This window comes from Chamaea fasciata, unplaced genomic scaffold, assembly GCF_029207755.1.
Source record: "Chamaea fasciata isolate MVZ Bird 193981 ecotype frontalis unplaced genomic scaffold, bChaFas1.0.hap1 SCAF_14, whole genome shotgun sequence".
NCBI classification, from domain to species: domain Eukaryota; kingdom Metazoa; phylum Chordata; class Aves; order Passeriformes; family Sylviidae; genus Chamaea; species Chamaea fasciata.
In genome coordinates, this window is record NW_027094099.1 from 9,328,962 (window position 1) to 9,617,319 (window position 288,358).

A 288,358-nucleotide genomic window follows, 5' to 3' on the forward strand; every position below is an offset into this window, starting at 1 on the left:
AAAGTATCTGTTGCTTTTACAGTAGTTGAACTGTGACATATTTTGAAAGATTCTGAAAAAATATTGCTATTTCTACCAGTGGGAAGTGTTTCATGGATGTAGAAGCTGTACTGAAAATTGAGCTCAAATTCCTACTATATAGGGTATTTTTACCCCTCTGTATATCAAACACTATACAATATAACCTCTCCCTAATTTCTATCTTATTCTACAGTATATACACTTTCATGAACTATTCATAATAATAATAAATAACTGTGAAATAGGGGTTGTTACTTTGACTATGATTTTTTTTAAATGTCAGGTAAGTGTAACAGATTGTGCTGTTTGGGTAGATTCTGAAACAAATTGTCAGTAAAGGAGGCACAACTGAAACATCAAATCATTTTTATGATTAACACTAAAGTCTGATTGGAATCTAAGAGATAAGGTGTTGATAGGAAACTATCAGAGAGGATGACATAATAGGACATTAAAATGCAGAGACAACTCAGAAGAGAAGAAACTGGGGATATAGTAGATTAATGTGTTAGCTAGGACATGGAATTACAAGGAATGATATTTGCGACACTGAAATGGCAAGTGTAAATAGAAAGTTCAAGAGACTGTGTCTCTTTCCTGATGCCAATAAGGAAAAGTAATGAGGGAATGCATATTTAAATTACAGGCCTAAGAAATCTGCCATTCCCCTTAAATGTATGGAGATTCTTCATTTCTACTTGGAGATTAGATTGTCTGTGAGACAATCTGTTTCCTGGTTAAAGCGGAGGAGGTTTTGATTGGTTTGGACTACTATAAAGACAAAAACATAGGCAGTGCAAAAACAAGGTCAGCTATATTTTGGAGGAAAAAGATCACATCAGAAACAACACACAGTATAAAACAATTACAGTACCACCGACAGAGGTCCAGGTAGGAGGACTGGGACAGAGACATGAAGATTAATTCAGTGCATCTCCAGTTGAGAGAAAGAAAATAAAACTGCTTATTGGAGATGAGCCATGAGGCAAAACTAAGGGCTTCATATTCCACTGTAATAACCATTAAAAAAAAAAAAAAGAAAACAAAAAGTGAGAATTCCAAGGAATAAGAGGATATCTGCCATATGATTTGAATTGCTTCACAAGCTCTTGATTTAAATGCTCTGCAGGAGAAAAAGGCTGCTATATTTGCAATTGAGTTATTAGATCACAAACCAATTCAATTTCAGCTGAATCATAGGACCAGATGCGATATGAGCCTCAGAAATATTGATAATATTACAAATATTACACTAGAGAAATGATTACACTGAGAGCTGGTGATACTCAGTATATGTACTGTCAGTCCTGTAAGCAAAAATAAGCAGTTAATAAGAAATCTGTGAAACAAGCAACATTATGTCTCAGCATCTATAACAGCTGACAGGCAGAAATACCTTGCTGAGCAATAGCGTAGCATCAAGAGCAATTTTCCCAACAAGTCCCATCAAAAGTACTTCAAACTGAAACAGCAAGGACAGCAGCATTGATAGGGATCATCCTCTTCCAGCAGCCATAGGAAAACAACTGAGAAAGAGACAGGCATGTCTCCAAAGGGGTTGTTACATGTCAGAGGAGCACGGTATGGATCTGCCTCCAAACAGTGCTGACAAAGTCTTTTGGTAAACTAGACACTGGCACTGGCTCAGACACTCTTAATAGTGAAGAACAGCATTTCTCACAAACAGCCTCTGAGGGTTCCTGCCTGCTTTGCCAACATTCAGGAGGGACTATATTGTGTTAAATTATATGAGCTCTTCTGTCACCTGACAAAGTCTTCTTTATTCTGTGGTAAGTACCTCCAAAGCCAAGTAACTATGGACGCTTCCAGAAAGCATTCTAGTTTACACTGAACTTGGAATAAACTGAAAGAGGCACTAAGATCAGAGAAGATAACAGCTTTTATTTTAGGAAATGAAAGGGCAAGGAAAACGTAATGCAGTGCTATGACATCAAATTACAGTGACTGCTAACTAAGAAAAGGGAGAACATAAGGCTGAATGGATAAAAGCTGATAATAAGCTTCCCTACTTTGGACAATTTCTTTGTCCATCCAAACCTTAAGAAAGCTACCAGGAGAAGTTATCACCACAAGAGTCAAAAACACCTTAACTCTTTGGGTTTAGTTCTCTTTCTTTTTAGTGATTCACATCCACATTCCCATATCCAGGGAACATGTGTCCTCCAGTGTCCTCCACCAGGCTGCAAAGCAGGGTTCCTCCTGCCTCTCTCACTGAAGCACTGTGGAACTCCATGTGGAAATAAATGTTGGCTGAGAAGTATGAGCAGGACTTTAGTCCCCTGGTTCTTACCTGAGAGGAGATTCTGATCTAATTCCTGCTTTAGTTAATGTTATTTGTACATATTGAAAAAGTATTGGCTGGAAAATAATCTTCTTTTCTCTTTCCTTCCACCCCCAAATAACTTAACAACTTAGCAGATGATAATGAGAGTCCAAATTCACTCAGGCAGAGAACAGAATGAGACCTGAATCTCCTTCATGCTTCTAAATTTACCTAGCCTTTAGGATACTAGAAAAGGGAAGATTGATGAAAATGACCCATTTGTGAGTCTTTTCCTGAAAAGGCACCAAAAACTATTCAGCAAAGATAATCCAAAACTGTTAAGTATTTGAGGAGACTAAGTGAAACTGCATCTTCGTTAAATTTAGTGCATGGAAAAAAAAATAATTCACCCACTATTTATCTACAATTTTGCTTAAAGGGAACTAAGCATAAATTCCAGACAATTTAGTAACTGATTTTATGAGACAGACACATGCTTACAACTTGAAGTAGATATTGTCAAGAAGAAGCGAGAGAGGGGGAGCATTCTCTTTTCCAGTAATGAATGTTCAGCTGAGATCATGTGTGGGACAGAAAGGGAAGTGCAAAGAGTCCAGTGATTGACAGTGAATAGAGATTTCTGCCCCATGTGGTCACAGTGTAATTGTACAAAGGAGCCTGTAGGATACAAATACACAAGCTGACCTGGCTCCAGGACATTCACACAAGTATTGTAATCAGAAAACTGAAAGGTGCTACTGTCTGCCAAAGTGCCCTGTTCAGACAGTGTTGCACTGCAGTGAAATGGGATGATTTCTTGCCAAACGGGCATTTCAGCATAAGAAATCTGACCGCTGTACCCTCAATGCCTTCTGCAGAGTCAGTGGGAAAGGTAGCCAAGAGCTGGGTGGCGATGGCAGAATGGACAGAAAAGGACCCCTGTGGCAGTGCTGGACCACAGAAGTGTCACAACACACAGAAGTTTGTAACAGCCTGCGCTGGAGCTGCTGTGTCCCGAACAGGATTGTCTCCTCTCCAACGCCTGACGGCCCCGCCAGCCCACCTGGCCATTCCATCCCTGTTCTCCTTCACTGGGCAGGGGACACAATGAGGGGAAAATGATCGAGATGAAACCAAGAAGATCCCTTACCAGTGACTGCCATAGACAAAACTTGATTTGGGGAGAAATTAATTTAATTTATTGAAAATTTAAAATAGAGTCAGAAACATGATTAAAAAATACTCCATCTTCATCGCCCCCTGCCTTTCCCCTCAGCGGAGCCTTCACTGCCTCACCCTGATCCTTCTACCTCCTCCTGCCCTGAGTGTCTGTGAGGGGCTCAGCCCTGCCCTGGCGGGGGCGCTGGGAACCAGCCGGGACAGCCCGAGTCCAGCCGGGACAGCCCCGCAGCCCCCGCACCTGGAAAGGGACACCCGGGACAGCAAGGTGCGCAAGGCAGCTGGACAAGGGAAGCACAGCCAGGGCAGGGCCGAGAGGTGCCAGGGCTGCGTGGGGCAGCCGGGCTCCTTCCCACCTCGGCAGCCACACGAGCACTGCCACCAGGTCAGTCCTGGCTGGGTCTGGATCGCGGTCACAGTGACAAAGAAATCAGATGCAGCTGCAAAATAATGGCCCACAGTGAGTCCACTCCCAAAACCAAAGACAGAACAGGGATCCTGAGCGCTTCAGCTCGTTTGGGAAAGTAGGAAGAAATGGGGTTTGGAAAGCCGAAAACCGCCACCAAGAATTAAAGCAGCAAAAATACTGAGGGCAAATCCCCCCCCACAAGTAATCCCCCAGTTTCAGACTGACCCAGCACACACATTTTCAAGGCAGAGTGAGGGAACAGGCTGAGAAGGGCTGCGGGGCAGGCTGTCCTTCGGGTGGACTCCGGGCTGGGGGCAGGGCTCAGTAGAAGGACAAGTGACAAAGGCTGTGGCACTGGACCTGCACCTGCCACTGATAGAAAAAGAAGGAAGAGAAGGTATCAAAGTCAGCTCCCTTGCTTATGGCTGTAAGCCAAGCTACTGTTGCAGAATCTGAAAAACCAAATTTCCACTACAGGACTGTGAGCAAAAAAAAATCAACCAACAAAACTCCCAGTTTATAATAGTGTCCTCATCCCCACACAAGAATCACTTTCCCCTGTAGCAAACCTATTCCTTATTTGTAGAGGAACCTGTACCTGGAGAAGGGTGTGTTTTCCTTAATAGATTATGCTGAAGACAAACTGAAAAATAGTTTCTTATCTATATGTTTTAGTTTCCATTATTTTCCAAAGAGAATATCTGGTTTCTGAACTTGGGTTAGGACTAACCAGATTATTTTTGTTTGTCAGTAAAAATGAGAGCAGAACATTCAGATTAGACATCAGGTTGAAACTCCACGAATTCTGGTCTTTAATAAACAATTGCAAAAAAAAATCTCCTGAGACCGCAAAGAAATGAGCTTAATTTTTTTATTTTATTTTCTTTTTTTTTCCCCCCAAATTCAAAGCCAGCTATCTCTGGTGTTGGCTGTGAGGGAGTGTTCTGAAAAGTTAGCAATGAAAAATCTGCAACGACACAAACCCAAACCGAAAAGAAAGGTTTCCGGTTTATACCAAAGTCAAAAACTGGGGCGTTTATTGGAGAACTCAGACCCCACCGGGATTGACCCTGAGCTGCCTGCTCTAACTCTGCTGCAGGTGTTAACGAGGAGCGGAGGCACTCTCCCGGCGGTTCCACTCCCGGACGGGACCTGGCAGTCCCCGCGAGCCAGGTGAGCCCAGGGAATCAACCCGAGAAAGTTCGCCGGGGTGCAAAGCAGGAGAAGTGAGTTACTGCGCAGAGGACAGTCTCTGCCCGCCACCTTTCCCCGCAGCTGAGTCAAATGACTTCTGCATTGATTGCGAGGAGCATTCGCGGCGCAGCTGGGGCCGGGCGGGAGGCGGCCGGGGCAGCTGCCGGCTTGCCCAGCCTCGGCCGCGCAGCCCTCCCGGGATAAGGAGAAGCCCGGAGGAGCGGGGCCAGCGCGGAGACGCCGCCGGGGCCGCGGGCAGGTGCGCGGGGCGGGCGGGGCGGCCCGCGGACAATGGGCGGGGGCGGGCCAGGTGCGGGGCGGGGCGGCGGGGCGGGGTGCGGAGCGCGGCCGTGCGGGGCGGGGCGGGCCGGGCTCCAGCCGCGCCGCCGAGTCCGCTGCGCCGCCAGCCGCGCCCGGAGCCGCGCAGTCCCCGCCGGCGCTGCCGCACCCGCGTAAGTCCGTGCCTCCGTCCCCTCGGCACCGCGGCGGCGGCTCCGGCCGCGCCTGCCCGGCCCTGCCCGCGGTGCCGCTGCCCGGCGCGGAGCGGCGCTGCCGGGGGATGCCGGGCGCTGCGCGGGGCTGCGCCGGGCGGGTCTCGCCGCCCGCCCATTGTCTGCGGCGCCCCGAGCCTGGGGGCGAGGTGGGGCCGAGCCGCGCCGGGGCTGGGCTGGGGCGGCTGGGCGCTTCTGCCGGGGTGATTCCGCGGGGGTTTTCGCGAGCCCCGAGCCGAGGGGCTGCCGCCGGGGTACGTGTGTCTGTCCGCCCGGCACTGCCGGGGCTGCCGTTCCCGTAAATTCTTCTCAGGTTGCTTCTTCTTTCCAGTTTTGCTCCCGGCTGGAGCCCCAGACCGTTTTACTCGTTGAGTGAGGAAAGGTTTATTTTTTTAAAATGATGTTACCTCTTCTCGGTTGTCTTGAAGCAGAAGCGGCCGTGCTGTTACAGGTCCTCTCTCCGCAGCATTCATAAATTCCCTTTGCCATCATAAGACATGTGCATCTCGAGTAATCAGTGAGATGTATGAGGTGAATGAATACTCTCTGACAGGGTCTCGCCGAGCACGGGCACCTGCGAGCATCGTTTCCTCTTACAAGTCTGTGTCCTGATCACTTTGTTTGCCGCACCCACAAAGGTGTATTTCTTTAGCTGGGCAAGGTAGCAATGGTTCAAAATATCTCGTGTGAGAAGTGGTACAACTCGTGACACCAAACTGCTTGTGTGCATCAAGTGGTGGTGGGTGCTAATCTCAGTGGACCGACCGAATGTACTTGCCTGCCTTGGATGCTTTTTGTTTGATGATCCTTGGTGGACTTGCTAAGAGCATTAGTCTGTTGAGGCTTAGAGTTTTCTAGCCCCCGGGAGCAAGACATTCTGTGAACACCTCTGTCTAACGTGGAGTTTGATTTCAAAGGGAAGCCCATGATGTGGAACTGGCGTTGTGATTATGGAAACTTACCATATATTTCCCTTAAAGAAAGAAGAAACCTTATAGCAGTTTTAAAAATGAAATACAAGGGGTTTGCAGGAAAAAAATTCTTGCATTATCTCTCATTATAGCCATTTAATACCTCTCTACAACAACAGTAGCAATTTGTTTTAATTTTCAATTTTTATTTCTCTTTCTGTAATGATTTTCTCTTGATTCAGTTCCTCTTCTTTCCTGTCACTGTGGATGTTGGTCCCTGATCCAATTTATAACAGCATTTGTAACTACAGTTCAGTTTATGCCCTCATCTCAAGGAAAAGAAAAAAACCCCAGTCTTACAGGCAGCGCCCTGATTAATTTCGTAACTTTGAATCTGTAAGATTTTCTTTTTCCTTCATTGTTTGTGTGTGTTCTCTTTCAAATGTTATTATAACTTTGCCCGTTTCGGGCAGGTCTTGATTGAGGAGATGATATAAAAATACACTGGCTCCCTTTAACGATCATTTTGATTACTGCCATTGTGTGTTCTTCAGTGACAGTGTGATGTGAGTTGTAAGTCTCTACATCTCTTCTCCCCTTCTCCCCTTGTATTATTTCTCTTCACCAAAATATTTAGCCACTGGCAAGCCCATTTTTCACATAAATCAAATTTGGTTAAACATGGTGCTAATATACACAGAATTACTGTGATGGTTTTCTTTCCCTAAGAAAAACAAGAAAGCAATTAGGATGTGTATGAGGAAAGGTTTAATAGACAGTGGAGAACCAGAGATTTCTTTTGGAAAAGAACCCTTACCAATCTTTATTGAATTTGCTCATCTGCATGAAGAAAAGAACTGTTGTTTTGTTATCTAGCAGCTGTAGGAAGATTGACAGCTACAAATTACAAATCTATGAAGGATCTGCCCATGACACAATTTTTAGTTCATTTAGATCGTTATCCTACACATCTTGTCATTTGCAAAATTATATAAACAAGACCAGTAAGTTTGTGGAGAAGATGTAAATGCAGTGAATATACTGTAAAGATTTCGAAGCTCTTTGGGATAATTAGCAGAGACTTGCCTGAAATATGACATTACTACAGTAAATTTAATCCAAATAGGAACACACCATTGAAAACACTTTATTGTGGAAAAGAATTACATATTTTAAAACATGCTAGCTCTGTCAGAAGAACATTAAGTGTAGTACTCCTTTTGTTAAGATAAAGAGAACATCACTGATGTTGTGGTGTGCTTTGCATTTCTAAACAGAATCTGATGAATTACAAACATTCATTATGCTACAAGCAATTGCTGAAACTTCCCAGTACCCCAAAATAGAGATTTATTTATATGCTCATATTTGCATGTTTTCTGAATATGGTGTCATTGTAAAAATAGAAATAAATAAAAAAAACCTATTGTTCTGAAATGAGTTCTCTCCTAGCTCCAGATCTTTGGTTTGTCTTCCTCTGGGAAATTTATGTTTAAATACCTCAATGTGTTCAGGTTATGGAACTTTTTATTGGGAAGTGTGGGAAAGCTACAGGAGGGGTCTGGGAGCATTCTTTGTTGAATCCTGGAAGAGTTAAGGGCATATAATCTGCAGCAGCAGGTCAGGTTTATCAAATGTGTGAGAAAGAAGGTAGCTGAAATTTTCAAAGGTATAACAGAACAATGTGCTTATTTTAAAGGACATCTTGCATAAATATTACTTTTTGTTACATGTTAAAATGTGAAAAAAAATTCTTAGTCTGTGTCTTTATCTAAATGTTTAACTCAGTCTTTCTTAAACGTGATATTTGTAACAAAGTTACTGTTTTTCTAATGCCTCTTCCTTCTCTGTGGACTCACAAATGAGCCATTGGAAAGGGTCTGTATTTATAGGCCCAAACCAATTTACAGCTTTTGAATGCCTCAGTTCATGGCTAAACTTGGCACTGGACACAGTGGACTGTCGGACTGTCACTTTCCAAAAATGGATTTCTTTGAAACATGTGGGTCTTTGGAGGTCAGTTTCACCCCACCTCCTCCTGGGTGCCATGAGCGTACAGCAGAGGTGGTGGTCACAGCCAGGGTGGATGGAGTGGAGCTCCTCACATTGTGCTCTACCGCTGGGGCTGACATGCTTAGGGTCCAGACAGAGCTGGGTGGTTCCTTTGGGGTTGTGGATGGAGTGGGAGGATCACATCCTCTGCTGTTCACCAAGGAGAGGTACTGACAATTTATTATTGATTTCTGCTCCTCTTTATGACTGGTTTTAATTTATTTTTAAATACTGTCTCTTAAACCTTTATCTTGGGAATTAATTCCCTGCCTTGGCACTGTATTTTTAAATTAACTCAAACCCAAGTGGATTCAAAATGCAGAAGACCCTTTTATAAATGACAGTGTTAATGACACTGATGATAAAACGGGCTGGAGAATGCATACCAATTTATCTGTTGGTTTTCTGTGCCTTACTACAGCTACATTGATTATTCCTGATACTCCAGGTGGCTCTCCTTGTGGTGAAACAAAAAATTGCAGATGCGCACATCTGTGGGAACTCTAGGTCATAAAGCCAGTCCTGGGTTTGATCTGAAGTAGGCAATATTGTTGGTCCCTCAAGACAGTGCTTAATGCTCATCTCTTTTCCAGACAAGGAAACAGTCAGAAAGCATAGCATGTACAGGAAGTTTTAAGGGAGAAAAGTCTGTGTCTCAAATTATGGTGATATTGTGGGTAACCTAATTGTGCACTAATGTAATTGGTGTCTAGAAAATCAGAAAAATCTTCAACATAATTACTGGTCAAAGTAAGAGAAGGGAAAAGAAATATGAAGTATTTTTGAAGGCTGATACTGGGCAGTGTCTCACTGAATGAATGTTATTCAACAAGAGAATGAGGGAGGGGTTTGGGTTTTGGGGTTTTTTTATGATATAAAGCAACTATTTCTTCCCTTGTAAGGTGAAGATCACTTGACTTGACCATACAGTTCAGATGTTTGAGACAAGCCTTCTTTGGCAAGGAAGAGTCATTGTATTTCTCAGTGTGTTCTGCTCCCGTGACAGGCCTGCAAACGCAGTAAGGGCTTACGCTGCTGTTAGCCAAGGGTCTGCTTCTTTAGCTTGAGTAGGAAAGATCTCCACTTGGAAGAGAAGCTTTTGAGTCCTTTCTTCCAGAGCAGGAGGAGTTCCTCTCAGTTTTGCAGTAGTACTTTTAAGCAGCTTCAATTACATATTCTTAACTTTGTTGCGCTAGCGGGAGCTCCCCTTTCAGTCTCTCTGACCTTTTTCAGTGAGGTTAGCTTCTGCTGAATCCACCCTGCCTGTTCTGCTAGGTTGTAATTCCCTTTGCAAAGTGCACTTTTACCTTTATTTTGTGACTTCTGGTTTTGATCATATTCCTTCAGTTCTCAGAAATATTTCGTATTCTTAATCTTTATGTTTCCTGCTGATGCACCACTTCTGTCTCTTTCAGTCTATCCAAAGAACCCAATTCCTTGTACTCCAACTGTTTGGTTTGCTCACTAGCTTGTAGATACCTTTACACCTACAACTTTTTCTCCCACTTCAAAGCTAGTCGTGACAAAGTGATAGCACATATCTTCTGTATCCAGCTGTAGCATGTGTCTGTAACTGGTGTTATGGTTCTGAACTTGAATTTTCATGCCACTAACACATGAAGTTTTCTCTGTGAAGAGACCTAAAGTTCCAACATGTTCATCCTGACAAGTAGTGTTACTATGAAAGCAGGTGATACATCCATGTTCTTGAAAGCAGCAGAATTGCATCCCATGGGTGAGAGCAGGATCGTTGCACAGAATGGCTGAGACATATGTGATCCTAATTTTCTTTGTTAGAAAGGTAACTGACAAACTGCTGATGAATTATGTTTGCTTCTAAACCAGAAGGAGCCGTCTTCTTGAGTCAACAGCCTTGCCCCTTTTCCTAGCTAGTCTCCCAAGGCTCAAAACTTTGAGATATGTTCCCTTCTACAGAGCTTTGGTCTACAATATGTGTTACAAGTCTCTTTGGGAGAGGCTGAAGTACAGATTTTGGCTTTTTTGTAGTTGCTCTAGAAAGGAGTAGTCCAGCCCTGCATTTCTTCATGACTAGTAGTGTCTTGCTAGTTCATAATGGGAAATATTATTGCTATTCCAATACTGACCAATTTTTTAAAAATCTGCTCTAAAAAGGCTTTAACCTCATTTGTCTGTTGGTGTGTGGTGAGGAAAAGAGTGAGTTCTTCACATATAATGAAAATGCACAGTAAAGAATCAGACATAGCCAACCTGAAAATGTCAGATCATAAAGTTCAGCATCTTTGAATTGGGGTTGAGGTGAGGGAGGCCCGCTTGTACTTTGTCATTTCAAGTAAGTATTACTTTTTTCACTTTCCTGTAACTCAAAGTGCAGGTGAATGAACCTGTCTGAAGCTGTAAAATTAAAAAGAAAAATTACCTTCAGAAGGAATGGAAATCAACCGTTTATTTCACAAAGCAAAAGATCAAGATGAAACTTTTCAGCTATAAATGAGAAATTACATAAACATTATTAGCATGAAAATGTGTGTTTATAGTGCAAATTCTAATGCAGTAATAAGTGCCTTTTTGTTTCATAAAATAACATAAAAAGTAAAAACCCCAGCATACAAATGGTAGTCAAAAAGTCAAGTATCCAATCCAAATTTTTTCTAAATTAAAACTTAATGTTTTCTAGACAGCGTCCTTAGATCTCTCACTCCTTTTCCGGCAGTGAGTCAAATCTTTTTTCCTATTTGAAAATGGACAAAACCCCACTCTTTCTCCAAATAGCTTGAGGAGAGAAGCTTTTCCTGCTTATTGCCTGGATAGCTCCACCAAATTTAAAAAACTCCAAACAAATAAATCTGGGGAGGGTTTTTCCATGTCCCTGAATACGTAAGATAAAATGTGTTGAACACATGCTGAATTTCCAGAGAAAAGAGCTATTTAACTCTAAACTCAATGGAGAATTTCCCACACTTATTAAGTAGCATTTTTTTCTTCTTCCATGTGAAGCATTGGTTTCTGTCATGAGGACACATTAAAATTATTTTGTTATGATCAAATGTCAAGTCTTTTCACCTGTACAGGAAAGCCTTCAGATTTTCCCAGGAAAACATTACTTGTTCCTGTTAAAACATTCCCATTTCCTCTTAGCAAATCACACACAGCAAACTAAAGCCGTTGATTTATCATATATCACTGATGAATAATTTATTCAAAAAGCACAAGAAGGGAAAAGAAAAAGCTTTTATGTAAAATGCCAGTGTAATGACATTTGTAGCAGGGAACATTGGGCAGCTTTGGGCAGGCACACAGCTCCTGTCCTGTCCTGGGCACACCATGGGTAGTCTGGAATATTCTGTGTGCAAACCCCCAGCCCTGCAGGGATGTGTCTGTGCTTGAAAGCCAGTTAAGTAAGAAAAGCCGTGTGAATTAATACAACTGGAGCTCTCCACTGCTATGAGGACCCCTGCATGTGGAGTAGTTGGAGATTTCCCACGTTATACTTCTGTACACAGTGTCCCTGTGAGTGACTTTGTCTTGGATGATGGAGCTGTGCCCTGCAAAGCCACTAAACTGTGGGCATAGAGCTGGCATGTCTACAAGTGTATGGGTGAGGGGAAGAAATTACCTGATAATGATGGCAGCAGAGATTTCCATAGCAATCCAGCCTAGGATGACTGCATTACTCACAAAGGTGATAGATGGGTGCAGAGAGTGGATGAGATTGGTATGTGTGTAGGCATTTACCAGCTTGAAAATAAGCTGGAGTGAAGGTAAAATGCAGTTAAATCTGAGGGCTCTGCAGTCTGAGAAGTAACACTGCTCTGCAACCACTCTAGCTTGTAGAAATGTTCTCACACATGGTTCAGCTCATGATCTGAGTATGGAATTTCTGAAGATGGAAATTATTTGCAAAGAAGGATGTACCTTGTTAGGCTTTCAGTTGTTAGAAAGAGTTTTGTAGTTTAACTTTGGATGTGATGAGAGGAAATACATAATTTTCATAGGTCTTTTTGCTTTATTGAAACTGTAAATGTAGAACTCTTCTTCCTTGCGTGTTATTTCAGTGTGCTCTGAGCATCTACCAGACATACTCATTGAGAAATTGTTGGAAATGTTTTCACCACTTTGCTTTCTGGCAGACAGTTGTAATCCAGTTTGTCAAATGAATTTTCTTGATTGCCTTGCAGCATATGCAAAGTACTTAAAATTGTTGTAATTGCCTCTGAAGAGTTGGTGTGGGGGGAGAGAACAACACAAAAGAAAACAAGCAAAAATTCAGCTTTCTATTATTATGTAAGTATAAAGAAAATTGTACTGTAGAAAGGCAGCACAAAAATGTAACACAGATAATATAATGACAGCAATCAAATCCTTCAGAATTCTGTATAGTGATTGGCCAGGGCTAGGGGGAACACAGATTGCTGTGGAAAACATTGAACAAGCTAAACTTAGATTATCAAACACATTTACTGTCTGACTTTCACTTGACTATAAATATTTGAGCTGTCAGTTCTGCAGGACTCTTCAACGTGGGGATCTTGCTAAGGTTCAGGGGTGTCCCTCTGCCTCCAAGTCCACTCTTCAAAACTGCTATAATCCATTTCACTTCCACTACTATGATATTGAATGTATTTTAGAATGCTTGCAAGCAACTGTCATCTCTGTCTTTCTGTAGAATTTACAACTTATGCTGACTTTGTTGCCTACACCGAAGAAGGGAGAAATAGTTTTTCTGCATGTTATGATGTTTGAGTTATGGGTAGTCTTAAGCTGTTTTCTTTTTCTTCTATGTTAACTTACATTCTTCTTACCAAAATCACACCAACACTATTTGTCAGGAATCCGTGGAGGGCAGAGATATAAACTCTTAGCAAACAGACAGGGCTTCACAGTGAAGTGAGAAAACACTTTGCAAGATTCATGGTATGAATTAAGCTGCTAGTTGATTAGCTTTAGCAGCAATTTTTCCTAGCACTCAAGAAAGGCCAATGTGCGGTACAATAAATCCAGAGATCTTAGAGCTGATATTCCTGTATCTTAGCCTCTTGCTTTCTAAAATGTCAGCAGTCCTTGTAAATCAGGAGGTTCTGCTTGGTATTCTGGGCAGCGTGCCTTAGGAGCCAGGCTAGGGGGAGCAACCATGACTGTTGCCTTTTGGCTGAAACCCTCAAGAGTTTTCTGGAGAAAACAAGCACAGTGTGGGAAAAAACCTTCTCGATTTGTTGCCAGGAGGTGTCACTACAGCTCAGGAGTAACTATTTCATCCCTTGAGACACGTTTTTATGGAGTCAAGGTCTCCTCTGAGTGCTGGTGTTGGGGGGTGCAGGAAGGTCCAGCCCTTTATTGCGTGGCTGGAGGAGCAGCGCTGAAGCTGTGCAGGTTATTAATTGATATAGAGACAAGCAAAGAAAAGATGCTAACGTGTACTGAGTGTGTTGCTCCCCAAAAAGGCCTTTTCTGCATCCACAATGAATATACACGTGCTGTGGTACTGGGGCCTCGTGCCTTTGGGAGTTTGTGTGTGTGGGGCTACCTGGGGCAGCTGGCTGTGCTGCCCTCGACCCATTCACCCCTCAGGCTTTTAGCAGAACCTCAGCAGTCAAATTTGATCATTTGGGATCAAATCATCAAATGCGTCATGCTGGAATGAGCATGGCAAGATAGCTGGTGGAAACGTCAGGCTGAAGAAGCTGGAGCCATAAGTAGGTTTGGGAATCATATCCTTGAATGCTACTGATAGCAATCTTTCAAAACAATTTAAATAATTTATTTTAATGCATGAGGAGCTTTTTATTCTCAATCAGTTTTGCACAGCATATTATATGTATTTTATACAGCCTGCTAATGAGCTGAAGACTTGTTAATTATATGTGTGTGGAATGGCATAGCTGCTGAATTATGCACATTATTTTTCTTAACAACGAAGCCTCCCTCTTAACTGTATCTGTACTGGTTGAAATGTGCACTCTGGCTGCTGTTACAAGCTCCTCTACTGTCACTTCATTATTGTAAATCTTTGGGTTTTGGTGATGTGAAGGATTAGTCTGAAAGGTGGAAGAGTTGGTTAGGCAACAAAACAATATACTGTTTAAAAGCAACTGCATAAAACAGCTGCTGGGAATTTTATATCCCCTGAAAAAAAAATAAAAAAGTTTGATAAAGGAGTTTAAAATCTGTAATGGTTCACTTAATTTTCTTTCTTCATCTGTCTGGTCTGTAATTCATTACAGTTTTCCTATTCCATATTGTCCTCTTGATGTGGAAAAACAAAACAAAAACAAAAAACAAACACAAACAAACAAAACCCAAACAAACAAACAACCTCCAGGAAAAACTCAACAACAAAAATTGAAGTTATATGTGATATTTGCAGCAAAATATTTTATAAGACCAGATCAGTGTTGTGAGAATTGGAGTATACATACAGATAGGTGCCCTGTTTCCTGAATTTATGTTTACAACATTTATAAAATGTTGTGGAACAGCTGATCAGCTGTTTCTTACCTTGGAAAAATCCAGAAAGCCACAAAAATATGCAATGCTGGTGATACCAGTAGCTTACTAAATAACACGTTTTTATGTAAACATGCCTAGTAGAGAATTTAAATCGTTACATGGAAATAAGATTTTCAAAATCCCTGTGTCTTTTACAATGAATTATTCATATTAATGAATACTTATATCTAGCTCAGTCTGTTGAACGAGGCTGATGTTTCATTTACATGTGTTGGAGGTCATGCCTGTAGATCTTGGGGAAACAAGGAACCTTTGCTTTTGCCAAGAGTTAAACCTCCACTCATATTTACACAGGGGGCAGCTGTTAAAGTCTGGAGTGCTCTCCAGTGTGGGAGTGTCCTGGAAGCCTCCACCAGTGAGAGATGTGCAAAGAAAATGAGGCCCTGGATGGGAAACTTGCAAAATGTTGTGAGCTGGATGTTATGCGCCTCTGTCACTTTTTAATCTTCTCGTGGTGCTTCCAGGTTTCATTCTGACATTCAGTTTGGGTTTAGCAGCCTTGAGCTGATGGAGATCAGGTTTTGTTGGCAGCTTTTTCAAGTCAGTGTTGACTACCCAAATTACTGGGCTGTGTCCTCCACCCAAGGGGTGGGAGGGTGGAGGCCCTGTGGGCTGCTGAGGAAACACCTCCTGCATTTGTGCAGGGGCTGTTGGGAAGAAGAGGGAGTCTGAATCAGACTTTCTGTCCTGTTGAAAATCCTGAACTTTAGCAATGTCATGATTGCAGCAGGACTGGTGGGCTGAAACTCTGAATTGCTTTCCAGTGGCAAACACTGATTGGCATTTTTGTGTTTGCTTTTGAAAGAAACACCAAAAAAACCCATTAAAAATCACCAAAAAACCCCCAAGAAAACGAAACAAAAAACACCCCAACAAAAACATCTCAGGTTTCAGTTTAGAAAAAGTTGGGCTTCTTTATTTTTTTTTTTCTTTATGATGATAATTGTGTTGTAAAAACTCAAATTTGTACAAGTGGGAAGGAAAAACAAATTTTGCTGAAGATTTCTGAAACTTTGTGGGGATGGAGAAGGGAGCAAAAGCAAAGCTATAATAGTAACATTATATGTTTAATGAAAGGAAATACGGCTTAATTTATTGTCCTAAGTTTTTGACTTTTTCAATTTAGATGAGGGAGTTGTATATGACTAAAATACGCTGAAGAAAGTCCATGGTTCATCTTGATCACAGGCCTAGGCTACATGAAAATCAGTATTGCCTTCAGCAAACAAAATATTTGTAAAATATTTTCAAAATAGTTTCACCTGAAGAACTCATAAGTTGTTTGTGAGAGAAGCATTAGTGAACTTCAGACTGAGCATCTTCTATGTTTTCCTCTAGTTATGGAGATATTTTTGTGATTCACAAGCTGCATTCTGAGTATGTGCATCTTGGACATGTACTCCTGGGGAGAGGAACAGGTGCAAGGAAAAGAAAATCCTAAATTAGCCTGAAGGTTTCTTCAGTCTTTGCTATTGTTTATACAGAGTGTTCAGGAGATTTTATTTGTTGTGCTAATGTCAGCTTGTTTCAAACAAGCCATGAAATGACTATTAGACAGATTAGGAGCCTTAAAGGATTATATATATCCTTCATCTAGGTGCTGCTGCAATATAAGCACAATAACAATAATCAGCTTAGTTAAGTTCAGACAGGTGGTCTAAAGGGAAAAGTTCCTTTTCTTTCCATCCTTGACAGGGGAATGTGTGATTATGAAGAAAACTAGAGGAATTTCTTAGGGCCACTTTCAAGTCTTACATTCATTGAAGCCAGAGTTGTTTTAGTTTTCTGGGTATTCTTTTAACACAGTGATTTTGTAACATCATAACAGGGCATGGACATGAAGAACTTCAGTTTCTTTTTCTGCTTTATAAAGTGGGATATCATGGCAAGATGGTGAGTGGATTTCCCTTCCTCACCAGCTGATGACCTTGCACACATTCAGCTTTTGATAATGAGAATACTTTGTTTTGTTTTGTGGGATTTTTGCCTTTGCTGTACACAAGATTGATTTTTCTCTTCCTGCTTTGGAAATGTAGTACCTTTGCAAGTGGAGAGACTCTCTGACTCTCTGTCCATGGTGTGGAAAGCCATGGTAGCAGCTTTCAGGAGAGCTGAGCTGTGACTCCAGGCAGCTCTTTGGGTCACCTGCCTGCCCTAGACTGCTGGGTTATCTCATGTGGAACATCTCTGTAGTTGAGGGTTAGCTCCAAAATAACTCCTAACCACTGCACATTTCCCAGTAGCCTGGGATTTATGCTTCCACAACAGACGCACTCTGTTCTCCTCAGGTTGCTAATGTCTAAATTAGCTTATCTTGGAAAAATACTCCTTGCTTTGTTGGTATTTGTAGCAGGAAATGTATATGCCAAGTTAGAGGGATATACCAAACATTTTTATACCTAGAAATAACTGTAAAACCAGGAAAAGGATATGGAGCTGTGGAATTTCTTGTGAGGATTTCGAAACTGAATGAGTTATTTTTAAGCTTTTCATTACAGGGCTTAATTAACTGCTTGCCAAACTTGGTAGGTTAATGTCAATTGTTCACAACCAGGTTGCAGTACAATTTATTGTACTGTCTTGGAGAAAATTCATGTGACCAAGAAAGTGTCTGAGGTAAGTAATCATTTCTGTTGTGATTTAAAAATATTTTCTTTCCTACAGCATTCCTTTGGGTGCTTTCTATGATTGGTATGAAACAATGGTAGCTTTAATTTTGGCAAAAGGTATTGCTACTAAGAACGTTTATGGCAAAATATAGTAAAAGTAAACACATGAAAGAGACACAGTTTTAAGACTTTGAAATAAAGCCATAGAAATTTTGGTTAATAGGAGAAGTTCAGAATGCCTTTTTTTGCTTTTTTGGGGAGTTTATTGGGGGGAATGTTTACTTTGGGGTTTTGTGGGTTTGTTTGTTTGAGGGGGTTTTGTTTGTTTTTTTAATAATGATTTAAAACTAGCTTAAAAAATTACATGGAAATCTCTTGACCTATAGCTCAAAAAAAATTGAGGCAGGAGGTGCTGTAAAATAGGCACATTATGTGGTTTTGTTTGGGACAACGTTTAGAAGACTATTCAAGTCTGAATGTTAAACTCCACATAAGTAAATTTCAAAGAAGAAGCCCAGGAAGAATTTGTAGTATGTTATAAGAAACCTTTTTGTATGCCTGAAGACTCTAGATATGGAAAAAAGATTGTTTGCTATAGTATTCTGAGCTCATTTTTTCATTTCACCTGGATGAGATGAAAATATATTTGGGACAGCGGATTTTCAGACTCTTTGTCATTATCTTGTTTTTGATTCTTCTTTATGGATTGTCCAGATAGAGGTGTCAACATAGTGCTATATTGCAGAGAGCATCAATATGTAAAAAATGCAGGGAGAAAAAAAATCATCTTTATTTTTTTCTCTGTGCTGTGCCACAAATAAATTGTGAGAGAAATGAGCAAGAAACTGATTCCACTTGAATTGTGGTTGAAGAAGGGCATTTCTTCCTTCTCTCTCATGCAAATCTAGTTTGATTTTTTGGAAATGCTATTACCCTCCAAAATCTGTTCTAGCTTTCCTCATTGCAATAGCTTTTGCTTATAATAATGCACAACATACTGTATACTTTTGGCACAGATTGATCTGGGGGAGCAGAGTGGAAACATACATTAGTGAGACAATGTAAAGATTTCACACTCCTGCTGCTTCTGTACTGCTTGTGTTTGAGATAAATGACAGACTCCAGGACACCAATTCTCCCCCTCGTTTGCACTTTCTCTAGGCACCTAGGAAAAGATTCGGAAGCCTAAACATAGATATCTAATGCCATTTTAAATGCTTTGGGTACCTGAGACATCTGTCAGGGCTAGCAGGTGTGACAGATGACTTAATGCCTCTTTTAGCAGCATTTGAGAGCCAGGGTGGGATGCCCTCAGGCATCTAAAATAGCACTAAATGTCTTCCTTTAGGTACCTGCATTGCTCCTGAATGCTCTGCTGTAAAATTAAGTAGATCAGGTAAAAATGATTTAAACAATTGTGTGGGCATATTTGTATGTGGTTAATAAATCACCTGGGGTAATTTGGAAGTGAAAGTTTGCGATGAAAGCGAGATTTATTTAAATTTTCTTTTGTATAAATTTAAATTCCTTTAAAACTTACTTGTAGTACAACCTCTATGTAAATTTGTGGTTGTACAACAAGCGAGGCAGGGGTTTTGTTTTTTAAATGATCAGTTACAAAGCTCTAGATAATCCCTCCTATTAAGCTTGTTGTGTTTTGAACTACAGAGGTTGCCGCTTGTAAGCTAACTAGTGTCAAACTCACATCACTCGATCAGGCAGGTTTCCAGCAGCTCGAACAGAAAATGACTGCTTCCATCCAGCTGGTGCCACTGTGGAGGTGAGGATGTGGTTTGTGGAGTGCGGGGCTGTGATCAGGCAGAGCCTTTGACCAGGGCTGTGCTGGTGGTAAAGCTGTGCCATGAGCAGTGGCCTTTGTGCCTTCACACCGCAGGGCTGGTCCTGCACCTGCTGTGCCCTCCCCTTGTCACAGGCAGAGGAGCGGGGACAGGGAGAGCTGAGACTCAAGTTCTCTCTGTGCAGCAGAAGTGCAGTGAGAAACCCGCCCACTGACACTGTTTTACACCACGACACTAACTCTGACCGTCAGAAGCTTTATTTTTGGGATGTGTCTCCCTTTTATACTATTTTACACAGACTAATTTGATTGGTGACACAAAGGCAAACCTCTTCACTCACATTGGTCAGACCAGAGGGACATCAAGAAGAAGTCCCTCCTAGGAAGAGGAATGAATAACTTAGTACAGTTACAAAAACATCTCTTCTGTTTACAGAAAATTCCCTGGGGAAAAAATTTCAGAAAACTAAAACATCTGAGACACGGAATCAGGGCTACATGCCCACCCCCTCACAGACCATGCCCTGGATGCGCTGTTATTTCAGGAGTTAATGCAGCATCTCTCATTTTGAGGTGTTTGGTAGCTGGGTAATGTAGATACTTAAACAAATTCAATAAGTTCTAAATGACATGTTCTGGAAGCAGTAGTTACCCATCGAGCTCTGTCATCAAAAAGCAGTGTTGAGGATTTTGGTGTTATATTATGTGTTAACGTTCTCCGTAGTCAATGCGTAGTTAAACAATAAGGCACAACAGGCACTAATCCCTTTTAAATATACTCCTGGTGTCAGAGGTGTAGCTGGGAATGAGCTGAAGAGTGTGGTAGTGTAACTACCTCAGTGGTACAATCATCTTTCATCAGTTCGTTTCTGGGGGCATCGCATTGCTGTTATGAAATGGAAATTTAAATAAATAAATGAAATCCTCAAGGAGTTGCTCTTCAGATTATAGGGGATTTTGACCAAGGTTTGGCCTCCCTGCTGCTGTATTCTGTTTCCACATGAATGTTTGCCTCGTTCGTATCCAGACCAATGTGCCATGGTGCCAGCTACCAGAACTATCAAAGCTGCAAAGCACACACACAACTGCGCTCAGCGGTCCAAGTAACTTTTCCAATATGTGCTATCCATAATTTATTCAAAGCAAAGCCAGAAATAATTTGTGCTTTAAAAACAGCTTGAGTGATGAAAACCATAATGCAGTGCAAGTCAATTTTTTCTTTTTAATAGCGCTTGACACTCTCCAGTACGGAACATCTACCTAACAGTGCATTATTGCAAAGTACAGGAGGAGCAAACAAAAATAGGAGCAGACTTGTTTCTTGGGGTTTTTTTGTTGTTATTGGTCTTATATACAATCACAGTTAGTACAAGATGTTTTTATTTTAAAATATGGAAGTGTATATATTCATAGATTTTAACATCTGTTCATTTCTAATTATTTTCTTACCAGCTATTCTTAAATGTTTCTGAGAAAACCCAAGGGCTTATTAAAATTTTAGTGAGAAAGCGTATTTTTTCAGGGCATACAAGATGTTACCTCTAAAGAAATATTAGTGAGTTACTCCTTTCCCTTGACTTTAATGACTTTATAATTATACTTTGTCTTAAAGGGAATCTACACAGGTTCAGTGTTTTTCATCTTCACTGGATAAAAGCTAATCTTGCCCTGGAATGTGTACAGATGGGGGAAACCATTGTAACCATTAGTTATGACTGTTTTTGTACAGAAGTTAACTTGATTTTATTTTGAGAAGGAAAACAAACAAATTCATTCACATCCCACCATGTTTTGGTTGCTCTCTATAGTGATCAACTGGAGTACAGTGTTGTAGAGCACTTTCACAGGCTGGAAGCAAGGACTGCAAAATCAGCATGGAAAAGGCTGTTGTTATATGAGATTGCACAATTAAGAAGCAGGCAAGAATGTATTCATTTTGTTGTCTTGTGAAGTAATGTCTTGCCCAGATATGGACTTGAGATCGTCCTCTTCTGAAATTTTTGTTGTCTTTATTGTGGGATGTGATCTGTTTCCTAGAGCCATTTGGAATATTTCTTTTCATTGGCTATTTGCACATGAATAAGAAATACATAAAAAGATTTTGGTTTACCTTATATAGTGGGGGGTTTTTTTCTGAAATTTGGGATTTTAATGCTAAAAATCTTATTTTTCTCTTATCTCTGTATTTTGTGGTGGCAAAGGAGGCTGGGGAAGGGGATCCCCTTGTGGAACTGGCTTGATAGTGTCTCTTACAAGCTTCATGTGATCCTGTGAAGCCACAGTCATTTCTCTTCCTGCTTTTGTGCTGTAGTGCTGCAGCATTTAATAAATGTGTTAAAAAAATAAAAGCAAAGCAGCCTGCAGTACTGTGACAATCATAAGGGTGAAGAAGGATAGATAGGGATTTCCATGTTAAATCTAATAGCAAACAGAAGTGTCTAAAAATTTGCAATATCTCATCCAAAATAGAATGAAATTTATTCCTTATCCTTTCTAGCAAAGGAAACTGAAGTTTACCTATTTATATATCACCTGTAAATTTATGATGTTCAGCTAAAGAGACAACACTATCTTACTATTCATTTATTTAATTACCTAATTCTTAGTCCATAGCTTTAGTATACCAGGCCTTGTATGTTCATCCCCTATGGAAAGTCATTGTTCCCGGCCTTTAAAGCCTTCTTCCTTGCCTCTAATCATTTCATTGCCCATCCCTGGACCTCCTCAATGTTTTCTGCTGTTGCCTCATGTGATTGCATTATTGTATTTCCAATGTTTATTCTGCTTCTCTGTGTGCTAATACTTTTTCCCTGTGTGTTTGCAGTTCAGATTGAAGCTCATGTGTAAGCAGGACTGTGCAGAGGATAGTTCTAGCAAATGGCACTGAACCTCCTTTAAAACGTGTTAAAAACCATCTGCAGCAACCTCTGCTGCCTTTCACATCTTCCTTGCTCTGTCTTCCTCCTGACTTCAGCCAGGACCCAAAAACACCTCCAGTGCAGAAGGAGGGAGTTAATTCTTGATTCCTGGCTGCTGGACCCTGGGGGTGTCCCTGGCAATTCCAAGTCCACCCCAGTGCAGTTTGGCAGTTCCAGCTGGTGTGCTGCCTAGGAGCTGTTGAGGAATTTTCCTGGCCTGGATTCTCTGCTTCCTCCTGCTCATGAAACCATTGTGAGCTACATCAATGACTTTTAAGTGTGGAAAACTGGCATTTGCAAAATATTTTCTTTTTCCTTGCTATATCTCTGAACTGGCTTAATGCAGAGGTCTTGCCAGGAGAGGGCTGAGTAAACCCCCTGATAACAGGCAGTTGTTAAAGCTGGCTTGTTTTGTCCAGCTGCAGCCAAAGAGCAGTCCACATTGTTCCCTCTGAAGTGCCCTGCCTTGCGCTTGAGCTTATTAATTTGCTATACAAGTTTGTTTTACAATTTACCATGTCTTCTTCAGAGAAAGGGCAATTCATAATGTCACTCTGCCGTCATCTCTTTGTGTCTTGGTAATCACACTGGGATACTTAGGAAGGGAAAGACCTCGTGGCACGTTTACTGAGGGTCTGAAAAGTAAACCAGAAAACGAGTTAGGGTAAGAACCACATGTTTTCACTCCCTTACTCAATTCACTGGTGGGTTTTTCGAGTTTTGTTTTGTTTTTCCTTTACTCTTTCCAGAACAAGAAAATTCAGTTGGTCCTGCTTCTTCAGTGAAGTTTAATTTGAAGTTTTCAAATCCTCTCTGAGCTGCACAAGTAGTAGAATTAATGCTTATAAAACTTAAAATGCTTTGTCTTTCAGGATGAGAGAAACAAGATAAGTGGCAGAGTTTAGTTATAGACTCTACCAGAGACCTGATTAAAGCCTGCCACATCTTGGTCTGCAGAAACCCATTGGAAGGCTAAGCAGTCAAATCAGTTTTGTAGGAACCTTTTACCCCATATTTCACTAAATGCTTTTTTGTAACGGTTGTGTGTAAATTGAATTCAAAATAATTACCAAAATAAAGAGGCCCATGTAGCATATATGTTGATGCATGTCAAATTAACCCTTTAAACTGTTTGAAGGCTATTAAAATTGTTCTTTCTGAACCAGGTATTTCTCTCAGGGAGAAAAAACCAAGGGCTGAAATTTGAGTGTAATTAGCTGCAGCTTGCAGTGCCAGCTCTTTGCTGTTCTTCAGCAAGCTCTAATTCATTTCCCACACACCTGATGATCCTGCAGGTGCTGAAGGAACATAGGAGGAGCTTATGCATCACTAAGTGCTTGAGTGGTGAGAGGTTTTGAAAACATTTAAAGGAGGAAATGTAAGAGGAGAAAGAAACTCCTGATGATCTTTATAAATATAGATACAGGCATCCTACACAATCCATCCTGTAGTATTCTGACGTATAACTGTAGAATGAATAACTTGGCACGCTTCTCAAGAGATATGAGCGTATGTGAAATAATGACATGATTCTGCCCTGTCTATAAGTGATTTTAAGATGCAAGAGACTATGCATTATTCCTGCTGTAAATATAAGGTTATTATTAACTGTTATATTTTCATTTTTTGACAGACATACTGCTATTCAACAGTTTCATTTTATTATGCATGTAAATGTGTATACAAACATGAAAAATCTGAATCATAATTGTGAATCCATATGCTAGAGGCCTTCTTCTGAGTTTGTCATTGCAATATTTATTGAAGTAGAAGACAAAGCTCTTAGAGCCTTTGTGTATGAATCTTATGTGTGGTGAGCAAATCTGTGCGAATTGCGTTTTATTTTGCACATGCATTACACATAGTATACATCTCATGGAGAAAAGGGGTGGGGTCATATTGTAAGCACAGAAGAAACTCATACTTCCTCCATGTGGCAGGAATGGATATTAAGGGGGGAAAAAAGCCATATTTGAAGTAGGGGAATAAATATTTTATTATTCTAACTTAATGCACAGAACTGGCCTTTCTCATAACTATTTGACTCACTGCAGAAATTGCTTATGTGCTCCACAGGGCCTCTGTAACACATACACTGCTAAGTGAGGGGGGAGATTCAATGGTCAATGGGTAACACCATGGACTGGCTAGAAAGGTAATAATTTGTGCATGTGCGGGTGTTGAATTTTTCTCATAGTTCCATAGCACTTGTTGGCCTGCCAAAGAATTAATAAAAAGAATTTAGATCCTAGACTAAAATATGGAAATTGTAGTCATACACTTTGCATGCAATCAATAAGTGCCTTTCAACACTTGCTCTGTTGCTGGAAGCAAGTGTGCAGTTCTAACTGCTGCTTAGAGATTACATTCAGTAAAAATAAGGAAGCAGGTTCCCAGGGGAAGGGAGCTGAACACAGAGAGGTGCATACAGGTGTATTTTAAGGTCAGTGGTTATCTGTGCAGAGCACTGCATGGCATCCAGACTCTTGCACACTTCAGGTCATCCTTTAGGAAGGAATGATACCATAAACCTTAAGGTAATGTGTGAAGATGGTGGATCAAAGTTGTTATTGACACAGGCAGATACAGTCCCACAGACACATCCATTGTGAGCTGTGGTTTTGAGGCTTGGTGTTAACTCTGAAAGCAGCTAACAAAGCCAGATGAGCAGAAAGCAGGGCGGCACATGAAATTGATTTTTGACAAGTGAAAAACTGCTCATACTGGAAGAGCTCCATGTACACATTGCTTCTTTCTTTCCAGCCTCACGTACAGCAATGCTCCACCATCAGCTCCCTTTCAGGTGATAAATCATTTTGAGGTCTCATCTACTTACTGACTTCTCGTGTATGTGGAATAAGGTAGCAGAATCTATCCCTGGTAAACCTAATTATATCTCTGTGACTGTGAGAAATCAGCTCTTTGTCTCAGAAAAGATTGCCTGTATCTAACGCAACCTTGTGAAGGCACAGAAAACCCAGGGAAGTGGGGAAGAAATGAGGATGCCAGAAGCACAGTGCTGCCATTTTAGAGAATTTGCCCATCCACTTGAAAAGAAAAAAGAGGCACTGGCTAATCTCAATGTTTGTGCCTCCTTCGTGTTCTCAGGATAACTCGGAAACATTCAGTTATTGTCAGAAAACTATCATTACGTGTGTCCTATTCTAAGGAAGTGTTCACCAAATATGAATTTCAGGAAACTTTGTCTTCATTGAAAAAAGGCTTCATGTGTCATAAATCACTTTGATTGTATTTGCTAAATAATTGGATGCTAGAGAAATAGCAAAGAATTCAAAAATCTGAGTTGAGAGTTTACCTATAAGGAGAATGACAAAACTGACTTCAACTGGGTCATTTTTCACATGGAAGCTCTAGGGTGCTAGAAAGGGAGAAGACATAGTTTCTAGAGAAAAAAGCCCCTACCCGAATGAAGTACTGAATTTGAAGCTGATGGTGACCCAGTCTTAGTGTTCTAACAATTGTTAGAGTCCTTTGGTATGTTTTCTTGTGTTTTTAGAGGGCCTTTTCCCTCTTTATTATTTGCCTTTGGCTATGTCAGTGCATTGCATTGAGTGTAGTCTGATGGAATCATGTAACTTGTACATTGGTTTATTAATTAAAATTAGAGTTAAAATACAACTGCTCAGATCTTAAATTATTAGAATGGAGATTTTTTTGCCTTTTATCATGAGGTAGCTTTATCTTTTGCATGTCCCTTATCTGTAATTGTCCTCGTGCTCCCACTGTCAGTCATCACAGGCGTGATCTTCGGTCTGCCCTTGTGGAAGCAAATTCCTACATTCAAGAGACAAAATGAACTGGTTAATATCGTCAAAACATTTGTCAATTTCTCAAATTAGGTGCAAATTAAAAGAGGTATTTTGCTAAGCAGAGCTACTAATAGGAGCTATATTTATAATGAAAGGTAATTTGAAAGCATGACTGCACAAGCAGAACAAGGCTTTGAAAAGGTCCGAACATATGCCTGTGACTGAATAAACCCATTAATTCCTTACACATTTCCATTCTTATTCCAGGCAATCAAAATGAAAATATGCAACTCTTTAATAGCAACTCTTTGGTGTAGCAAAGGAAGATGTGTTATATGCAGGATATCACAGTGCATATGCGGTTGCCTATAAAAAGTCATGCAGATTGGCAACACTGTATTTTCCTCATCAGGAAAAAAAAAAAAAGCATGGATTCTTGTGGCGGATGCTTTGCTTACAGTACTTCCCTTACTGATCATGTTTCAGTTGCATCGTGCTCAACATTTAGCAAATTAAAGTTAATAATTTACAAATTATGGTAAACATACCGCCTTGCTGATTTATAATGTGTGACAGGGAAAGAGAAATAGACTACTGAAACCTTGTAGCTTTTGTCCTACTGTGGATCCAGTTAGTCTCACCTGCTTTTAAATGTCCCTGTATAACGTTGGAGGAGTCACTCAAATAGAGAAATATTTACTTGAGTGGTGCTCCTGTGATATGTCGATTTGCAACATTTTTTTTATTCTTTGAAAATCTTTGTACAGAAGTTCTGTCATTAGTCAGTAGACCAGAAAGGATGGATCTTGCTTAAAAAACCAAAAGAACTGATGAACTGTTCAGGCTGGATTTTCAAAGAAAGAGTAGGGTTATATAACAGGTCCTGTAACTGTTCCCTAACCCTTCACTGTCCATCCCTGACCTGCTTTAACTGAACCAAGAATATATGAATATCACTAAATGACTCAGCATGATTGGGGTTTGTATTGCTGTTCTCTTTCCCAGCTATTCTCTCTCAGTGTAAGAAAGGGCAAAAGTCTAGTACAGGTCTTATTGATGGTCACAGCAATTTTACAAATGAATGGGAATCCTTCTCTTGAGATCCTCTGCCACAGTGATACTGAAATATTTGATAGAAGAACTTGCCTGAATATTTGGTAGACACGAATCCATTTGGTATGATGAAGGGGACAGAAAATAGAGAACAAGGACTATTTTAACAGGAGAAATGAGGTATAGAGAGCAAAGAAGACATAAGGAAAAGAATAAAAAGGTTACAATTGAGGAAGGGAAGATAAGGTGATAATGGGACGAGACACACTTTTTAAAGATATGCATGAAGAATTCTTCTATACTGAAACCTGTAAAATGAAGGAAGGCAAGAAAAAAAGAGAAATTGAAAGAGAGTGGTTATTTCAGTCTCTTGAACTAATAACTTCTCAACCTCTGCCTTTAAAGGGATTCCTTTTTAAATTCCAGGAAATTAGAGAATACATCAAAAAGACATGCTGTGAAAATGGCTGACAGCAATCAGGAAATTCAGAGTTAATGCTAACTCTGTCTCTGCTGGCTGTTGTACTGCTTTGTTACTGGGCTGGCTCTCACTTGTTGTCCTGATCTTTAATACAAGATGTATTGTGCTTCCTATCAGAAAAAGAACACACAACCCAAATTGGTACACCCATTACTTCTCTTATCATCCCCTGTTTAGACTTTGCTTCAGGTAATTTTAAATGAGAATTTCTGAAATCTTGAAATTAAACTTTAGTTATTAGACATGATCCTTCAGACCTTGTGTGGGGAGCAACTCTTCCTCATTCTGAGTTTGATAAATGCTTCCCTGCATATATAATAGAATGGCCCTGAATGAATTTATATTTGCTTTTGCCTCAGGAAGAACAGTGAGGTTAGGTAGGTGACTCTTAAGTAAGATCCTTTGTCTATTGACATTATTTTTAAACAGTCCTTCCTCCGGCTGTGGCAACGTGTACTAAATAAACAAACATCACACCTAACAAAGCACATGCTAACCACTGCAACCACAGAGGGTGAGTCCCTGGTGCTTGAGAGCTGTGCATGTGAATTACTTATTTGGGGAAGGGAGTTGATAGTGTTATCCTGTCGCCAGTTTTCTCAAACTACTAGTCTTTTGGTACTTAGTGGTGGAAATGGTTAGTACCTAAGTTATTTTTAAAAAATTACAATTAAAATCAGTAAAATTCACTGTTACACTGTGTCTGAACCATCAGAAAAACGCCCAAGAATGGGATTAACTGCTGCTTTTCCAAGTGGCTGTGGGGAAGCAGTACTTTAAGTGCTGCAGGTCCTTAAGTCCTGTCCCAGCAATTTTTGCCCGGCAAAGCATGATGTTTGTAATGGTGACAGTGCTAATTTCTTGTCTGATCAAAGAGATATGCTAACTGGTGGAATACTCAGCCTCTTCCAAAGGCCAGTTTCATTGTTTACTTGCAATAAACAGAATACAATTAGTCAGGTATATAACCACATATATACAAACAAATTTTGTTAAAAAAGTGAAGTACTTTGACTCCAGCTTCAGCTGCAAAGAGAACATGATCTGTGTCTATCACATTATCTGCATGATGTGTGTCTTTATTTTTCTATGGATGCTAAAGCTGTTAATATAACTTACCCACTGCTTTTACAGCAGAAGAGAATATGATATAAGAGAATATTCCGTATGATAACTGTGATGTTCTCATTCTGAAGCCAAACCATTAAACTGTGGTGGAAAGCCTGTCTGGAAGGTCACTTGGAGAAAGGAACAATGAGCTTAGTAACATAAGCTTGACCAGGTCAAGCTTATGTTACTAAGAGACAGATACAAAGATGGAGTAGATATTACTTCTGAGTCTAAAGGGATTGATTATCCCACTGACTGTGCCTTTCATGTTTTATGTTTTATGCTGTAAATATTTATGACTCTCATATTTTGTTTGTTGTTTTGAAACATAATGAGTTTTTGTAGCATAAGCAACCTCCCTGCTCTGCCAACCCAAAAAGAGACAGTGAGTGCAATGGAAGTGTCAGGAGATGCCTGGCATGGCTATGATGTGACACTTTGTCTAGTACATTGCCGTGTTATTCCTGCAGAAGTTTGCTAATTAGTCATTAAACTAAAGTTCCCTCTACAATCTTGTCCAAAATGTCACACGGATAGCATTGATTCAGAACCAACAGACAAAGATGATATTTTTTTTTCAAACTGTCTGCATAATGTTGCATTATGTGGTGCCTTTCAGCCTCTGTATGTGCCCATTTTAGCAAGTGCCATGAGCTGGGTTTGGAGTGGGGAAATGGCCCGAGGACTTGTGTGCTAGAATGAGGAAGTGACTAGGGCAATACTCTGGGTCAAAAATTTTACCCTGACTATGCCTATGTTAGAAGGGGAGATGGTGCATATGTCTTCTGTGCCTTAAAAATGTTATTAAACTTCCTTATAGGACACTAAAGAAGTAGAGCTTAGGAGGACCCATGTACCAGCCCTGTGAACTACCTGCAGAAACCTGGGCTCTGTGAAGTCATTGAAAGAGAGATTCAGTAGCAGATGCATGGTGTCCACACTAAATGGAATTTCTCTCTGGTTTTAGTGCTATTTTTAACCGAATTAATAGCCTGGTAACTTTCTGCAAGCTACAGATGTTTTTAGCTTGCCCTAGGGGACAGACTCATGAAGAGTGCCCAGTAACCCTCAGAGAGAGGTTAACTCTTCTTAATTATTTGGCTGTCACTTACAAACATAAGACTGACAAGAGCACTGAGGCCCAGTGGGCTCCTCTGTCTGACTGGGTGTGCAGGGGGCTCGTGTGACAGTCAGGAGGTTCTGCTGTCCACAGAGCTCTGAGCAAGCCCCTTCCAGTGTGAACCAGCCCTAGTTTCAGAGCTACAGTCAAAGCACTGAGCTTCCCCAGTCACCTCAGTGAGGTGTAACACTTGGCACAGTTTTGTGTAATTTTTTTTTTTCTGGGAGAATTCACATCTGAAGATCCCGTTTCCCAGTGTAAAGTTCTGCTGTTCCCTCAGTTGAGCCTTTACAGTGCTTGGCTGAGTGGCTACATTTATGTGTTGTGTTAGGTTTTTTTAACAAAAGTGAAACATCACCAAAAAAATACTCCAACAAACCCAAAACAACACAAACAACCCCCCTCAACTGTCACCAGTTTTTAGTATGTCATAATTTTTAAATGGGAGTTCCATACCCTAAACCAACAAGCACTTATTGTCTGTTTATCCATGTTTTGTTTTTCAACAATGAATGGTATAAAAAGTTAGGTGGTGCAGTAAGGAATCATAGATCTATTTGAGGAGTGGGGAAAATACTTGCAGTGAAAATTTGATAAGCCAAGCCAGCACATTTAATCAAAAGTTTATTAGAAAATAGTTTAAGATGTCTAAATTTTTTGTAGGCAGAAAAAAAAATATATGGTAAGGGTACCTTAATTCAGTGAAAAGGAGCCAAAAGCGTTCACATCTGAAAGATGGGGGCTTTTTGGTTATTGTGGTGGGTTTCTTGTTTCTATATAGAACGTCTGATTAACAATTAAAATGATATGTTGGTAAATGCAGTGATTTTTGTAGGTTGTGGTGATGCTGGTTTGGAAGCATGTGCTTGAGAAATAATTGAAAATGCTGAAAAGATGCTATAATTGAAAAGAAAGTCCTAGGCTTTTTACACTACCTAAGAATCACTTTTTCATGGCCTTGTAGATCACAGCAGAGGAACCATTGTGTTGCTCGATATGAGACTCAATATAGTGTAATTGGAAAGCAGATACTTTGGTTATTAGACTCGTAATCGAATTAAATGAAGGTCAGATTTAAATAGGTAGTGGTCTTCCCTGACTTAAAACTCTTCTTAGATGAGTAGATGGTAGTGGCAGTAAACTCTTGTAAGTGATGATGGTAGTAGCAGTACCTCTCGTAAATCAAAAAAAGCTATGAGAATGTGAAAATCCTAAAATCTAGGAAGACCTAAGTGGAATTATAAACCATTTAATGTTCTCTTGGCCTTATTGAGCAATTGAGAAACAAATTTGTAGCAGCCGAGAACTCTTACAGTAACTAGAAGTGACTGGAAGTTGAAACAGATTATCCTAGAGGCAAAGATGGAAAAAATCAGCCACAGCAGAGAAGACATGGAAGTGATCAAGTTTGTGTGGGAAATGCATTTCTCTAAGAAAACCAAAATTTCGACTTCAAATCTAGTTTGTTCTTTCCGTTTTGTTGGTATCCAGGTGAGATACTGCCTCTTCATTGATTTGACCTATGGGGGAAAGTTGAGAGCAGCTGTAACTGACATTTTGAGAAAAGTTAGATCCTAAAAACTGCTTATGTGAGTGACTGGCTGATGTGGTAGGCAGGGTGTTTATAGAGATGTTGAGATTGCTGTTGGAAACATTGTGTCTTTAATGTGCAGTAATAGATGATGCAGTGTATTTCTCAGTGCTGTGTGTACTGTAAGTGTGGTGTCTGGGAGACAGGCGTTAGCCCCTGTGGGAGCCTCAGCATCACCTTCAGGGAGAGCAGGGTTATCAGGATTTGTGCACAATCATTTCACAATTTATCAAAAGGCTCAGGCAGCCTTTTGGGCACCTGATTTCAGCACATGGTTCTGGAATGGGAGGCTTGCAATGCATTTCTGATAATCCTTCAAAGGTGTGTTTAGTGACGTGCTATGCTCTATGTGATTACTTTTGGGCCTCAACCAACAGACATTAATATGTGGAAGAGCTCCCATTGACTTTAATTAGGACTGGCTTAGTCACACGCTGACCACTTAATTGCTGTCTGAGGCAAGACCTAAATGAGAGGTACTTTATAACTACCACAGGTAAACAGGTATTATTAGAATGATTTTATTTATAAGTAAGAAGTGCAGTTGTCTGTATAATTCTTACTATTTTGCCCTGTTATTTACTAATAAATAAAATAAACTTTCATTTAAGCTGTTGAGTAGGTATGCCATGACTGAACTTTATTACAATACAAGAGTGATGTTGCCAAACTACCTGATTTGCATTTTTAAGATGGAGCCCCAAGGCGTTTTGTTTTGTTTTGACTGTCTTTGTATTAGATTTATGAAAGGTAAAATGCGTTTAGCTCTGGATGCCTCTAAACATGAAATTTTCATTACTTGCATTATTGCTCTTACTGATACTTTTTTTTTTCCTTTGGTGTTGAACTGTTAAAGAATTACACTAACTCATAGTGCAATGGAAGAGAATGCTAATTTAAAGGACTTCCCCTAGTACTCTGAGCTAAGTCTGGGACATGCCTTTTGGATACCATAATGCAACCTCAGTTACATTTTGCACGGAGAAAGAGACTTGCCCCACGGTAAATGACAGTTGAACAGATTGTGGGGTTGTATGCATGTTCAGCTCCTGTTAACATTAATCAGAATTACAAATGCATGCTGAAATTAATAAACTAGCTGATATTGCCTCAGATAGCTCACAGAAATGCCTCTAACTTCTGCAAACAGTACCTGTTCCTCCAAAGGGTGCATTCACGTGGAATTTGGGAGTTGGATGTGACCATGAAAGAAAATGTGGGTACCGAATGCAAAGAATAGAGTAGCATGAGCAAGGGAAAAAGAAAGCAAAAATATTTTTGCTGCAGAGTTATTATTGAATAAGCTTAGAAAGGGCATAAACCCATCAGGAAGAGAAATGATGTAACATGGAAGTGCAAGCCCCAATTTTTAAGTAGTGAATGAGAAACAGCATTTGGTAGATGTTGCATTTACCTTGGATGAGACTTGGTTTAGAAAGTTTTCAGCTGATAGTATTGGTTAGATTTTGTCATCTGGGGTAAGGAGAATAGGTTTTCCCTCTTGTTAGATGAAAGGATCTAGACCTTTGTGATCCCTTGGGTCTGGTGTGGTAACCTCAGCCCCAAGTGCAGATGTAACTACTCAGAGACAAGGTACAGAAGAAGAAAGAGGTTCAAAGGCTGAACCATAAAGTTCTTGTGAAGGGCATCCTGAAGAGAATTAGAGAGACAGAGAATCAGGAGAAAACAGGGCTGAGGGAGGGCAAGACACTGAGAAGAGTCTGATCAGTGGTTTTAAGCTGGATCTGAGGGTGAAAGAGGAGCTGGAATATTGACTGTTGCTAAGCTTTTTGCTAGGAATTAGGTTATACTTTCAGGAAGAGCTGCATGTGTTAAAAGGCAAAAGAGCAGGACAGATGTGACGTGGTGGGGAACATGGCATGGGGATGGCAGTGACACTCAGGGGGAAGAGTTACTGGAGCAAACGGGGGATAAAATAAGAAGAGTGATGAAAAACTTGTATTTTGTTGATGCTGAAGAGATGAAAGGCAACAAAGAATGACATGAGGAAAGTCAGCTTCTAGGCATATATTGTCTGAAGAAATCATTAGAAACACAGGGAAAAAAAGGAAAAAATGTTATAAAAAAAGAGAAAATTGTTCAAAACAAAAAGACAGAAGTAGCATAAAGAAGTCTAGGATTACAAGCATACAATTCTGCCAGGGCAGAGAATAAGAGTATTTTAACTAGGAAGATGTCAGAGCTGAAGGGTAAAAAACATTTATAGTAAAAGATGTCAAGTTGGTCAGTTTTTTCCTGCCAGGAATGCCCACAGCAGGACATAATAGTAGAGAAAGCAAATGTTGTGGATGAACTATGCCTGTAGGTTGGCAAACCAGGCATTTCTTCTGTAGGGAGTTAAGAGAGAGCTGTGGTTAGGAGCAGAGCCTGGAGAAAACCAGAAGTTCACAGAAATAGACCTGAAGAAAAATAGGAAAGGGAATATTTGGTGCAGAAGAGAAGTCAGCATTGTGCATAAGCTGGCAGTAGTTACACAGATAAGTATGAAGGAGGGGCAACTGGGAAACATTTTGGATATTCAGAAAGTCATGGATATTTTGTCAAAGTCCTTCCAGTTTGGGGACAAGTTACATGTTAACACACACCAAAAAAAAATAAATGTAAAATTGGAGCTACTTCTATGGGACCAAAAAAAGTAGTTGTGTATTATAGTGAAAGTATATTTATTTAGTACCTTTTGGCTATATAAAATTGGGTTTGGACTGGTTTTAGGATTCTTCATAAAACAAAGACTTATTAAATTCACTTGGCAGCTGTGCAGTAAGGTAAAAATGAAATAAGCTGAGCTTGGTTGGGTTTTTCTTTTTTTTTTTTTTTCCTTCCTTTCAAATAGCCTTTGGCAGTTTTCCAGTTTTTATTTTAAGCAGATTAGACCCAAAAACAGTGATTACATTTAATGTCTTTGGAAACTTTTGATCATATGCATCTATCATGAGTTGTAGGGGGAAGTGTCCTGGAGTCCAGTTTGTGACCTAATTCAGTGTAGGTTTAGTGAACGAGCTCTGCTGTCTGGGTTAGCTGGGGTAATTAAGAGGTGGCACAGTTTCTCTTTTATCCTGTGGCAGGGGGACTATGCTGTACTGAGGAGTGTTAATGAGAAGGGAACTGTGCTGACTGAATTATTGCTCTTGAGCCTTGAAAACTAAAACAATAGAAATCTAAATAATAGTTTTTTGAAATGTCACTCTACAGGGATTTTTAAATATGAATGGCTGTATTGACAGGTCAAAAATATTAATCTTTTTGGCTTTTTTTTTTTTTACTGTGTTATCTCAGAATTTTTTTATTCACCATCAAAGGAGTCTCATGAAATTTCACTTTTTCCATCTTTGTCCCATTTCAAGTCAGTTGGCAAGACTGTAAACTATGGGTTTTGCGCAGGGAGCTTGTCACTCTGCTTTTTGATTTTGTTGGGTGGGGGGAAATGATTCGTTTCATTTGTTTCAGCATTTCCTTAGTTCTGTTGAGCTCCCTTTGCTGGCAGTAGTTTTGCTCTGCTGCTGAGTGTGGCCCCACAGTTTGGTTAAACTTTGTTGTGCTGGTTTCTAACCTGTCTGGGAGGCAGCAGCACTGGAAGTGTGCAGGAGCCTCTCCAGCAGGGTCTGTCTGAGCAGCATTCACACATTCCTGCTGCCTCTCCTCCTTTGCCATGCCTGAACACCATCCCCTGCTTTCTTGGCACATTATGAATTTGTTTGGATTATACTTTGTTTTTCTCCTTCAGATTGTTGTCTATTTGTCCTAATGTAATGCATTAAACAAAATATTGTCGTGCTATCAGTTCCAGGTATTGGTGTTCTAGAGTAATGACCACATTAGTCACTCTAATATCTGAAAGCACAGATATTCGTACAACCAGGGCAGTTTTTGTTTCCTGAGCTGTTTTTTTAGGACTGATTAGTCATTTCCACCCATTATTTTAATGAAGAAATTAAGCTTTAAACAGCTGTTGTTCATTTGCAGTGATTGGCAAAGGACTTTTTTATATATAGTATTCAAAATATTATGCTACCCTCTCCAGTTGGTATAGTATTAACTAAATAAAGAGGTTCATATGCTGACCTGCCATTCTTCATGGTAACATTGGAAAAATAAAACAAAAATATATAGACCTTACAAATACAATGTTTTCAGAGAAAAAAAGGTAGTAGGCTTAAGAGGAATTACCTGATACTTGTGCTTGGTGGGTACTTTTCAATATTGCTACCTATGTAAAACCGTCTTTTTTAATGGAGTTTTGGATTCCTTATTGAATTTTGAATGTTGAAGTATTTTCCATCCTCAATAAATGTTATTCTAGCACTTGACTTCTTTTTTCTTTCTAGCTGACTATTTGATCTGAATTGTTAAGACTATTTAATCTGAATTGCTTTCTTTAAATGCAACCTTGTTCCTTCTTTGATGTTAAAAAGTGAAACTTCTGGAAAAGTGCTTCAAGTGGAGAGGTCATTGTTCAGCTGGAACTAAGCTAATTCTTTGTGATCATAAAAATGATGTGTGGAGTTACTGACTTTCACTCGCTTGTTCCTGAGTCATTTCCCAAATGCACTAAGGGCATGCTGTTAATTTTATTATTATTATTGGGTTCTCTTTTGAAAAGTTTCTGTTATTGCTGTAAATTGCTTTACTCATAATAACTCTGTTGTTATGTTGAATTTTTCAAGGGAAATCTATTAATCTTCAAATTGAAATACAATTTGTCTTCAATTTGTTTACAAAAAGAAGGAAAACACACCAAACACTTGAGACTTAAGTACTAGTGGTGACTTGAGGAGATTTTTGTGAAAGTTGATTTGGTGTGTGCTTAAAAACAACAGTTTGTTGCTTATGTATAAGAAATTCTAAAACATGATACTTGAGCAAATTGAAAAGCTGCCTGCAAGATGAAAATAGATAAAATTGAAGCTAGCAGAGGCTTGCATTGCTACAACATTTAAATAAAGCTGTGTTGATTCTGTGATGTTCTATTCATTATGGCCTGAACCTTTAAATATTTTTTCCTATAAATAACTGTTTATTTGAGTAAGCGTTCCCATTTGTGTATATATTATCAAGAAAATATCCTTGGATCTTAAAAAAAGCTTTAAAGAATAATTGTGCAGATCTTGTTATCTTTATCTAAGACTTTTATTTCTCTATTCATTAAAATATAACCTAACATGCACTAGTTGTTTTGGATTCTTGCGTTTTTAAGGGTAAATGTTTTCCAGCTATGTGTGAGCATCCCCCACCCTGGGAGAGATTTATCATGAGACAAGTTCAAAACTTTGTGTCTTGATTTTCTGTACACTTGGCTATTTTGTTCTAGATGCTTAAAACGCAAGGGGCAAATATAAAGGCAGGCTCACTGAATGATCACCTCCAGCTCCTGAAGGATGTAATTCTGAAGACTAACTGAAACAAGAAAGGGATTTTAGGACTGAGTGAACACTTCAAATAGCCCATAATTCAAAAAGGCTACCTGTGAGGAAGGAGCAGATATCATGAAAGGGAGGCAGAAAAAAACCTGAGTGTGCCACTGAGCAGCTGGGAGAATGAAGTACTAAATTCTACCCAAACATTTGAAGATAGAGCTGTAGTATACCTTAGTACCATAATGCCTCTATATGTATGCAGCCGTCATAGTAAAAATTATGGATGACCTATTAAAAGTGAGAGAGCTTAGAGAATGCCCAGCAGAAATCCATCTAGAAATCCAGGCAGTGAAGAAACCATCATGTGGAAATTGCCTGATCTAAGGGAGATTAAAGAAAAATGTTTGTTTGGGTTGCTTTTTTTTTCAAAGGAATCAAGATTTTCTTTTTTTTTTTTTCTCTCCATGTAGGTCCCTTATGCAGGGAAAGAAGTGAGCTTTAGTTCAAGTGACCTACTCAAGAATGGTCACAACTGGGCTCTTTCTCCTCACCCATTTATCAGCTGGCAGTGTTCAACTGAGCAACAAGGACCCAACAAAAAATGTTATGGGCCTAGGACTGCAGTGTTCAGAAAAACTGACACATTTATTTAAAACTGTGTAGAAAAGCACTGTCCTTGCAAGCACGCCAGTCACTTCTGACCTCTGGAGTTTTAAAGTTTTAAAGGATGAAATTAACTCGGTGCACTGTTGTTACCTGGTTATATCAGAGCATTTCCATGAAACCAGGTAGGGCTGCTTTTATAACACAGAAAGCCCAGCAGCTGCATAGCCGTGTAATACTTAAATGTAATTAATTGGAAGTTGAGACAGTGAATAGAAAATAATCTGAAAGAAAAATTTTAAGTATAAAACCATTTATGTGTCTCCGTAGTTTACAGCAAAATAATGAAATCCACAGTTGTATGCAATATTTTAATGATTCTGTTCTTTTGGAACAGAATAATCTATTGCTGCAGTATTATACTATCAAAATGCAAGACTTTTGAGAGGAAATAGTCTCTTTTGTTTAAAAGATGAGTAAATACCTACACAAACTGTCATGATGTACAACCTATAAACCTGGAACAGACAATTATCCTTACAGTGTTTTTTTAGCACCTTCCTTTTTCTATTAACACATATGAACATAGTAAATTATAAAGAGGATGAACTATGAGAAAAGGGGAGAGAATTGAAAATACTAAAACCTGTTTTCTCTTTTTTCCCCTAGGTACTAATGAGAAATCTAGTAAACAGTAAGAAATGGGAGACACTGTAGTCATATAATCAAGGTTCACAAGTCATCAGCAAACATCTCAAATACATTGATAGAAACCTTTCTTTTTCTGAGTGCTCCAAGGCCCTAGTCTACACAATGCTGCTTGTCATGCTGCAGATCTCTGTGGGAACAGGAGGGGATGGAGGACCCTGGAGGCTTGTGGCACTTAATTGATCAAAGCTGCTCTCACCAACACAAGTGAGCCTGCAAGGGGTGGGGTGAGACCAGTGAGGAGTCTGCACAACTGGAGCTCCCTCCCAAGGTGACAAAACCCTTTCAGAGCTGCCTGGGAGCTGCAGGGGACACTCGGTGACATCCTGTCCTCTCCATGTGCTCTGTGGTGGGAGTGTGGCAGGGCTCAGGCTGGGATCCACATGGGGGCTGTGTGTGCTTCAGGCTCCCAACTCTCCACACCAACTCTGTGATGTGTGATACAGGCAAACTTCCCTGCAGTTGGAAACTTGTATTAGTTCGTGCCTTCATATTTGTCCTGAGACATTCACTGCAGTGTATCTACATGAAGATTTTCAGCTAAATAATGTTGATAAATACTGTTGGAATTGGTTCAGGGGCAGAATCGGTTGAGCAGTGAACAGTGAAAAGGGAGCCCTGTGCCTTGAACCATGAGGGATAAAACTAAATCAAAGCAATCCCTCAGGTCCCCAGCATGTGAATGGAATTACAGAAATCGCAAAACAATATTTTTCAATGTTATTATTTTATTTACTTCCCAAGCACTGATTTCTAAGCAGAACTGAACTTAGAACAAAAAAAAAAACAACAAAACAAACAAACAAACAAAAAAATCTTGCTGTGGAAGCAGAGCTGTATTTTAACTTCCAAGAAAGGCAGACATAGATTGGTGTTGTGGAAACATAAAGGCTACTTCTATAAAACTAACTGCCACATGAGTATGTAATCTTTGAAGGCTGCATTTACTTTAATTAAAGAACAAATGATGCACATCCATAATTTTATTTAATGCAGTTTTGATTGCTTTGGGTCATTTATCTTTGGCAATAAGAGTAAAGTTGATTGGCAAAGCCAAGAAACAACAGGTTTTTCACTTTTATCAACATGAAAGCTTTGTTATGGGCAACAGATTTAAAAATGATTCCAGGAGGTGGGACTAATCTGGAGTACTTCAATGACTTAAATGGCGATTTAGTAAAGTTCAGGTAAATCAAAGAGAAAAAAGTATTTTATTGTCTCAGATTATATAGCAGTTTTTTTCTTGTCATACAGAACTGGAAAGAAACAGGACTCCTCATCTGAATAACTGTGTATTCTCTAAAAAAAGCTCTGCTTTTTTATTGCGATGTATTAGTTAACAAAAGCAATCATGCAAAAACAGAGTACATTAATGCAGCCAGATAATTTCTTATTGTGTACAGCTGTACGGGAAACAAATACAAAGTTAATGTTTAAATTTATCAGATATTTTCCATTAACTCTCTATTTAACAAATTATCAGCTACTGTGTGTAATATCCAATCTCCAGAAGTCTTAATGATCATGGATGTGCACAGTAAGAGATTAGCATAAAATTAGCACTGATGCAGCTATTAAAGAATCTCGAAAGATTGTGATATCCTGGTACATAAATTGGGCTGCAGAATATATCTGAGCTTTGTCAAAACCCCCAGGCTAGCTGAGTTCAAAAATACTTCTTTTCCCCTGGGGTGCAGTCCCTATGCTCCTTCCCCCTGTTTATTACTTTGTACTAATCTTCAAATTCACAGAATAATTTATAAAGCTGTAGGGGACCTGCTTCCAGCTGATGCATCTGTTAGGATCAAACCTGAGGAAGGAGGCAAGTTGCTGAGTGAGTTTTGGGTTTCTAAGTGTTTTCATTTTCATATTTTCTTTTTTAGCACAATGCTTGGGGTGGGAATTGGGGGGTGTCCTTGGTTTTTTGGGTTTTGTTGTTTTGGGGTTTTTTTGTCGTGTTTGGGTTTTTTAACTTTCTGAAGTTTGCACTTTCTGGGAAGGGTGCAGCAATCTCACTGTGTATCATGTCAGGGTGTCTGTATTATGGCTTCACATCATCTGGTACTTACTATAAATCAATCTTTTTAATGAAAGAAGCAAATTAACTATTTTGTGATAATTTCCCATTTCCAGTAATTTCCTTTAACCATGCTGTTCTTAGAGGGTCACACTGAATTGCAACTTTTTCCTCTATTTCATCGCTCGACTGAATGCTTCCATTTTTAAGATCTAACAGGACTCTCAGGGAGCCAAGCACATTTTGAAAGAATCTGTTAGCCCTGTAGGGAATATTGCCACTAAAATGAAATATTTCCAACATGAAGCAAACTCTTTAAATAGTCTGAAATTAATTCTGAATCTTTTCAACACCAGAATTTGGGATGATGTGTTTTCTTTCATATTCCTCCTCCATCTCTTCAAACTGGCTCGTTTGTCCCTTTTGGATACAACTTCCTTCTACTTGCAAAGCAGTAATTATCCTAATTACACTTCAGCATTTAAAGCCATCTTCTGGAAGATGATTTACAAGAATTACATAAGAGATCTATATACAATGACACACTTGCTTGTTTGGCCTGAAGCATTTTATGTTTTCCAGCTTAATCAGAATTCTTATGATGAGTAGAGAAGTTCTAATGAGTTTCTGCATGAGTTTGTGCCTGAAGATGCTTTCAAAATTGTACTTTTTTTCTCTCTGAACAGCTGAAGTAGTAAAGCAATACTTTATTACTGTGACTCGCTCTAAGGCGTTGTGGCTATTTGAGATCACAGTTGCCACCAGTGTGTGCAACACTTTCCACTACCTGAAAAGGTAAAAATGACCAAAGACTGAGTGGAAGCTAAAAATAGTATCAAGAACAACAGGCAGATTGGTACACTCATATGAACCAACAGGTGATTCTTTTTCAAAGTGGAAACTTTAAAGAAAATAGGAACACAAGATAATCTGCAAAAACACTGGAGGTTTTCTACCTCTGCTTTTGGTACCTCACAGCTGAAGCTTGGAACATAAATTTGATCCTCTGGGTGGTGGTAGGGGAAACAACAGTGTTGTTTTTTTTTTTTTCTATGAAGACCCTATGGCATTAGTTCTTCTGTCTATTTATTTATCAGATACAGTTATCAGAACAGCTGAAAATGAGCGGTGGGGCAAGATATGGCTTAATTTGATTATGTCCATTTGGAGTTTTGCAGTCCTACCCTAGATTAATCTCAACTTTGTTCTGCATTGCTATTTTGGAAAGTTGGCCATTGGCACATAGACAACATGCATAATAAACTGATATTGCAAGATAACACAGTAATTGAGAGTCATGATTCAGTGAGCTTGAATCCATCCTGAAAAGCCCACAGGAACATGACAATCCGCCTGATGCTTTAAATGAGCAGCCTGTTTCCAAAGACTCCCGTCACAGATACAATGCTTTCAGTGGAAAATGTTTTCTGAGTAATTTTCTAAGCTCCCAAACTATAATCCCTATAACATTTCTGAGGTGCAGTGCTTACTACAGTGAAGTACTAAAAACACAATCTTCAAAAGCTGGTTTTTCTTCACTCTTCAGAAGTCTCACAGGAAAATTGAGGATGTATTCCAATCCCATTTGGCTTACTACATCTCTATATACACTACTAAAAGTATGAAGTACCAACATAGAGGGGTTTAATATACATTTAAAATTGATTATAGAATCATCCAGGAGCTTTGCTTCTTGTAGCTTTTGCATTTGCCTCTAAAATAGTAATGGGAATGTGGTTCAGTACAGAAAATCTGGTGGCTTCTTGGGGTAAAATTGTTGCAGCAGAAGTGCTTGTAATGAAGAGGAAAGTAATTGAGTCATCTCCCATAACATATGCTACTTTCAAAATGTTGAGGTTATGATGATGCAGTCTTGTCCTAGACAACATTTAAGTTTTTTCTTGGGATGAGACAGGGTATGCCAAGCTGTTCTATTAGGTGAGATTCCCTGCTGAAAGACCTTAGTATGTGTTACTGCTAACACAGGGAATGACATAAAAAAATAAATGATTGACTGGTGTTTTCGTAAAATAAAACATCAAATATTAAAACTTTCTTGCAGGGCAGGTTTTTGAACAGACATTTCAAGTGAATTTATGAAACTACAAAAATGGTTCAGCTGCTGACCAAGCAAGTGGAAATGTTCACCTATGCTTCAGTGTCGGTTCAGGTCCCATTATTCCTATGACCTTAAGTTGCTGGGTAGGGACACTTCAGAAACCTCAATGTGGCAAAATCAGGCTACTGACTAAATTCTACTGCTGGATATTCCCACACCAGGCAAGGATTATATTAGTACTTCTCTAATTATATTACTGCCTTTTAATAAAAAAAAAAAAAAGTCTGCAAAGCAATTGTGATGTTAATAACCACACAGACTTCATGGATCTGGACTTCATTTGGACTCACATCTGATGTTTTGAGAAGCAAAATATAAAAGGAGGATTCTGTCTATATGCATACTAATGAACACTAAATTGTTTGGGGAAAGAATTAGGTCCTCTGATTAGTGTGCAATGTTGTTCAAGTCAAATATGACCTCAGAAGCTTAGCAACCAAATTATTTTCCAATTCCTTGCTCTTTAGCCTGCTTTTATGCTCATGCATAGTATTTTCCTAGGTGGGTCAAAGTTTCTTGTATTGCAGGAAAAAATAGGCAAAAAGTAATTAATTTTCAGATTATGCTTTTATTTAGGAACGCGAAGACTGAAAGAGATTGCATGGCTTAAAGCTCAGCTAGTGGTCAGCATATTAGAAGGTGAAATGTGATATTGACCAAGGCAAAGTTTTGCACATTAAAGCAGTTTCAACTGCTCAAAGAGATAACAGGCATGTAATTACCTGTAATCAGGGGGGAAAAAAGCCTTGTGGAAAGGTTAAATGGATGTATCTTTGAAGAACACGATGGTCAGGAAAGTTCATAACATGGAATAAACCTAGAGAATGGGGTTTTGGAAAATAAATATGAAAATACTGCAATTCTGTATTTGGAATCAATTGTCTACCACAGTTTTAAATCTTTTATTCAGTTCTGATGAGCTATTCTAAAAGTGATATTGCAAAGAAGATAAGGATTGGTGGATTGGTATTCACTGCTGTAGCATATCATTGTATCAAAAAGCTTTGCAGGATTCAAGAAAGGATTAAACGTTTCCTCTGAAAATGAGAACACCCATGTTTATGAAAAATAGGATAAAAAATTCGCTAGAAATATGCCCTGAAGCTGAAGGGTTGAGAAGTCAGACACTGACTAGAAGTAAAGAGAAAGCAATTTCTGTTAGGACAGTTTCCCTGCTGTAGAATTTCCCATGCCTTTGCTGGAGCTGCAATGCTGGGAAGTAGCACTGAGCACGAAATTTAAGTGTTGTTTGGCAGAGCACAGGGGCTCTGTAGCTCTCTCCAGTGTATGAGAGATGTACTCATGTGACAGAATTAATTGTGATGAAAAATACACTGCCCTGACTGCAGATGCTACATGTTTACATTTTCAAACAGCCAAATGGAAGCTTGAATTTTTCATGGAACAGATTATCAACCCAATCCAAGGAACTCATGAAGGAACTCACATTTCCCAGTGGGTTTTGAGGTCTCTTGCTGAGGGTATCAGTGTTACTAGCACTATAGCTGGACATAAACTTTAGCAAATAAAATTTAACAAAAAAATAGTGTCAACATGAAATCACACAGCCCAGATCCCAGTGAGATTTTTTTAATTCCATCTTTTATTTCTGTAAAATTTTCCAGAAAATCTTTCCCCTTGTTCCTTTATTTTGCCACTATTTTTATTTTTTGTTAGAGTTAAGTGTTTATATTTATACAACATGTGGGATTTATAGTTCAGCAGCAAAACTTTACCTGTGTATGGCTACCAAGGGTAGGAAAGAAATTGCACCAGTGAACAAACTATTTCTGCTCAAAACTGTGTGCACTCACTAATAGCTGAGCCTCAAAGAGAAAGTGGAGGTACTTTATTTGCTTGCGCTTTTCCTGTTTTCTTTCTGTGACAAACTACCTATATTAAAGATTTTATCACTTAGCATTGCATATGAAGGGAGTGTGATTGCCTAAATTGTATTTTATAGTGGTTTTGTTCATCATATTCATTATAATTCAGTGAAACTCTGGTTTTGCTGAATTAGCTTTCCTGGAAACAATAAGTAATACTTGCTGTCAATCACCTGGCAGGAGGTGTTTCCAGGAGTGCTGATTAAGCAAGACATGGAACTAGAGCTTATAGGAATCACTTTTAAAAAACAACTCAATAAGAACATTTTATGAAAATTCTTTTGGTGTGTTTGGGAACCTGAAGCGTGAACACTAAGAATGGCAACGCTTGAAAGCAAAAGAGAAATAAGATGGGAATGGAGAGAGTGAATTTAATTTTTTCTCTACAATTTACTGTTACCTTGTACAAGTCTTTTTAAGTCAAAAATTGAAAATTCCTATTTTGTGTAGAAAGCTGTTATGGATTTACGTTGCTGCTTTTTTTCTATTAGCAATATTGTCATTTTTTTCTGGAAGTCATTCAGCATCCTGATAACATCACAGGTTGATGCCCTACCAGAAATCAATGATGCTGAATTTTTACAACTTATTTTATTGCATGCAAATATGCAAGCTGTGGAAAAAGAGGCAGCTTCAAATGCTGCACAGACAGCAATACATCCTGTATTCCCAATATCCAGTTCCCAGGAATTGCTTCTAAATATAGAGCATAACACAGAGAAAACTCTACCTACCACTAATTTTACATTAATGATAATAATTAACAAAAAACCAAACAAGTAAATAAAACCGGCCATTTGTCATTGTAGAATCTGAAAACTCACACTGTCAGAGAACTCATTGACCTGTGCATAATTGCACATTTTTAATCCCTTAAGACCAAGATTATGCTCAATGTGATATTAAATAAGGACAGCTGCATGGAGCCCTGCTAGAAAATTGCATCTAAATTATTCAGTATTGTAGCCATGCTTATCTTCTTTCAAAGACCCTGATTATACAAATTTCTCAGTGCTTTGTGCCAACTACCTTTACTTACTTGCCTCTAAAACCCTATCCACATGTTTTTGTGTTGCCCCCAAATTACACTCAGACATAAACCCACAATAAAGTATTTTATCAGTCATATTTTGTCTCTGTGTCATGACTGCTCAAATAGTTTGAAGTGCTGCTTGGTGCTGGCATGGGTCTCCAATCAAGAAAGCCCAAACCAAGGGGTCTGAAGGGAGTCCAAACCAAGAATTCCCAGGGTGAAAGGGAGATCATGTCTGATCATGTCTGCCAGGAGCAGGGACAGGGCCCTCCTTGTGGCAAACTCTGGCTGGTGCTGAAACCTCTCCAAGGAAGGCAGAAATGCAGTTATCACAATTTGCAACTGGCAAAGGCCACTGACACAGTAACTAAGAGACAAAGCCTTTTCCAGAGTTTCTCTGTTCTCAGCAATCAGAAGGGTTTGATTTCATGAGCTGGGCAGCTGGTGCTGACGAGACTGAATTTCTTGGGAATAAGTAAGCCAAGAACTTGTCATAATCACAGAATGGTTTGGGTTGAAGGAGACCTTACAGGTTGCCTAGTTCAACCCCCTGCCATGGACAGAGATAGCTTTCTCTAGAACAGGTTCCTCAAAACCCCATCCCACATGGTCTTCAACATTTCCAGGGATGGGACAGCCACAGTTCCTCTGGGCAACTTGTTCCAGTGCCTTTCCACCCTCACAGCAAATTGGAATTCCTAATATCTAATCTAAACCTGCCCTGTGTCAATTTAAAGTCACCCAGCTTGCTGGCCACACTTCTTGGGATGCAGTCCAGGACACATTTGGCTCTCTGGCCTGTGGGTGCACGTTGCCAGGTCATGTCGAGCTTCTCATCCACCCCATGTCCTTCTCCTGAGGGCTGCCCTTAATCCATTCTCTCCCCAGAGGCTTGGGACTGCCCCAGCCCAGGTGCATCTATAATGTATACTACATTTGTATTTCTTCATCAGTTTAATGGACTGTCTTTTCAGCATCATGGTAAAGTGGCATATTGTAGAAGTAAAAATGCTGGGCTCTTGAGGCTTGTGAAATTGTGTGGTGAGGGCTTTTTTGAAGCCCAAAAGTTTGGAAAATACCAAGTTTCTGAAGGTTTTATTTGGACATCTACAGCTTCTACTAAGTAGAGCCTTTGATAGCCAGGAAGGTCAGTGCTGTGGAACTCACCTGTGTTCAGCACACCTGTATCTGACTGAGGAGGGGCTTGGTGCCTGAGGTGCTGAGAATCCCTGGGGTTTAAAATGCTCATTTGTCAAGCATAGTGTAGCAAACCTCCAGACAATGCAAATCCACAGGCCACAGCCCCACCTGCTATTCATTCAGTGTGTAATTAATGAGAGTTTGGAAAATCAGCAGTGTACTAGATTTCAAAATTAAATTAATAATGGTGTACTACCTGTCTAGGAAATAGAGGAAACAAGGAGCATCTTTTGATGAGTAAACATCTGAGGCTTTCATGTTTTGCCCTTCTTACAAGGCTAATGCCTTTTCTGGGTTTAAATTTGCAATATCAAATAAGTTGCAATTGCTAGCAGTACAGGCTGTTAAAAAAAAGTATGCAATTAAATCCTGTAAAATTATTAGAGTGAACAAGATTTTTTTTTTTAATTGTTTATATGTAATGACTGCATTATTTACTCTTGCACAGGGAGACTTCCATAGATCAATCATCTCTTTCTGTATCCTTGGAGGAGAAGAATAATGGGTGCTTTGGGTTTTTGGTGGAAAAATCAGAATGGTTTCTCACTCCTTGGGTAAAGAAGAGCTGCTGCCATGTTTGTGATAGATTTAGCCTTAAATGGATAAGGACCCTTGGCTTTTTATTGGGAACTGAGGGAGCCCAGAATTAGCCTCCAAACCAGGTCCTGATACTGAGTGATAGATGATTCTGTCTGAAGTGCCTGCAGCTTCTTCTATCCTTTCCCTGCACTGACAGAGAGAACATTAATTTTCTGTAAGTGTGTTGCTGCAAATATGACTTTAATATAATTCTCAGATGTTTGAGTAAAACCCTAATGTCTTCCAATAATTCTCTTCTATAATCCTGTGTCACTGATGATTGTAGACAGTGACAAATGCCAGATCGTGGCTGATGGTTGTCTCCTGCCTCCAGTTACCTTACTGGTTTGGATAATGTAATATTCTTTGTTAGGCTGTTCTAAGTTCATTATCCTTCAGAGAACAGCAGTACAGGCGCTTGATGGATGGGTGAGTGCACCAGCAGATCCAGAGAGCTGCAAACCACCAGGGAGGCAGGAAGAGGAGCTGGAGGCAGTGTCCACTGCAGCTGAAGATACAAATGAACCTGTGCTTATGGCTTAAATGGGTGTAGTTTTCCCCCAAACCATTACTTTGCAGAAGCCAATAGTTTGGGGTCTTTTCCCATTCCTTTTCTGTTTGCTTGCTTACTACACAGATACACTGCTGAAACATAGACTTAATTTCCTTTATTTCCACTTCTCACCACTGAAACCTGTCATGAACCCTGGGCCTTTGTAGAGTCCTGATGTCCCCTCAGTATCCAAATGCCCTTGCATTTCTCCTTCCTGTGTTTCAACCTGTGCTGTCTGCCTCTTACTCTGTCTGTAGCTGGCAAAAAAAATGTAGAGGAGAGCGGAGTTATAGTGAGGAAGTTTATCTGCTGTGTTTCTTCTACTTTGTTTAGCATCCCTGCTGAAGAAAAAGACTCAAAAATGCTACATTTGTGGCATTAAATGGTGTCCCAGATACCAAGAGTGCACTCATGTAGTCTCTGATTAGTCTCTACCAGTATAATTGAATTTGGATTTGCAGGAAATTTTGAAGGTTTTCAGGAATTGTCGTTGGCATGAAATTACTTTGAACATTAGGGATACAAGCAAGTGCAACTGACCGTTTGCCATTATAAAAAGCCTTTATAAGCAGTATAGCATCAGAGAGGCACTATGTTGTGAAAAAACATTAAGGGGAACAGACTTTCAAATGCAATTGCCACTAATTTCTTAGCTAGTGGGCAGAAAAATCACTGGAACTAAATTGCTATGCGATCATACTTAAATTCTGAAGTCAGCAGCCACTGTGATCTTATTACTTCAGAGAATTTAATAGTAAATGGTGTTTTGATTTTTGACTAAAGAAAGTGTATTTGAATTAATAAGTAATGCTGTGCATTTTACTGTCTGTGAAGAGGAAAAAAGAAACATTGTTTAGTTACTGGCTTGTGAAGATTTGCTGTTTTCCCCTAATTTTTGAAATGGTTTTACTGTTGACCTCTATAAATCTCCGACTCTTCTGTATGTAGATTGAGATATCTAAACCGAGCCCTTAATGTTGGCCAGGTTTGGGGGTGTTTTTTAGTGGGTTTTTGTTTGGGGTGGGGTTTTTTCTGTTTGTTTGTTTGGTTGGTGGTGGTTTGGGGAGTTTTGTGTGTTTTTTGTTTGTTTGGGTTTTTTGTTTGTTTGTTGTGGTTTTGTTGTTTTTGTTTGGTTGTTTTTGGGGGGGTGATTGGTTGGTTGGTTTGGTTTGTTGGTTGTTAGGTTTGGGGTTCTTTTTTTTAATTTTGAAGAGTATCCACTGCCTCTGCCAAAGTCCCTTCAGCCTGATTTTAAATGGATGTTGTCAGAACACCCTTGTCCTTGGCTGGATAGGTTTTTCACTTTTCATTCTCTCAGAGTTGTGTGATAAGAGAGACAAGAGGGGAAGTGTCTTGTCCAGTGGGCCAAAAGACTTGTATGGAAGATAGCTGGAAAAGTTGAGAAGTGGTGTTGCTGAACTCAGGAGTGGCTTCCTACTGAAATTGCTTTTAGTCTTTGCTGCAATCTTTTCCAGGGTTGCTTTTTATGCACCTCTCTTTAGACAAGATTAGCTGTGAGAGGGGGTTCAGGCCAATATTGCCACCAAGGGCATGGTTGTGGTGCAAGAACAGAACACACAGAGGGGCAGATTCACTCTGAAGATATTTAAATCTGAGAATGGAGTTCACGTTGTTTGCAGATATCTTTTCTATCAATGGCAATCTCTCTCACTGTCTCTGTCTTTCCCCTCCTCTCACTCCCAGCCCTGGGGAGTCCAAAGGGGAATTACTGGCCCTGGCCAGCAGAAGTCAGAGGATTCTCTGAGGATTGAAAGGTGTCACAGTGCTTTGCACTGGGTCAGAATGCAGTAAAGGCTGCAGTTCATTGAGAAAACGAGTGATTAGAAAGAAGGAAACCACTAATCAACCTTCTAGTAAGGAAGGAGTGTTTTCTTACTCTAGCTAAGCACTGACAAAAAAAGGATGCTGGCATTATTTTCAAGAATTCCTATAAATATTTCAAGCTTTATGGCTTTTTACTTCAGTAATAGGTGGAGGCTCTTTTCTAGCTAACACTGGCTTTTTTCATTGGGAACAGTAGAATTGGAACTGGGTTTGTATTTATCTAAAAAGACAATATTTTTTTGTTTTGGTCTTGTGACACTTGTCTTGCCACTGCATTTGTTGTACCACCATGTCATGAGATTAAAGAAGTCCATCACCTTCATCTTTACTGTTATTCTCATAGTCTTGATATCTCTGATTGCTTTATAGATGTTGTTTTCTTGGCATAGGGCTGCTCCCAAAAAAATGGAATAAAATGGAACAATATGCCATTGTTGAATGCAGGTTTCAATCCCTTAATTTCCATGAGCTGACAAATAATAGCCCTTTGCAAACTGAGATGCATAATTCAACTCAAAACACATCTTCTGTAGAATTGGCATGTTCTGTGTTAAGGACTGCAGCTGATAATCTTCTGCAAGACACTCCTGGGGACTGTATGAATGTGTGTGCTAATGCTGGCACTATTCTTCTGCTGAACAGTGTCATTTTATGCATGTAGTCCTATTGCTTTTATTTGAATAGTTTGATGAATAAGGCAGGGAAAGAGCTTTCTTCAGAAAGACTAAGATGGCAGCATCAAGAACAAGAATTAAGCAATGCTGCTTCAGGGAGGAGCATTAGACCTCAATATTTGTGTTATTGCCACTGAGATAAGTATCTTAGACTGTATTCTCAAAGGTTTGCAAAGGGTTTAACCACACATGCCATTCAAATCAAGGGGAGTCACGGAGCTAAAACCCCATGTAATGTTTCATGAATGTATCTCCTGGGTGTTAATTTCATCATCTAAAATATATAGCATAATGGATAGTTGCTGCATGAATACAAAGTTTTAAGTCCCTCTAGGGGCTCTGCTAACAGCACAAACCATGAGAGTGTATCTGAGTTGTTTATGAACAGAAGCAGAGTCCCAAGAGTGAGACACAGCTATAAATTCACTGCAGTCTGTGCCTATCTATTGTTATTTGTAATAACTGTGAGAGCAGTTTTCCTCTAAAACGGCTTCCTTTAAGAGCTTTAACTGAGAAGCTCAGCTTGAAAATCAGTCCTGATAGCTGAAGAGCTTTGCTGGAGAAAAGACTTCATTTTCTTTATCAGTGTTTGTGTACGTTATCACACCTTTATTTTGTACTTAACATGGTTATTTAGTCAATTCATGTGACTGTGTCGTTGCAAATGACTTTAAGAGTGCATTTCATTTACTGGACCTTATTTGATAATAGATAGTCTATTAAGACAATTATATGTTTCATTAAAATGTGGTATTAATACACAGGTAGAAGGATGTGCTCAAGAAACTTCTTCATACAACTCAAATGTTATGTTGGGTGGTTTTTTGCTAAGAAAGAAAAGATGAAAACTTGATGAACTGTTGGAGCATTCAATTCCTCCTTTTCTCCAGCACCAAACCTAGGTTAGGCTCAGTCAAAGCAAAGGTACAACATAATGGGGAGGAGAAATTTAATCTTCAACCTTGGAATTTACCACAGCGTATTTCTGACAAGTGTTTTTATGAACACAGAATTTTATATAAGATCTAATTTTTATTAAAATGGTCAAATGTTGCTGTAGCTGTTATTAGAATAGCTTAAATAGTAGCATATTGTTACTTTGCATTGTTATATTTATATATTTTTAAAAATATGTCTATTTAAACAGTATGCTTGGGTGCTGTTTAAATTCTCACCATGCTGGCTGACGTGTGCAGGTATGGTTTACTTTGGGGCTGTGGAGTGGGCAACACTAACTGCCTCTGTGAGTCATCAGATTGAAAAGTTAGTAAAACAAGGACTCTTAGCAAATAAAGCTGAAATACTTGTGACAACGCTGGTATCTTGAGTCCCTCAGAGAAAAAAACAGAGGAAATTTCACACATTGTTTCTGTACTTGATAAGAAAAAAGGTTTGGATCATTATTCTTGTCCTGTAAATTTTGGCTGCAACATAGAATAATTTACCGCTTCTTGCATTTGACAGTATTTTGGGGAGTTAAAGTACTGCTGGAAGATTTTGCTTGGTGCATATAGGACACTGTGGACAGAATTCTTGTCCAGCATAATTCTGATAAACCATTTGGAACACAAGGGATTGTTCTCTTGCTCGTTCTGGACCTGTTTCGTTTGGGTTTGCTTTGTTGTTTCCTTTGCTGCCAGAGGTCCAACAACCTGCCTGCTCCTGCCCCTTCTGTGTGGGGCTGTTTTGCCTGAGGAACCTGCAAAAGAAAATGGGCAGAGTAAATTCCCAAAGTATGCTCAGTGAAACTAAAAGCAAACAAACAAAAAACCTTGGGAAAAATAAGCAAGAAACCGAAACCCACCAAGCTTGCGGAATGATTTGCGTTTAAGTGTGAGCATACTGGGTTTTTTAACAAAGAAATATAGCCATCAAGGCCCTGTCATCAAAAGAGGGGAGGCTTTAAATTCATTCTAGGTCAGCAGCAATAGGAAATGTTGTGGTTTAGAATAGATATGATTATGTCTGGACTTCAATTTCATCAAATTTCAGTTTTTGGTAAAATGTATTTCTGCTGTAACTCTTGGAATTAAGTTATGACTCCGTGAATTCGCTGGCTATCAAAACAAACTTTCTGTTCCTCAGAAGCACCATAGTCGGAAAATAATTACAATTGCTTCTGTTCTTGTTTCCTGGGAGTTGATTTTGAAAACAATGGAACCCTTTCCAGTTCATCTCCCTGTTGTTACTTAAATAAATGTTATTCTATGGAAATAAGCAAGTGGCCCTAAAACATAATTGTTAAGAAGTTTAGTTTGGATTGCGGCTTGAAGTTTGAGGGACAGAGATTTTCCTAAAGAGGTTTCTGTTACAATACCACAGTTGAGAAGATGATCTTGGTAGCAGCTCTTCTAAGCAATTTACTGCACACGCAGCGTTTCCTTTTTTGTCCTCCTGTGAAAAACAGCGTATAAAAGAAGTATAAAACCAGTAATTGATAAGGACATACATATACATTGCAGTCAAAAATACATGCAGCAAAGTTTCATATCTACAGAGAGTTTCAGACTGTATAGAAAATTAGTAAAGTGAAAAATGTGGCAGGTTTTTCCTTTAGTTTTTCAGGCCAAAATCCTCCTCTGCAAAATCCAAGTGGCCAAGCAGCCAGGTCAGGAGCTGTTCTTTATATCTTGGCTCAGTCTTGCCTAGAATCTTACTTTTAGAAAATTCAGTTATTCAAAGGAGGCAGCTCGGACCATTCTATCACTGAAGATGCAGTCAGAAGAAAACATTCAAGGCAACAGAAGTTTTCCCATTCACTTCAGTGCTTGTTAGCTTGGGCTGCGTGTACTTGGCACATTGCCTTTATCAAACCCCAAAGGCAGGTAAATTTCCTGAACTTCTAGAAACCACATAATGTTTAGAAAGTATTACTTCTTTTTAGCTATGCAGTATTTCTGCATTTTTAATGCTCTGTCACTGTGTCCTTACCTGCTGGCTCTTGTACAGGAAGCCTTCAGTGGAGGCCACCATCGTATTTTTAAAATATGCATGTCCTGAGAATCTCCTCCAGTGAAGTCAAGCTCCCTCATTCCTATGAATGATATGTGATATTAGAAAACATTTGTGTGTAACGATGTGTTGCAGTACAAAATGTAGTCAAAAAGCAAAGTTATGCTTGTTTTTCTCAGCAGCCCTGTGTTTGGATGAAAGCTGAGCATTTCACAAGAGCACCAGCACGGGTGCAGTGTCTCTGATCCTGAAAGCAGCAGCAGTGGCTGCCAGGGCCCTCCCTGGCTGCAAGTGCCCCCCCTGCAGCCACCTCAGGACGAGTGACCCAGGGCTGCAGCAGGAGTTCCAAAGGAAGCACCACTTGCCCAACCTGTGCCTGGGCTGCTCAGTGTGGAATGGGGTTTAGTTGCATTTTTTTCTCCTATGTAATCACAAAAAGCAGTTTTGTGTTTCTTTTTTCAAACAAAAAAATCCTTCAGTATCTCTAGGATGTGAGGGAGGAAGTGTCTGCTCAGTTCTGTGAACTTCTGCAAAATCTGGGAACTGGGCAAAGCAAATAAATTAGATCCTTAGGATGATGACTGTAAGACCTGTGAAACCAAACACATGCAAGTGAAGTGTGACACTAATTTCATCTCTAAACCATTGCACTCAGATTTACTTCTTTTAATTTAGGCCATTAGCACAGTGAGAAAGGTTAAGCTGACTATTATGAATAGCAAGTCTCAAGAACATGTGTTCCAAAGGCTATTCGAAAGTCCACAAAATGTGGCTTAAAGGAGCCAATTCATAAAATATTATTTGGTCTGTTTCCATGGGATTCTTGAAGTATTTCCCACTGATAACCAGTCTTTGTTTACAGTTTCTAAGACAGTTTTCACTCTCTTGGAGTTCTTCCACAGTCTTCTGTGCTTGTATTTTTAAATAAGTCCTGTCCCATTTCCCCTGCAGTTCCCTGCAGGGAAAGTTTGCATCTCTCAGCATACAGTGACTTTTGACCTTAAAAAAAAAATCAATCCTGATTATTTTTAATTTCTTTTTTTAAAATTTTCCGATGGCTATTGCTTGATAACCTTTGTTTTGCACAAACAATTTTGCACAAATTGTTGAGTAGATTATTGAGAACTTCAAATAGTATTCAGTACAATGACAGTACAGTGATTGGTGTGAAGCAGGAAATGAGATTGTACAGCAGAACTAAAGAGTGGTGGAGCATTTGCCAATATTCACTCTCTTGGTTCATCACACTTAGAAAAAAATATTATCTGCCCTAGTGCTCATTTCTTTCACATGACACTAAAATCTTAAAAGACGTAAATAACTGTGGGGTTTGCTTTGTCTAAAACAGACAGCAGTGCACATCTAATAATGTTAGCAATGCTAAAACCTAAATAGATATATGGACAAATGACAGAAAGGGGATTTTTTGGGAACTATATCTGAGCCTGGGAGCTCATTTCTGCAAGAGGAACTTGTTCTGGAAGTCTGAGGTATTTGTGCAGTCTTGCAACTGACTGAATAGGAAAGTTACATTTGAGGGAAATTATAGGTTTAGTCCAGCAGTATGTAAATAATGATTCATAGCATTCTATGGTCTCTCTGAAGCAATTTTTTTTGTCTCCTCTTGTACAGTCTTTTAAACGTAAAGAATATATCTAATATGCAATTATACCTTGAACATAAAATATGCAAAAGAACACACATCTAAAAATTATGCTTTCTAAAGATGTTCCCTGCATTTTTTTTCTTAACTTTTACCAAAAGGACACAGAAAGATTTACCCCGAATATGTTATTTTGTGCTTAAGTTCTGACTATTAGGACATAATAATTATTTACCCAGGAGATACCTTGTATGGTTGTCATCTGATATAAAGGCAGATAGCAGTTATAGTAAGAAATGGCTGCCTGCCATTCTGCTTAAAAGAAGAACTTGTGTGATTTTTCTAAAGAGCTTAAAATCCACATTGAACAAACCTCTAAGGCTGGCAGCAACAGTGGAGGAAGGAGAAACCAAGTAGGTTTATTTAAGAGTTTAATCTGCCTAAAATGTGTGTGTCCAATTGTCCATCCCCTTGGAATGAAAAGGCTCAGAAAGCAGGTTCTGAATTCATTCCCAGTTTATCATCAAGATTCTGCACATCCCTTGAAGCCTATTTAAGCTAAGAAATGGCAGGAATGAAAGCGAAGTTTGAACTGATTAAAGATGGCAAAGGTTTAGATTTTCCCATGTAGAGTACCTGAGTACTCTTCTTTCATGCAGAAATAATCTCAAATATGTGTAAGATGTGATAAAGAGAGAGTTTGTGATAAGGTAGACATTTGGAGAGAACAAAATCTCGAGATTTCTAGTATTAATATGAGTAAAGAATTAAGTCTCCTTTGCAATATCTATTAAAGATTTACTGCACTCTCATTTCCCTTCCCTAGTTCTTCTGGAACAAAAGGAAAATAATTTTTTTTTTGTCAGTGATTGTTTTCCCACATTGAACAGTATCTCACTCTGTGAAGTTGTCATATTGAAATTAGAATCTAGGCTGAAAAATATGCAGTGCGAGCAAGCCTGGAAAAAAAAAATCTATTTTTTACTTATTCTAAACAGTTAAAGAAGTATGACTTAATCTCTGGTCCATTGATCATAGACAGCCCAGTCCATGAGCAACAAATTCAATGTATGATTTTGCTTGCAAAAATTAATCCCATTTCTGCAAGCAGGGAAACTGTGGTAAATGGAAGTAATCGATGGAAAGTCAGAGCTTAGGCTAGTCTTTGCCTGGCTGTAAATGCAGGCCACTGTATGAAATGATCCAAAGGGTTTTGTTGCATAGACTAAAAAAAGCCAATGACCTGAAGTATGTCTGCTGTTGAAATGTCTAGACATTGCATTATTATTTGAGAATGAGAAATAAAAGTCATAGGCTTAAAAAATTGCTCATGTCATGGGGCACTATTTGCCTAAATGCTGACATTTATTTCTGGTAAATTATTTTTGACCTGTAAGTCCTGATTCTGGTGGTGCATTGGTGTAGCAGTTTGGTGTCTCAGGATGCCCTACGTTAGCATTCCAGCCCAGACCACACTTTGGAAGTGGCTCTGCCAGTCCTTTTCCGTGTGCTTTGATTTGCTGACAGAGCAGGTGTCAAGTGGAAACTGAACACCTTTTGCCTGAAACTACTCAGAGAATGCACTGCAGGAGGAGACCTTGTGCCTTCCAGTTCTGCTTGGTCTGTGGTCCAGAGGACCAGGCTAGGACGACTCAAGTGAAACAACACAAAATAGATGATTTGTAGATTCTCACCCCAAACTTCAGTGTCTACAGCTCTGGTTTCCGTGGTTAGACTGTACTTTCTCTGATTCCACTTCCATGATTCCGGGTGCACTCCAGATTTGTTCCGTGGTTGCCTCCTCCTTGGAACACCCAGACTCCCAGGAAGGTCATAATGAAAGAACAAGAGGTGTAAATCCCCATGGTCGTGTCTGTGAATTGACTACTTGAGATTTCATGTTTCTCTACAGCTTAAGAAATAAAAAAGCAGAAAGAAAGCTTTTATCAGAACAAATTTTGTTTGGATGAAAATTCAACTTAGTCATAATAAACAGTTTTGCTGGACCTTTTATAGCAATCCACCCAGTTACATGCCAAGGTAAATGATACTCAGGTACTGTAGTTTCATACTGATTTCTTTCACAATTAAAGGAAAACTGGAACTTGTATAGTGTTTCCTTTAACTGAGTCTTGCTAGAAGACAGTGATTTGAATGAATAGCCCTAATTTAGGCAGTTCCCTGGCTTTCATAATGGGGGAATATTTGTTTGCTTGGTTACCCATTTGAGATGACTGTATTTTGGATAATCACTGATGGAAATGTAACTCAGGAAATGAGTGAGCATCATGATGGAGATTTCCAACAGGCCACAAATGTAAAAATAGATCTATGCAAGCAGAAGAAAGATTGCAATAGATTGATGCAAGTTACCTATTTGCCCACACTAACTGAACACGTTTGCACACCATTTGTATGTGTCACTTTTTTCTTGCTCTTGCATCTTTAGGCTGAAAGAAACTGGAAATTACCGAAATGTGTGCTTCAGATCGGTGGGAGTGGTGATAATGGATATCCCATATAATGTTGAGAGAAGAAATTGAGAAAGTGCATAGAGAAATCAGGCTCTTGTAGCTGATTAGACATCCATTTATTCTGAAGTCTGCAGTGGCTCAACCAATCCTTATTTTGTAAAGAAAAGTTAATTTGTTTATAAAACATGAGAAGTGCAATCTTGAGTATGTGAAATAAGATTCATTAAAACGTTGTTTCTGATGAGAGATGCCAGCTGCTGACTTGACATGGGGCACCAATTTAAGACTAAGCCTGCCTAGAAGTGAAGTCATGCTGTACAATACAGTGACATGGAGTGTTTAAATGTCACACCTCTGTTTAATTATTTTGATTATTTAAAAAAATCCAAACTTACTAAACACAAGTGCTAATTTTCCTGTTCAAATGGAGTTTCCACTGTGATGAATCAAAAGAGTTGAGGAGAATGGCACAGTGAGTGCAGGTGACAGTTTTCAACTGCTTTTACTCCATTAAATCTCAGAACACACCAGTGTGGTCAATGCTTGTGACAGAGGCTTTTTTTTCCCCTAACCTTGGTCTTGTAGGTCTGAGTGGGTGCTCAGCCAGCAAAGGAAACTTCCCTTTGATGGCTGAAAAGAAGTGCACAAAAAGGCAGAGGAAGAACAATTTAAAACAAACTTGGAAAAAATACGATTGTCTTAAAGACAAACTTAAAATTTTAGAAGTATCTTTAGATAGCTATACCTTCTCTTTCTGTCCCATTGAAAGTCCATTGATATTTAAATAGTTTAAACCTCATGTTATTTTCATCTGAAACTGATTTAATTTATTTAAGTTGTAAGCTGAGATGCAGATATCATTGCTTTCTGCCCAGAAATATTGATCTTGAATAACTCGAGAGGCAGAAGAGCAATTTCCAATGCTTTCATGAGGGCTGGCTGGTAATAGGAGCAGCTCTCATGTTCTCCATAGAGCTCCCAGTCTTACTCTGTCAAGCAACTCTGTGACAACAACTCACATAAGATACTCTGCATTGGAAAGATTTTACCATGTGATGAAGACTAAGAGCAATATATATCTAAAATAAACAAAATGGATATAAAAGGAAAAATAGGATAAAAATATTTGTAGTTGTTAGCATTTTTAATTTTTGCAAGGGAGGGTCACTAGAGTGTGGGGGATAACCCAGCCATGACTAAAGGTTAGTATTCTGCAGTATTCCCAGAAGAGAAGGTTGGAAAAGGCTTGTGTTCTTACAGTTCTAATGTACATTATTCCTCAAATTAGCAGAATTTTTCTGTTCTTGACCTCAATATATGAATTGTTTGCATTCTGGCATTTGAGCTTTTAGGGTATACTCTGTTTTTAACTCTTGCATCAAAACTACAAGAGCTCATAATTCCATGCTTGGACTTTTTCTTGAGCAGTTTAGGATTTTATTTTTATTTTAAGAAAGCAGAGGTTCTCATTTAGTCAGTTGCTTCCAGGATATTGCTATTTCAGGAAAGAACTGAGTACGCAGACTTGGCCGTCAGAAACTAGGATTTAACAATTCAGAGTCCAGTTATCCCAAAATCCGTGAAGTATTCTGGAAGAGGATGAAGCATCATCTTTCCTGGGACGGGCTAATGATATATGAGGCAATAGTCCTAGATCAAAAATGGAGTGTATATTCCTTTGCTTATAAAGTTCTTGAACTGTAGCTAATTCAGGTGTGTGCAGTTGGATTGTGTCACCCACTGGGACTCAGTGTTTGCTCATTGGCAACATTTGGATAGTTTATGTCCACATTACATTTCAGGAAATGGTAAAACTGAAAGTAGTAAAAGCTGGAGCTGAACACAGCCAGCACTGTTCGGGTGCCTGAATCTTTGTGATCTACTTCTCTTATGTTCATCTTTTTTTCTTGTTTAAAAGCATGTAATTATCCACTCTCCTCGTTGACTTGTGGTACCTAGTTTTCCTTTTAGTCTGTACCATGGTAGGGAGAGATTTCTGCTAAAAACACATCTCTCTAGTCATTAGAAACCCTACTGCCACATAGCAACTCTTTAGTGTTTTAACTGCAATAGTACTTCTGCCTTATGGGTCTTTGTATTGATTTTCCTTGTGGGAAATTTAACCCCATCATTCAAGAGTAAACAGAGGAATCAGCTTACAGAGTGAAAGAACAACTTTTTTGACACTAGAAAGGGCAACATATGTTGTGGCTGGCGTCCTGCTAGTTTTATTGATGGAGTTTTGGGGAGCTGTTATGTGCAGTCATCAGGGCCAGCAAACCCAATGGCTTTGCAGGTGCACCTGATGTGCTTTGCATTCCCTGCATGACCTGCAGAACAGACGCCTTGGGTGGAGCTGCCTCTGGGGCAGGTGGCACCCTGCTCCTGGGAAACAGGCTTTGGTTACAACCCTGTGGGTCTGCACAAAGGCACGTGTTCATCTTTACTCTTATTTAGGATGCAAACTTCTGATGTGTAATTTTGAACCTGTTCTTGCTATCTTACTATCATTACATGGCCAATCCAGCCCCACAAGTCAGGTTCCGGTCAAGGAGGTCCTGAAATTCTTAGGCCAGCAAATTCCCAGTGATTATGATAGAGCTGCACTTTTCTGGCCCTTCATAGAATTATGTTGGCTTGGTTCTTATTTATTGGAAACTACCTATATACAAACTTTCAACTTTTAAATATTTTGCTTTTCTGTATTGCAGCAGAACATTTAACAGATGTCATTTCTTCTTCATAGCTGTGTGGTAACAAACATATGCCATCATTTCCTAGTAAAGGAATATTAGTGTATTTATTTATGTGTGGCATTAGATGGAGTGGTTTTGTTTTAACAAAAGCACACTTCAGTTTTGCCTTAAACTCTTATCTGACTTTAAAGCCGGAATTTACCCATCATTCAAGTCATCATGGAAGAGATTTTTACCTAGGATTTGAGTCCTTTGGGCTTTATAAAAATAGGATTATAGAACATCTGGCTGCACAGTAGGAATATTTCACTCTGAAGTACAAAAATAAAACTACAAAAGATAAAAACATTCCTGGCAAGAAATTAACCTTTCTTTATGTTTCTTGTACCCATCAAGCAATAGCCTCTTACAGATGGAAGGCAAGGAGACAACGAAAGAAAAATGGAGAGAATTAAAGAGCCTCATCATATCATTAATACTTTGGCAGTTTTGACAGCCGTTAGTAGCAATGAAAAACACTGCTGCTTCAAAGCCTGAAATAAATAGGGAGCTTGGGAGCTTCTCCAAGTCAGGCCCTCAGTTCAAATTCACAGAAAGTGAACATTCCACACCCTCACTTGATGATGATATAGTTAAGAGCAGAAAATTAAAAAGATAAAAGGTGTTATGAAATAACACATGGAGAATGTATTTTTTTAAGTCTATGATTTCTATGAACTAAGAGGTTTTTAAATGAAAACTTTGTATATATATATATATATATATATATACATATACATATACATATACATATACATATACATATATTTTTATATATTTCGATTTTTCATATATATATATATTTATTAATTTTTTTTTAACAAAAAGCTTGACTTTCAGGGATCATTTGTTCACACATTTAGTAATTTTTTGTATCTCAGTTAAAACCCAAAGGAAGCATATCCTGCCTGGGGCTGAACAAATATTTTTACTCTTTTATTTCTGTCTTTTGGTAAACATAAAGACACCACAAAAATCTGAGGTTTGCTGTATTTTCATTAACATCATGTCAATACAAGAGTAACTTGTCATGACAGTTGTTGATTGAGTAACATAATAGCTATTGTTTGGCGTATTACTTAAATATTAATTATGTGACACGGGGGCAAAGTACTATGGAAGTAATTTAAAAAATAATTTCTTAATCCCAAGATAAAAAGCAATAGCTAGGTGTATTAGCTATACAAAAATATATCTAGATAATATATTTCATAATTAAAAAGATATTTTGTACCTCACAGTTGCATTGTCTTGTATCTGACCAAGAAAAATAAACTTGCAAATGAGATATAGTTACGATATTATAGCTTAGGAATATGATATAACAAATCTACTAAGTATGCCATGATTTAAGTGATTCATGTTTTTGGGAAAAAAGGGGCAGTTCAGTTTAGGGGGAAAAAAAATAATCAAACTAACCTCAAACAAAGCAACCAAACCCCTAGATCCTCAAGTACCCTTTGTACTCATATCTCTGCAAAGCTGATCTCCACAGCCCAGGCTAAAGACGTGTTGGCTTGAGAGCATCACAGGGATTAGTCCTTGGTACATTTTTCTTGCCTGTTGGGATGACATTCACCAGGTTTAACTGGTACATGTATTTAAATTCCTACTCTCTGCTTTGCTTGCAGACAGGCCACTGGTTGTGCTATTTCCACTGTTGATTTTCAAGCTGCTTCTGCTGTTCATGTAGCAAATGAAATGCTGTAACTCACTCTGATAACACAAGGAAACTTCCCTTCTTGTAGAAGTCAGCACTGTCCATGTTGAGGCATGGGAAAAGTGCAATATTAGATAAGCATTTGCTCTGAGTTTGCTAGAGCTCCAGAGACTATGATCAATTATTACTTCTGTTTTTAAAGCAGATTCCTCTGGAATCAGGTCCTCTCAGCATCTGTGTCTGTGCAGTGCTGGCTGCTTTAATGATTGTCTACTCAGAGTGAGAGGAGATTAGAAGCTCTCAGCAGGCGTTTGTACAGTGTTCTCCAGTGCCTTCACTTTTTGTAAGTGGGATCTGAAGCTGGGATCTGTCACTTTCCCTTGTTAATGTTTCACTGTCTTCAGGGGAGGAGGAAAGTGTTTCCCAGTTTTGTGTTGACAGCACTATTATATATCAAACGTTTCAATTAAATAAGTTGAAGCGGTCCTGTGCCTTTGTCTTATGACTGATAACAAGCTTTTGGCTCATCACCACTTCCATTTAACAAAATGAGACCTATTACTTCAAGAACAGGAATCTTGGGAAGTTTGATATCCAGCTTTTCTTCACTACTGTATTTGCTTCCCGCCAGCAACTGCTTGGGCATAATTCAGTGAAATAGGAAGATGGCAGAGAATCTCAGCAGAACCTGTGTTCCTCTTTGTGGAGTGATGCTACAGTAGTACAAAATGAGACAGTGAGACATAAAAAAAATGCCTTGCTTGTTTTAAGCAAGCCACCATTACTCCTAGAGTAGTTGGGATCCTTTGAAATTATAAGGCATTTTATATAATTTCTTTCAAATTATTTGATACGTTTACAATACATTAAAGATTTCCTAAGAAAAACTGAATAATTTCTAATAATTTCTAAAATTTGCTGCTTCTTAGCAAATTTCCTTGCCTAATGTTTTAATTTTCCATGATGGTTCATCCACACTACTTAGAGAGCAAATCAAAAACCGCTGTTGTGATTTTAAATTCTTTTCAATTGCAGTTGGAAAGGTAGATTTTTCTTTAATACTAAAAGATGGCAATTATCTTGAAATGAGGTTCAGACCAAATCTTGCTATGATTACAGTGATCACGCTGCATTTTAATGCGAGCATAAAGTAACCATATTAGAACTTTTTTCTTTTTTTTTTTTTTTTTTTACTTATGTCTTAAACATATTAAATCTTTAGGGTTTTTTAAGATGGGCACTTTTCATTTTTAAGCTTTTTCTTGTTAGAGCCAGTAGTAGTTTTAAATATTTATTGTACACATCGACCTGGATATGTGTGAGATTCAGATCACACCAGAGGGATTTTTCATACATCAATACAGTGATGAAACAAAAATGCTGGATTTTCCTTACTCACTCTGTATAGTATTTATTTTTTACATTGAATATCATTACAGTCTTACCTGTTCCAACACCAAGGACTTGTCTGCCAGGGAGGGCTCTCTGGAACAGGTGAGAGCACAGCCATTTCCCAGCTGAATGCTCTTCTACCTGCTGAGCTGCTGTGTGCAAAGGGGATTTACTATACACAGGGATTGTCATGCAGGTTGGTAATTTTCAGTGCATGAAAAAATTATTCATTCTCCATTAGCTGTTCACTACTTAATAAAGCCATACTCTGGACTGTTTTTAACTATTTATATTACATCAGCTCACAGAATTATCCAAATTAACCAGATTACAGTGTAAGATTTTATTCATAATCCATAGAAGATAAATGAGTTGTAAATATAGACAGAGACACCAAATGAATTCTTCACAGGTATACTGGAAGCGTATGAAGTGCCCAGTAATAGGATTTTGGGTTCCTGTAATACAGGAATGCAGTGCTGTGGGCAGGCTGCTCTTTGCCCTCTGTGCAGACAGCACAGCCTTGTCTTGTGTTGTGTACCCACAGCTCTTTCAACAGCCTTGTGAAAGCATCTGTCTGCATTTCTGTCTCTCCTTCTACCCTCATGACCTATGAACCAATGGGCCAATTGCAGGGACAAGAAGCAAAAGAAGTTGAGCACTTTGGGATAAGTTAGTTCTTCAGATGGGTAAGAGAGAGACCCTGTGAAACGAAATGAAAAGCCATGGAAGGAATTCCTACTCAAAAGACTGGTCTCTGTTTCGTAAGATTTGTGCCCTGACTTATGGGAGAGATCAATCAGTATTTGCACCTTACCAGGCAGATAAACACTGAAGACACAAATCTGCAGAAACCCAGGTTGCCCTAGCTGAAATGCTTAAAGCTTTTTTTTTAAGCTAACTGTACGTATGTATTATGGACTTCTTACTTCAGCCAGATAGATCCTTACGCAGTAGCTGAAAGGAAACCTGGGCAAAGATGTATTTCAGATGATGCCGGTCCAGCTCCCCCTTATCCTGGGGAACTGACTGGGTCATTAGCTCTATCATAATGTTGCATATAAGGAGAAGTTGAAGTTTCATCCCTTGGAGTTCATGAGAACTCCAAGAAGAGAAACATGGGAATATGTAGCATGGAACAAAGAGGAAAAGGGCATATGGACATACATTTAAAAATTACTCAAAAGCCAGGTAACCCGCCCAAAGTGACCTGTTCTGCAGCCCCTGTTTTAAAAAAATATATAGCCTTCTAGAACAGAGCCACTGTTTCATGTTCTGACAGAGAGAAAAGATTCCAGGGATAAGGATGTATTAAACATTGCTAATTTCTGTGCTGGGACAAAATCTCACCACCATTCTGAAGTGCACTGGAGTTGAATGAACATTTTCCAGGAAAGTATCTGTCACATAATTTAGAGACCTATAAACTGGAACTGCTCAGTAAAGAGACCTAGGACTCTCTTAATGCCCAACTTGTGTTCCTGTATTCATTTTTTCCCATTTCTGTCTTAATCTAGTTAAGTGAATATCCCAAAGAACTATTTTACTCACTAACAGAAGTAATATTAATAGGGAAAATGTATGTGACTAAGCAGATAATAAAAACATGGACTCTAGAGAAGCTTCTTCCAGACAACCACCTAAATTATCATTAACACCTCCACCATTTCTCTTTTAAGTATTTGTCAAGAAAGGCTTCATCATCATATAATTGTGCTCAAAATATTTATTTTTATCCTCTGCTGTTATTTGCAATTAAATTCTAAAGAGAACAGACGCTACTGTTCAAGGGCTGAGTGCTAATCTTGTACTTAAAAGGGCTTTTTTGCTTGGCAATTTGGGTAAGCTTAGCCAGACATAGGATGCTGTAAAATTTCCAGAGCATCCAACCTATGCCATAGTTTTTATAAAACTCCGATTTTATGGGTTTTAAACTTAAAAATTATATGTTTTACATCAAAGAAATTGCACAGTTCAGGGGGAAACAAAATGCTAGAAAGAACCTGCTGCAAAAACTACATGTTGTAGTACTGATATCTCAAGCTTGCTAAATGTTGGGGAAAGATGTGTTTATATATCAAGTTGATATGTCAGTCCCTTGTATTGTTCTTTCTAATCTCTTAATCTAAACTTTTAGTAGTCTTAGCATGCAACATTTCCAGCCTGACTGCAATAGGCTTCACATCATGGTTTATGTGTCTTCCACAGTCAGGTCAGAATCAGTTTATGAATATATTACTTCAGCTCTCTCTTTTGTCTCCTGTAGAGGCACTCTGCCATTATATCTGGCCATCCATAATTATGTAGGCTGCTGTTTCTAGTTCAGTTGAAGTATCATTAACAGGTATTCTAGAAGTGCCTAAAAAAGAAGATCCAGTCTTTCCTGCAGCCTCTTTACAGTTCCAGATTTTCATCTAACATGAACCTGAGTGAAATACTTTGAGAGTAATTAAGTTGCTGCTAAGAAAGGATTTTTGCTATCCCTCTGTTTCTAACCAACTTAGATCTGCTAATTTTAGAAGCATTCTGTGGTATTTGTGTCTGTCTGTTTCTCGAGACTTTGGCTCTGCAGGGAGTTACTCAATAACAACAATTTCTGAATGCTGATTGCAATCTAAACATTTTGGTTAACTTAGGACATCTCTGAAAGAGTAGGATCAGACTCTAAGTATCATTTAGGGAAGAGGAGGAGACAGCGGTACCATCTTTTGTTCTCTGCAGAAGAGAAAGGGTAGTCTTGTAGCTAAGACAGAAAATTTTCAGAACGTTAGGACTCCAGCATCTAATTCTATGACTGTTTAAGTGTTTTGTACAAAAGACAAGTGCCTTTCAGAGAACAGTTGGAGCGGAAAAAAGTTCATTCTTCTGTATTACCCTAACATGATTTGAGCTTGTGTCTGGACTCTGTCCCAAGTCAGGAAAGAAGGGATTTTTCAGATGGATTTTCTCCATCAAGCATGATTGACATGAGTACCAGCTTAAACAAATAATGCATCCAGTATTATGAAAGGCAGTCAGCTGTCATGGGAAGCTAAAAAAGCTGGCCTGAGAAGTCCCACTCTGCCCCATAAGTAGTGCAAAGACATTTTGCACCATTGCCAGAGATGTGTTTTCAGTTCTCAGGACTGATCTGTACTGGGACAATCCCAGCACAAGTGGAATGCTCTGCAGGCTGCATTAGTTGCTCCGAGCTTGCTTTTGCTCCTCGAAGTGCAGACTGTCAGGCCTGCTGGCTGCCTGTGGGACACTGAGAGCTGATGGCATGTTCACAGCTCGGAGCTGTGCAGACCTTCTGCTGTGCCTGCTCAGCCCAGCTGCAGGGCACCACTCTGTTTTGAAGGGGTGCGTGAGTTTTCAATTTGAAACTCAGCTGGTCTCTCCTCGGTACAAATATTTATTGTTACTAATGTTGCCAATACTTTTTATGGATATTTTTGTTTAATTCATGTACATAACTGTAAATTGCTAATGTAGAAATGGAAGCTAATAAGGGCCTCAGATGAACGTGTTTAGGTTGCAAGCAAACTTTTTTTTCATTCTGAGGAAGTGAGAGATGCAGTAATCCTGTTGTTTCAGAAGTGATGCCAGATCCCTAGATAATGTCTGCCCACAAGAAATGTGAGATACATCTAAGCAGGATAACTACAAAGTGCAGCAGAGATAAAGAACTGACGTTGTTTGAAAGGCATATCCAGTATCATTTTCTAAAAGACTAGATAACATTAGCTTCCAGCCAAACACAAAAGATAGCAATCTTTTTTAAAAGAGGTGACCATGTGTTTAACAGCTGATCAATTTGCTACCATACAAAGAATTAGTAGGAGGAAATTAGGAATAGAAGAGGAGCTTTCTTGGCTAATCCATGGGTTTTTTGTGCAGCTTTCTAATTTAGATCTCCATCTTATATTACTCTTTATTTAAAATTTTTTGCTCTTTACTGCACTGTTACCTTTATTTCAATATCATTAATTCATTTTGATCTTGAGCACAGTTGGTTGCAAACTGCTGTCTCTCTGTTACAAATTGATTTGTCCTTTAAAAAAGGGAGACAGACAGAAATGTCAGACTTGTTTCACAACGGGAATGTTGAATGTAAGACTTGGCACCAATACAGTGTCCACCCAGTGGTTCTATGAATAAGTGTTTATAGATTGTACTGAGCTTTCTGGCCAACTCCTAGTGTCTCCTATAATTGCTACTGTAGGAAACAAAAATGTTCATCTGAAAAACCAAACTCTTCATTTAAGATGTGCAGAACTATTATGCTGCTTTATATGTAGTTTGCTAAAGGATGATAAACTTATGTGTTTAAAGAATTCAGAAATATGAGATTGACTCACCACAGATTTTCTTTCAGCTTCAGTGATGGTTGACAATATGGCTCTGCTCACTTGACTTCTTTTAGGGCCTTTTTGGTATTTTGATGGGGGTTGAAAGAAGTAGTCCTTGTACTGATCTTGGTATTTTGTGAGTTTCTTCTCTTAATTGTTGGTTCTACTCCCAAACCTTCTATCATTGTGTCTACATGCATTTTTTTTTCCATTGTATTTCCTGGTGTTTAAAAATATAGAGAAGATTAGTTCAGAAGAAGTGTAAAAAATAGTCTGATAAAAATCCTCACTATATTGACAAAAGTAATGATTTGCAGCAGGCAAAGTAGCCAGGAACAGCTATAAAAGGTCTATCTAAAGGGCAGTGGAAGAATGTGCAGAAGTACATACTTGTGTCTGGCATGTGGGATCATGCAAGTGATGAATTATGGGGTTTTTTGTTTTTATTTGTATTAAATGCACATGAATTGGTCTATATTACTTTAGCTTGATTGATATTGGTGATTGCTCTTTGAATGTATTAATATGGGCCATATGCTAAATCTATCACTAGCTCGAAGTCATAATGTCTAAGTAAAACAGTTACTAAATGGTACAGTGAGAAGAGTAATTAAAAACTCTGAGATACATGTTGTGGAAACTGTCATTGTTCTCCAGTGCCTCTCTGCTTTTTAAATAAAATGGGTCCTCTCTAAACATACAAAAAGCTATACAGTAAAAAAGGGGGGGGAAATAAGGAAAAAAAATGTATACCACCTGCTGATGTGTGAATTGGATAGCATTGCAGGAAATGATATGTGTTAAATTACTCTGATGATAGAAGGAAGAAAAGTTAGAGAGTAAATGATTTATTTCAAAACACTGAATTAGAACATAGCATGTGTTCAATGTGAAACACAAAAGCTGAATTCAATATAGTATTGGCCACTGACACTTAAAGTTTGAACAAATGCATGGTTCTAAAATTTAGGCATGAAGTAATAGAACATATTGCTATAATGTGTGCAAAGAATTAAAGATTATACTTTATTATATTTATATTCCTTGTCTGAAAGCCTTTCAGCCTTAAAGCCCATTTGTATAGGAGCATGTCTGCAATAGTGTGTGTGCTTGTGCATAGAAATACAATCAGAGTTTTCAAAAGCTTCATGGGCAATCACTTGTGGCTTTATATGCAAGTGTCAGATACAGATTTTTGTACACAGGAAGGTATTTGTTTAACTTTACCCTTTGTATGTGCTATTCAGTAAAAAAAATGGAAGGAGAATTCCAGAAGATCATGTATTCATTCATGTAATGCGATTCTCTCTATATTTATGATCCTTTAATTGAGACATATTGCTGTGTATCCAAAATGTCAAACTGCTATTTTATATTAGAAATATTAATCTCAAAGCTTGGCAGTTTGTGATATCACAGCAATAGAGGAGGCAGCCTTGGTCATAGGAAAATGTCTTTCCAAAAGTCTGTTTTGCTAAGAATTTGTCAATGTGAAATTTTAGAGGGAGTGGGGGTGATAGAATGACACAGGACAAAAACAGAAGTTTAAATCTGGATTTGCTCAGGAAGAATGCATTTAGTGTCCAGAAAGTTCCAAGTGTTCTTTCAAAAATGAGAAAATATTTGGCTTAAAGGCTGCTTTAACTTGGGTCTGAACGGACAGCTGGAACTGATAAGAAATTAATAACAAACCTTGTAATAATGGAAAAAAATATAGTAATCTCTATAAAGAATTCATGAAAGAGAAAATTTAGATGGAAAGGTAGAGTTATCAGGAGAAAAGATATTGTTGATATGGCTACGAAAATGGGTCGGTTAGGAAAAGTTACATCCTAGCTGTAGCTTTGCCTGTTAGTCAACAGGAGTGGCAAGAGCACCAATAAAATATTAAGACTGCAGTGTGCTTTTTCTACTTATTTTCTGTCCTGGGAAGGATGCAGGACAACATACTCATTACATTAAGAAAACAAATAGTTTGGAGTCATTTAGTAACCAATGTAAATACTAACCATCATTTAGGTCCAAACAATTTATACAATGTCCATGGTTGTGCTGTTTGAATGCTCTTGTCTAGTTCAGAAGCTCAAATTTATGTGCTGTGACAAATCAAGAAAGGTGCTGAAAAGAAAGATAAGATGGTTGCAGTGTTTCCTCTCCACAAGAAAGACTCTTTATTCCGTGTAGTTATCTCATCCAGGAAGTAAAATCATAGCAAGAATCATCAGTTGGAAACTGAAACATAATAAATTCAAATGAGAAATCAAACAGAAGGTCAGCAGTGGTGCTGATCAACCTTGAACGAACCTAAGGGAGGGCAGAGGTTTTCCAGTTCTTGACAAGCTGCAGTCAGGACTAGTTGCCTTTTTGGAAGGTCACACTCAAGATTTTAAGCTCAATACTGGAGCAACTAATGACCTGTGGTATGCAAGGTTTTATAAATGCCTCTGACTTAAAACATTGCAATTTATTAATCTTGAAGAGGGGGAAAGGAAGTTGAAAATCTGTTTTGGTCCCTATAAGACAATGGGCAAAAGGCAAATGTTTCTCTGCTGAAGGGAGGCAGCAGGTGAGGCTGGCACAGGAGCAGGGGATGGCGGCTGAGGGGCAGGGCCGTGCCCAGCTGGCACTGCAAGGACAGTAAGCAGCTGGCTTTTCGAGGGGTGTTCTTCAGAAGCTTTTCTCTTAGTGGCTGTTCCTCAGGGCTGTTCCTGCTCTCCTCTGGCTGCGGTTCTGAGCATACTGAGAACACTGCTGCTCTTGTGCATAGTCAGAGTTGTGGAAAACTTTAAAACAAACATCTGCCAGCAACACATCATTTCCTGCGGTTGTCCTAGCCATGAATTTTTTACATTGCTCTGCCTTCCCTCATGCACATTGCTATGCTCTGATCATGTTTCTTCCCTCCCCTCTTATTCAGTGGTCCAGGTTAGCTTTAATGTAGAGACCAGCTTGCACTGCACTGAGTCTTTTTTTCTCCCTAAATTGTATGGAAAGATTAGGTCAAGTTGCTCCTCTTGTGCTGGCTAGCTGTGCTCAATGTGTGACATTCCTCTACAGTTGTTCTGATTATGCCACGTCCTACTTCATTCCTTAGACTCTGCAGAGCCAGATTTGCAATGGTCTCCTTTTCCTCTGCCTTGTTTCATTGAGACAAGCAGATCTGCCCATCTTTCAAATGGTGAGTATTGACATATCTAGAGCAGTAGGAATCAGGCTTTTTCCTGCTGTCAGCAGCTCGGATCATCCAACACTGTTGTGCTGTGCACCCAGCAATGAGAAAATGAGGAAACCACAGAAATACAGCTGTGTTCCAAGTAACTCTTGTTTACCACTGTGTGTAAACATCCATGGCTTTTCTATTTAGATATGCCCTCTCTCTCTCTCTTTCTATCTCTGGTATTCTGGTGGTTTCTACAGCACATCACAGGAAAGAACTTTAAATTGTGCAAATAAAACTAATTTTTGAGTTCAAACACATGAAATGATCCAGAGGGATGACTATTTTTGACAAATCAATATATATACAAATATATTTTTCAGGGTTTTGTTTTGGTTTTTTTAACTCCAAATTACATTTTTGAGGCATTTGCACAAAAAGATTCGAAATAAAAAGTAATCTCTGACTGGATTCTAGTTCTTCTGGCAAAGTGGCAAAGAAGATACTCTCCATCCCAATTGAGCTCAATGATTTCATGCTTAACCCACAAAATAGAAGGAAAATATAGGCCAAGAGTCTGGGAAATTGTATTTACAGAGACACTGGGAAAAAATCCGGGATGGGTAGGGCAGGAGAGTTTGGTTTAGTTTGTTTTTTCCTTCTACTTGGGAGTTTGTATCTGGGAAGGAAAGATGTATTGAGAGAATGGTGTCATGAGGAATGCATAGCCCTCTGAAGTACGGCACTCATAGCATGAGAGAGTGTAACAGCTGCTCAGTAAACAGAAGAATTTGGGAAACACCTAAAGAAAAAACAAACTGAGCAGCAGCTATACCAAAACAATAACAACAGTGCTGTCCCTGGGAGATGGAAAAGCAAATTTAATTTTGACATCACAAAAAAATAAGGAAATATTGACTCCAGAAACAGGTGGGGCTTTGCAGCTGGTTGGGGTTTTGTGGGGTGAGGAGAGGAGGAGATGGAGTGGTGGTACAGAAAATATTAGACATTTGTGAGACATTCACAGGTTAATGTGAGTCCACCCATTTTACTGAAGGTTTAAAAAAGCTGTTGCACATAGAAGCTTTTATTGTAAAGGTTACAAAGTTGCATCCTACAAAATATCCATATTTCCTTTTGCAACTGGCAGAACACATAGGGTCCTGCATGACAATACTCAGCTCAGGAGGGGGCCTGTGCATCTTAATTTTCTTTAGTACGGTAATGAACCAGTCTGAGATAGGAATTCGTGTTTAGCAATTCTGATTTAATTTACAACTCAGCTAGAATATAATTATTTTCTGATTATACTTAGGATTTTTTCATAAAAGATTGGTTTTGAAGTTGGTAGGAAGAGGAAATACTCAAAACTTTTTGTAGTCAACATTTGTTTCTAGAGAACTGATTTTTCTTCTAATACAGAGTAGATGATGAATTTTTTTGAGTTTTATTTACTTTAATGTCAGAACTAATTTCAAGCTGAAGGTAGGTAAGAGCTAATTACAAATCTTAAACCCTAATGCCCACCCAAGAGTTTTGTTAATTTGTACTGATGACTGAAAGATTTTCAAATTAGCTAGTAAATATTATTAGAAACAACACAAAATTATCATAAAAGGTCAATGTTTTCATTGCCAAAGACTGCATAGGATTTGGATATTTATTATGAAGCTAATGTATTAGCAAACATAGAAAATAAAAACTTATGAGATATCTGTTTAACACCATGTTGCTGCTGCAAGCAGTTCTTATATTCCTGTACCTCTACAAGTGCATATTCTGGATTTTTTTTTCTCTTGTGTAGTTGCTAGGAATATCCCTGAGGGGAATCATACAGGAAATGTGGAAGACCAAGGATGCCTCCTGTGTGTTGGCAGCTCTCTCCTTGTCCAGGCTTTTTACTCCTGTGTCAGGACTCCAAAAGGTTCACTGCTTTACCATGGAACTTCTCTCTCCTAATCACCATTAATTTCATATATTTAATATAATGCATTCCCTTCTTTCTTTGTAAGTCTTGTTAGATCTGTGATAGTATTATCAAGGCCATTGTCCTTTCAAAACATCTGTACAAATTCAAAGCAGATCCAGTATGTATATCTGGTTCTTGGGAGAAACCCTCATGTATCCCTGAGCAGCACATTTATCTGCTACCTAGGAGGCATCAGATAAAATATTACAACTCCATCACTGGTTTCTCAGGAGTCAAAGGTACAAGCACAGGCTTATTATCATATAAAAAAAACCTGCATCTGGTCTCGCAGACTGTGCATCAGTATGGCTCAGAAATCTCCATTAGAGGAGGGAAGAACAGACGATTTTCAGAGACAGACCCTTCTGTTCATCTTCAAGGCATGATTCCTTTCCTCACACTCTGATTGTACTCCCATGTCTCCACCCCAAATCATTCCTGGGAATGCATGCTGCAGTGCTAGGAACTGTCACTGTAGCTCTTGCTCTGAAGCAGTAACCAGTGCTGGCACAAATTCTAGACACAGCATAGACTCTTACGAAGTTAATTTGTCACCATAATCATATTCCACGTTATCCTGCAGAAATCAAATGTTGGCAGACGTATTTCCTCCTCAAAAACCGGATTTCAGGCTGCTCCTCTGGCTTAGTCGTGCCTCTGGTGCCAGGGCTACAAGTCCCACACCAACAAGTCCATATACTGACCCAGGAACCCGTGATGCTTCTGTAGAATCGTGCACCCTCCCTGTGTCATGACTGTCACAGCTGTTTTGAGAACATCCAGTACAAGAAGAGCAGCAAGCTTCCTGTTGTACTTACAAGTGAACTGTTTTTGACAGCTATCACTGACAAAAAAAAAAAAAAAAAAAGAGATGGAGAGTGCTATAATGTAGCTCTATATTTTTTTTCTTCTTTAAATGGATGCAGTTTCTGTATTTGCTGACAGAACCACAGTGTGCAGAACAAGAGGCAGCAGCATCACTCACCAGGAGCTTGTTCACCTCAGTGGCTCCAACAGGGCAAGGCTGCCTCACCTGCAAGGGCTTAAGAGATAGTGAAGCCTCTAAAGCTGTTGTTAGGTTTGGTGGAGAGGTGCTCCTTTAGAATTAACCTTTATAACTTTATATATTTCATAATAACAACGCTAGAATATGTGTGTGAATACTTACTCCAGAATTAGGGCCCAGCTTATGTATAATAACTTTCTGCAATTTCTGCAAGAGGTGTTGACTGCATGGATGCAGCTTGAGGGCTTGTCACGAAAAAGCTTTTCTTCGAGATGGGAAATGAGCACAAAGGTTGAGGTGGTGGTTCTTGTGTGGCAGTATCTGTGTTAGCTGAGGCACAGGTCTGCTGTGGTTTGGGTCACTGCAGAAATTGTGATTTTGCCTGTGCAGGGGGTGAGGGGCTGGGATGCAGGGAACCCATGAGAGGAGTGCAGGGCTGCCCCAGCCAGTTCCCCTCGTGGGGCATGGCCGAGCCCCTCAGAGAAGCTGCTGCAGCCTCTGTGGAACATGTGTAAGAGCAAACAGAGCCCGCAGGCGGCAGGTGTGAGGGGGAAAAAGTGTGAGGAACAGCCCTGGCAGCACCCAACAGAGAAAAACAGGTGTGAGAAAGGTATTTTAGGCTTTGTTTCTCACCGTCAAACCCTTCTAATTAGCAATAAATTAATTTTCCCCGTGTTGAGTCTGTTGTGCCTTTGATGGCAATTGGCGATTGATCTCCCTGGCTTTACCTCATACCATGAGCTTTTCAGTCTCATTTCCCCCGCTCCCCTGTTGAGGGCGGAGTGAGGGAGTGGCACTGGTTGACCGGTGACCAGCTGGGTCACCCACCACAGCTACCTTGACACAGGGCTCCAAAATGTTCTGATGTTGCATCAAAATACGTCCATGGTTTCTGCTCGCAGCACAAAGAGTGTTTGAGGTTTATTACTTCATTCAAAGTAACACAAGTGAGAAGCCCTTGTGTTACAGAGCGACTCTGGGGCGAGGGAGCACGGCGGGGCCGTCACCAGGCCGAGGCCGTCACCAGGCCGGGGCCGTCACCAAGCCGGGGCCGTCACCAGGCCGGGGCCGTCACCAAGCCGGGGCCGTCACCGGGCCGAGGCCGTCACCAAGCCGGGGCCGTCATCAGGCCGAGGCCGTCACCAAGCCGGGGCCGTCACCAGGCCGGGGCCGTCACCGGGCCGAGGCCGTCACCAGGCCGGGGCCGTCACCAGGCCGGGGCCGTCACCAAGCCGGGGCCGTCACCGGGCCGAGGCCGTCACCAGGCCGAGGCCGTCACCAGGCCGGGGCCGTCACCAAGCCGGGGCCGTCACCGGGCCGGGGCCGTCACCAGGCCGAGGCCGTCACCAGGCCGGGGCCGTCACCGGGCCGGGGCAGTGCGGTGTGCACGGAGCGGGGATCCCTCACAGTGCCTGCAGGCCGTGCGGGAATTGCTGCGTTTGGGGCTGGGGCTGAGGCGGCTCTGTGAGAGCTCCAAGCACGGAGTGTGTGGGAGCAGCACCGTCAGACACATGTGAAAGGCAGAGCTCGCCTTTGTCTGGTGGTTTGAAATGGAGTCAGGGACTCCCAGAGATAAAAGCAACAGCTTTTGCATCTGACAAGCCACACTTAGGTGCACTAACAACATATCTTAGTGAATTGGTGCTGAGGGAGACTTGTGAGATGTGATAATGGTTTCCTCCAGCCCTCTTCCCGTCTTGGTCCAACTGAGTGCATTTGTCACCCTCCAGTGCAATACCTCGTTGCAGAAACTCTGAGGCGACTTTAATCACAGGGATGAAATTCACCCTTGTGCAACACCAAGTGGAATTTGAGACCTTTCTTCACAGAGATGAACTTAACCCTGGAGGAATAACAACTTCACAGATGATGCCAAACTTCTACGATTTTTTTCAGACCACACAGTTTTTCCTAGGGAAGCAACATGGTTAGAAATGGAGGAATGAAAACAGCAACCTATGGGCATGGATATTGCATTAGAAAATAGTTAATAGTGTTGCTATTTATATGAAATGCAACTTCCTGATGACTCAATAACATATCCCCATAGCTAATTAATAAGTATTTTGAAGATTATTATGATGTTGTCACTTACAGGCTTCTAACAGCTCCCTAGGGATAGGACAGCTAGTTAGATCAGCAGATCTTCCTCAATTAGGCCCCAATTTAACATAAGTATTAAAGCTTCTGTGTTGTAGATATTAAATATTAATTTTGATCCATGTAAGGGGTGAATGCCTAGTCTGCCTGTGCGTCCTGTTGATTTGCATGGAAAAATTGTAAGGATTAGAGAGAAATCTTACAGAAATACTTACGTGTGCCATTCCTGCAAGTACCTCAAATGTCTTAATTTGTTTTCTTGATAGAGAGACTTGATTAAAATTTTCAGTATAGAATTTTGAGTAATATAAAAGGATGATTTATTAAGTGTATCTTTACATGTTTTGGTGAAATTATGGGCAGAAAATATCATCACCAAATTTGAATATGTTACTCTTTTAAAATAATGTTAATTTTCAAAAAAGAAATGGAGTAGTAAGATATGTGGTATTAGAAGTTAGTAGATGCTATAAATACCTTTTATTTTGGTAACGCAAGCCTTTTCCTGTTCCTCTATTTAAAATGGTTGAATTAGATTACTAATGTCTCTCAAAGGATACTTAAACTAATCAGGAAAGAGCTTCTCCCCTCCCAAAAGGACCTGATAGGGTTGTCCTGTCTGCCATGTATTATTTGCATTAGCAAAGAGAGCTTCTAGTACTACTTAATGAGAAAGGATAATGGAATCATATATATTAATGGTCAAAGCCTGAGTAAGAGCTGATGCTCCCTGAAACAAATTCTGAGTATGTTCTTTGGGAAGCATTTTCTGCACAGAACGTTTTTATTAAATATATGTGGAAAATGTACCAGGCAATACCACTTCCAGCATTAACAGGTTCACATGCACTTGTCATGTAGTAAAGGCTAAATCCTCAGACCCATGGCATCCATAGCCTACAGCTTGTACCAGCTTCATTAAAGGCTAGATCAGAGCTCCTTGTATATCATAAATCATGGCATTCCACTTGGTTACAGCAACATGAGTTTTAATAGGTTTCTTTAGCTAAAACAAGTTGCTAAGCCATACCCAATCCAATTTACTAGTGAATGCACTGCTCCTCCTTAGAGTTTCTAATGATTAATTTAAGAGAAAGGGAATTGTATTTGTAACTCTAATTTTCTTTGTTTCAGCTTCTAGCAACTAGATCTTATTATCCCCTCTTCGTAATAAGTATTTTCTCAGTTATGGTCACCAATCTTCTTCTGCATTCTGTTAACAGATAAAGCTCTTGGAACAGTGAAGGCCGAAAAACATTCTCTCCAGTCCTCAAAACATTTCTTTTGTTCTCTTTTGTGATAATTGATAAATTAGAGTTTCTTAACAATTTATTTATTCCTCATCTTAAAGGGAAAAAAAAAAATCTAATTCTTTAATATATGTGAGAGTGCCCCTGTGCAGAAAGTACCCTGATGACAAATATAGTTGTGAGATTTGTCCAAAACCATACTGCTGCTCTCACTTTGTGATTTGCAGTAGCTGCCAAGATTTCCTTTTCAGTTTGTCCTTCAGCCCTTCAGGGATGAGGGCTGGTGAAATAGGGCACACCTTTTTCCTCCAAGCTTTGTTTCCCAGCCCAACATGTGACACTTCATTTTCACTGCCTTGCAAATGTCACATGCATCTGTTTCTTTGTGTAGCAGATCTCAAGATTTACATAAGTAAATAGCTTTCAGCACTCTTGACGCCACAACAATGTACAAACATGTTTGAAGTTGTTGAACTAAAAATTATATTTGACTGCCTGCTGTGAATAAAGATTTAAGAGACTGAAAATTTTATTAATGATTTCAGTGTAGCATCTTCATACTGAGATGATTAGGATGACAGGTTAACCATGTATACTTGAGTTTTGGTCCCTTATTTTCAGTAGGAACTTCTCCTGAAGGAGTTTGAATCACACTGCAGTGCCTTCATTCATCTGCAGAACAGCCAAGGTGTCCTGTGAGCAGGAAATTGTGAGATATCCCAGACTCCTCCAATGGTTTGTTTTCATAAAGGGATTACTAAAGACACTTGGTTCTTACTAGAAACCTATTGTGATTTTATTTGGGAATGTAAATACATCTTCATATTTGTACATGGAGAAAAAGATTCTAGAAACTATACATTTAAAATTCAATATCACCACTGTTAAAGTTTTCTTTACTGGGGGAAATACCCACTGCTAATCTGACCATGGCATGAGTCTGTTTTCCTCCTGCCTTTCCAGCATCTATCTGTTGCTTTTTTTATCTGTTCCTGACACAGTTAATTTAAGAGATGATACCTTTAATGGTGCTCAGAAGGCACCTGTCACATATGGGACACTATAAGGTGTAACATAATGATGATAATTAGCCCCAGAACTGAACTGATGTGACAGTAAACTTGAGACCTGTAGATGCCCACTTCCTCTAAAATCTGTCAGTTATCTTTAAATAGAAGAGCTGGACTGGAAAAAGACCATAAAAAGAGCTTCATGTGGTAGCTGCAAAATGGAAATAAATGCCTGGCCATTAAAAAGGATAGGTGTCTATTATCCAAATTATTTCAAGGATATGGGAAAAAAAGAATAAAACCTATTTGCAAGTCCACTTTAGCAAGACTCTAATTTAGACTCATGGTTCTTTATCAGTGTCATAAGTATGTAAACATATGCAAATGTGACCCATATTATGATTTTGCGGGTAATTATTTTCAGTTATTATTTAATTATACATAGTTCTTTACTTAAGCACTTTGTAAAAATAAGATCTTGGGGGAAAAATGGAAAGGCTTCAGAAGGAATAAATATTGTTCTGAGAGTTCAGCCTTTAATGTAATGTGCAAACCACTGAATTAAAAGCAGTGGGTATCACAGGTCAACTGCACTCACTAATCACTGCCTCAGCCAAAGAGATTGACTTTGTTGCTAGCTGGCTGCAGTAAGAATAGTAAATCACTTCATCGTCTTTATATTTATTCAGTTCACAGCTTGATCACTACTGTTTCACCTTTCCTCTGAAAAGCAGTAATGCTCTTTGCTTTGTCCAGGAAATAGAAATTGTTCATGGAATCTCCTCACTATTTGTCTTAAGTGAATGAGTAATACAGCTTATGCCCACTGGTTCCTGAAATGAAGTACTGTCATAGCATGAATATTTCTATTAAAAATTGGGAGGTGGGGATTTTTGCTTGGGTTTTTTTGGTTGTTTTTTTTCGACAGCCTCTGACAGACAATTGTGCTGCTTTATGCATTACAGTTTCTGTACTTTGTTATCTGTGAAGACTACCATAATATAACTTTGCAGGTAGAGATGCAGGCAGGCATCTTGTGAAGGATGAGCCTCCTGGGATACTGATTGCATTACCATGCTAAACAAAATTGCTGTAACAAAAATGTTTAGCCAAATCTGTGCAGAAAAAGGGTAATGTTCATTCAAATGCATTTTCAAATAGAATCTTCTGAAATGGACAAAGTACCTAAATATGCCTTTGAAGTAACTACGGATGCAGATGTAAGATGAAAAATAACTGTTGACACACTGTTTCAAGCAGTTTTAATTTTATTAAAAATGAAAGTGATGTCTTAAATACTTATTCACACCAGTGTGTCTTTGTGCCAAAAACACAAGTCTTTATGTCTAGGGCCACATTTGGAAAGATGGATTTGGAGAAAAAAATGGGCCTATAGCAAAGAACTGCTATGCTGAGGCTGTGGGATTGAGCTTTTCTGTGGAAGGTGCATAGAGATGTGGGCATATCCTTCTTGGAGCAAACACTCTTCTCCATTGACTTCACTGGTTTGGGCTAATGTCTTAAAAAAGCAAAAGGTTGCATCAAGTATGAGCTACAGGCAGGTCTGCAACACCAAGTGGTATAGCTGGTAGTACGTCCTTTTGTAACAAATCATTAGATAAAAATATGTTTAAATTGGCTGCTTTTATGGTGGGTGTTTCTTCTCTAACTGTTAACCTAATAAATTCTGAGTTATAATTCAATGTGATTATCAACATCTGGTTATGTGAGCTGACTGCCTTGTAAAGAGGCAGATACGGTTTTGTTTGGAACTATTCTAGCTCACAAAATGGGGTTTGGAAGGTGCTGAATCCTTGCCTGAGCACATGTTTCAGATCCTGTTAACAGCAAAACATGCTGCTATTAAACTATGAAATCAAAGGGGTTTGATAGTCCTTTTTAAATCAGTGGCAAGAAAAATGAAAGGACAAAAAATTGTTAATTTAAGCCAGAGTTTCTAATGTTGTGTCACACATGCAGCTGCATTTAAATGAGTATGTTCTACACATGCAATTAAGTTGGTTGGGATGCAACTAATGAAATACAAGCATTGCTTTTCACATATGTCCCCCCGAGCATTCAGACTTTAATATATTATTGTGCCTAAGGCTTGGTCTTCAAATACGGGAGTGGTGTTACTATCTGTTAGTCTCAAATATAGGAAAGCATGATACTGACATAATATGTTAAAGGCATCTTAAATCAGACGTGAAAAAGCTTTTCAGTTAGCTATTTTAAATGATAAATTGTAGCATATCACTTCTACAAAACAAGCAAGTAATAGCCATTCATTAATCTGTCATGTGTCATTATTATTGGGGGGCTTATGATTTTTGATAAGTACCTTTTCAGGAATTTTCTTTTGTAAAGAGGTTTCTCTGCCTTGATATTTTAGTGTATTTCCATCATTCTGACTGATTAGCCTTGGAGTCACATTAAATTCATGAATTTGGTAGTGAGAAGGTGTGAAGTTTGCATCCTTTTGCAACAGAGACCATGTAGCAATAATAGTGAAACAAGCTGCATTACGGTAGAAAGGACAGGTTTTTGTAGAACTGGGGACAGTTACATTTTGGAAAAGACTACTAATATTTGACTGGAAGAGAAAACAGCTTCCAGGAGGTTCAGGTGTGCCTGACCTGAGGTGTCAGCTGCTTGATGCTGTCTGAGACAATGGAACAGAGAACATGGGCATTTACCACATGCATCAGTAGTAGATGAACCAAATGCAGAAAGCAATTTATGTGACAATGAATAAACATTTATATATGTCTTTATGGAGTTAGAGAGATATAATTAAATGGTTTTTTTGAGAATGATGTGGGGCACATCATGCTATAATGCATATTCAGACTCGGATTCCTACACTTTCTTGGGGATCATGAATAACTCCAGCCTAATAAAAGCAAGCTCAAGGAGAGAGAACTCTCCTTGCAGGACAGAGGCAGACCTGCACATTCCTCTGTTCTCTGGTCCTGGGCTTCTCTCCTGCAGGGTGCAGGAGTTCGGAGGCAGAAAAGAGCTGCTGTGTGAAATCCTATACCTCAGCCATGTTGTGTCTTTATGGGGGAGTCCAGATATTCTTGCTTAAAGTCTGTCTCTGAAGGCCACCCCCTTTTTCCTGAGGCAAAGATAACCACAGCCCCAGGGACTCAGGGAAATGGGGGACTCAGTACTCTCTGGGTGGGAAGGAAAAGTAATCTATGAAATGTTTCCATGGTAGTGGTTTTCTATCTCTCTTCCAGACCCTCAGAATATTCCAGTTTAGTCATACTTACTATCTGCTTCTACTTCACCATTTCTCTAACTAATGTGCATTAAAAATGTTCACTTATCCACCTGGGCTCAATGGAGCTTTATATACCATATGTATTTCTGTTAAAGTCTGAATCTATTTTTATATTACTTCAGGTTTTCAATTAACCTTGCTTCCACATATTTCACAGCATTAAAAGCAGTTTAGTGTTAAACAGAACTCACATCTCCTCACACCTCCTCTCCTTCCCTCATAAAACATTAAAATGCAGCTTTTCTATACTGTATGAAACCTTGTGACAGCTGAGTTACATAACCAATTCAATATTGGATTTACATTATTTTGGGGAAGTAACAGTAGTAGTGGTTTTCCAATGTTTCAATTCACTGTTAGATGTACTTGCAGGTGTTGCTACACTGAGATGCATTTCTTCTTAGTGAAGCATGAACATCAATTCAAGGTGGATAGATGCATCTTTTTGATGTATGCATATACATCTAAAGAAATAAAAATTTATTATTACTATTTTGGAAAATTCTGTTAGATTCAATGCATTTACATGGAAATAGATAAAGAGTAGATTCACAAAGGAGAGGAAAAATGGTGAGAAATCTCATTCTAAATTGTTAAATTTGGTGCTACTGGTTTTCTTCTGTTGTGTCATGAAAATACTTTGCACAGACTAATGATGTGTAAATTAATGAGTATTTTATGATAATCTATTCAGTCAAGTTAAGGTGTAAAATTAAGCACTGGATTCCTAGAGAATTTTTAGGGCATTACCAATTCAAGCATTAGTTTCTCTTTCTTATCTCCAAAGTTTTGAAAGTGTTTTGAAAGTGTCAATGTTTGCTTGAGATTAATGTTCCTCTTGCTAAGGTCTTTCTCTTTGTTGTACTGAATACCATCTGTGACACACTAGTCAGCAAGCTGGACTCATGACCTCCATCACAGATCCTTGTGATTTGCAATATAAATTTCATTTTTAGGGAATCATCAACTATGTCCTCTCAACTGATTGTTTCCCTCAAAACATGCACTTGGATGTCACTGGAGGAAGTCTTTCTTAGAGCTTTTCCACTTAAATTTTTTGACCATTTTTCTCATTGTCACTCCTTTAGTCTCAACTCCTGACTTTGCCAAAAACAGTGTAAAAATTCATCTGAATCCTTAATATGAAAATACCTTCATTTAAAAAAAAAAATCTACTCTCAATGTCTTACAGTAATTTACTTTCACTAAACTTTCTGGACCATTAGTACCACTATTATCCCCAAGTTATCTTTGCTTCTCAGGACTATAAATTTGCCTTATAGAAATCATGGCATTAGCTTTCTCGGACATTGTATCAACCATTTGTCTGACAATATTTTGCAGGTCTCGCTGCTGCCTCTACTCATAACTCTGTGCTGATAACCATCTGCATTGCCAGAAATGTGATATGCATCTTTCCAGCCTTAGAATGGGCTTGACCATGAAAAGAATGGAAATTTGAACCCAAATCCCCAACTCTTCACACTGAAATATGTTCCATGAATATAAAATACTTCATATATTTTTCCTCCAAGTGCAAATCATGGTATTTTTCTGAGATAAAAAGCATAGTGGAACAAATATGCCCATATCTTTCAGCCAGTTCAGGTGTCATGTCTGAATATAAACCAGGTATTCAGAGACCTTTTGTGGATCTGCAATCATTTTTGAAGTGCTGGAACTTCATGGTATATTAAATTCATCCACTTGTCAAGTTCTCTTCACCTGTGACAGACACATGAGTTTTAAATAAAGACCGACTTACTACTTGGTCTAGCAAGGGTGGAACATGACCAGCAACTTCCTTATTGTCTCTCTTCCCTTGGTCTCCTTGCACAAAAGCAAGTGATGTTCTTGGATTGATTGAGTTCGGCTTCTGCCTTCCCTCTGAATCTCTCAAAGCCACTCAGACCACTGTTCCTACAGATTTTTCCTATAGATACTTCCAGTAGAGAAGCTTTGTGACTCCCTCCATGGCACAGCCACTCTGTTTTCTCAATTCTATCAGTTGCCTACCTACTGTAATTGAAATCTTCACCACAGCCCTAATCTTCTCTTCAGCACCTTTGACTTATTCCTCAAAGCCTCTTCTCCCACCACAATTTCTTTTTCTGAGAAGGATCTTAACAATTTCTTCCCAGTGAGAACTGATAAATGATCTTTATAACTGCTCCCTTCACTGGCTGCTCTGTTTCTGAAACAGTCCTCTAGCCTGTCACAAGTTATAAGGTTTGCCAACTGCTGTCCTCTGCTCACCCTCTTTATGCATTTCCCCATCTGATCTCTTTTTTCCTTCAATCTGTCACTCTCTTCTTTCTCTTTTCTTACAAATCTTCAAGCCTGCCTTAGCCTTTCACTTATTCACAATATCCCAGTGTTTACCCAACCTGCTCTTCTAAGAGGCTGTCATCCCTGAATGCATGGAGCAGGCTACAGACATTTCCATCTAATTCCCACTCTCTGCAGTCAATGGGAACAGCTCAAACCAGTCTGCAGTAACTTTCTCCAGTCTAATCAGAGTGGGTAGTCCACCTTTGACCCTGTGAATCAATCAGCTGTTTTAACTTCAATAATCATCCTGCAGTGCTATCCTCTTTTGGCTTCCATAGCACTGCTCTCTCCTCCATGTGCTCCTTAGTGAATTTGTCTTCGCACATCTCCAGTTGTGGAGGTTACAGGGAAGCCAAAGATTACCTTACACAACTCAAATAATGATGTTAGAAAATTCATTTTGTTAGTTTCTTCTCTTTTTTGGCCGTATTGTTTACTGACCATTTTTCTCAGGTGACTCTCCCTTTTTTCAGCAGCTCATTTGTCCTTTCTCCACTCTGTGTCGATTTCATCCTCAACTCTTGTTTTCAAGGCAGTGCCTTTGTGCTTTCTCTGGAACACTTCAGATGCTTCTGCAAAGCCGGTTCTTCAAATTTCTCCTCAAAATGTGCCTTTACCAGGTTCCCTACAGAAAGTCCTGCTTGTCATTATGGTTATTATCTTCTTTTTTTTCTCTCTTACTTCGTACTGACCTATTGCCTTTTGTCCTCAATCCACTGTGCAAATTCTGAGGAGTGTTTCCACTGTGCATTGAGCAAGGGCTAATGCTGTGGAGTCCTGCTCCGTGTGTAGAACTCAGAGGTTCTGTGGCAAAGAGCAGTGAAGGGAGCAGCAAAGGCCAGGAGCAGCTGAAGTCATGGCTATATCCCTGCAGAATGGGCCTGGCACACTATTCTAACAGTTAATATTTTTGGCAAAAATACAGATATGGAAACTATGTCCAGGTCCAGATGTGCATACAGAGCTGCCAAAACAGAGTTGTATGCGCTGTAACATGTGCTGCTTTCATACCTACAAAGAGATGCAAGTCCTTACCTTGGGAAAAGTGAAACACTGAATAAACTCGGGGATCAGCAGCTATGGTTCTGGGGTGCTTAACCAGCTAAGTCATTCCCTCCAGCACCCTTCGTTGTAATCTCCCTCCAAAGATATTAAAAATACAGAAACCTTGGCCAGGTTGTGGTTGATCTAATTTATAAAACATTTTCTGGATATTAAGAGCTAGGGCAATGCACTTGTAACTTTTAAATTGTGTTAAATATACTGTAAACTCCCTGAAAGAACCTTTCATTGAAGATTATTGTATGATGATTTGAAGATTAAAGTGTCTAGATTAAAGATTAATGTGAAGTGCACTGGGATATTGTTTGATGTATAAGGAGCTATATAGTATATTTATCATGCACTTTTCAGAACTGCCTGGGGGAATTAGACAACCAGTTCCCTACATGTCTTTGAAAATCTCACACTAAGGAATTTGTTGTTACATAGTGAAAATAGTAATATTTTTATTGGGAGCTTGAGTCAAAGAGGAAAGGAGAGATGTGGCAACCCTCTGTATTCATCTAGGGCTTGATGATGGCTGCTTACAGTTTTTGGGTTTGTTTTTTTTTTATTGTTTTGAATTTACTCTGTCATTGTACAGAAAACTTGGATTTGAGTGCTACAAGATCATAAAGCTGGTCTGACCCAAGAACATTGTTCCACCTCCCTATGAATTTCTTGTCATCAATTCCATTTCTTCTTTGCTCTCACTTCAAGATAGTTTTCATGTTCTCCTGAGCAGAAGTAATTTAAACCGTGTATAACATAACCATACAAACATTAATGAAATAAATGTATACATGTACATATCTGTATTTACAGTAACATATGCAAATTTATGCAAAAATAATTATGTTATACATATATATTTTTTAAGAATAATCCTTTTGCTGGAGTTTTTCTGAGTCTATTTTTTTGTCAAGAAACAGAAATACTTTAATGAAAGAAACCTCCCACATATGGTAGAAATTACAAGTTTTCTTGTTCCTGAAGTGCTGCAATACAAATAAGCTGTTAAATGCCAACTCTGAATGTTATTTTTCAGATGTTAGGAGAGATAATCCTGTACTAAAACTATTAGGAGGCAAATTTATTTGAACTTCAAAACCCCTTTGATCTGAAAGGAAAATGAACTGCATATGAGTTGTACGCTTCATTAATTTAGCGTTGGCCAATTTTGCGTATTTTTGTTTGTTTGCTTTTTTCCAGGAGGCGTCCTTCTATTGAAGTTTATTAAAACTAATACTGCAATACACTGTTATTTTTTTCTGGTAAAATCTGTTGGATTGCTTTCATAAAAGGATAGTTTTTCTACAGAAAGTACCCTCTGAGAATCAGTGTTCAGATTCACAGGCACTTGAAAAGTTAATGTGCAGGTGTGTTGCATTCAGAGCTATTGTAGTGGTCTTATCATTAAACGTGCAGTAGGCATTTATAAAGTAAGGCTTCCATGGGTACTGGCTGAGTGTGATTAAAAATAATCATCCCTCTGATGAATATTTTCCTCTGACTTTTGGCAGGATAACCCATCTGAAATTGTGCCAGAGTTTACAGGAACACTGATGCCAGCAATTTAAGGATCTTCACATTTGGTCTCAGTGGTAAGTTCTAAAGATGCCATAGTAAACCATGTTAGAATATTACTGGTGTCTGTTATGTTACACTAAAATTGAATCTGTGTGAAAAATGAAGCACTTCCCCTTGACCAATACAACAATAGAGAGATAATAAGAACATATATTGATCTGTGAGAGATTGAGCTCAGGAGCTCAGGACACAAGTTCTGAGCAATTTTCGTGAGACTAAAATCAAGAGGGCTTTTTTTTTGTCCTCTCTACTAATGTAACTGCTCTCACTAGATTTGACACTGTACATTTTGGGGAACATAACCACTGGGCAGACTCCAAAGAGAAAGTAAAATGCACAAAAAGGAAATCCAGTGGCTTCTCTCTTGCTGAAAACAAAGCATAAAGTTGTAAAATTACAAATTGTTCTTCTCTTCTAATGCTCTCTCTGTTCTAATTAGTCTGTTTCGTCAAACCTTGAGTCAGATTTTCAAATAATGCTGTGGAGAAATTGTAGGGAAACATAATCTGTCTGTATCTTGAAGCACTTCTCTGCTGCAGACATGAGTTCCCAGCTTTTATAAAAGAAAGGGAAGAGAGGGTAGCTGAATCCTGCTGTACTTTTGTGCCATTTGGAATAGACTTTCTGCAGTAGCTGGGTAGAGTGGAATAGTTCTGTAACTGGAACTTGTGTTGCTGCCTAAGTGCTCAGCTTTTTCAGGAAGAAAGGCCTAATTGTAGATGATATTATTTGTGATAATATTGTTGGTCAAATTATTCTCCCTGTTATGCCATATACCTGGTGGAGTGTTTTGGGCCCTGGGGAGGTAGGAGGCATGGGAAGTCACCCCACTCCATGTGACACTGCTGCACACAGCAGCAACCAAGGGCCACTGCTGGAGGCAGGGCCTGCCCAGCCCTTGGACTCACCTTGGCCAGTCGTGCTCATGCTGCTTTTAGATCACTGTAATATAGATGTCAAGTACCATCACTTCCAAGTCCTTACAGTTACAGGCTATTGAAGGATATATTTTTTTGAATTAGATTGCACTGCAAAAGCAAGAACTTTTCTGACATGGAAACATTCCTCTAGCAATTTATTATCATTAACCAAATACTTCAATAAAATCACTGCTTCGGTTTAAAGATCTATTCAACAACAATAGCATTCCTATTCAGTCATGCTCTATTCATACAAAAAAATGAGCATAATGCTGTGTTATCATGAATCCTCGAGACAGATTACATTTCATTATTGCTGGGTGACTTTTATAATGTGGGAATGTGATTCTAATAAAGGACAGTATCTCCCTTAGAGCATACTGTTCTAGCAGTGTTCTTTATGAGAAATAAAAGAATACAGCATTCATATCATGTTACTTGATCACATAACCAGTGCGCAGAACAACAAATTATCAAGGCAGTTTTGTAAGGAAACAATGTGATCCTAACAACGCTATTCTTAACTTTTCAAATTCTTATTTGACATCACTAAAATCTATAAGCACTGTGACTTAGAGAGTTGAAAGTTAGTGCTGTTCTGACAGACAGAATTCATGAAAGCCAGAAGTGACTGAACTAAACTATTAGATCTTTATCCCCTGAAAAAAAAACAAGACAGTAGTGACCTAGCAAAGGAAAATAAGAGAGCTGCATTTGTTGTCTCTTAACTGAGGCAAATGAAAATCCATTAGAAGTCATCTGGGGCCTAGCCCTGTGACAAAACTCTGATTCACTTCAGCAAGAGCCACTCAGGTAATGGACATTTAAGCACTAAAAACTATGACTTGGTTAGATAAAGTCCTTTTGGATCTAGGAGAAAAAATTGGTGGACTAAAAAGACATACAGGGAGAGAGAAAGAGGAACTTCCATATTCACGCTATCAGTAAATACATAGCATATGCCTCAGAAGGAGGAATGACCTTCAGGGCATACAGATGACCAGCTCGCTTGTTGAACTGTTATGGAGTTTAAAAATAGTTCAATATTCTGTGCAATTAAAGGAAAGTGTGTATGTGGACGTCTGTTAAATGAGGAAAAAAGAGAGCATTCCTTCTTCCTGCCTTTCTTTATTTGACCATCCCTTCACACTTCATTTCAGCCTTTATATGGGTTTTGTGTTCATACTTTATTATATTTTCTTGAGGCAAGAAAGATTTTTGATGAGAAGTTGATGAATGTCCATATTAAACTGGATCCCTTTTTTAATTAAGTTCATCTAAATTTAATTTTGCAATTTTACTTCAGTAAACTCATCTGACTCCAGATGTTGAATGTGATTTTTCTATTCCTTCTCTCACATAATTTTACCTGTAAAAGATTTATGACTTAGAGAGGCATTTCTGAACACTTTTGAGTGTTTTTAGTATGTGTTTCATGAGTGGCTGATACACATGACCAATTAGCATCCAAAAATACCACTCTGCACCCAGGCCTTCTTCCAATAGAGTGTTTCTTCCATTATTTGAACTTTAAACAAATAAACAGCTTTTAAAAAAACATTACCAATGCATTTAAAATGATAAAGGGATGTTGAATTCTACAGATATTTCAAAAGTGAAAGAGAAGTCTTCAGAAGCTACAGGATTCCATAAGAAAAGATGTAAGAACTACTCACTTTGATTAAAGGAAATTCCAAACAATTTGGCGGGGGGGAGGTTGGACCCTTTTCTTTCATTACAACTGCAGTGGTAAATTGTTTGAAGCATGTTATCTGGACTTTGTAAGCATTGGAAACATATACTGACGTGCCTATTGGTCTTAAAGATTTAAGATTTACTTATTTTCTAAGATTTACTCATTTCACTAACAAGAGCGAAGACATTGCAGATTTAACTGTCACTGCATACTTTTCATATTCTGTCATGGCTTCTGGATCAGCGTGAATGGCTCTAATTTTAAGAATTTCCCAGAATCCTCTCCTTAAATCTAGACATATCTAATAACTTGGTATGTGACACATACAAGGCATTGTATCATGAAGGATCTGCTTCTCATCAAAGAAACAGATACCCCAAATAAACTTGCAGATAATACTAAAGAGAGAATAGTCCAATCATAAACAAAAGGGTGGTTGTACTCTTTTTTTTTTCCTTCAAAATGAAATCACTTTCCTTGAGATTTTTTCTAATGTAAGCCTCTTGATATATTAGTTTGAAACATTTATCCGTGCAGTCAATAAATCCAGTTTGGAACATTTGTGTCAGTTCAAGGCCCGTGGGATGCAAACTGCTGGGGATGTGATTGGCAGTGTGCTACTCCAGGTTGGTTTGGAGATTTCTCCAGAACAAGTGGAGTTCCCAGAACCAAGCAACAGCAATGCTACTATGAATCAACTTCTATAGTTTCTCCTTTCATATTCCTCCAAGCCTCCATAATAGTACTTGGCACTGACTAAAGGGTTTGAGGAGGTGTTGGTATTGCTGTAGTCCGTGTGTTGGGGGAGGAAAGGGAAGGAGTGACCAGCTGGGACATGTCAGTGGCAAGTCTGTAGAGCCATGTCTCTAATGATTTTTCATGGGCAGTGAGGGAAGTCAGTTGCAGGGAGCTCCTCAGTGTGAGCAAGACGATAAATCCTGGAAATCTGGCTCTTCTTTTGTGCTCAGATCATGTCTTTCTGGTGAAAAAATTGCCTTCTAGTGAAAATCTCACTCTGGTGAGTGTTAGATTTCAGCATCTTTCTCATAATGCATTTTTCTACCTTTATATTAATTCATCTGCTTTTCCTTAAAGGGCTTTTCTCCATTCATCAATAGCAGGCGTGATTTGCTCATTTTTCTAGCAAAAGAAAGAAACATAACAATCCTCCATTGGGTGAAATGCTTCTGAGCTTGAAAGGCTTCATGTGTGAGTCTGGATGGGACCCAAAGAAGGAACCACTTAGAAATTACAAAATGACACATTTTATGTTATTGTTAAATTGTCGAGATTTTCTGTATATTTGCTGAGATTGTAGCCATACAGGGTGTTTTCAAAGACACCAGAGAAGGGGATGTTAAACCTCCATGGTCTTAAGAATTCCTAATGACTGCCTGCCAATACAGCTGAATCCCGCAGGGTAATGGGGGGAATGCCTACCATGTAAATATAAAGGGGGTTATTTAGGAGACCCAGTGAGCTGTGAATTATTGCCTAGGTTGTCACAAAAAAAAAAAAAAAAAAAAAAAAGGAAAATGAGTTATGAAGAGGAAGGAACGTGTACTGAGTTCTGAATAGCTTCGTAAGACTCTTTCTGAGATAGATGGGGAAACTTATGTGTATTCTCTGCAAAAAGAGATATCTGTTCTGTCAGATTGCAGATGCATCAGCCACCCAGATTACTGTGAAAAACCCATTAAAGAAACAAAACTGGGTTATTTTTATGCCTGAAAAATGCATGAATCAGAAGAAAATAATATTATTCAGTAGTTGAATTTAGGTCTTTGTGGATATGGTTTATGGTGAAGTCAGGGAGAATGTTTCCACATGTTTCCACTGCATTTAGTAGGACCTGGCCTGGGCCCTTGGAGGTTAAAGAGTTAAGGATTGATAGCAGAGGTAGTAGGGACCTTCCAAGCCTGGTTATGTTGTGCATCACTGGCACAAAATAATTGAAATTGTAAATTTGGAAATACTTCTAAAAAATTTCACCTAATGTGCTGAAGCTCATAATCTGTATCCCAAATGGATAGTCTGAAAATCTACACTGTACACTTGTATAATATTACATATATGCAAATATTTAATCTTTTAATGGGAAGAATTTCACCTAAAATTTGAAACTCATCTTTCTGTTCACTTCAGGCACTTTGTCACAACTGAGGCAAAAAAAACTAGGGTAGTTAAATCTAAACAGGACATGGTATTTAGTATATGAAACTCATGCAATCTGAATTTTTTGTTCCATTATATTGTAACAGAAATTTACCTGCTCTCAGCATTGTATCTGTATAAATGGAGCCTGTGGGTTTATTAGTATGGTGACAGACAGAGCATATGAAATGAAACTTATGTCAGCTGTGTTAAGTCTTTGCAGCTACTTCCTTTAAGCAGATCTAGTTAGGAATAATGTCTTGGTTTTCAAAATTCAAACCTTTTTTTATTTTTTTTAAATCCCACTTTCAGTAGAATAAATAAAATTTTATGCAATCAAAGACTGAATAAAAGGGGAAGACCAAGACCGCAGAGTGCTAAGGAAAGAGTATTTCTAAAGGAGTTGATATTTTTCAAGAGGAAAAAGTTCGATATTTTATTGCTGAAAATGAACACCTGAAATTTTAACAGAAAAAGTAATTTTTTTTTTAACGTGCAAAGTTGGAGTAGAATTCTTATGATCTCTCAGTATTTATTGTTAAAAACTTTCCCTCCTGAGCTGAGTGGTTCTAAATTAATTTTTTTTTCAATATGAGTAAGATTTTCTTATCAGTTAGCTTACATATAATCAACTTAAACACAGTTTTAGAAAGAGATGAACCATATCAGTGTATTTCACAAGATAAGAAATGAATACCTGATGAACTTCATTCTTCCAAGATAAAAAATAATGCATTACTTTAACGTTTATTCCTGGTGATTCCCTTAAGTAGTGGTTATGGTGTTTGTTTATTTTACACAGAGAATGTTCACCAAATTATATATAAACATACTGACATTTCTTGTAAGTCCATTAGTAGTGAAATATCCCCAAATATCTTAAAGATTTTACCAATACAGATTTTAACAATAGAACTGTTTGAGAACATCAAAATTAAAAGCAACACATTAGACCAGCCAGAAAAGAAGATTTTGCTTTGAACAAAAGCAATTGTTTTCAAATGTGAAGTATGTACATATATTTGAAGCATTCCCTTATTTTTCCTAGGTTTCACCTGGCAAAGGTAAATGTGAAACTGTAGTCTGAAAGTAAACCCAGGCCCCAGGGAGGAGGGAGAGATTTATGGTAGTAAGACAAAGTGAGGTAGTGCAGAGGATTTGGCATTGAGCTGAGTTCCAATTCCTCCAAACAGACTGTGAGATGACAGCCCAAACTCCATGAGAGATCTTGGAAGGGTCTGTAGGCAACTGTTTGGGTGCCTTCCATGAAGTGAAGGTTAGTCCTTTCCTGTTAAGAGAAATAGAGTATTTGGAAAAGAGTATAATACAAAGGCAGGTCAATAAGAATCTTACATGACACTGGTGCTTTGTGACTGTATGTTACATGTGCAGGTAGAATCTCTTCAGAAAAAATTCCCTCTTTTTACCAAGGTCTGAGCTAATGGCTCATTGGATTTCCATGTTATGAAGTGATTGGATGATACTGTATTCCATAAAAATGGAATCATTCTTCATACATGAGAATTGATAGTACACACTACAATCAACTCATTCATTAGTTTCTTTTTTCTTGCTAAATGTTCTTAATGTGCAAACAATAAGTAGTAATTTAAAACAAACAAACAAAAAACCCCAAAGAAACAAGTTAAAAACCCCCCACAAAAACCCTACTGGTCCTTCAATTGTATCTGTTACATGCTAGTGCAGAATTACTAATGAGAACATGTTTAGGTATAAATAAATCTTTTATCCTCATTATAACTCCACTGTGTTCCTACAGTGAAGTCATCCACACAGAGCTGATTATGGGTTGAAAGCCTCAATGGCCTCTTTTATTTATAATAAATATTGCATACTAATGTTAACAATGTCATTGTGCAGTGTCTCAATAGAGGATTATGACTTCATGTAATGTTAGCTTGATGTCTCTCCTCTCCTGTAATGGAGTCAATTTTCCTTACAAAGGAGATGAGAATCACTTATTCACAGATCTTGGAACAAATATTCTGTGTACGTACAGTGTTTAACCTAATATTAAGGTGGCACAATGAAGCTTAAAGACAGGAAGTGCAGAGTTGAGGTTCAGTGCTTAATCTTAATTTACCCCCGTTGTGTGCAGTGATATGCACTTTAAAGTTAGAAGTCTCTATTTCCCCCTAGATTTCAAGTATTTGAAATGTGAATTACTATATTTTAGTTGTAATTCCACAAATAGATGTGTGGAATATTCCTAAAATGTGCATGCCTATAAATAACAGAATCATAAACCTGCTCATGCAAAGAGAGGATGAGATGTATTTATATTAATGAGCAAAGAGTAAGGCAATCTTCCATCAGCTACCAGAGACAAACAGCACGTTGGGGAATAGGGACCCATCTCAGGCAGCACTTAGGCACATGCTCAACCTCAATTATGGCATCAACAGGACTTCAGAAAAATCTTAAACACTGTGGAGAAAAAGGAGCTCGTGCATTGGCATCAAGACTCATATTTATATAATAAAGCAAAATATTGAGTAAACTACAGCACAGTCATTTGATTCATGTATAGAGATATTGTGTAATATTAACATAATGCAATTGGATGCTTAGCTCCTGAATGCCTTCAAAATAATTTATCTGAATGCTCATGAGGGAAGTTCAGGCTAAGATGAAAAGCATAAATCCACCTAACAGCTAACAAATAATTCACATTAAGTGAGGACATGTGCAGAATGCAGGATTTTATGGTAACTAAAGGGCAGAATATTACAGCTCTTGTGAAAATACCATTTCATATTAGTGCAAGTCTGCAACTTAACATAAACAATAAAATTAAACAAGAATTAGCTTAAAACAGAATTCAAGTAGAAACTAAATTCTTTATAGTGGAATAGGATACCTCTGGTAGGAAAAAATTTCAGAACCAATTCTATCATCCCAGTTTTTCACATCTGTCCAAAAAGTAGATGTCACATTGCATAGACCAGTACAGGTACTGAAAATACAGAGATATTTCTTGCAGAGAAAAGAATGTTTGATATTTGAGGGACTTACTTCTCACCTAAACTAAACTCATGTCTATATTTTCATTAGAATATCACTTTTAACTGCAGTGTAATCCTTCCTGATTTGTCTGGAGATCTTGCAACATGCTAATATTTTTATCTATGTTACAAATATGTTTTTCAAGAGCTATTATATCAATTTATTTTTTTTTTTTTTAGGAATTGCTGGCTAGATTGTGTTCTTTCTGCCAGTATAAATTTGGAGGTATTCCACCCATGTCAGAAGTCAACTTCACATTTACACCACTGTGTCTATAAGGGATTAAGCATTTGCCCTGTGGTCTGTTTTCTAAGTTTAATTGCATGCTCATAACTTTATTTTGAATTTTCTTTTATTTTCATATTGGTGTGTATTAATTAGGAATAATTTTAAACTACAGAATTGTGTGAATTGTGGTGGAATGAACAAAAGAGACAATATGTACATGATACCCTGTAGCTGGAAGAGATGATGGGCTTGTGTGTGTACAAAGGAAATTGGGTAGGAATTACCTGATACTTTTGCCTGTAGTCAGTGGGGTGAAAAAAGCACAGGATTGAAATGAGTGTGCAAGGAGGGAAGCAGTGAACAGATGTAGTTCCAGCTCGTTGACAAGGTAAAATTTCAGGGGAGGTGTGCGATGCTTTGGTGATCTGGTAGCACGGATGTGTTTACTGGTGGAATTTGTTACCTCTGTAGTGTTAGCTCAGCTAAAAAAAAAATGGGCTTTTTAACTCCAAAAAGATAGAACTTTTACTTCCTGCAGGACTCTCTGTAGGATCCACGGAGTCCAAAAATTTTCTATTATCTCTGACACAATTTTGTGTCCCTTTACTTCAGTGGGGACTGTTCACCTGGTCAGTCAGTCCCTACATTTGATCACAGCGCTTCGGGGCTCTGCCCTCACTGCAGGAGGGCTCAGGTCCAACAGTGTTGGAGTTCTGGCATGGGGTAAATAACCAGACAAATGTAAGGCTCCCTACATCAGCCATATTCACAACATAACACAATTCCAGAGCGATTTTCCTTCAAACTTTACAAGTACCTGCTGAATCATGTAAAAGGCCAGCACAAAAGCTGCAGGTTTTGAGAATATAAAAATGGATGAAAATGGGGATTTTTGCTGAGATCATATTTCCAGTTTATGGGCTGCATTTCTAACTGGACTTCCACCTCTTGTAACAAACAGCCAAAAGCTGTGCTGGGCGCTCATTACAGCCTCTGCAGTGAGAGCCACACATCAAAGGAGTCCTTGTAAACCAATAATTAAATTCATGTTCAATTATATGCCCAAAAATTGCCTGAAAATTGATAGTAAAAAAACAAAAACACACAAAAACACTAAACAAAAACAAAACAAAAACTCCAAAAAACAAAATAAAACTAGTTCAAATTTTCTTCTCACTATACTCATTACAAAAATCCTCAAAAAAATTGTCTCTTGAATAAATAATCCGCTCCTTACATGAATAAAGGAGCCATATTTAGATTCCAGTTCAACATGCAGGAGAAATTTGGCAAATCTTTGTTTTCAAATAAATTTGGTATGTGTTATGAGAATAATGTCAGTGGAAAGGTTGCTTTTTAATTTTTCTTCTTTAAAAATGTAAAGGAGAAAAAAGAAAGTTGACTTTGATAAACAGAAAAACAGTGCTTTAAATTGCTAGAGCAGTGATAAGGCAAAGAGCTTCTAAATAAATGAGGCATGAAAAGGTTGTTTTTTTTGAACTCCAAATGAAAGCTGTGTATTCATCAGAACAGTTTTAAATTTTGTGAAACAGGACAGCAATATATTTTTGTTTTGAGCAAGGAAGCAGAGAGTCTTGCCGTATTAGAATATGGACAACATCTCTGCAAAGAAGACAACAATATCTAAAGCACTTCCACCTTGACCAAAGAAATTCTATAAGATAGAAGTAATTCTGAGTTTGCCACAATAAAAGGATGCTGGAATCTGGAGTTTGATAAAACTGTTCTGTTGGCTGGAAAGTTTGCCTTTCAACTGTGTTTGATGTGATATTCGGTTCATTTTGCCAAAATATTTTATGCCAAGTGTTGCTATTAAATCTTTTATATTGCAGAGATTTTTGTCAACAGACACACAAGGATTGGGTTTTAAGTGGAGTTAATCATTGAACTCAGAGAAGAGAAACACTGGGGGAGTTCTTCTGAACAAACAAACCACCATGCAAGCTTCAGCCATTTCTATAATTATTACCCCCTTTTCAGGATAGTGTAGGTAAAATATGAAATCTGTCTCTCCCTCTGATCTCCATTCGTATATGTCTTGTAAAACCTATTAGAAGAAACAGATAATTAAAATAGAAAAAGCCATGTATTTGCTGCAGTTGCTGGTGTATTGAATCCTTTGAAGTTTGCTTTAAGCAATTATATCTGAGCTCTTCTTTTGGCAGCCTAAGAAATAACATAGAAATTTCTAAGATATTGTTGTTTTCTGACTCTTTCAGTTCTTTGTAAATACTATATAACATTATAATGAGAGATTAAATGTTAATTCAGGTAGCCTTTGAAAAACAAATTTTAAAAGGAAAAAGGATTTCCGTAGAAAAAAAAGTGGTGTCCCGCCTTTTTCCCTGTAGCCTCCAGTGTGTCCAAAACAGTGACTTTGTAAAACAGTATTTTTAATTGGTGTTTGTGGTTTCATTTTACTATTTAATTTACATTGTAAGTGTGGGCATTTCTTAAATGGTAAATATATGTTGCATCTCTAAAAAAGTAAATATATATTGCAGAGGTGTGGTTCAGTGTTTTTGTTGTTACTGTGCACTCAGGTGTGTGTAATCCCTGAGCAGAGATTAGCCCTGTAATGGGAGCTGCTGATATTTGCAGCCATTTGGCAAGTGATCCCTTCCCAAACTAGAGAGGAGAAGTAAGGGCAAAGCTTCACATGGGTTATACTGAGTAATGTTTAGCAGATTTTCCTGTGGTGTTACTGAAACTCTAGCTTATAATTTTTAAAGCAAGATCTACACTCCATCACCAAAAGCAGTGAGGTGTGGTAGTCAATTTTGGTTGGGATGTGGGAGAGAAAATCCGTGGCACAATCCAAGATAAGAAATGGATCATAGCCTGACAACAGGGCAGCTCCTGCTACCTAATGAAGCTATAGCTCCTAATGAGCTTGTCCTCCTGAACCATTGAGGATAATGGATCTATGCAATTCTGGAGTCCTTTCCCCATTTCACAGAGCCCAACTGGGAGGCACTATGACATTTAAGGATGACTGCCATTTTCTATTGCTGATGCTTCAGTTAAAATGATTTGTCCTTGTGTTTCTTATTTTCCATAGTAATCAGTCCCATAACTCTGTGTCCAGTGGCATTTGACTGTGAAAGTGACACCCACACCAGGGAATATGTCTGGGAAAGGAGCAGACAACACGGCAACTCTTGCTAAAATAGCATCATCCTTAGTGGGTCTGTAGCACTCTACCCCAAACACAGACAAAAGTTTGCAGCATGGACAAAACTCAACCTGCTCTGGCCCTGCAGCTCACCAGGGTCAGCTGCAGGCCACTGCTGGTCTAGATTTGGAATAAGGTGTTAGGTGGTTGTCCTGTCTTCCTTAACACCTGTCTGATCAGGAGGGTTGGAGTGCCAGGTGGGATCCCAGGTATCGTTTAGGACCTGGTGGTAGGGTACAGCAGCACATGCTGATCTTCATTGCCTTTCTTTGGGTAGGCTGATGGCTCCTTGATACAATTGGCTTGGCAGCACAAAAATCACAGTATGGATGCCACAGGTCTCACAGGAACTGCTCTGTGGGTGCTACATAAGAGTTTTACAGGAACACTAATCTGGCAGCACCCAAAAAATATTTGCTTTCATCACTACTTGCTTTGGCTGCTGCTGTTCCTGCTGTGACTAAAACCTGACAGAGCCTGCAGCTGCAGCTCTCCATGCAGCACAGAGGAAGATCAGGCAAGGAGTAATCCCAGCAAGATGTTGTTTAAGAAATTTCTCTGCCACTTGTACAGCTCCCTGGGTATGACAGAAAAGACTTAACAGTGGCTCTTCCAAAACAAAATACAATTCCATTTCATGTTATTTTAAGGGAGATGATGAGACTACCTTAAACTTTTGGAGTGTCTATAAAAGAGTATAAATAGCATCTCTCTGAGCTGTTTTAAACCTTTTAAAATTTGTATTAATCACACAGATTTCTGTAACAAACAAAAAAATAAATAAAAATCGCTCCAGCAGAGAAACTTCCATTGCAAGTACTCAAAAATAGATCCCTGCACTGAAATTTCCAAATTAGAAATTTTATTTCCAGCACACTTTTTTTTTCCTCTCAGAGGAAATTTATTAATTAGACTCTGTGCTAACCTCTTTCTGCTGTAAGGGCAGTACATGGCGTGTGAAGGTGGCTCTTCCAATGCAGTGGGTGACTCCAGGAGATGGAGCTGAAGAGCAGCAGGCTGAAGGAAAACACCGTGACTCATCAGCCCACCCAGGCAGGAGCAGTGCCTTGTGTGAGCCCTGGGGCTTTAGTTTAAATTTAAAGAGTGTGTCTTCTGAGAGAGCTACCCATGGAACCCTGCATCCTAGATCACTTTGTTGTGCACAGAACCACTGCTTGTGTGGCCTGTGTTAAAGAGCAGAACCTATGTATTTTTAAAATAAGGGAGGAACACAGTCCAGTTTATTACTCAGCCCTACTCTTCTGGGGACAGTACAAGGACAGACATAAGGAAGATGATGCTGAAAATGTGGTCAGTTTTATCCAGGGAGACTTTTTTTCCAGGAACATGTTGCGGTCTTCAAACACTTACTTTAGTTCAGCTGCAGAGAATCCTGGGGTACAGAGACTTCGTGTAGCCAAGGCTTCTTCACCTGTCACTTCTGTGGAAGGAGACACTTTTGAATGTTAATCCCTGAATTCAAGTCTTGAGAAGCCTAAATAATCCAGGGGTGACTGTGTCTTGCACCCTTGTGAGTTCCCAGAAATCAGGGCTTGAGTCTATCAGCAGGACCTCTTACTGTTATTTTCATTTTTGCCTGTATCATAACATCCAGATGTCCAGCAGATACAGTAGTGCCATGCTGGCATTGATAGGTAAGGATTATTTTTCTGAACAGAAGTGGAAACAGCTGCTCTGTAATGGTTCTGAGTTACCTTGAAACATGAGCAGAGAAAATGCAATGTGTCTCTTGCCTACAAAGTCCCTCTGAGGCTTTAATTTTCAATCAAAAGGTTTTACTCTCCAAAAATTACTCCTCACTTAAAAAGAGGAAGGATGCCCTTTGCTGCTTTTGCCTAGAGCCCAATATCTTCTGACATTCCATGGCAGCTGTGGCAACGCTCTTCTTAATGCAAAGAACATCTGGGCTGCCGGCAATTCTGGGAGAGAAGTGTCAAAAGTGTCATAGACATCCTTGAGCAAAGAAGGATCTTCACTTTTATTACACAGAAGTGTCAAAAACAGCATTATTGAACATCAGGTTGCAATTTGGCAAGCAGAATGTAAGTCTGAATAGATGTGACAAAACCCCTCCTAGGAAATTGCTACTTAGTGTTATTTTTTCATCGTTTAAAATTAGCATTTAAAGGAAAAGCACAAATGGGGGGGCCTCTAGGTAACCCTGACAATGACAGATCCCAGCATTCCTTTTTTGTCCTTACTTCACAACCTCATTGCTGTCCATTGAGTGACTGAGATTGATTAGATCATTGTCATCATCAGTGAAATGCACTGCATTGATCCAGCCTCACTCACAAAGCCAGCTCATGTGACACAGCTAATTTGACATAATTGAAAGTTCCAGCTCCAGAAGGTCACCAAGCTGGACTCAGGACACTGGTTATCATTTTATCTTTGGAACAGGGTCAACTCTCCTGAGAAATACGACGGCTTTTTGTCACACTCTTAATTGTTTCTCCATGGTTTGTATAGGAAAAACCCAGGCTTTCATACTTTGATTGAATTTTTATGGTGGACAGAAGATAATTATCACCTCTTAATGCTAAATATTATTTTAAAGTCAGATTGAGCTCTTTGTTTCTTACTCAACTACAGTTCTACTAAGAAAAGCTTTAGATAAGGACAAAAAATGTCTTTAGATAAGGATGGCAGTGTGATACACATCATGAAGTACTTAGCTTCAAAAGGAAAATATGGCAATAGTTAAAAGTTTGTTGGAACAGTGTTGAACACAATGTTCTTCTCTTTGTTACCACATCCCTCTTTCCCACCTTCCCCTTTTTTCCCATTTTCTGCTGTTCTCTTCTGAAATTTGTGTGCTACAGTCGAGATGTCAGGCTGAACCAAGTTTGAGGCTGTGGAGTTAAGTAAACTCAAAGGTCATGCACAGTCAGAAAACAGAGGAGCTGCAAAAAGACCTGCAGACAGGCATCGAGCCTGGGTTGTCAGCTTCTGAGCACTGTCAAGTGCTTCAGCTGAAACTCTTCTGAACAGGGCCCGGACTCGTCATGGAAGGTTGTGCCTTCAGGAAAATGGCCATCAGGCCATTTGCTTCATGCTTTAAGATGCACACCAAAATCCCACACCACTTTCCGAGATGTATGGTTCAAGTAAGCAGTGCAGTATGAAAATGCCTGTGTAAAAATTCTTTCACTTAAAGAGAAACACTGAATGTTTGGAAAAAAATGTTTCTTTTTACTTAGCAGAATTCAGTGGGCAAGGCTAGGATATTAAGTAAGTCTCACAATCTATGTCATTGCTTTGTTGGCCCTCTGCTCAGAGTCAAATTAGCAGTTTATCTTTCATTTCTTTCCCTGTATTTGCTGTTAAAAAGTCGGCATATCCAAATTGCTCCCATTGCTTCCCTTTCCAAATGCAGGTCAAAATGCCAGCTTTCTAACAGTGAATGTCATGTGTAATTTCTCATAGAAAATAAAGTACTTGATAAAATCTCTGCAATTTTTTATTCTTGTTTTGTTATTCATATTAGTGTTTTATGTGTTTTGGGGCTTTGTTGGTTTCCCTGGTTTTTGGTAGTGTTTGTTTGGTGGTTTGAGTGTTTTTAATGGAAGCTTGCCTTCGGTCATCTGTAAAGCAAGCAAAAAAACAAGAGGCACCAAGGTGCTAAAGTATGAATAAATAAAGGGAAGGACAGCTGTGATACTGTTGTGGACACAACTTTTTTGTGATGAATTATTGTATCATAATTTCTGAGTTGTTCAAATGTGATTTGTGGGGATTTTCACAAAGCAAGTAACAAAGAACTAATATGAGTTTGGCAGTACAGCATTTTTAATGATGATTAATAGAAAAGTGAAGTTAAGATACCTGGTTTATAGAAAGACATATAGAAAGTAAATAAATCTTTATAGAAATTTCCTTTTAAAAGTGTTGTATTTTGATATATTCATAGAAACAGGAGGTGCATCCATATTAAATACATAGCTCTCCGAAACTACAGGTCTAATGCAGGCCAAAGGTAAATGACAAGCAATAATTGTTCTATCTTTTGTAAGTCTTTCAGAAGCTTCATCCTAGCAGCTTTTAAAACATAACTCGCAATCGGCAAATCCCACTGGGCTCCTATTTATAGTATCCTAATTTTCAAAGAAAGCAAATCAGGCAACTGTTTTTAACATGAATAATATTGCTCCCAGCACTCTGCCTCCAGCCCACACATTGTGTTTTTTGGCATGATCATGGCAATTAAAAAAAAAGCTCCTTTAATATTTTTTATGCAGCCAATGCTGACACAGCTGGCAGAGAAACTCAGTGAAAGGTAAACATTCTGCTCAAAATGTAATCTAACATGTTGTTGTGTTTAGTTGTTAAAATGTAATTTTCCTGAAAGAATATTTTAAAAGTAAGTTGGGGTTTTTTTTTATTTTGTATAGAATTTCTAATGTATTGAAACCTGGTTACAAAAAGGATTATAGTCTTTTAAAGCAATAGCACTTGTGACACTGGATATTTCAGTCAATGGCTTATTGAATTTTTAAAAATATTCTTAACAAAAATCAGGATCAAAAATTAGGTATGATGCTTTATCCTTCAGCAGAATATAATAGTCTGAGCTGGTAAAATCAATTTCTTTTACTAAAATTCTGTCAAAGCAGGAAGTTCAATAATAAATGTCTTCAACTACTTAAAGGGAAGAAAAATTCTAATAGAATTAAGAATAATTTGTGATTTGCTTCAACAACAACAGAAGATAGTCTAGTTCCTTATAGTCTCATGCTTATAGTCTGACCTAATTACTATGAGCATGTATGAAGTGAGATTGTGGAATGATAAATCTTTCACTAGAGAAAACACACAAACATATTTCTTTTAGGCAAGGGACATAGGTAAGTAATTATCTGTCACACATGTCCAGAAGTTCTCAGTGTACTTTTATTTTTAAAAATCATTCCTTTGTGTGATTGCTTATGATTAGGATGCTGTGCTTCAACGTTTTATTCTCTGTTGGAAGCCAGTGCAGAGGCAGCAGCGCTGGTTGCGTGTGGGGCTCGTGCACTCTGCAAGGCTCAGGAGGGCTCTTAGCAAGAGCTGGGTGGTGCCGGTGTGTTGCAAAAGCCACCTCTGCCCCAAAGCATGACCTGGTGTTCTTGGGACAGCCCTGTGGGAGGGGTGCATAAACAAACAAGTGCAGGAAGCACGCAGTGTGAGTGCTGGGGAAACTCGAGGGTTTGGTATGGCTGCAAGCACAGCAGCTCAGCACTTACTGAAACTCCTGCATTGCTCACCTGATGAGTAAGAACAGGAGATGTGCTGGTTTGTGCTGCCTGGGCAATGGGATCGTGTCTCTCCCAAGCCGTCAGAGCGGCCACCATATCTGGTGTTCCTATCAGCTTGCCTTCAGTTGTTTTCAAAAGGAATTTATTTAAAGATCCACCTTTTCCCCTCACTGATTACCAGTATATCCAGTTGTTTCTCCTTCTCTCAGACTGAATGATAAAAGGAGCAGGTGTGCTGCAAAAGCGGTATCTGCCTTTTATAATCTGTAAATTGCCTTCTAGGTACAAAGTTGGAGTATATGGATTTAAGCTTATAAGAGTAACTGAACAGTCATTTGTAATGTGTATAACATGAGGTGAAGAGAAGCATTTAAAGTTTAGAGTGACCTTCAGTAGAGAAGAAAATTATCTGGTGACTGCTATTGTTGATCTTGGAATGTGTTTCAGATGTTAGGTGTGGACTTTATATCACCCTCGAGGCACTTAATAACAACTAAACGAGCATTAACTGCTGAAGTCAGTGGAGTTTTATCAGTGTGAATCCAGGGGCATTGTTGTCTTTGTCATGTCACAAAATAAGTTCAAAATAATGGTGCAGAAAGAGGAGTGGAAAGAAACATTCTGAGGTCTGATTCTCCAGTCATTCCATCCTGTTCCACCAGCACATTTGTGACCAGGACAATCGTGAACTAAACTTGACCTGTCTGAGTAGGAAAAATGCAATGCAAAAGAGTTCAATTAAATAGAAATTTCTTTCTAGTGAAAATACAATTAGAAGAGGAAGAGACCTTTTGCAGGGTGGGTGCTAATCCTGGATTTTTCGTCTAACTAGGCTTTCAGCAACCTGCATGCTCGTTATTCATGGAGATCATCACACCTGGCTTAGTATATAAAAATAACAAAAGCCCAGGAACATGATACATTTTTTTCATAGGAAGACTCAGTTGCCCTGATCTGATTCTCATGGAAGAAAAGGTGTTTCAGTACAACCTAAACTGTTAGAATATGGGTATCTGGGGGCATCCCACATCAGGTTTTCCATTGATTCCTAATCTGAATAGATATGCCTCACACAGCTGTCCCAGTGTTGATGCTGGTGCGTTTGAGAAGAGTTATACCTTCTTAACCTCTTCTAACTGGAGCCATGTCTTGCTGTCCTTACTGACTTTCAGAGCAGGATCTTTGCCAAGTGCAAAACCCAAACACAATGACTAAATAAAGTGAACCGTGTTGTATGAATCCAACATGCCACAGACCCTCCAGGAGCAGAACAACTGGATGTTTTGTGTGCCCCTATCTGGTGGTGACAGTACCTTTGGTCAGGCTTTCAGAGCCATCTATACATTTTTGTCTGCTCTCTGCTAATGTTCTTAGCAGCCCAACAGGCCTGCACACAGGGAAGTGTGCTGGGTATAGTCCCGTGAGCAGATCCATCAGCTCTACCTCCTCCCTGATGCTTCCCACTGAGCAGGTTGGAGCTCCTTGAAGGGCTGCCCATGATGGACAGCAGGCTGTGCTTTTCAAGTCTAGCCCAAAATCAATAGGAAAGGAAGTCTTACGCAATGAGAAAAATTAAGACTTTTGTAATATACAGCAGTATGATGATGATTATTATGGCCTCTGTATTAGACCCATGAGAAATGAAGTTAAACACAAAAATATCTGAGATAATTTTACATCCATGCAAAACTAAAGGGGAATGGGGAACATAAAAGAGAAAAAACAAGCGATCAATGTTTGTTTAATAGAAAAAGACAGCATCTGTAGGGGGAAAATTATACTTCTCGGGGTTTTTTAAGGCTATTAAAAAGAATAAAGAATAAAAATAGAGAGAGCTGGAAAAAGCAATAAAATCTATAAACATTAATTCATGGCCAGTTTTTTTGAAGTATATGACATTTTTTTCCACAAATCCACTAACAGGGTTCTAAGTATGAGTGAGAATAGCAAATTGCTTTTTCCATCTCTTGGATCTATAGCTTCAACTCTACACTTGAATAAAAACATTAACCATCAGGCAGATACTTATTTCTTTTGTTTATGCTCAGCCTCAGGAATTTTTCAGCTGAAATCAATAATTAAAATGTTTATTAGCCATGGCAAGTGTTATAAATGCAGCTTTGTTAAATGTGGATTATACATACAGATATATATATATATATACACAAACACACAATATATATATGTATTTATCTTGGATAACTGAGATATTTATGGCCAGATTTTTTTTAGGCAAGTAATAGAATTTCAGGAGAGTCAGTGCGTAGCTTCTTATTTGCTCAGTATATGCTGTATTCAGTGAGGAGATTCAAACAATTTGGTATCTTTTTATTTTCTTTCCAAAATAGAAAGCAGTAATTTGTTCTTAAGAAAAACAGATTCACACAGGGTTTATTTCAAGTGTTACAGAAAGCATAGGCTTTAGTGTACAAGTTTGTAAAAGATCACAGAAGAAATGATTGCAGGAAGTAGAACTACTGGTGCAATGAGAATTTGAATATTCATCTCTGATTAGTAAAATATAATACAATACCTACCTGAGATTACCTATGTAGTTTTAGATATGCATATGGAGCAAGATTTGGGTGTATATTTGAAAAGAGAGAATGAGATTTTGAGTCCATCTTTTGGATAGAGGAGGGATCATGGGCCCCTACACAGTCCTCTGCTATAGAGGGGCAAAGTTCAATAGACCCCCACTTCTGTTCCCACTCCTCCCATGGCTCTTTGGCCAGGAGCAGTTCTACTGGGAAGGAATGAAAAGATGATTCTTAATTGTCAGGCTCTTGGGATTGCAACACTGAATAGAGTGAAGGGGGCCTAAAGTTTTGGAAGCTGAACACCTGTACTTTTAGACATCCACAGAAATATTGATCTGATGGGATTTGGTTTTTTCAGCTTTCCCTTAACAATGCCAAAATATCAATTACCTTTTCCTGATGAAACAGAAAACACTTTCCTCTTTTTGCTTTCTCTGAGTGTGCCTATCTCTGAAGTGGAGCTGCACATCCAGCTGCTGAGGTGCTGGCCCAGAGTGCCACTGCTTCAGCTGCCTGCTGCTCTCCTTTGTGTCCAGCAGCAGTGTCTTAGTGAGAGTCAGTCAAGCTCTGCTGGGTTCTCCCTTCCAGCCACAGGACCTAATTCACAAAGCAAAATAGTTCAAAATGCTGTGCCGCCATTCTCCTTACGCCAGTTGTTCTCAGGGTACTTTATCCTCACATGATCACTATTTTCATGCTATAGCTTTTCAAGTAAAGTGCCTTAGTTTAATGAATATATGAAAAGCTCTTCTCTGAATATCTCCTTAAAGAAATGTCTGCTGTGATACTATGAGAAGTCACACGCAGGGACACCAAGGGTTCTGTGATAGCCAAAATCAAGGGTGGAGATTTTTGTTAAAACCTTTCAGATTATTTTAGAATCATTAAACTGTGAAATAGCTATTTTGTTAGCTTACAATTTTTTCTATATATAACATTTATTCCTCTTCATCATTCCTTGTATTTGCCTCTCATAGCTATTTGTTGCATCTTGCTTCCAATGAAAGTGCAAACTCTGAATAAGCCTCAAATCTTCTTGCTCACTCACCTGGTGCAATGAAGCCAACAAAACATCCCCATCACTGCAAACAGTAATCAGCTCTCCCAAAGAAGACATAGGTAAGCAATGCCCTTCTCAGTGGTAGCAGTCACCAGGCACAGGTGTGGTTTGGGCTGTCATCCAACATATTCCTTAGGAATCACAGTCTGTGAACTATTTTTTATTATACGTTTCTTAGAATAAAGTAATTATCCTGTAAACCAAATTAACGTATCCACATTTTAAAAGGGAGCTATTTATATGAGTTTAAACACACTGTTTTGTGTTCAAAAAGAGTGGAGAAAATCAAGTCTAATAGGGAAGCCATTATTATATATCTGGTGTAATAAACACCAGCAAAATATTTCTAAAGTCTATCCAGAGCTAGCAGCTATGTGCCCTCCATTTTGCTCTCATTTATGGCACTGGTAGTACCAACAAAATCCTCACAGTTCTTTGAGTCTTCTTCCTCCAAGTTGTGATCAGAGCTGGGATTTTTGCTATTATTGATACTAACCTGACCTTACCAACCAAAGTTTCTGACTGACAAGGGGCTTTTCCAAGTTTTGCAAAGGACAGAATGACTGGAAGTCCACTGTACTTCTGCAGTCTAAGGCACTCTGTAGTTGTGGGGCAACAAGGTTAAGCCTTTTGTGCGTTTTTTCACTTAATTGGTAAAACGTCTATCCAGAATGAAGGAAAAATATTCATACTGTATGGAAACTGCAAGATGAGTGCCATTTAAAATACTTACCCCCTCTTTTTTATGTCAGCTATGTCAGGGTTAGTATAGCAAAGGGAAATGCAAGGCTGGTAGACTCAGCTGTATTTCCAGAATACTGGATGCATTGTATGCAGCCTGGCATACAAGCAAAAACATTGCAAAAACAAACAAAATCAAAATTCTAACAATAATTAATAATTCTCAGCTAAAGGAAAAAGGCTGGTGTCTGATGAAACTACAAGCTAGGAAGGATACTGAGCTCCTGCTCTGCCAGATGGAGAGAAGATGGGTTTTGAATATGCCGTGGCTTTCCACACTTGGCTTGGAAAGTGCAATTCTGTGTGTGAAACAGCCAGCTCGCCTGTGCCTTCCCATGCCAGAGTCTCTTTTGACCCTGCTCAAAAAGGAAAACATTTATTAAATGAGAAATAGAAGATAGGACCTCAAAAATATGGCCTAATATATGTTAGTCTAAGTATATAATGTATATAATGAGTATGACAGGAACTCATCAGGATAAAAATGATCCTTTTTTTTTTTCCTGGATTCAGTACAGACCCTGCAAAAGAAAAGGTTAATCTTTAACGTGAATGCCTAGTTTTGAGATTCTGTGGTAGGAAATAGCTCCTTCCAGCCTAATTTCATATAGATTAGCCCACAGGGACCTCTGTGCCCATAGAGCTGGACTATTTCTCATCCAGCAAAACTCAGTTAAGGGGAAGGTGTTCTGTACAGGGCACTGGTCTGGGCTGGGACTTTTCATTACTACAGTAATACAAATAATCCATTATATTAAGAGTCTTTGAAAGAAAAGTGTTTGACTCTATGCAGCAAGTAATGGTGTTTGATGTACCTCCAAGGGGGCAGTCAGTGGGTGAGCCTTGCAAAATTCAGCTGCTTCTCTCAGCAAGTTTCTGCCTTGTAAACCGTGCCTTTGTTTTTTGTCTATGTGGGCTCTGATGCCTTCAATTTCCCTTTGATGTATGAATTAATCCAGTGCTTCGCAACAAAACTCAAACTAGACCTGGAAAAGCACAGCAGGAGAGAAGAAAGAAGGGAAATGGAAAAGGTAGTTTTAAATATCCACACCACTAAAGCTGGTGAAATGATCTGTGTACAGACAGGATGATTGTGTATTTGCTCTTTGTGGCCATTTGGGGCAGTTGAGGCTTGTGAGTGTGCTTGAGATTGGATGGGTCTTTTTTTTGTTTATTAGTACCTATGTGTGTGAGCAGTGGCAACATAAACCAGTAAAAGTTATGACCAGTGACTCACTGACCAGAATTGGTCTGATTTGTATTGTCTGAAGCTGTGCAGACACTGAGCATGAATGACAACAGAGAACTGTCTGTAAGAGTTCAGAGGCAGAATTTGTTTATGCACTTGCATCTGTCAAGTCATTCAATGCAGCAGCTAATTCAGGTGATTACAGTAGCCTAATCTTGGACTAACTGCAAGAAGAGAAATGGGCTGAAGACCGGGCTGGTGTGGCCTGTGTATGGCAGGAGCAATCTGTCCTCTCCTGATGGGGAAGAAGGATGTTTCTTTCCTTGCACCTGTGCATCCCCTGCTCCTAATCCCTGAGGGTCTTTTAACTGTCTGGTTATCCCATAAGGAAATGGAAAAGAGGGGGTATGTCCTGTCTTGCCATTGCATGTCTGTGTGAGGGAGGTGGGGCTGTTCCCTGGGCTCAGAGTCTGGCAAGGCCACACAGGACAGTGTGCAGGACAAGCTGCCCTTCTCCTTTAGGTTTCAGAATTGTGAAACAGAGCCCTCAATTTGTCTAACAAAGTTGTGTACTATAAATGGATTGGCCAGTTGTGACTGGAACCACAATCCTCAGAGAACCTTTCAACAAATCTAGTTTGAGTTTCAAGTTGCAGTGAAATATGAAACGAGGTAGGTTTCATGGGGTTTCAGGTTTCGTTGAAAATGTTTCAACTAGCTCTAGTCAGTAGCTCTTGCTTTTTCAGTTTCCTCCCTCTAATGTGTCTCTGGTATTTCTAGTTGAATATGCCTCAGATTAAGTGTTAACAGGAAAAGGGTTGGAAATACAGCCCCTAAATATGACTCAACTCACAGGGAACTCAGGAAGGGTGCAGAGGATGCTCTTTCCTTATTAAATTCCTCTTTTGGTCCCCCTTCTTGTGGAACCTTACCAAAATTTCATTTTTGTGCGGAGATTTTTGGCCTGTTTCGCAAGCTGTGATAATAGCACTATAGATCACCTCCTAACTGGCTGGGGCAAGTGGAAAAGGAGCCCTGCAGACTGAGTTTGGCAGGTGGACAGCAGACCTGGAGAAGCAGTCAGATTCCCAGCTGGCTCGCGGCGCGCACAGCCGGGGGAGCAGGCTGCGTGCTGCCTGCCGCGGAGCCGGGAGCCGCGAGGTGCTCGCCTTCCCAGCTGGCAAGGGGAGCACGGGGCCTGCAGAAGTGCCTGCTTTCCGTTTGGCTGCCCAGGTTGAGCGAGAGGCCAAGAAATGAGGTTCAGTTCCCATTAGCCTGTCTGGTTCTTGATTTGCTTCCTTTAGTTAAAAGAGGCAGAGAATACTGATGATGTTTTGCCAGGCACAGGATTGAAGCTGAGTGGCATGGAAGAATAGAGACTTAAATAAGCACAGCTCGCTGTCTCCACTTGCTTTTGTCAGTTCGTGTAACAGCCTTGCTGCCAGCAACCTTCCTTGCAAAAGAGAGGAAAAATCCAGGGTCACTGGGAGGTGATTGTGCAGTTCTACGTTTGGTACTTAAGGTTGTTTTAAATTATTACAGAACCATTTAAACTGGTAGAAATACATTGTTAGCCTAAGCAGTGATGATTTAAATATTTAGGAGAAGATTACTAATTTAGTGATTGCTTCCCAGGTAAATTGGAAAATTTATTTAGTGGTTCACCTGTTAAAAGGTTGTTTAAATACATCACAGATATTTTATTTATGAAATTGAAGTTTCATCTCCTCTGAAGGAATATTTGTATTATATTAATTCTTTTTAATACCCACTAATTATGAGAGGGGCAACAAGGAATCTTCAGTTAATATGTGGCTAGCACCATTGTAAAACCTGATTTTTAATTTTTTCCCCTCAATGCCTTTAGTTATTCCTTTGGAATTTGTGGTCTGTTTTTAAAAATCACTCCTGATTTCTGTGCCAGCCTTCGCTGGAGTTTGTAATAACATACTGTAATTTAGGCAGCTCTGAGAAAGTCCCATGTGTAAAGTTATCTGTGTAGAGCCTGCATGATCAGAATCCAAGGCAGCCCAAATTTCACTGAGTGCAAGATATTAACATTTTAAAATGACTTCAGATCCATGATTCAGTAAAAGCCAGCAGAACCTGGACTTCAGGGCTCCCTGCACTGCAGGCAGTAGCACATCTGTTGCCTCACTTGTAACAGTGCTAATAGCCAAGACTTTGGCAGCACATACTTCAGCTGAGAAGCTCCCAAAGCCTTTGGAAGGTATGAGCAGCCTGGGCTGAAGTTTGTGCTGGTGCAGTTCCCTCTAGGTATCTGAATTGGCCACTGCATTTCATCCAGGACATTCACAGGTGCAGCTTTGCATTTACATCTGGTCCCAGTGTAGAGACACCATGAGATGCTTTGGAGTTTTACTGTCGATTTTTTGCAGATAACACCGATCCACGTACATAGCCAGTGCTCTTTTTTATTTGAATCCCCTTTATAGTCAGCCTACTTTGAAACCGGTCTCCCAGTCTCATCACATCACAGCCAAATCCAGGGCCATGAATGTGCCCACAGATGTAGTGACTTAATGGGGCACTCCTAAGTCTATCACCAAGTCTGTCTAGGGAAATGTATCTAAGGACGTATCCAAGATGCAACACAGAATTCCAGGAAGATGGAATCCAAGCTGGTTCGAGTACTGCAAGCAGTATGACAAACTTTCTCTGGCAGTCCCTCTGGGCTCATTATTCCATGTTATTCCAGGCCTGTGGGTCCTGAGTTGGCTACTGGGCCCTCATTCTGGGGGATGAGTCACTGGTGAGAAGCTGAGACTGTTCATCAAACCCCAGTGTCTTGAAGCAGCTGATCAAGGAAAGCTGCTCAACCAAGTAGCACCTTCTGAGCCATGGGGGTATTGCAGAGAGCCTCTAACATAGTGCTGGACATGACTAACGAGAACCAACAGGTAGGTAATGTTCTCACAACCAAGTTGTGTAGAAGGGCAAATAATGAGGGTAAACTGCAGTCCAAAACACACACTCTCAAGCCTTCATTGACCCGCATCACTGTGATTTTATTAAAACACACAACATCCATGAGGAGCATGAGCAACCTGCCCTTTGAAAGCACTTGAAAACCTTTTTCAGGAAGCCAGCTCCGATGACATTTGAGGAGAGTAGAGTGCATTACCCTGTGTTCTCTCACTGGGAACCAGTGTCCTTGCAACACACACATGGCACAAGAAATTCAAGGGGAATTCACTCCAGGTTCACACTTTGCATCCCAAGCTGGACCCCCCCACTGCCTTCAGGAAGATGGGTTTGTAAAGCTCAGCATATTCTCAGTGTACAGCTCACTTGCGGAAGAAAACATATATTTGCCTGCCTTTACTGTTGCAAAGTTCCACTTTTTTCCATAATCAGTTTTAATCGTAGTACTTATAAGTTGTTTCATTTTACTTTTTTTTAATAACAGTTGATTGCCACGTTATATAGGCAATAACCTATAAACTGGAATTGCTTTACACTCATAAAGGCTTAAAATAGCAAGTCTAATTTGTTTATTAAAAAGTGATAAAAAAAGACAATGCCCCATGCTGAGACTTTGTACACCACCTTTCAATTCTATAATGCATCTTTATGGCTGTGTTATAAACCCCTCATAAATGGGTTTTGTAGTAAAAGTGCTGACACAAATTTAACTATAGAATCTTGAACAACAGCAATGCAATAAAAGATCAAACTGTAATGCTAGATTATAAAGAAAGAAACACGAAATGCAAAACAGAGCAAAAGGTTTGCAGGAGTAATGGATCCTGATACAAAGATACTAAATATTGATGAAAGAAATAATCTGAAGAAGTTTTAAACCGGCATTTGGAACATTTCTCATTTGACTTTGGGGCTGTTGGCACGCATTGGTTGGGTCCAGAGAACTGCTGAAGCTCAGCTCAGTCTGGTGGGTTTGTGTTGCCTAGTTTTGGCATGAACAGCTGACTGTGAATGAAGGACACTCAGTTTGCACTGCAGGAAGGAATCAGTAAACTGGTGACCTGAGAGAAATGTGCTTCTTTAAGGGGTCTTAATGGGAGACAAATCAGGTGTAAGACACTCCTGCAGCAATACAAGCTGGTTGCTGTCTATCCACGTTCTTGACAGCAGCTAAAACAGCATCCAAGTCAATAGCAGTTGTTTGTCTTTCAAGAGAATCCTTCTGGGGTAGCATATGCCAAACAAATTTTACTATTGCCTTTTATTTGTCAGATTAAAGGTCTGTAAATTAGTGGGACTCGTGGAAAATGACGACTTTAGCCAAAGGAAGATAGCTAGCAATTGTGTATTGTAATGGAAATGGCTGGGGGGCACTTGTGGAAGCGTTCAGACTATGTCAAGTCACTTTGTTGTTGTTCAGCTTGGATGTACCTGTAACATAGTTTACCTCATGCAACTGAAAATCAATTTGTTCTCTTCAATTCTAAGCTACCTCTCAAATTAAGCACCATAAAACATTTCAAATAGAACAAAGAAAGCTGGCTGAAATAGTATTTCATCTCCTGAAATAAGGGTTTGTCAAAGCCAGTCGCTTTACACATGGCCAAGGAGAGCACTGCTCATTTGAAAGGCTATTGAGAATCTGAGAGCTCATAAGTTCAAGTCCATCTGCTGCAGACTTCATGCACTACTAGCTATTACAGTAGCTTGACAATAATCTCAGCATCATCTTTTATTCTAGTCACAAAAGGGCTGTCAAAAACCAAATAGTAAGAATTACTATAAACAGCAATGATTCAGTCTCAATGGCAATGGCTCTCTATATTCTAGCAATGTAATCTACTGCTCTACCCTTAAATTGGATATAGCATATGAAGTCCGTCAGCCATGCAGAAAGTGAAAATGTATATTGTCAAGGCCTTTGCTGTCTGTGAAACTGCTGATGAAGAGTCACAAAAGGAGTTTTAAATGCCCTAGAAGAAATTTCAAGTAACATTAAAGTCACAAATAGCAAATTTGACAACTCCCTCTGGACTAAGAAACCGCCTTCAAAAGTTTTATATTAGCTTCATGCATCATTGTTATAATTTATTAATGTTCAGTTTTTAGTTTTTCACAGTGCATGGCTGGGGAATGGTAACTGTAACTTCTTTTTCATGATAAACAGCTGTTGAAAGATTTGCCAATATTCCCTCCTCTTATAATTCAAAAATGCATGCATTGCTTTTCATATTTCTGCTTCCCCAAAAGCATAATAAGATACTATATTTATGATTTAATCGATGAAACCTGTTCTCTGTGGATATTACTACATTGTTTAGTTTGCTAATGTGCATATTTGCACCTAATCTGTTAAAAATCAGATCTCATGGCTGCATTAGGGCATACACTGTGTGAAAGCCATCTTTAAGGCTTTGGCTTTTTCAGTATTCAGTAATTCTCTGGCAATTCCTATTCATCTTTGATTACAATCTCAGGAGCCTGGAAGAAAGAAACAAAATTGATAGGCAGTAAAAATACAGAATTTTGAAAAGGTCACCTGCTAGCAGGATTAAAACTTTGAATCCACCTGCTCATTATAAAGAATGTACCAAACACGAAATGGCATAACTTGAATCTGTTCTTGCAGCAGCAATTGGTTTATGTGACTACCAAATGTCATTTACCATTCCTATGGCAGTCTGTGTGCAGAGAAATTTCTGCCCTGGCTGGGTATCAATTATGGCAACAGCTGATGCATGTGCTGTTCTAAGGAAGGACATTTTAGATTGTCCCGACCCTATAGCTGCTGAAATTCTTAATTCAGGTCTGTTCCTGCCCCCTCCAAGTACAGTGTCTGTCTTGCTGGGTTTCTCCATGACCCATACGACTCCATTTCCAGAGCACATAGTCTGTCGTTGATCTTTGTCCATTTCTGTGTATCAAGACAACCAAAAGGCCATGGTGTTGTTTCTGTGAAATGTGTTAGAATTACGGGATCCTTAATTTAACCATTCAACAGAACTCAGCTCTGGTGATATTTGCCATATTCCTTCAAAAGGAAAGTGTTGTTCAGTTAAAGGCCTGACTGAAGTACTTTAGAAGTTAATTAAATGTAATGATCTTCGTAATATTTATTATAGTCAAATTTTTCATTTGACCTTAAGCAACTCTCAGGGTAGATTCAGGTAAATGGCAGGGGGAAAATCTACAATTTTCTATTAAATTCCACCCAAAGTATTGCAAAGGCAAGATAATGCATGTGTCAGATTGTTCCTTCTAAACTCAATGACAAATTCTTGATTTTATTTCATCTTTTGTGTCCCAGTTATTATGAACAATCTGGTTTTTGCTAATAGTTATTTGAAATCCTTCTCTGTGTTACTGAAATAGAGTGCTGTAACTGGCGACAGTTGATCCATGGTACAGTTTGATTTAGTTACTGATACAGAAATGTAACACTTTTCTGCTTCCTTGCATCACTGCACATAACACTTTCTGCTTCCTCTTGTGCCTCCCTCAAGGATGGATTCTTGTACTCTTGCAACCCCTTACTAGTGTAAGGAAGTTCAGAAGGCAGCCCTGAGGATTCTGCATTACAAATCCTGGGTTTTGTCTACAAGCTCACATTGCCCTAAAGATGGAGTGAAATTTATCTGTATCAGAGAAGGGTTAGAGAAGAAGGCTTCAAAAGATCATTGAAGGAGAAATGGAGTCACTGTGCAAGGAAAGATGAAGTGAGAAAGTGTGTGAATTATAAAGAGTAACAAATATTTTTCATTCTTTATAGTCTTGGTTTAAGTACCTTTTATTTCATGATGTCGTTACAAAATAAGGAAGGTGGAACCCCCGCTTTTGGGCTTTGACACTAAGTCACTGTTCTGTAAAAGCATTATCTAATATTCCTGGCCCCAGGCTGTTCCAGCACGTACCATTACACTGATAGCAGAGAACAAGGGTAGAAGTCATTTTGGCTCCCCTTCTGCCATAAATGAAGCAATTCTAAATGTTTCAAAATGTTTGCCCAGCACCTTGGATCAGCACAGTAGCCACAGCTATCTTAATAATTTCCCAGGGACAGATAAACTAAGGACACAAGCAAATGTTTGCTGTGTAGACATTTGGGCAATGGTAAGTTATGATAAAATAAAGTCATATTATATTTTGTTTTCATGACACTGGCCACAGGAATTGCTGTGCACCCTGAAAATCCATCCTCTACCTTTTCCCTCATCCTAGTGCATCCGGTCTACTCATTTGGAGTAGACAGTCAAGACATGTTGGCATTTCCAGCCGGGGTTTGTGTTCTGTTTACACTGGCCCAGTTTTGAGGTAATCCCATTGATTTCACTGGACCAACAGCGATTTAAGCTGAATGGATCTTCCAGGAGCTTTTCTTCAGACCAGGGCTTGGCAATGAGGCGGAAAAATCCTTTAGATCTACCTGGATGTTGCATCCATTGACAGTCTCTGATGCAGCAATTTTTGACTTTACTGAGCGATTAAAGTGAGAAAGTGGGAGAAGGATACCACTTGAAGTTTATCATGACTTCTTTGGGACTGTGTCGTGGGTGGTGACTACCCAATCTGAACATAGCATGAAGACTTTTAATTATGTCTCTGTAAAGCAGCCTACTCCGAAGTGGGTTTCTCCTGACACTCCAGCTAGGTAAGAAATTAGTGCTTTTTGTTTCCTTGAAGACATGGGTTGATCACAGAGAAGCCAGTAGAAATACACAATTGAATTAGGACAGTTTGGTATTTTGCTTTCCACATGTTCTGTTTATTTTCTTGGACCTCATCACTTTCTTTCTAGCATATGTCACTACTGTGGAGGGACAGGAAGCACAGTCTGCTTTGATATGAGCTCAATTCTGCCATTATTTTAGAAATTGCTACATAACAAGTGGACACAAAAGAAATGAAGGCCATAATCTGTTCACAGTTGCAAATTAGGTAAAATGACTGAAATTGTTCATATAAAAGGAAAGTGGCTTTGACCCTATTATGGAATAGTAAAGCAAGTGCAGGAAGTGATGAGGAGGTCCACATATTTAGATGGCTACCTAGACCTTTTTCCTGTAGGAGTCATGAAAAAAGAGTTGCATAAAATTTCTTTTATTGAAAACAGAATGGCAATCTGAGCTCAATTGCCATGAGTTCTGTGATCCATAAACTAGATCATTCCTTTACTGCTGAAGGAGCACCTGACCCTGCCTCCTTATTTCACCTCCCACCACCCTCCACCCACTTGCCAAGGCAGACAATGCATAGCTCACACCTTCATGTAATTGGAGATACAGAAGATGCCAGGAATAGCCTTAGTGAATTTCTGAAACCATTTTGTAAGTATCTGCCACTTTTTAATCTGTGTATCCTTGTCTTATGATTGCAGAACAAATAATTATTTGTACTAATTGTTATTGTGATAGTGCTTTTAAGTATTTCAAAAAATGATAAGTAGTGCTCTGAAGTGCTCCTTTCATTTGCTCTCTGTTTTGCTTTGCCCTCCCATTAAAATCACCTTTACTGCTTATTTGTCATTCGTTTTCTCCTCATCTCCAGTGCTCTCTCTGCCTTCTTGCTGCTGTTCTCATTGTTTGTCCTGTTCACTGTGGTGACTCCTCTGTGGGGCTGCCTCAGGTGGTCAGAGCTGCTGTATTCTGGCAGTGTGAGTGTGCAGATTTATCTCCTTGGGAGGGCTGGGATGAATTTTGTGATGTCACAGGCAGATCTGGGCACCTTTTGATCCAAGGTTACCTGGTGTCCAGACTCACAGGGCATTGGAAAGCAGAGTAAAGATTTACATAAGATGTGCAAGCACTCTCAAAGTAATGATAGTTCTAGGGGAGATGAGCTTTCTCGGAGAATTCCTTCTTCCATTCAGCTTCTCAGTCCTGCCTGATTGAAGTCCAGCCACTCATATGGTATGAAGATGTCTGGCTGTGCATAGTTGCACACAGCTGGAAATTGGTTCATTTTTTCTCACCTACTTTCCAAAAGTTTCATGCTGATCCAGAATAACCTGGGGAGAATCCTGGGCCAGGATTTGAAGGTCAAGAAACAGATGCTCAGGAAGAACCCTCATTAAGTACAAACAGAGCAAAACTTTTCAGTGAATCAAATTAAAGGCCCATGTAAACATCAGGGACAAATTAATGGTGCAACAAATACAATAACTGCTGCTTTATGTGTGTGACACACAGTTCACAGCACAACAGCCAACAGCTTGTTCAATGAACCCAGTGTTCAGTAAGAAGCCTTAGAATAGCCCTGCTCTTAGCTTTCCACATTAAGAATTTGGTTTGGAGTGGGCAGCTGAATCCATACACATATTTAGGCCCTTTTTTTAGCTTTGTATCAACACTACAGACAAGATAGAGACTGACCGTGCCACTTGAAGGAGGTTTGCAGAGTGACTCACTGTTTTATTTCTAATTTGGTAGTGTATCATTTTCCCCCCACCTGCATTAGGGTGCCATTGTAAGCAGCTGAAATGATTGCTTGAATAAGCAGGGTAATGTCAGATTTCCCAGGATAATTCACTGAAATCTGCAGTGCAGTCTTGATTCTGGTGCACGAATCATGCAAGAAAAAATATGATCTCTCTTAACTAAATGATTATTCTAAAAACTAAGAAATTATTTTTTTAAGTGATCCAGAAGAGAGCATTACCCAGTTACCCAACCATAGGCCTTCTGTTGTTGTATCTTATGGTCTCGCCACCATGTAGGCAAAAAGCTGAGCCAGTAAGTGTGGTTTCAAAAGCTGTGTGATTTTAGAGTGCATTGTTCCTTTCCTGTGGTTTCATTCTAGGTGAGTGTACATGAGCAATTACAATTCTTTCAGTAGATAATTGGCTTTAATGGTATTCTTAGTTGTAATTATGAAACAGCACTTTGACTGCTCATACAATGGCTGTGGGTGCAGTGGTGTCAAGAATCCCCTAACCTGGCTGTAAAGCAATTCTTTCAAGATGAACTTTAATGCTCACCATACCTGTGCATCATTTTTCCGTCTTCTACCATGTGAAAGAAAATCAAAACTATTTGTTCATATTAAACGAATGTAGTTTTCACATTGGTTTAGAGTATACAGTACTCTGACTCTAACTGCTTTACTACAATTCAAATGCCTGTTTTGGTAGTTATGAATCACAGAAAGTACTGACAGCTCATTAGAACTGGGCCTATAAACAATGCTTTGGGTTTACCAGGCCTTTGCAGGAGAAGATACAAATAATACAAAATGAAAACACTTTATACTTCTTTCTCGTCTTACTCTGAATAATGCCCCAATATCCCTTCTTATTATTTCCAGTTGTTTTACACAAAGGCTGTTATATTTAAGGCCAGAATATGTGCAGCATATGTTAAGCTATTTATAGATTTACAATTACCTCATCAGACAGAATCAGGCAGATGGTAAACATTACTACCAGGCATAAGTACATTTAGAATCAGACATTTAAATAAATTCAGATCTGTCTCAAGCTTATTTAAAGGGTTTTATCTCTTAAGCCATTTGAGGTGTCTGGTTTTGCTGAGTATATTTGAATCACATTCAGATATCAGGCTGTATGACAAACAGCTTATAGATAGCCATAACAATCAGATTACATTAATTCTTGTTTTTTGAACCTGATATGGCCAATTGAACTAGTAAGCCAAATTATTTGAAAATAAAGAGAATAAAAATTTTAGATCGAAAATTATAATGGCTGACTTCCTTTATAGTGTTGAAAGAATATACATGCTTTAGGGAACATCATTTGGTCTCTCTCTAAAGCTGAAAGATGGCATGTAGAGATTAAAAAACTGACAGAGATACATGCCAGAAGGCCAAATTACAATCTTTCAACTTTAGAACCCCAGGCTATAGTTGCTTTCTGCATAAATCTTGCAGAAGAACAAAAATAAGAGTTCAAACTAGATCTGAGAATTGAGTGAGCATTTTAGTTGAATGTGATTAAAGTTCCCCCAGATTGCTTAAAAACACTTGCATTCTTCAAGGTTGTTATTTTTTCAAATATATGTACAGTTAAATGTTGTTGACAGATGAAACCAAGAAAAGTCAGAAAAGCAGATATTGTCATTTGAATTGAGCTACCTGGGTTTGGGCATTCCTTTTTTATTTGTCAGGGCTCGTTTTCTGTGTTTCTTCAGAACTCTTCATCTGATGCACTGTGATGCAAATCTGTTAACCCGTTTTTTCTTTGGATGGCAGGGAAAGAATGCAATGATCCAAATTCTACCCTTTATTACTACAGTGCTAATCCAGAACAATGCAGTGAAAGTCAAAGCAATTCCTTCAGAACAGCTGCGTTGTAGCTGAAAACAGAATTTGGCCTGAGGTCTCTTTAAGACACAGTCTGGGCCAGGGGCCCAAAAATACAATACAAACCAGAGGAAATACAAAATGATATATCCAGAAATCTGCTCTCTTAAGGTAGATAGCATCCCGCCAGATGCTGGCTGCAGGAAGGGGATGTGTGACTTCTCATCAGTACTGTGGTAATATCCTCATCTGTGCAGCAGCTTGTAAGACTAAAGTCCTGGCCAGTGGGAAATCGCTGCTGCCCTGAGGCACATTGTCACAGGCTGCAGGGAAGGAGCCCTTCCAGCAGGGACAAGCTCCCAGTGTGTCCAAGGTGCCTCTACCAGCCCTAGCCCTGGCCAGAGTGGTGAGCTGCTGACAGCTACTGGTATTTTTTTAAAGCATCAACTAGATTAATCTACAAAGTGCCCTGAACCACTGCCCCTGGGCACCAGTAATGGAGCAGGGCCATGGGAGTCTGCACAGAGCCCGCAGTGCTCCTCCAGGCTGCCAGCACTGGGAGCAGGGAAAAAGGTGAGCACAACCTTCACCTCCATGAAAGAGTTCATGCAGTTAATTCTACTGCATCTGTCTGTGCTATCACACACAGCCCTCTTCATCAGCCTTAGGTAAATATTTCTTGCTGGTAGCTGATCTGTAAAATGAATATCCACTAGGACATGCCCACAGGCTGGAGCTATACCTCACTGATCAGTCAAGTCATCCAGCCTTTTGAGATACCCTCTGGATTTTTTCAGTTCTCAACTTCACTGTTAAGTTCAGGACTCCACTCTCTACTTGAAGAGTAATTGTTTGTACATGTCTGTCTTCAAGTATTTTCTGAGGCTCTAGTTACTTTTTGAAAGCTCTCATCGGCATCCCAGAATTATAAGGTGCAGAGTAGTTTTGCACACCTAGAAGAAAAGAAGAATTTGCAAGCATTTCTGAGATGATTATGGTAATTTGCCATGCCAACTGCCATATAACTGCTAGGGTGTTGGATTTTTTTTTTTTCAATTTCCCTTGTAACTGTGTTCCAGAACCTAATTTTTTTCCGTAACTAAACCTTCAGCTTTTACAATGAAAAAAAAGGTCTTTCAAACACTAAATTTATCTAAATGTGTAAGGGAGTCGTGAGCATTGTTGTGATAGCACAGAAGGGTGATGAGGAAGACATGAGTGGGGACACTGCTCTGTGAAAAGCAGCCTCTGCACCTTACCATGGATACCTGCAGAACATTATCATTATCAGTGAGAGCCACAGCGCAGCTCACATTGGAGGGGACCTTGAGAGCTCATCTGGTGCAACCTCTTGTGGCAGACGGAACCTAAGATTTAGTGGCACCCTGTCCAACCATGTCTTAAAATTCTTCAGTGACAGGAACTCCACCAATCCTGGGGAGGTTGCTTCCATGAATGATTGCCCTCACTGTAAGAAATTATTTCTAATATCAATAATAAATAGCTTTGTAGTATATATATTAATAGAGACTGCACAGGACATGCAGCCATCCTAGACAGCCTGTGGACATTCAACAGCAGATACATATTACCACCCCTCTTCCTGCATATTATGAGATAACTCACAAGATATCTTTGTTTGGTCCATGAGTGTGTTAAATCCTAGACAGAATTGAGTCTGAATACAAATAATCTTCATACTGCAGCAAGTGATAAATATGAATTGTTTGTTCAGCACTGTCATATCTATCAAACTCTATTGTTAAAAATATAAAGTAGAGCTAATGTGGGGCTCACTAGTGTGTTTAAATGTTATACTTGATTTCATTAAATACATTTGCAGGTCTGTCTTTGGATATATTGAATTGTCTGGAGGCTTTAAACCTTTTTATTCCATATAGCATTAACATGCTAACCCTAATCTCTCCTGCCAAAGATGAAGAATGAACATTCTTTTGGACAAACTGGCTGCTTGTGGCTTGGATGGTGTTCTGTTCACTGTGTACAAAAGACCTGTAGATGTGGCACTTGGGGACATGGTTTAGTGGTGGGTTTGGCAATGCTGGATTAAAAGTTGTACTCTATGATCTTAAAGGTCTTTTTCAACCTGAATAATTCCATGATTCCTTAACTCTCTTATTAGAGGTGCCTCAATCCTCATTTCTTGTTTAAAATTCATTCTGGTCTTGTGTTGCTATACTTTGAAACTTTCCCTTCGTCTTCCATTGCCTTTTTAATTACTGAAACCATATCAGGAGGGGGAAAAAAAGTAAAAAAAAAAAAAAAAAACAAAACAACCAAAAATAAACCCCAAAAATTAAACTTGCAGATAAAAGTTTACCTCCAAAATCTTCCTGATAGTACAGAGAAATCATGGTGAAATGGAAAGATTAGTATAGTCTTGCTAATTTTAAATGAATTAATGCAGCATGTAGTCAAACCCTAAACATTTGGGTTTGTGTTCACACTGCAGGTTGCTACTATGGAATCAATAATATCACCATACTTATATGCAGAACACATAATTTAGAGAGTCATGTTTTGTCATGGTCAATTTATTTCTGACAAGAATGCTGATTTTTCTTTGCTGGGAAGGAAGATCTTGCTAAATAACCAAACCATCATTTCTTCCTTCCTGTAAATATAATAAGCTTTAATTTAGAAAAAGCTGCTCAGTATTATTCAGTCTTGCTTTAGTAAGTTGTCAAAATAATTGCTAAATGTAAGTTAATGATTTTGGTCCTTGATGTGTTTAGCCTGTTTCTCATTAGTTGCTCTAATTTGTTTTTATGTAGTTAAGAGCAGACTACTTTGATCTGAGATTGCTCTATTTCATTCAGTATCTTTAACTTCTAATGAGTGTAATTTTAGTGATAAAAATGGCTCCTAGCAGAAGTGTTGTTTCAAAGTTTTATAAGGGAATTAAAGGAATTTACTGTTTGTGAAGAGACCCAATCTTAGGGTGGTTATGAATCTGGAAGAGAAAGGGTGGAAGTTACTCGAGGTATCAGTAAACCAGCAAGGGCCCTTTTATCTGAGCTTTTGACTGAAGAGAAAGGAAACTTTCTGCTTATAGATCCAGAAGTTTTCTGAGGAATGTAAGAAAACTATGTATGGAGAAATTGAAGGAAACATTTGTGTTTTATCAAGTAATTAGGAATACTTCAAGTCGTGTAGTCTCTGGATTGCATTCAATAAAATATAGGTTTGAAATGTCCAAAACCAATTACTGTTTTCAAAGGAGTTCAGCTCGTTTCTCGGTCCTTAAGTGAGTGAAAAGTTTGGAAATCTGGCCAGTGGTGTCACACTGAGAACTTCAAGTGGTTAAATGCTTTGAAAGTCTGTCCTTAATCTTGTGCCAAATGGGAGGTGAGCTCTTTTGATAATTTGGCCCAGAATTTTGTAGTTAAAAGATTGGTTGCAAGTCCATTTGGAAAAATGGCCTTTAATGAATTTCCTAAACTTAATTTCCAACTTTTCCCTGTTACTAAATGCAGTGGTAGGAGCAAGAAGCCTTCTCTAATGCTAAGATTTATAACTAGGTCTGTTGAAAAAGGTTCTGGGGTTTCTTTCAGGTTTTTTTTCCAGGATATACAGTGGAAATGAACTGTTCCAGTGAGGGTAGCACTAAGAAGATGTGGAATCTTTTTCAAACAGTGTACATTACTTTCTGAAATTCAAGGAAAACTACTTTTTGGTCTTTTTTTTTTTTTTTTCCACAATTATACAGGCTCCATGCAGAGCATAAAGCGTAAATCAGGAGAAGAGTTTGCATTTTTTTTATGTCAGCTGCAGACATGTGTAAGAACAATTTACAGAAATTCTAGGACATGAAGCCAGAAAATATATCTTTTGTCTCCAGCAAAGGTGTTTGATTTTAAATGAAAATTGGTGAGAAGAGACAAAAGAGCAAAAGAGCTGTGAGCAATCTCTTTGCACTCTGTCTGCCACAGAACCTAGGGAAAGTCCCTGGAGACACAAAAAATATGAAATATCTTTTCCACTGTGCGCAGCCTTTTGGTTGTTGCTGCTCAAATTCTTGGTGCTATCTTTTTGCCAAAAAGGGTCTTGTATGATAAAAGTTACTTATTTCTGCTATTCACCAAAAGTAAGGTTTCTTGACACTGGCAGAAGAAAGCTGGTGCTGTGCCACAGAGGAGCCTCACAGATGGATTACATTGTACCTACGTGATACAACATGGATGTCTCAACTGTGTGCTGACAAATGTAACATGGCATACACATCAGTTCGGAGTGAAAAAAGCCTGTTGCCATTTTGTTTTCAGATATAACAACTCATTGTGCTGGTACTAACCAAATGTCTTCAGTGATAAGCCAACCTGCCCTAGTTTTCAAGGCTGAATGGTAACTTCAAGATAAACAGCAAAGCTCTCTCCTGAATATATTCTTGTTTATCTGGATATCACTGATGATGCTGGAGTAATCAAAATGGGGAAATATTCAGCCTGCCATAAGGAAGAGTATGTGACAGGAACATATCTTGCACAGAGAGATTTCACAGCTGAGAAAAGCTGAGCGCTGTTCCCAGAGGCAGGGCTCTTTGCAGAGGCCTGGAGACTGCAAGGCTGCTGCTCCATGTCCCAGTAAGCTGCACATGCAGCAATAAATTGTGCCCTAGGATGGCTGATTCTGTTAATTGGGATTGGCAGGCACAATGGGGCTATGATCACAGTCACATTAAAATGATGCATACTGACTGGGCTGAAAAAACACCCACATCAGGACATGCCCCTAGTGCCATTCCTCATTTTTAAGGATATCTGAGCGGATACCACTAAATGTTTCCTGTGTTTCCTTCATGATTACTAAATAAGCTAATTAGAAATATTAGATGCAGGCTATTTGATTCCTAGGGATTTAACAGCACCTGCAAATAATAGTATGAATAGAGGTATGCATTAGCCTGCTATATGTATACAGTAAACAGTAACCAGAACCTTTGCAGAAATATGCAATTGCTGAATTTTAACTGGATAAGGAATTCATGACTATATTTAAAATGGCCATCAAGGAAAACATAGATTGGTTTTGGGACCCAGTGTTTATGTGCTTTATTCTGGGAGGAAAGCTGCAATGTCGTTATGATTAGAAGAGGTTTCCACATGAGAGATTTTTCAGTGTATTTTTTATTTAAAACTTGAGCTAGTGGGTGACACCACAAGCAGATGTATCTGTAGAATTTTTGAAGGTGTGGAAATTACAGCACCAAGGTCATGACTGCATGGTGGTTCAGGAGAGGGGGAGTTGGAACTCTCTGAAGCTAGCCTTGTCTGTGGAAACACTGTCACATAAGACCCACTCTGAGGCTCAAGCAAAATGCAGTTTGACATTTGAAAAATGCACATCCCACTAAACAGAAATCCAAAGTCTGTACTAATGCATCTTGCTGAGAAGAATACAATTCACATAGATAAAAGCAGTAACATTACAGATACTTTATTTGGACTTTAAGGTAAAAACAGCTGATATATCTTGATATTTTGGCAAGTATCATCCAGCTAGTTAGCTGTGGGTCCATACTGTGTTACAGGCTTTCTCCACAGGAAAATGTAATTTTATTAATAGCTCAGTGCCATTTCAAGACAAATGCAGAAACTTGCAAGTTCTCCAGCGGTGGCAGATTCTGCCTCCCTGGGAATGTGCCTTTCTACAGCCCCTCACTGCATGGCCACACACTGACTCAACCAACTGCACTTGTGCTTACTCTTACTCTACTCTTTAAAGAAATGTCAGCACCTTCTGGAACTTTCAATTATCCCTAAAAATAGTCTTTGATGACCATGGCAGCACCCAGGGCTTCACAAAGAAGCCGCCACTGCACATCTGGCTGCTCACAGCACACAATGAGTTGGACACAAGATAGGTTCCAAAAACAACTGATACTTGTAGGTCACCACAGCCTTTTGGACACAACTCTGTTCTCATAGCCAATATCCAAGTGTCATTCTTGGCATAAAGGTGCCCAAAGATGGGTCAGGATTGCAAGGCTGGCACCTGAGGGTGTCGAGCGTCCATGGTCTCAGAGGCCATCTGCCAGCCAAGCTGTGTGCAATCTGGAATCCTTCAAAACGTTCTCAATTGAGCTCCAGCACCTACAGTTCCTCCAGCTCACACTCAGAATATTCTGAATTGGAAGGGATCCACATGGATCATCAAGTCCAACTCTTAAGTGAATGACCCATGCAAGGATCAAGCCCATTGCCTTGGCATCATTAGCACTCTGTCTGAGTCCCAAGGTCCAACATGGCCACAAGAAAGGGGGAATCTTGGCTTCTGTAACACAGCATGAATGTGCTAATGTTCTTTCAAGGATTGCAGTTGCACCACAGAATAAATTAGACTACATTGTGAATTAATCTCATGCCTAATTTCAAGCATGTGAGGAATGCCAGTGAAGATATCAGTGCTTTGCAGAATGGGAGGCTTGAAAAAGTTTTGGTTTGTGGGAAAGTTTCTGCTGTTTTTTCTGTAAAGTTAGCTAGATTCACTGAGGCAAGAACAATGGAGCAAGTGTAACTTATTGCAAGTGAGGGCAGCAGTGTATAGTGCACAGTCACAATGTGATCTTTAAACACCAGAGCGATTAAGTCAGGGCTAAAAATCAAGATGCTCCGATCTCTTCTCCTTCCAAAGCAGATAATTCAAAAGAAGGCAAATGGTTTTTCTTCTGCCTTTCTCCAGGCTATGGCCAAGCATAGAAAATTTTAGCATAAAAGGACTTTTGAAGGTCTTTTAGAATGTGTGAAGTGACAAGGTAGAAGGAAAGTGTTGTCTCAGCTGCAACTTTCAAGTCTTTATTAAGTTACATCTTTAATTCCTTTTTAATTTCTGTTAACTGTAAAGTGTCAACGTTGGAGTTTTAAATTATAAATAAAATGTTTGGTTTGACATATTTAATAAGATCTCATATCAACAGCCTGTCTGAATTGTTAATAGTTACCATAGCAACTTCACAATTTTTTTCTCAGTCATTATTTTCAGCCTTTGGTCACATCATTTTAAAGGTTTGGTTTCTGTGATAGCATAGCTTAGTTGCAAATTTATTCACACCATTCTTTTTTTTTAAAGGGCTACCCATTTCCTGCAGAACTGTCAAAGTTTCTAGCAGTTGAAAGCAAACTTGCTGTTGCTTTTGCAGCACTACATAGGCAGTGGCTAAAATAATGGTTTGGGACTTGAGAAGAATCTGTGGTTGATAAACTGGCTTGTGGTTAACTGTGATAACCTTGAAAATGTTCCAAGTCTGAACTGAGGGATTATCGGGTTTAGGCTTTAATGTCTGTAGATTCCAATTTTCCATCTATAAATACTTAAAGAAACATAACTCTTTGTAAGTATAACTGCTTTTTTTTTCCCCCCTCTGCTCACTGCTTTGTAAATTAAACTGAATATTTCAGAGAAAGTATCACAGACCCACTTCATGTGGTCCTCACTTCAACCACACCTCTGGGTCCCTCTTTATGTTCTCCATCAATCCAAGATCCAGCTAATCAAGATACAATTTCTTTTTTTCTCTCCATGACAATTCAAGGCAGTTGAGATAGTTTTTGAAATTCAGGAATAACTGTCAAAGGTGGTTGAACAGAGGAGATTTTGCAATAATAAAACCCCATATTTGAAATGGTTTTCGCTAAACTCCATTTTTCTCAGAGTATTTGCTTCATGCCATTTGAGAAACATTCAATTAGTAGGGCCTGTAAGGGATATGTCATAGCCAAGATTTCTTACTCTGAGCATTGGGGTATTTTTGAAAGATTGGGGTTGGGTTTTGGGGTTTTTGTTTAGATTTTTTTTTTTTTATGTAGTAGGTAAATGCAGTGGTTCTTTTGATTTTTTTTTGGTGGAATATTATGCTGTATTGATTGAATAAGGAAAGATTTAATTATTAATCTGTGAGATTCACAAATTTTTCTTTGGACATGTGCCAACTATGAATGGATGGCTGTAACTAAAAGTTAATATGTGAAGCAAATAAATGGCACAGTCAGTGAGCTTTACTTGCTGTTTCACCTCAGATGATCCTTTCCTTGGCTCTGTTCCACACCTTGGGGTGACAGCACACTTCATCCCTTTCGTCCTGATATTTTTCAAATCCCACACACCCCCAAATGTTTTAGTACTTATATCTAACTAAGACACTCTTTATGCATAGTGCTTCTGGCATGTCCCACAAGTTCCCTGTGTATTAATTTTACTTTTGTCTTTGATTTGGTGTCCTTGCCTCTATGCCTGTCATCTTCCAATAATGACCAACATCCATTCACCACTCATCTACCCCACCCACTTCCCCAAATATTTTTTGCTTATAGACAAAAATTATCACAATGTGGATATATAAAATTTTCAATTCAGCCACATGGACAGTCTTATTCTAATGATCCCAGATTCTTTAAAGCTTTGACCTAGCAATGTTTAACTATTTTTATGTGTTAATGTATGGAGTCCACAAATAGTATGAAATACATTATATTTTCTTTATTTCTCTGTACATTCTATGTTTTCTCTATACATTTGTCTACCCTGTGGTCTCTTTGTGAGTCTTAAAGTAGGATTAAATCTCTCAATAAGCAGCAATTGCCTGCACGTTGTGTCTTCCCTGAGGCTCAGAAACAGTGAGAAATATAAATGCTTTCAATGCACCTTCCCTGCTATACACAATAGCAAGCATTTTCATTCCTTTTTAAATGCTCCTAGAAGCATGTGAAGGCAACTCAAATGTTGGGCATTGAGTACTGTACCTGTTAGCACAAGTTGCAGTTAGCCTTGATTGGTTAGCTGGATTTTACTGGCATCCCACTGACACATTAGGTAAAACAAAAAGCAGAATGGGCCGCAGTTCACCCAGATTATCGGGACTGGAAGAACAGTCAGGTACTGCTTCTTAGAAGGGTTGGGCGCTGGAGGGGAAAAACCCAGAATGACCTTGAACTGCCTTGCTTGTTGCTTGCTGATTCTGTTCCTTCCCTGGCACAAATCCATTTCGGCATCATTGCAGTCTTCCAGAGGGTGCTGCTATGGACACAGGCAGAAAAGAGCCAAGTGTGAGATACAGAAAAGGCAAAGACAAAAAAAGGGAAACCCTTGACCGAAACAAAGAGCAAAAATGTGATGGGTGCTATGGGTACTACTGGAACAGCTCTACAATTTCAGTTTAAGTCCTGCCACAAACATGATTTTCTACTGCTCTTCCAAAAGTGTTGGAAAAAAAAAACAAAACCTAGTCTTTAAATAGCTAAATATTACATCTGCAAATCATCTGTGGAAATAATCTGTCTGTATTTTAAAATGGAGAAGTATTACCCACGTCTGTCTCAAGAGCTCAGGCTTTAAACTGTTTTACTCTGCAGCTGTATTCTCTTAGTCCCCTGGAAGAACAGCCAAGTGTGAAATGAGACAAATGAATGGAGTTTGGTTTGCATGTATTCTGCAAAGTGCTGCTTTGAGTATAGACATGGAAGGGTATCTGAGTATTTTAACAGATCTGACCTTCTTCCTGAATATCTTCACTCTTAAAGTTGCTTTCCCTTTAAAATCCTCACATAAGAAATACTTTCCATGTCTGTTGAAATCTGTTTCTTTCTGCACCCTCATAAGCCCTTTAAGGGCTTTGTTGGTTAAAAGACTATGCAGCAATTACTTTTGTTGCTACAATACTGTGTTAGGTGAGACTAGGTGTAGCTCCCATACAGATTCACCACAGAAAGCTACTGTTCATATTTGAAGACATTTTGAAGATTATTTTCCAAGTGTAAAATCCCACAGAGCTCTATGTATCAAGTCTTGTAATTTTGCGTCTTAAAATAGCTTTGACCGAAAAAATAATTGACATAGATCAGCTTGCCTGCAGCATGCAGGAGAGGACTATCATCAGCCTGCTCTCCCCTGCCCCCTTCTTAAAATAAAAACACTGGGTAGAATAGCAAGAACAGCCTCAGCTGCAGACCCAGCCATAGAAATGGCTGAGCAAAGACAAAGTGCTGGGGAGCCACCAGTTAGTTCTCTCTGGCTGTCCTGGCCCAGGCAGGGTGTGACAGCCTGGCCTGTTGCCCTTTCCCAAGAGCTGTGCCACATGAGCCCTGCTGCCCTGTACAGTGTCACTGGCCAGACATGACACTCTGCACACGAGGTCACCACAGAGGGCTGTGGGAACCTAAAGGCAATGGGATGGTTTGTGTGCTTGGGTGGGAGGGATGAGGGCAGCCTGCGGGCTGGCTCTTGTTCAGATCTGCCTGCATTGCAGACATTTCTTTGAGTGATAAAGAGAAGTTCACGTTGCAATTCCAACTCATCCATAAATACTCTCAGGCCAGTGCCAGTCAGCATCCATGGCTTCCCAAAGGTGAATTTGCACACAGCAGTCCTTTAAGCACTAAGACATTGCTGACATTGCTGGTGCTAGTGCTGCCTTTGGGCTTCTCTCACTTCTCCCCAGGAGACAAACCTAGTACACCGCTGGTGCTGGGTCTCAGGAGCTCAGGCTTGGGATGAAGCTGTGTGTGCAGGGATGCACATCCCACCTGCAGGCTGCATGGAGTGGCACAGCGTGGCACAGCTCCAGGTGCCTCCTGGCTGTGCCCAGGACAGCTCCCACAGAACTGTAAGGTTTACAGTGTGCAGTGGGGCTGGCAGTTCTCCCTGTGTGTCAGTCTGTTTTGATCGGAAATTGATTAGTGGGATTTTTTAAGGAAAAGAAAATGTGCAGGAAATTGATTTGCAAATTAAGGTAAATCAACCTGGCTTGCTACATTATCCATCATTTTTGTGAATAAAGTGGACATATATTGATTTACATTGTATCTTCTGGAAGTTCTTCACCACTTAAAACTCTGTATGTGACTGGATAGTCAGTGTCCTGTTCTTGAGGACATGAGTTCTTCTTTAGACTTTTCATATCTTCTTGTGTTGTTGATTGCCTTCTGTCATATCCCTTCATGTTACATCAATTCCTGTGCCAGTGTGGCTGAAGGTCAACAAAATAATATTACATAGTGGTAAAAGTAGAAGGCAAATACGCCTGTCTTTGGATGAAATATTGTACGTTCTATCAGCTCAGATAGCACACAGTCAATCCCAGTTTAAGGCAGATAGTTAGGATTCTGTTATCTGCTAAAAGTGGGTAATTTTCTCTAACCTTGAACCATCCATGGGGACTGAATACCTGTCCCCTCTATCTCTAATTGGTGCACTGCAGATGTGGCAGTAGTTTTGTACATTTTTGCCCCCACAACGAAAAATAAAGGACAAATAGTTATTGCGTAACAATCATCATTCCATCTCCTCAGCTCCCCAGGAAGGAACTGAGCACATGTGCAGTACAGTCCAGGCAGCATGAAGAAAGCTCAGCGTAAGGGAGAGGGACTCTGTCCCTTTCTGCCAGCAAAAGAACAGGAAATTGGACAAAATGGTTGTCATAAATGCATGCTGACAATGGAAAACCGTTTGCAATGATGCTTCCACTATTAGGCCTCATTCAAGAGCAATCTATAACACAAAAGTCATTTTGGATGATTGCTTACTTATTTTTCTGCTCTGTGTACATTAGCCAGAATTTTTAATATGTACATAGTGTGTTCTTTGGAGTTGGGTTGCTTTGTGCTTTTGCTTAGTTTGAGGTGGGTTTTTTGGGGAGAAAAGGGAGTTTCATTATTTTTTTTACTGAGGATGATCCTTGTGGGTCACTTCCAACTCAGCATATTCTGTGATTTTGTAAAATAATGCAAACAAGTCTAATGGACTTGTTGAAGGTGCACATAGGCCCCCAGCCCAACAACATCAAATACCACACCTTCAGGAGTCAGATTATTTTCAAACTTGGTAAAATATAATTTCTTTTCCCCTCAGCCAAAACAGACTTCACAGAAACCTCCCACTCCACATGCAGTCTCTCAGCCTTTGTAGGAACCATCTGATCTCTTCCCACCTGGACCTGATAATTGAAAAGAGCTGGCTGGCCCCAAGCCTTGTGGCTCTTTATGAGGGAGACCACCCTCAATTCTCATACTTTTTTCCAAAACAACTTATATTTTTTAGAAAAGGAAGAAACTCTTAAATGAAAGATGGCAAACACTGTAAAAATACCAAGTTCCAAAAACATGTCTATATTTTTAGGACCTGTAAGATATTCACAGATGGTTTTTTGGAAACCAGACATGCATAGCACCTGTGCATATTCATGTACATTTAGGCACAACTGCTTGATGGTACTGGTGAGATTCCCGTGAGGAGACATCAGGTGAAAACCACAGGAATTGTATAATCCTCCTGGTATTTCAGACATAAAAATGTGGACCTCTTCACCTCTTTCCATTTTGTACTGCTCTACTACAAGGCCATGAAAGGGTTCAGAGAGATGGAGTCCAAATGATAAAAATGTGATGGCCTGTCCCACTCTCTAAGAGATACTAAGAGCGCAATATCACCTTCCTTTTTCTAACCTAGAGATTTTCCCATTTCAACCTTGGCGCTCTCCTTCTGTTATGGAAATTCATCCCTATGAAGGAAAAGGGCACCAAACCATTCTACAAGTTATATACAGAAATTATAGAAACAATTGCAGTTAAAAAACTCTCAGAGGGGTTCTGATCCTGGTTAAAACACCCTCTGTTAAAACACCCAGGAATGCAAGAAAAGGACAGGTTTAACAAGGCCACTTGGTAAGTCTAAGGGAAAAGGAAAGGCAACTATAAGAGAGCATCCAAAAGTCAGTTAAAATGACTTCCAAAGTTCAAAGAAGACAGGAGGTCAGTAGTCTACAAAAGATATTTTGGCTGTTAAATGTCTTTATTGCACCTTGTTCCTGTATCACATGAGGAATGATAAAGGCTCTTTTCAATGGGAATGTCAGGTTTTCTTCTCTCTCTCCTTTTTTCACCTTGCGTTAAGTGTATCTCTGCTGATTCTTCCATGGAGGGGCCTTGAGTTGTCTCTGATTACTAAGAGATATAACTGCCTCACATCATTTTTGGACTGTGAATCCAGAATAACCTTGAGGGTATGCATGAAAATTAAAAGATTTATCCCATCCTTGTTCCCCTTTCCCATAAGGCCTTAAGAAGGTGTCAGTGAGGACACTCCATTGGAGTGTCTCTGGAACAGCAGCATTTGCTATTAACAAACCAGCGAGAGAACAAGGGGACTGTGACAGCGATCCCCAGATAACCCACACTGAAATATCTTGGTTCTTTTTACTGGCAAAGTCAACAACAGCCAGTTGTTCCTTTTCCTTTTTTCTTTCTCTTTCCTAAAGGAAATTAAATGTAAAAGATACGTTAGCACGGCCTTAAAGCTGAGATTTAGATGTGTTTTCCAGTGTTATGATTCTCACAGCAATTGTAATTCAACTTCACTGCACATTCTACTGCAAGGCATAAAAATTAACATCACACTGTATACAGCAGAATATATTACCACGGCACTCAGAAATACTGTAGCAATTTGAGAACAGCATTAGGTTTTGTCTACTCCAAGCTCTTGAATGAGTGTGTAACTTACAGCATTAATAGAGAAGTTACTTGGTTTTGGCTTATGCTTACAGTCCTAGCAAGATTTTGTACTTACGTGTAACTTGCAGCACATGATTTTTGAAATTTTTGTTTGTTTGTTTCTTAGGGATTACTCAAGTGCTTAAAATCACATGCCAGCTTAAATACCAACCTTCTGAGACCAAGACCATTTCCACTCAGGGGTTATTTGAGCAGCTATTTATATCTTTTGGATCTCTTGCTTTTCAAGCAAAAATTTCCCATCCTTGGTGACTTTTTTTTAATTACATTTAAAAAATAATTTTAAGAAAGTTTCAGAAAAAATAGTTGTTTGTTTGTTTTTTTTTTTTTGAGAATGAGATGAAGCATAAAGGACACTTTCCCCATTATAAAAATTACATAGGACTGTAAATGAACAACACAAAAGCCACAGCCGTTGGGCTAGGAAGCTTAAATTTGGCAGGTGTTTGGGGGAAGGGGTGCCTTCAACTGTTCTGGTAAAAGTTTATTTTGCTTTGCTGAGCACTTGGAAACCATTGCTCACTCACACTTAGAAGTCTTTTAGCAGCAGCCTTCTCTCTCTGCTGATGTTCCCAAAGCAAATGGGCTCCATGGCTGGTGAAAAACAAGTCCATTAACGGCTTGGAGAAAATATGATAAATTTATGTACCCGAAGAAGTAGAGATGCATGTCATTGCACCCACTTTTACTTCTTCAGCTTCTTCAGCTCTCCCACTCTTAATCTATTGTGGCATCAGACCTTATGCTAAGTATGACTTTATACTACGCAACCACTCCTGGCATGTTTCTCTTACTAAAGGGCATAAAATATTATCAGGTCAAAGTTTCTTGAGATTTGAACAACTACTGTACTGCTCTAGCAACAGAACTTTAAAGTACTCTTTTATTCTGTATCAATAAATTGTGTGGTGACTCAGAAGCACAACTGTAGTTGTAGGCAGTTTGTAGACCATTACTGATTTTGTATTTGACACACAAGATATGGAAGGCCAGGTTTTTAGAGCAGAGCTTATTATTGCAGCATGTGGAGACAGCTGGTGCTCTGCTGAGAGGACTGCTGGTTTCTGCATCTTTTATTAGCACAGAATACATACTGTAGCCAGAAACACCTCTGCCTGGACTAACTTCATTTATTTTTCTGGCCTTTTCTTCCTTGAAGTGTATGAATATCCTGGGGAATGTGCACACATGGCAGCAAGGACAGCTGTACGTGTGAGGAACACTTGGTTGTTAGTCCTGCTGTCTGTTCCCATCAGTGCCGGTGGGGACAGAGACATGCGAGACCAGAGTCTCACTAATCCTCTGAAGGGTTTTCCTCTGCCTGAGACATGGATCAGCCTCCTGAGGCAGCACGAGACACCTCAGAGCCTGGCTGGGACAGGGACTATGAGGACATGGAGAGCACACCCACCGAGAAACCACCTCCAGAACAAACAAGAAGAATGAAACACAAGCAATTCCACAGAGAATCCTATTACAGTAGATTCAGGACTCTGGAAACACAAGGTGTGGGAATTGTTAGATCTTAGTACAAGATGACATGAACCCTTTCCCATTTGAAATAGCAGCTTCCTCTGTCATAATCATCTGCAAGCAAATAATTCACATATTTCTTCATGCATTGTTAGTAATTAGAGCGTTTAATAATAAAATAGTGACGTGAAAAATTAACAGTTTTCCATGATATTTCTCTGCAAAAATGAGGAGGAAAAGGCACAGGATTTCTGCAGTATTTTAGTCCCCCAGTGAACCTACAGACTGCAGAGTTCATTAACAGATGAACAAATAATCCTTTTCCACAGTGGAATCCAATGTTTTTGAAATTACAATAGCATATGAATTTAATATCTCTAAGAATAACACATTTTCATTATTGGGTAGGTACAGAGAATCAGAATTTTTCAGAAAGAGCTGAAAACATGACAATATAAAAAGAACAGGCTCACAAGGAGGTTTGTAGAGCTACAGGCAGTTTCCTCTGGAGACTCCTCAGGCCTTGTTTCTGACAATAGTAAATATATGATTAAATAGATGCCAGTTTGAACCCTGTTGAGGCTAATAAAGGTAAATAATTATTGTGATTTGGGTTTTTCAGACATATCTGCAGCAGGCAACCCCCAACCTCATGTGCCAAACATCTGTTTCAAGAGCCAGGTGCTGCGAGACCTCGCAGTGCTCGTTGCTGGGGATGAGCCAAGCGCGTAAGGAAAAGCTTCGCGAGGAAGCTGTCACTGAGGCATTCACATAGCAGAGACAGGAAGGTTCTGGGTTTCATTCAGCTTTCCAGGGGACAAAGTCAAAATGGATAATTACAGCCAGGTGAAATATTTGTGGGTCCAGATTATAGTTTACATCTTTAACTTATTCTAATTCTTCTGGTATCTCTCATATCTGCCTTGACTGAAAGAAAATTTTTCAATCACATTCTGGAGGTGTTGGAGCAAGGAGTTGCCAAATCATCTAAGAAAAACAATTGTGACGTTTATACTTTTGTCATGGATTTTTTTCACATTTTGGATGTTCAAATTATTGTTTCCAGTATTGTTCCCCTCTCCAAACTAGTATCAAGCAATAACGTTGTCCAAAAAGTCACATGGAGTTAAAATTGCATCTCCACAGTGTCTCAAGGAAAGCTGATGAACTAGTCTTTCATGTGTTTTGGTTCTGTTACAAGCCAGGTACTCACAGGTATCTTCTCTTAATATACTTCTGTGGGTTAGGCATTAAATTCTACTGGTACCTCTGTGTTGTGGATTTGAGTCTTTTACTTAGAAGCATTTTTGACATCACCTGCAGTTTGAAGGGATTCCATCTGAAAGATTTCATCTAGCAGCATTTATACTGTAAGTCAGTGTTCATTCTGTGGTGCTCTAAAATGCACTGGTATATACAGATTTTTCAAATTTGTATTTCTTATTACTGTTGAAAGTGGAGTAAGTGGGGCAGACTCGGAATCATTAGATTCAGGGAGTCTTCAATATTCAGACCCCTGAAAAAACAGCTGAATTCTTCAGCAGATTAATATAATAATAAATACAGTTTTATGGAACATCTGTGCCCAAAGGCCTCTTCGAAAGCACATTTAAAATGTTAGCATATTGCAATCTCTTCTGCTTCTCATCACATTACTTTGAATTGGGAAAGAACTGCCCACAAAATACTCCTGCAAAAATGTCACAACAGTCAGAGTTTACTGGAAAAATAATAAGGTAAGATTCTAATGGATGAAATATATACGATTACAGAAGATTCTTGGTTTCCATACAAACAACACACTATCAATGTAAAATGCCCAGAAAATACTGCTAATATAGGCTCAAGGTTGTGATGTAATGCTCTTGCCCTGTGAGAGCAGGACATCTGGCTGGAGAGCAAGTAGGACAAGAGAACTGATCTTTCCCTTCTGTTTGGCAGTTCTGAGACTGCATCTGGAACATTGCAGCTGGTTTGGGGTGCCTGAGGACAGCGAGAGTCCAGTGGGGAGCCAGAATAGGACAGTCAGGGGCTGGAATATGCAATGTATGGGGGAGCTGGGTTTGTTTAACCTGGAGAAGGCTGAGGAAGGGCTGTAATCAGTGTTACACTGCCTAAAGAAAAGGCCACAGAACAGATGGAGCCAGATTCCACCAGAAGTGCACAGTGAAAAGACAAGAAGCTGTAAACACAAGTTGCAGCAAGAGAAATTTTAGTTGGACATAAGGAAATAATTGTCACTCTGAGAGGAGGGAGCAGGCTGCCCAGAGAGGCTGTAGGATCTCTTGTTTGGAAGTTTTTAAAACACAGCTGGGCAAATCCTTGAGAAACGTGATCCAACTTTGAAGTTATGCTTGCTTTGAACAAGAGTTTGGACTTGATTATGATCTTCATCAGCCCCTTCTAACCTCATTTTTTTTCTTTTCTGTGGTTCAATTCAACTAAGGTACAAAGTGATCCCCACAGCTGTATACCAAAAGATGTAAACCCAAAAGAGGCTCCAAACTCAGCCAGGAATTTGTTCCACTGCTAAATACTTACCTAAGCTGCCACAGCACTACTGGTTGGAGATTCCTGTACCCTAAGTGATCTCATACATGCTTTGTTACCTTTAAGACAAGTTTATACAGTTTCTGTCAGGAAAAAATCGAGATAAATATACTATGATGGTGCCTCTACATTGCCAACATTTCTAATTGAGTGGGTGATGTTGGCTTTAATCAAAATACGATTTGTGGAGTCTTTGGGATAAAAAGGGTAATTAAGGTTGATGGCCCTCATAGATTGACATACAGATCCCAACTCATCTTACCATTATACTTTGTCATCCTACAGAAATAAACGTGTAGGGCTCTCATTCTGATCTGGCAGCATTTGACACTGCCCTTGCGATAGGGTAAATAGCTTCAGAGGCAGGGGGTTATGAGTTAGACTCCCAGTATTTATTGATGGACTGGAGTTATACAGAGCCATTAAATAAATTAGCTCAAGAGATTCTAATTCACTGAAATATCCTTTATGTTAGAATATAGCTAGGTGAAACTATTGCTTCAAATTTCTTAGTGTTCACTTAGCTACTTCATCCAGTAAATCCCTAATAAAGTAATCACAATGTGATATGCGCAAGGAGATAAAACACTGCCATCATAAACACAGCAAAGAACCAAGGTGTCTGAAACTATTACTCTAAAACTTTAATTCTGTGGAAGGCAGGAGGGGAGTGGGGATTTGTGTTGCTGTGGGGTTTTTTTTAAAACACAGCACGTGTGCAGCCTTTTATTAAGCAGTATTTTACCTTCCACTGCAGGACACAATGTTTTCAAACATCCATATGAAAGCAAACAGGGCCTGAGGATCTGCTGCCTCACTTACAAAATCAGTTATAGACATATAGATAAGCTCTTTCTTGCAATGGAAGGCACGCCTGTTGCCTCATTAAATATAGCTGGGATAAGCTCTACATTCACTGACTAATGCACAGCAGAATGCCAAATGGAGTCTAATCACAGTGGATTCCAATTTATGGAAGAGATGAGCCAGCGACTTGAGGTTGCCCTCATCAGTGTGCTGATATTGTTGTTAAATCATATTTACTCATCTCTGACATTAAATTATAATCTGAACAATTTTTTTTCTCTGTTTTTTATGAAGGGAATCAGATATGGTTTGAATATCCTTACCAGTTTTAATTGTGCTTCCTTGCTGAAAACTGAGCTCATGAGCCTGTGATCACAAACCAAAAGCAGTGGCTCTGGGAACTAGGGAAGGTTTCTGCTTTAACTGTACAGTTATTCACTAAGTTTAGCTAACACAAAGCCATGTGTATGTGTACATACATTGAAGAGTATGAGTGAAAGGAAATGTTTATAAGCAAAGTGCTAGAAAGGACCAGAAATGTGACACCAATCTCTGACTTTATTTTTGTCCTGGTGTGGTGTTACCAGTCACCCAAATTTGTCAGTTCATAGATGGTCCCTGTAGCCACAGATATTGAGAGCACAGAATACCTCCTGATGGGTCATGACAGGCTGTCAGTTTTCCTGCAGGAAAACTTGATTAATCTCTTTTTACATGGCACATTATGTTTGCATTAGCATGAGCTGATAGGCAGGCTATGTTGTTACTGCCCCCTTGAGCTATTACTCAACCATATATTTAGCGCATCTTACATGCAAACTTTTACGACTTGAGCTTTACCTTTCGTTCAAAAGGTCACGAGTTCATTTCCCAGTGAGAATGACTTTTCAACCCACTTACCTGAAATACAGTGTTGCCATTTTTAGCTGCACTGCAATGTTCATTCCACCCGAGAGAAAATCATCTTGGAAAAGCACTTAGAAGTAAAACAAAGAGCTGACCTTACCATAGTCAGCTTTGTAGGGGTTTACCTGGTATCTGTGTAAATGGTCCCTGTAGCCACAGCTATTGAGAGCACCGAATACCTCCTAATGGGTCACGACAGGCTGTCAGGCTTCCAGTAGGATGCTAATTGATTATCCAGCTTTCAGACTCACAATATGTTCATCCAAAGCCCAGCATTCTACCTTTTTGCGCTGAACACTTTTCAGTCACACCGTGCTGGGTTTTATGGCTTCAGAGCCAGAAAGCAGACCAAGGTGCATTTCAGGATTTTTAAAAAGTATATATTATTTGAACCTAAATTACGTGTTTTTGCAGTCAGCTGCTGTGAAACTAATTATAAGGAGTCTATATGCATTCAGTTCTGCTTCTTTAAACATGCAAATAGCTCTCTTGTCATTATTATGGTTCAGTGAATAGGAACAGGGGCAAGGAGGGAGTTTAGCTATTGATTTTTGCGGGGCAGGGACTTCACTACAGAGCACTCACTTTTCTGACTTGGCTGGAAATTGTGTCAGACCATGATAGTATTTATTCTCATCTCTGCTCTTTCAACAATGTTTAAACCTGGGCTTCAGGTTCTCTAATTGCAGAATGGGGGTGGTGATCTGTGCATTGTGCTGAGGAGGGTTTAGGACCAATGGGTGATTTTTGCAAACGTGCCATGGTTTCTACTCAGGTGAACAAGGTGAACAGGATCTTTATTACTCAGTGTGAAATGCGAGATTGTTGTATTCTCTGACTTGCTAATTCTTAGTAGTGTGGTGCTAATGCTATCCTTCACCATATACAATCAAAAGATGCTGCAAATTAAATACAGTCATCATAGTAGCCACAATTAACTGAAAACAATTTGCATATTTTTCTGAGAATTTCTTCTGAGGATTTTTATTTTAAGCAGCACCCAGCTTTATCATTAATTTCACAAACTTGGCATGGACCAGAGTGCACACAGAATTATTACTGATCTCTAAATAGGGAAGCAGCCAGTGAGAACTAAAACCTACCCCTGGCTGAGATCCTGTACTGTGGGTCTGCTCCCTCAGCTGACCCCTTGCATTTTTCAAGTGTTTGGGTTTTCCAGTGTGAATTTACTCAAACCAAAATGAGAATTACTGACCCAGTAATACCCATTACTGAGAGTGAACTGAGAACCTTCAGTCATGCTAGAGAGAAAACTGGCATAGCAAAACATTCTTGTTTGTCTGCCTGGAGAATATATTTCATAAAAAAGATATATATTTTAAAATATGTCTTGTGAACTGTGTATTTGTAGTGCTGACTGTCACTTTTCTTATAGTACAAAAGGATGTAGCTCTTGTTTCTCCATCAGGAGGTAAAGAGCCTTCCGTGACCCTTTGTGCAAGGAGGCAGAGAGCAGTGCAGCCCTCCCTGGTTCCTTAGGACCAGGACTGGCTGCTGGAGCACAGGGAAGCTGTCTGGAGAATCTGCCTGCAGGCCAAGGGCAGAGCAGGCCACGCTAGAAATTAGGGGTTTGTAAGTGGCTTCTTGATGGCTGACCAGCAAAGTGCACAAGCACAGGACGAGCACTGATTCGAAACAGGGTAGAAATGTTATATTACACACACCCTTAAGGACTGAGAGTTCTGAGGGACCATTTTTTTCCTGTGCATCAGGCTAAAGTGGGAGCCTTGTGATAAATATGCAATACAGAACAGTAGTTAAACATGAACTATAAGGTCACATGGCCATTCTTTGAATCCCTGTTACTGAATGTGTTCTCATCTTAGTCTTTTGCATCTGTTTGTGTCAGCTCTGAGCTATTGCCTGAAGGGAACCTGATGTGACATGACACCTGTTCATGTCACCTGGTAATGCACTCTGAAAGGCACCCTGATTTTTTAATGTGTTAAACTTGAAGACTATTAATTGCAAAGCTTTGCTGCTGTATTATTTTGCTGCTAGTTGCAGCTGTAACAAAAGCATCCAAGATTTTATGGCTAGTACAGTTCAGTTTTAAATTTATACATCCTATAAATGCCATAATATTGTTATTTTAATCTGTAAATCAGGTTTGTCACGGACTACATATTAAAAATGGCTCCTGTGTCCAATATAACTCCTAGCAGCCTCAGTTTTGGTGGATAAGTGTTGATTTTAGAAGGACCCTTATGCCCTGAGCTCATCATACTCCTGACTGCCACAGAGCAGCCAAGTTATGAAAGATCAAGAGGGAAAAATATTTCTGTTAGTGAAACATTTATTCTTGGCAGGCATTGAAAGTTTGCTGGATTTTCAGTTCTGTCATTCCCCAGAACCAAGACATCGGTCTTCTTTTTTAAAGCTGAAACAAGTGAGAGTGATGGGACCAGTCTAAGCAGTTCTGTGCTATTTGATGAAGCTCCTCGAGCTCCTCCGCAAGGAACAGTGAGCCTGGGGGTATGCCACAAGCACTGCCCATGCTGTCCAGTTGCAGCCCAGCTCCACTCTGAAAGGTCAAAGCAGAGCTTTAAGCCTAGAGAAATTAGCTTTATTTTGATGCTGGCACTGGTACCTCAGCATTGTGCTAACATTGGTGCGAAGCCTCAAGAGCAGAGCTGGCCTGAGTGCAGCCAGCCCACAGTGTGGAGAGTGCTATGCTGAGCAGAGTGGTGTTCTACAGAAAAATGGAAAAAACAGCCTTGGTAATTTCATATGAAACTGGGTCAGTGAAGGGTCAAAATTGGCAGAGCAGGAGCCACACGATACAGGGACTTCCTGTGGCAGAACTCGTAGGCAGGGCCTGAACATTCCCCCTCTACTTGCAGGAGCAAGGCCCAGGTGAAGACATCTGGATACCAAAAGCTGGGAAGGATCCAGGGAACAGAGGTTAGCTCAGATACTACAAGCTGCCTTTGAGCCTTGGCTCCCACAGTGGGTCAGTATGTTGGCTGTGTGTTGGGAGACGGCATCCAACAAAGTGTGACACTGAAGACCTGAAAGAGAGGAGGCTGCAGGAAGGACAGGAAAGGGGCAGGTGCAGAGTGACGATGTGTGTTTGCTGCTCTTTTGTTTGGCTTGCCTGTCCTGGAGAGTGTGACATCCAGGGGCTGCTGGTAACATTTCCTCTTGGTTCCCTCCTTTGGCCCATCATTGGCTTGACAATGATATCTAGCTAAAGAGGTTGAGGCTTCTTGACTGACTTCGATGTCGTCTTATTTAAGAAAGGCAATGGGAAACATCACAGTAAGTGATGCCTGCGCTGAGGGGTCAGTACTGCTGGAGCTGAGCAAGTGTGTTTCTTTTTGTCATCGGATCTAGGTGAACATACCAACATTTGTTAAGTGTCTTTTAGTTGTTTCCATAAGTATTCAAAGATTCTCCTGAATTGATTTCGCATAGTATCTGTTCAGAAGAGAACGTTACTTATAGAAACAGGCTGATTCCTGGTAAGTTGGAGTGAATGAAAATAAATGTTGCTGCTCACAGGTATGAGCTGATCGTGTGCTTTCAAAACTTTCAGGGAGTCATGAATTTTGGAAAACTTTAGGCTGTTCTTTCATGTTATTGATTCTGCCCCTTTTCCAGTCTCATGACTAAACACCAATCCCACTTCGTCAGACAGGGAGCTTTACATTTTTGGGGTTTTTTAAAGGAAAAGAAAAAATTACTTTGCAGCTGATATTTTTTCAGATAAGAGTTATGGAAATGGAAATGGTCTCATTCTCCTGCAAAAAGGGATACTGGAGAACAAAAAGCAGCGTAACTTTCCCTTGATTTCCCAAGTTGTGCATGGCCTTAGTTACCAGGGAAAAGTTCCACTTAGTCTGACAGTTTCCTTCCCTAGAAGGACAAAGAAGGTGTTTTGCAGTTGCTGATGAATGTTGCTCTGGTCACAGCTGAATAGAGCACGACACCATTCATTTGAGTAGCGAAGCTAATCCTGTTATTCAGGACAAGGGCCCTTCATCACTTGGGCTGAAGGAAGATTCCCCAGACCTTGGTTCCTCTCCCACACATACCGAACCCGGGCAGCAGCAGCCCTGGCACCTGACCTGAGCTAGGTGCTGCTGCCTTTGTCCGTAACTGATTCAGTGAGAAGCAGTGGGCATGAGACCACTTTCCCTTCTGCAGGTCTTATTAGTTCTTTTTCATTCAGGCATTAAAGAAAAAAAGGTATTTCTTCCTATATAATTTCATGGATTTTCCGGTTCAGATACAATTTCAGCAGCATTGAATGCAAAATAGTAGCACCTTAGGACTAGCCGGTTAGTGAGAAGGAAAGAAAACCCCAGTTCCTAATGTAGGGCAGGTTTTAGATGTTTCAAACTAGAAAAGAACTTGAGTTACCTCTTTGTAACACATTGAAGTATAAAAATCTGTGCATTTCCAGTAGCCTGCTTTTGCAAAGGTTCTGATCATACGGTGTGGTGGCAATAAAACAGATTGTGCCCTGCCTGTGCACCCAAATCTCAAATGTTCTGATGCCAGAATTCCTTAACGCAGAAATTCTTCTCCTCCATCCAGATTTCAGAGCACGGTGTAAGACATGATTGATATGCTATTAATTCTATTTACACAGTAATTTCCCCTTGAACATCTGAGTAAGAAACATGCAGATCTATCGTGTGGTAGTTAGTGAAAAATTTTGAATAGGCACGTGTGGTGCTTGGCCAGAGAAGAGAGTGAGAGAGAGCATATGTGCCAAACCCCAAATGTGTGCCTGCTGGCTCTCAGTGTGAGGGGCATGTAACCTGCACTGCTCTGCTCTGCAGGCATTACGGTCAAATCCTGCTCCCTTGGACTTAAGTATAATTAACAAGGGCAAGGTTTGCCCTCTGAACTGGAGAAACCCATGTGCAACAGTCCTTTTAAAAGCCTTCTCATATCTGTATTTGTGGATAATTTTGGTATTTTAACACTGTAAATTTCTGTGCTCCATTACTGGAAGATGTGCCTGACCTTAGCCCTCTAATTGTGCAGTAATTAGCATCTAAATACCATGCAGAACTCCCTGCAAATCAACCAATTGGAATATTAATTCTTTATCTAAATATATCCTTAAAAAAAAGGAATTGAAGAAGTGCAAACTCAGTCAGTAGAAAACTGTTTTCTCTGCATCTGGTATTTCTGTGCCATGAGGGCGTTTGTATTTCAAGTGTATCCATAGACACAGCAAAGTGTCTCTGAAAGTGAGTGGATCTCATGCCTCCCTCCAGGGTCATGGGTTTACGCCTAGAGCCCCAAATACTTTTGTTCTGTATATACTGACTCCAAGCAAGAAAATCAAAATGTGAATCAAGTCAGATCTTAGATTCCATTATTATTGGCCATAACCATGTGGCACATCACAAGTCTTCTGTACGTGGTAGAGCATGTGAAGTGGCACCACACTTTGTGACAGGTAAAAGTCACAAGCACTAATCTCCCAGGACATATCCTGGTAATGAATAATGAAAAACAGGACCTCCTCATCTCACAGCTCATGGAAAGGTAGCCATGAGCTACCTACCCATGAGTCAGAGGAGCTCTCACCTGGTGGGTGGCCTGGCTCTTCACTTCGTCCAGATTCAAAGAACATCACGGCTGTGATGTTTTAGTACTGGAAAGGCAAAATGTAATGAAATAATTTGATGAGCCTAGAATTAGAATTTTGCCTTTTAGTTTTTTATTTTTAAAAATACAGATTTTTCAACTGTTCACTAAAACTATCAAAGATGTTCAAAAGGAATGTGCATGGGGAAAAAGAAATTAACCACAAAGGTGAGTCAGCCTTAGAACAGATAGTGCCTAAGGGAATTTTCCTTACTGAGTGAAAGGTTAATTCTAAAAATCTAGACTTGGAAATTGAGAGAAAAACCCACAAATGTCAACCTGTAAATAAGAGTATTCTTTCCTATTTGGGGCTATTTTATCAAGAGGCATGCCTAATATTCATTACTACTTATGTAACACATGAACACACACCACCCCCCACTCCAAGGCTGCGTAAATACATGGATCTGTATGTACATTATGATAATCAGCAAGGTTTGGGAACTCTGGTCACTTTAATAATGTGATTTTATTTAATATATGCAAGACTGAAAGTTTCATGTTGTCAGTAGCAAAACATGAAATACTATATGAATTAGGAAAAATCCAATAACAAACAGCAGGATGCTCCATGAATACATATCACTGTTGTGGTTATGAGAAAATACAAGACTGTACATGATTAACCACAATTTATTCTTACTATAAACTCAGCAGACAGATGTAGAAGACATACTATAATTGCGTACACATTTCCTCCCAGAGCTTAAAACCAATAAAAATATGGTAATTTTGTATAACTTAAGACACATTCTTTACTGCTTTTAAATAAATAATAGGGTTTTAACATGCTTCCATTGTTTTGCTTTTGCAGGTTTTGAAATAGACTCTGTTTTGAATGCTGGTATGTGATGAATTAGAAACAATATTACCTACAGGAGACTAATACTGCTGTAGAGAAAGATTTTCCCAGTTAAACTTAGCAACATATGGGGGGTTTATTCTGCATAGTCCCAACTATTTTAACACTTTATAGTTTCTCTAGTATTCAGAGTTTTGACTGAGACGGGTTTTTTGCATCATATTTTGTCATCTCTGGAAAGGATATTTTCAATTGCACAAAGTGTATTTGAATAAAGACAAAACAGATATCCAAGCCAAAATCAGCCTCCAGATCTTAGAAAGTGGATACAAATCTTGACAGTAATTAAAACTATGGAAATATCAATTGTTTCAGTGTTATTTTAAACTAAACATTTCTATACGGACTCTAGAAGTGTAATACAAGTATATCTAAATATACTGTTAATTGCATCAAAATAGTGCATCCATCTGTGAGTTTTGTTCTAAGCTTGCTGAGCGAGTTGAAAATACAGAATGTGATCTGCAAACCAAGCAAGTTACTAAGTAGCTGTGGAAAACTTATCTGAAGATAAAGTTCGTTTGCTGAAGTTTCCAGTTGCAGCTTTGACTGCGGCCAAATGAAACTATTTCAGGACGAACAGTCTCAACAAATTCACTGTTTACAAGACAAAGTGATTATATGAACTTGACCCTCTTGCCTCTCCTTTCCCGCTTCCAATTTCCCTGAAGATTTCTTTTTGCTGGGTAAGGTAAGCACCTCTTGAACATTCATTGCCCCGGGCCAGTGCAGATGAGAAACTTTCATCAGCCATCCATGTCTTTCTGCTGTGCCAAAAATGATCTCTTCACCCGGCATTAGTGGGAGCCTTCTGGAGTCCACAAAGTTACCCTATTTGTTTGTGTTTGTGAACTGAGGAATCCAAACAAATAAAATGGAGTGTAGTAGCTGAATACTCAGATCTTTAGCTGGAGAAAGCCAGGTTTTGTCTTTAGTTTTCCAGTCTGATTAATCCTTTTATAAAACTGAAAGCTGCTAACCTCTGTAGCTGGATCACATGGCAGCGCTCTTTTGTCTGCCCCTCTAATGCCGCAGTGCACCTTCAGGAAAGCCAGTTCTTCGGGGAGGGTTAAAGCAGGTTGCCTCCACAGATCACTGTAATGGTATATTTTAATTATGGTTCACCATGCACTTCAGACTCTCCAGCAGGACTGCCTAATTAACAAGGTTGTTCAGCTTTCACATAGTATCAATCAACTAGTTGCTGAAAATGTCTTGATCTCATTTTCTGAGATTAAAGTATAAACGAAGGACACTTTGCCCCATTGTTACTAAACTAAGGCACTACCATCTGGTTTGCAAATGTGATATTAAAATCTCTGGAAATGTCTTAGGCCCCAACTCAACAAAGCACTAAGCACATGCTTACCTTTGAATATGCAAGTAGAGCCATTTATTTCAATGGAATCACAAGCTTAAGGTTGAATGTATGCTTAAGCATTTTCTTTTAATCAGGATTTCATAGACTCATTTTGAAATACCAAACTTTTCAAAATAGACAGCAGTAAATTAACCTATTAGTATCATTCGGGAAATCATAGCTTAAATAAATTAAATATCCCCATTAGCTTGTATCATATAAAGCTCAGTAACAGTACCTGATAAGATAATGTAAGTTTAATTTAAAAATCTACCACAGTGTTTTGTAGTTTCAGTCAAACTGTTAAAAAGGTAATTGCAAATCACACACAAAAAATGAGAGTGAAAGAAAATGGTCATGATTAGAAAAAATTTTTGTCCAGAATATATGGTATCCAAACATTTACTTTTAATATCTATCTGGAACAGTAAAATGCTGCTGAGGATTGTTATTATACTAGCAATCGAGTGATGGTTTAAGTAGATTCAAACTAGGTTTGAGCTGAACTATAAAACTTAACTCTCCCTTTTCCCCTCCCAATTTGCTACCTGATTTGGAAAATTCTTACTTGTGAAATAGTCACAGATGGCTTCCTCCAAAATCTGGGGGCAGTTTGTGCATTTGCCGCCAGCCCCAAGAGGCAGCACACTGGGTCCAGGGGTGTGTGATGATGTAGGCAATCAGTTCAGCTCCCAGCACTGAGCTGTGGTGCTGTAATGTGTCCGTGGCACAGGTCTCCCTCCGCAGTGGCCCTTGCTGGGCACGTGGAGCCCTTCCTGTGACCCCGAGCGCTGCCCCGGGCCAGCACAGGAGGAGCAGAGGCAGCAGCAGGAGCAGCAGCCTCCTGCAAGGCCACCCTCCCTTCCCACTGCAAAGCGTCACACGGAGAGCACATGCCGTGGAGACAGATGGTGCTCCTCTCCCTGCAGTGCCATCACTTGGCACTTGCAGAGGAGAGTGTGATGGAAAACTGGATTTCAGTGCTAGGAACTCCAGTTCACCCCTCTGCAAAGAGCAAGAACCAGACCTCTCCCCCACGAACGAGCCACTTCAGTTCTGCGGTGGTGGCCTATGTGTGAGCTTAAGTGGTGCTGAGGGACAGATTTTACTCATAAAATCATAAATGGATTTCATTAAACCTACGTGGTCTTTAATATGTCAGACATAGTTGAGCTTCAGGAGTTAAAAAAAAAAAAAAAAAGGAAAAAAAGAGAAAAGATATATTAGTTCATTCCCCTCAGTCCCCTCTCCCCCAATCGTGAATCATAGATATTTCTATGTACTGAAAAATAAACAAGATTAGAATAAGAGCTGCATAAAAACAAAGTAAAGTGGCCTTCCTGGGAAACAGAAGTTGTTAATACATGTATGTAGATGTGGTTTGAAATCAGCGATAACATTTTTAAACCTAATTAAAGAAATATATAACCCTTCCTCAAGGAAAGCAAAAACAAGAGTTCACAACCAGAGAAGGCTGAGTATTCGGTGAAGCAGAATAGAATATTGTCTTTAATAGTTTCACTGGCTTTGAAAATAAGCGTTTCAGCATCCTCTTATCTTCAGACACAATTTTTTTCCTTAAGTAACATTCATTGTTGATATCTTCAAACCTAAATCAAAGGTTAAATGCATAAAATTTCCTTATTCTTAGTCCTTGCTCTTTGAACAAGTTTTTACAGGCACAGCATGTGTTTCCATACTACACTGGATTAAAAAAAAAAAAAAAATAAATTATTCCTAAATTTAATGCATAGTTTTGAAAGGAGAACTTTTTGGTAGTAAACACTGATACATTATTAATGTTCTGCACATGAATATTGGAGCAAGTCCTGGCAGATGTAATTTCCTGAATAGTTAGTAAATACATAGGTTTAAAAAAACCCTTCTGTGTTTCTATAGTGTGGTTATCTTGAAAACCCACGTAGTGGTAAAGCCTTCTGGATTAATGATTTTGAATAGCAAAACTGCTTCAGATTAACCATTCTTTTAGCTGGTGCCAATTTTTTTTATTCCATATAATAACAAACATGATTAGCACAGAAGTACCATGCTCTCCATAACCTGTCTGTAATTGGGAGAATCTGCGGTGTGTGTCCTACAGTCCATCTCACACTGAAGATTGAGGTGTAATTACAGTGCATGCAATCTCATCTCTAGTAATTACAGCTGTCACCATTGATCCAGTTAACCAGGATAACGAACTGCTGAGCCAGAGCTGACAGAGCTTTCTGCCTAAACCCAGATTGCTGTTTAAGAGGGGATTTTGTGGTTTTTGAGAAATTCTGATTAACGAAACACGAGTGCTTGAAAAAGTAGATAAAAAATATTGTGGATTATGGATTAGAAAACAGAAAGCACAATCCTATTTCACTTCATTCTCATGATTGTAGACTCTCACCTTGCAAGGCAAACAGTGAAAATGCCAAGGCATCCCCTTACATAAATGAGCTGGATGTAGAAAGGGGCAGGACTGCTTCCTGCTGTACGGCTCAGGGATGTGCCTTGCCCCCACAAGGGCAGTGCAGCACGGAGGAGGAGGCATTGCCTGCCAGAGGGCACATCTGCAGTGTGTGGAGAGGGGGTGCAGGGAGCCCCAAGCCTGTCAGACCTCACCCTGGTGTCCCTTACAGCCAAGACCTTTCCCAGTGCATCTGCAGTGCAGATATTACCTCTCTCTTTTCTCTCTCTGCAGACTGATTTTTTAAAGTTGATATTAAGTACTCATCAGTACAACACAGTCTAAATTGTTTAAAGAGAAAAACAAATCTCAGTCTGTAAGTGGAAGTATAAGTTTTAAGCTTAATGGAAAATAAAACCCAGAAGGCTTCTCAGTTCTGGCCAGGAAAGGAAATACTCAGATGCCTCTTCAAAAGGAAATTAATATTTTTCAGAAGTTTAATAACAAGAGTACAACCTCCTCCACCATACTGCAGTACAATTGTTTCCTTTATGTGCTATAACTCAAAGGCAGCTGAAAACTTGTTTATAGGCAGCTACTACTACAAATTCCACTTACAAACTGTTGCCTTGCCACCTTATTGGTTGTTACACTCCAGATTTAGGATGACAAGTTTTGTGTAACTGGATAACAGTTCCAACACAGGGGCCCATAGTGAGTTCACTGGGATCACTTGAGGAATAAAACACTCTTCAGTGGGTTCAGACTAAATTTTTCATGATAGAGAAGAATTTTGCACTCTTTATATCAGCCACTTTTTCAATCCCAACTTGGACTCTTATAATATAACATACTTAGGCTGCCTGACTTCATGTAAAAACAAGTCATGAAGATGTAAGTGAATAAAAATATTTGATACTTGCTTCTTTCAGATGACTCCAAACTATTGATATGGTAGGCTAAAGGCTGCAGTGTTGTGTTTCTGTGTCTCTGGCTTTTTAGGAAAAAATACAGGGTTTGAGGAGGTTTTATATTTACAGAATTTTTCTTAGTTTCCAAAACTACGTCTTGAGAGAGATTTTGAACAATTTAATCTTTTCCTCACAGTTATATCTAGATCTTACTAAACCTAGCATCACTCTAAGAGATGCAGAATGGGCGTTGTACCAGTGTTAGCAATGAGGCTGACAACTGTAAACTCTGAAGCCAGAAAGTTACAAAACTGTTCACCATGAGGCTTAACACATACCAGGAAACTTCTTCCCAAAATGTCACCTGAAGAAACCAGAAGAAGTGGCAGATCCAAAATTTGTCTTAACTGCATCCCTGGCCATAGTGATAGCAAGACAAAAAAATACTGTAGGTAGATGGTTGCCTTAGAGAATGTCTCAGAAAACTTTTTTTTTTTTTAATACATTGGCCGTGGAGAAATTTACCTTTCCATGAACAAAGAAATCAATTTATTCAGTATGCTGTAAGACAGAATGAATCCACACAACCAAAATCCCCAGCATCTTTCACTCCTCACTAAAGCAATATATAGGCACCTTATGTGCAGTACTTTGCCTTTACTTGTATTTACAGCCCCATTGAAGAAAAAAGTCTATTGGATGTGCTCACTGTGGGACCATATATACTCCAGCATCTGAGTGGGATATAAAATTATCCACCAGATGCAGTGACTGCCTGTGCACTATGCAGTCATCTTTGTGTAATGTCAAAAAAAAAAATAAAATATAAAAAAAAGAATTGTGAAGCCATGTCCCATCAATAATACAAGGTATTGTAAAAGGGCTGTAAATTGAGAGAACAGCTTGTTGGTTTGGGCTTTGGTTTTGTTTTGTTTCTTCAGTGAATGTGTTTGTCCAAGAAAAACCTTGCAGTGAATCAGTGTTGTGGTGGTAGCTGTTTTTTAAGAAATATTTCCTAGCTTTTCAATAAGCAGCACAATGACCAGCCAGGTTTAACAAAGAGGTGTTTTAACATCCATTCAAGTGTTTTTGATTTTTTACATTTGTTTGTAGAAGACTCATAATAAGGACACCTTAGAGGTGTGATTGCTGTAAACTGCGCAGCCTTTCCTTGCCCTGTTCGACCCTTTGCTGTACCGCTGCAGCATCAATCAGAGGGTCTTGAAGCCTTTGGGGGGCACTGATTAATTTTGCCAGAGGAGAAGGATGGCAGCTGCTAAGAGCTAATTCTGCGTCTGTGGATATCAACAGTAGAGCTCCCATTGACTTCAGCAGAAATGGAGGCATGCTTATCAGGAGAGAATACCCTCTTCCAAAGAGAAAAAAACAGATGCATGAACTTGCTCCCTTTCTCAAATATCTGTACACAGCACAGTGACAGATTGGGTCAAAAAATCACATGTGAAGGATGTGACAACCCAGAGCTGAGCCTGTGCTAGTGTCGTACTTTAACCACCATCTCCTGGAGGTCCTCAACACAGGACAATTCTAGCTGGCTTTATTTCCTCTGCTTTAGATTCTCGTTCTTTTAACTGGGCTAACCCTGTTAAGTAATACATTTATCTTGTGCTTGAGTGTTTACAGATGCACCTGCATCTTGGACTTTTCCAGGTACATTCACTGTTGTACATAATGTTCGTGGAGCACAGCTACCACATTAAACTGCCTCTGCAATACCATGCTCCACTGTGCATGTTTTCTAGCTTAGTATGCATGTTTTATTGATATTCAGAATGAGATCTGTAAACATCTTAACAAAGTCTGGAAGGGAGGAGGGAAATGTGGTCCAGTATCTCTTTGTTTAGATTTTCATTTGAGAAAAATTCTACGACTTTCCTTTCTCCCAAAATGTAGATCCATATCCTCTGTAAAAAAATACTGTCTATCCCTGTTCTGCACAGCTCATTAGCACTTGCCTCCATACACTTATTTCTGGTGCCATTTATTTCTTCTGATATCATATTATGCAAATGTAATACACAGCCTTGGTGTATAAATAAGAAGCCTTCCTTAGCACTTATTTCTTTTTTCCAAGCTCTACAAAGTGCATTTCACAAGCACAGTTGCTCTAAAACAATTGCACGAATTGGATAACAGATTAAAAATATGTGTGAGAAGAAAATCCCCAAACAGTTAATCTTAAAGGTCACAGACTAAAGTAGTTTAACTTCATAAAATGAGATCCTGAGTCCTGAAGGCTGGCCGGGAGAACCTTGGAATGTCTTGTGTGAGGAAAGGTGAAAATCTTTGTGTGTCTAATGGTATATTTACGACTAGACAAGCTCTAAAGAAGTCTGTGGTTGGTTTTTTTGTAATCCTAAACACATCTGTTTTCTTAATTGGAAAGAGCTTTTAATGAAACTGAATGGTGGGTGCTTTTTAAGTAACCTAATTCAATAACTACATCTTTGCTTGAAAGCTGAAACAACAACTGCTGCTTTTCCCAATAGTGTGCATATTTGGAAACAATTGTTCAGTTTTATACATTTACCAGGATGTGTCAAAATTAGAGCTGGATTTTTCTGCTTGTGTCTAGCCTGGAAAGAATATATTTAAATGTCAGTCTCAGCTGACACAAAACATTTTGCCTGACCTAAGAGAAAGAACTTGATTTTCTAAGAGAGTTGTTTATGGTTTTTTCATCCCAAAAACCAAATGGGTCTGTCAGTTTCAAAATGCAATGTTATTTTGGAACAAAAAGTCAAAATATTTCACCTAGAAAATGTCAATGAATAACATTTATACTTCTCTGAATTTACTCTTTTGGCCAAACTGTTTTACAGCATGATCTGACTTTCTGAATAGTTTCATTCCCTCTGAGACTGCGTATCTGTAAATTTTACATACCCTGAAAAATATTTTCAGCCCCCTCTGCTTAACATGCAGGTACTGCTAAGATGTGTTGTAGCTTCAGTATCACTCTGCAAAGGCACATCTTTAGGTGATAAGGTCTGCCCCAGGCTGCCCACAGGGCTATGGCCAAGGAACAGTTTGTCTGCAGCCAGGCAGGATCAGGCCAGGTTAGGATCTCTTGCTCTCAGACTGCATGTGCCAGCTTGCTCTGCAACTCTGATCCTCTTATCTCCCTGCAAAGTTTTGCTTTCCCTCAGATCTACACATATCTAGGGCTTTATCCTGGAAATTCTTGCTTGTGCCAGTAAATTTCATTGCCAGGAGATCCCTTTGAAGGCAAGGCAACTGTTCCCAATATGACCAGGAGTAGGTGTGGACAGGAGCAGGCCTACAACCCATGCACAAACACTTGTGCACTGTATTCGTGTATGTTCATCTTTTACAATGCTAAGGAAGTTGTGCTAGTAAAGCCCATTTCCCTTGAAGATTGTCAGTCTTAATAAGAACTAAGAAAATAGAACAAAGCCATCATGAATTCTAATGTACTTGAACATATGGCCCTAGGACCTGTTATTACCATATCAGTCAGATAAAGGAGTGGGAGAGTGGTTGCAACAGCACTGAAGGAAAGATGTTAACACAGCAAAAGGACTCTTTAAATTTTAAGGAAATATTCAGTCTGTGAGTTAGTTTCCAACTTTAAAAAGTCTCGTGGATAGTATCAATTTCTTTCAATTCTTATTCAAATAATATTTTTTCATTATTGTTGAAGTACTTCTTTTCTGTTTAAAATTGAGCTTTTTCTATAAAACTGCCTTTAGAGGGCTGTTTGGAATACAGTATTTGTTCATTGTTCATGGTAGGCTAGGGAGGTAAGTAAACTCATCTCAAGCAAAAAGTGAATTCAGGTCAGAGTCCATTTCCAAGGCACATCTAAAAAGCTAATCAGTTCATTTAGTCTCTGTCCTCCAGCTCTGAAATGTATATCAGCAGCAAATGTACAGTTCCCAGGTCTCCAAACAGCAATCAGCTGATTCTGCCAGTTGCATATGTGTGAGAGAGAGAGGGAAATGTATGAAACCATTTAATTATATGTATCTGGAGCAAGAACTGGACCCGGGGTTGCCACGAGCTTAATGAGAGGTTTAATCAAGTTTAGTTGTAACTCATGATCCTCTAGAATCTCCAACCATCTCAGACATGGAGACTGTGACTTTGTCCTGTTAATCCATTGTAGGCATAATAGTATTTACAAAATGTTTTAAAGAAGCAAAAGATGCATTTAATGGATTTATACAACTTGCCGTAGACGTGGATGCCTGGCAGCAGGTTAGGGAGTCAGGATGAGAGGTCTGGTTGAGTTTTCTGAATGCAGATGGTACAGAGCCAGGATGGATGGTAGTGTCTTATGACAAACTACTACCACCACATTCCAAGGCATTACACCATCTGGATTGTGATCATTTGAAGATTTCATGGTTTATATGTCATTAAAACATTTCTAAAGCTGTACTTGAGTTTTATACCAATCTTTCTGCTAAATTTACAGCTGATAAAATACAGAAACATTTGGATAATTGTTTTTAATGCGTCCATTAGTCTGCATCAGCTTTCTTTAAGAGGACTTTTCTTTGAAAATTCCAGTGTCTTCTGTCTTGCCTTCCACAGATATTCACATAAATCAGTTTGCTCAAGATAGAGTAAATTTTCTAAGATAGATTTATCCTGTATAGAGGACCATCACAAAGTCTGCATCATTTAAGTATTGTTTTTGTCTTTGAAATAGACCTGAAGTGACATCTAAATGCAGCTTAAGAGATGTGTAGGCTTTGAGGTTAACATCCTCACAAGGGAAAGTGGAAGGGCAGGTACCAATCCCTTCTCTCTGGTGACCAGCGACAGGACTCAAGGAAACAACATGAAGCTGAGTCAGGAGAGATTTAGGTTAGATCAGGAAAAGTTCTGTCACCCAGCAGGTGGCTGAGCACTGGAACAGCGTCCCTGGGGAAGTGGTCACAGCACCAAGCCTGAGGAAGTTTAAAAAGCATTTGGACAACTCTCTCGGGCACATGATGTGATTTCTGGCATGCTCCTGAAGAGAGGCAGGAATTGGACTCAATGATCCTGATGGTTCCCTTCCAACTCAGTATATTCTGTGATTCTGCACCCAGCTGTATTTTATCCAGCTTGCTGTTTAAGAAGAATTCAGGTAGAGCAGCACAAAAAGTAGATTATTCCCTGATTCACTGGTAAAATTGAGAAGCTTGGGGTAATCATTTTGACCAATAACAGTCTCTTTACATAAAGGATACAGTAGTCATCCAGGAATATTTAAGCATCTGTGTCTATTTGGAAGGATGCATTTAGGGTATTAAAATTAATAGAATGAACTGTGTGGTTTTAGTTGTTTCTCTATTATGAACTTTTTAAGTGTTCATGTTTTAGCTTCTGCTAAAGGAGAGGATGAGAAAGGAGCCTGGGAAGAGCTGAAGTAGTTCTTGCATTAGATCTGTTTTCCAACACCTCCAGCATGAAGGAGAGTTGATGGTGGATTCTGGATCTGATGCTCACTGAGGACTGGCATAACCCTGCCTTTTGCAGCATAGCCACATCTGTCATTAGGGAATGTAACTTTTGCACTGAAATGCCCTCACTCAGTCCAACCTTTTGTCAATGGGATTTAGGTTTACACAGTAAGGAATATGATTTTAGCTAGGAAAGGAAAAAACGAGAGGGTTTTTTCTACTATACTCAGGGTTACACTGAACATCTAAACACTTTCTTCTGTTAAGGTTTAGTCAAATAGGATTCACAACAGGCTAAACCTCACTCTAGGAAAGAGGCTACAAGCCTGATTTCTTGCTTCTGACTGAATTTTGCAGTTAAATCTTAGTGCAATGGCCATTGGTTTTGTTGGGCTTTTTTTATTTTTCCCTTTGACATCTCCTTTTGTAATGTATATTTGTGTCTTCATGATGTTTTAAGGAAAATTTTCTCATTACCCACAAAAATGGCAAGCAGAAACTACTGTGTAATGTTGAACATGAGTAAGCTTAATACTAACTGACACCTAGTCAAAAGAAAGGAACGAAAGCCATCATGAAAATTTGTCAGCACCTTGAGACTAAAATATCCCAAAGACTTGCTAAAAACTCACCACATACAAGTATGGAATTACTTGCCAAAAGATTCTGAATGAAGCAAAACAAGCTGTAAAATATTCACTGACAGATCACAAACAGAATGAGAGGCTAAATTTGTGCACTATAAATTCACTATAATTTGTTTACTCAGCTTCAGCCGGTTTATAGGTTATGCTGGAAATCTGCCAGGTCGTGGTACAGCTGAGGCTCAGTAATTCAAGAAGAAACCTTGTTACCGCTTATGATAAGAGGTTCTCAGTGCTCTTCATGATGGAAAGTCAAATGAAATGAAAGTAGATCCTGATATGCTCCACACTGAATTTCAGTACTGCTTGTGGGCAATTAGGTCAGAACATCGCTGGATGTGTGCCACCATAGGGCCTGTGGGCCAGGCTGAGAGGTGGTGCTCTGTGTCAAACACCGGCGTCCAGGAAAGAACACTGATACCCACACAGAAAACACAGGAACAAGGAATGGCCTAGGATGTTTCCAAGAGGATTGTTACAGGGCCTCATGGCCCGAGAAAACTATGACCACCTACTGTTGAGAAATTTCTCTTTATGCCCTTGAATCATGCCCGGCCTCTGCACGTGCTGGAGAACAGATTGCTGGTAATGCAGCAGAGGGCAGCAATGGAAAATGACCCTTGGAGATTCCATGCTCTGTGTATTTTGCAAACAATAAACAGGCACAGGGTAAATAAAACATAAAAAGACCAAAGCAGAACAAACCCTAAATAGATCCTCTAGGAGTAATCCTCCAAAAGCAGAATATTCAGGCAATGGTACAACTTAGAAATTGTCAGTGTAAATATTCTTTTCTCCTTATCCTCAGCCTTAAGCAAATCTTCTGCTAAAAGAGTGGGGGCCACAAATCATATTGCCTCTGGGGCACTTGGAAGCACAGTGGCTCAGTATCATGCTATTGCATGAAAAATGCTGTGTGGAAAAGACTGTTCACTTTCCATTGTCTATGCAAGAGACATGAAGAGAGCATAGTGATGAGAAACAGTAATTCAGTATTAAACATCTGTGCACAGTAATAATTGAAAAGGGTGTTAACACAGATGACCACGTGATGCAGGCTCTGTACTTCTGGTGGGTTTAGTGACCACTTGCTGAGGATCAACCACAGTGTTGTTGCCATGCCCTTAAAAATACAATATTACCAATGAGACAATGTCTCTTGTTATTGAAAATAAATTAAGTTTATTCTATCAATCTGATACATTTTAATATGATAAAATTTAAAAAACACTTCTGTGACTAAACCCCAGGTTTTTAGGGTTAAACAATTTTCTGTGAGTCAGCTAAGAGTAATCTGCTACAATCAGTGCTCTGGATAATGGCTATATTTCAGACATACATTATGTGCACTTTAAGCAGATAAGTGTTAAAAAACGAAGTTGAAATAGCCTTCTTGTGAACTGTGCTAATACAGAATGGGAAGGATAGCCTAACTGTGAAACTTGAACAAAGGAGGAAAAGAGATCATTGAAAAAACTTAATTCTGAAATGGTGAGTGTGCGTGAGGAACACAGGAAGACAGAATTATTACTGTGTCCGAGCTCTTCGTGCCCTGCAGAAGCAAAGAGGGTAATTTGGATCCATTTTCATTTACCAATCATGCCTTTTGAAGTGATAGAGTTTGGCAAGGGTGTTTATGACTTGTTTAACAATTACTAAATGAGCCTTTCTGTTAAAAAATCCAGCTGACTGTGACTCAGTAACATCTCAGATGCTACTACTGGTTGATTGTATTAGATTGAATGATGTCTTGAGACTTGCATGGCCCTCAGAGAACTGTCATTTTCAGTATTTAACATTTATTCAATAAACAAAGATTATGCTGAGCTAGAAAACAGTAAGCAAAAAAAAAAAAATCCTGGGTGATTATAAAAATAAATGTGCTGGTATTTGACTTGGAGAGCTCTGATCTATCTGCTCAGACATGCAGTGGAGATTTATACTTCCTTCCCAAATGTTCTTTTGGAGATATTTCCTGTACCTACAGCAGACTTTGCTGAAATCACATTCTGGAGGATACATGTAATGTGATTTGAAATCAGTAAGATCACTCCAGTGCTTCATTTTAAAGATGAAACTTAGTGAATTTTAAACAAATTCTAAGTAAAATGCACTCACATGGCAAATATTGTATAAATCATTCCCCAATTTTATCTTGATTGAATGGCAACTTGTTAGCACCAGGATTTCTCACCATATTTGTTTCATAACCATATGAATGACAGAGGCAAACGATGCTTGTTAAATATATACATTGATATTTTTTACCTTCTGTTGCTACTTGAGGTAATCTTAAAATACATGCTTCACCTTCAAATGTGACAGCTGTTTCGTTTTGTTTTGCTTTGAGGGCTTCAACCCATATTAGATTAGTCAGTCTTTGGTGTTCTGCAGAAGCTGTCTGAACTCCAGGCTGCTAAAACAAAGAATATTTTGTATCTGGCATATTAAAGCCAGCATATTATAAAATCAAGCACAGTATCATCTTTACAATATAAAATGTGTGAATCATTTATATTTTTTTGCTGTCAAATGTTGTTTGACAATCATCGTATGATAATGAAATGTATAATTAATAATAAAAATGCCAACATCTGTTAGATTGCTGTTACAGACTGATTCTAAGTGTACTACTTGGAATATGTCATCATTAACTTAATTAATATTAAAATCCTTTAAATACAATTTGTTTTCATTAGTTGCTAATTTAGGAAGATACAAGGCATATAGAGTAGGTTCTGTTTTTTCACTCTGTCAATAACCAAACTTCACAAATGCTTTTGAAACTGTTTAATTAATGTAAATGTCCTATTAGCAGATGAATCCAGTTAGATGAATGTTGTGTTCAACTGTGATTGACTTGGCCTTTGCCTAGCCAGGCTTGTCTTTTTATGGGGACCCTCTCTCTGGGAGCTGTTGTTTTGCCTGATGTCCTGCCCACTAACACCTTTAATTGTTCTTTCTGCTTTCTGCTGCCAAAAGCAGACACGTTTAGGTGCTCATTCAACTCCTACTGCAATATGCAGGCCCTTGAGATAATATTGTGCAGTTATACTGTGCATGTTTATAGCCCTAAGACATTCTCCTGCTCATTGAAGAGAAAAGGTTTTGGGGTCAGGCTCCCCTGGAGGTCTGATCAGCAACTGAATGAAAAAAACTGAATTTATGCATACATATATATATGCTTACCTGTGTATGTATGTGTCTATTTACTACATTAACACTTGCCAAGAGAATCACTGGCACTTGGAAAATTGTGTGGTGAACGAACAGAGGCTGTTGTAGAGGAGAAATTCCCATTTCTTCTATTGTGCCATCTGCAGGGAATGTCTTATCTCTGGGACAAACTGTGAGGGACTGCAGAAAAACAACCTATAAAGCAAGCCTGCCTATCTTTTAACATGCAAATTAAAGTCATCCTCCAGTAGTCTGAGGTCGACCTAGGGATTTGCTGAGGCCATCTGAAAGCTGCAAAGCTGCTCAGTAATGGGGGTGAAAACATCTGGCCATGGATGAAGATCTCTCAGAAACATCCCATTCTTCTGGTCACAGCTGAATTGGGAGGCATTTTGTAATTTTTGTGCTTAGAGTCTGACGGTCGTGTGTGTCCCTATAGTCTTTCTCTGAAAAGCTACTAAAGCTATTGAAAACAGTAGAACCACATAGACATATTGCATTTAATATTTGTGATGATTGATAATAATCTTTAAATAATCCTACATTTTTGCAACAGTAGTTGTTACAAGTTTTCATAGGAACAATGCATACAGCAGATACTGACCACATTGTTCTTGACATGCAATTAAAACTGTTCACAAAAAGTGCCCAGATCTCCATTTCCTGCCTGGGAAGAGATCAAGCTGGAATAAGTGAGAAACTACTTTTTTTTCACATCCTTTTGCTCTTAAGTAAATTCTCCATCCACCAAGTTGTAGTGAATGCAATAGAAAGCAACTATTACTAGTTTTGTGGAGTTACAATAAATAATTCATGAGCTGGAATTAACAGATTGTAAAAATACACTAATTAGGAAAATGAAAAAAAATAAAAAGAAAAGGAGAGCCAGCATTTATGCTGACCACAAAGATAAGACAGCTTTCTTCAGTTCACAGTGATGTTAAGGAAATTAAAATCATCAGTGAGGCTTTGTACATAATTTAACAAGAAGAGTGATGCCATATTTCAATACGAGCTGTAATAGTTCTGTCTCCTGTAATACCTTTGCTTTTGTGGCATTCCTCCACCTGCAGGAGAATGGGGCTGACACCTTCTCAAATGAAACTTTACAAGCTAAGATGGTTCACAGTGATTGGCATAAAATTGGGGAGCTCCCAGGTGCAGCTGAGCTGGCTGGCCTGAAGGAGCCTCTGGGAGGGGGAAGGGAGCTGAGGGCACCCATCTCTTCCACCACGACTCGGCTCTGTATTTCTGTAAAATCCCTTCTGCTGGATGTATCAGTCCAATGCCTATGACTGAAGGTAGGTGAAATGAGTCACACCTTTTGTCTTCATCACTCATGCGACGAGTGAATAATATCTCCTAACCACACTCAGGAGCCAACAGAAGTTTAAGATGCAAATAATTTGTTACAGCTTTAGTGAACATTAAAGCAAACAAAATGAGCCAACATTAAAGCGAACAGTAGAAAGGGATGCAAGAAGCAGGTTGCTCTGAGGCTTTGTTTTCACGTGAGCAGCTTCCCTGTTGTATGATCTGTATGGGGCAGTAGGATGGAATAATATTTTCAGGCAGGCTATTAGCAGTGGGTCAGAGGTTTCAGGTTGGTTCCACTCCAGAAATTTTTAATAGTGGATTCTAATTCAGCTCTGGATATAAAGACTGCCTGAGTCAATGATTATTGAAGCTATTTACTTTAATGAACTTCAGAGTGGATTTTTATGTGAAAATCTGGAGAAGACAAAACTTTTTCTGCATTTAGTTAGTTTTTCCCATCCTGATTTTTAAAAAGTCACAGTTCTGGGCTCACATTCTCTATGGCCTCCAGCCTTCTGTTCCAACCGGACTGCAAGAAGTGCTTCAGTCTGCCAGTGGAGCTGCTGTGACAATGACTCCCTCCTTCCTCTCAGGCAAAGTAAATCCTTGCTGTGCAAAATGTGCAAACTTGGGGGGCTAGAGATGTGAGTTGACTGTTGAAGAACCTTAGTCAGTTGATCAGAGTAAGCCATTACCTCTGGAACCAAGAGCAGAAGCTTATCCACGTCTAAGTGACCAGACCAGATGCATGCTGAGGATGTGACTCCCCCTGTACCTAATCCTGTTAGTCCCTTTTCCCTCAGTCTCCCCCTTCCATCAGTTTATTCACCAGGAGCAGCTTGGTATGCTGCAGTAGATGTTGGCATTGCTTCTGTTACAGTATATGCGTGCTTTAATTTACAAAAATGAGACACTACGAGGTTTGTAAAATCTCTGATACTGCCAAATACATTTTTTACGTATTTGAATATATTACCCTTTAAATAGTTCAGCCAATAAGCATGCTCATTTCTAAATAAAGATGGGCACCCTTTAGCTGGCCGCATGTTTTATGCAGAGCAGATCAACGGTATTTACTCGTCTGCAAAACCTGGATAAATACAGTATTCTGCAAGCAGAGTGTGCTGGGTCTGCACACTCATAGCAATGAAAGCAAAATTAAAATGTACTGATTTTAGTGAGAACAAATTTCAACTTTGATAAGCAGAAATAAGGACAAAGCCAAATCAGTTAGGTATTCTTGAAAGAATAAGTGTTGTAAGATATAACACTTACTGTAAAGGAAAAAAAAATAATAATATTGGCACAACTGGTCTATAGTAATTGTAATATACTAATGCAACTATAATATTTCCATTGGCTCATGTATCCACTTTATTTCACACATACAAGAATTGCATTTGCCTAATAATCTGTGCTTTTAGCATGAGAGAAGCTGGGTGTGGTCTGGCTTCTTTCTTGCAGAAGTGAATCTCCCCACCACACTTCTGCCACTATCATTATAATTTGTCTATCTAATTCCCATCATGAAAAATGCAAACAAAGGGCTTCTGGTTTTTGCATTCTGTATACAGAATTATGTACCCTCTACCCTTTCCCTAGTTCAGGTATGATTGTTATCTTAGATAGTACTGTTTAATCAGTGATTGAAATGTAAACAAATCCCATTTTCCCTTTGTGCTGTTAATGGTTGGAGTGCATCTTTGCAGCCTGCCTGGGCTTTAGAAGCCAATGAATAGTTTTGGTGCAGAGGGTGAAGTATTGCACTTTGTGCATGTACCATTAGCCGTTTGAGGATATTTTCTAAGGCACCCACGAGGTCTGAAGGAGAGAACCCATCACATGAGGGACTGTAACCAATCAGGTTTTGTTTCTGGGTGTTTTGCAAGCCACCTCAAATCCTCAGATTTCAGTGTCCTGGCAGTTCCAGGGTATTTGTATTATCATTTTATGAAAAATAAAATAAAACAGTAATATAAGCACTCATACTGTTCTATGATTTAATATTTTCTTCATACATTCTCAAATAACAGAAAAAGTTCAGTGTTCAGATGGAATCAAATGAAAGCATGCATTTACTAAGAATTCTGCAGTTGTTAGAAGTTTTGCTAAGGAAATAAACATTCAGGTGAGAAGGGCGAAGTAGACAACCATGCTATTCAGACATCTGAATTACTTATTTACATCAGATTTGATCGGTGCTTGTGAAATACAAACCATTGGAGCTCTATAGCTCTTCCCTGATCATACAGCGATTCCCAACCAGTGCTGTAGAATAAAACATACCAATGGGCTGGCAGCTAAAATTAGTAATTTTGAGAGTTGCTTCACCTTTCAGAACATTTCTGTAAGATTTTCAGATCTGTCTCCCTTGGAGGCAGGTTCATATCATGACTGTGGTTCTTCACCTAAAAGCTGTACAATATTAAAATGAAGGGACCCATTCCCATTCTTGGAATGCCCCATCACCCTGTTCCCTTCTCTCCGTCCCGAAGTTGATGTAGCTCATATATTTCTAATGCTGAATATATTCAAATTTATGACAGCAGTTTTCCAGGGCTTTTAGGATTAACTCTGCTCTGAAAGGAGTCAGATCACACGCTAAAGTGGCAAAGGTTCAGCTGTTTCAGGAAATGACACCAAGTCCTACAGAGAGGTGGATATGAACACAATCAAGCAAAGAATAGGTACCTCAGAGGGACACACGAGTGCCAAAGTTTCTGTCTGGAATCAGCAACATGTCTTGCCCCTCAGTATCTGGACTCAATGAATGAATCTTAATTCATTTCGTAACTGAAAGGAACCTCTGATCAAATTTTGAAAACCACAAGCTAGTAACAGCTGTGTGGGTAGATGAGAGGTCAGATGTGCATCAGAACAAGACTTCCTGGGTGTTTTGATATTTCATAACAAAAGCAGCAAGTGCAGCAAACCACATCAAACTCGTACCATTGAACCAATTAAAAACATCAGCAAGTCATCTGTGCACTGAAGTCCATAAAGGTTAGTGAGATGAATTACTTCCTCCTTAAGGACCACTACGAAGTAGAGGAAATTGGTCAATCTCCCTAAACAGGACACATAATATTTTCTGTAGCTCTGAGTTGGCATGGCAGCACGGAGCTGAAAGCAGAGGCAGGAAAAAAGAAGTAAAGAGTGTCAGTATTCATCTCTGTGGATTTATTTATTGCTTTGCTAGGCCAGTGCACACCTTTCACATGAAGGTGGTATTAACTGAGGGAAGTATTCATCATCTCCTTTGTTTGGCGTAAGATACAAATCTGGTCTAAAGACTGCTTAAAGGAAGTTATTTTTGAAGATTGTGTAAAAACCATATTGGTTTGGTTTTCATCAAGGCTGCAGTTCTGGCCACAAATATCTAAGCAGAACACCATTTAATTGGGCTGTAACTGGCAGCACGTTACACTCCCCTTGCTCCAAAGCTGCGTCTCAGGCCACTCGCTCCTGATTCAGTCACACACATTTAGCTCGTGATGGCTGCTCAAAGAGCAGATAAAGCAGTTAGCATCACTGTATTTTTTGAGTCTAAACTTTGTGCTTACAGTTTCCTGAGAGAGTAATATTTTCTGTGTAAAGTATACTTTACAATGTATTGGAATTTAACTACAAAGATATACACCTTCATAAGTACAGGCTATTAAAACAATTTACTAGTATGTCAACAAGTAGCGATATGTACATAAAACCAGAATAATTTGGTTTGTTTTAATGCACTGAGCCAATCCAGCAGTGTGCTGTCAAGTGCTATTGAGAATCACTTTGCACTAACAGGATGACATGACTGGAATCACATTCACTGCACATCTTAGTTCTATTGAATGATGCAGAGCTGAAATGAATGACTGACACTTTGTGAATAAAAGAATAAAGCAATTGTGCCATTCACACTGCATTATGGGTGAAAATTTACTTTCATTATATTGGGTGTTAAGATTCACTATGTTAGAGTTCATTAAAGTAGGTGGGAGATTGGCACTCATTGAATAATTAACAATAAGTCATTTATCAAGGAAATCTAGTTTTTCCTTCTGTTTGTAGAAAATCCATAAACAAATCACAGCTGCTTAAGAAGTGTTTGCTATGCAAACTTACTTTTTAAAAAAGGATTTTTTTTCCCCAATTTTTAACAGTCTGGATTGATTGTAATTTCTCTGTGAGGCTATAAGGTACTTGCTAGTCATATAGCATTGATTAGCTAGTTTGTCAGAAAGGTACATGATTAGCTGTCTCCCTCCTACTTGGATGTGTTTGCCTACTTCACTAGAGCAAATACCAGCGTGTACACATGCAAATGTAAAATTTTTCTTCATCAAAATCTCGTCAATGACACTTTGAAGGCTATTTACCATGAATGCTGGTGCCAAAAAAGTGACATTTCTTGAATTTCTGTGAAATGTAAACAAAAAATCTGATGTACAAGTAAATCAATTTGACATAATGTCAATATTTTCAAAGTACTTTTACAATATTACACCTTCTTTACAAAGTTGTATCTCTGCATATTCAAATTTGAAAGAAATTAGACAGACAAAGAAGCCAAACAGTCAAAAATAATTAGTCTGACATACAAAATAAGCATCAAATAGCAAACAACTGCCTTACAGTTTGCAGTGCTTTGTTACAAAGGGCATATTTTGAATATAGAGACCATGACAATATTTTTCCCAACACTTTTTTGTGTTTATGGCTCCACTGAAGTCATTTTGCCATTAAGTGCAGTGAGATCAGCGTTACCCAAAACAATTGGCCATTGTCCTTTCTAACAACCCAGTGCACGTTGTTTTGTAGGCTTCCTTCTTCAAATGATAGGATCCCTCATGCCACAAATTTAACTTTCCTCTAGTAGTAAGTGCCATCACTGTTGAGATCAGTGGATTAAAAGCTTTACAGGAGTGCTGAGAATTATTATTATCTTAGTTATCACTATTTTCCAGAAGTATTCCCCAGGACTGCAGACACTCAGGGCCTCTAGATTGCGGGGTCAGACAATGCTGAGTGCCTGACACTATAATAACAAGAGAATTCATTCAAATACAAGTGGTGGTTGTCCCCTACTAGTTCTGATAGCTGTCAGGTAAAGGCAACATGTCAAAGGATGCCTGTGGGAAGAGATCTATCTCCAACCCAAAGCCATCCATAAAGTCAATAAAATTAATTTCTCATTCATAGCTTATAGAGAAAAAGGTGCATTTACAGTAAAATATAGATACTGAATCCCCTTAGCAAAATAGCACATCTCTTACACTTAAGTATATATAAAGCCCTCTTTGAATGCCTTTTCAGAGCTCATGTTGCCAGCAGTTATGCCTGAAGTCTTTTATGTGACAAACTTGCCTGCACACCTGGCAAGCAGCAGGCTGTGCTCCCTGACGGGGGCGGATTGGGTTACGGGGGGGGCAGAGCTGGGAAAGTCTCAGGAGGGGTGTCTGAATTATTTTTTGTGAAGAAAAGCTTCAAATGGAAAGTGTAACCCAATGCTTTCTAAATGTGGAGACATGTTTAAAGAGCAGCGCTATTTAGTTTCTCTCTACTTTGGAGAAATTTAAATCCTCGGTAAATAAACCCTGCTCTTTAAGCACTGAACAAATGAAATTGCCCGATTAAAATTTAGAGAAGCTCCTGCTGCACATTTCAAAAGCAGAAGGGATGTCAAGACAAGAGAGTCAGACTTGCTAAAGGAGAGCAAAAGCTCAGCCTCTAGCCCATAGAGCTAAATTCTGTCCTTGGGTCAACTCAGTGGAGCTGGGATAGCCTGGGTGTAAGCTGAGAGCAGAGCCTCACCTTCCTGGAGGAAGATCATAGCCAAACTGAAGGCACTCCGGTAGTAGAAACAGCTGCTTTCAGAATAAAAGTCTTCCTCAGTTTGAAGCCTACAGGCATGACAAGCACAGGCTTAGCAAAAACAGACAAGGGGAGAAAGACTTGAAAACAGAAGATTATAGGAATTTTTTTAAAGCACCTAATGTACATCGAAAAATCCTTTCATGTTCTTGTGCAGTTGTGATCTCTAGGCACAGGTGTGAGCACAAACACATTCCCCCACAGTGGAGGCTGCCAGCATGGGAGAGGAGCTAAAACTGTTCGTGCTGGTGAAATGCTCTTCAAAAACACATGGCTGGGACATGCTCTCGTAATATTTTTGCATGAATATGATCAGGTCTGTGGCCAGAGAAGCAGCAGGGATGTGGTTGGGCTCATTCAGAGCACATCAGCCCTCTTTCAACAGTTTGGTTTAGGGTTTCTTTTTTTCCTAGAAAAACGTCAATCAAGCAAAAGCAATCCCCATCCAGCAATTCAGCTGTGCCTGTTCGCTCTGATGAGTCACTGGAGCAGAGACTCAAAGCTGCATCATCGATACCAAAGGCAAATGCTCAAACTTGCTGGATTATACAATCCATCTTTCATTAAACTGAATAATATTTAATTATTCCTACAAATTGGAGCAGCTCAAGAGTGACAGAAAAATCTCCTTTCAAGTGACCAGCTCTTAGTAGTTAGAACAGGTGTATGTGGGATGTAAAAGTTCATGTTTTGAGTCCTTGCTTTAACCCATCCTGAGGATAATTTGAGACCATGAGCTGAAAGATTCTAACCGTGAACTTACTGGGTAACTCATTGTCAGGCCCTCTCTCTACTCTTCTAGGAGAAAAAAAAATGAGAAAAGATGTAGTTTCTCCTCATATAGAAGAGAATAATCAGGAATCTCTCTCCCAAATACCTGATGTTTATGCTCCCCTTGCACTAGAACATATTTATATGAGGTACAAGGAGGTTCTTCAGGTGCAGGGTAGCTTAGACAAACACAAGGTTCCATCTTGTGGAAACCACATTTACACACTTGTTAAGAACTCAGCCTTGTGTGGAAAGCTCAGGAAATGGCTTCTATAGTATTTGCTTCATCTTTGAAGCCAAGAAGGGAGTTACCTTTTCACAGTAAGATCTTTTCACCCCATTCCATGTCCCATTCTACCTTCAGTAGCAATTTTCTTCATTCTTTTATCAGCTATTTTTGTTCAAGATGAGACTAGTTGGGCATTAAAGCCAGGAAAGATGCAGATGTATGTAACAGTGGTACAAGACACATACAAACTAAATCTATTCTGTATCCTCTTATGGCCCTTAAAAACTACTGAAAAAGGGCCAAGACAGGTCCCACAAGACTGAGGGGTCTTCAGTGTATTGTTCATGCTTTTCCCACAGATAATTTGGAAGAAATACAGCGTATTTTGCATGCCCCCAAAGTAAAATTACAACCAGCTGATAGAACTATCTCAGCAGCAATGAGAGTCAACTCAGAAAGGCAGGTTTTGTTGCCAAATAACACAGATTGTTTATAATGAATATAAACAATTACACTGCTGACCAGATTCCCAGTACACTTTCATCTACAGAATATACAAAATACTGCTCTGGCACTGGTCTCTCAAATATTTGCCATATATTGAGCACTTTCAATGAATGAGATTCAGTGGAAATGACAAAGAGGGAATTCCACACCACACTGTTCTCATTCCCCAGCATTTTTTGTTCCATATATTTATTTTTGCGTTTCATGGCATAATCCTCCAAAATAAAATGCTTCTTGATGCACCATGATCTCCCCCTAATTCTTTGATCCCACGTTGATGTTCCTTGTCTTTTCATGTAATGGGCTTAACGTTGGGCACAGACTAGCAGACAAGGGGAATTGTTGTGGTAACTCTTGCAGGTATTTTTTCTTACCTCTTTCTGTGTCAGTGATCTCAGTGCAGATCTTAACAACATGACCTGTCTTTCCAAAGCTGAGACCAAATGTAAATCGGTGATAGTACAGAAAAAAAGGCTTTCCACTGTAGCATCCATGCAAGTGGACTGAGCCTGGACACTGCCAAGCATTTATGTGAAAGCAGAAACTTCAGAGGTTTCTAGTGCACTGTAAAATCTAAACCCCCCTGTGGGATAGTATTGAGGGAAATAAAGTATTCCCAACAAACAAGAAGAATTTTTCAAAAGAAAACTCTTTCCAAAGGTCTGGTGATAGAAATACATTACATATGATGTTAACCCAGGTAATTTGCAAGAAAGTTCCATAAATCATCATTTCAATGGGTCATGAACTTCAAACTGTGCATTCAGCTCAGCAATTTCATTAGAGCAGAATAACCTTATTTCCATATAAAGAGCAGTCATGGTGCTAATTCTAAAGTAACAAATTGTCCTTTTGTTTCAAAACTTATTAGTACTGTCACTGACAGCTACGGGGAAGAAAAAGGAATCAAAACAACTGAGAAAAGCTGCCCTTTTCAATGTTGTCCACAGAGGGGAAGTTGGAGAATGATGAAGACCACAGAACACTCATTGCAGTTTTCTGTTGGAAAGAAATGTGTTTTTCTGGTGGAAGATAAGTTGCTTCAGTTACTACTGGAGTCAGAAGCAAACTCTGTGTATACCAGTTTGGAGAACAGCTTCTAGCAACTGCTTACAGGTCTCAGTACTGTAATCCCACATCTTTGGGTTTTTTACCCCCTGGAAAGCCACTGGTATCCACAATTTTTTTCTTGTAAGAAACAAGAATTAGTGTTACACATTGATGCAAGAGATTAAGAAAAAAAAAAAAAAAAAAAGGTAGTTTACTCAAACCACTCCCACCAACTTTCTCATGAGTGTTAGGAGGACATCTGGATTGAAGCTGCATATGTCTTTCCAGGAAGCTCTACCTGTGATGCTGCCCCATCACCTTATTGCTACCCCTCTCCTTGCCCATTTCCACCTGCCGCACCATTGGGATCAGGCAGTCAGCAACAGGCTTTGAGTTTCTGACTCTCATCTCAGCTAAACTCACTCTTAATACTGAAGGGTTTCAGTTTTATTGAGTTCAGTTGTGCACTTACTAAAGCTTATGACACTGACATTGACTACCAAAAACAGGGCTGGGCCTGTGATGCTGTGATTAAAGTTTCAGGCAAAAATACCAACTCACTTGAAAACAATGAACTGCCATATAATATTAAGTGCCAACCAACCAGACAAGTTATTTTCTTGGCTTCCTATAAAACTGTAAGGCCTTGAGTATAGCAAATATGAGAAAAATAATGATAAAGTATGATACATTTGAGTCTGGCCTTGAAAATCTGCAGTTACTGCAGCTGTGGGTGCCTTACACTAACTACATCCTGTTTATAAACAGCCAGCACAAAAATGTCACTTTTCTGATTTGAAGCCATTTGCTGTAGCCAAATATGCATTTCACAATAACAAAAGTGTCTCAGCCAGTGAGAACTCATTTCTCTCCCCTCAAATAAACAGTAATCAGCTTGCCCATTGGTGGTGGTGGCTCAGTTTATGTGTGCAGCTCCTGCTCTGAATATGCAGATTGCCCCACTCTCTTTAGTTCCTGAAGTGCCTCTGTTCACCCTTCCTGCTGTAGCTGGTGTTTCTGAGCTTCTTGGATGACAATACAACAGCTAAAGACAAAGGTAACTTTAAAATGTATATAAAAGCACAAAAACATACTAAGTCACTAATCAAATGAAGCTGACTGTTGAATAATACTGAGAAATACTAAGGAGTGGTAGGAATACAGCTCTTGCAGATGGAAGGACCTTGTCTGTAGGGACTGGATCAGGCAGTGTCTTTGTCCCATGCCAGTAAACCTAGTGGGAGTGTGTTTGCAGGGCTAGGTCTGAGTATGGCACATCTCAGAAATGAAGTTTATTCAATGTATATGCTCTTGCTCTCAATACAGTAGTCTGCCTTCCCAGCACTGGCTGGTGCTATGCTTTCTATGTTGTTCTAGTATATTTTTTAATAAAAGAGAGTTTAGCAGGCTGCATCGTGTTCTAAAACTCAAATTCCAAAAAATATGTTTTTGTTATTAAGAAAACCCTGAATCAGCAACTCCTTGTAGGCCTATAGACAAGCTGCATGAGCAGGTTTGTGAAGGGTGTGTACATGCTGATGTTGCAGAGATTTACATCTGAGTGTAACCCATATCTCTCTTCCTTCCCTTGCCCAGGAGTCTCAGAGAAGCGGTTGTGAACCCACAGTGTCAGTTAACAAACCCCCATTGCAGTTAAGGCATCACTGCTTTACTTTTTTCCCAGCTAGCAATTGAATGTCAGAAATTTCCCCACATTTATTCAGCAGAATGATCTCCAAGACTTCTCCCTGTTTTCCTGCTAGGCTCTTATGGCTTTTAAACTACATTAGGTTTAAATAGTTTAGCAGGTGGTTAAGCTGCCTGCTGGATTTTGCCCAGAGAGCACAAGGGAAGAGGCACGTGCTGTGTTCTGCCAGCAGTTATGGGGAGCAATTGCTTGGCAGAGGGGCAGTAAAAAGCAGCTGGGCCTGGAAATGAGCATCAGCATGTGGGAAGGGATGTGTGTGCTCAGCCTGAGCACCTGGGCCTGCCCTGGTGCTGGCAGACTCCTCTGCCCCAGCAGAACCTCAGTGCTGCCCAGCACATTCTGGGAAGTCTTCTGGCTGATCTCATCACAAGACTGGAAGCTCTGGTCTCAATAAGGAAAACTGCTGGGTCTGTGTCAGTGGTCCTTGAGTGCAGGTTCAAGACTTAGCCATCTGCAGATGGAAGGGAACATGTCCCGGGAATTCAGCTAAGCCACAGGACTTCCCACTGAAGCAGCTACCAAAGGCTCACACACCCTGCTCCATCCACTCCTTGGTGGGATACAGTGTCTGACAAGTTGGTGGTAACAAACAGCTTGAGGAAAGGGCTGCATCTGCTTTGTTAAGTGAGCGTGTGTCTGAGCCCTGAATCCATCTTTCAGTCAGGTCTTTAACAGACAAATGCAATCCTGAAAATTATATTTCTGAATAGGACCCAGTAAAGAATAGATGGAAATTCAGGTATGGTTAAGAGTGAAATCAAACCAAAAAATTCAAAGTGGTGTTAAAAAGTGCCATGGTGCTGAAAGCAATAACAGTTACACCAATCAATTATGAAATTTGAAACTGGCCAATCTCCTTGTCTGTCTTAACTTGCAAGGTTGAATCTATCCTGAACAAAGAAAATCAACAGTAAACCAAAGAAAAATCATGGGGAAACATGTACCCGGTGTTTACATTTCCATCCCTTTCACTGGGCTGTGATAAGGGAGAGACTAGAAAAATATGGATTGTAAAATACAATCTTATCTTGCTATTCCCCTTTAAGATTGATGAGTTATAAAAGCAATTAGCCAGAAATGTTTTTAAAACTTGTCAAATACATTATTTGACAAATACATTAATAAATCGTGTATCTAGTAACAAACTACATAAGCTCTGAAAACTACCTTATCATTTTAAAACAACTTGAAAATCTCATTTCATCCATTGATGAATCACCTGCCCACATTAGCAATAAACTGGTACAAGTAAGACAGAGACATTTTTATCTTTCACATCATATGAAGTGCATTTCAGGACACTTTGCTAAATTTAAGCAAAGGCAAGAAAAGGCACATGTGTATGTTTTGAGATAGTGGAGGCACACACATAGACTTGGGGCAATTCTCTACACCTGTGCAGACTTCCACTCCGGTTTCTCTGCAGGGACTCTCTTCTGCACAGGGAGTGGTGGAGGTCCAGAGCTGAATCTCAGTCACATGATCCCCAGCCCACCTGCAGCTTCTGAACTTGGAAAAAAACCCACTTAGTCCATTAGACATTCATAAAAATAAATTATAGGTCAAACTTCACATTCTTATTAGCAACTTCAGTCTCAAGCAGTCAGGTCTGCTCCATGCAGACAGCTCATGCAAAGAATCTGTGTAACCTCCAGTATAATCCAATATATGTCCTTTAGGAAAGGGCCCTTCCCATCCAGGTGGCACACCTTGAGGTTGAGAAGCTCACTGCCCTCTCATTCCCCTTCTTTCCTCTGGCTGAGGTTTTGTCAACAGCTGAATTTGATAAAAATTAGAAATTTTAAATCCATATTTATTTAACTGTTTGTGTAATTGCAAAAGTGCTTGTGCTGAACATTTAACTGGCAGTGGCTTTCAGACCTGGTGGATGCTTCATCTGGCAACTCTTTTTTGCCTCATACACTGCTCATGATGCATTTTCCTTTAATTGGGTTAAACTTAAATAAACGGAGCCAATCCAATTATCCAAGGTTATGGACTCCTATCTGTGTACTGGACTGTAGTGACAGGTTGCTTTGCAGTGCCAGGGGATGTAAATTGTGTGCTTGGTTTGGTGCCTATGCAGCGTGTACTGGGCTCCTGCTGGCTTCTCAGGGAGCTCCTAAGCAGTGGCCAAACCCAGCTTCACCAGGTACTTCCCTGAAAGTTAAATTCTCAGTTCCTTGCAGTGTAAAATATAGCCATTCATGATACACCTCCAAATCATGGTCAGTTCGTGCTGCTCCTGTTATCCACCATCAGAAAGCTAATCATACTGTCGTGCTTTTTTTCTGCCATGTACTCACTGACATTTGCAGATGAGATGGCTGTAAGTATGATGCCTTGGTGAGGGAGAAACAGTTCAGAGGGACACAGTGGTTATCACAAAAGTTTCAGCTGGAAAAGATTTGGATCTAGTAAGAAGGGAAAGAGAAAAAGGAGAAAGGAAATAGTCATTTATTCAAAATTGAATACCCAAATGCATGGCTTTTGGTGAAGAGATGAGTGGGAACCCACTACCTGGATTCTCAGAAGTTTCTGCAAAATAGAAGTATCACTTGCTGGATCATTTTCTCCATTTCACAGACAGAATGTCAGGTCTTAGCCGAAAAAGGAACAGAAGTTTTCTCATCTTGAAGTCAAGGTACGCATTCTCTTGCTTTTTCCTAAGCATTGTTCAGCTCATCTCTAGTCATTCACAAGAAGCCATACCATATATTAATAGACAACTTGGCCTTGGAATTTACTTTGCAGGTTGTGCTATTGCCTCATAAACACAGAGATTCTTAAAAGTGTCATCAAAATTCATCACCATAAAATTACAGAAGCAATAGAAGAAAACATCTACAGTACTGCTACACCAAATTCTATTTCAAGTACTGTGCTGCTCTTCTGTGAAATTCATTGTTCTTGCAGGGACCTAACAGCTTTGCCATATTCTTTCACTGATGTGGGTAGTCCAAAAGAAGCAACCACACCTTTAGCAAAAATTGATTTAATTTCCATGGGACTGTGGGCTCCAATCTGGTAGGACCATCTTAACTCTTTTTTTATGCAGCCACCACTAACTGCTGTTCTTTGCCACTTTTAACCTTAGACAGACATTTATGGCTGAGTAAAGTGGCTGTAATTTATATCTGAGCAAAGCAGGGCTCTTGATTTGGAGCACTTTCCATGGGTGTAAATGACAAGCCCAAGGCAGCAGCAAATCCAGCCCAGGAGATACAGTTAGTCCTTTTCAGGCAGCTGGGGAAATGAAACTCAGATTGTTGTGATCTGTACTGGGTAGATGTTGCAGGCTGTGTGACGCTTTGCAGGAGAGGAGAGTTTTGGTTTTGCTGAGCCATATTCCCACATTTTGCCTCATATCCAACATTTGGGGTGCAACAGGGAGCGCCAGGCAGGGATCCCTGTGCCTGCCCCAGGTGGGAGCCTTCCCCTGAGACTTCCTGCACCTCACTTTGAGAAGGGTTTTGGGAACCTCCCAGATGTGCCGACACAGATGATGTTACGATGTGAACACTGTGATTCTCGGTAAATAAACTCTGGGGAAATGGCAGTACCCAATTAAATGGCAATAAAGATTTTGTTGTTTCAGTTTTATGCATGTTTTAAGACAAAATCTGTGATGAACTGCATTGTGTATGCTTGCACCAAAATAAAGAGGGTAGCATGGCATATAAATAAGTTTAGCATTAGACTGGTATCTTTTTCAAATTATGACTCATTAACAGAATTTTACAGCAATTTGATTACAATTTTACTGCATGGAGGACTCTTTTGCATCCGTTTCACTGATATCCACCTTTTAAATTTTACTTAATTTGTATTGATTTTTCCTGCACTTTCATAAGCAGGCATCACACATCTGAACACACACAAAAATGATTACTTAAGTGATGATTTTAAAAAATGGAGGTACATTAGCACATGAATGATTAATTCCTTTTTGTGAGTACAAGCATCCAGGCTATGGCTGAGTAAAATATTGATGGTACAAAGGAAATGAGCTGTTTCTTAATTTAGTTTTGTTCTGGTAATGTGTAACTAATGTTGTTCCCTTCTAGCAGTATGCATTTAGTGACCCTTTTAAATTTTAATACCTAGTGATAGCTAAACTAATAGTTTCATGGGACATATAAGATGAAATTTTGAAAAGATGCAGATAGAGTTTACATGAATTAATTTGAGATTCTGTAAGACATATAACACAAACAGGTGCTACAGAAGAACCTAGATTAAGTCTCCACACATGGGCTGGCATTTCACTGGAAAGACGAGGCTTTTTTTGTACAAGACACATTAAAAGGTAGAGACTTCCTTGTCATATTAGTCTCACGAGGCTGTTGCATATGAATCCAGTTCATCGAGGCCTGATGCTCTTGTGAGGCACTTGAGAGTGCGGGCATTTCTGACACTAGAACAGACTGAGACTGCAGGACTGCTCTTACCACCTGACACTTGGGCACGTGTTTACTCTAAATGTAGGGGGATTTGAGCACTGAAATTAACCTCTGCTGGACTCCTGCAGCTCCACTCAGAGGTACCTGCATTGTGGTTTCTCACTGTTCCACAGCTGTTGAGGTGTTTCTGGAAGCTTTTGCCTTGACTGCAGCACCCTGAGGTGTTTTCCCACATATTTGCTACTAAATCCCACAGTGGGGTGAAAGGCAGTGAAAGCCAAGCACTGCTCATGTGGTCCTGCCCACACCTTCATTGCAGAGCATGGCAGGCCAGGCTCACCCGTCCCAAACTTAAACCTGGTGCCAGTGGAACAGATCAGGACGGGCTGCAAATCAAATAGAATCCTTTCAAATCCCGTGTAGATGTGTGTGAGCAGCAAGGTATGTAAGGACACAGGTTAAGGTAGAGCACAGCTCCAGGCTTTGACATCCTCAGATGGGAATACAACCTTGTTACTCGAGGTTGATATACAGACTGGATTGCTGGCACTGCCTACCCCTGCCCATCTGCTGGAATGGCACTTTGCCCACAGCACGGTGACATGCCAGGTTTCATTTGAAGTAGGTGTCTTCTAACAATGGGTTTAGAAAGCGGCCTGTTGAAGACAGCAACTGACACTTCTTTCTTCAATAGGCTATTTTTGGAGTGGGAACACTTGCTGGCAGCAAGTGCAAAGGGCCTAAATCAGTTTCTGCTAGTCAGCTAAAAAAAAAAAAAAAAAAAAAATCTCATTTGCTACAGCAACAGAAGGTTTGGGCTAAAAAGTAAAGCGATTGCTTCCATTTGCTCTTTCTGGCCTTACATGGGAGTGTTTATTGTGGATACTTAATCTCACTTTACCAAACTGCATGGCAATTTGCAGGTGAGAAGGGAAAAAGAGGAAGAGGAAGAGTGTATTGCTTTTGAGACAAGAAAGGGTGCTGCTTTGTTTAATTTTAAGCCATGATCCTTTGATATTTTCCACTGCTGCAATGGATATTATATGGTAATCCTGCCAGGACAATTTTTATGTGAGGAAGAATTTGAGGGTTGGCTCCCCAGGATGACATTTGAAAAGTATAGTTCACTTTTTTTTCTTTTGGCACCTGAGAGAAAAGAGGGATCTTCACTCAGTCCCAACAAAAAATCAACAGGCTTTCTGTCATCGGGTCTGTTTGAAAGGTTTTTGAAGATCCTAGGGAAAACACAGACTTAGTCACTGTTGAAAGTTCATGAAGGGGTGTAGATCAGAGAGCAAGTTAAGGTATGCAGTTCTCCCAAGTGCCATTCTGGATATAGGACCCTGAAACGTGGGCAGGGTGTAAAACCACGTGGCTTTAAGAGCAGCCCAGATGGCCAGCAACCCCAGGAGCACATGCACACGTGCTACCCTGATCCTTCTAGGAAGGATTTTAAATCTAAATTGTCAGCCTGACATCAGTGCCATGACACTACTGATAGGCAGGACTGATAGATGATCCACCTTGCAGAGAGCTCCTCGCTTGGGTCTGTAGTAAGAAGTCATGGCCTCTTCTGATGTGTCCAAAGCTCATCTGAGCTTGAGTCCTGGCAATGTGATGTGATGGGAGTCCAAGGCTGACCATGGCCCTGATCTGCCCTCCAAACCCCCAGTCAGCTGGCTGAGCAGTGGACAGTCTGCTTTCTCCCTGCTCCCCCTTTCCTGTGTCCCCCTGACTCCACTCCCTTCTTCCCCTGGCAGTGCACTCCGGGCCCAGGGCAGTGCAGGGGACTGGCCAGGTGGCAGGAAGCCTAAGCCTGTGCCTTATGCAGCTGGTCTCCACATATGGACAGTGTTTCTGTATGGTCTGGCTACATGACAGGTGGAGACCTTTCCATCCCTCTCTGGTTCGGTGCTGAGCTCTTGGCCTGGTGCACATACATGGGTAATAATGGCAGGGAGAGAAATTACCAACTAGGCATTCTCTGCCAGCATGCAAAGTACACATGCACAAAATAAACAATCACCAAGACTCTTCTGAATGTGGGAAGTTATTCAGGCAGCATCTGAAGTACTCAGATAAAATATCCAAGTCTGAAACAGCTTTTGATAAGAAAGCTGAGAATAACCTGTAGTTATCTTTGGCTATTGGACAGTAGAGACTTTATTGTAAAATAATTTATTTGCTATAACACCGCTGCTAAAATCCTGGCACCCTGTTATGCAACTGATTTAAAAAAAAAAAAAAAAAAAAAAGTCAAATCTATAAAAGGAGCTGGGAAACTTTGACTGGAACCACAAATACTGTTTCTTTCACTGCTTCCCAAGTAGTGAACCACTTTTCATGCCCTCCTCTTCCCCACAAAGACACAGAAGAGAAGAGATCTGTAGCTAACAGTGACAGCAGCTACGACTGCATCACTCCAAGCAGCAGAGGGAACACAGTGCCTGCAGCAGTCTCTGTGATTTGCCAAGAATGGAGATGTCACAGCTTACTCTTTTTTCCAGCTATGTTGGATAATAGCGTTGGCATTCCTACCTGAGCCTGTTTTTCCAAGTCAAGCACCATCCAGGGTATTTAGTTATAACTTGATTATTACTGGTTGTTGCTTTGTTGTATGTTTTTGTGATGTTAATTCTTCCAGTATATGATGCAAATAGGAGATTTTGTAGGATAGAATAGGTGCCGTGGCTAATTTATATTGCCTTGGATCCAAAGTGCTTTCTACACTTTTGACCCCACACCCCCCCCTCTCCTAGACCAAACCTCCTCTCCTGACAGCTCCTTTGCATGACTGTTTCCTGCATGAGTTGTCACAGACAATGGTATTTCCCCAGACTCTGTGGAGCTTTGCATCACTTAAGATTAGTGGGCTGACATGCACAGTCATACAAGCAGCTGGCATACTGTGATCAGTGAGACAATCTGGGGCTGAAATGGGCCACCTATCACATTTTCACCTACTGTCACCTCAAAGGTGAAAATGTGTCATCTTGCATTCTCCTAAGGAAAACAGTGGCTTCCAGACAGGTGCACATTTCAAATGTTGATGGGGGAAAGGGGCAACAATAACTCCAAAGGATCAAACAATCTGTACTCACTTCTGCCTCCTACTAAAGAGAATAGTAGAATAGAGAACATAGAGATAGAATATATAATGTATAGATAATAGTCATTGTGTGTGTTCCCCTTCCATAAGTGGAAATTTTTCTTCTGCACTAATTTGCAAAGCATAGAACAGAGGAAAGGAAGCGTTTCATGGATGCCTCTTACAGCTACTCAACAGAAAGGATTTTGCAGCCCACAGCCAGCACACGAGAAGGAACACTGAGGTACATCAAAGCTAGAAGTCATTTTTTTTCAAACAAACAGTAATGTTAGATAAGGCCATAAGTGTTGAAAGACTAATTAAAAGGTAATCACCTATGTCTCAAGAACAAAATATCCTAGGCTGAAGCCAGATACTGAGACGTCAAGGGGCACATACTAAACAGAAACTCAAGGTAACATGCCCAAGGCAGCAGCTCCTGTCATTACTGATTGTGTGTGGGCCATGGACGTATTGTGTGTCACAGAGGTAAAAGTAAAGAGTTTGATCATCTTTCTTCTAACCTAGGATAAGAGTCTACCCTCTTGCTGGATAGGAATGCTATGTGGTAAGGCTTTATTTCAGAATTCATTCAGATACAAATTTGCAAGCAGTTTGTTTACCTTTCTATTCTTAGGAAATACTGGTATTAACTATTTTCTAAGCACCCTCCCTACATCATCCACGGATAATGTCTGTCTGATCCTTTACAACTGTTTCACTGTCACCCAAATGAGGCAGGTTTTTGGCTCCTGAGTCAGTGTTAGGCTGGACAGCTGCTTAGCTGTGACAGCCCAAGGAGCTACCTCAGGCTTGCCCAAGGGGGATTCAGACTATACTAAATTACATTCTTAGAGACTTATTTAAGGCCTTAATCCGTGGAGTTATATTTGGTGGGACAGTGAAGGAGCAAGGTTTATGTGTCTCTGTGTGTGTCTGTCTGCACATGCACACGTCCAGTTGTTTTCTGTAATACTAAAACCTCCATGACTATAAAATGTCATCAGCTGCTACCTGTGGACTCACCTTTGTGTAGGATGTGAGTGTTTGTGTATGAAGTCAAGCTGATTCATGTTGGATTTTATGGACTCTGGAATGAGTAACATGATACAGATCTATAGATAAACTAATCTGCTGGTATTTATAATCAGTGAGCAATTGCTTCATCCCTTTCCAAGTTCTGAGACGTGACAGTTACAGTAGAAAGTAGCCTTACTGTAGCTCTGAGCTGTTTGAGAATGTGTATGATTGGCTACATATCTGTGGGAACATTTGATTTACATTAAAGAAAACATCAGTCATGTCTTTGTTCATTCTTACTGATAGGGAGTAATTCTTCTTCTTGGTCAAGTCATAAAACACTTAGAATTCTGAGCCTAGTGAAGTAAATAGACAGATAAAATCATCTGCTCTCATCCTACATTATCTTGCAATTTACACATAAAAAACCACTGAAATAATGGAATGTTTTCAGGCCTGTTTCTGTTCTGAAGGTCAATGGGTCTGCACAGGACAACAGGGACTCATCACACAGAATCAATTACAGGATTAGGTAATCCCCTAAAATGGGACTGAAAAGTGATTTTGTGTAACAGAAGTTGCTATACATAATATATAAATAGAGAACATTAAGTGTCTTGTCATACTGTGATTATATGCCATGAACACAGATTTGTTACTAATACATCTTTTCATCTGTCTCTGCCTGGAAAAGGCAGCACATTTTACTACTAGTGAGGAAGAGTGTAGGTAAACACTGTGATGGTGAATCTCTACTGAGTAGCAGTATGACAAATGAAATTTTGGAAATTAAAATTGTAGGCTGTGAGGAAACTCACCTATTAATCTTGGAAGTGTGCCATTAAATCTAATTACAGTGTTTTGATGATATTACCTTAGATGTTTTGAATTAATTCCCCCATCAAAAGATGGGGGCTGTAATACACCAAACTGAAAAGCTAATAATTGTACAGAAAACGGAAGGTTTTTTGCTTTCAATCATTCCTGCAGACATTTAAAGTGCTGAGGGGAATGAGCAACACCTACTGCTCTGTAGCTGGACCCAAAGGGCACGATGGCAATGCCCTCAGCTTGGCTTTGGTGTTTCCAACTCTCTGCCCTGTACAGCTGTCCCTCACTGGGATTATTTTACAAGATGATTCTTTTACAAGAAGCAAGAATGAATCATGTTTTACTATTGCAGTGATCTTTGCTCGAAAGTGCCATGGCCAGAACCACTGGCCTGAAAGAGTTGGTTTTTCAAAGTTAAGCCTGATGGGGAGCTTACAGGCAGGAAAGACCAGTTTTACAGGACTGTGCCCAGTTATGTTTATTGCTTGAATCCCTTTTATTAGCTTTGACATACAGTCATCCAGATTTCACTCCAAGCACATTTCATCCAGATTTCACTCTAGGCACATTTCGAGTTGTAAAAATACACAGGACAGCACATTGCAAACGTTGTGTCTATGCCTCTTCTGTCTTTGCTGACATGGGGTTCTCTCTGCCAGCCCCACAGGCTCAGCAGAGGAGGAATTTTTGGCTTTCCACTGTTGCAGGTTCATCTGTGCAGGATCCTGCAGGATCCCTGCTGGCTGACCCGTGCAGTATACTGACAAAGCTTTAAAACAATTACTTGTTTTCCAGTTATTTTTATTCATTACTGGCATTCTCCTCTGCCTCCCCAGAGTATAGATGGGGGAATTGGAGAACCAACATATTGAATTTCAGCCAGACCTTTGCCTGAGAGCAGCTATTAGATTTATCACTTAAATATTCAATATAGAGATAGTTCTGTGGGCTTCTCAAGGCAAACTGATGTCAGATGATGGTGGGTGGTCATGAATAACACTGAGGACCCATTTCTTACACCAGCCAGAAAGCTAAATCACAGGAATGAAAGCACATGCACATGTTGATCCTTTACAGAGACAGGACAAAGTTGCCAAGTTGGGGTACAGAGCCCAGCATCAGTGTTGGCAAAAAAATTATCTCTACACCTTCAAGTGACAGGCATAAAGCCTGAGATTTCTGCACATGCCTCTAAACAAAGAGGTAGATTAGAAAAATATAAAAAAGGGAATGATGATGTTGCTAATGGTTGGACTCAATGATCTTAAAGGTCTTTTCTAACCTAAATGATTCTATTGTAAAGTGAATTCTTGACAGTCAGAAATACTTAAAACACAATTCTCAATACAGCACCCAAGAAGATGCTATGAAAAAATGTTGGAATTGTTTTCTCTCCTCCCTATATTTTACAAAATGGTAATTGCTTAAAAGCACCTCACATAATTTTCTGACAGCTGTCAAGGGTGAAAAGAGGGGTCTCCCATCATTTGGAAAATATGAGAAAATTATCTTCTCTCTTTTAAGCATTATAAAGAACTATGCTCACATGATACCTTGGATACTATTTACAGGGATAAATTTATGACATCTTTTCTTGAGCTTACCCCTCTTTAAATAATACTTGACTTATAAACAATTATTTGTCTGTATCAACACAGCACAGGCTTGTTATATTAGCAATTTGCTATTTTTAGCCAATTGGTGTAAATCATGAGCAACCATGTTCTGAAATATCTCACTTCTGACTTGCATTGATACTGCTACAAGCTCAGGACTCCAAGAAGGAAAATGGTTGGCTCAGCTTTATTGCTTTGCCAGCCAAACACTGGCATTTTCACCAATATTCCCCCTGGCAACAAGATTTAGGGTGATTGAACAGGGATATGATTTACATTCACTCCAGGCAGATTAAAGACCCATCTTTTTGGGATCTGAACCATGGGGAACAGGGAAGAATGAGTGGCTAAAGAAGGGCAATACCTACAGAAGGGGTTCATGGAGACAGGTGCTAAAGCCAGGAATGGTCGGCATCCCTCTAACAGAGGTGAGCATTAGGAAACATGGAATTCTGCACTGTGCAGGCTGACACCATAATGAGCTATCTGTTTCAGCTTGTGTGGCTTTAACCCTGTTCTGGACATGAGCTGTAAGGCATTACAGCCTGATTTTCCTATTTTCTACTTTTATGTTCTTAAAAGTCCAAAGGAGAGAATTCTTCACCAATCAACAGAGATAAAAAGCCTGTTTTTCTTGGAAATTGTCCTACATTTATTCAGGTGTTCTACACGCCTGCCCTGCCCTGTGCAATGGCTCCCAGGATACTGACAATACAAGATGCATAAAACCAGAGCTGTATGAAAATAACTTTTCTAGGTTGTTAATACGAACTACTATTATTGGGCAGACAAATGTTTACCCCTTCTATGGGAGCATTACTCATTGAATAGCACCTTAAATTGTCCAACTAATTTTATGCACTCATAATAAATGAATTCTATTCGCTTTTACTATCAAACTTAATTACAGTCAAGGTAAGTCATAACATCGCACTTTGCAATTCAGATTTAAGGACAGTGAATATAAAAACTGCATGTCTACTTCATCAGGAATTATGTATCGATCCATACTAAATTACCTAGCAGTTTCTCTATGCAATGCCTTGCAGTAGACAGATGTCTGTATGCACTGGCAAAAAAAGGAGAGGGAGGAAGAAAATATTTAGCTAAAATAAAATGACTCTTAGGATATAACATCATCACTTCTTGGCACTGCTGTGACTTGACCATCCCCCTATAAATGACATTTGCTGTTTTAATTGGAAATGACAGAACTTAAATGAACATGTCCTCAAAATATAAGTTTGATATTTCATTCGGAAACGATTGTGTCCATGCCTTTGCATGCTGAGTCACTGATGGAGCTCTGGTTCAGCCAGGGGTAAACCATCAATTCCGTTTCCCTCAGTACTTGGTATTTCCTGAGGTTGTGCCATTTGAGCTAACTTTTCCTGAGCTACCATGATCTGAAGGTAGTCTCCCAAACTTGCAAACTGTCCTGCACTGTGTGCACTGGCACTTCTTACCAAATCACCACGTGGCTGAAGTGGTGATGTCAATCAACACATCTACTTGCTGAAATCAGTTCAGCATTGGTTATAAACCCGGTGGAGGCATTCAAGCAGAATGAACTGTCTGGTTTAAAAACAGTTTAGTATTATCCATATTTTAATGAATAAAAAACTCAATATGTTGTTCTAACAGAGAGTGGTTCTGTTACCAGTATGTAAATTTTTAATACTTTGCTTATATTTTCAAATTCCTGAACAAGTGTTGCTCAAGTCTGTAAAGCACTTAGAGGGTGAAAAGTCCTTTGGACAGTAGGAATAACCCTCCACCCCACCCATGAGACAGGGTGGGTCAGTGTTCCAGTTACCACCTGGGACACAGGGACTGGTCCTCAGGCATTCCTGGCTCTTGGGCTGACACTCGCTCCATTTTACTCTGCCTCTGTACTTTCAGATTCTGCTGATGTGTTTCTTTTGCAAATCAATCATTCTAGGGGTAATTAACATTTAAAAGCCAGGTTTCTTTTAATTCCATTAGTATATTTGTGACAAGAAATGTGTTGGCAGAATCCAAAGGTTAAGAGTTACAATGAAGAACAAGTTTTAGGATAAATGAAAGTTAAGGCCTAAAATAGCCTGACAATACCCCATTAATCTGCACACTATTGACACAATAGTGGTCTGTTGTGTCAATGAGGATTTAAGAAGCTTTGCAGCACATGTTACTGATAGTTTATCATATCAATAGGAGCCTGCATACATTTGTGTTTAAAAACCTGTGGCTATGTAATTCCCTGACTGCACACATATTGTAAATGCACATACTTTAAATCCTTAGATAAAGTGGTTTCTAGCCATGCAGCAAATTTTGAAATGATAATAAACTACCATATTTAAGTGCAGACACAAGTCTTGGCTGTACCAAAATCCTCTAAAATGCTGTACTTCTGGCTGAAACCCTTTGCCCAACGAGAATGCGATCTGATTTTCAACACTGTGACACCTGCCTAATTGAAGCAGAAGGAGATTTAAACCGTATTAATCTTTCATCCTGATACATGGAAACCTTGAGTCAGCTTGTGGGTGGGAGGCATAGCAAGGAAGAAAGGTCCCTTCCCACAGGCTGCCCTTCTCAGAGCAGAGGGGAGCATACAGCCACAGCCCAAGCAGTGCCAGGGGCTGGGCATCCGATGCCCCCAGAGCAGGGATAACCGAGCCACATCGAGGAGTGATTTCTACATGGCAGTCACCAAAGGGTGTATTAAATGAAAATATGAGTGGCTCTTCCAGTACTGCAGTTTTCCTGGCTGGCAGTACCATCAGGAGTTTCAAAAGCCAAGGAGAAAATCCCACATTTTTAATGTCCTGCTGTGGGTAGCCTGCACCTAGGCACCCACCATAAATCCCCACCACAGTGGGTCAGCTCCGAGTGTCTCACTTCCAGTGCAAAGGCCACAGAGCTATTCTGTGAAACAAATCCTTCTTTTGGAAACACTTTCAGCTTTTTTCTCCTGAGGTTGCGATTCAATTCCTAACCAAGCAAGTAGTCTCTTTCGCAGCATTTTCATGCACTGTGCAAATTTTGATGCTTTTCAGATTAGGGCTGTTCATGAGAAAGAGAAAATAATGTCCTTACACCTTTAACCAGGCAGCAGCTCCTGGGGTGCCACATAGCTGTGCTGTGTTCGCTGTGAGGAAGCCCATAATGATCTCGCCTTTAGCCTGTCACCACTAGGAAACATCAGACAGAGACAGCCAAGGGACTGAGTTGCCAAAAGCGTCCTATTCCCATGGCTGGGAGATTTCGTTGGCACCATCTCTAAAGAGAATTTACTATGGGCCAAATCCTGGCGCCCTTACTTAGATGAATCAGTTCTCAAGAGGCAACGCTCCCACTGCGAGTGGTGCGTGTGTAAAAACCTGCCAGATCAGCCCAAAATACTGCCTGGGAGTATCAAGTGCTCGTCTTCCAGAGGGCTAGGAGTGCTGTGGGAAGCAACCAGCCCAAGGCTTTGCTGTGGAGACAGTGCTCAGCTAAGGGGCAGGAATTTGGGAACTGCGCATGAATGAAGGATATATTCCCCAGCAAAAATCTCTAAATTACTTTTACTTGGAATTTTTCTTATTTCCCATGGAACAAACACAGATGAAACAGTTTGGCAAGTCATCCTTTTTTTTTTTTTTTTTTTTTTTTCCTCTTGCAGGGGCATCCAAAATACTCCATGGTACTTTAAGGCTTAATTAATTTATCTTTCATGTGACGAAAAATGAATTAGTGACAGCTATTTCCTGGACTTCATTTTTGGGATTAAACCCTTTGTTTCTGGAATATCTGAGGGGATTTTGGACAGGCATTTAAAAAGATGTCATTTCAAGGACATCGCCCCCAGCACCACACGCGAAGTACTCGTCTGCAAAATCGAGTCTCATTAGCCTGCGAAATTGCATTGCTCGCAATGACTTTTTCTTTCCAAACAGAAATGAAAATTTCTGTCTTAAGACGCGAAGGTGGCGCCGGCGATGAACAAAACAAATTCTCGAAGGCTTCGCCCCAGCTGTTTACCTCCGCGGCCTCGGGGCGGGAGGGTCGGGGGCAGCTTTGCCGAGGCGGGCTGGGAGGGGTAAAACTACGGGCGAAGTTTGCCCGAGCTCCGCGCAGCCGGCCGGGCCCGGGGCCGGTGTCGGGGCCGGGGCCGGTGTCGGGGCCGGGGCCGGTGTCGGGGCGGCGCCCGGCGCTGCCCGCGGCGGGGGAGGCGGAGGCGCGGGGGCAGCGGCCGGGGCGGCGCCGGTCCGCCCCCGCCCCGCCATGGCGCGACTCGGACAGCTCCGCCGCCGGCCGCGGGCCGCGCTCCCGCTGCGGTGAGACCGAAAAGTTGTCGGCGGTAGCGGCGGTAGCGGCGGGTCGGCGGCCGCCGCGGTGCCGGCGGCGGGACGCGCGGAGAGGGACGGGACGAGGGGATAAATCCATTCGCGGGAGGTGGAGGCAGGGGCGGGCTCTTGCCGGGCGCGCCTCCCCCGCGCCGCCCCGGCTCCCAGCGCAGCGCCGGGATGGGGCGCCCGGCGGGGGACGGCGGGCGGAGCGGGCCCCGCCGGCGGGCGGCGGCCGCGGGCAGCGGCGCGGCGGCTGCAGGTACCGGGGAGAGCGGCGGGAGCGCGGCGGCGCTGCCGAGCGGAGCGGGCGGGAGCCGCCGCCGGCCGCAGACGGGGCAGCCGAAGCGGAGCTGTCGGGTTTATCCCCGGCGAAGTCGCCCCGGGGCGCTTGGGGTGAGTTGGGGCTGGCGCCGCGTCGGGGGCTGAGCCGGGCCGGCGCGGGGCTCGGCGCTGCCGGCGGGGCGGGTAGCCTGGCGAGGCGTGATTTACGGGCTCCCCGGCAGCAGCCGGGCGCTGGGAGGCAGAGGGAGCCGTGTTTCCAGCTCCCCATCAATTATAGATGGAAACAAATACTGGAGTCAGTTCTGAATTATCCCCGTAGCAGCTCCGCGCCCGCCCTCCTGCCGAAAACAATGCTCAGGTGCAGAGCGGGGAAACTTTTTTTTTTTTCGGGGGGGGGGGGGGCTGGGGGTGTTTCATCATTGCAGAAACCGATATAGCTGCTTTCAAGGAGTAATTAGAAAGGGTTTAAAGCCTTCTTTATTATTTATAAGAATGAATGGAAATGAAAGGTCACACAGATGTATCTAGGTGGCTATTACGCCTGTTTTAAAGGGCTGTGGGGTGGTTGTGGAAGGGTTTTTTATGGTTGTTGTGTTTCATCTTGTGAGTTGAAAAAGGCAATTAACTGCTTTAGGTTGATGTGTTTAAAAAATTGTAGTTCCGGTGGATATCCCACTTGTTAGCATGAATATAGCTAGTCTTAAATTAGTGGGTTTCTGCCAACCTCTCAGTTGTTTCTTACTTCTGATCAAGATTATGTCTGTATCCCAGGCATTAGCCTGTGAGTAATTTGAGCAAAATCCAGCCCTGTGTGTAAAGTAATTTGTATTTGTATGTGTGTGTGGCTTAGAATACATTTACTTTTGAGCATAGCAGCAGCAATGATGGTTCATAATGCTCACATATGTGGCACTTGCTGTACAGATGGTATTGTAGCTTATCCATGTACACACACACACGCTTCACACATAATGTGCAGGAATTACAGCAAACTTCCTCCAGAATACTGTTCAGTGCTCTGTAAATGTGTGGCATTTTTTTTTCCCCTGGTTATTTCCTTTGGAGGATAAAAACATGCATCTTTATGGGGATACCTTTGTGCTTCAAGTTGTTAGTCTTATTAATGTTCCCCAAATATTATCTGAAGAAACAGCTTCCTACTGTCTTAGAGGCATTTACTGCTGGTCTGTTGCTCTCACATACAAATACTTTCACAGAGAATTTTCTGAGGTTCTCTCCTTTTTCCAAGTCCAACAGGAAGCTCATTGTAAAGCTTTGCAATTACTTTTGTGGCAAAAGAGAATAGACGTTTTTCCTGCTTTATTCGTGCTATAAAATTCTGTGCACCTCTAAAGTCTGCTTCAGTTCCTTTCAGTGAATTAAGCTGTATGGAATCATGTTTAATGTAGTAAATGACGGGCATGTTTTGTTATGTTGGCAGATATTGTATAAACATTTACTCTGGCTTAGATAAAAACAAATTGCCAGCTTAGTGCTCTGATTTCTTTTCTATATAATTATGAACTTCAACAGTTTTTGTGTAACTAATATAAAGCTTGGGGGTTTTTTAAATCAGGAAGAAAAAGTTTGTAGTAAGAATTTATTAGAATTCTGAATTATGTAGCTCAGATTTGTTTTCGGAAAGGCAGCCAAAAAAGTATATCCCAGAGGCTCTGCGTTGGTTTATTTAACCAGCTTCTCACTTTCCTCTGCACTTTTAGTTACAGTGAACCTTCCTCCCCCATATCCTGCAGTCTGTCACTACCTGTTCTCCTTTATGGTGAGATGCAACAGAGATAACATCATTTTCTAAATGTGCTTTGTGTGATGCAGGAGTGTGTGCCAGGAATACAGTGATGGCCCTGTCACAGCTCTACAAACCAGCTGTATGGCTGCGGGTTTTCTCCCCCCAGCCTCTCGCGCCCTTTGAGCTGGACCATCTGAACGTTTCTGGGAATGGCTGAGCTGACTGTTAGAGCAGATACTTTAGCCCTCAGAGCCACCATAACTTAGCTGTCTATTTGTGAAGAGCACATATTTAGATAGGATGCTTAATTATAAATGCACTTGACTCTAAGTTGATCTTTGATCCAATCGGGCCTGTCATGAGAGGTGTGTGAAGGAAAACGCCACCTTGGAACTTCAGTTCAAAGTGTATGTTAGGCGTTTGTAATAAGGTATCCTCTGGCCTTACTACAATTGATCACATTCAGATTTCAGTTCTGGATTTTTATGTGTTTTAAATTCTTTTTAAAACATCAGTGTGCTTAACACAGGACTCAGTATGCCCTGAAGTCAGGTTAGCCCAGTTAGATGGACAGAACCTGCATGGAAATGTCGAAATGCTATGTTTGTTTGTTCTTCTGAAAAATAAAAAGCAGTTTGAAATCTAAAGTCAGGTGGAGATCAGGAGTAAATGTGGTCAGTTTTCATCAGGTGTAGAAAAGCAGTATGACTGAGACTGTTTCAGTTCTAGTCTTCCTTTGTAAGACAAAGGAAACAGTTACTTCAACAGCTTCTGTGCCTGTATAAGCTTAAGTGGAGCTTATTTATGTTGCAGTGTCTGATATTTTTCAAGGCTTAGACTGTGTGTTTGCTTACTGAACAGAGGAGATGATGGTTGATTACATACTCATATGTTAAACATACCTCTAATTCCAGATTGATAAAATCAGATACCTTTCCACTTGATAAAGTAATAATTTCCTTCACAAGTAATTAAGAAAAGATGGAATAAGGCACATTACTGGCATTGGGTAGTACAAGTTATTTTCAGTCTTAGCAACTCTGTATGTAATTAAAACAGTTCAAATGTCGCTTTCGTCAAAACTGCTGCTCGAACAGATGATCCCTTCTTATGCATCCGATAAGCTACTGCAGTTACTGTTAAAATCCATCTAAGCCATTTTATTAAGCTGTTACTTGTTCTGTGAATAGCTGCCAGCCTTAAGTTCAAAAGAAAGTGGGTTCTGATTTGTTCCCGTGTCACATGGAAGAGGTGTGCAATGAGAATAGTCTTACTGCCCTTTGGATGCTGTCTGTGGAGCTGTGTGTGTTGTCTGCCATAGTCTGCTTTCCCTCGCCTTGGCTTGACAGTAATTAGAGTACAGCTAATAGCAGAAGTTGATTCCATTTATTCAGATAGGAAGACTGTTGAATTGTCCCACTTCCAAAGTCAAATGTTTGTGTTAACCACAGAGATCAAATCCGTAGTGCATATATACAACATATGAGTGGTATTTATTTCCCTAACATTTCTATTCCATTCAGCTTTTGTTAACTAACCCAGATTAGCATTTTAACAACCCTGAAGTGAACTTCTGCCATTCTCCCTGCTTGGGCAGTGTGTGTAGACCATCCATCATCCTGTCCTTGGCCACAACAGGCTACTGGCTCCATAACCATTTGGAGCTACACAGAAACCACCCAACTGTGAACAGCACAGCTGGCTACAGCAATTTTTTCTTCCACGCCACTGGCAGCATTGTCTGGCTATGGTAACTAAAGTTAACATCCAGAACGTGAAGTTTCTTTCATTCTGGCACCCCTGCCCAGCCCCGCTGCAGCTCGGTGTGCACACCTGCAGAAGAAAGGGCTGCAAAATAGCTGGGAGGAGTGAGGCAACCACTGGACTCTTGCTTTTCAGGGCTCCAGTCTGGAGACAGCAACCTGTTGTTTGGAGTGGGATGACATTAACTCTGTCCATACCTGAGGGGGAGCTTACTGGCTGAATCCTGTGTGCACTCAGTGTGCAGATCGGGGTGTGCCTGGGAAGCACCAGCTAAAGAAACAGAACTTGCTGCTTTAACTTAGCCACACAAACTGCCAAGGAGCACAGAAAGAAATGGAGAATTTCGGCTGTGTATTTCACACATTCTTGTAGAAGCCTTTTTAGTTCCACAACGGAAACCATGTGATTTCACAGGATCTGTGCCCAGACTCTAATACTTGCTACAGATGCTTTCCTTGGTTTGTTTTGCGGATCTATGAATGCAATAGGAAAGAAGTTGTTAGAGGATTTGTTGTTTTAATTCTGACGTGTGCTGTGAATGGCAGGTAACCAGCAGGTGATTGTACTTGTGACTCTCTGCTAATTTTACTTGTTAGGATTTTGGCATAATTTAAATAAATTGGCCTAGCATGGCTCCGTCATGTGTGAGCCACTGCCTTCTTGCTAGAAGACAACTTTTGCTTTCAAGAGCAAAGGAGGTCAAGAGGTATTAGTGGGAAGGGAGGGGCTTGGTGGGAGTGGAGGATGAAAGAAGTGGTGGTGGAAGAGGAGGAGCAAGGAGCTCAGGCAAGCAAGTAACATTTGTTCTGTCCAGAATGGTTACAAACCTTGTAAACTAAATCAGCCCCTGGACAGCTTTGATTTATATTCTCACACAGCAGAGTGGCCTTGGTGTGCCTGACCTTGGTAACGTAACAGAGGTCGTATTTGCACACAGACTCTTCCTGCAAAAAGGTTTGTTGTTGCCATTTTTTTTTAACTGTTACATCTAAGCCAAATTGTAGCCCAGTTTTTTAATTGGACAGGCACTGGAAAAACAGAATGAAAGGGAAGGATCCTGTTCCCACAGTGGATGGTTTAAAAGAAGAGATGGCAGATGGGTACAGTCGGGCAGTGGCCTCTAGAAGCAGGAGAGCTGTGTTGACCTGCATAATCAGCAGCTGTGCTGGTGCACGAGCCACCTAAACATAGCAGAGCTGCATGTGTCAGGGACAGGGGGCACACACGCTTTGGCATCACAGGCAAAGGGGAGCTTTGAAGAGGGCCTGGGATGAGAATGAGGAGTTAATTGGCAGATGCCTGCCAGGGGGCTCTTCAAAGTGTGTGAGGGACAGCAGGGAGGCAAACACGGAGTTGCTCATCTAGAAAGGTGAGGAGTGAGTGGTGGGGACCAGAATCGCAGACTGGCTGCCCACCAGCAGTGGGAGTGAAACCTCAGAAGAGATGAGAGCTGATCAGCAATAACAGGCTTTTCTTAATGTGAGCTACATAGTTCATCTTTTTTTACCAAATGGTCATGGCAGCTGGGACTGCTTTCACAAGCAGCGATAGAAGTACCAGCTCGCACCTATGCTGCGTAGGGCCTTCCTCAGAACTTTGTTGTGGTGTGAAACAAAAGGTATTTCCCTCAAGTGTTGCTGCCTTGCTTCCCAGGCGTGTGTATGGGTGCCGGCGGTGGGCAGGGACTGCAGCACCAGCACAAAGTGTTGTTGCTATTTCTGTGTCTGTCTATCACGACAGATGCACTTTGAGGTCACAAGAAAATCTTCATGCTTGTATGTCAAGCCCTTTTTTATGCTGTGCCTCCATTTAGGTACCCTGTGTCCCATCGGGCTGTGTAACCATTGAGTTTTGGGAGACCACAGAGAAGAAAAATGCCTATTTAATTTCCAAAAACCTTCATGTATAGTTAAGGCTGCAGTATTGAAATTTTCGATGGGACTTGAATGTAGCCAGCGTGAGGGAGCATGGCTCTGCCTGTTGGTGTGATGGTAGCCAAAGCAAGAAAGGGCTGTGTAGGCAGCGTGTGTTTCCAGAGCAGCTCTCGGGAGTGAAATACCAGAGCACTGCCTGGTGGGTCAGTGCCCTGTGGAAACAACTTGAACCAACCAACCTGGAAGGCAGGAGAGGGCCCTCTGGCTCTTTGACAGTTGTCCAAGAGCCAGCTTTGGCACCCCTTGCAAATATAGCTCTTTTGTGTATCGCCACCTGGGGACGAGTGCTGAAGAGAAGGGAACGGATAACAGAGGAAAAGCAGTAGTGGGAAAGCTGTCAACAGTGTGTGAACAATGTCCCCAGGTGTCTCATGAAAGGAGTAATAAGGGAGGGGGAAAATAATCTTGCGGAGTTGAACGGTTTCTTTCAATATGCAAACTTCTCTCTGTGACAGTTTCTTTAACCCAGCACGTGTTTATCAAAGATTAACACCGAAAAGCCAGTAATTTGTTTTTGCTCAGTAAATCATATTTTCTTCATAAAGTAAATGCTGTGTGGATATTTTTAGCATTATGTAGTTTTTTTCCCTGATGATAACCTCAGACAAAAATAATCAAATCTCATGCTTTGGGGATTAATCTGATTTCCTGCAAGGGTATGGATAGAATTTTTTTTTTTTTGTCTTGCGTACCACTATACAGGTTTTACTGTGAGAGTGGATTATGGCTTTTCCTCCCCCTAAAGCATCAGGTTTTCATCCTCACCAAAAACGTAACACTGCTCATGGCTGAACAGTGGTCTTCAGCAGCAAGCTGTGCCAGCACAAACCTAAATGTTTGGTGCAGATGGGTAAGAAAAATAGACCTGCAGATCTAAATAGTGTGGGGGTAGGTATGATTATCTTGTCATGTTGTTACAGTGGCCAATATTACTAGTGACAACCCAAAGATTTAAGGAAACATTGTAATTGTGTTTGGGATCTGGGGAGGCCGGTGTGGGAGAGAGAATGGGACAGGCTGTAATAGAAAGCTATAAAGCCCTAAGTCTCCTTCCCTGATTTGGCACGGATTTCCTTCTGACCTTGATTCAAGCACTTGCAGTCCATATGTTACTGATTTGAATATTTTTATTTTTTATTTTACTCTGAAAGGTCTGATCTGTGACTTCTCTGTCCCTCACTAGTCAAAATGCCAAAGTATTGTGATGCCAATATTTCCCTGTGTTGCAGAGTGAATGTTATCATGAGGCGGTGGAGCCCAGGTAAAAGAGAGAGCAGGGAGAGCTGGTGCCCAGCATGGCTGCATCCAGTTGCAAACACTGCCGTGGCTGGGCTCTGCAGGTTGTGTTTGCTCTGTGGAAAGGGGGCCGTTCTGTGGTGCGGAGTTCCCCAAATCAGCACAGGGATGTGCCCAAGCTTGGGACCCAGAACAGGGAGACGCATGGCTGCACATTTCACCAGTCCTGTCTCCAGCCCCAAACTGGCAACAAATAGGTGTAGTTTACCTTACTGCATTTATATCAGTTTAATAACTTCAACAGACTGCAGGGCCAGGAATCAGCCAGATCAAATGCTGCACTAATGCATCTAATTTCTAAATAAATAAAAATAAATTTTTTCACCACTACTCTGCATTTCTGGTAAGCCAGGTCCCTGTAAAAGACCCTTGGCACAGGCATCTCTCAAGGCATATCCCTGTCCCTCTGACCATCCCCAGGGTCTCACAGCATGAGCACCGGTGTTCTCCCCTCTCCCCTGTGAATATGTATATACATACTTTTACAAATACACACTTGGAGACTACAAAGGCAGCAAATGTGATAATGTGATCCAACTGTTCAGTGCTAGGCTAGAAAGAAGTATTTTTCTGCCATTATGTGAAAATTTAGCGTGACTGGAACAGAGTCTGCATTTGATTAGGCAATTTAAGAAATGGAAGAGACTTCATACTGTAGGGCAGTGCTGCAAAACAATTGCTCGGAACATGTTCTAAAATTGGTTTGCCTTCACCAGATTTCCATGTGTTTCTGCACGACATCTCAAATGAAAGTATGAGCAGTCACGTGGCAAGTGACAACATTTTGGTATTATGGTAAATAAAAGCAGCAGTTTAAACAATTACTTCAAATCCTGAGAAGACTTTGAGATTAAAAAAAAAACTAAAACCAAGAAAACAAAACTCGCTATTTACTGTCCGCCTGGGAAAGACATTTCATAACACATCCTTTTACTGGCATAGTTAATCTTTAATCATAACAGGATAATAGGAATTGTTAACTTTGAGCTCAAGGTTCCTCCAGGTTTTCATGCCTGTGTTTTGTACATGTAATTGATGGTCCCTGGGAAAGGGGCAGGGCACATGCTTTGCATGTGCAAATGAGTGACTGGGTGGGCAGCTACCAGATTTGTCTGTGCAGAAAAACCAAGACCAGTTAAAAACGTGTTGTTCCCCAGACTCTGTAGGCAGTATTCCTGCAGGCAAGGCTGGCTGAGCATTCCAGCCCTGAGAATGGCATACTGAGAATACCAGCACAGTGTTCAGGATCTCTCATGTGCTTCTTGCCAGTTGAGTCCTCTGCTGTCTCTCCCTTTGCATTTTCCGCAGCCATTTACTTTCTCTCTGAAGTGAGAGCAGTGACATGCAGCAGCCTTTTCCCCAGCAGCAGCAACTCAAGCCAGCAATGCTCCAGCAAGGCACAGTGATGAGATGCTGGAGGGATGTTTGTAGCAGGGGAGAGCAGTGGGTGGAAAGAAGTGATGCTTTCTGGAGGGAGGTTGACAGCAACATTGTCTGAGGCACAGCCTGTTGAACAGCAGATGTGCCCTTTCCACAGTGCAATTCCCTTTTTTCTCCGTCTGCCCTGCTTGTTGGGGCATATTCCTCCCTTCCATTTCAAAACATCCCATTCACTTCATCCAGTAGGCAAACCCTGACCTCCTGGGCTCCAGCCAGGACTCAAATGGGCAGCACTTATCTCAGGATCAGGGCTGCAGCCCTGCTCAGGGGGAAGGCTGCTTAGACTGCTTTCTGCAGGGCTGGCAGACAGCAGGCCCGGGGTGCTGCCAGCAGCTCCCTTGGCTGTGGCGTCAGCCGGACTTGTGCAAGCTGTGCCTGAGACCTTCATTATGTCCTCACCTGCAAGTACTGGTTTATACCTGTCTCAGAGTTACCTTATCAGATGATGCCTAATCATGCTGAAATGAGTGGCAGTTTGCCATGTAAATCATGTTGTGTAGGCTTCCGGGAAGAACACTGACTTCCTTCACTTCCAGCACTGACCCACTCTTGTAGCCAACCCTCCTAGAGGAAAGAGAAGTGATACTATGAACTAGGTTTTGTTTCAGGCCAAGGAGGGACAGTTAGGGTCTTCCTGAACCCACATCCAAGCCTGTATGTACTTTGGGAGGTAATTAGGTCTTTGCCATTATGGCTTAAGGGTTCTCCCTAGTTTTCAGGATAGAAGTATTTTGGTCTAAAACACATTAATCAAAAGCATCAGACCCCTCTGACACAACTGGGAGCTGGAGGTGCTCAGGACTTCACCCTGATGAGCCACAGCTGCTCTCCCCAGCAGGGTGGCTTTGCTTTCCTCAGGCTGGGGTCAGGGCAGGGGTAGGAGTTCCTGCTACCAGAGCTGCCCATGGCCAGGAATTAATGGAGGATCAGTGCCCAGAGTGTGGAACAAATGTCACTGTACTGACATTCTCTGCACCAGTCTATGGACACTTCCACAAATAAATTCATTATATCCTAAGGCAGTCCCAGTTGGGCACGAGCAGTTTGAATTAATGAAATGCAGATCTGCTAAAATGGTGAATCCAGAGCATTGCTTAAGTTAAAGCACCTTGCATTCCATCACTGATAGCCCAGCCCTGGCAAACTTGCAAGGAAAGCATGTCCTGCAGGAGCTTTGCAAAACAGAACAGATTTGACCATAGATCTGAGCTTAAAGCAAAGGTTGGTTTCAGGTGCAGGACTTCCATGTCAAGGGAAGGTAGTTAACATTCAGTCTCAAAAATTAACTCAAAATAACCATAATTGAGGCAATCACTTGCAGTTTGCTCAGCATTTTATTTCCTTTCCTACTGAAACTATCTGGTGTTCAAGTAAATTTCTGATCACAGGAGAATTTAGCCCTCAAAGTGCTTCTAATCAACCACTAAACACTTGCATCATTAAAAGTCACCCCATCCACTTTGCAAGTTATGTCAGCTCGTTCTAGAGCAAGAGGGGTGCGCTTGCTGCAACGTTCAAAGCCTGCAAACAACTGAAGTGTAGCTGGCAGTGCCATAAGCCAATTAAGATGAAAGCTGTGATACTCACTGGTAGGGTTTCATCACTTTAATATTAAACTATCTTTTTTTACTTAGGCATAGATCAAGAGGTGTTAATGCAGAATCCTTAAAAGAAGTCAAGTATTATCTTAAAATAACAGACCTGTTATTTGCACTTTCATGCTCAATTAATATCTCAGCTCTAAATATCCTAAATTTTTTTCTTCAGAGCTGCAGACTTGAAAGTTGTTATAAAAAGCAAGGATGGCTGCATACCGCAAGTTTGCATTTGGGTGTACGTTTATAGGACAGAGTTTTTATTACTTTTTCATTCATATAAAATCATATTTTGTGTTCCTAAAAGGGACTTCAAGAATGGTACTTACCTTTCTTTCATTATAGCCATAAATATTTTTCTGTGTTATTTGATAATTAGCTGGAACAATCTGTCACCAAATTCCGCAGCATGGATTCATCACATCATAGAGAATCTCTAAAATTTGAATGTACACTAAACCTCTGTGTCAGGCATTGCCTTCAGGAACTTGACTGAAGTCAACCTTCATTAGAAGAGACACATACTGGAATGACATTAAAAAGAATCATAAAGAAAATCACACTTGCATTGATGCTGGCTATTGTATCCCTGTTTGGGGAACACTTGCCACACTATAATGCAACTGCATCACTGGAAAGCCTATGCAGAGATATGACCTAAAATGGGAATCTAATCCCCTGCCTTTCATATCACAAATACTGATACAGATTTTTAAGGCAAATGTTGCATTCTATGTGGAATACTTTCTGGCTTGTAAGCAAATGACTCATCATGCACATTTCACACAGTAAGACATAGATTAGAAAGACCAAGACCAAAAAATAGAGATAGAATAGAAATAGAAAAAAAGAAATGTTGGCTCTCCCTCTAGAGTTTGAGGCACCAGACCCTGGGCCATGCTGGTCTTATATTTTGACTCAGATGGTACAAAAAGGCTTCATTTTTATATTTCGATTACCAAAACACATTTTGATTTGGTTTCCTCAGTGTGTGGCTCTGCTCTGGAGGTATTTTATTCCAGTCACAGCAGGGATTAGGTGCTATTCTGGGTGAATGTTTTGGTGCATCTGTGGTTGCCAATGTGTACATTTCTACAAGTCTACAGCACCCCTGAAGGCAGCCTGTACCACCTTCGTATATTTTCTTCTGAATGTTTTATCTTCTGAAAGGATTGACCCGGTCAACAAACTGAAATTGAGCAACGCTCTCCCTTTCTGTACTCTGCATTCACTGGCGAGCTGTGTTCTCTCTGCAGCTGGCTCAAGAAGCTGAACTTCTCCCACCTGGCAGCAGTTACCATCAGCAAGTAAACTCAGGTGCAAATCCTTAACCCTCTAAAGCAGAGTCACTGCCAGCAGGCTTTTAACTTCATGAAACCCAGAACTTGAACCCTAGCCTTTTCAGGTAGTGTTTTTTAACTGCTGTTAGTAGAGCATAAGTGATTTGTACATCAAAAGATAATCCCTGAGGCTGCAGTAAACAAGATCTTTAACCTTTCTATGCTAGTCCTTTGCATCAAAAAAAAAAAAAAAAAAAAAAGAAAAAAAAAGGGAGAGGTGCTAAACACAAGTTCCTATTCAGCATTTATTTGGGTGCAGGTGGAACCTGTGACTTGCTCTAGCCTGGCCAACAGATCTTTGTTGCTTGAGTGTTCTTCTGGTTAAAGAGCTTCAAGGCACTGCTTTGGGCAAGAGCTCAGTGCCCTGAAGCCACCGTTCAAGGGTGCCCTGTGCCCCTCAGCAGGGATTGTCTCAGGGGCTCAGTGGAAGTTGCTGGGGTTTGCACAGGATCAGCCTTGCTCTGTGTCAGGAACTGAAGTCTCAGCTGTAGGCCCCGAGAAACTTGTTGAACATCTGTGAACAAGCAGCAGTAAAAGATTGTTCTGTTTTGGCTTAACTTTTATTATTAGACTGGTTTCATGCTCAAAATTTCAGAAGGTACCGTCTGAGAAAGACACTAGTCAGTGCCTTTGCACTAATTAGTGCCCTCAGGGATCCATTTGCATGCAGGAAGAAACAGAGGACAGCAGGGATTTCCTGATTTGTCCAAGTCCAGTCAGCTGGGATTGTGGGAAACCACATCAACAAAAATTGACTAGGCTCAGCATATTACTAATCAATTCTGCCTGTCCCCCCTCAACATTGACCAACTTGTACTTCCAAGCACAGAGCGGATCCTTGGTCTCACCTGAGAGAGCCTATCATTTACCTGTAGTAAATGACTACACATCACCTTCCTCCTCCACCTCAGACTCACCTGACTCTGACGGAGGAGGAAGGTGATGGAGTCATTTACTCAGCTTTAATTATTCCAACCCTTTCCTCCATTCCTTGCCAACCTTCCACGAGTGAGCTAAGTTTTAGGATGTATCTTTTGTTCTGACCTGTCTTGAACTTGAGCCTGGATTTGCTGTACTGCACTCCTGTCTGTGCTTAGCATTCTGAGAAGCGTTTATTGTGTTAAGAAAATTTTTAAGAATTTTTTTTCAGTCAGTAGAAGATATTGCATCAGTCTGGTTTGAAGCCATTTTATACGTTGCTTCTCCCCAGCTGGCTGAATGCCCTTTCCCTTCCCCCTTCTTTTTTACGTGGCAGTGCAGGGAAAGATGATTGATGGAGCGTCACCAGCACGTTGTCAAAGGCTGGAATAGATTAATGGGCAAGAAACACCAGCCTGTTCCCCTTCATGTGTGATTGTTTGAAGGCAGGCTCATATTTTAACAGAAATTATATCCTGCTTCTCTGGATTCCCCCAATCAGGAATTGAAGGATGGGGTTTCTATCTGAGATTGAAAGGTGGCGGCAGCCACAAAGAGCCAGTTTATTACTTGGGACAACTGCCTGCCTCCCATTTGACCAACAGCATCTCCCTGAGGCCTGTTTCAGGCAGGCTGCTCGCCTCCTTAACAAGGTGGATTTTTGCCACCAGTTAACATTTACACCTCTAGTCCTTTCTCCTTGCAGACACAACTCATTATGGCGTAGGCCACGTGGCCCGAGGAGCTCTGATCTGTAAGTAGCTTTTCACCCGAGGGACACTGGTCAGTGTGCCTGTGCTGCAGGGAAGGAGCACATCTGATCCCAAGCAGCTCAGAACCTTTGAAAAGGCTTTTTTGGTGGTTGGCCTTGGTCACAAATTCAGCCTTGATCTGCGCCTCAGTTCCCCAGCTGCAACACAAGGATAGCAATATGGTAATTCCCAAACATTGCACTTGCCATGGATTGTTTTCTAGCAGAAATGCTAGGAATGCTGTTTATAAGAGAAATTAATCAAAGACTGGGCTGAATGCTGGCAGGAGAAAATAATCAAACCCAGAGTATGAAAGTTTTCTGCATTTTCTTGAAGGTACACATTGCCAGCGTTTCGTAATCAGCTATTCCAGGCCTAGCAGATATTTCAGCTTTGTTATTTGTAGTCCCCAGTAGTGGCCTCCACTAAAAGGTTTGAATGTGGCAGGAATTGCGACTTTCACACTTGTCTATCTGTGTCTACCAGAAGGCCACACCTGGCTGTCATAAACCCCTGCTCCAAGGGCTAGATGGAGCCCATTTTTCTGATTACCCAGGAAACAGCTGTTCTTCCCAGTTATTCTCTCTTCAGTGGTTCTGATCTCAAGCCTGTGTCCGACCAGATAAAAGCTGTATTTAAGAGCCTCTTGAAGCAGGTGCATTTTCTTTTCATATGTAGCTGGAAAGCATTGCTACTGTTAATATTCTTTTAATAATTCCACAAGCAAAATAATAAAGAGATCTGTACTTGTTGCCTGGCTGGTGAGAAGGGATTACCTGTGGTTTGCTGATCCAGTGCAGCTCCTTGTCTGCTTTTCTGTCTTGTCGTGACAAAGGTCTGTGCTTTATGTTGGTATTTTCTTTGATAGAGATTTGTGACAGATGATGCTTAGTTAGAAAAGATTGCTGAACATTAACTATTCCTGCCCTGTACATTCTCAGGGTTCATCTCTGGAGTATCCTGAGATGTTTGATGGGTTTTTGGGGAGACATAAATGTGAATTTGTTTCCGCCCTGGATGCAGCCTCTGGGGAAACATATCCTCTGGATTTACATCTGCAAAACTTCACATTCTTTTAGGGAGTTTGATACCCAGCCTGAAATTTGAATCTGTTTGACAGAATTGATACTTTGTTTACCTGGCATTTCAGTTGTTTCCTGTTTGCTTTTGTGACAGTTTGCTGCATATTGGCCATGATAATCATGACATAAAAACAAGTTGCCCTTTGATAATTGTGACCTAAAAACAAAAACAAGTTGCCCTTTTTTCTGCAGCCATTTCCTGGAGTCCAGAAATCAGTATCTGCCTCTGTAAGGCAGGTCACACGGAAGTTTTGTAATTGTCACCCCAGTCAATTCTTCCCAGATGGAACACTGGAAGGAAAAAGAAACTTCCTGTTGCAAGCCCCTGCTTGGTACAGGTGGAACTTGTACAGTTTGCAAGTTGTGTGCAATTTGAAGCCGGAGCAGGGTCTCTTTGGGTCATGATGTGGGCTACAAGCAGCCTCATCTTCTATGCTGACTGCAGCCCACATGCCTGGGAGAGCTTCTTGCTCTTTGGCAATTTGTATTCATTTGTTCTCCAAGAAAACAGGGCTTCAGGGAGGACTTTCACTAAGCATCTTATAGATGTTACTGTGCACCAACTCAACATGCAGTTTATGCGTCTTCCCTTTCTTTCTCATTGGAAAAGGAGTGGGCTGGATATTTGGAGCCTGCTTTTCCTTACAAAAAGCTCAAAAAAAAAAAAAAGAGATTGTGTAAGCATTAATGATTTGTTATTGTGTCTGGGAGCCACAGTTCTGCAGGACTTTGCTCTAATGGTGCTTTCACAACAAAGAACTAATTTGACTAACTTTATTAATTCCAGTTTGTTTTAAGTTTGCTCATTAGTAATTTAACGCAAGATGCTTCAGCTGAAGAGGCCATGTCAGGACAAGGAAGAGCAGAGGGAAAGTGCCAGGAATCATTAGTGTTTATTAACCACTGCACTCATCAATCTTGACTAAGAGCACAGCCCATTCGTTCTGGACTGGTGGACTGAGATACAGAAATATCATTAACAGTGGAAAATGCTTCTTTCCAGGTCAGTCTGTAATGGGCAGGCATCCAGACAACACCCCCACCCCCATCCCCAAGTGTTCCCAGCCTTTCAGCTGGTTTCCTCACAGTCCAGCCTGAACTGACAGCTCAGCAGCCTCTGGAAGGAGGAAGCCCTGCCCCTAGCCAGCCATAGCATCAATTAACAAATACAGCATTTTCGTCCCCCATAAGCGTTACTGAAAGGTTAAGTGTTGTTATGAAGGAGTTTCTTTAATTGCTTTTCAAATTATTAAATGATTAATACTTTCGTGCTTTGCTGGATCAGGCCTGGCACTCTGTGTTGGCAACATGTTCTTCTCACTGAAAGTCTTGAAACATTAAAATGGAATGGTTTCTCCTTTTTTTCTGTTTAGACAAAGCATTTAATAACCAATTTCAGCAACTGCAAGGCACTGAGCTGATGACTCAGAGCTCTGACCTGTGAGTCGGGGCTGAATGAATGCTTCCAAAAGGTTGGAGGAGGGAATAATACTACATTTGCCAGGTTTCTAATGAGAAATATGACCCTTGCCCAGTCCACTTGCAGTCATTAAGGATCACATTTCACATTGAGATGTGTTTTCTTGCATCCTACCCAAATTGCAACTTGAGTAGTTACATTCTGCTCACTAAAATATCCCTGTGGTTTCATTGAAGAAGTTATGTTTCCCTTCCCCTCTTAAAAGCTTTGTTGTGTAATGTTGTGGTGCTGTCGTGATCTGTGCTGTCTGATCTACAGAGCACACACACACAGCCCCCAGGTGAAAGCCTCTGAAACCTTCAACAGTAGGAAATAGAATGAGGGGGAAGATGGCATCCTGGGAAGGTGGTTCAGCATTGCATCCCCATTTGAGTCTCTTGCCACCCTTGTGAAGTGTGTGACAAGGCTGTCACGCTTCAGGGGCAGCATTTTGCATTTACTTCGCACAAGTGTAAGTCACTGCACAAGGCAAAGCATCAGGTGCCTGCTCCTGGGCAGCAGGTCTGTGACAACGGGCCCAGCCAGGAAACAAGCAATGGCATTAAAACACATCATGGATGTTCAGACACATTGTGTGTGTCATGACTTTTTGTGGATGAGATTTAGGTACTTTATGGGAAAAGGGTTTGCGCTGGATGACATTCGTTGATTGAGGGGATGGAAAGAGATTGCAGTTTAATTAAAATTCTAATCCTAAGTTTGACAATTTTCCTTGCCAGGTCAGCAGCCTGTATGTTCAATTTCTGATTCTGTGAATTAAACGGGCTGACAGTCGTCAGCTTCTTCAGAAATGCCCGTAAATCCAGCTAGAAATTAGCAAACATCAATATGTTTCAGAGCAGCTTGGAGCAGGGCTGTGTCACGCAGCAGTTTCCCATCAATGTCCCCTGCTGCCTGTGCTCAAATCCAAACAAAACCCGTCTTGTGCAGCAGGAAGTGGCTTTGGTGCCCCGTGCTGCTGCAGCCTCACCGCTGTGTCCCTGTTTGCAGGTAGTTGAGCAGCGCTGTCCCCTGTCCCCAGCCATGAGGCTCCCCGTGCTCTGTGCCTTGGTGACGCTGCTGAGCCTGTCCCGCTGCCGGGCCGTCAGCTTCCCCGAAGACGAGGATCCCATTAACGTTGTGGACTACCACTGTAAGTGATCTGCAAGGGCTGCCAAACACCAGGGAAAAAGTTCTAACGTTGTTTTTATTTTTTCCTTTCTCCTTGCCCCACCATGGGAAATTTAAAAAAAAAAAAATCTGATTCCTTTCAAATTGAAATGTGTTTACTGGCTTTGTATCTTTAATAGAACACTTAATCATTTTCTTAAAAAAGCAATCAGAAATACAGCAATAACTTCAGGAAAAAGAACATTTGCTGACATTAGCCATCTTTTCCTCATTTATATTCAAGACATTACTCAAGGAATTTAGTTTAAACCCTTCTACACCTAGTATATACAGCTAATCAATGCCATATATTGATTCTTTAGCTCTATAATCCTGAGTGATGGTGTAGCCCATTTTTACTTGCAGATTCAAGGCAATATCCAGTATTTAGAGGACGCCCTTCAGGCAATGAATCTCAGCACAGACTGGACTTCCAACTAATGTTGAAAATTCGAGACACACTTTATATCACTGGCAGGTAATTTTCGTTCGCTCAGTTCATTAGATTGAAATTCTTTTCTCTTCTGGTTTTGCATTTATGTGTAAAATTCATTTAGAAAAATGTGCAGAATATGATAAAATTAGAATTGGGGCAGAATTTTCCAGAGAAATATACCATATCTATGGCCAGTGCATGAAAATTGGATTTGAAGGCTGCAGTTACTGTAGTTAAGCTTAAACCAATGATCAAATGCTCTTTTCCCTGTTTTATATGACTGCCCTGCCTGATAAAAACCTCTCCTGATCATTTTAAACTTGGACTGACACATCAGGGCCGTAGGAAGTGAGGATAACACACTTGCATATTTACAGCCCAGGTTGCTCCTCAGCAGAATGGACAGACAGGGATGGACAGCTGGACACTGCAGGTGCACACACCAATAAAAATCAAAGCCACTCCATGCTACCTAAGAACAACCTTCTCCCATTTGCATTAAACACAGAAAATTCATAAGCATAGAAGTTGCTGGTCTAACCTAACATTCTGAAAATAGATTACATTTATCAAATAAAGAAGTATAGAATTAATGAATTTACTGCCGTTTTTTTACTCTGCAAACAGGGACCAGGTTTATACTGTAAACTTAAATGAAGTTCCAAAATCAGAAGTTATTCCAAGCAAGGTGAGCAGATGCATGCTGGGAAGGGAAAGGTGTTTTCTTTGGTTTTAACGGTTTTTTTAAGAATTTGCTGTGGCAAGGAATTCAAATGTTCCTTTCTGTTCTGCTTTAACAGAAATTAACATGGCGATCAAAGCAGCAGGACAGAGAGAACTGTGCTATGAAAGGCAAACATAAAGTAAGTTTAGCACTTTATAGAAGGATGACACTAGTATTTATTATATACATGGAGTTTGTGATTAATACATCTTACTCTCTTTTCAGGATGAATGCCATAACTTCATTAAAGTCTTTGTTCCAAGAAATGATGAGATGGTGTTTGTCTGTGGAACAAATGCATTTAACCCTATGTGCAGATACTATCGGGTAAGAGTCCTCAAGATGTCATTAATCTGCTACTGGTTTTGCTTGCACTGGTTATGCCATAGCAAATACATGCATTGTGCCTGAAAATGCTGCAAGGTGAAATAAAAACAGACAGAAGCCAATGTGCTGAATTAAGTTTTGTGGAAAGACAATGTTTTGCTTTTGTGCCAGTGCACAAAATAGAAATGACACTATCACCCATTTATTTTTCTTCTCTAGTTGAATACATTAGAGTATGATGGGGAGGAAATTAGTGGTTTGGCAAGATGCCCATTTGATGCCAGACAAACCAATGTCGCCCTCTTTGCTGGTAAGAACTTTTACTTGTAATGAGTCTAAATGATTAATGACACCAAAGGAGACAGAGAGCTTTTAAAGCAAGCACAGGAAAGCTAAAGGTGTCATGGTGCCCCTGCTCTTAAATTTTTTAAAGGGCCTCCAAAGGATTAGAAGCTGACCTGTTAATAAATAGGTTACAGCAGTGTGGGGAAGTGTGACAGTAAAGAAATGGGGAAAAATACAGGCTAGTCAGAATTCTCTAGATTATTAAAGGCCTCTTAATACCATGTTTTCAACTTCCATTTTAGATGGAAAATTGTATTCAGCAACAGTAGCAGATTTCCTGGCAAGTGATGCTGTTATTTATCGCAGCATGGGGGATGGATCTGCCTTAAGAACAATAAAGTATGACTCCAAATGGATAAAAGGTAATTTGGGGAGTATTTTCCCATACACATGGCAAATGTAATTGCAGTGGCACAGAAGGTCAGGTTATTCGCAGCCAGCCTGGTTTACACATATGCTACAATGTCAGCATGTATGAGGCTTTCAGAATATTAAAAAACTGCATAATGCAAAAAAAATCAGACAAAATTTTTGTTAAATGCTTCAATAAACAAATTTGAAGTAACAAAATACCTTAGTTGAAATACAATTTCTGTGGGGCCTTTTTACACGCCATTAGCCAATGCTAAAGACTTCAAGTTCATTTAACATTCCAATGCACCTGTATTTGGACATCCTAAAGTATCTGCAAGACTGGAGCTCACATTGGCTGGTGTGGACCTGGGGAGGAGCCACCAAGTCTCAGTGTCACTGTCATGTTCCCATTGAGCAGTTCTTTGAAGTAACTTCTCCTTGCTCTTTCTTACAGAACCACACTTCCTCCATGCCATAGAATATGGGAACTACGTTTATTTCTTCTTCCGAGAAATTGCTGTAGAGCACAACACTTTAGGCAAGGTCGGTATTGTCACCGTGAGCGCTGAGTCACAGCAGAAAGAGCTCATCCTAAAACTGCATCAGGAACTAGCACAGCTCATAATAGGAAGGATGAACTGGGACAAAGCTTGCACAGTTTTACCACGGTTATAATTTACAGGGAGGGGAGAAAAAGAGAACTAGAGCAGTGCATTCTTCAACCAGAAAGCTGTTTCTGTTCTCCAGGCCTCGCTGTTAGTGAGCTCACTACAGGTGTCTTTCAATGTGCTGTTGCCTTAGTGCTGCTGTTGCCTTAACTCTAGCACCAAGTAATGGAAAAGCTGAGGGTGCTTTCATGCTTGTTAAAGAAACAAAAGAAAACAACACAAAAGGAGAGTTTCAAAGAAGTTTCTCTAATGTCCCTGGATATTGAATAATTCAGTCATGCCAGTACAGAGGATAATACTCATGCCTCACCATGGAAGGATATTCTACAATAAATTATTAAATCCCTTACACATGGTTAATTAAAGTCTTTAAATCTCACTAACAATATGATTTTGAAGGCAAAAAGGGTGGGAGGAAACTGTGGAGATGCATTTGCTTGGTGATACATTAAAATGACTGTACACTACAAGCTGAACACATTTTGCTTTCATCTTCTCTGTGCAGATAAATGGTGGCTTCCTGTTAACAACATTATCTTGGTGTTTTATTAAGGGCTCAGAAACAAGCACTGTTTCCCTTGCATCTCTCAAGCCTCTCTCCCTTTTTCTTTCTTTTTGCCTTTCACAGGCTGTGTATTCCCGTGTGGCACGCATCTGCAAAAATGACATGGGGGGCTCCCAAAGGGTCCTGGAAAAGCACTGGACGTCCTTTCTGAAAGCTCGGCTCAACTGCTCAGTTCCTGGGGATTCATTCTTCTACTTTGATGTTCTGCAGTCCATCACAGACATAATAGAAATCAATGGAGTGCCCACGGTGGTGGGTGTATTCACCACACAGCTCAACAGGTAAGAGATGAGCAACCTTTCGTCAAAGGCAGATATCAGGTTCTCTCTTACACTGACATTGGTGCCATTGTAATCTGAGTTCTTGAAACTATTTTTTGAATTTTACAGCATCCCTGGTTCAGCAGTGTGTGCTTTCAGCATGGATGACATTGAGAAAGTCTTCAAAGGGAGATTTAAAGAACAAAAGACTCCTGACTCTGTTTGGACAGCTGTACCTGAAGACAAAGTACCAAAGCCAAGGTAAAAGGTTCTCACTCATGATGTCATAACACTGTCCCTGTAAAGAGATACCTTAAATCAGCTGCACTCTTGAGTGCCTTGTTGGGTAAAACCCAAAGCAGAGCTTGCCACTTCTGCCATAAGGATGCTCATTAACTGGCTGCCTTGTCTCATTAACTAAAATATCAAGAGGAAAACAATATTGTTCTCATTTCAGACCTGGCTGCTGTGCAAAACACGGCCTAGCAGAGGCTTACAAAACCTCCATTGATTTCCCAGACGAAACGCTCTCCTTCATCAAATCTCATCCTTTGATGGACTCAGCTGTTCCGTCAGTCACTGAGGAGCCCTGGTTTACCAAAACACGTGTCAGGTATGACAGTTCAAAAGTAACACCTGTGAAAAGGAAAACAAGAGAACTTGCTGTTAATGATGTGCTTTTTGGTCTTGCTAGATACAGATTGACAGCAATTGCTGTAGACCACGCTGCTGGACCCTACCAGAATTACACCGTCATATTTGTTGGCTCCGAAGCAGGAGTAGTACTTAAAATCTTGGCAAAGACCAGGCCTTTTTCTTTGAATGACAGCATATTACTGGAAGAGATTGAAGCATATAATCATGCAAAGTAAGTATTACCAGAACATCTAAGCTCTTCATCTAGTTCTTGGTACCTAGCTAAAAAAGATTATGGTAAATCAGCTCATTATCACCTACATCACCACTTGTTTGTCATTTTATTGTGTTCCTCATGTTGAATAACCTGAAAGTATTTGGTCACTTGCCATTTTGCATGGGTTGAATGAACAACTTAATTCCACTCCAGTGACGTCAGTGACACAGATAACTCTCTCACAAATACTTCTGAAACGTCAGAAGTATTTGCTGATGTTAAAACGAAATGATCTGTGCTTATCTTGAGGGTTGCTCAAGAGTGGCCGATAGTGTATAACCTATATCTGATCACTTTAAACTTGTTTATTTTTTGGCACAAAGAATTCGGGAGTGGAAGCATTCCAATTAGACTCTACAGGCATCCAATACAGGACTCCTGCTCTCTCAAAATATTTATGGTGATTGAGAGAACAAAGAAAATGGATTTGGATTTTTTTTCCTACATAGTTCAGCAAACTTCTCACCTAGCTGTTAGCAGGAGCCAGAAGCCAGCACTTGATAACTCAGGGTTTTGTTTAGCAATGTCTCAGCAAAGAGTAGCAGGTTACATTTATGTATGTGAAAAGTTCAGTATCTACACAGACAATAAATAAAATGTTTACCGCACAAAGTACTACAGTCGCTAAAGCAGTGGCCTGCCCTTGTTTTTGCTGACCAGGTGTAATGCAGAAAGCGAGGAGGACAGAAGAGTCATTTCCCTCCAGCTGGACAGAGACCACCATGCTCTGTTTGTGGCATTCTCCAGCTGCGTCGTTAGAATTCCCCTGAGCCGGTGTGAGCGCCACGGGTCATGTAAAAAGTACGGCTCCCTTCCTGAACTCCCCCTTAATGCAAGGGCACCAACAGTTCTTAGGAAGGAAGCAAAAAATGCATGATCATGATTTTTTGGGGTTTTTTTCTTGCAAGGGCGTGTATTGCTTCACGGGACCCATACTGTGGCTGGTTAGACCATGAGGCGTGTGGAAGAGTGACACCAGGCATGCTGTAAGTACTCCTTTTCAAGTTAGCCCAGCATCTCTAAATATGCTTTACAGACCCCACAAGCTCATGCCCTGTGCCTCTTCTCTTGCACACAGTTCCTAAATCTCTATTTTTTAAAAGATTTTTTTTTCAGTGCCCTGTATATGTAAGAGAACAGAATGCTAAAGTCTGGCCTAATTCTGCAACCTCTGGGTGAAGACTTGCTTTCAGTGGGAGTTTTACATATGTAGGAGGACAGGCAGATCTGTAGGAAGAGCAGTTGGGAGCAGGAAGGCAAGCAATTGCAGCATGCAAACCTGAGCAGCTCCAAGAGGACAGGACACAGTGTCTCCTCCCAGGCATGCTCATGGTCAGGGCACAGGCAATTGCAAATATGAAAGCACAGGATTCACAGTGGGAAGAGCAAGGTTGTGCCTCCACACTGGAGCTGGGGTGTTATATATGCATACCAAAGGCATTTTGCACAAATCAAGTCTGTAATATATAGTGCACTAGCAGCTGTATCTTAAAAAGAGGCCTTTGTAGCAGGCCAGTGCAAACTTTAACTGGTATAATTGGATGGTTGTATCTAAACCCAAGAGCATGCCCAATGGAGAAGACATGATGTAGTTGCTAAAAAAGGGGTTGTTTTTCTTCTACTTCCTGGCATAAGCACACACAGATAGTTTTAAAGCCGGACTACCCCGTACATTTTGTACAATCCTGTGGGCCATACACTGGCTGTTGTGTATGTTTCCATCTGCTGCTTCCAGAGGAAAAAAAAAAAATCTCCATTTGTATCCTTACTAATACTGTTAATTGCAGGTTCTCTTTGTTTGTTTCATACAACCACAGCACTGGAGGATTTGTACAAGATGTCGAATACGGCAACACGGCACAGCTTGGGGACTGCCATGGTAAGGCACAGTCACTGCTGCTCCTTTGGAATGTCTCACCATAGTCTGTGGCCACACCTCACTGTGGATGTTAAATTTCTGATGAGCTTTTCAGTAACATGATGAACACATCACCTGGTGTTACTGTGAATGTTCACAAAGCTGAGCTTTTTAGTCCTGGGTGGCAGAGTTTTTCTCTTTCCTTCACCAGTTTACAGCTATTTGGGGTCTGCAGCAAAGTATTGAAGAATTTATTTTTTGTAACCAGTGATATTTTAGTTTTTATTTTCCATTACTCAGGTTTGAGATCTTTTGCTTTCTTTTTGTTACTTTTTACTGATTACTTGTTCCTTTAATTCTTTTAGAAATTTTGCCTACTACAGCTACACCAGATTACAAAATATTTGGCGACCCAACATCTGGTTAGTTTTTTTTAATTTTTTTGAATTAATGACCTTTACTTTCCTTCAGTTCAGCATTTTCAGCCCTTTTTTCCTTCCTTTTGCACAGTTGGCAATCCTCCATTTCTGTGCTTTTACTCATGTTCCCACTGATGGTAAAGATAGTCAGACTCTTCTCACTCAGCACTTCACCCTGTGTAGCCGCATGTTAACAGCTCATTATTTATGGAGACATCTTTTATTAAAGAGCCTGATTAACATAGATGACATCTTCACTGCACGAAGTCCACTAAGCTGTACTCTTGATCCCCAGCCATGCGTTTGTGAATGCCCCTCTTGGTCATCTCTAGTAGATGAATGGCAGAACTTCATCATCTTCCTCCTTACCTCTTCTCCTTTTCTCTTTTCCTTCTTTCCCAGCAAGCTTTTTGCACAAATACACATTTTCTAAAATGTGTATTTCTTTATTTTGAAATGCTTTAAGTAGTTTATGCTAATGGAAAAAAATTTAACATCACAAACTGTGTAGCTGAATGAGAAATTGTGTAGACAAAAGTGGCTTAGAAAAAATGTTGTGCATTGTTGTCAGATGGACTTTTGCATCCTTTTCTCCTCCAGTGATTTTTCTAATAATGTGTTCACCACCAGCCCCTGGTGTTCAGGGACACCCAGTGCTCCTCTGTTGAACTCAAGAGCAGAACCTGTGTTGACTTCAACAGGAGCAAGACTCAGCCCTTATTTTCTAGTCTTTGCTTTTGGAACTGGGGTCTTTGCTTTCAAACCAAGGGCACATTTCTGACTGACAAACAGGACAATAATCAATTTGTATGTTAAATTCATAAGAGTGCAAAAAGAACATTAATTGTGGTTTGGTTTCTGACATGTTCACTTCTGTAACTTGACAAGAAGTAACGTTTGAGACAAATATTTTCCAGATCTATTTAACCACAATGCAAGTCAGAGACTCACTCACGAAAACACAACAAAACTGTCACACAGAAATGCTGCCTGGCTTTATGAGTGTTTATCAACTGAATTTTCAAAGTGATATTTTATGACACAGATACAATTGAACCTTATTTTCAAGTCCTGAATGAGTGTGCTTTTGAAGTACATTTCTCAAGTCTCATCTTGAGCCATAGACCTTCCTGCCTAAACATACTGGGACAGTGAACACAAAATACTCAAGAGTGCAAATGAGACTGAACTGTAAACCCAATTTGATGAGTTTCCTCCTCTGTGCATTTTCACGTAGGCTGTGGTGGGTCTGTTCAGCAAGCATATTGCAGAGGAGCCAGAATCTCTGCAGGATTGTTCCTTAGGAACCATTACAAAAGAGGGGTTAAAAACATTCCTTTTATCCCCACCTGCAGAAATGGCTCATTCAGCAGTTCCTGGTATACATAATAGCAGTAATGGAGCTGATCTGGTTTCTCAGGCATAACCTGTCATGAGTGTGTATCGTTTCAAGTAACTCCTTTTTTTTTTTTTTTTTTTTTTGAAGATGTTTAAAAGGCAGCCAAGTGTGTTGTCTCCAGTGAAGAATATAGCAATTAAGTAGACGAAGTTGTGCTTTTCACCCCCACAGTTGCTTACTTTAACTTTTGTACTGGTTTCACAGTTGACTTCTCTGGCTTTTTGGCTAGCAGCTGTTGAAATGTAAATGTACTATTTTCATACTTCCAGTTTTGAAGTAATTGATTTTAATCATCCATCTGTACTTTTGTAGAGTGTAGGGGGGGGTCACATTTTGCTCTGACATGTAACTCCCATAAAATACTATGTCCAGCTATAGCTTAGATATGCCATGAAACACATTAATAAAAATCTGTTTGCCACCACAGACATGGAGTTCTCCTCAGCTTCCATTACCACAATGGCAAGTATCCCAGTTATATCACCTAAAGTGATTGGTTCCTGGAAACCTAAAGTGACTGGCTCTCGGAAATTTGTAGTTCAAGATGACCCAAACACTTCTGATTATTCTGATCCATTATCAGGTGTCCCAAAGGGTAAGGCCTTACCAGGGAATACATTGCAGCTGAATGGAAACCTGATAGTCTCAGCATTGTCTAAGGCTTAAATGTAACAGCCATGATTGTTGGGCTCTATTTTACACCCATTTCCTGTGAATATGCAGACAGTGCAATCATGTTTTTCATACCTACTTATCCCATGGACAAAGTGCTGCTTAGAGCTTATAATGGGAAACACTGATAATAAGCTCAGCCTTTTAATCCTGGAGTGGTCCAAAACTCCCATTGAAATGAATGGCAGTTCTGAATACATCAAAAAAATTACCTTCAAGACCTATCTGCACCTCTGTTTATTGTTTTCAATTCAGTCTAGTTTGGCTTAGACTCTTAGTCCTCCTAAATGGTTGCTTATGTTTGGGGTTTTTTTTCATTTGGGTTGGGGGTGGTGGCAAAACAACACAAAGCAGAGCTCCATGAGGGATCCATGTGTTAAATGGGGCAAATCCCAACCTCTGCTTGCCTGGAACGTGTTCTTGAAGAACAACTGTTAGAATAAGAAAGTGCTGAATTTTTATCCTCTGGGTACGAGCATCAGTTTAGAGATGATCTCAGTACATACTGAGACATGCAGAGGTTTTAAGCTGAACACAACAAGAAACCTATTCTGCCTATAGTTCATCTTTCTCTAGCCATTCTTTCAGCTTAGTGAACCTTTGGCTCTTATGGTAACCAAGACTTTAATTCAATAGGACTTTTGCAGTCAACCACAGAATCGAGAAGCTTCCACTCCCATAACCAAAATTTAACACAAGTCTCTCTCAGTGCATAGCACAGCAAGGTGACAGACATGTTTGCACAATTCTGTATTTACTGAAAAATCTCACCAGCCAAAAACCATTTCTGTTTTATTACCATTCACCAAAACATATCAGGTTTCCTATCAGCCACTATGGCCGTGCATTTGTCATTTTAATTTGTTGCAGTTATTTTCTGTTTTGCTTTAAGTTTTTATTATCATCTGCTCTTGGTTCTGAATCACATTTTGTGTCATAGCTATTAGTGAACTTTACTCATATTTTCCTTCTGCTTCTGCACGGTGCCATTAAAACCTGTAACCCTGAACATTAACAATATTCAAAGGCCTTGCCTCTAACAAAAAGTGGCTCTGTTCCTTTCCTCTTGCGCTTTCATTTTAACATCTCTTGGGATAGTAACAGAATTACTTTCATTAAAAACTAACATTGTCTTAGCTGCAAGATGTCTGTGGTTGCTTTAAAAAAATCTAAAAAAATCAAAGGGAGCTTGTTAATACCCAAATAAAAAATTAATCAAATATTCAATTTCTTGGTCTAAGCTAAAAGTTTCTAAATTTTAACATTCTCTAATAACTTAACCTAAGTTATTTTTATAATAATGTTATGCAAGTATTTATGTTTGTTATTGGTAAAATATAAAAATCAGTGCTCTAACAGTATCACATTATCTTCAACCTTGGACATGGATAATGAGTGCAGGTGTGCCACTCCAGGACCAGCAGCCTGGGAGTGGAGTAGTTTACAAGTTTCTACTGTATTGCATTAGTGTGGCTGTAACAGTGCAGTATATATCTTACACATTTTTACACAACATTTGCATAATCCTGCCTCTCCTTTGATACTGATTTATGAGTTGGGCAGGAAAGTGAGAGAAATCCATCCATGAGTTATTAATTGCTGTCTGGCCCAGTAGGACCTTCTAACCTCAATTTTCCAGCAGAAATCATTAATGTTAATAACGTAAGGCCCCTATTTGTGAGCCTTAAAGGAAATCTGGGGACAGGCTAAACAAAACATAAGGAGAGAAGCTGCAACAAGCATTCCTCATTATCACAGAAAATGGACAGTCTTCATTTAGCCTTGTCAGTGCACACACAGTCATTTTATACTTTTTATAAAATCATTTGCATTCACCAGTGGAGTAGATTGCAGGATCCTACTGAGTTATACCCACACCACAACCAGAGCACTTAAAAACACTTAATAGACACTTCCATGAGGAAGGCTGCCTTCTTCTGAAATGTGTCAGTATGAAATACCTGTAGATTTATGATATCCTGCCTGTCTTTTGCAGGTGTGAGGTGGGAAGTACAATCAGGAGAGTCCAACCAAATGGTTCATATGAATGTCCTAATCACTTGTGTCTTTGCCGCTTTTGTCCTGGGAGCCTTTATTGCGGGAGTGGCCGTTTACTGTTACCGGGATATATTTGTACGGAAATCCAGGAAAATACACAAAGATGCAGAATCGGCCCAGTCCTGTACGGACTCCAGCGGGAGCTTTGCCAAACTGAATGGGCTGTTTGACAGTCCTGTCAAGGAGTATCAGCAGAACATTGATTCACCCAAACTGTACACAAACCTGCTGACCAGCAGAAAGGAGTTGCCTCCAAACGGTGATACCAAGTCCATGATGATGGACCACAGGGGACAGCCTCCAGAATTAGCTGCACTTCCAACTCCTGAATCTACACCAGTTCTTCAACAAAAGACTCTGCAGGCTATGAAAAGTCAGTCGGACAAAGCGCACGGTAACCTCAATGCTTCACGAAAGGAAACCCCACTAAAAAGCCCTCAATTTTTTCCTTCTAGTCCTCCCCCCCACTCTCCTCTAAGTCACGGACATATTCCCAGTGCTATTGTTCTTCCCAATGCTACCCATGACTACAACACATCTTTCTCAAATTCTAATGCGCATAAGGCAGACAAAAAGATGCAACATATTGATCATCCACTTACAAAATCATCCAGCAAAAGAGACCACAGGAGATCTGTTGATTCCAGGAACACCCTGAATGATTTTCTGAAACACTTAAATGAAACTACCAATAACCCCAAAGCCATTATGGGAGATATTCAAGTGGCCCACCAGACTTTAATGCTGGATCCAATGGGCAATATGTCTGAGATCCCACCTAAGGTTCCCAACAGGGAGGCGTCTTTATATTCTCCTCCATCGACTCTGCCGAGAAACAGTCCCACAAAACGAGTGGACGTTCCTACCACTCCTGCAGTACCAATGACCTCTTTGGAAAGGCAGAGGGGTTATCACAAAAATTCTTCACAGAGGCACTCGATATCTGCCCTTCCTAAAAACTTGAACTCACCAAATGGTGTTTTGTTATCCAGACAGCCAAGTATTAATCGTGGGGGGTACATGGCTCCCACGGCTGGCACAAAGATGGACTACATGCAAGGGACGCCTGTCAGCGTTCACCTCCAGCCTTCCTTGTCCAGGCAAAGCAGCTACACGAGCAATGGCACCCTGCCTCGTACAGGAATAAAGAGGACACCCTCCCTAAAACCCGATGTGCCACCAAAACCCTCATTCGTCCCTCAGACGACGCCAGTCAGACCACTGAACAAATACAGCTACTAGGACATGTCTGTGCTAAAATGAGCGTGGCATCGACCTGTACAGGTTATGAAAAGATGTTGTAGTAGACACAAAAGGCAGAGACTTGCTTGTTACTAAGGAGAACAAAGTGGCCAAAGAAACTGTCTTTACCTGAGCAACATCTGTGTCTTGCCACATGTAGCTGTAGCAAGACTTCATGTGCTTGCTACAAGCAAACACAAAACAAACAAAAAAAAAAAAAAAAAAGAAAACAAAAACCAACAAAAAAAAAAAACAAAGGAAAGTGCTGGTCATTACATTTCTTTTGTTTGGAGCTAAGGAGACATGTAGCACAATGGGGTGGGGGCTACGTTACTGTTCTAAATAGCTAAGCAACAGTTGTTGGGAAAAAATCAGTAAGCAAATACTTGAAAAATGGGTTCCATTTTAGACTGCCATTAAGTGTGGTCATTCCCATTAAATGTGAACATTTTACTATGTATGCATTCACCTTGCCTCTTGCACAAATGTCAGAAAATGGTAATGTCTCAATGAATAGCTGGGTTAATAATCAATTTGCTGGAATTAAGTCTCTGGCCCAACTGTAGCATTATTTTTTTCTCTCCATGCGTGTGGCATTTTGTTTTTGCCACCGATAAAGCTGTGCGTGTGTGTGGATGTGTGTGTGTGTACTGTACACACTAGGATGTACTTTGATTCCCATTGCATCTTTTATGCTATGGAATTGTTTACATTGAGCATGACTGAACAAACAGATGACTCTGCCTTCTGCAGCCCGCTGGGTTCAGCTCGGAGCCAGCTAAGGATGAACTGCGCATCTCTGACAGCCTTTGAGGGCAACGCCTGGATCAAACAGTCACCCAGTCAGAGAGTGTAGATATGGTTAATTCTTCATAACTCCGTTATGCTGCTATTGATTCAGAGCTGTGCATTTCAAATCTAGTGTTTTGGGCTGGAACGGGGGAGTTTTACTGTGTTTCCACAGTGCCTCCATCCAATACCTGGCCACTGTGAACTCGAGCCCCTGTACTTCTCGCTGAGGGCAGCTAATAGTCAGTTCACTTGGCAAACGCCTGTGTAACTGGAGAAGGTCACGTTTTTGTTGCATTTAATAATGCCCTACACACTGATAGACTCTTGTCAATAAAAAAGGAGAAACATTAATTGGCCTGGCAGAAGCAGCCTGTGAAAACTCAACAGTAGTGCAATCAATTTGTTTTTGTTGTGTAAAGTAAGGTTTTTTTTTTCCAAAGTCATGCAGGTAATGACAATATTCTGTAAATATTATGTGTGAGTTTACCTGAATCTGTGCATTTTGTGCCTTATTCATGCAAATGATAAAAGTACTAAAAAAAAATTAAATCTGTCAAGTGTTCTCACTATAGCACATATCTCCCGAGTGCCAGTTGTAAAACCTCTCAACAGCACCCCCCCAAAAAAAAAAAAAAAGATAAAATGCAAGAATAATTAATGGTAACTAAAGGCAGCCTACAATCCAAGAAGACAGCAGCATTAAATCACCTTACCATGATAAACATTCCACTCCAGCTCTCTGAAGGATCAAACAGTTATAATGTGAAATCAAATGAGGTTTCCAGGGTAATGGAACACCTGCTAAAGTTGTGTAAGCTATTTAGTAGGGTGTACAATATCCACTTGCAGCTGATGTTCAACACAGATGGCTATTTTAACTTGCAAACTACACACTACCACATTGTTTATTGAACATAACTATAGAAATAACCATGGCAGAGGAATATTCATGAATTAGTGGGACAAATAACTGCAATGGGTTTCAGAGATGGTGGAGATTTATATTATGTGCTCAAAGGGGAGAAAAGGTTAGTCACTAAAAACTGGATCTGTGTTACAGAACAAAGAATAAAGGATAGAAGTAGTCATTTTTTCTTGTAAGGCTGTAAGGGACATTTATTTCCTGAGACCTCTGGATCCAAAAATCAATGATCTTTCTTCCTAAACACTTCTGTCTTGCAACTAAAACACTACAGATTAATAACTATTAAAATGTACTCGGTTGTCAGAAGACACAAACTGATCCGAATTCACTTTACAATTATTAATACAGACTTGTGTGACCCGGAAGATAAATGTATGTGAACCCTGATAACCTCCTGTAACATTGTGCTGCCTTGTAGATGGTAATGTGAGTTCTCTCAGTATTTATGTTGAAATTTCTAACATTCAACCTAGTCCTTATTCTGTTAATTTAATAATAAAAGATGCTTTATCCATTTGTGCAAAGGTAAACGCAGATTGTATCTTTTTTAATGGTACGGCATAAAAAAAGTAACCCTTAAATGAAGCTGCTCTATTACTATAGAGTACTTTAACATGTATAGATATCTTGTAAACTTGTATTGTGGATGTGTAAATAATACGTTCTCTGGGTTTTTAACACTGCATGTAAAGTCAAAATAAAATATTCCCATGTACCAAGCGTGTCACGTCATTGTTAGTGCAGGTGTGCTGTGGGATTACCGTAGGGGAAATCTCTGCTTGCCTTCAGCACCTCTGTGAGGACAACACGGAGCCCTGGGCTGCTGCCCGGCCTGGCGGGTCCTGGGGAGGTGGGTGACACACCAGGGACCTGTGTGTCCTCTGCAGGCACTCTGAGCTGTGTCCCTGGGCCACAGGCAGGGCCTGGCGGTGACTCCTGGGGTAAACACAAAACATCAGAGTAACCAGCACGCAGTGCAGAGCTCGGTACAGTCAGGGCTGCCCACACAACACCAACACCGGGCACTGAAGTTGATCCCTGGAGCTCCAGCCAGGTTTCAGCTGGGCTCTTGTTCCTGCAGACCTTTCGTATAAAGGTCAAAAAAATACCAATTTTGTGCAAATACAGTACAGTTTTGAAAGAAGATAGTGTGTTCCTTGTACAGTGTAGATTACAAAAGATAGAGCTAATTCCTGGCCAAATTAATTGTTGACTCACATAGCAGGACATTACTAAATACTTAATAATTGAAACTCACATTTCAGGCAGACAGTTAAAGCCCAACAGAAAAATAGAAGCTGTATATTTAATATGTGCCAACATCCCACACAATTTTAAAATAATGAAGGTAATTTAGTATCAGAAAACAAATATAACATTCTTTTAATTAAAAGTTGATTTTAGATAGTGGATATAAACGATTTTTTACAAGATTATACTGTCAAGGTATTAATCATTTGAAATTGCTGTGCATGTTATAACACTACAATGGCACCTAGTTGTATCTTACAAAAAAAAAAAAAACTGAAGAAAAAAGAAATATGGTGCTTAAAAAGTTTCAAAGCTATAGCAGATCAATATATATTTTCCTAGAACCAAAGAAAATTTCTATTTTTTTATTAGTATGGGGTTTTCTTCACTGGATGTCTTCATATATGAGCTGAAGCATCAAACACACAGCTCTAATAACGTGCTGCTTTCCCACTTTGAAATTAATTACGCCTTTGACAGCAGTGTCAGCCAGTGTGGCTAAAGGCTTTCCCTCTGTGGAGGGGCTGTACCTGCCTGAGTCATCTTCAGCCAGGCATTAAAGGTCATCATGAGAAAATTACAAATAGCTGTTTTAGTGATATGTAAATGTGCATCTGCAGAACAAATCCTGGGATATTTTTAGTTCAGAAAATGTCTCTATTTTATCTAAAATGTCTCAAGTGACCATTTTCTTCCATGGTTTGGTCTGTATTGAACCAGCCTTTCCTTAACCAGTGATGTGGTGGCTGGATGGGTGTAGCCAGGCCATCATCTCCCAACATGCTCTGCTGGGCTACATGGTGCATGCAAACACCACAGAAGTCCATGCAAATAAATATTAAGATTTTGTTAGAAAAAAAGTACAAGAAATTACTCCCATTACTAACGGAGATGGCTTGTATCCAGTGATGATGCCAAAGCAGCCACCTACAGAAGCCCCATTCTGAAAGGGAACTTCAGCAACAAGGAAAAGCTTAGCAAGAAAAAAAACAGTTTTTCTCCTCCAATGCCTTCCTGGGTCAGCCAGTTGGTTTTAAGCATCCTAAGATCTCTCCTGAAGAACAATCCAAAGTCACATCGGATAAAGGAGCACATGAAGGGTGCTTGATGTGGCCAGGGTCACCCCAGCAAGGAGAGGTCCCAGCACTGTGGGATGTGGGGCAGGAGAGCTGTGGGCACAGGAGAGCACAGGAGAGGCTCCTGCTCAGCTCTGGCTTGCTTTGAGTTTTGTAGAAAAAAGTAGTTTTGAACAGAACACAGACAAAGCACCAAAGGGCTGCAGGCCTGTGCTAGTGAGATGATTGCAAGAAAACCAATTTGTAAAGCAGTGAGTAGTTATCTCTATGACTGCACTGCCAGAACAAACCTATGGCCTTTTAAATTGGGGTCTTAAAGTAATCACAGTAGTTGGAAAAATCAGGATGCCTCTGTCTTAGTGCTGTCTTGCTAATGACTCACTCTGTGACCCTGGGAAGATTATGCAGGGTTTATGCAGTAAATGGCTCCTCAGAATCCAGTGGGTTTTGCTTCCTTCTCTCTCTGTGATTCTGAGCACTAGCAAGGACATCTTGCAGGTAAATAAAGGGAAAGAGAAATACCTTCCCATGTGGGAAAGGTTAGTATTTGCAGGAGTAGGGAAGAGTTGGTTGGTATTTCCCCAGGTGCCTATTAATTTCATGGCATGGAATAATATTTTTTAAAAATTGATCACGACAAAATACCTCATAAATGCAGCATCTGGACTTCAGCTGGGATGTGCAAGCTTTTCATATAAAAAGCACTACCAGGAGACCAACGTACCAAGACTGCATTTGTTGTTCAAATGTCATCATATCACAGTATGAAAGAGCAAGAAAGCAAAGGATTTGGGAGGAAAAAAACCACATTAAATATTTAATTACATTTAGCTTTGCTCAGAGAAGTAGAGATTCTCGCCTTCTTATTCAACCCTACTGAAGTTCAGCTGGTGTGAGGGCCTGACTCTGGTCCAGCCATTGCTGCCTGCTTGCAAACATTTTCATAGGCACATTGCATTGGCCTGACACACATCTGAAATTATAATCTGTCCCAAACTCTCAACTGAGAAACTGTTTCTACTCTGCCTGAAATGAAATTTCTTGGAAGCTCTGATTTTATTAGTGCATTCTGAATTCATCTGAGGGCCTGATTTATGGTGTCCTCACTTGCTTTTCTCCTACAGCATTAAAAACTTTTCTGAGCTCTTCTCTTAAAAACTGTAGCTGGATCCCAGCCTGTGTCCTATAGTGAAGGCTGCTGACCAGAGCAGAGGTGCCAGAGGGTCCCCATGTTTAGGTAAGGGTTGAGAATTCCTTGGGCTGCAATGGTGGCACTGCATCCTCCCTACCAGACTGGTGCCTCTGCCCTTCATGTCAGCCAGGAAGTGTTGTTGCTCAAGCTCCTGTAATGCTTTAAGGGTAGGGGAGGAGAAGAAAATCTACCACATAGACAAGGTGTCCTGACCATTTTCAGGAATGATCCCCATTTGTCAGCATAAAAGGAATTTTATGACAGAAAAACTTAATGGCCAAAAAATAAATCCCAACCCCCAAACCGAGCTGCACACATCTTGCTGTCCTTGTTTTGGGAATGAGAAACTGTTTTCCAAGGCAGAGTCTCACTGAACTGCACAAAAATGAGCAAAAAATACCAGTTCTCAATGCAGGCCCTTCTGCAGGATCATACCTGGCTGTAAGAGCTGTTTTGTAACTTTTTCCAGTAGCTGACCTTAGCCATTGGCAGAGGCAGTCCATGAGCTCACTGGTTTGCTGCTGCAGCAGTACTGACAGCCTCTAACACATGTCTGTTCCTGCACAGAAATGGACAGCTGCCTAGGAAGAGAAGAAAGGTGGCAACTGGCTTTTAATTTGGGTCACTTCAAGCACAGGGTCATTTCTCAAATCTTTGATTTACAATACTGGCCTCACATAAGGAAAAAAAAATCAAAAGCAGACCAGAGCAGATGAATCATAAAAGCAAAGCACAAGCTAGCTGCACCTTTCTTTTCTGTGCACTGAATATCCATGTGATTACTCCGATTTCCTCAGGAATACATATTAGTCAATTAACAGCCTGAGATACTTTTTTTTGTAAGAGACTAATGGCAAATTTTTATGATTAGACCGTGGTGTATTACTATGAATGGCCATTAGTCACAGGTTATTGTGCCTGGCCAACAATTAGGTGAGAGAGAAGCACTTCCAATATTAATGCTGCATGTGAGAATTGATTTCTGTGAAAGCCTGGGCATGCAGCTCTAACATTCAGTCTCTGTCGGTGCCAGCACAGGTGAAATACTGACTCCATCGAGGGAGATGGCAGAGCTGCATGGGGCCAGGCCTTTGCCCTCAATCACTCAGACATCCCCAGAAAGCAAATGCTAAGGAGGTGTGAGCAAGACCAAAGCAAAATGGGATGCACATCTGCAGGAAAGCATTTGCTGGAACAGGATGCAGCCCCCAACATCATCTCTGGCCACAAGGGTTTGATAAGGGGAATCAAGGCTTCAAGGTAAGAAAAATGCCTCTGTGAGAATGACCTGCTTATTCTGGTCATTGGAGAGTTTTCCAGCAGGTACTGCTGTGGGAATTGAACAGGCTTGCTTGGGCCAGCTGACATTTTGTGTGTGGAATCCTCTTGTCATCCCTGGACCACAGTGTGTGATGCTGCAAGTCTGCTTTTAAATTCACTAGCAAATCCTCTCATATATTGGTCTCAACTGGGACATAAGGTGCCAAATGCTGAGCTCCCAGGCACAAGAGAAAAGCCAGGGGAAGGTACCCAGAGAGCTCATTGAGACTGCTGAAAGGCCACTGCTGGTGCTAACAGAAGCAGAAGAAGGTGTCTTGAGTTTGTTTCACTTCTACTGGTAACACTCAAGTCAGGCACACCTAAATATCAAAATCACAGAATGATTGAGGTTGGATGGGACCTCTGGAGATCATCTGTTTCAAGCCCCCCTGGTTAGGCAGGGCCACTTGGAGCTACTCCAACATTCAGGAAATCTGGACTGAATGACAGTAAAAATGATTATTCATCCTTAAAACCCTTTCTAGTACTTTCAGATTAGGCAGGTCTTCTTGCAGACAGGTGAAGTCTTCTACCCAGACTGAGGAGAGTTTAGATATCCAACTACTCTCTTTATTGCAGCACTTACTTCTCTTTGACAAGCATATAGTGCACATCTCAAAGAGTCCTTCTCTGCTGAGATCCCAGAGGATATCTGCCGATCCTAATGCACAGCGCACCGTTCTCCGTGCCAGCCTTTCATCTGAAATGACATCACGATCAAAGGCAAGGTTATACAGAGTGCAACACACTGAGAAAGTCATGTGATATTTCAGAGCTGCTTCATTACTGGGACGAGAGTTCAGAAAGTACTTGAAAATGACATTTTACTATACATGATATGTTCCATATTACAAGCATTCCTTGCTAGTTCCTGCTGCTTCAGTTGAACTGCAGTACTTGGTAAAAGACTGGATTTGCTCTTCCACAAGAACAAAACTCCAGGCAAAATTACTCCCCATACTCTGAGGGAGGGGATACGCCTCAAAAGGCTCTAACTACAAAAGGTATTCTAGACCAGGAGGGACAAAATACCACATAGGACACAAAGCAAGATCAGTTGTCAGAAATATACTTTTTGTCACATTTCAGAAGAAAACCATTTAGAACCTTGTCATCTCAATTTGATGGCAGGAGAGAGGAGAAAATGCTTGCCCTGAAACTGGTTGACAGAATGGACAGCTTTATGGTGTTGGCTTCTAATGAAATCTTGCACAAATGCCACCTAGCTAACAATGTTAGCAGTTTCTATCTAAATCCAGTTCTGGACCTTTTACACTCCTCCTTGTGTTCTCTGAAACAGTCTAACTTGTTCTGCACAGAGCAGTAACTAACCTGTCATGAAGTTGCACTTTAGTATTTCAGTAGTCATATGTTTATTCATAAAGTCTTCCCAAGGAAGGCTTTTCTCCTGAACTGCTGGTTCATAGGATACTCCAACCCCACTCCCCTCTGCTTCAGATGCAAAGTGAAGTCAGGATCCCAGGAGCCCAGCTTCAAAATGGCAGACTGCACCTTTGTTATGCCATCCAGTCTCACCTCCAAGCTTGTCACAGCATGAACAACAAGGCAGAACCTTCTTCAGGATGGCTCCCTATTTACTCCATCCTATCAAGCATGGGCTCCTCCATCTTATCAGTGTAACTCAGATACTGACATTTGTCTCTGAAAATTTCCCCAAATCTCCACCAAACACCTGTAAGTAGCTTGTCCACAACTGGGTCAGGGAGAGCAGTGGGACGACAGACCCAAACAAGGGGTCTGAAAGCAAGTTTGGAAAACCAACAGAAACCAGCAGAGGATCCATGTCTAAATGCCACTCGTGCCTTTGAAAATCCCCTCAGCTGTTAGGCCTGTTTAATCCTAGCTCTCTGTTCAGACGTTAACAAAGACGCCAGCTCTGATGTGTAACATTCGCCCTGTAGACATGGGGAAGACCCATGGCATCACTGGACAACAGAGCAAATCCCCTAGTCCCAGCCCTACAGACACCAACCAGCTAATGCCTCTTGATGACAACAGAATGTCAACCAATAACCACAGACTTACACAGTCCCTAATACCTTTTTTAAGAATTTCTCTACTATCCAAGGTTACAGAATCTGTTTCCATTTTGGGGGCTACTTTCCTCACTGGGTTGTTCTGCTGTTGTGGCTGTTGTTTTAAAATAAAGCAATTCTGGAATACTAATAAGTCTATGTGAATTCTTTTTCCCTGAAGATTATTACAAACGTTGACATTAAATGTACTAGCCTGAACTCAGTTTCTGTCTGATTTAATAAATTTATGCCAGCCAACCAGCAATTTTTTTTTTAATTAACCCTGGAGGTTAAATGGAAGTTTACTAAAATGAGAATATGTTAAATGAATAATTTCTCTTGGCTTCTTTCAGGAAGTCTCTCTCTTACCCCAATAATCAGTTCAGCTGCAAAGAGATCAATAAGGTCTTTCAATTCAATGAGTAGAAGGCATACGTTAAAAGGTTGGTAACAAACCTGATAGACTGGAGAAGATATTTCAGCTTTTATGGGGTTTTTTGACACTAAATCTATCTGCTAAAAATTCTTGAGAAAAGGTTACTGCCCATACACTAATATTGCCAAATGGCATAATTTGTTAGCACTGCTTGGGAAGATTTCCTGGCATTTATCCGCAAACACAAGTCTTGTCTGTTAAATCCTCATTACAGAAGAATGCATACTTTTAATCCTAAAGCAAAAAATAGCTTCAGAAGCCAACCGTTGGTGGCTTTTCCCATGCCACAAACGAGCACAGCACGTTGTCCTTTCCTAGGCTGTGAAATCCCAGGTGAATTCTGCCCTTCCCATGAAGGAGACTCCCACCCAAGAGCTCACCAGGCACAGTGTGTGCAGCCCCACACCCTGCACACACCCCCCTGACACTTCTATTAAGGATCTGGCTCTACACAGGAACTGCATTTTGCTCACCCCAGGAGTGGTCACTCAAGACAGTTCAGTGCAGGTCATGCTTGTGAGCTAAGATTAAATTCACCATGACTTAGAGTCAGTCTCACTGAAGGACATGGAACAATATAAAACCCTTCAGCTGTATCCTCTTTGGAGCTTTAATTATACCAAGAGCTTTAGATCATTAAATGTACCCATCATCATACTTCTATCAATCTCACACCAAACACGCAGGCTCCCAGGGAAAAGGAGTGAGTTTTTAGGAGAGTTGAACTGGAACAAGAACTCAATGACAGCGTGCAGAGCACCAGAGCTGGGCTCTGCAGCTCCCAGCAGAGCAGCCAGTGTGTTTACATCCACTGCAGGAGGATGTGTTCGGAGAATTTCATGCTGCAGAATCCTCTCGTGGATTTAAATCCTCAGAGACACAGAAGTCTTGGTTTATTTCTGTGATATTTCAGTAAAACAGAAATCACCTGGCAAATACTTCTGGTCATGTTTGGCAGGAATTTACTAACACTGGTTCAGTTCTCATCACAGTCTGAGTTCTCCTCAGTGGCCCCATTTAGTTCTTGTTAAGTAAACAGAACTAGCACTCAGGAAAGTGCTCAAAGTAAAGCACTTTATACGCTTTATACGAGGTGCCTGACTGAAATAAGCATTTCAATTAGATTCATTAAGTAAGTTATTACTTGTTAATTGAATAGCAACAGACTGCTAAGGATCACTTACTGAGGTCTAATAAGTATGTAAGAGTGAAATCTACTCTTCATGTAATTCCATCAGCAATAAACTAGTATAATTAGCTTCTTACTAACAAACTTAAATTGTGGGGAATGTTGAGGCAGATAATTGGCACTTAGGAAGATACCTATAGCAAGTTATTGCAGTATCAATTAACATACTTATGAAATGTCAGTTTAAACTCTGAACAAATAATTGATACCAATGGGCTTGGGTTACTTACTTAAAAGCAATTTAAATGCTTAAACTTCCATATTCAGAAAAAAATTAAAAACTGCTCTTATAAAAAAGTTATTACATATACCTCATTTCCAGGTGCATAACCTAGGAATTACCTGCAATAACCATCAGTAAGGACTCTGGGAGTGCTGGCTATGAATACCGACACAGTGGTCCAAGGACCCATCTGCTCAGGAGCATGCCTGCCTTTCACCCCTCACTCTCTCACACCATATGAAGGTGGTATGAAGTATTTAGCAACTTATTTTCACAAAACTGTGCTTCCAAAGGAGTGTTAAATCATCTGAGAGACAGTTAATCCCTACTCCTTGCGACTGCAGACTCAACCACCACAGGACCTCACCCTGGTTTGATCAAATTAAGGTTCATACCCCATGTCTGTGAAGTCTCATTTTATACACAGAGAATCTGAGGCATCAAAGCAGTAACTTCTGCCCAAAGATCACACAGGAAGACCTCAGTAATTCTGGGATCGATTCCTTCCCCAGGAGCTAGTACATAAAGTAGCTTCATATGTCCTTTGGACCAACCAACCTGATTAAGGGAACACAGTAAACAGTAATTGTCTGGCCAGGAGAAGCAGCAACAGAACCAACATTCATGCCTCTAGACCTGGGATCTTACAACAGCTCCATCTCTTCCTCCAAATATTCCCTAGATGTTCTGGAAATTCTTCAACTTCATGTTAGAAATGGAAATGTCTCTGCTCTCTGAACTTAATTTGCAGTTTGGCTGAAGGAAATTAAGCACTTTGCAATGCACACACAGTGTGTATGGAGCACTTCTGTTTGTATGCAAAGCCTGAGCCCTCAAACCCAACCGAGGCCTTGGGAGGAAAGCAAGAAACTCCCACTTCAGGGAGCAAGGGAACTCGTGGCTGCAGAGGCGCTGGATGGAGCCTCAGTGCAGGTGCTTGCCTGCAGTCAAGGTGCAGGCAGAGGCAAGGAGGTGGGAGCCTGCCAGGGCAGAAAGCAGGCAGGAGAGTGAGGACAGCAGGCAAGAGTCCCCAGCTGGGCACACCAGGGTGTGGAGCAGACAAAGTGCAAGGGAAGGGGAATACAGGGCTGGAGTCTGAGCCTGGGTGAGGAGGACAGGAGGGCAAGGAAGCAGGAAGTTGTTGGCAAGGGTAGTAGTACTTGCCATTTAAAGGGTATCTGTGCAAATCAATTTTAGAAACTTCTATTTTAAATTGGGTTCACCCCTCCCCCTTCCCCACATACAAAAACACATACTGATCCATCATCTATTTAAAAAAATTGTCAGCATATCCCTGTCAGCTAGCAGCATGATTTTTTTTTCAGCTATGCCAGCAAAAGCCCTAATGTAGACACAGATATAATATGAGCAAAAGGGGGAAAAATGGAAAAGAAACTTTATTTTTGCCAATACAGCTTCTTTTGCTCAGGCAACTGATACAAGGTATATTTTTGCAGTTGTTTTTTTTTCCTAGTATAAGCTTCTGCACTCTGAGTGATTGCACTGTCAGTGCAGTTGTGCACTAGGTTCAAAAAAGGTTCCACAAGACTTTAAATTGTGTTGGGGAAAGGACAGCACGCAGCACCGCGCAATCCTGTCGGTGCCTGGAGCTCATAGGTATGGATGCAATAAAAAATACAAAATAATACAGAGTTGCAAGCCCACCATTCCCAAGCTCCAGAGTAATGGCAGCCAAATTTTCCTCACTTCTCAACCTTTCCAAGAAGCAACTTCAGCCCAGTGCAGCACTGCAGGTAATCAATGCCCTCTTAGAGTAAATTATATCCTAAAACTTAGAGCTGCTTCAGTGTCCAGAAGCTGAGAAAGACTTTTCTGTTCTGTATGAATGGAACAAAACTTAAGCATCTAGGAGAAAGGCAATCTCAAATTATAAATAATGCAGAAACTCCAACACACCTTTTAGAGCCTCAGTCCCCTTATAATTTAATGTTTGAAATGCTATGCTATTCCTTTAGAAGCCTTTTCTCTCTCCACTGCTGATGATGGTCCATCCTCTTAGACACTTGAATAATGTCTCTCTTCCTCTTGTAACACCTTTTTTGACTACTGCTCATGCATAGTAATGCTAATAATCTTGCAGCTTTCAGCAACATTTTTCTTCCTTTAAATGAAAGCCTGGTTTTATGCGGGACTGTTTTGTTCAGTACGTTGTCTCCTGCATGCCCCTTTCACTGCTCAGGGTACCTGTGCACATGCAAATATCTATTTACCGCCGCCCATTATGAGCTGTTCATGTTCCATTTAGCAGCATTCAGGAGAATTGGACTAATTGATTACCTATATTGTATAAATTTTAGCAAAGCATAAATGATACAGTCAAGATTAGCTTGCTATTACATTGACTATTTTACAAATCTATATGTAAGCATAATCCCTCCCAAAAGAACTTATACCATCATTAACCAGGGACCTCGTGCATGTGAAATGGGCTTGATACCCAGCAAATTATACAGCAGATAATACCATGTGCAGTCAAGTAGAAGGATATATTTTATACTACCTGACAACCACAGAGTTTTACAGTTCTTTCCTTAGAGAAGATGAATTCAGATCCTATCACCTCCTAAAAGTAATAACGTAAATATAGACAATAGATAAGAATTAAGCACATTTGTCAAGAGAAACTAGGCAATTCACTTCAGGTCATGAAGCAAGAAAGGACAAGAAAAGCAAACAGAATCCAAAATTTAACGGTTAGTCCGGTCCTATAACTGGTGGGGACCACACTAATGTTCTTTGTGCTTCTAAGTTATTTTTAAGCACCTTCTCAGTCATCATTAAATGTTAAAAGGATCTGGTATCTTTTGGAAAGGGTGCAGTTGAAGATCCTGGCTATTTCCAAAGCTTCCTGAAATAGAAATCCTCACGTGTAAATGGCCAGTATAGAATTACAGCCGCATTTTATATAAATAATTCTGGTAGGAAACCTGGACTAAAAACATTCTAATGACTTTGATACAAGTGCACAGTTGGTCTGTGAACTTGCAGCCACTGCAAAGAGTAATCACGTTAATCTGAGCACTATTCCAATGGCAGCTGACAACGAAATGAACACCAAACTAGTCAGCTCTGGCCTCTCCTGCTTATTTAACCAATGCTCCTGCTGCACTTAATATTATCACTGTAAAATCCAGAGAGAACCCTTCTCCTTAAATATAGTCTGGAAACAAAGTTGTACGCTGCATTTTCAGAAACAGTCATACACTATTAAAACAGAAGAAGCAAATTATAAACAAGAGCTTAGAATAAAGGTGAGAAACACAGACACCTTCAAAACATTGAACATGATTACAGCAAGTGCCATCATTCGCTTTCCCTTTGAATTGATGTTAACAAGTAAAGCATTTTGCTTGTCTCTGTTTACCAGGAGAACATAAATACTGCATAAACTGCATCTTCTTGCCAACTAAGCTTTGTCTGCAGGATGGCAGCTTGTTCTAACTATGCTTACACTTTCAAAGAGTTGAAAGCTCAGTGGCTGAGCAGGAATAATGTGGAATGCTATACACATGTGAAATGCATTCTTCATTAAATAAGTACTTGAGAAACCTTTAAATGTCTCAGCCAGAGATTGTCCAAAGGTCTGCACTGCCCATCAGAATCTCTCTCAAACAAGTATTTCATGAACCACTTGAATTGGGAGCCTAGATCCTAGCCCAAAATGAGGCTTCCTAAAGGATTTAGAGCCACCTTTTCCAGGAATAGGAACACAACTGCTCTCAGTTCTTCCTGAGGTGCTAATGCACTACTAGACAATCCAGCAGTGCCCTGCCTAGGCCTTCTGTGTGTTCTGACTTCCCTATTTTTTCCCAGAGAAGCCCCTCTTCCTTGTGTACTCAGTGGCTGCTCAGAGCTCTGCAGGCTCCCTTGAAGGAACCAGCTGCCCCATGCCCTGATGCACTAATAGCAAAGCATCTGGGATCCTGCTGAAGCCTTGCTGTCCTGGGCACAGCATTGCCAGGCAGAGCTGTACAAACACTTACAGTGCCTATGAGCTCCACAGGGCCGGCAAGCTACTTGGGAACAATTTTCTACACAAGAACTTCAAGGTGGCTCTGAATGTCAGCTCAGCCACAGCACTAAGTGGGCTCCGCATGGATATTCTTGCAGGGCAAACACTGAGTGGCATCAGGGGAAGGTTCTTGCATTATTGTGTGCTATTTTGTGGGGATAAAATAAAAGCCTGTCTGTCCTTACTTTCTCACCAGGCAAGCAGGGGGGTTTTGGCCAATTCAGCATGAACAGATCTAAACTCAATCGTTTCAATCTGTCTGCGATGGGCTGGTTCTGCCTCCAGAACTGCAAGCTGGCTGGAAACCTGTTTTAAGGACTTATGGATTGAGACAAAGGAGGAACAGTTTCTATTGGGTTTGTGTGAAGATGGAGCTGGGCTTATGAAAGAAATTACATCAAATTGTGTCTTTCAATCAACCGAAGGATGAAATGCCTTGAGTGTGTTTGTCTTGCTTGAACAACCTAATTCTGATTTCCCATTTCCCATGGAAGCAAAACAAAAGAAATTATATGCCTAAGCATGGCTCCTCTATCTGATACAAACCGGGCTGTACTCCATAGATTGCTGGATGAAAAATTAACATCAAGTACCAGCATGCAGTCTGTAACATCTGGAAAAAAATTATAGAACCATCTTCATTATATTTTAGAAGAGAAAACTGTAAATTGCAGAAGGTATAAGAGGAAATTCTAACAGATTGTACATTGTCGGGCACTCCATTTCCAGCTGTGGCAAACCTGATAATAAAGCACACTAGCACCTCAAAGTTCAGACATCTGCAGAAACAAGGCAGCCCCCGTGCAGAGCTTCCATGCAATATGGGCTTTCAAAATGGCAGCTCCCCACAGGTAAGAACCAGTCTGGATGCTTTGGAGAAAGTCTGAAAACATTTAAAGGATCAAGCTACAGCCTTGAATAAGATATTCCTCTTTTTTTGTATCTTTGGGGGATGTTTTCCTTGTTCTGTGCATTATACAAAAGAGAGTGAGGATACTTTACTTATAATAATATCCTCCATAAGCATATATTCTTCAGAGAATAAAGTGAGGATGATTAGAAAGCAAAAACAAAGGAGAGAGGAGGAATTCTAGGGACAAAATGTTCTTGACTGGCTGTGGAGGGAAAAAAAAAAATAAAGAGCTGCAAAACAGCAGCCCCTGTTATTTGCAAACACGTACCAAGGAGGCTGAGAATAGATCCAATGACAGCTGCAGCCTAATTGATAGGAGACTCGCCTAACAGGTTGTCAGACTGCTGCGTGGCTTCAGTCCAGGCCACGTTGCTGGAGGCGCAATGTTAGAAATACTGACAAACGTTTACTAAAAATAAATAAAAAATATTCCAGGGCAAAGGGAAATATGGCTCCAAGTGACTACTTGCAAAATTGCGTTAGATCTCTAGGAAAGAGGAAAGTAAGCAGCAAAACGTGTGAGAGTCCCCCCAGGGCCTGCAGGACAGACGCAGGCAGCCTGCCAAGGCACTCCAGGATTGTGCTGCCTGTCAGGAGCGTTGGCTCTGGGTGTGCTGAGAGCAGCTCTCCACAGAGGCAACAAAAATAACCACCAGATCAGCAAAGAGCACAATCAAGAGAGTTGACTAGCTGCAAAAGAAAATTATATTAGATGTATAGAGATGGATCTGTTTAATGGTAGGAAGGAAACCACAGGGAAAGTCTGAGCTCTTTTCTTACTTCCCAGGAAAAGGATGTCTGGTTTCCTTGGCCAGTAGGGATAGGAAAAACTATGAGAGAGTTGAAAGTGGCTGAGGAACAGCCCTCAGCCCATCTCATGCAACACACTCATAGCCAGTCACATTTGGGAGTCTTTGAATGCATTCAGCCACACGCTAGGACAGGAAGCTTGAAAGAATCCTTGGTCTTGAGCTCCCAAGGCAGTAAGGCATCCAAGCAAGCTGCAGAGCACAGAGGTGAACAAGAGAAAGCAGGAGGAGGAGGGAGAAAGAGAGAAGCCACATGGATGAAAGCCTGTTAGGACTGTGAAGGCTGCTCTCTTTGAAGGAGATCCAACCTTGGTAAAGCTGAGACTATGTGGGAGGGAAACAATCTTCTGAAGGTAACACCTAATGTTTTAAGAGGCACGTAGGGCAAGAGTATTACTGTGCATGTGTGCACAGAGGAACACAGTCCCTCTGGATTTACTAGGACTGCTGATCAGATAAGTAAAGTCAATGCCTGAAGAGAGCCCTTCCACAACAAGGGGAACGGAGCTAAGAAAAACGGCTGAGTTCTCCATCTTTCCTTGTTGGCTTGGGATTACTGCACTTGAAAATTCTCTGTTAATCTCTGGTTATTAGTGAAGATGATCAGCAAATTAACACATTCAGAATTAATTTTAAAAAAAACTTCATTAATTTCTATAGAAAGGAACTTGGGAACAAGCACTTTCTTTAGTTGGTCATACCCTGATACTCAGTTTTCCCTGAGAATGTCCAAAAACATTGTGAGATACCCATAAACAATGTTATGTAGAACTAACCAAGTAATTTGAAATAACAATAAACTCATAAACCTCCCTGTTTTCATACACTTCAAAAGAAAGGCAAAATACAGCCAGGAATCATTTGGTGCTCTCTCTTTTATGGAAATTGACATTAGGTCTTCATGATCTCTGAATTAGAACTCGGAGGGCACTGAGTTTTTCCACAGCAACATACAGAGATCTAACAGAGAGCCACCATGAAAATTAGTGGAGAAGCCATATGGCTAACAACTCTCTAGGGTATGTTCAATATATGTTCCTCAGCACTGAACAAATCCCTAGGCAACTGAGCAGAACAAGAAAATTACTCACAAGTCAGGGCAGTCTGGATGAGCAGAGTTCACTGCAGCCAAGGGTGCTGCTACATGACAGTGAGGCACTGTCAGAAATGGGTTTCAGAGGTAGGTTTCTCCAGAAATCTGAAATCCCAGCCTCCTAATCACAATCCCCCCCTGGAGTGCAACTGCTAGGAGACACTTCTCCTTTACTAGGTGAGTTCAGCAACAGTTTCCAGTACTGGAAAATAGGGAATAACAAACAAGAAACTCAGAGCAAGAATCATGAAACAAAAAGTTACTGATAAAGGGAGCCAAAATTCTTGAAAGTTTTATGCTTGGTGGATGCCTGTGTACATACAAATACCCAGTTTATGCATGCTGACAGATCAGAACACTCTGATAATTACAGGAGGAGGTGAGCCTATTTGCAAGCTTTACAACCAAATCAATCACCTCTGGGTTGTGCACATTCTGAGAGTATCAAATTAAGAAAATTAAATCACGCAAAGCTTTGCTACACGTTCACAGCCCCAGATCTGGCTGAATCTATTAGTTACCCCCTCTGCTGTCAACTGTAATGAAAACCCAGTCCCTCAGCCAGGGGAAATGCAAAGTCCTGTGGAGGGTTTATCTTCTGCTTCCTAAGGCCCAGCACACAGTACAGTCCAAGGTGCTATCTGGAGACAAGACTGTAGACAGAACCACTATTTTTGTATTGGTTATGAAATAGACTCCCTGAAGAGTATCCTTGCATCACATTACTGCAAGAATGGTATTACAGCTTTTGCTGGAAAACAAGCATCTCAGTTTTTCACTTGAATTTTTCTTCCCCCTCATAAAAGCCTCCGACTTGGACTGGGTGAAATTTAGAAGCATGATCCCCTTATTGACTTTAATAGAAACAAGATTGAGCTCTATAATAAGCTTTTATTTAAGGCAGACAGGCTCTCCTGTACTGTGTTTTTGTAACTTCACTACACCTTAGAAAGCATTAACCTGTTTTAAATTCGCAACAATACTCCTTAAATAGTGGACTCTCACCGCAGAGAGTAAGGATGCTGGAACACTGACCTCCCACATCCAGGGATTTTGATCATGAGTTTGCATCCCAGAACTGCAGGTCAGGTTTAGATCTCAGCTCAGTATATAGGCTCATAGTGGAAGTGAGGAGTTATTTTCTAGGGCACATGAGTCAAATGCTTCATGCTGATAGAGAAAATGGTATGGTTACTGAATGTAAAGGAGTTACTGCTTCTTTACAGCCAACTCACTTCAACAGAAACCTCTGTAGGAAATAATGTGGAATCACTATCTTACTGAACAAACTACTGAAAGATCTTGTTTATTGACAGGGAGCAAGAGATGTGAGATAGCAGAGCACAGGAATATGCAAATACAGTTTGGGGTTTTACCATAAAAACATCTTTCTGCTTTCAAATGGAGCAAACTGTAGTTAGTTCATTTCCCCAGACAGCACAATCAGAATTTTTGAAATTCCATTAATTATTCATAAATTGCATCTGTGTCATCCCAAGAAGCCCATCTAGCCACAGTGCTCAAAATTCAAAAAAGGGCTGCACATGTCAGAAGGGGATCCAAAGCACCATACACCACACTGCCAGAGCACAGATACGCACATTTGAAACTTCATCCCTTATTGGAGCATAAATCCTGGGCAAAGCTGCAGGAATCTTCAGCAGGGCTTCAACACTCCAAGCGACACAGCTATCTTCTGTATAATTTTTTTGAACTTTCAGGCACTCACCTGGGCTCCTGCTATGCCGCAACCAACCAGCATTTGATTCATCTTTCATGTAAAGAAAAGTGTTTCCTACTCTGCTTTCAGTAGTGTACTTTATAATTAATTTAAAACTCAAGCAATTTGAGTTTCGTTCAAGGCTGACATACAGCAGGTATTGGCACCACAGGTCAAGGCCATTTGTTGACCATTCCTGATGCTCTCCAACACAGCAACAGAACTGCTCAAGAACATCCTCTGCAATTTGAGAACTGCATTCACCAACTGTGTTCCTTTAGCAGGTTCACACTTTCCTTTGGTTATGACAGTAAAACTCATCTCTGTGGGATACTACCCAGGACAAAACTGTGCAAAGAACTCCCCAGAGCCACAGCACCTTTACAGCCCTGCTGTCCATGCCAAACATATTTCTAGCATTAAATCAGCATAGATGACAACAGCAACAAAAAACCCAACTCCCTGCTCTAAACACACCCTACACAGCCCCCTGCAGCCCAAATGACTGTTATTGGGAGGTAATAGATCATACAATTAACTATTCACCACAGGCAATGATTTCAGGTACTCTTTGGAGGCATATGGCGAAAGGACAAAAACATTAGACAGCAGAGCACTGCCATATCCTACAAGATCATTAGCATAACATTCTACCTTTGTCCTTTAGCACTTTTAGGATCAGTTCCTCAGGTTTTACTAAAGCAAACACCATAAACATTTCCAGGTACACAAACTCTCTTCCACCAGAAAGGAAGAAGCCACAGGACACTCCAGCCAGCAAACCACCCCCTCTACACACCACTGCAGTGGCCTCAAAGAAGGTACTGGGCAATGCTGGGTCAGAGCCTTTCTTCATTCTTCCACAGTTCTGTATGCAGTGACTAAAAGCTGTATATTGTCCATCAATGTTTTGGCACTAACTGCAGAGCTGGAGTCAAACAGCTTTTGTTTGTCTGCTGTTCACCACTCCCCAATTAGTGGTTTTCTTAATCATGTGAATAACAGTTGTTTTGTGAAGGAACATTTTTTAATCACTATCAATTTAAATAAAGACTCTGCTAATCCTCCAAGCCATGCAAAACAGGCAGGTCACAACTGTTTCAGGGCAATCTTTTATACTTAATGCTATCAGAAGGGATGCTTTACCTGAATTGCTGGTATTGGAATTCTTACTGTTTAAAACGTTCAGCAAGGGACTGTCATGCTCACAGGTGCTGCAACACCAGAAATTACATGTTGGTTAAAAAAGTTCCAAGTGCCACAAAGGAAGATTAAGCCGATGTACTAAACATAAATTTGTACAGCTTCGGTCTTATAAGGCACACCTAACAGCCCATTAACAATCAAGTTGTCACTATTATTATTTACTGAAAGCAAATACTGTGTCATGGTACAAAGGGAAATAAGATCTCCTCCTTGCCCCAATAAGTTAGAAAGATTCAATCACTTGGCCTCAATGAAGAACTCCAGGGGACTAATGAACAAGTGAGTGACACTTGCTGTAGACCATGCATGAAAACATTCAGCGGCAGAGAGGTGCCTTGGAAAGTTGTAAGGCTGTAAAAACAGAGGCTTAACCTTCAATGCACATTAATCCTAACTAGTTACACTTAACCTGGCAGTAAGTACCAAGCACTAGCAATACAAGAAGCCTGAAACTGTGAGAAGACAGACAAGCTCTTACCAATCTGCCTGGTCCAGTTCCTGGCTTTTAAACTCCACCCCTGTAAGCCTTTGTGATGGCCCAGGTTGACTTACTTTGAGAGAAGTGCTCATGGCTTAGGCAGATATTTGACTGAAGGTGAAGAGTAGTTATGGCCACAACCACCCAAGTCCCAACAGGATCACCAGCTATTGCTTTTGCTTGGCCCTGTTTCATTAGAATTATTGTGTAATGGAACAACACAGAAGGTTAGCAAAGAAAAGATAACCAAGAAATTCAGCATGACCTCAGCAACATTCTCTGCCCTGCATGTGTTTCAGTCCCTCATTGGTAAACAAGGGCCAACCTGAAAGACAAAGTGCTGTGTGATAACCCACTGAGCAATCTAATTTTGAAGGTGTCACACAGATGGAAACACATTGTAACATACACATTTTAACATACTAAGATTAGTTTTGTTTCAAATATCTATGGTTTTTACTGTCTAGCATACCAGTACGATTACCCATCACCCCTTTACTACACGGGTATATTCCATCATTCTATACTGCAGTAGTTACTGTGTATAGTATGACAATTATGACTATGCTTCCCAGAAAAATTCCCAAAGAACAAAAACCTGTTAATTATTGAAATTATTTTCTCCATGTATGTCAATTCACTTAATCCTGTGTACAACTCAGCAAGCTTTAATCCTTCTGCATATTTCCAATTCAGTTATATCACCCTTTTAGCTACTGCATTTGCTCTTAATAGAAATTTTCCCTTGTGGTTCATTTATATTCAAGAGACTATTCAGGTCACCCAGTGCAAATATTTTTGGATCATTGGCGTTGTCATTGTCCAGAATCATATTCACTCTATTTCCTCCATTCCCAGAATGAATTTACTAGGTATGGGATGCTGGAAAAAAAGCTCTTCCTCTCATTTCATATTTAACTGAAGAAGCAAAAAAGAAAATAAATGAAGTATGATTTGCATGAAATCATGCATTCTGTACTTTAGTGTTGAGCAAGAACACAGACATTCTTTGAGTTCTTTCATGTCAATTCTCTATATTTAATTCATCTTCTTGTCACCTTCTGTTGAATTAAGGGAATGATACAGTAAGTTATCAATAACTTAACATCTTCCACTTCATCTGGCTACTAACCCCACCCTAACAACACTGCCTTCCTTCAAGCTGGAGATGCAGCTTTTGTTTCTCAGTACTCACAATCCTTAACAACCAAATGCAATGGAACCTGTTGAAAAATCCACAGAAAGAGGGAAAACAGGGAAGCTCATCCTCCCTGTTGGCTTCCCAGCGGAGAGCAGCACTGCATTTATATTCTGCAGCTCCTGCTTCAGAGGACATCGTGCTCCTTTGCTCCCCGGGGCACTTTGATCCCCCAGGCTGAGCAGTGCCTTCCTTCTGAGCCACCTCCAAACTCTGCTGCAGAGATAGCCCCAGACAAGCCTGTCTCCTGGAACTGCCGAGTGACAGATCAAAGCCAGAAAATTGCCCTTGTTTCCAATGCTGCTCCTGCAGTTAACACTTTGCGCTCTCCCCTCCAGGCACTCGAGAGGCCTCTCTGGCTCCTCCAAGTAGAAACCTGGAGCCTGAAATCCTGTGGGTGGGAGAGACAGCCCCAAACAGACCCCTAAAGGCCCAACGATCAGATGATGTGCCAAGTTCCATGAAATTAGCTCCCTTGTTTCTCTTAAAAGAGACAAAGGAAATGAAAGCCGAGCTGGAAGTGAGACTGTGTGGACCCCCCGTTCCTTATCCGGCCCCTTCTAGACATTATTTACAGCAGCCCTGGAAGCGCTGGAGTCTGCCTTTTAGAGCTCACTGAAGAAGGCAGTGGGAACCTTTCCAACGACTCTGTGGCCTTGCTGAAAACTGCTGAGGTTTGGTCTGTGCTCCTTTAAGGCTGCAGAGAGAGTATGAGTGGTGGGACACAAGCTGAAATGAAATTGCTGTTGAAGAAAGGGGGAGGGGGAAGTGACAGGACACCAAACTATTCTCAAAGTTGAGAAAATAATAATTTTTTTAAAAAAACCCAAAACAAAACACAAACACCTTCCAAGCATTTTTTTTTTCAACTTTAAAGAGCAGCTGCAGCTGGAGTGGTGCCCAAACTGTGCAGACTCACTCAGCAGACACAGGCTGAACATCACAATAATTTCGGGTACTGATGGTTTTAAGACCTGAGGAACTGGAGGATAGTCAGTGTTGCTTTTTCCAGCCCCTTAACCCTTAAGCTGCTGCAGAGGTCAAGGAATACCTACTGCCACAAGAGGCACAGGTTTAATCCTGGCACAGCCTTCGTCTTGCACAGATAGATAACTTGAAAATCCCACAATCCATTGAGCATAGGCTGTCGTGATGCAGCATTAAAAATGGTCTGGAGTGGATTTACAGCATTTTTCTAAGTGTGCCAATTTGCTATAACACTCCCTGTCTCTCCATTCTTTTGTAACATGTTGGATGAGATGGCTGCCATTACTGCCATGTGGCAAATTCCTGTGACCTATCAGAATTAAAACAGCTGCATAAACATAAAATGACAGATAATCACAAATGCCTGCAATCTTCAGATAAAAACAACACACAGACTAACAGAACTTGTTTAAATAATGTGATTTTGATTTTAAAATGCAGCTTCTTTTCCCCTGACACTGCTACTCAGACGGACAAACTTTATTCAAAGGCAATCTGTTTACTGTGGATACATAACTGTCTATGCTTTTAGTTAAAGAATACTTTGCTGTGCTTGAGTAGCCTCATTTCACATCTCCTGGATTAAAAGAGGGGTTGTCTGGTACCACTCATATCCTGGTGGGAGGGAGAATCCTCAAGAATGGCCACATAGGAGAAGCAGCACTGCAAGCCTCCAGCTAGCACAACCTTCAGCAGCAGACAGATTCGAGGGGCACATTAATTAAGTCACTGCAAGCAAGGATAGAATGACATGATGCTGTGCTGTCACCCAAAGCCTGTCACACCCTAGTGAACCAGGAATCACTAGCACAAGTGCTGCTTGTGTGGGATTCAGTGAAGAGTTTGATGTATGTTTTCCTACTGCAGTCAGATAAACACAAATAGCATTTCCTGTGTTACTTCCTCTGCTTGGAAGATGGTGTGGAAACTTCATTTGCTTTTTCTGGACATGTAGGGAGAGAAAACAGGAGGTGAATATCTAGAGAGCTGTCAGAAGTACAGTAAGAGGAAATAAAAGCAAGCCTAGAGAAAAGAAAGCAAGAGCAGACTAAATGCCCCAAACTTGCACAGACAGTGGTCAGTAAAATCAGGCACTGTGAGAGAAGGGGAATTAAAACAGCTTTGTGTGGTAAACACATGCAGTGCAAGTTCCCAAGAGAAGAAAATCTTCTATGGGTGGCTTTATTTCCTGATTCCAGGGGAACCAGCAGAGCTCAGCAGGATAGGGCAGCAAGGAAGCAAAGAGATTAGTAGAAACTGAACAAAGCAAAAGGACAGGGGGTGAGGAAGTGGAAGAGAAGGATACAAATGAGAAAGGGAATATTATTTTGTAGAGCAATACGGTACTTTGCTGGGTCACAGCCAATCTGAATGTACCTTAAACTCCTATTTCCCATTCTCTCCCAGCTGGATAGATAATTGCCTGACTCTAGAAATATATTAATCATTTTTATGTCTATGATCTTCAATGCCAGCACAAGGAGTGCTGTTAGACAAAGCCATGTCTCACCATAGGCTACAAGTACAGAACAGGACCCCCTTCCCCTCCTGTATCTGTGATCAGTGTCTAAGAAAAGCACAGGAAACATCAGGAATTCCCAAGGATCAATGGGGTAAAATCTTCCAATGGTTTCAGGCATATATATTGTATTCCTTCCCCAAGAGTTTCATACACAGCCTGATTTATTAGCCTTAGTCAGCATTCTGTCTTGCACACCTGCCAGAAAAGCACAGTAGGATGAAACATCTGGTAAATTTGCTCAAATTCTATTATGAAATATCTTCAATTCAAGTTTCAATGAAAGGTAAACAAGTCATTGTCTTTAAAAAGTGCTTTGCTTTGCTGTCAGAAAACCCTGGCACTCAGCAGTAGGCATTAGTCCTCTTTTCAGGGCTGTCAAGGGAGAATAGCTCCCATTGTGAACCACCCTGGACCAGGCAGAAGATCATGTGTATCATTGCTAGTTCAGTGACATTTGACCTGTTCACCAGTGTCTGCAGTGGCACTGCCATGCAGGGACATTTGCCTACATGTTAAGAGCACCTGGGGATGCACAGAGCAATGGAACACAGCAGGCTTGTCCTCCCTGCAAGGCAGGGTGCTGAGGAGCCTCCCAGCTCTGAACTGACTCCAGATGTGGTGCAGTTTGACAATGGGCAGGTGTCAAGCCTCCCCAGAGCCAGCTGGGGGGTTCTGACAGTATAGCACAGTGCCTTGCAGATGTCACCAAATGCAGACTGTGGTGATAAACAGGAACAGCCAATGGAGCTACACAACAAATGCTCTGCATTCCTCCATGCTGGCTCCACATGTACACAAATCCACTGGTCCAAAACTCCCACATTATCCTTCCATGTAGGGCAGAGGCCAGAGGCCATTTTTTTCAGTCTCTAAATTGGAACAACACCTATAGAGAACCTGCTCTTTGTTTCTGCAGGTGAGTTCCAGCTCTCCTCAGTCACTTGGGCTGTTTGTGGAGAGAGGTGAATGTCCCCCACCAAAGGACCTTTCGGTGGTAGTTTAATTTCTGTTAAAGAGAATCATTCCTCTCTTATGGTCAGCAACTTTAATGAGTGGCTGTGCTGCAGGAAATAAATGTATTGGTGGATCAAACTACAGGACTTGACTGTATTGATCCACAGGGGATATTTTTTAATTGGTGAGGAGCCCTTACAGAGCCATCTGACTTTCCTACATACCTATGGTGCATGGTATATTTGAGACAGATTTAGCTACAAAAAACCAAATCAAAAAGACACATCAGAGATCATTACAGAAAACAGAACTGCATTAAGAACTAGTCCATCTGTATAGGAGCAGATACATACATTCATGGCAGGTTGTGCACTGAAGGATGGTATAGCAGAGAATATGCTTATCTGTGCAATCCACACAACACGCTGTCTGCAGTCAACACATTCCTACGTGCGCTGGCATGAGCCATTTGAAACTGATTTTCCATTTATGCCAATTCTCATGTTACACCATGCCAGGGTACTGGAGCTTGGACACTGAATGAGGCAAATACCTGCCACCCTCTTTGGCTCAGGGTAACTTCAGGACAACACAAAGTACTTGGAGTAAAACAAGATAAGACAAAGTGAAAAAACAAACCAATTAAAAATGCCGTCAGAGCTGGAATTTCTCTGGGAATGTGTGACACAACTGGAGAAGGTTTAAAAGTGCTGCAGACAGTAACGTGGCTGCCAAAAAGAAAGCAGCTGTCAGAGTAGGGAACTTTTTTGGGTCAGGGCTAGTCATAAAGAAGATGACATTTTTCACAGTTCTCATTTAATCGGGGCAAAGAAGGCTGAGTGGGGAGATGTAACAGAGACAGGCGCAGAGCTGCAAGTGTGGAAGATTAAAACATTTCAGAGTTGTGTTTAGAAACAGTCTGCAAAAGAGGCTTCTGGCAACAGAGAGAAATTTTGGATCAATCCAATAACAGGGCACCAGTAAGGGCTGCTTCTGAGAAATCCTCTTGAACCTGCCAAGAAGAGGAAGCCTGTCCAGACCAGAACTGATGGGGAGAGGACAGTCCTCTCCTGTTGCAGGCAGGAAAGAGAATACAAACTACCATGAAAAACGAGACTGGAAGTGGAAAGGTGCAAGGAACCCATAGCTGGAGCTGAGTGAAAAAACAACACACAAAGCTACAGACAACGCCTATCGTTTGGAGAAGAGGCACAAGAATGTGAAGGAGCTCATTTGAACGGGATCACAGCATGGATATCGCAGGAGTGCCAGAAACAGTGACTTCAGCAATGAAAGAACCACCACAGATACAAAGCAAATGGTTTTAAAACTCCTCCCATTTACCAGTCAGGACCCTTCACTAATCCCCACTGTGGGAGGATGTGAATTGTATGCTTGAATAAATAACAAACTGGGCAAGAAAGAATATGTGATAAATAGTACCATGGAGAAAAATACAGACCACAGGGTAAAACACATGCCAAGGTCCTGGTCTCAACAGAGTGAACCGAATGTGGACAGAGGGGAGCAGAGCAGCTGGGGATGCTGTGTGGGGCGGGCTAACTGCTGGGCTGGCAGAGCTCTGCCGGAAACCAGGGACAAAAGCAGGGAGGAGGAGAAGGGATGAGACAGATATAGCAAAGCCATTGCAGACTGTCTCGATGGGGAAGAGCCAGGACTGGAAGAACACTGGTCAGCCAGTACACTAAATAGATGGAAAACTTTTACTTCTCCAGTGAAGCGTGTAACTAAAGTCACCACAATGATGACATAAGGCAGAACTAAAATACTGTCCATTTCATGTTCTGATGAACTGTGTTTTGAATGAAGTTTTTTCCCCTACCAAAAAAAAAATCCTTTCCTATAAGAAAGTAATGAAGCATCTGCTGCATCTGCCATCACGCCACACTCAAATAATGTGTCCTGATCATCATGTTTAGAGGAGGCAGAGAGTAGCTCCCTGCAACATAGACAGAGAGCACTTTCAAAATGTTAAGATTACACAAAGAGTTATTGTTCAAGGTAGCATGATTCCCCTGTGCCAAGCATTGCTAACAGAGCAGATCAGGCCTATCACCTACTTGCCCATTCTGATTCAGCAAGGGACAGCTGCAATCACAGTGCCCCAGGCACTCTGCAGGAGCCTCCCTCTCTCTGTACCTCTTCCTCACCTTTCTGCCCTGCTAGGAAGAAAAGGCCATGAAGTAAACTAAAGTACAAGCTGTAAGAAGCCTCCCTGCCAGGACTGCCAGAATTCACCCTGATCCAGTGGATCAGCAGAAATCCAACTGATCCAGGCTCAGAGACCCTGGGAAAGAGCAGCAGGGCTAAGGATACGGACACAGGGTGGGTAGTGAATAACTGTGAGAGGTTTGTGAACAGTGATGTAGAACAGCTTTTTTTTCTGTGAGTCCCATCAGTGTGGGAGCCACCTCCACACTCCAGTTGTCAGACTGGGCCCTTGCAAGCACCTTTTTTTGTTGCTTTCATTACTTTCATTACTTTTGTTTTCATTACTTTCCTTATAACTACAGTTTATTCTAATCAATAAGGTTAATGATGAATGATCAAGAAAATACAGAAAAGAGGTGAAAGCTGCTTTGTGCTCTCAATGGGCTCTGATCATCGTTGTCAAATTGTTTAGGAGCCCAGTCCCTGTCATCAGAAGGCAACCCCTCAGCCATCCCCCCTCTACCCTCCAGTTCCCTTTGCCATCCTCAGCTTGGGCAAGCCTCTGGGGTTGGGCTGCCTGGGTAGCGACAAGGTAAGTGGGAGGCAGGATAGAGAATGGAAGGGATGGACAAGCTTCGTATTTAATCTCCTCTGTTCCTTGTAAAGCTACCATTGCCTTGCTCTTAATCATTTTCCCTCTCCTCTCCATGGCTTAGAAACCACAAGATCTGAACAACACAGAAAAACAATTATAATGCTTTAGGAATTTAATCAATAGAAATTAATGCATTTTTTTTTTTTCCCCAGGGAAGCACAGGCTCCACACTTCCTTCTGTCTTTTCTTGCAGCCCCCAGGCCTTTTTCCCTCTGGCAAAAACTCCCCATTGAAGTGCATGGCATTTTCTGGGCACTATATCTTCATTATATTCTTTTCAGCAGTGTAATTTTTTTGATAGTCACTTGAATAATCAGCAGTCAGTGTTAGAATGCAGCATTGTATATCGACACCCCTAAGCCCCAGGAAGCACCAGAAGACGAAGAGGGAAGCCTGCAGTTCTTACTGCCCTCATCTTCTGTCCTTGAGAACTAGCTCTTTCTTTCCTACATTCAACTATCCCAACAAAGTTAAGGCCAGCCCTAGTTATCTACATCCAGCTCTTGTTCCTATCCCTAATATACAGCTGGACCAAGGGGGCTCTTCAGGCCAGTAAGGGAATAACATGAGCTCCTAAAATTGTCCCAAAATGAGTTGTTTGCACAACAGCGCTCTGCATTCCAAACCTGAACATCTCTAAAGAGATGGCAGTACTTTAAAAAAGCCTGTAGAAATTTTTCTTTCATAGGTCTAAGTTGATTTGTTAAATGTTACCACAGGGCTAGTAAAGAATCTGGCTGCTTTAGGTCCTACCCTTTCAATACCAGGATGCATTTTGTAAATAATTCAACATGACAGAACAAATTAAGGAAGGAAACATAGAGCCAAGTCTGAAGGAAGGAAAGACTGTTCTTTTATCACAGCTGAAACCATTTACTTTTGTTACATGTACTTATATTATTTCTTAAGTACTCAGCTCTTTTAATGTTAATTCAAGCTTGCTGTTTCTTGCTGACAGCCAGCCATATGTGACCCCCTGTTCTCTATAAACATTACACACCGTGCAAGATGATTATGTGGTTGCAGACAATGGGTTTTTTCCTCTCCTGCAACACTAAATTCTATCAGCCTGAACCATTGGCTTTCTGCCTCCTCTCTAGCTCTGAATTTGCAGCATCAGAGGCTGAGATGTGAAAGATTTTTCAGTGAGGAGCACATCTCACCGGAGGCTTCTTCTGCTTCCCTGTATTTTCAGGCTGTTGTTTCATCCTGTCCTCTTCCAAGAGTACAGCTGTTTAACCAAAAGTTAAACTGAAAAGCAGGAGAGGTGATAACCTCACCTGAGACCATGTAATGTCTTCCAGAGGGCTTGTGGAAGTATCATCATCCTCCTTTAATATCTTCCCTATCTGGTAGCAGGAGGACTTTCAAAGTCCTCCAAACCTGCTCAATTAGGTGCATTGTTGGAAAGTCAGCTTGTAGCCCACTGTGGCAGCACTGAAGAGAATACAGTCACAAAAAGAAGCCAGATTGGCATTTTTAACTCAGGAATTTCTGGGTTTGCGACTGAGCTCTGCAAACACATACAGAGGCCTGACACTTCAGGCAAGACACTGCACACATACCAAGCAGAAGCTGACCCAGAAATCACAGGGATGGGGTTAAGGCTGAAACAGATTGAAACAAGGCCAAGTGGAAGCTCTGTCTTACCATAGTCAATAGGTGCACTCAAGCAGAGCATCTCAGGAAAGAGAGAGAGGAGAACAAGCAGAATTTTTTGGGGGGTAGTAAATTCTACAAGCAAACTGTGGATTTGCCAGGAAGGAATCTGGGGGAGTAACCCAGGTAATTATATTGCTCCTGTTTCACAGGGAAGCCAACCTCTAGGAACAAGGGCTACCATTTACCCCTAAAGGCAAGTGCTGCTGTAGTTTAGCTTTAAACACGATCACGGTTTCACTGAGGACAAACACCACCAAGGGTCTACTGCTCACTGAGACCCTGCCAATCCTTCTCAAGTTCCTTTTAGATACACAATGCACACCAAGCCTTCACTATTTCCTTTCTCTTAAGTTCTTTTCCTGGCCTTGGAAAAGCCAAAAATGGACTGAAGCATTGTGTGATTCAGCAGATTTAGAAGAATAAAGGCTATCTAATGAAGTAAAATACAGGAAAAATAGACACAAAAAGAAAAATGAATGCATGTGTAACTAAAAGATATGAAAGGTGTACGAGACAAGGGACATGATAGCAACAAGTGAGCAAGTGCTGGAATAAAACTAAAAGAATAAAATCTGTCTAGGAAAGGCTGAAAGGAAAAGTAGAAAATATTTTCAAGGAATAAAGACAAATAAGAATTTTTCAAGTATATAAGAAGCAAAATGTCAGCAGGGCTCTAAGAGAGTGCTAGGGTTATTTAGTAAGAGATGAAAAAAATTGCAGAAAAATGAAATCTTTACCAAGTGTTCATAAGAAGGGATGTAGGACTGAAGTAGGAGAGAGAATTACTTTTTCCATGAGAGGGGAGAAAATGCTCAGAGAACTCCAGGTCACAAATAGAAGGAATAAATAAATTACAGCTCTGCATAGTACAGACAGTCCCCCTGCCAATCGCAGATGAGGCAAGAAGGTCTCCTAAGAGTGAATTTTAAATATCTTCTGTGAAAGCCAAGAACAGAAGAAAAATGGATTCCTATTACATTCATCCATTGCACTCATTTGTCCAACATGAAACAGAAATCTATACAGCCTTCCAATCTTGGGTACTTTGAGAGCAGAGATCATCCTCAAGAAACTACTGTTATGCTATTTTAGTCCCTCTGATGCTGCAAGGGTCAGGCAGGGAAAGACTGGTTTTGTGTGTGCACACAACAGCTCACATCTGGCCCTGCTTCATACTACAAAGCTGCTGGGAAAACAACTCTCTGAATCCCTCCTCCATGTTCATAACTCAGGAAGGGATTTCTGGATGTTGCAAGGGGGACCAAGCTCACCTGTGAGTCCCGTCACTGACTTGCACTGGAAGCGCTCACCAGACAAATAATGAGCAGAGTTAAGCTGCACACAGAAAACCATCAGGAAAAAGTGAAAACAGAGTAGCATCTCTGAGATGGGAATGACTTCAGGAAAAAAGTTGCTGGGACTTCATAATTCAACTCTATCCACTGTTCTAATTCCTTTAAAGAAAAAAAAAAAAAAAAAAAAAAGAAAGTTGTTAAGGGGTTTTAAATATATTTTTTAAATTTATTTAAGGACATGATATTGACAAGGCACATGTACATGGCAAGAGAAGGACCTCCTCATGTGGCCTCTTCTTGAGAGTTACAAAGTGCCATTGCTGATGTGCTTTGAAGAAACCTCCTCTGGATATGTGTCCCAAAGGACAAACATTGCCAAATGGCTGCCACCAGTGCGTCTTTGAGCTGGCTAGACATTAACTTGTATTCAATATCATACTTTATATTTAGCTTTTGAAAACCAAGTGTATAGGCATAGGGTTGCTGTATTATAGCATCTTAGGGAACACTAAAGAAGTAATAAATATTGTCAGATGCTGATTCTTTCTCCTTAAAGTGTTTTTGCTCGGATTTGGCTATTCTCTCTGCCATATCTCTACACTTTCTGTTAGAGCACAAGGTGACCTTTCCATGCTTAATTATCTGAACAAAATACACAGAACAATAATGCCAAAATTGCCCCTTGTGCATTCTACTACATTTGCAGATCTTTGAAGTAATCTAACCTAATCTCTTCTTTTTCAGGTTAGGGTGAATGTAGTGTGAAATAACCAAATGAGTACACAAGAAAACGGAGAATGGACAAACGTATGTTGACAAATACAGGCCAAGCAATAGAGTCTGTTCATGCAAGCATCTTGAGGCATCTCTCAAACAGTCACATAGATGCAACACAGTGTGGCAATCAGAAACTACCAAGAATAATCATTTTACAGAAGAGTGAATTGATTTATATGGTCTGGATGATTAATCCTCCTTCATCACAAAAAAAAAAATTCAGTGAAGAAGCTGGGAGTACAACATGGAAATCACTACTCACGAGGCTCTAATTGTCATCTTTGCTCTGTGCTCTTCAGCCTTGCAGGCTGCCAACAGTGCACAGTGTGAATTCCCCACTGTGTACTTGGGGAGGATGTGCTTCCTTCACAGGAGCACACCTCTACCTGAACACTGCCTGGAGCACACACTGATGTATTTTTGCTAGCAGGAACTGAAGCCCCACACGGTCACCTCGCTACCTGTAATTTGTGGCACATTCAGCTGATCTCTGGTACTTGAACTTCTCACCTACTGTTCATGTGATGAGGCTATTTCACGTGACTGGCAGCATAGCTGTGCTGGCACAGGCGAAAATGGGGCTCCAAATCCATTGTAGCAGGAAGAAGTAAATTGCAGATACCCTGAAATACAGTTGGGCACAACCATGCCACACTGGAAGAGGAGAAACAGGAGCTATTACCATGTCTTATCCATGGACTACTTCCAGAGCTCCCCCAAGATCAGGTTCTGAGGGCGGTGTGTGCCTTGGGCTCTCAGCTAGAGAAAGTGTTAGGTAACAGCTCAATGTACCATGCAGATCTCCAGGCAGAGGCCTTAGAAAACTTTTCAGTAGGCTGGAAGCACAGTAAAGCTCAGGCATACTTTGGAGGAGTTAAAGTGTGACACAAAAGTGTTAAAACCTATTTCTATATGAAGAGGCACTTAAATAGTTCAGCCAATTTGACTACTTGATTGGCTGACATTCCAAACTATCATTTTGCACACAGGGTGCCTCATGCATGAATGAACTGAACATGGCATTTGAAGGCTTTGCTTTTTGTCAGTACTTGTATGTTTCTTTGTGGAATAAGTAAGTTCATATTAATTTCCCTAACACTTTTCTATAAATGCTCAGGGCATCTAATATATTAAGTTACTATTTATTTAGTTACTGCTTAGTTATTTAAGAATTAAATACAAACATATGTAGTGACCCAAACTTACAGAGAAATTACAGAATTCCTCATTTGCAGTTCAGCTATGAAGACAGAATAGCTCAGCTTCTCTTCACAGTCCTCTAGCCTGGCACCCAAGTGGACATAGAAGCAATTGAGATCATTCAAATGGAGATACCCCCAGGGTATCATATGCATTTAGAGAGAACAACTGAGAAATAAGACGAACATTTAATACAGGAGAAAAATGTCCCTTAGGAAAAAATTTTACTGGGCACTAGAGACTTGTGGGATAATCCCTTTCCTCCACAAATGACGCAGTTCAGTCTTCAGCTCCTTACTGTATAAGCAGCCCTAGAAGCTTTTGTAAACCTGCCCTCTTTCCTGCATGCTAGAATTAAGATGCTGTTAATTATACAAATAATTTCTCTTGTCTTTCACTAGAATACTGCCAAGCATTTATACAAAATCCTTCACTAAACTCACTCATGACGCATTCAGAGGTTGGCGCTCACCATCTCTCTTTCCTGGAAGACAAGGCAGGGAAAGGACAGACCTAGATTAGGAATTACTCTTTGAGTTTTGATGCTGAATTCAAAATAAGTAAGGTTGTCTTCTCACTTTTTAGGCAAGCAAAGGTGTCTGGATTTACACAGACCTTTGCCACCTCACAGGGGAAAGTAATTTAGCCTGAGGTACCCAAATCTCCAGGAGAGTCCTTGGGTACATTTCTGCACACACAGGTGTACACAGACCTCTATTTCTGCTCTGCAGTGTCTGGGTAAGAGCCTGACACAATTTGGACACCAGTTCACAGCAGCTTGATCTAGTACACCTCACCCTACCACAGCACTAGTTCTCTGAACTTCTGAGTCATGCCCCAGTTAATGGGTCAACCCATATGAACTCTTACTTTCCTCTCTGATTGGAATAACAGTCTTTAAATAATTAATTATTTCAGGAGAACATAATCACACTCATTGACATACTCACTGGAGCGATGCAGGTCCTAAAGGTGATGATAAAGCTCTTTCATCAACCTATTTTAGATTATCTACAGAGGTTTAAGAATAATTAGTCTGATTCACATTTAAGTTGCTCCATTTCTAAGCTGATAAAAAAAAATTGACTTCAGCACCACGACAATCCTAGAGCTGGAACAACATTGAACTCTACTCTGCAATACATCTGGAATAATACAGCATTTTGGGAGGACTGGTAAGGAAAAGCATCAAGTCAGCAGGGACAGGATTTAAGTGGTCCTTATTTAGGTTTCATGCTCTTTGAAGGGTCAGAATCTCACAGAATTGCAGAGGACCTCCAGACACCACTCCTGCCCTCCTGCATGGCGGGACCAGTGCACCTCTGACTCTCTCAACAGATGTTTGTCCAATCTGTTCAACAGTGCTCTAAGCGAGCCATGGACTTGGGCCTTGACTTTATCTCAATTCCCAAGATAAGTGAGAACCCAGGCATGTTTTCTGTATATGTCAGGGAAATTAAAAACACGATGGATTTTCATATCAGACTGTTGAGGACTAATTACAACAGTGTTTTCCAGCAAACCGGTGATTGTAGGCTAATTTTCTGTTATGAAACAGAAACCAGGGTTAATGAGGCTAATTGTGTCTACCAGTGTTTCAAACAAAAAGGAAGCCAACTCAATTTTGAAGCGAGTTCTTTGTCAGGAACAAATTGAGGAAAATTGCTACAGTTGTACCAGCATTTCCTAAAATTGCTTAGTACCATGCTTGGGAAACCAACACTATAGAAACACAAGCTAGTGGCACAGAAAATGAAGCTTATTAGACAGTAAATATATTGAGTTTCAAATGCATGACTGTGTGACATACTGTGATGGTTGAGCTGTTGAAAGCAATGCAACAGGGAGTCAGTGATAGAGTGAGTGACCCTCATTCCAGCTCTACTAAGGTACTGCAAAGAGAAATCAAAGTATGCAGTAATGTATGTCAGAAAAACAAAATCTTCAAGTTCTGTGTCTAATCCGTGACCAATTAATTAATTACACAAGCTGGACTGGTAAAAAATGAATGCATTGCCCTGCAAAACAAAATTCCCCAGCAGAAGTCCCTTAAAAAATAATCAGTTTAGCCTCTCTTGTTATGAGCTGATAATTTTATTAACTACTCAGAAGAACTGACTGACTTCAGTGACAAAAGGCATAAACAATGCATACAGCACAGTACAAGCAGGTGCTGCTGGAGAAACCTCATCAAATGCACCTCAGCATTAGTGTCTCTGCTATTCCCTTGCCAGTCGCTGTTGAATCCCCAGCCAGGCCAACCAGCAATGCTTTGAGTTTGTGGTGTAACCAACTGGAAATAAAATGCAGCCACATTCATTTGCACTCCAGACCGGTGCCCAAATCAAGCCAGTGTGTGCTAGGAAGAGTATGAAGGCTTTCAGCTACAAAACACACAGGCACAATATCTGCAATTTGACCTTACTGCAAAATTCAGGCTGTCCAGCTCCTCTGTGTGCTGAAGGGAGAAGCATCCTGAGATTTACAGGAGAGCCTTACTCTGCGGCAGAGGAATTTATGTGGGAGAGATCTAAAGAAAATCCACATCTATACATGCATATGGTTGTGCAAAGAGGAGCTCCTTAGGATGACAGCGCATAATAAAAAATTATAGCATACCAGACAGCAAGGACAAAAACCAGGAAAACAGGCAAGTGGAAGAGGTCCTGTGGGGAAACATGTGGCACTAAGGAAGGAAAAGAATTAATGTTACAACACATCAACATAAGAGAGAATAAAAAACATATGGAAGAAAGGGAAAATCTTAAAGATTAAGCACAAATAAGAAGACACAGTAGTTAAAAAAGGAAACAAAAACGGACATAACATTAAGGTCAGTAAAGGTCACCAGATCATTTACTGACATTTCCTATCCAAAAATCAGTTCTGGGGAAAGGTGGCAAGAGGAAACAAAGAAAGTCTTGAGACAGGAGTGGGGAGCACCTGGAATTAAAGCTTCCCTTTGGAAAAATTATGTCTGCAGCCCTTCTGGTTTGCAAAGATATTGCCTTTGCTCAGTAAATCAGTGCTCTGCTGTCTTTTTGAATCTGCAGGCTGAGGTTTGAACATCTTCCATTCACCTTAGTGGGATGTTAACCTCAAAGCTTCATTGTGACTCTCCAAATATTAATACTATATTAAACAAGTTGTTTAATATACAAATGCTGGGTTCAAGTCACTCACAGCATTTGAATAGGAGAAGTGGATTTTACTTTGATTTTTCATCTCAAAAATAGAACAAAATAAATACCTGAATTTCCAGTCATTGGTCATTCTACAAATCAACTTTATTTTGGTTTAGAGATTCAGGGAGGGGCTTAGGCTGAACGACTGCTGTTTTTCCTATTTATCATCTCCAGGTGATGAGTGATTCTTCTGTATGCTTCCAGCACTCCAATTCCCTCTCCTAAAGCTAGTGTTCTTACCACTTGGGTTTACAAACTTTTCAATTTACTTTTCTGCACCAGCTTGTACACTCTTCATTCATGCTTTTGGCTCTTCAGAAGATCTCAGCAAGGACATCAAAAGACAAGCTCAGTGATGAGGCACCACGGGACCATCAGGAGGTATTAGGTGCCCTTTGCTCCCACTGTGCAGCTGCATGGGCAGACAGATCCAGCACTGGAGCAAGGCAAACACTCCATCTCACAATGCCCACAGGTTTCTAGAAATGACTTGCAGCTACAAATGCTGCATGCTCAGGTCTCAAGAGGAATCACTTCAAAGTTTGGAAATTGCCAATATCCACCCTGAAAAACCTTTCAAAGTCTTGCAGTTAAGCAGCCAAGACCTCTGATCTCCAGGTTCTCCATTTGCTCTAGGAAATTGTAGGTAAGAGCCTTAACCAGAAGCCACAATCGAGCCCCTACACTTTGGCCTTGAATAAAGACTTCAGTACTGGGCTTACTACCAGAAGTGAATGCACATCCATCAAAAAATAGATCAAAAGACAAATGAAACTGCCTGCTCAGATAAAGCCCTTTTCAAAAAGTTACAAGGGGGAGGGGAGGGCCATGCGAGAGGATGTAAAGAAATGTCTGTTGAAAGATAAAATAAGCAAGATACTGTGATGAAGAAAGTGAACAATGAAACAGAATCAGTACAGAGAGATCAAGTGAAAGAAAACCACATTACTATTTACAGTAAAGATCACTCATCTAACATGTATAATTAGAAATTCACACACAAAGATAAAAGTGACCAGTGAATGCTGTTGTAATCAAAAATAATACAGCATTGTATACATTTTTAAAAAAACCTAACACTCTCCAAAAATAGGAATAATGGGTCTCATTAATAGAGTCTTCATCCGAACTAAACAAGTTCCCTTTATTCACATTGCAATTTTTCCTAGCCTGCTAAAAGAAATCCTCACGATAAGCTGTCAGAGTGCAGCCCCCCCGCCTCACACATCTGTGCCTCGATCAAGTTCAGTTGCAGACAGGACAATGATACCCAAAGAAACCCATTCACGTTTCAAACACTTTCATTTTCACATGAGTTTGCGTTGCTTGGGCTATATCTGAAAGTACAGCACAGCACTTGGATTTTTCTTCTTGGGCAAAACAATGGCTCACAAGACTTCAGCACTCCACTCAGTGCACATACTTTGGCTGAAACACAAATGTGGGAGGAATACGTGGGACAACACGCTACAGTGGAAAACTCTGAGGGGCAAGGAGTACTGAGAGAAGGTAATCATTCATTAGGACAATTTGGAAGGCTTAAAATATTTGCTTAGGAAAGTGTCTGTTTTTCTTTAAAAAAGAAAACAAAACAAAATAAAAATTAAACCAAACCAACCAAAACCACAAACAAAACCCAAAAGAAAACAAAACACACACACACAAAAAACACCACAAAGACCCCAAAAGAAACAACAAAAAAAGAAAGCCCAAAAATCTTCTAGCAATGGAAGCAAGTGCATTTTTTCTTGGTTTCTTGGAATTTTAATGGTAGTCTGTCATTAATGGCATGCCAGTATCCCAAGCAGACACAAGTCAGAGACAGTTGCTATTTGGAACTTATAATTGAGTAGAGAATCAGACTTCCATACAGGTGACAAGCAAGAGGGTTTGTAACTAGACAGAGTCCCATGAGACTCAACAAAAATTCAGCCATAAACGTGAGCAAATCTGGAAAAGGGGGCATGATCGGGTTTCAGCTATATTATTCTAACACTAGAAAATTACAACTGACTACATTATTTACTATTCTTTCCAAATCCGATAATATACTAACAGTACCTTGTACTTAACAAGGTGCTCCCAAGGGCATCCATGACTGCTGACATTGCACCATTCAATCTCTGCCTAGTGAAATTATGCTGGAAAGGCCATAACCTACTGAGCTGGGTTGCTTCTGGTCTCCCTGAGCTGTAAGTCTACCAGATACAGTGTGATCTGAAAAGCTGTCACTGAGCAACTGCCAACTCTTCCTGTTGTGTTACAAAGGACAATAAATATTGTTACATGGCCCTAGATTTATCCTCATTATTGTCTCTTAGGTGCCATTTTATGCCACATGGAAAAACACTTGTTGAGAAAAAGGATGGGAAAAGAAGATGAGACAAAATATCTCATCTGTGGATTTTAATTTGACTTTACTCCCTTTGCAGGGTTTGAATGTTTGGGAGTTTTTTAAAATAAGCAGCCGAATGTTCTGTAGATTCATCTGTGGGGCAAAGAGAGATCTTACTGGTCAGCACTTCTGAAAAGTTAAGCAGCTAGGTTGTGACCTACAGGTTTAATATTTTAGGCTTATTAGTAAAGAAAAGAAGTGTCAATAAATCTTTTCATTGTTGTCATCTAAATCTTTAGCTTCTTAAGTCAGCAGTACTTTTAATATAAACCTATTTTTCTATTCTCCCAAAGTGATAAGCAATAATTACATAACTAGTGCAAATCAGAGGCAAACCTAAGACAGGAACAGAAGTCTAAAACCAAAATATTATATTTTTATATTATTTGTCTAATTAAATATATATTATACCCCAGGCACTCTATTATTATTATTCACCAGCATCCAGCCCAGCAAATACTCACTGAATTCACACCTTTAAAAAAGAGAGAGACAGAGAGAGACAGAGACAGAGAGAGGAGATGCAGACAGATAGAATACATCAGTAAATCAGGAAAACAGCTATCTAATCTTGAGTCAAGATTTTTTTACAGAAAACGAAAAAAGGATTTCTTACTTTCCAAAACAGTTCACAACATACTAGCAATTATCAAAAACCTTCCTGCAAAATAACCCTTTATAAACATTTTCTTCACCTCTGAAAGTCTGCAAGAAACCTATGGTAGAGAAATTGTAAGGATGGAGAACACTAAACAATACACGAAGAAGGACATGGCAGTTTTATGTGCTGTCCTAATGAAAACATGCTACAGAACTGAGCAGCAAACACCTGAAGTTGCATACATGCTCCAAGAAACAGCATAATATCCAGATAGCAACATCTGAAGATAATGGAACTTTCTTACTGAAGTCAACAACACTTTTACCACTGACATCACAGGAGGAGTGGGGCCAATAAATTACCATGGATGCTCCTGAGGGAAGCAGTCTTAGCACTTGGCTGTAGTGGTCTGGATGAGCACTCTAGAACACCTTATTCTTCCAAACAACCTGCCCTAAAAAGTCCAAAACAGTAGGACAGGGGAAAAAAGCTCTAAGTCATAAAAATACCTATCTTCAAAGGAGAAAAATAAGATTCCCCTTACATTATTCAGAATTGGAAAAAAGCATACATGTTAACAGAAAAATATTTAAGTCACATTCACTGGTTAAAGTTTTTTGCCATCCTGCTGAAATATCTCTCAATCTTGTTCTGAATTTACGTATACAATATGACTTTAAATTAGCATATGATCACTCACCAAAGATGTCAAGTGCATTATCAAGATAAGCCAAGTATGAAATGCTATGGAGGGAAAAATATTTCAAAGACACAAACTGACCTAGTTTCACAGCCCGTTGTTCCAAATTATCAGGATTTCACTAACGATTGCATTTGTTTCATCTTGTCAGAATGACTTGCAGCTTATGAAGTTCATTGATCTACTGGTGAGAATTAATTGTAGAACCCAGTGACTTCTGTCAAAGTAATATACTTAGTTAAAATCTTTCTGTTGTATATCTTTCTTAGTGTGTCCAAAATTAAAATTCAAAGTTAGCAAAAGCAGAACTCCCTAGGAATCTCTAAGCATCAACTGAACGTAACAATTCTTTCTCATTTTGTATTCTGCTCTAAACCCAAGGTCAGTTAACAAAATATATTCTGTGAATAAAAGCATAATTATTAGTGTAATTTGCAGTGCAAATGAAAGAAAATCGTTACTGCCTAATTAACAGTACATATGTCAAGAAATCAGTAAGAAAAATACTTAGACGTAAAATAATAATATTTTTTAATTCTAGAAGCTTTTTATCTTCTGCTGTGAACAGAAACCTCAAGCCCTGTTTGTTGCCTAATTTATTTTATAAATCATTCACTCCAAATTGTGGACATTTTCCATAGCAGAAATTTAAATCTCAAGAAGGATTAGTGCACTAAAAAAGAAGAGCTTCATTAATCATTCTCTATTCCTTGAAGCCAATTTTTAACTATGGCTTCTTGATAAAGAAAACATTTTTTTACTTCCAAGTTTTGCATGAGAGCTTTCAATAAAAACTCCTCTAGGATGTCTGAGACACTTCTAGAGATTTTTCTTTTTTAAAAACTAGTACTTTTTAATAGAACACTTACAAATGGAAATGTTCCATGAGCATGAAGCTCTTGATGAAGGCAGAACTGTACTCAGCTCTCAACAAACCACACAGTCATTAAGGGGGTCAACTTCCCAAATTAAGGCAATTGCAATCACTGGCTTTTTCAAAACAAAAAGAACAATCAACACAGCTGTAAAATTATGACGCAAAAGGGATTACAGGATGTGGCCCTGTCGACTCTCAGGTAGAGATATGGTCTGCCAATAATTTTGTAGCAAAGATAGTGTACTCAAGGTAAAATAAATTCTGTCAAATTTACAGGACTTATCCCAAAAGTGAGAAAATTCAGAAAGAAATTTCAAGTAAAGAATTATAATTATGCAGCTGATTTGAGAACTTTTGAAAAATAGTATTCTCAGCAATTTTTTTAAATGTCAGAAAAGTTGCCTATACGTAATGACAGATGACTTCAAAATTAAGATTTCCCGAACACAAAGCTCTAGACTAAACTGATCTAATAAAAGCCACAACTTAGAGGAAAATATCACAGTGATTATATTACAATAGAATTGTATCAGCAAACAGGTGTTATTGAAGATAATTTATCCCCATCAGTGTACAAGCCAGTAAAGGCTTGCTTTCCCATGTCATGTTCTAGGGACTCCACCAACACTGAGCACCATGGTGACATCAAACACTATTTCCATTCCCCCATGTAGGTAAATGCTGGGGTTTGGGGTTTTTTTCCTTAGGTTCTCCAATCAACAATATCAAAAGCTTATAGGTAGAGTGAAGAAAACAGAGACAACAGAAAGCACAATATAACAGTTCTGTAAGAAAACAAAGCCTGTTAAAAACCACCCACCCAACCTCACCATAGCAGATGTAACATGCCACAAAGCAAAGGGACAGCACAGACTGAGGGACAGCAGATTGGTCTGAAGAGGCAATATTCCCTGGGTGAAACCACAGGGTGGCTGTGGATCATTAGAGCCTTGTCCAGAGATATTGAACTCTTCCGAGGACAGACACAGCATTAGGAATAATTAACTGCATTAACAATCATTACACTGTCAAGCATTGTTCATCCCCTAGTAGAATGAACTTTGGGTTTTGCCTTGATTAGCCGCCACAATCAAGGAAAACACGTCTGAAATTTGCAGACAATTTTCATGCTTGAGGAGAGAACGCTGTCTTATTCTGCAGCACAAGTGCTGTATTATCCTTCACTTCTACAGAAGAAGATGTCAGTATGAGACACACTATATGTGACAATTTAAATGCATGCCCTAGGGCTTAAATCAGCACAGTGCCAAAGTCTAGAGATAGTTGCAATCACAGACAGACTGACCTCAACTGCAAGCCGCAGAAAATAGACCACATTTCCCAAATTCTAAGCTGGACAAGGCCTCTTTATAAAAGGTCCTGGGAAGAAGCTCATTTCTCTTTTTATACTGCATTGTCTGTCAACAACAGCTCACAAGCCTGAAAGTAAACAGAAAACTTCCTTGCCTAATTCCATTGGTTTTCTTTTAATAAAAATAACGTTTAACAATTTTTTAATTGTCTCTGTTCAAATAAGGTATAATATGTGACAACATACATAACGGTTTCTGAGTCAAGCAAGCACAAGAAGAGTCAAGCAAGCTTCTCCAAGAGACTTTGAGGAGTGGGGATGGATAGAGATGTGTATTTTCCCACAAAAATTGGAACTATAATTACAGCATTGGAGTGGAGCAGGATGGAGTTCCCTGAGCAGCAGCAGCCCACCCCAGTGACTGATGCTCACCCCTGCTGCAGTGTAGACCCACTTTTCATGCTGGCTGTTTGCTTGGACTGCAGACTGTTGCTCTACCAGCACTGCTATTGCAGTTAGGTATGCAGTCTGGAGCAGCAGCATGATGTCTCCCAACACAGAAACAGTGCTATACTGATAGAAAAAATGGCCTTGAAGCGTCATCACAGCTTATTCTCCTCACATGAGCTCCTTAAGGGTGGGATCACTACACGAACACACAGTGTTATTAAGGGGGTACAAGCCTCTTCACACACTTACAGCTATGTAGTCACTGCAATATGCTACAGCTATTCTTGCTGAAGAACCAGGTGGTGTCTTTCCAAAGCAAAGCCTTCCTAACTCAGTCACCCATCCATCTCACTCTCAGATGGCTGTAATCAAATACTGCTCATTTTGCTTTGCATTTAAAAGGAGCTTGGATAAACTCTTCACTGTGTTCTCCTCACGTTTGCACTTGCCCGGACCTCAAAGAGCAGATTCATACCCACCCATGTTATTTCTGTCAGAGGCGTCACATCACTTCCAACATGCCAGTGAATGTGTTGATATCTGAATCCCATGGCTATTCCCACTCTGGGCTCTCCCTTTGCTGCCATTTAACATATAGTTCCAGTGCCTGTTAAGGAACATGATCTGAGACCAGCAGAAGAAAACTTCTCATCATTAATTTGCTATTGTCAGCTCTTCATGTATGAAGCATGCACAACACCAGAGAAGAGCTCTTTGCCTTAAAAACAACAAACAGGTCTGGATATAAAACATATAAACATGCACAAATCTGTGCACATGTCTCCACACAGATTAAATCCATTTAGAACTAACCATCAACTATCAACCAGGGGCGTTTGTAGATCAGTACTCATGAAGCCTTCGCAGCAGCACTCTGCTTTCACAAACCCTCCAAGCTGTTTCTCACACATATGCCCATCTCACCAAGCATTGCAGGGACTGGCATGAAATTCTCCATTCTGCAGGTTCCTCTCAAAAATCTTCCACAATGGACCACACTGTCTGGGGTTGTACAGCTATGTGGACTGTTGGGGGCTGTGTCCTACACAGCACAGTGATGCTACAAAGCCAAAGTGCTCAGCACCTTCCAGAAGAGAAGCATTACTTTTCCATCATTTTACAACAGTGCCGACAGACTTGGCCAGTTCCATGGGCAGCCACACCAGCTTCTCTGAGACAAACGGGCTGCCTGCACTGCATTCCTCCTGTTCTCGCCAGCCTCTGTCTATCATCTGTTTTCCATTTCAGCCCTCTACCTCCCATTCTTTTAACGTATCTGGAGGGTTGAAAATAGTCTGCTGGCTTCCCGGTCTCTGCTGCTGGAAGCAGAGTCGTTTTTGTTACTTGTTCCAGGGAGCAGGCCAGAAGCCGACAGCCAGGGAGAGCATCAGTCCAAGAGGAGGAGTTTGAAGGGGTTCATGGGTTGATTTTTAACTTCTTGTAATCTCTGCCTTCTGCCTTGAGATTTTCCATGCATATCCAGAGCCACTGGGCCTGGCCATGACACACGTTCACGGTTAGGCCACACGGTCAGGATCACAGGCTGTGTGAATCACTGAGCAGGGAATGACTCCCTCCTTCCTGCACTGACTGCTGCCCTGATTCAGTTAAAAAATTTAATTGATTTTAATTAAAATAACGCAAATTCCTACATGTTGCTCTCAATTTAATCTAAGAATAGTTTACTTAGATTTACTCCACTTGCGCCTAACCAATTAAACCAAAATAAGCCATTTTTGTGCTAAAATCAGTGCTTAGGTTTAACTAATCCAGAGCTGGTTTGTCCTTCCAAATGTGTGGAATAACAAAGCACACGGAGGCATGCAGTGAGTATTAGCTCGGACTGTGAAACACAACATTAATCTGTCACCCCCTAACCCTGTGCTGCATTGCCAATATGTCAAACATCTTCACTCTGCTTAGCCCAAGCACATTTTTGTGCACTGTGCTCTTTGTCAATAACCATTCAAATAGTTCTCTGCCAGTAAAAGTCACAACATTTTCCTGCCCCCTCCAGCAGAGTTTCTTAGCTCTTCATGAAAATTTAAATGAAAAATATCGACAAGTTTCCATTGTTTTTAAGCATACACAAAAAGCAACTCCACTTGCTTTTTCCCTTCTTTGAAAGGGAATGTAGTGCCTGCAGATTTGCAATTCTAACTTTGTCTTCAAGTCAGAGTTGAAAAACTAAAAACTTGTTTTTATGTGGGTTTTAAGAGAACAACTTCAGAGTTTCTCAAAACAGTTTAACTGAATTCCAGCAGTCCTACATGTGAACAATTTTGTGAAGAGCTTTGGGATCCTTCAGGAGAGGAAATGCTCCATAAATGGACAACATTTATCATTTGCACAATGCACATACAAACACAGAACTGACAGAAAATATCTCTTATCTCTAAGGCAGGGCAATATCCACTTCTGAAGCACAGCTTGTCACAGCTGCTCCTCAGCTGACTCTACTGCCTCCTACCACAGTAAAAGAGGCAGCCTGGGCAGCAGGGGTGAGGTGAAACTTCATCTTCTGGCTGGAAAGCACTTCTTTCAATATCTGCGAGCACAAGAAGCACAAGAAAAGAGAACCAGCATCGTTTGATACCTTTGCAGTGTGAGGAAGAATGGCAGCAATGCCCTGGAGGGATCATGCCTGGATCCCTGCATATGTAAAACACCTCAGCAAGCTACAGGGTGAAGACACATGAACCTCTGGGCAGCCTATTAATATTAGGCCTTTTAAATGGCAAAAAAGGGAAGGGAAGTATGAAAATATCACCAGTTATTTGGGAAGAGGGATTTTAATGAGTCTTTTGAGAACTTGTTGTTTTGGGGAAAGGAGAGGGAACATATTCCCTATTTGGAAGTGCAATGAAAATCCTCATTCTCTATGCTCTTCCATGTGTAGTCCCATGATATTTCTGGAATGTTTTTCCAGAAATATTTGTGTTTATTCATCTTCTAGACTCAGTTCTATGACACACGTCTGCAAAGTTGTGCTGACTTCAGCGGGACATTGCAAAGATGAGGAAGACACGCTATTAGACTTCACTGTGGCACAAAGGTTCTAGTGAATTATTTGCTCTACTGACGCTCTGTAATTTCTAAATCCATCATGAAAGTCATTCTGTTTCAACAAGAATTTACAATTATAGGGACATTAATTCCTTTAGACCTTTAACACTCTGCTTGTAGAGGAACAGTTTCTTGATACTTCCTGTTCTCAGTCTTAGAGTACATGATAACACTAACTTCAAAAAGGAGGGAATAAAGTAATGAGGGAAAAGCTACAAGTAATATTTCCCTGCCCCTCTCACCCCCCAAATTTTTTATTTTGGCTCTCTTGCAACATCCCATTTCTCTCAGGAAGGTTTTTGGGTTTTTGTACCTTTCTCCTCAAATAGAAAGCACCTCACAGCAGCTCAAGTGGCTCTGCCTTGAATGCTGCCCTAGAGCTTCTGGCCTTGGAATAACTTCCAACTAGCCATGATTTATCTGGCTGGTCAGAGGTTACTGTACACAGAAATGCAATTCCTTCCTCATACTCACTCTAGCCTTCTTTGGCAACTCCAGGTGTCATCAACAATCTGCTGTATTTTATGGCTTTTCCTCCAGTATTTTATTCAACTGATCGCCCTTTTGCTGAGCAACACTTCCTAGAAAGGACTAGAGCCCTTTTCTCTACATATATTTAATTAGTTTAACTGCTGATTTATGTGCTAAAGAGTTGAAAATTCATTCATAATAGTTCTCTCCTTGAAATGCTACCAATGCCTTGCTTCACCCTGACATTTGAATAAAATGTCTTTTTATTCCTGACTGTATTCAGGTCTAGGTTGATGCTCCTCTCCAAAAAATAGTGTTCAGAATTACCTGGATACGTCATGGTTTCCCAATTTTAAGTTACGTCAAATGTACCATTAAGGTTTTACATTGAGCTTTCTGAGTTGCGTGTTTTGATGACCCTTTTAATCTCAAAACCTTCTTAATTCCAGCAAAATAAATAAACATTCCCATGCTTCTGATAATGTTTTAAACAGAAAGCAGGAAAACTGCATTTAAAAAGCCTCTACTTTCTTTGCAAATCTGTTGCTATGCTGCTTTATCTCTTCTTCTGTTTTTAGATCAGCCCCACAATGATCCACAGTGAAGGACCCAGATCAGATTGTTGCTGACATCCACTGCTTGCTAGTTAAACCTGGGGTAAACTCTGCACCACAGCTGAGTCTAGTCTAGCATCAGAAAAAATACATGTAATTTTTCTTTCTTTTTAATTACTTTTTCAGAATATTGTGACCAGGACAAATTATCATCTTTTACTTCATCTTATTAGGTAATGACAGTGCTACTTTTTCTGCTATAAATTTTTGCAAATACTTCCATCACCAGCCCACAGTTTTAATTTAACAGCAACAGAGAAAACCAAAAGGATGTAAGGGAAAAAGTAATGTTTATGAAATGATCTTGATTACTAAAGTCTTGAGGATTTGCAGATTATAGAAAATAAAGTTTTACCCACAAACACTGCTAGTGCACTAACCATAACCTAGACCTGTGCTCCTGGAGATAATAGGAATTTTTAGTTATCTTCAATGTAAGGACAACCAAACTCAGTAAAGCCAAGAATGCAGCACTGATCTATGATTAAAAGGGCAGTTCAGAGTAAGGAATGGCACATCCTGCAAAGGAAGAAGATATAGGTTCCATTTTTCTTACTAGGTGCTCCAAAGCCTGATTCATGGCACTCAAGATTTACAGCACTCGAAAATCCTGTGCACCCAGATACTTTTTTCTTAATCTGAGTCCTTCTTGCCCCTATTTGAAATAAAACTGATGTTTGATTATCATCTGCAGCAAATCCACGTGCCAACATTCATCAAATTAGGCCACTAAGTATAGTGCTATCTTGTTTTTAAAATGTTTCTAGCTTGAGCTGCCTGGGGTTTTCACCAAAGCAGATGCACAATTACAGCTTTATGAGGCTAATTTTTAAGCACCAAGGACTGAAAATATTGGCCTAACAAAAGTCAAGAATAATAACCCCTGTCAGTTAGAGCTGGCTGATTAAGAATGAAGGTGGCACTAAGAAGTCAGACAGCCTGTGATGACATTAAAGAACATGATCCTTTTATTGGAGCACATGACAAAAGAAACAGAAGCAGGCTCTGAGCACTGCTAAACCATCAAAGGAACAAGACAATTCTAGCTCTGAGTTTGGTTTTGGTTTTTTTTTTTTTTAAGTATTTAAATATAAGCAATTAATTTTCAGGCATGTTTTAATATGACATGTAATTTGCAAAATATCTCCCAAGTTGACAAGAAGAATTTTCTCAGTCTCCCTAGGAAAAGAACAGAGATAATCCACATAGTTTTGGGCACAGCTTCTCAGTGGGTCAAAGGATCAAGCAAGAAGATGAACAAATGAAATGTTATCAAATCGATTAACTTCATAAAGCCAAACATTTACATTAACTGTTTTGCCAAAAGTTATATCAATAAGTATATTGAGCAATACCTTCAGCAACAAATCTACTCTGAAATGTGTATGAACAGCTCTGTACACAAACTACCACAGGTGAATTCACTGATCACCAGTGCTCGCATCACATGGTCACACTTCTGTGGTTATTGAAGTGCCAAGGGGGCTGCAATGCCTTTCAGTAGATTAGCTGCACACTCATCCTAAACTGGCTGATACCTTCATTACTGACTCTCACAGAGACACTGGCCCAGTTTGTGCCCCTCTTCTCTGTTGGCTTTGGTTGTTAGCTTGAGCACTCACAGCTCAGACTGCCTGAGGAAGCCGAGGCAGTTCCACGCAACACATGATCCAAACCTTTTGCTGTGTTCACTGATAATAACTTTAGATTAACATTAAGCACATGATACATTGGCTCGAATTACATTACTTCAACTGTAGCATGTCACATTATGTCAGCCAAGGTCAACATTCAGTGTGAAATGATACGATCTAACACGGTGCAGGGTTATTGCCTCCTGAGTTAGGAATCTCAGGCTAAGAATCAGAAATAGAACGAGCAGATGCACATAACAGATCACTTTATAGTACTCCTGGGAAAAAAGAATCATTTCATGCATTGCAAATTTTGCCAGTATCCTCCTTCCTGGATTCATCTGGACCTCCAAACTACCATGATATGTCTTTTCTCTCTTTTTTTTTCTTTCTTTTTAAAGTAAGACATGAGGCTTGTCGAGTCAATCAGACTGACACTTGGACCTCACCACAGGAAGAATTTCAAATAATTCAGTGAACTTCACAAGCTCTGATCACTCTAATACTTTCTGCTCTCGTAGACTTCAGTGACCTCCATTTCATGAATAATGTGAGTTGTACTGCTGAAAGTCCCGGAGGATTCTGATTCCACTGAGCAGTGTGGGGTTTTGACCAGCAGGGTGACAAGCTGTAAGAAGGAAATGTTTAGCTGTATCCAAAAAGGGGAAAATTTTAAAAGAACTGCTAAGTCTTCTGGAGTTTTAACTTGTTTTCACACACTGTGGAGCTTCCAAGTTACAAGCTCTGCTCCCTCCTCTGTTACACCCACAAAACTGCATCTGTACTTCAAAGACCAAGTGACACCAATGTTAAACTCAGCCATATGAGTCAAAGGGCTGGTAAGATTCACGCAATTCTGCTACATGGCAATAACCTCTCTGATTTTATTCTTGCATCCATTATAAGCACAGCCAATATGTGCAGTGTAAGGATGGTAATTTTCAGCTTTACACATGCAAAAGTCATCCAGATTGCAAAAGACTAAAGACAGGAAATTCTCATGTTAGGGTAAACCTTGGGTTTCAAATTAGACATAATAAACTTGCAAAAACTACAACAGAGTTATCAATGGCCACTGAGATCATTAGATATCTGGCAAAACAAAAAAGCAGAGCTTCAAGAGCCCATCCTGTCTCTGATGTTACACAAGGATGCAGCATTTTTAGAACAAAGGCTAAGCTAATCACAGCTGACTTCACATTTTTCTATTTTTTGTTCACCTTTATAAACATGAAGGTAATATTTTTCTTTTTAGTATTCTGTGACAACAGAAAACACAAGCATTATTTTATTAACCTTTAAATGCAATTTGGTTGTTCTCTTTCCATTTCAGCTCTGGAGCTTTGATGTCTAAGTGACATTGGATATACCTTAAGGGCTCAAAAAAAAAAAGTTCAATACTCTTCATAGCCTCAGCATAAAATACAGAATAAGAAGTGAAAATAAATAAATAAGTACATACATATTTCCCTCTTTTATGACTTTGAAAAGCTGCAGCTGTCATTTGGTTCCTCGCTCTTTCCCCAGGCTAGAGATCATCCGATCAGATAGGAATGAGCATAGTAGAGTCCTCAGATTGGATACAGAACAGTTGATATTTTTACCTAGTCAGCCATCTCAGTGGAAAACAAAAATTTTCAAAAACGTAGACAACTTCTCAGATATACCCTGGGAACTGCTCCCCAAACTCATCAGCACCTACCTGCACCAGTCAACTCCCATTTCTGTGTGGTCTCCAGAATCCAGGAAAAAAAACCTTGAACCTTAATCTTGAAAATTTTTGCACCAATGCTTAAAAATCTTGAACCATCACTATGGAATCTTGAACCACAATTTTCCAAGACTGAGTAAATGTGGGTAAAAAATTGACCCAAAATCAACACAAACATTAATTCAGGCCAGAAAAATCAATCCTTGGAGTAAAACATAAGGCACTGTTCATTATTTTGAGATACCTTCAGAACCACAGTATCAAACCTTCAAAACAACTTACTAGTACAGAAAACAGATGGTAGGTTTAGAGCCCTGTTGACAACAGGCTCTTCTAACACTGCAAGAAATAAACTGGATTCTTGACCCTTTCAATATTTAAGTCCCTAATAGAAATGCTAAAAAGAAAAAAAAAAAATCCAAAATTTTCAATTCAGAAATGGGATTGGCAATAGTGAAGAGGAGACATTGCCTTCTACTATCATCAGTTTTGCTGAATTTTGAGACCTGTACCTTGATTGATAAAATGATCTCTGCCACCCTAACCCTTCGCCTCAGCATAACTCCTCACATGGGTGAGTGACAGACCCATTGCTTTCACAAAAGACAGTGTCAGGCACACCAACACTTTCCCTTCCAGCACATCGCCTCCTTTTACAAAAGCTCTCTCCAGAGGGCTCTTTACACAGTAAAGATAAAAATGTATGAATTTTTTGCTCAACTAACAATCTTATGAAGAACTGCTCAATGTTTTCACTTGTTATGGTTGTGAACTAAGGCTTGATGAGGACTGTGACGATGCCCTTTGGATCTTACCATGTCTCGGAGCTTTGTTTTAGTGTCTGTATTTCTGATATTCAAAACAGAGCTTACATTTAGAACATACTATTGCACCCAGCTCTGCAGAAAATAATAAAAACCTGATCATGCCCTGACAATGGTGACTCAGTTCATTTTCACAAACAGCACAAGCTCCTGAAATGGGAACAGCTGAGCAGCATAAGCCAGGATGGCAGGTGTCACTATTGAAGTGACAAATCATGTCTACTTGATCTACAAGGTTGCATCACTAGTTTAAAACATGAAACTGAACTTTGGTTCAGAAACAAGCAGGTGAGCTTGTACCAGATTACCTGATTGCACTGACCCTCCTTTTGTCTGCACTGTATTGAAATAAAAATAAAAATCACATCCTTATCAAAACAAATGGAGCTAAGTTACATATTGCTTATACTACTCTGTCATTTGTCAGTGAGCAAAGGCAGAAAGCAAAGCAGCAGGGTGATGTAGTGACTATAACTAATGTTGCTAAATATCACAACATTTTTAGCAAGTCTGGCTTCTCTCCTCAGTAAACACAAGACAGTCACTGAGCTTGGTGACAATGAAGAAAAATCTGCTTCTTTGTGGAGGTGGGTGCATTTTACTGCCAGAGTTATGGAAGATCCAGTATCAGTGAGATATTCTGATTGAAGCTAAAGGCAATCCCATCCTAAAAGCTGATAAATTCCCAAGAATATACCCAGGCAAAAGTTAACGGAAAGGACAGTTCAATTTCTTGCAAGGGATTATAGAGAGAAAATGGACATTTACATTTCAATCCCACAATAATGTTCAAAGCAAGTCTTTACTCTCCAGACGATAAACCTGACAAACACTTTTTTTTTCCCCAAGGCTTCCACCAGACCTAAGCAGGTTGTGATTTTTAAAGATTCTGAACCGCTAGAATAATTTTGTAAAAATCTGGACTAAAAATTACTATTCAGGAAAGCCACAGAGCTACAAGTACTCAGATTAAAATAAAAATAGGAGAAGATCCAGTAAAGGAAAACTGCAACAAAGATGCAAAAGAGCCAAAACCACTGACCATCCAGCAAGAAGAAATCACAGTGGTCATATTACCTGCACCATTAATTAAGTAGGGCAGTTGTCAGTACAGGAACATTACTGTTAAATGCTTGCCTAAAAAACTTCGCATAACTTAAATATTCCAAATCCATTTCAGTTTGAATTAAGAGCATTTTTTAACCTACAGTAGGTTTCAAGATGGAATGAGTAACCATGGTACACTTCACCTGTAAACAGAATTTTTTGGGTCTTCTACCACATGCCCTAAATCTTTGTATTTTCTCATCTGTCAATCTTCATTATAAAAATTCCCATTCAAGCTGAATAATTGTCTTCCAAGACCTTATCTGGTCATGGCATTGATTCCCCATTTGAAGCCTGGCCTCTGTTGGAGATGTCATCCGCACACCCAGCTGCAATGTCATATGCAAGGGATTACAACTTTAGATAGGGGACTGGAAAATGATACAGATGCAGTTAAGGAACTGAAAATTTCTTTCCATGTAAATGCCCCAAGCACATGGACAGTAAGCAAAGAGAAACACAGATCATGTAAGCTAGTATATGCAGAAGCATTTTAAAATAGATTTGAGGTTTCAAAACTGCCATGGAAATGAGCAGCCTCTAAATAAAATGATTGGTATAACATACCTCACTGCTGGAAAAATTTAAATTTGGTTTTTTGGGCTACAGGGAGGAAAAAAAAACAACCTTTTTTTTTTTCAAGAAAAAAGAGATTCAGATGGAGCTACTCTTGATGTCAGCTTGGATGAGGTTATTGACAAATACATAAAGATATTTTAGTCTTGGGGAATTTGGGGTCCTGTGCTGTCTTTCCAGTCAAAAATTGTACTAAGAAATTTTTATATTGGTTTGACTGATATTTGGTATAATGATCTTCAAAGCAGTAAAACCCATCCTTAATCATGTCTGCTTAAGTAAAGGATGTGTTGTCAGAGGATACGCTGCAAGGCAGCAACAACCTCAGGGTTACTTCACCTAACGAGGACCATCCCAGAGCAGTGCCAAGCCTTAAAGGGCTGCAGCATTCTGACCTGCCAGGAGAACCATCCTGCTGGCCTTGAAGCGGAAAAGCTGAAGCAGTGCTGTGAACAAGCCTTAGCTTGGTGAAGGGGGGAGAGACGGGGGATTCCAAGAATTGGATTAGTTTTTACTGGAATCCTTTCATATCGCCAGGATAGACGTATAAGCAGAAAAACAGAAATAGGGTAAACTCTGCCAAAAAGCATCCTGCCCTAGTAGCAATCTGCACAGTAAACTTGACACTCCTGCTTCATCATTATGTTTTCCAATTCCAGGACCATTAAACAGTAATTGTTCTGCTCTACTTCCTGTTTTGAAAAATGCTGGGTTTTGCTCTGCCTTTGTTACATCTTAAGTCATTTAAGTTTTTATACTCTCACAATGAATAGCTGTGAGAAGGAACCTTGCTGAACTGTATAAATTCACTTCAGGGCTTGAAGATGCCATTATTTATATTAGTTCATAATTATTGTAGCCATCACTTCCAGCTGTCTCATAATGCCCCCATGAAAAAGAGAAGCCCTAAACAGAAAATTTTCAAAGGATTTAAGGCTTCTATTGGGGTTGTTGGATACAGAAATCTAGCACATTTAAGTGGCTAAAGAAAAAGCAGAGAGCTCTTTCAAGAATGTGACCATGAATGACTTGTTCCCATGGATGTCTGTGTCAGAACTGAGAACAGGCCATGTACCCACAGCAGTGAAAGTACCACCTTTAAAACTGTGCTACAACTCATGCAAGGTAAGGAACAGCATTAACAATTTGCAGCATCCCAATGTTTTACTTTCGCAAGATACATGTTCCTCTTCCAAGTTCAAGAATGTCAAGCAAGGGCATGCATATTCGGGTGAGGGCAACGCTTTAGTTCACAAAAAATAAAATATGTGAGGTAAGGAGAGATAGGAGACTGTAAGAAAATGACACAATAGAATTAAACCTGAGCAAGCAAGATATAATTCTGATAAGACAGGGAGGAAAAAGAAAGAATAAGCAAGCATCCTGATGAGAAAAGCATCTTTCATAGCCACTTTACTACAAATGTTCTCTATACCACATGTTTTGTATGTTCTGGTGCTATAAAGCAGGGTCCCTGATCTGTGGTACTCTTTCCTACTGAACTCCACTGTGGAAATAAAGGTGTGTACTTCTGCTACACTTGACAAAACAAGGCTTTTGATAAACGCAATGCAGCAAGAAAATCAAAGAATCAGGCACAGAAACAGGAGGGCAATGACTGCATTATGCCCTCAGTACCCTGTGGGCTGCTCAGCCAGTGTTTCAGAAACACCAGCAGAGCAGAAACCAGCAAACTAAGACATTCTTCACTGTCATCACACACAGGAAGTTTATAAACACCTCACAGCATTCATAACTGTGCTGCTCTGTAGCTGTTTTCTCCAAGCAATACGGGGCAATGAGAACACATCAGCGTGCCTCACCTCCAGCCAGGGAGTGACCATCAGTCCACCCAGAGCAAGCTCTGTGCCTGCTGATATGTTTATTGCCGACTTTGGCAAAAGTTTGAGCCCCCACTCATAAGCTCAAAAAAGTCAAGCTGGACTTGCTGCCAAGAAGGCTGTTTCACCAGTGTTGGTGGTGACATCTAATTGCTGGACTAACCTCCCACATTTGACAGAAAACTGCCTGCTGACCATTCCAACCCTCTGCTTCTGACTGAAGATTTTGCTGCATCCCACCTGCAAGTTCTTAATAAACAGGCAGAAATTCCCAAAGCCCTATTTGGAGTGCTTCCTCAGAGCCTCTGGCTTCTCACTGGTGAGTCTATAGCAAGAAGGGGTTCACAGACTACAGAGGAAAGTATAAAATCTACTACCACAGCTGCCTGCCCTGCACTCAGAAGTGGGGTTGAAACCTGTAAAAGAGAGCCCAGGAATAGGACCTAAGGCTGAACAGTCTGGAATATGATGTAGATATTTATTTGAAAGAACCTATACAGCAAAGAAAAGGTATGTTCAGATCTCTCCAGGTATTGTTTCAAATCTCAAAGAAATTAACTGCAGTGCCTGTGCAGAACCTCTTGAAACACACATCAGGACCGATAACCCCTCCGGAGCTTCCAGAACAGGGTAATTACCTCAAAATTGGGAAATCCTGTCTTTCAGCATGAAGGTCACTGACATTGTGCCACCTTATTTTCTGCAGAGTGTGTTTAAAAGCCTTTAGTAAGACGAAGAAGTTGGGTCCTATATTCTCACATCAGCGTATTCACACTCACGAAGACAAGGGAGACTTGCTAAAAGCCTGCAGGGTGAGAACCTCTCTGCCTAAAGGACATTCCGCCAGAGGCTGAGCATGTGACACCTGGAGTCTCTGCAGCTGCCCTACCACCCTTTGATCAGCCCATCCTTCCCGTAGCTCCCAGTACTGCATTCAGCTGGCTATCAGTAGGTGTACTGGGAGGCAGTCATGAGGACCAGATGTGAGCAGGAATCCCCACACCAAACCTAGTTAACAACCGCGTACCTCTAGAGTTTGGCATTCAGCAATTCTGGCCACATTTCTCCAGCATTCTCAGTTTTGGGCATCCTTCTCCAGGTTCCAACAGGAGAAGGACTGCAGGGACTCCCCCATGAGGGAAGGGTGGGGCTGCCTTAGGGATGCCCTGTTCCCACTGTGGGGTGCAGCCAAGTCCCCAGAGCAGCTGATGCACTCTCTGTGGAATGTGTTTAAGAGCAGAGCCCCAGAGACAGTGGGTGTGTGGAACAGCCCTGCCCAGTCTGGGGCCAAGGGGAAACAGCAGGAGATGCTGCAGCTACTGGAGCAGGGATTCCCCTGCACCCCTGAGGAGCAGGTGTATCCTGAAAGGCTGCAGCCCATGGGGGTTAGTTTCTCACCAACCAACTCTGTCTCAATTGGCAACAGATGAAATTAATTTTCCCCAAGTCACGCATGTTCTGCCTGCGAGGGCAACTGGAAGTGATCTCCCTGGGTTTCTCTCACCCACAAGATTTTACACCTTATGATTGAGGAGGGAAGTGGGGATGTGGGGGTGTGAACAGCTGGCAGCTAGACATGCTAACCCACCACATCCTTAGTAATTCCAGGGGAGATAGTTAATATATTGCCGAGAGCAAAATGTGAAGGTGTCATTATTTCCACTCAGAAATAAAATTAATTCTAAGCTTTTATTCCTGGAAAACCCAGTCCTGACAGTGGCATTATAGCAAATGTGACCTCCCTACCTCTGTGCACTTCTTGCTAAAAGTAAAATACCCTGATGAAAGAAAACAAAATGAACTATTTAAGCAGATAATTCAACTAAAAATTGTGAAAAGATACAGATGCAAGAAAATCCCCTTGCTTTGGTATTAAGGCTCCTAAAATGAAGTCATTGCCTCTTATTCTAATTACTACTTGCCAGTTGTGTGCTTTTTCACCAGTATGTCTAGTTGTTTCGAACATAGTCTCAGTCCTGGTCTAATGACAGAAAACTGCCCCAGTAAGCCATTTGACTAGAGTGACTTGGACACTGGACATTTATGTGCAATTACAAGTCCAAATTAACTGCTAGAGATGAGCCAGCAGAAAACACCTTCTAAAGGAACAGCAAAACTGTGAAAAACGTTTTTGTTCAGAAGACGCTGTCTTGATTTGAGTTCTCAGACCAGCAAGACTTCCATACCTCCCCCACCTTCTTTGGGTCACCCATCCCACTGGGGATGAGAGGAGGCAACGAGGCCCCTCACCTTCCAGGGCAGAAAAGTGGAAGAGGCTGCAAAACAGCCCTGAAGGGAAGCTGAGCTGCAAGGTGATGGCAACTGCTACAGAGAGGAGCATTTCTTGGTGCAGTAAAACTGCTCCTCACCTCACCACTCCTTCCACCCCCTCCCAGCACAGGCAAGAAGGGCTGCACAAGCCAAAGCAGCCGACCATCGTCTCCCCATCCCCAGGCAGACTTGACAAGAAGCTACAGGCTGATGAACTAGGCACTGGCCTGTTCTTCCAAGGCCCAGAGCTGGCTCTGGTGTTGGCTGGCTCTTGGAAAGCAAGTACAGACACCTGAGTACTAGCAATTAAAATGATGCAATACACGACATGTATCTTATCTGCCAGAAATAACCTCACAATTGGGTTGCTGGCACACCTTGCTGCAGATAAGGCAGCGCTGGTAATACTTGAACTTTTATGTCTCTCACTAAGATGTTTGCTACAATGCTATTTGTTCTCTGCTCTTAAATCTGTATGCTCACTTAGCTTTACCAACTGATTGCAGGATAAAACTCTGATTTGCCAAATCCAGAAATAATGCAGCTTGTATTTGAAGATGCATTTTGCCGGATTTTTTCTCACTGATCTTGGAAGTTATGCAATAGTATTAAAAACTGAGCCACCACAAAGAGCACAGCAAGGTACACCAGAGAAACAGGAACAACCTGGATAATCCCCTTCACAAATTGTTTCAAATTATCTTGCACACAAAGAACATTCACATATTTAAACACCATTCTCAGTTCCGACAGAAGGCAAGAAGTTCAGTGGAGGGCTTGCTCCATGTTGGCTGTGCCAAACTGCAGTGAGCTCCTGATAGAGATGAGAGGCTGAGAAAGTGGAACACCTGGCTGAGCAGGACAGCCAGGTGCTGTTGCCAGTACAGCCACATTGTGTGAGGTGGGGTAGGCAGCTCTGCCTCGACCAGGCGTGTCGGCACAGCACGAGGTGGGGCCAAGCAGAGAAACAAGACTCAGTCTCTACATAACTCATTCACAGCTATCTTAGATCCTTAAAACAACAGTCATGTTAACATGGTGCCCCTGCCTGGGCATGGCTAACCAGTCTTCCCAAATATTGCACAATTTAGCTTTTCCTGTGTTCCACAAAACCCAGTCATATGAGCAGGTCTTCTGACTCCCTTACTGTGCCTTGTCAGTTTAGGTCTGAAGCACCTTCAGAGAAGGTCCATGGGACTGGTTAATTGTGCCACGTCCCAGCCTCAGGACTGTCAGCTAGAAGAGGCTGCATGAGGATTTCTCAGTCTGAGTATGGTTAAAGTAACATGACCCAGAAGTTACAAAAACTTTGAAAATCATGCAATTGTAAAAAAGCATTAAAAACTGAGATCTACACATGAATGGACAATTATGCATCAAAGAAGCAGGTAGCTGTAGATGTTTCTATGTGCCATAAAACAAGTGCTTGATTTCTGCTACAGTAATCCCTGTAAAAATAGATATCAGTTCCCTAAGGTCATATTTACTAACATTCCCTTCAACTAAAACACCCACAACATTTATTTTTGGAAACAAGTTATCTCTATGTATTTGGCATCCTACTAGTACTCCACACTTTGAAATCTTGGCAATACCTCCCAGTCAAACACAGCTACAGGTCTTACCCAGAAAAATTTTCCTTATGCACATAAGGCTTACTCATGCTCAGTAGTCACACGGATTGGAACAACATGTGTACATGAGTTAAGACTTACAAGAAAGGACCTTGAATGGTGATGGAGCAGACACTATATTCATAGCTAATTAAATTAATTTGAAAAGGTGTATTTATGGTTAGGAGTAGACTATTAATACAACAGATTGTCAATGGAAGCATATATTTTAATTATCAAAAAGCTTTTGGATTGGATATAGTTATCATAGAAATTCCGTACTTTGATATATCACAGGCTGTCAGGGTGGTTTTTTTGCTTTTTCTTTGCCTAGGTCAACCAACTACATACCATGCCTTGAGCAAGAAATAGCCATTGAACTGATCACTCCTTAAATTTCAATTCCTAGTCACACTTAATAACTGTCTATCCCCAAATCCCTGCAAGGGACAGGAGAGTATCACAATGATACAGAGCTCACATCAATTTCTGTGACACTCACTTGGGTACTGCTGGCGTTAGAAACACTCTATTTTCAGATGGTGAGCCTACAAGCCCAGACCACAGTTTAGGGAATAGAAGAAATATTAAGGGAAAACTAGGGAACTGGGACTCTGCTTCTTATTCAAATTTTTTTGATTTTTTTTTAATCTGACTTCAAACACAAGTATCCAATATATTTAAAGGTACAGATAACAAGAAACTGAGAAAGGAGTATCATTGCTAGATGCACTCAATACTTACGCTTCAAGTGTTTACTCAAATTCTGCAAGACAGATTTTGGTTAATCTAGTCACACACATGCACAATTTAGCTTTGGCTCTTTCCAAAATGAAGCAAATCTAACACTACACAGTTTGGAAGCAGTCTTTAAAGTATTTTATCAAGACTGTTTATTGGAAAAACTGAGTGATCCTTCCATATTCCTCAGCAGTGGACTCTTGGGTCAGGAGAAAATGGTGACTTTGAATAAAATTTTCTCTCTACCAGTTTATAAAGAAATCACATGTAAATTATGAAAAAAAAAATCTATCAATTAAAGTAGAGGCTAGTCTTCTAATATCGTAACAGTGACTTTGCTACAAAAAGGAAAAGCGAGTCAAGTGTGTCCAGGGAGCGCTGGACTGTCTTCAAACAAGTATGTTAGCAGCTTAAAGGCTGCTGAACGTTATGATGTTAATACAGCTGCATTATCTTGTTCACATTAATAAACACGTGTGGGAAGGTTCAACTCTCTGCATGGCAGAGTAGTTCTACCTCTTTGGTTTCCAATGTGACATTGTTTTAGGCTTACTCCTGAAAGATCAAAGTTGATGAAAGCCTTTGAGTGGGCATTAAGTGCTGCTGCTGGGCTGTGCTTCCAGATGCTGTTGCAGAGAAAAGACATCTTGCAAAGAATTGACACCGTCTTTCATTGATGTCATTCATAATCCTTTTTAACAGATTAAAATTATGGGCTGTCTGGTTCTCAAACACAACATCATCCAATTTGCATGGTCCAGGTCCTCTTCTGCAATGAATGATGGGCTCGGTAAGTGATATTTACCAGTCCGTCATGCCACTGCACTGCATCTAATACACACTGAACCTTCAGAAAGGCAGTGTGGAATTAATTCTCAGAAGTAATCAACATTCATTTGACTTTTTCCCTATATTTCCTCTGCATCTCTAACTTCAGTGATTTCACATCAAGAGAAATAAGCAAACCCTTGAGCACTATCAGCAAACATCAAAATGTGAACTGCTAAAAATCTGTAGGAAGTCTGCCAAAGGCACCAAATGGCAGCTAGGAATTTAACTTTCACTGATGAACCATGATCCAGAAGTCAGCAAGCATGGGATAGCTTTGCTGGCATTTTTATTTTTGGAAGTCTCCCCCTATGGCCACTTACATGTGTCTACAATTGTGCATTGTAAAACCAAATGCCATTCTAAGGCACACACCCATACAGAGACACACAGACTCACAACACGGATCAAATGCTTGTTTTGCCCTCCAGGAGTCTCAAGGGCCTTCAGCTACTGAAATTAACCCCTCTCCTTCAGTGCGCCTGAGCCTATGGCTTTACAGCATTCCACAGCATCTAAGACAACACAACAATTTATGTTCCTGCACATACTGAGGTTTTTAGAAAGACCACATCAGAATCCACATCATAACCATTCCTCTTGACAACAGGAGTGTATCAGAAACACTTGCAATACATAACAAAGAAACCATCCCAACTTGTCTGATGTTGACATCTGCCTGAAGGATCTGCAGACCCTATATTGCTCTGAAAGTGACATTTATAAAGATAAATACGTGTCTAACTTTTGCTTGTTTGTATACACACAGGTAATATATGCACTCTACTCCCACATAAAGACTTCCTTGTGAAACCAAAATATTATGAGTATAATTGCCATTTCACTGTCAGTGGAGGCACATGTAATACACCAACTCTAGTCCAAGGCATTGCCTGCAGCTGCCCTGAGCAGCTTTTGGCCCAGGTACCTGCAGTAGAGCCCCACCACCACCTAAGCTCTGGGAGTCACAGCGGGGTTGCCATCCTGTCCACAGATAATTCCCCAAGCAGGAGGCAGGGAAGACAGGCAGCGCGTTCCCCTGCGCAATACAGATTACTGACATTTTCCACAGAAGAGAACTTTTTAAGCAATTTGTTAGAAATAATCAGCACCTCATTTACATCATTCCAGAGCACAGTTAAGCCTGAAAGCACAGCTCCCCAGTTCCAAGACTCCTGGCTCAGCAATGTCACCAAGTGCTCCTGGGTTCCCCCTGCTCCATCAGCCCAAATGAACTGACAATGGGTTCAAAGCCCTGCGAGCCATAAGAGAGCAGGAAATCACAGAGATTGGGACTCATGGCTCCTACACTTCCAGTTGTGTGGCATGCTGCCCAGAAGCCCTTGAAGTACCCATGGTACATGCCAGGTCTTTGGGGATCTCCAAAGGCAGCCAGCACGTCAAGGCTATCCCAGAGCCACAGACTCACAGCTTGCCAGAAGCCATGAAATCAGGCATGAAGCCTGTCAGAACCCATCCCATGTCTTTGTAGAAAGTCACTAAAAAATGATGTTTCTGCAAAATATTTTGGTATCAATGAATCTGCCTTTTCTGATGGAAAATTGTTTTGGCAGAAAGTTTCCAGCTAGCTCCAGTCTGTCCCTTAGGCAGGTTAAAAATTAGACTAACTGCTCCACTGAAGTCCAAAGGTCTTGTCTAAAATTATTTAGAGAATTAATTTAAACTTGTGCACAAATATCAGACTTCTATGAAACACCCAACAGACACTACTTGCCTGTAAATGACGTAGCAAACTGGACCTGCATTTCCTTATCCATGATCACATTTGTGTTTTATCTGCAACCACTTGCACTCTAGCATTTTCCTTTTCTTTGTCCTGACTACAAGTTCTTTGAGGCAGGGCCCTTTTCCTGACAAGCAGCATGTGCAATCATGTAAGCAACAAGTCTGTATCAGCAACAGCCACGGCATTTTCTGTTTCAGAAGAATGACCTCAGCAATGCATTTCCAGAGTGACTTTGTCCTTTGGAGCCAAGCATTTGCAAGAGCATAATACTGACCATAAATTTAAGAGCATTTTACATAGAAAATACTCTCTTTTAAGGTTCACACAGAAAATTATCTTATGTAAGGATCTGGGATCTTTTAAAGTACTCTTGGAACAGAGTGAAGTATATAAAACAGATTTTGTTAATATAATATTTCTCCCTAAAAATAAGGTGCTGCTTATTAAACATGAAATTGATGGTTTTTTGGTCTCACTGCTGTACTGTCACTGACTAGATTTTGCATCTTTTCAATAAATGACAGAGATGTTGAATCACCACCAGTTAGGAAAACTTCCCCTTAAGTGTTCCCTAACAAATAGGGAAGAACATTATCCTTTTGTTCAAATGAAAATCTTATAAAAGGTCTAAGCAATATTTTATAAGCCTTGATTTTTCCATATAAAAACATCTAATGCATTAAGTAACATCAGAGCATATTACTGCACAACTTACATCACAAGCCCAAGCTACATAAACCAGCTCTAAAGCTTTTAATTTGTCTGAAGAGATAATTAAGCTGGATCAAGCATACTCAGGTGTTACAACTCAACAAAGGAGTTGGGCAATTCTTCCTTTGACAAAAGAGCTGCACTAACCAGTATCACTTTTGTCTCAAGTGATCCAACATGCAATACCAACTGCAGCAATAATTAATTTTGCCCATATTTTTAAGTGCTTAGAATTTTAAAATAGAACTACATTTTTAGAATTTTAATGTCATTTTACTTTAGAACTTCAGAAAACCTTGTCACGCTTTTGCCTAAATTGCACGCAACAAATATTTGCCATCAATTCAAGTCCATGTATAGACAGAATTACCGATTTCTTGTTAAGCAGCTTGTTCATGCCTATTACCTGAAATTTGACTTCTGCTTCCAACTTTCTTCTAAATTGAACTGGAAAGCATAATTTGTTATGCTAAAATATTCATAGTTCAAAAAGTTAGATTAGTTAGTATTTTATAGCCTCAGTAACCTCTTTCAAATACTTCATAGGCAGGAAGAACCTAATCTAATAAAAGCAGACAGTTTGAAACCTACTGCAGAGTCTGAGCTAAAATCCACTGAAATGAATTACAAAAACTTCATTTGACTCTCAGAATTTCAGATGTGGACTCAGTAAATGACCTAGTAAAGATAGTGATCACAGCATCATAGCTTCCTATGCTTTTTTTTCTCATTAGCAGCTGCATAGTTTCACAAGGTTTATTTTGGTAAAAATCTTTTTCAATCTGTTGAGACATAAAAGCAAACAGGGAATCTGACTGGGTCTGGCATAACAGGATCCCAATAGCTCCAGATACTCCGTGGCCTGAATTAAACTGAAGTCTCCAGCAAGACCTGAAATGCCACATTCTTGCCACCATCTGACAGAAACTTCTAGCTTGCTGTACACCTACAAGTGTTGTTCCTTGTTTTGCAGTTCAGAATAGGCTCTATATCATGTCCTATAAAGAACTGACAGCACACTAACAGATGTTCATTAAATTGCATGCACTGTGACTTCACCACGTACAGCAATAGCTGGTTCAGAGTTCATCCTAAATGACTGGCAATTGGTATCTGCAGAAACCTCCACCTCTATATTTTTTATCTTCTTGTCCGGTAATGAACTTTTTTTCTACTTTATATTTCAATCCCTGATTTAAGTATATTTGAAAGATTAGTAATACCCATATATTACACACAATGGTATATCACTACCTAAATTTTTAAGAACCAACTAGCTCCCACCTTTACCACCTTAGTATTGGAAGATGTGCAATTTTAACCATGGTTAAACAGCTGACAAGTTGCCATTGCTGCTTGCTGCACAGCCTGACACAGTTCTCCCAAGCACTTCCATTCCCCATCTGTAGCCTGTGTCTGCCTCTTGTCATATCCTTGCTTGAGCTTGTACACCACCTGACCCTGAGGCCTCTAGTCAACAACCAGGGCTCTTTGACACTGCTAGCCTCCAAAAAAATTAAATGCATAATATCACACTGATGCACAAGCTTCTTTATAGGGAAATGAATTTACAGTTTCTGTTTTCATTTTAAACTGCTTGGTAAAATTTTCATCAAATGAAAAATTCTTAGGAAGCAGCTCAATGAAACACTGAGTTGGCTACTCATTACAAGCCACAAAATCCCATTTGGTATGAAACTTGGAATACTTTTATTGCTACATATAAGGGGAACCTTCAAGCTTAGCCAGAAAAAAGAAACCTCACCTTATTCTAAGTCATATCAAAACGAAGTTTGTAAAGTACATAAGGATCATAGTCATAATGCAAGTAAACACTTTGCTGCCTCAAAGTCATAGTTTTCAAATACTGAAACTGACTAAGCATTCCAAAGAGTAAGACAAAACATGCAGCAACAACCTGATAAGAACAATAAATGAAACTCCAGTCAGTGTAGATCAAGTCAAGAAAAAGGCTGCTAGCTGTGGTACTGCATAATGAAAGCAAAGATACTGTGTTAAGAGAATTAAGAGTTCTTAACGATTCTAAAATCTTTACAGCAGCACAGGTCGCTCAGAGCTTTTCACTGAATTTAGTGACTGAAAAATTTGATCCGCCATTTAATTTGGTTTAAAGCTCCAGAAGCAAAGCAACTATTTGTGTGTGCAACTAATTCCAGCCTTTTGTTTTGATCAGTTTTCATCAGTTGTTACAACAGTATCTACTTCACAATTGCAATTTAGTCACTGACTTGTAAAAAGAAGACATTTAATTAAAAATGCCAATATTAAAAGAGTACAAGAATGGTCCATTGAAAGTTAGATTATATGGGTCATTGGTGCCATTACAGACACTTTCCTGTTGTTAAACAGGTTACATGGAGCAACTTCGTGCCTATACATGAAAAACACTAATCAGCCACTTTTACTGATCGATGAAACAGGAGCAGATGTTGAAGGCAGCAGAAAATACAAAGGTGCACATAGAAATTGAGTTATCTTAGTCTACTGAGATCCACTGCTGCATTGTGTAGGTTTGTTTCCCGAGAATTTGACAGCTGCTGTACTGGCCAATACACGATCACTGTTGCAGTGTCCTGGATCTGTTTTCCTGGCTGAGAATTTGACAGCTGTACAATTATTTCTAGAGCAGAACAAGAAAACACACCGATTATTGCCATCATCTTGCTTTATGAAATTCAGTGTCAGTACGATGCAACATAGCTGCTATTCTTCCACATCAGCTGCTTTCTGAAACTGCAATTTGGCAATGAAAACACAGAAGAAGACAGGCCTTAGGTTAGCACACAAGAAAAAGTCTTGATAATCATCTGAAAGACTTGTTTTTTCCATTCAGACAGAATGAACTCAGGATGAGCTGTTTTTTCTAGAAATGAGGCTGATGTGATGACAGCCCAGCAGATTTCTCAGTGATCTTAATGTTCTAATGAATTTTCTGATTCCCAGCTGATTAGTGGTGATGACCCTACAAAGACTATTTGACCAAAAATAATCTTTGAAGCCTCTTTCCTATTTCTCATTAATTGTTCTACATCAGTTCTTGTAACAACTGCCACAAGTATCTCTCTGAATCTCACATTCCTTCACCTCCTTCCATTAATTTTGCTCCATTTTTTTCATTAAAAAGAAAAATAAAGACATTTTGTGTATTGCTTTATTACTAGTTTTCTGTTCTCTGCAGTGACTGCTCTCTCTCTCCTCCCTGCCACCTCCTTGAAGCCTCTCTCACTCCAACTCAAGAGGAGCTGCATGTTGCAACTGGTGAAACTCTGATGTGGTTACATGCTGTGCCAAGGGCTCTGGAGAGAAGAATAGACGCTGAGACTGGCAGGAAGAGGGAAGCTGGATAATATTCAAGAAGCTGACTACCATTTTGTTCAGAACAGAGAAGAATTGATTTCAGAGTAATCTCGAGCTTTGTGGCTTTTCCCAGGTCCAAATCCACCCCCCCCCCCGCCCAAAAAAAAAAAAAAATAAAAAAAATTGGATATTTGCAAAGTGCTTCTAATCCACAGGTCTCATAATGAATCGCATCACCCCTTCACCTAGGACAAAGTCCAAGTCACAGAAAGGTTGGGTGATTTTCCTACACAGTAAAGGAAGGGGAGAGTCCTAGCTAAGATCTGGTTCCCACTCTTGCAGTGACTCCGCAAGGTCCCCACAAGTCTCCTCTGCTCATGACAGCCCAGAACAAATATCTCTGCAGTATAACCAGGGTAGCACAAAGCTCCAGGACAAGCCGAGTGCCTCAGCCACCACCCCACTTCTCAGTAGCCTGGCAGCCCTTCCTGACAGGCATCCTGTAACACGGCACAGAAACGCCCCAGCCAGCTCAGGCACCGGCAGCACAAACCAGCACGGAGGAAAGCAAAAGCAGCCAGGCTCCTTACTGCACGACTCCAGCCCTCCACCCGGGCTGCACCTCTGAAGTCCGAAATCTCCAGAAACATACACCTGAGCCCTGTGCTGCTGGGTGAACTGCTGCCCACATGACACCCTTCCAATTTCAGGGCAATCCTGGTGAATGCACTGGCTTTAACGTGGAAGTTTCCTACATTTCCTGTAGGGAAAAGATGAGAAACTGCAACGAACAAACAGATTTCCCAACTCACCAGGGAGATTCTTTTCTAAAGGATTATTCAGGAACTACCACCAATTTACTGCCTGCCTCTATCAGTCTTAAATTGTGTCGTGATTACTTTGTTTAGTTTTGCTGACATTTGTTTTTTGTTTAAGGGTCTCTTTGTGCAATCTTTTGTGTCTGCTTTAAATAAACACTCTTCCTGTGCTTGTTGCAGCATGCTTGGGTTCAGCAAGATGTCTATCACTTAATAACCAAATGAAAAGTTTAATCACCCAAAACCTAGCTTTCAACCTGCAGTTAAGAAAACAGAAAAGCTAAGGGTGTTCCATGTTCATTTTTCTTTCTATTTCTTCTGTTATCACATTTGCTAGTCCAAGCAAGTTTGATGTTGTGTATTTAGGCCTGTAAATATCAGCTTAGCACATGGAAACAAGAACATTTATTCTTATTTTGCAGTAAGAATCAGTACAATAAAATTAAAAACAACACTCACTGTATTCCTTAAAAAAAAATAGGGTTTTTTTTCTTACTAATCACGGAGAATGTATGAAACAGAAATATACTGTAATAGCTTGTTGAGCACACTGACTGCAGAAAATTGGGCAACCATGACATGGAAAACAAACAGGAAAATACAAGTCATGACAAGGTGTCATTTTTACAAAGTGACTTCTTAAAAAAAAAAAAAAAAAAAAAAAAAAAAAAAAAAAACAGAGAGACAAGTTAATGTCCCAATATGGGACAATAAAGCTATGTTAAAAACACTTGCCATTAACAGCCATCTGCTCTCTGCAATTTGGGGGTAATTTTTATGTACAGCTGACAGCTTTGCATCATCTTTCCTCACTTGTGAAGGATTGTCTCTGCCTCTGATGTACAAAACCTCTGAGAAACTGGATCTGTCCACTACATTGTGGCTCTCAATAAGCTTGTGCTGCTAAAAAACACATAGCATTCTGCACTGGATTTCCAAACAGAAATCAAACATAAGGTTTGGGGGAAAAAAGTACATCTATATATGCTAATAACATTCCAGTTCTAATAATATTCTGCTCATGTCAGCATTGCCTGTAAAAATCAAGAGGCAAAATGTGCTCACTGCCCTTGACATATTGTGATGGTAAGAAAAATCAAGACTGCTTTCTCACTGTTCTCTGAGTACAAGGGTAAATCTCTGCTTAAGTCTATCTTTCTTGATCAGAACGTCTCTGGTGTCCTTACGCCTTTTTCTCCTGTTTGAACTTGTCTCTTCAGAATATTTAGTAAATACATTTCATGTTCACACCTAAAGTAAAGCTACCTTCTTTTGTTTTGTTATGTGTTAGAAGTCCTAAAATACACATGCACGACAAATGGCATGTGGGTCACGCTTCCCTCATCTGCAATCCTTGCAAAGAACAGTTATGCAAGAAAAGTGCAGAGAAAACTAAAATTCTATTAACATTCAAATCATACTCTACCATTTTCATTCCTCAGATCTGATATAATTTTAATATACATCAGGAATAAGACCAGGGGAAAAAAAGAAACTGGAGCAGCTAAAAATGATTTGTCTATTGCCTTGTAGTACTCCCTTTGATACACAAGAGATGCAAAAAGATTCTTCCACCAAACCCAAATCAATTCCTTACCTACATCCCACCAACCAAACAACCCTCTAAACAGTGGGCACATGTACAGAGTATCTAACACTGGACTACACAAACTAGAGAAAACCCCTGCAATGTCAAGAGTTGTTGATGCATGATTTTATTCCATGTTTCAAACATTCCAAAGTAAAGGAGTTGGTTTTCATTCACTTGAGGGAAGACAAGGACAACTTTCACAGGTATCCTTCAGGGTCAAGTTACAAACATCTTCAGTTGAACTGAATTTTCTTCAACTTGTAGCAACCAACAGAAGGGAGTCAAATTATCATGCCAGTTTTGTTTCATGCCCTCAATTTCCCTACACTTGGGTCTGACCCAAACCCAGAAACACAACAATGAAAAGACATGCAATTTTTGCTTGATTTGGTTCCAAATCAGTGTCAGGATCTAGTACTTTTCTTCTATGTCATACCTGAACATGGGTGCAGATGACCTAAGAGGAAGTTTCAGGAAATAATTCCCCACGCAAACTGGGAGTCTGATGTTCAACAACAGTGAAGCAGACATGGCATTACTGCCCGAAGAAATATGGCTTAACTGCAGCACACACCTTAGACTTGAACCTTTCTTCAGGTTGCTTTTTGTTGCATTATAAAAACAGCCATTCCTGTGGTACAATCCTTCACACACCTCACCTCTGGACTGCATTGCCAAGGTATTGTAAATACTCCCAAGTTGTGAGAACACCACTCCGTAAGGTCCTTCTGGTGAATATTTTACCCTCCTAACCCTACACTGTTTGCAAGAATCAGCCTCACCAAGAATCAGTCATTTCAGGTAGGCCCTTATTCCCTTACCCCTTTTCTAGGTGTTCTGCAGCAGCTGCTTTCAGAGGCTGAGATTATCATCAAACAATCACATTGCTGCCTCCCAGCATGACATTCTGCAGCTCCCAAAGTGCTACTAAACCATATCCATCATTTAGTATCCATGCTGGATTTCCATAGCTCCTGCACTGCACATGATCACAGGACCTGCAGTACCCCTGCAGTTACTGTGCAGTTTCTCAGTGTTTTCCTCATATGCTTGTGCCACATGCAAGTAAATTCCAGTTGATGGGACTGAGGACCATCAGTGACTGCTCTGTGCTCTCTCTCACATGCTACCTTTTGGGTTAGAATTACAGGTGATTCCAGCCTGGGTGCTTTTCCCTACCTGAACAGCAGGGCATTGGCCTCTGTTGGGCTGATCCCACAGTCAGTGCTCGCCTCCTCATCCCTGTGCTGAATGCTAACTGTTGAATCTCATCTCTGTACTCCGGTGCTCGGGGTATCTTCCACAGGAACTAAAGCAAAAATAGCATTATTGATGTTACATTTTTTGCTATCTTCTCCCCAACTCCATTTTTTCCAAACAGCTTCCTTAAGACCACCTTTCTGCAGCTCATTTCCCTGCCTGTCCTGTCTTTCCTAAATCTTATAGATCACTTCCTATAGTTTTGTTTCCTTTGAAGCATTTTGATCCAGAACAAAAGGAAATTTGTGTGTTGCATGTCTGTAGGCACAGAATCATGCATGTGTTTCACATTATACTGCTATGAATATTTATTTAGTCATCCATTCTAGCAATCCCTATACCTTACCTCCTTAAGTCTCTTAATAACAATCCACTAGAACTGAACAACTCACTACTTTTCACTGATGAAAATTATGTATTGTCTTTTAGAGTATCATTCAATTCCTGTCTCCCACTCAAATCAGAAACATTAGAAACTATTTTTTACCAGATTTGCGGCACATAGAAAATTTCAAATGTCCTTGCAAAGACCAAGATGAGGAGTACAGCTGGTACAGGCAAACTATTTAGAATTTGCAAAAAGCTTATCAGCTAAGCTGTGATTCAGTAGACTAAAACAGATCTAAAGTCCACTGAACTCAAACAGAATACCCTCTGAAGCTTCAGATAACCAAGTCCTATTTTACCCTTTTCTATATAGAACTATAGGTCCATGAATGACTGAATAGGGTTTAAAAAAAAGAAAAAATATCCTCAATCCACATCTTCTCCAGAATTCATCTCAGAGTTTATGTGTCTTTTTTTTTCTGAGATTTTCCTACTGCTTCTTCCTGTGGGGCCTGTAAACACACTCCAGGAAAGAAGCTTGCCAGGATATGAGAGAAATCTCACGAGAAATTCTGCTGTTGGTTCATTTCCAGGAAAATTCTTTGGACTCAAGACATACAAGTAAATTTCTCCAAACTGGGGACACAATACCTACAATATCTCTAAGAGCAACAGTGATCACTTCCTGAAAGCTGCTCTTAATAGTCTCATTTCTCAGACCCCACTTGGATGTGGAAACGATTTCCAGACTGAGTAGTACAGCCATAATCAAAACTTAATCTAAAATAGTGAATTTAAGTTTTACAGAGGGCTGCAGATAGCTTGCTTGGAATTTAAGAAAATTAGAGGATGAAAAACCTGTACTGTTTCTCCTTCCCTTATTTTCTTGGGTTCAAGACCCAGGTGTTTGTGGGTGTAACAGAAACTGGTTGTTCTGCTTGGGCCCAAGTATGTGATTCCACAAACATTTCTTTAGCAACACCATTAACCTAATTAGCTGCTGTTTTAGAAGGAAAGAAAATCTCCTGAGAACGTGTATGGGGACAAACAAGGGCCTCTGAAGAACCACCACACTAAAGAGGGAGCACTTCAGCATACTCAATGAAAAACTGTGTAGTACTAGCAAAAAGAGAAAGGAGGATGACAGGAAAGCATCTGAAATCCAGGAAGCATTTCCTCAGAACTGAAACCCAAGTTAAATATCTCTGTCTGATTACGACCCACAGCTTAAAATGCTGTTGCAACACCAGAATGTCATCTTCCATCTCAAGAAAACCTACCTAAAAAGAAAAAAAATACCGCCAACATTGAAATGGGTCATTGCATAAAATCCCCAAGTAGTAACCACGACTTAAGTTTCCCTAATCCTAGTAAAAACACACTACCTATTCCTGCAGACTCTTATTTTGCCATACACAGACATTTTTTCTGGATCTAGCTGCCTCCTAGGAGAGGTTACTGGCCTCCTCACCATCACCCCTTTGATGCAACTTACAGTGCAGATGATGCCTGAGTCCAATCAGAAGATTTTCACAAGTCAGCTCTCCTACCCTGATCAGGAACTTTACTGTCTTCCCTAGTGTACAGACGGCACGGAGCCCAGCATTCCCACTGCACATGCTACAAACATCAGCCAAAGTGGGCTCCTCAGGGGAGACAGATGGAGGAATCCCACTGTCCCCTTCAGATCGTGTTTGGATACGTCCTGGGCAACGGACTGCTCTGATTTGGTGCTTTTGAGGTGTTCACAGTACATTTCAAGCAGCTCAGGAATGTCATTACTAAAAACATATTCATGAAACTGAAGCAACTCTAGGGCTAAGTAGTAACTGAGCTAGATTAGAATTTCTTTCTTTAATTTAAATCCAATTTTTGGCACCGTCATATGTTATGAAGTCTAGTTCCAAATTGCACATGTTATCTGCCTCATTTAAGAGAAATGCTTCCTTGTTCAGTATTCCTAAGATATTTGCATACAATAGATAATAAATAATTCAGGAGATTGATTTGTAAAAGATGAAGGCTTTACAAAAGGCTGGAAATAGAATTTCTGGAAAACACTTCAGAGTACCCTAGTTCTGCTGTTGAGCCTCAAGTGCTATTAGTTATTACTATTCAAGGATTTTCATTTCTAAGACAGGTACTAATCTTTCAGAACACACCCCTTGGACACATGCACATACCCATAGTACACCATTAGGCAAACAAATGCACAGTTTCCCACCTATGAACCGTTTCCCTTGATTTTTGTAGGCAATTTTTGCCCAGCTGCTAGCCTTAAGTAAAGTCTATCATTTTACTTTCATCAGTTGTAATGGGGCATTCCCACTCGGTAAAATTAACAGCTGACCTAATGCCCACTGAACACACAAGAAAGAAATCCTCTGATTTCACTGAGTGGGGAAATGAGCAGATAGAGAAGTGGTGTACAGCTATTTGTTGACTAAATCCTAGCAGCTTGAAATGCATATAGTTTACTTGAGGGGTTAATTTTATACTGAATTATGGAAGGTTAAATTGTTGACACAATCAAAGAAAGGCAGCATATCCTGATCAACAAAATCACCCAAATTCTGATTTATTAACTATAAATTAGTGTGCACAAAGTGTTTCCTGATTAAAGACAAAAATGCTACCCTTTTACATTCTCTTTTAACTTTTTCAAAATGACTTTTTACTGGTTTACAATGAGGTAACTATTGAGTTCAGCAGGCCAGGGAATGAAATGAAGTCGCCGATTTAACCCCACATACTACAGCCCACAGCTACAAAAATATCATTTCTGCAAGTGAAAGCTCTTAGTGAGTAATTCAGTGCAGCATCACAGGACTCCTGCTCTTGGGTGTCTGTAACTTGCATCTTTGCAGTGTAGCAATCATATTTCCACAATAAAACTTTTAGGGGTAATTTGATTTTACGCTGACAGCCAGCACTTCATTGCTAGTACTTATGATGCATCACATATTTGTCTGAGAACATTAGCACTCAGATAATTAACTCTTCTGCCGGGTGTCCAGTTTATGCTCTTCACTGAAAACACTGCTACCACAGAGACATGCCTTGCATGTAAGCATATCTAATCCCTAAATCTCTTACGTGGTCAGTAAATTAAAATCTAGGTTTGTAGCAGTTAAATGAGTTCCTTTTTCCCTCCTTTTTTTCTTCTTTTTTTGGCACTTCCTAGCAAAACAGTTCACATACAATCACTCAATGGCTGGAAAGTGGGCTTGGCAGGAGGAGCCAAGGCTCAGCATGGCTCCGGTCAAGACAAATGGCTGAATAATTGTGACGTTAGTAAACAGGTAATTAGCTTTGCATGTCATTGTTCACCACCTCAAGCTCATTACTGAAGTCTTACAACACTCTCTTTAAAAATTCAGACCTGTTTGACCTGCTACCAGCTATAGTGCATTTCAAGCACTCATGGATAAAGTGCAATCTTTTCAAACTGAAGACACCTGCTCCCAGCAGGAACACTACTTATGAACTGCCAAGTCTTTTGTTACAGTACCTTGAGAAGCAATGATCTTTCCATCTGGAATAACCAGCATCAACTTGGCTGCAACCACTGTAAAGCAATCTTTGAATATTTATTACCACATGAAGGACACAGAGCTATAAAAGCAGTATGTATACAAATGCAAAAAGGGAGACTGCTCCTGATAAATTTTGCTGTTTGCCACACAAGAGTTTGAAAATCATTTTCTTTCAAAACTGGCTGCTGGTAACAACTTTCAGTTCTTTTTTCTCCACCATCAGATCTACCAGGGTGAAGCTCACCCCTGTACAAATAACGTATTTCACAGCTCACATACTTAACTCAATGTGTCTCCTCTTTCTGTTACTCAGTTTTTGTCAATGATTGTTCATCTCGGGGTGGATAATTCATGCTATGAATTATCAGGCTCTGTCCTTGTCTCCCACTCAAGGCCCCAGCATGGCACACTGCTTTAGGCTTCACTCCACCAATGTTGTTTCAAGCTGCCCCTGGCTCCCTTCCTTGCAAGCTTTGCAGAGGAGTGTATACTGAACTACTCTTTGCTTAGTTTTTAGCTCAATCTCATT

At 40.3% G+C, this 288,358-nt stretch overlaps 1 protein-coding gene and 2 long non-coding RNA genes across 7 annotated transcripts in view; all 3 read left to right on the forward strand.

Annotated features, from left to right (window-relative positions):
- Positions 1-201, forward strand: part of LOC136296990 (uncharacterized) — a 2,952-nt gene extending 2,751 nt beyond the window's left edge. Inside the window, exon 3 of the long non-coding RNA XR_010723049.1 lies at positions 1-201. This exon is cut by the window's left edge and continues 1,407 nt beyond it. This is a non-coding gene — a long non-coding RNA (uncharacterized lncRNA).
- Positions 202-5,323: 5,122 nt separating this feature from the next.
- Positions 5,324-39,569, forward strand: LOC136297045 (uncharacterized). The gene is made up of 3 exons (XR_010723068.1): positions 5,324-5,346; positions 37,323-37,640; positions 38,125-39,569. It is a non-coding gene; the product is annotated as an uncharacterized lncRNA (long non-coding RNA).
- A 46,323-nt stretch (positions 39,570-85,892) lies between these two features.
- Positions 85,893-214,940, forward strand: SEMA6D (semaphorin 6D). 5 transcript variants are annotated; one of them, XM_066196654.1, is made up of 19 exons: positions 85,893-85,973; positions 202,192-202,333; positions 202,717-202,828; positions 203,414-203,474; positions 203,587-203,649; positions 203,736-203,837; positions 204,057-204,147; positions 204,425-204,544; positions 204,991-205,079; positions 205,833-206,050; positions 206,159-206,290; positions 206,487-206,642; positions 206,724-206,897; positions 207,603-207,743; positions 207,851-207,928; positions 208,730-208,821; positions 209,166-209,222; positions 211,046-211,213; positions 213,287-214,940. In XM_066196654.1, the coding sequence occupies exons 2-19, from the start codon at positions 202,225-202,227 to the stop codon at positions 214,588-214,590; spliced, it is 3,267 nt and encodes a 1,088-aa protein (XP_066052751.1). In that variant the 5' UTR covers positions 85,893-85,973; positions 202,192-202,224; the 3' UTR covers positions 214,591-214,940. The 5 variants fall into 5 exon arrangements, with proteins under 5 accessions (XP_066052751.1, XP_066052750.1, XP_066052752.1 ...); XM_066196653.1 differs by lacking the exon at positions 85,893-85,973 and adding an exon at positions 185,864-185,964; XM_066196655.1 differs by lacking the exon at positions 85,893-85,973 and adding an exon at positions 185,889-185,964 and having other exon boundaries at positions 208,760-208,821.
- Positions 214,941-288,358: the final 73,418 nt, after the last annotated feature.

Coding starts and splice junctions, on each gene's coding strand:
- SEMA6D (XM_066196654.1), top strand. CDS start 202,225: ATGAGGCTCCCCGTGCTCTGTGCCTTGGTGACGCTGCTGAGCCTGTCC. Junction 203,650..203,735: donor CTATGAAAGGCAAACATAAA/GTAAGTTTAGCA, acceptor CTCTCTTTTCAG/GATGAATGCCATAACTTCAT. Junction 207,744..207,850: donor CGCCACGGGTCATGTAAAAA/GTACGGCTCCCT, acceptor TTTTCTTGCAAG/GGCGTGTATTGCTTCACGGG.